This window comes from Saccopteryx leptura, chromosome 4 (assembly GCF_036850995.1).
Source record: "Saccopteryx leptura isolate mSacLep1 chromosome 4, mSacLep1_pri_phased_curated, whole genome shotgun sequence".
Lineage (NCBI taxonomy): Eukaryota > Metazoa > Chordata > Mammalia > Chiroptera > Emballonuridae > Saccopteryx > Saccopteryx leptura.
In genome coordinates this window covers 217005412-217255657 of record NC_089506.1, presented here as the reverse complement: position 1 = coordinate 217255657, position 250246 = coordinate 217005412, and the positions used below count along the sequence as shown (strand labels likewise).

The following is a 250246-nucleotide window of genomic DNA, read 5'->3' as shown; positions in this document are numbered from 1 at the left end:
CTAAACAAAGGAAAATAAAGAGTTTTTTGTGGACCAAACAATTCAGTAAGAGGTATGGGGCGGAAAGCAAAAACCCTAGAGGCTTAAAAATAGTTACCACATAGCTACGCCTCTATCCAAGGAAATTACAACCAGGTTTCCAAGTGACTTTAACTTCAGTCATCCAAACCAACTTAAAATTCTTTTTCAAAAAAAAAAAAATAAATAAATAAATTCTTTTTCAAGTTGTATTGTGCATTTGACAATATCTCTAGAATCTGAACTCAACCTAAGCCATAAAATAAAGCTACCTGCGAGAAAAATTGTGACTGCCCAGAGCAACTTCACCCAGACCAAAAGGAAAGGTGACCGTATTTCCCTATGTATAAGACGCTCCCATGTATAAGACGCACCTTAATTTTGGGGCCTGAAATTTGAAAAGAAGACAACAACCTCGAAAAGGCTGGAAATGCAAGTAAAAAAATCTACAACAGCCTGACCTGCGGTGGCACAGTGGATAAAGCCTTGACCTGGAAATGCTGAGGTCGCCGGTTCGAAACCCTAGGCTTGCCTGGTCAAGGCACATATGGGAGTTGATGCTTCCTGCTCCTCCCCACTTTCTCTCTCTCTGTCTCTCCTCTCTCTCTCTCTCTCTCTCTCTCTCTCTTCTCTGAAATGAATAAATAAAATAAAATAAATAATTTTAAAAAATCTACAACAATGAGTGCAAAAACAAGTGTGAAAAAGCGGGAAATGCAAGTAAGAGAACCTACAACCCCTGTATAAGACGCACCCACTTTTTAGACCCCAATTTTTTTTTTTAAGGTGAGTCTTATACACGGGGAAACACAGTGTGTTCTGTCAAAGTCTGCAGGGAGAGGACAAACATTTACTCAGTACCCACCTCATACCAGGTCTCTGCCGGAGGGGTGGCAAAAATGGGTTGGCCTCATTATCTCCAATTTACAGATGAAGAAACTCAGTAGGACATGAAGCAAGGAAGGGCTGGAGTCAGGCTTTAAGCCCATTTCTCTTTATAACACAGTATTTTGTCTGTGAATTCTTAGCACAGTGCTCTAGGTTTCTGACTTCACAGATGATTAACCCATTTTGTAGCATATATGTATATGAAATCATTATTTGCACACTTGAAACTAACGTAATGTTAAATGTCAATTATATCTCAATTTTAAAGATGGTTCACGGTATACGCCTAGCCCCGAGTCTGGGTCTCCGGCCCTGATCTTGTTACGCCCTGGAAGTGTCCCGACCGCTTCTAGCCTGACAGCTTCAAACTGAGCGCTGGTATATAATAAACAACCTTACCCAGAGAGTAGGAGTTCTCGTTATTTTTAAGGTTTTTGTTTTTTGTTTATTTTTTAAAGATTTTATTTATTGATTTTAAATTTTTTTTAATTTTATTTATTTATTTTTTACAGAGACAGAGAGAGAGAGTCAGAGAGAGGGATAGACAGGGATAGACAGACAGGAACAGAGAGAGATGAGAAGCATCAATCATAGTTTTTCATTGTGCGTTGCAACACCTTAGTTGTTCATTGATTGCTTTCTCATACGTGCCCCGACCGCGGGCCTTCAGCAGACTGAGTAACCCCTTGCTGGAGCCAGCGACCTTGGGTCCAAGCTGGTAAGCTTTGCTCAAACCAGATGAGCCCATGCTCAAGCTGGTGACCTTGGGGTTTCGAACCTAGGTCCTCTGCATCCCAGTCCGACGCTCCATTCACTGTGCCGCCTGGTCAGGCTATTTATTGATTTTAGAGGGAGAGAGAAAGGCAGGGGGAGGAGCAGGAGGCATCAACTTCTAGTAGTTGCTTCTCATTTTTGCCTTGACTGGGCAAACCCAGGGATTTGAACCTGCGACCTCAGCATTCCAGGTCAATGCTTTATTTACTGTGCCACTACAGGTCAAGCAGGTTTTTTTTTTTTTTTTTTAATTTTTTCTTTTTTTTTTAATTTTATTTATTCATTTTTAGAGAGGAGAGAGAGACAGAGAAAGAAGGGGGGAGGAGCTGGAAGCATCAACTCCCATATGTGCCTTGACCAGGCAAGCCCAGGGTTTCGAACCGGCGACCTCAGCATTTCCAGGTCGACGCTTTATTCACTACACCACCACAGGTCAGGCAGGTTTTTTTTTTAATAAAACTGCAATTTACAACCAAAAATCACATTTTATATTGTGAGTCAGTACACACAGTGTATAGTAGTTGTATAGTCAGTACACACAGTGAAGCAACAGTTAGCCTTGTTATATGTGATGGGCTCTCTTATTTTTCCTTAAAAATATCGTGGTCTTGCCTGACCAGGCGGTGGCGCAGTGAATAGAGCGTCAGACTGGGATGCGGAGGAACCAGGTTCGAGACCTCGAGGTCGCCAGCTTGAGCATGGGCTCATCTGGTTTGAGCAAGGCTCACCAGCTTCAGTCCAAGGTTGCTGGCTCCAGCAAGAGGTTACTCGGTCTGCTGAAGGCCCATGGTCAAGGCACATATGAGAAAGCAATCAATGAACAACTAAGGTGTTGCAACGAAAAGCTAATGATTGATGCTTCTCATCTCTCTCCATTCCTGTCTGTCCCTATCTATCCCTCTCTCTGTAAAAAAAAAAAAAATTTAATAAAAAAAAATATCGTGGTGTTGAGCTGTTAAGTTGATTTCATGGTCCACTAATAGGTTAAGACCTGCAGACTGAAAAACGCTGTCCTTGAAGATTTTGGCCGGTCCTGAGACTTGTGTTTCTCATTTTACAAATGCAGAAATAGAGGCCCCAAAGAGCGAAGTGACTTCTGTAAGTTCATACAGCTAAGAAGTGTTGGATCGACCTCAACCTGGAATTCCCTTTATGTCCAGTATTCTTACGAATACAGAGTTTCTCCACAGAAACTGTAAATAAGAAACTAAAGAAAACCCCAATTCAGCCCTGTCGGAAGAGAGCCACAGATGTGCGGAGAGACCAGGGGAGCTCTGCATGGAGGCCTCACTGCAGCCCGGGCACCTGCCAGTCATTTATGGGGCACCTGCTCTCTGCCAGGTGGTGCGCAGGAGCTGGGGATTCAGAGATGGATAGGACAGTCCCTGCCTTAGAACGCGCTCATGTTTAGTAGAGGAGGCTTCCATGTAAACAGATAAATTACAGTGCAGAGTAATTAGGGCCAGGGTGGGGCGCTAGGAAGCGCAGCTGGAGACCGGAGAAATGAAGGAGGTTTGAAGTGGGGGTGCTGGGAAGAGGAGAAGCCTGAGCAGCGTGTGAGATACGGAGGCGGGCAGTGGTGGTGCTGGGTGGTGGTGGGCGGTGCTGGGCGGTGGTGGGCGTGGTATGGGCTGAAGATCTTGAAACGAAGATTCTAGGTGGGCATCTGGAATCGTGTGAGCAAATTGCAGGCACTGGCATGTTGGGCACAGGGCACACAAGGGTCGGCGTGGAAGGATCCTCTCTGCAACTTAGGGACGTCAGTTCTGTTCGCTGGACTATCCATTGGAACAGGGAATGGTGAACAGAAAAGCAATGTTCACATTTGTTTTCGTGGTAAAAGCCTTTGTTCAAATGAAACTGCCGCGAAGGTCCAATGTGTAAGAGAGGAGGTAGGGAATTGTTATTCCTTAACAGGAAACATATATGCCGTTGTTTGGAAATATTTTTTTGAAAAGCCCTGGATGGGCATAAATTCTCACTTCGGGGCCCGAATTTGCATCAAGACTTTAAGAAGACAAAGCTGACAGTCCAGGAGGGCAGGAGAGAGGGACCAGTGAAACAAGGAAAGGTCCACAAGGCTCCTACTAGGGCCTCCCATCTCCACTCTTACCCCCACCCCAGTCCACGGACTGAATAATCCTTTCAAAAGGCAAACCCTCCAATGGCTCCCTTCACTCTGGGAAGGAATCCAAACTTGGGCACGGCCTCGCAGGCCTGCGCCACCTGACTGCTGCCCGGACTCCGGCTCCCACAGGCCGTTCTCCCTTACGCCGGTCCCTCGGCCCTCCCCGTGTTTCTAACTCGATCCCACACACTTCCTGCTTAGAGCTTTTTGGTGCCTGTCCTTCGTTCTGTCTGGCTTCCTCTTCACCCAAATATCTGTATCTCCTTCCATCCCGTCAATCTCTTCACAAACGGTTCGCGAGCAGAGTGCCCTGGGCAAGGCGCAGTCCCCATCCTGTCCCCTTCCCCCGCAGAGGCGCAGTGTCCCCACTCCTGTCCACCGCCTCCCCCCACTGCTCACCAACCCCTCCCCCCCCCCCGCCAACCTCTCCCCCCCCCCCCGCTCACCAACCCCCCCCCCCGCCAACCCCTCCCCCCCGCCAACCCCTCCCCTCCCACCGCCTCCCCCCTCCCCGCTAACCCCTCCCCCCGCTCACCAACACCCCCCCCCCCCCCCCCCCCCCCCCCCCCCCGCCAACCAACACCCCCCCCCCCCCCGCCAACCCCTCCCCCCTCGCCTCCTCGTGCTCTCTCTGCGTTATGTCATCAGACAGTCACGGAGTTGTCATCTGTCGGACTGCCGCCCTCGAGGTCAAGCTCCTGGTGGGTAGGATGGACTCCCTTCCTCCTTGCTACCTCTCCTGCACCTAGAATGGCGCCTCCAACACCGACGCAGGGTAAACATGGCTGAGCGAGGCGCAGGAAGCCTAGATTGCAGGAAGCTCTGGAAGGCTCTGGACTTTCCCTGCCTGTAGATCTGAGGATGGGCTGAGGTTTAAGGCAACTTCATCTGGATTGTAAGGGGCAGGGGGGCTCCCAGCTGGCAGATGGGTTAAGTGTGAAACAGATCAAGTGGGAGCCGATGAGGCAGAGGCAGAAGTGGCCCTGGTTCCTGGCGACAGCTGCCTCCTTCCAGCCCTCCAGGCATGCATCAGAGCAAACCCTGGATGTATCAGCCTTTGCTCCACAGTGGCCTTTCTATCCCTGGACCAACAGAGGATGAGCCCTGAAACCCCTCCCACCACAAAGCACCTCCTGACTCTGGAGAGGGGATTGGCGACTTGCTGTGCGGACCCAGTGACAGAAAAATTCTGTGGTGTTCTAAGTTCAGTCACAGCTGTCAGAGGTAAGGGTAGGGGCAATAACAGTGACCAGTTAAGAGCTGTGGGCCAGTGAGCAAGACTGCTCACAGTCCCGAATGCACGTTAGAGCTCTGGACCAAGCTCCGGGCATCTGGCAGCCCACACCGGCCACCCCCATCCTGAATACGCAGGAGCTCTCAGGACCGTTGCCCGCAACCCGTCAAGAGTAGTAAATATTTCTTCCTTATGAGTACTATCCTGGTACTTCCCCCTCCCCCTCCCCCACCCCTTATCTGTAGCCAGCGTCAGTCCTCTCAAAACAACGTACATCTCCCTTCCCCAAAACATAATGTATAAAAGAGCCCTTCAACTCCAGGGCAGTGGACACGCTGTCTTTCCCCTCAAGCCCTGGTGCTGCTGCTTTAGACTTCATGCCCTGGAACCTGGTGCATTTCTGACTAGCTCTGTCGGGAGCTGATCCACTAGTGCTGGCTAACAAGGTCACAGCAGAAGAAGATCCACAACTGCTGGTTGACAAAGTCACAGCAGAAGAAGACCAATGGCTGCTGGTTAATAAAGTCACCGCAGTGAAGACTAACAGCTGCGGGTTGACAAAGTCACCGCAGAGGAGAGGCACAACGATACTTCCCCCTTTTGACCTTTTTGAATTAATCTGGCCTTATATCCCCCCTTTTCTGGGTGTGTGCTATCATTTATGGCACAGGGATAATAGTACCGTGCTTTCCCTGTAGATTCATAGTAATTTCTTTGGAAATGAGACAGAGGGTGTGAGTTCCACAGAAAAGCCTGTAAGCCCCTTGAACTGGGCTCATAGACATAAGAGGCTGGCTATGATATCCCTCATAAAGGGTTAAGTTGGTAGGAGAACTTCTTCTTATTAATCATGTTAGAAAGAATAGATTGTGACTTATGAATAGGTAGGAAACAGTAACTATACACAGAGCACCTTTCAGCCTTCACTTAATTCATCACTTTTCCTCCCTAGCCTTCTCATGTAGTAGAGTAAAGAAACTTTCCATTCTTCTTGCATACCTGACCTGCAGGTGGTGGAACACTCTGAGAAAAGTAAAGTTAGAACTTAATTAGTGTATGAATATAGTAATAAATAAAATTTGACTAAACAATAGTATCCTAGACAAGGTAGAGTTATTAATCAGTACTGACCTTTTGCAAGTTTGTATCAATATTGTTATTGCTGTTCAAGTTATTGTATAATTGTACTTTGAATGACTTACAGTTTATAGAAATGAATTAACTGTTACCTAGAAAATGTAACCATAGTGAAACAAAAACAATGATTAATCAATGTATTCTGAATATCATGTGATTGTAACTTAGTGTGTGTGCATAAAAAGAAAGCTAGACCAGCATTTGGCAAAGATGCCTGGCAGTAAATGCTAACTAGAGAATAAAGAGAAAGAAAAGAATTCGGCTCTCTCACTCGATTCGTGCCGACGCCGTCTCTTCCTGTGGGACCCCTGGATCCTTCCCCCCGGGGCTGGACCCCGGCATAGCTCAATAAACTCTTTCTTTTAAAAAGAGTTTCAGACCCTGGCCAGTTGGCTCAGTGGAGAGACTGTCAGCCCAGCATGCAGACATCCAGGGTTCAATTCCTGGTCAGGGCACACATGAGAAGTGACCATCAGCTTCTCTTCCCCTCCCTCTCCCCCTTTTCTCTCTCCTCCACCCCTTGCAGCCAATGGCCGGGTTGGTTCAAGCATCAGCCCCAGGCACTGAGGATAGGTCTGTTGATTCGAGCATCGGCCCCAAACAGGGGTGCCTAGGTAGATCCTTGTTGGGGTGCATGTGGGAGTATGTCTCTCTATCTCCCCTTCTCTCACTTAAAAAATCAATCAATAAATAAAAAGGCTTTCAGTCACAGAAGTTTTTTTGTTTAACAAGAGAGAATTGGGAAAGAAAGGCAAACACAGAGAACACACAGAGAAAGAAAGGGATAGAATGGCAGAAGTCCTGTCACCAGGATGTCCTTGTTTTGGACTTGGAGAAGGTGGGAGAGTTCAAACATTGCATCCTTGGCAGTCCTCCTGGCACCCGGAACTTCCCTGCCAGGAGTCCCACCCTATTTCCGGCTCTTCAGGGTGGGGTTCCCTTCGTGTCCTAGGATGAGTGCTCAGTCCCAGGTGGTGAGCCTGGAAAGGGGTGGGGTGCTCTCAATGTCCTGACAATGGTCACTGATAACTGAGGCTCCATCTTTCTCTGCTTGGAAGGACCTGCTGACTCCGAGGGTTAAGGGACCCAGCCTAGAGGGGTCACAAAGAACTCAGGAGTTGGTCTCAGGGATTTTAGGTGGAAAGGAATTGATCTTGGAAGAGAAAGGCCTGCAAAGACAAGAACTCTTGGGTATCAACCCTGGGGAAGTTTAGGACCTATAGGAAGGAGCAATTGTTCTGTGTAGACAACAGCCCCAGGACCCATCCCCAGGGGTCCTGGGGCCTTGAGCCCAGAGCTGCCTCCGGAGGAGGACCTGCTTACTCTCAGTGCCTGAGCTTTGTGCTGTCCCACTGGGCTGACTCTGTGTGCTCCCCGGAGGGGACCTACAGGTGGTCAGTGCCCACCGGTGGCCCCAAGTCACCTTTCTCAGAGATACAGAGGTTGGGAAGGGTTTGGAAGACTGAGAATGGATAAATGAATGAATAAAAATGAAAAAAAAAAAGCAAGTACAGCAAAATATTTACCATGGTAGAATCATGGTATGTATATGGGTGTTCACTGTACAACTCTTCCAACTTTTTTATATGTTTGAAATTTTTTCATATAAGATATCAGAGGAGAGAGAAAAAAGAATTGTCTGGCAAATCATAGGCACGCCTAAGTACAAGACTTGGGAATTGTGAACCCCTTCTAGGAGAACTGATATTTCAAATGGCTGGAGAGAGCAATGTCATCCCGAAAGATGACAGATTGCAGGTGAGAGGACCTGCAAACACCCTACAGAGGAGGGGGAGCCTTAGGCCACACCCAGACATGACTAGTAACTTTGCCCACCCAAAGCTGTTGGCCTTTTGCTTGGTGACTTTTTCTGAAGTTTATTCTGCCCCTCCTGAGTTCTGGGCCTTGGCCTAGAGTGGACCCCACCCTGCCACCTGGAACTCTTGGGGGGAGGGGCAGGATAAGATGTTCCAGACCCTGCTTGACAACTGACCTGAAGAGGTTGGCCGTGTTTGCCCAGCAGGTGAAGTTCACACGACAAAGAGCAGGGGGAGGGCTTAGACTTGGTATAAAAGGTTTGGAAGAGTCTGGGTGGCGGGTTACTTTTCACCTGAACCTGCCAGGTGAGGGGTGACGGAGGCCTGAGCTATGGGGTGACAAGGACACCCGGATTTGAGTTAGGGGGAAGGCAAGCTGAGCGGGAGGAGAGCCTGCCTGGACTGAATGACGGAGGCGAGACCTGGGTGTCAGTTAGCTGGGGCATCTGGATCTGAGCTGGTCGTGGGTACACCGATATTTGGGTCTCAGCTGAAGGACTGGGGACACTTGGGATGCTCAGGGCATGGATATAGCCAAATTTGTGTTAGTGGGGAAAGAATTATGACAAATAGACCAGACACCTGGGATCTCACATCTTGAGCTGGTCCCAACTCCTATGACTTCTCGGTCTATCCCACCTCCACTAGGAAGCTAGTATTGGCAGTCTCTTCTACCACTGCCTTTACTCCCCAGGTGACACAGGGACACATCTCTATAATGCTCTTTTCCTTCTGAGACCACGGTGAAGCTAGAAATTTAAACTATGCCCAGATGCCCCTAAGTCCGGCCAATCGCCACAGTAAACTTCAGTTAGGTTTTCTAAGACTCCTGGATTGGTAAACTCAACCATCTTTACGATTTGGAGATTTTTCTCTACTCTGGAATATCCCTGTTCTACTTTGTGCCATGAGGGAACATGGCTCGGAACAGCTTAATCCAGATAGAGGGTTAAGATCGATCTTCTGGCCTGGGACAGAAGAGAAGGGTTAGCTACAAGCAGACCAGGGAGAGGAGGAGGGGTTCAGGACACAGAAGATAGTATCTGTGAGGAACAGGGCTAGAGACTATGGACAATCCTTTCAAAGCCCAAGGCCGGGTTGGCCAGGCCTGAGTTGAAGGACCAAGAAACCTGATCTCAAGTGGAGGTCAGGGACGCCTGGGTCAATGAAGTCCCAAGGAAAAGGGTACATCTTCACTTTCTTCTTTCTTCCCATTCCAGCCCCAGGATGTTGACCCTCGCTCTTCTTGCTCTTCTCTGTGCGTCAGCCTCGGCCAATGCCAGTAAGTGAGAAGCCAGCAGCCCAGCACCAGGGTCGCGGCTGCGGGCCCAGGCTTTCCAAGCAGGCTTGGGTGGTAGGAACCGAGTCGCGGCGGAACAGGGGTGGCGGGGAGAACTGAGCTCTCAGAGGACCTCTTCCTCCAACTCTGACCTTCCCCTGCAGTTCAGGCTCGGTCCTCCTCCTACAATGGAGAGTACGGCGGTGGCGGCGGCCAGCGGTTCTCTCATTCTGGCAACCAGATGGACGGCCCCATCACTGCCCTCCGCGTCCGAGTCAACAAATACTACATCGTAGGGTAAGATGCTGAGTTTCTGTGGTTTGGGGACCTTCTAGAATCTTACTGTATTGGGAAGTTCTCAGTCACTTTGGGTCACACCTGTTGCAATTAACAAGTCGCAGGGATAACATGGCATGTGAAAGTTGTTAGGGGCTCGGGTTTGAGACCTGCACTGTTGAGACCTCTACAACCCAAACATGAGTGACCTTGAGGCAGTCCTGTACCATGAACTCCCAAGGACCTGGAAGTTGTCTGGTTTGGCCCCCGCCCGAGATTTCAATCCCCTCCGACATCCCACATCTTCGCACGATGCCTCTCCCAAAGCATGTACCCTTCTGATCCTGGGTCTGTATGCTGGGTCAGCACAGACAAGTCTCTTCCCTCATGACAGCCTTCTAGATATTTGGAAACCCGGCTTTGCTTCTTGCAGGGAGGGTGCAGGCACAGTGGGAGCCTAGACTTCAGGCTCAAGCTCTGCACTGTCCGAGTGACTCTGGGCAAGTTGTTTTCCCTCTGCCAGCCTGTTTGTGGTCAAAGGAGGAGTTGAAGTTTCTGTATGATCTCCAAGGGCTCGCCCGACCCTCACATACTGTGGGACTGGCAGGAGACTTGTCCCTGTCACCAGTTTGAAGGTCTCAGCGTCTGGGCCAGGAGGTCCTGAGTTCTGATTGCCCTACCCGGTGTCTCCCCTCTTTCCCTCCCCCCCTCCCCCCACCCCTAGTCTCCAGGTGCGCTACGGCAAGGTGTGGAGTGACTACGTGGGTGGCAAACAGGGAGACCTGGAGGAGATCTTCCTGCACCCTGGGGAATCGGTGATCCAGGTGTCTGGCAAGTACAAGTACTACCTGAGGAAGCTGGTCTTCGTGACTGACAAGGGCCGCTACCTGCCTTTTGGGAAGGACACAGGCACAAGTTTCAACGCTGTCCCCTTGTTCCCCAACTCCGTGCTGCGATTCATCAGCGGCCGATCTGGCTCCCTCATCAATGCCATTGGGCTGCACTGGGACGCCTACCCCAGTCACTGCAGCAGCTGCTGAGCTCCTGTCTCCTCCTAGACAGGGCGGTGCAGTGAGGGCGGCGTGAGAACCCCCGTACCACTAACCCCATCTACATGGCTCAATTGAAAAAATAAAAAGATCTGGCTAAAGTGTGTATGTGGGTGTCTGCAGCTGGGATCCACCTCCTGACTCAGGGTACGGATGTGTGAATCTCGTTCTTGGCTATCTGTAGGATGCTAATCTGGGGCAGAGTGGGAGGAGGAGGGAAAGGTGTTAAAGTCTTGGGCTTTTCTTCATTATTTATCAAAAGGAGATAAGCTTCTGACTTGTACGAACTCATTTTTTAAGGATAACTCCCGAGACTGTTTACCCAAATTGGGATTCTGAGGCTAAGTCCGCATTGTGACTTACTGCCAAAGCCCAAGATGTTCCCTTCTCTGGCCCCTCCGCCTTGTCTCCCCCTCTCCTTGAGATAGCACCTCCTGACCTTAGCCCACTCACAGTATTTGGGTGGCCTGACCCATTACCCTTTGTTCTTTCCCAGAACCTACCTGCCTCCCAAGGTTTAGCCTAACGTGTCAAGAACTCCACCTTTTTTTTATTCTTTTTAGTAGGAGAGAAAGGAGAGAGAGAGGGAGGGACAAACAGGGACAGACAGACAGAAAGGGAGAGAGATGAGAAGCATCAATTCTTCGTTGTAGCTCCTTAGTTGTTTATTGATTGATTTCTCATATGTGCCTTGACCAGGGGAGTCCCTGGTCAGCAGAGTGAGTGACCCCTTGCTCAAGCCAGCGACCTTGGGCTCAAGCCAGCGACCTTGGGTTTCAAGCCAGCGACCTTGGGTTTCAAGCCAGAGACCTTTGGGCTCAAGCCAGCGACCATGGGTCATGTCTATGATCTCATGATCAAGCTGAATGAGCCCGTGCTCTGCCTATTGCCACAGCCTCCCCACCGTTATCCATAAGCCCTGGTGGCCTTGCTTAGCTCTCTCAGAACTGAACTTCCTTCCTTAGGATGCCACCTCCTCCTCACAGGAGATCTACGCTGTCAATACCAGCCTCATAAAAGCGCATTTCAAAGTGGGGGAGATTTCCACTGTGGGTTTTCATAAACGTAAGGGATTGATTAGAGTTTGGGTAGCATTAGAGTGAATCAGTTCAGCAATATAAAGCTGCTTTGAAAATAACTCTTAGGACTCTAGTTCCCTGTCCTAAAACATTTCTTCCCAATTAGACAAAGATAACAATTAAGTATGTGTAACTTTATAAAGAAATATTAACATTGTAGAAACAAGCTCATGCCTAGCCCATTTTTATAACAACTCCTTTCCCTTAAACAATCAATTCCATGGGATGGAATATTATGTCACTGTCGTTTTCTTTATTGAAATATAAATCACATAATATAAAATTCACCTTCTGTGCCATTTCAGTGGTTTTTCGTATATTCACGGATTAAACAACCATCACCACTCTAATTCTATACTATTTCATTACCTCAAAGAGAAAGCTCATACCCTTTATGCGGGGACTCTTTCTCCTCCCACTCCCCTGGTAACTACTCATCTCTTTCTGTCTCTATGGATTTGTCTGCCAGACATTTCATACAGATGGAATCTTACAATAATGTGGCCTTCTGTGTCTAGTAGCTTCTCCATTTAACATGTTTTCAAGGTTCATTCATGTTGTAGCAAGTGTCAGCACTTCACTCATTTTTTTTTTTTTAGAAAGAGACAGACAGGAGGGGAGAGAGATAAGAAACACTAACTCATAGTTGTGTCACTTTAGTTGTTCATTCATTGCTTCTAATGTGTGCCTTGATGGAGGGGAGAGGGGGCGTTCAGCCAAGCCAGTAATCCCTTGTTCAAGCCAGTGACCTTGGGCTCAAGCCAGCGACCTTAGGCTTCAGGCCAGTAACCTTGGGGCTCAAGTCAGTGACCATGGTGTCATGAATCTGATCCCATGCTCAAGTCCATGACCTTGGGGTTTCAAACCTGTGTCCTGTTCCTAGGTCTGCTCTCTAGCCACTATGCCACCACCTGGTCAGGCTGTTTTTTAGTAGACATACTTTCTAAACCAGGGCTCTACCAGGAGCTCAAAGATGCAATGATCTTCCCTGGTTAGGCTTCCAGAAAAGATAGGAAATTACTTAACAGACTGTCCAACCTATAGGCTATGGGACCTCAGGTGACGTTGACTAAGTGACAGACCAAGCATGCCTTTACCTCTCGCCCCCACATGTTAAATGCTGAGTTACAGAGTAAGGGAACATCTGCGCTGGTCTCCTTGGGGGCACATCTGGCCTCTGCACCTCATTCAGTGGCTTTGGGCATAGCAGGAGTGCAACGTGACTGCCCACAAGGCAGCCAGAGCACTGCACTTACAGAACTTACAGGGAGGGGTTAAAGCACCACTGACTGGCACCGAGGGAGGCCTGCAGTCCACAAAATGACCCCGTTTCACAGGCGCCCTAAACAACTTCTGAGGCAAGACACTATAGAAAGTGAAGGTCGTGCCTGACCAGGCGGTGGTGCAATGGATAGAGCGTCGGACCGAGATGCAGAGGACCCAGGTTCAAGACCCCGAGGTCGCCAGCTTGAGCGCGAGTCACCAAGGTTGCTGGCTCAGTAAGGGGTTACTCGGTCTGCTGTAGCCCCACGGTCAAGGCACATATGAGAAAGCAGTCAATGAACAACTAAGGTGTTTCAACGGAAAAACTGATGATTGATGCTTCTCATCTCTCTCCGTTCCTGCCTGTCTGTCCCTGTCTATCCCTCTCTCTGACTCTCTCTCTCCGAAAAAGAAAAAACGAAAGTGAAGTTCGCTACCTGTCATTTAGAATAACCCAGTTTCCCCGCAAATTTCCTTATTCACATAATCATCTCTTCTGCCGTGAAAATCGTATTTAGCTCAGGGAAATTTTTGGATAAATCGATTAAGTGCCTTCGATCACTGTCTGCTTGATTAGTACCAAAATTTGCAGTTATTTGAAGGAAAAAGAAATGAGGCGGAAACTGCAGTAACGCAAATCTACGCCTTGAAACTGGTGGCGCTCTGCAGCTCCCCAAAAGGCCACTGTCGCCACTGCTCGGGTTTCTGAGCTCGCCCAGGCCCTTGGGCCCGGACGGAAACAGCTGGGTGCTAACGTGCGCGCATGCGTCCTCCCGCCGGGGACCCTTTTACTTGCAGGACTCCGAGGCGAGTTCTAGAGGGCGGGATAGTTGCAAGCCGCAGAGGGGCTTCCGGCGGCGCGTAGCCATGATTGGTGGAGTCTACGGAAGGGGGCGGGGCATCGGGGAATTCGAATGGAGAGGCGGGTTCAAGTAGGCGGCCGAATGGATGAAGGGGTCTCGGCGCCGCTGAGGCGACGCGAGATGGCGGCGGCTATCTCAGGTACGTGAGCCCGGCTGGGCTGGGCGCCGAGGTCTGGAGCCTGGTCCGGTAGTGCGTCGGCATCTGGCCCGGGCTCCGTGGTTGTCCCGGAGAGGCGCACAGGGGCCGCTGGCGAAAGGTGGGAGTCACCGCGCCTCAGCCCCCCTCGCTCTTTCCTTCTGTTTCCACCTCTCCGCGCGGGTCAGCACACTCGGTTGAGACCCGGTTCTGGCACTCAGCGCCTCGTTTGAGGCCAGCGCCCTTGCCCTCTGTGAGCTTCAGTTTCTTTGTAAAACGGGGGCGATGACCCCACGGAGATCCCGTGAGTGAGCGAGCGAGCGCACGGTGGCGACCACTCCACCTCTGTAAGGACAAAGAGAAGGGCGCTGGGTGTGACACCCTGCCCGGGAGCCCGACCCCGGAGACGTCTCAGGGCAGGCCCGGTTAGATGGCCTGCCGCTTAGCGCGAGGCCACGGAACAGGGAAATAAGGGCCTGCTTTCTTTCACTCTAGCTGTGGATGGAGGACAGTGCTGCTTTGCTCTCTTAGGGTTGGAAAGGCTGTTAGAACATTCCGAGGCTCGTACGTGAGCATTTGTTTACATATGTCTGTGCTGTCTTCCTGTGGACTGAATTCTGGTCCGTAGTGATGGTGGGCACCCTAGTAATGTATTCTAGTCCTTGTTTGTCAGGCCCTGCGGGGAAAGGCTGTCTAGTAGAATGTCAGACACATGTTGACCCCTTGCGAGGTGCCAGGCACAGTTGTAAGCACTTTATGGTGACGAGTCATTCAATCTCCACATAATGCTGTGAGGTGGCTTACTATAGTCCCTGTTTTATAGATGAGGAAACAGGCATAGATGGGTTAAATAGGTTGCCTAAAGTTAACACAATGGTAAATACTAGGGTCTGAATTCACACTCAGGCAGCCTGACTCTAGAAACTCTGCCCTTAACCATTACGTCCAAGCACGTAAAATTCCTGCTGGCTGAGCACAACCTGCTCTTGCCCTTCCAAGACCCACTGTGTCTGGTCCATGGTAGGTATCATAACAACACTTGAATGAATAGGGTCCCTTCCCTAGAGGAGCTTATAGTCTGTTTTAGTAGGTAGTCATATAAATATATAATAAACACGAAAAGCAATGAGAGATATGTGTAAACTGCTATCTAGAGTCCAGAATCTGAAGTAACCCTGGGTATTCTGGGAGGACTTCATTAAGGAAGTGATACGTGAGATGTGTTTCAGAGGTTGGATAGGAGTTTGCCAGACCTTGGTGGGACAAAAAGACTACCAAGTGACTTCCTGTTTGTGATGTAAAGAGGGGCCAAAAATGCCCTCCTTGGCTCAATTTCCTCATCATAAAAGAGGGAAGAGTTGCCGTGGCTGGTTAGCTCAGTTGGTTAGAGCTTCATTCCAAAGCACAGAGGTTGCTGGCTCCATCCCTGGTCAGGGCACCTATAGGAACAGATTGATATTTCTGCCCCCCTTTCTGTCTCCCCCTTCCTCTCTCTCTAAAATCAGTTTTTAAAAATTAAAAAAAGAGAGGGAGAGTTAAGGTGAATAAAACTTGGGAATTGTGTGTGTGGGGGAATTAGAGTAAGTCCTAGCCTCGCCCAGTCTCGAAGTTGCTTTTATGATGAAGGGGAGAGACGCTGGTCCTGTAAGCAGCTGTTTACATGTGCCTCTTCCTTCCTCTCCTGGACCATGCGCTTTGGGGCAAGAATGGCAGTAAGCAGCTTTTAGGATGAAAATAGAAAACGAACAAGTTAATGTTTTATGTTAGTTTATTCATCAAATTTTCATTTGTTCAGCAAATACTCTCTGAGAGCCTACTCTGCCAGGCATTGGGGGTATAAAGGTGAGCAGAGGAAGATTTGTTCCCACCGACTTCACAGTTAGATGGAGAAGACAGATTCGCAGTTCCAGGGGAGTGTGATCAGTGCTTGGGTGGAGGAGCTAGCTGAAGAGAGCCATGGCGGCACCTCGCAGAGCCTGAGTGGGCCAGTCATTTTACAAGGGGAGATTTTGTTATAGGAAGGAAGTAAGGTGTGTTTCCCTCAATGCTGTTGTAAGTATTTTTATATGAATTACCTTATTTACTGCTGTACCAACGAGTAGGTATTTTTATTCATTCCCATTTTACAGGTTTGGTAATGAAAGCACAAGAATAGAAAATTGTTTCCTTAGGTTATTTACTTAGTTGTAAGTGGTAGAGTTGGGATTTGAACACAGGCTGCCTTACCTTGAATAATGAACCTACCTACTGTATGCTAGTTATTTATTTATTTATTCATTTTAGAGAGGAGAGAGAGTGAGAGTGAGCGAGAGAAAGGAGGAGGAGCAAGAAGCATCAACTCTCATATGTGCCTTGACCAGGCAAGCCCAGGGTTTTGAACGGTGGACCTCAGCGTTCCAGGTCAAAGCTTTATCCACTGCGCCACCACAGGTCAGGCTGTATGCTAGTTATTATGTTGTAATTTTACATGTTACTTCTTGTAATCTTCATTAAGCCCTTCCAAGGCTCATCCTACCCTGTTTTATAGACATGGAAACCAGGGTTAAGGGATGTTAAGTCACTTGATCAAGGTCACAAGGTAATAATTGAGAATTTAATTTCTACTTGCTGCTGACTTTCAGGATTGCAATGAAAGTCAAATTAAAACTACATGCCCAAGTGCTTTTAAACCATAAAGCAAGAAATGGTGTATAATTAGCTTCATTTTTCAGGTGAAGGAATAGAGGCTCAGTTTTTGATATAGGCCATCTGCTTATGGGTAAGCCTTACTTATGTATAAGAGTCTTCCCAGGGTAATCTGTCCGCCTTTTTGTCTTGTTTCTGTACTGACTGACCATCATAGACCATCCTCTTGCCTTCTGAGCCTATGGCTCCCAACAACCAGCTGCTAAAACCAGCAGAGGGGAGAGAGTCAAAACTGCCAAGAACTTTCCTAGTTAATCCTGAACAGGTTGCTCAGTGAATAGAGAGTCATCCTAACAGGCCGAGGTTGCCAGTTTGATCCCTGGCCAGGGCACATACACAAAGTAACCAATGAATGCAGAGCTAAGTGGGCCTGACCTGTGGTAGCGCAGTGGATAAAGCGTCGACCTGGAACGCTGAGGTCGCCAGTTCGAAACCTTGTACTTGTCTGGTCAAGGCACATATGGGAGTTGATGCTTCCTGCTCCTCCCCCCTTTCTCTCTCCTCTCTAAAATGAATAAGTTAAAAAAATATATGCCTGACCAAGCGGTGGCGCAGTGGATGGATTGTCGAACCGGGATGCGGAAGACCCAGGTTCGAGACCCCAAGGTCGCCAGCTTGAGCATGAGCTCGTCTGGGTTGAGCAAAAAAAGCTCACCAGCTCGGACCTAAGGTCGCTGAGCAGGGGTCACTCAGTCTGCTGAAGGCCCACGGTCAAGGCACATATGAGAAAGCAATCAATAAATAACTGAGGTGTCACAATGAGAAACTAATGATTGATGCTTCTCATCTCTCTCCGTTTCTGTCTGTTCCTATCTATCCCTCTCTCTGACTCTCTCTCTGTCCCTGTAAAAAAAATAAATAAATAAAAATAAATAAATAAATAAAACTTGATTCTGACATAAAAAAAGAACTAAGTAGAACAATGAGACAATGCTTCTCTCTTTCTCTCAAATCAATAAAGGAAAAAAAACTACTGGTTGGTACACAATAGGAGGCAACGTGGCATGTTCATTAAAAACAGGTTTATACTCCTCCTATCCCCCACGTCTCTTGTCCTATCCCCCGAGGGACATGGGGGATAGGACAAGAGACGTGGGGGATAGGAGGAGTATAAACAATCCAGCATCTCAGCTAACATGGAGGTGTGGAGAAAAACAGCCTTTAGCAACTTCACAGAACAAGTGAGGTGGGGATGGGCAGACTGTCAGCTTACTGCCAGTTCCCCACACCTCTCCCCCAAAAATCTAAACCATAAAGATTCTATTGGCTTGCGGTCCCCAACACTTCCAGGTTATTTATGTACACACTACTGTCTACACTCCCACTGGACCTACTTGAAGAGCAGGGAGGGAACTGAGGCCAAGCTTAGGAACACCCACAGCTTGGCCTGGGTGGGAAAGAGCTTTCCACAAAATGAGCTGTGGTCACTGGTGTTCCCAGGGCCCCTGCCTCCAGCCCTCCTTCCCTGTCCCTGACTGTGGGGGTCTCTAGGCTACTAAGATGCTGGGGTTTTGTTTTGCTTTTAGGCTCTGCTTCTCCCTCTTCTGAAGAGGAAAAAGAACAATATAGGCTATGATAAAAATAAAGTAATGGGCCCTGGTCAGTTAGTTCAGTTGATTATTAGAGCATTGTCCCGAAACACCGAAAACACCCATGTTACAGGTTTGATCAGCGACCAATGAATGTTTCCACCTGTCTCTCTCTGCTCCCTTTTTCCCCTTCCTCTGTCTCTAAAATCAATAAAAATAAAATAAAATAATGGCCACATGTCCCCATAAAATACCAAGGTGCTCACAAGAGCTGCTACACCTCTTCATTGATAAAGTGAGACTTTCAGGGACACGGTGAAAATTAAAGTGCACCTGGCATGTAGTCGGTGCTTAATCAGTGTTAATGCTTGCTAGTACACTATATGGTTCCTAGTCCCTGACCTGTACAGAATTTCTCTTCTCTGACCACTCCCCCTCCCCGTCCTCGGCCTGAGACCATGTATTCTCCGTCCATCCTGCCCTTCTGTGCTCACCCTCACTAGCGGACACTGAGTCCTGCCTTCCCAGTTCTCCGAGGGGTCCCACGCTTGCACACTGTGCTTTTTTGCCCGTGCCATTCCTTCTGCCCGGAATGCTCGGCACGCCCCTGACCACCCTTCAGAGCTCAGTGATGTCAGAGACCTCTCCTCTAACGTGCTTCCCCTCCCGGCTCAGCAGAGCTGGGCCCTGCTTCCTCTGTGCTGCGCCACACTCATGCTAAAACTTCTCTCCTCCAGGAGCTGGTCGCTGTCGGCTAAGCAGGGCGGGAGCTACCCGGCGCCCGCCTCCAGCTCGAGTGAGGGTGGCTGTACGGCTGAGGCCGTTTGTGGGCGGAATGGCTGGAGCAAATGATACCCCCTGTGTACGGGGCTTGGACAACTGTTCTTTAGAGATTGCCAACTGGAGGAACCACCAGGAGACTCTCAAATACCAGTAAGATTCAGGCACTCTTTCTTCCCATCCCTCTCTCTCTTAGGCCTGCTCACACAATCACTTGCCCAATGTCTCTGACCTGCTTCCTTAGGGTCCTTGCCCCTTCCTTAGCACAGCTTTGTTCCCCACGCCATCATTTGTTCATTGAGGAAATGTTTGCAGGTGCCCGTGGTGACGGGTCTTCTGTAGGGTGCTGTGACAAAAGAACTGGAGGCCCAACCAGACGTACATTACTGTTCCCAGTCCAGTGGGGGAAAGAGGCACAAAGTAGGGGAGGAACAACAAAGATGAGCAGGGGAGCCCGGCTAGGGTCTGCGGAAGGTGTGGGCAGGGTTGGGGAGCATCAACCAGCCAACCGGCCGAGCTGGTGGCTGGGTGATGTCACAGAAGGCCACCCAGGTTTGGGGGACAGACTGACAAGAGCAGCTACTTTAAAATTCCATTGGAGATTTAAAGTTCAGACTCCCTGCCTTGTCATCCTAGGCTCGTTGCTGGCAAACTGTAGCCTGCAGGAGTTTGAGCAGAAATCTTTACAATAAAACGTAATTAGAACATAACTGTGCTCATTTATTTATATATTGTCTGAGTCTGCTTTCCAATAGCAGGATTGAGTATTTGTGAAAAGAACCATATGGCCCACAAAGCCTAAAAATATTTACTGTTTGTTTTTTTCTGGAAAAGTTTGCCAACCCTGTTCCAGGCCTTGACAGTGCCTTTAACTTCTTTCCAGCCTCATCCGCCAAATATATGCTGTATTCCACTTACATTAATCCCTGCTGTGGGCCCTGGCCGACTGGCTCAGTGGATAGAGCATTGGCCTGATGTATAGACATTCTGGGTTCAATTCCTGGTTGGGGTACATGAGCAGCAGCCATCTGCTTCTTTTTTCCTCCCTCTCCCCGCCCTCTCCCTTTTCTCCTCCTGCAGCCAGTGGCTCGATTGATTCAAGCATCAGCTGCATAGATAGCTTGGTTGGTCCCAGTACATCAGCCTCAGGTGCTAAAAATAGCTCTGTTGATTAAGCATCAGCCCAAGATGGGGGTTGCTAAGTGGGATCTCCGTGGAGTCACATGTGGGAGTCTGTCTCACTATCTCCGTTCCTCTCACTTAGAAAAAAAAATCCCTGCTGTAGCCTCAGCAACAGCCTCTCTACCAGAGTACAGTGAATGAACTATAGGTGTGTGGAGTCTCAGCTAGTCATAAGCAGCATCCTCTATTTACTCCATTATGATGTACAAGCACTACTTTCTATATGTACTGTGTTATGAAAAAGATTGGGAAGCCCTACCCCTTTTTTATAGTGAGAGAGACAGTAAGTAAGGGAGAGATGAGAGGTATCAACTTGTAGTTGTGGCACTTTAGTTGTTCATTGATTGTTTCTCATATGTGCCTTGACTGGAGGGCTCCAGCCAAGCCAGTGACCTTGGGGTCTTGATGATCCTCTGCTCAAGCTGCATGAGCCTGTGCTCAAGCTGGCGACCTTGGGGTTTTGAACCTGGGACCTCAGTGTCCCAAGTTGACACCCTATCCACTGTGCCACCACCAGTTAAGTAGCCTAACCTTTTTATACACACGTCTTGTGTGTGTGCCTTTTTTTTTTTTTTTTGTAAGAGAGAGGTGGAGAAAGAGATGAGAAGCATCAACTCGTAGTTGCATCACTTTAGTTTATTGATTACTTCTCATATGTGTCCTGACTGGAGGGCTGCAGCTGAGCCATTGACCCCTTGCTCAAGCCAGCGACCATAGGATCATGTTGATTATTCCACGCTCAAGGCTGTGACCCCGTGCTCAAACTGGATGAGCCCATGCTCAAGCTGGCGACCTCGGGGCCTTGAACCTAGGACCTCAGTGTCCCAGGTCAGCGTTCCATCCACTGCACCGGTCAGGCTGTGTGCTATTTTTGATAGTTAGAATATCCTTTTCTTTGGCAAATCTTCCTTCCTCAAGCAGAATCAGTTATTTCTCCCAGTGAGTAGTTTCCTGAGTCACAGGAAAGTATGGGTATCTATCCATCCCACCACACTACAGAGCTTCTAAGAGCAGTGACATGAGATTCATCTCTCTATTCCTAACGCCAGTATAAGAACTGGATGGAACAGGTGTTCGTTCAAGGGTCTTTGTGTAAGAAAAGGGATACAGACTCTTTTAAATCTGAGGCCAGTGTTATCCTGTAGGTCTGGGTGAGATTGCACCCGTCTGTTAATGCCCTCCTTCCTGCCTGCAGGTTTGATGCCTTCTATGGGGAAAGGAGTTCTCAGCGGGACATCTACGCTGGATCAGTGCAGCCCATCCTGAGGCACTTGCTGGAAGGGCAGAATGCCAGTGTACTTGCCTATGGGCCCACAGGGGCAGGTAAGGGAGTCAGAGGAAGACCAGCTCTGGGTTAGAAAGGGCTCCCGAGTGCGGAGGACAACCCCATCTCTCTCCATTCTTTCCCAGGGAAGACACACACAATGCTGGGCAGCGCAGAGCAGCCTGGAGTGATTCCCCGGGCTCTCATGGATCTCCTCCAGCTCACGCGGGAGGAGGGCGCTGAGGGCCGGCCATGGGCCCTCTGCGTCTCTATGTCCTACTTAGAGATCTACCAGGAAAAGGTGAGGCCCTGCTCTGGTTGGGTGGAGAGACTGCAAAGGGTCGAAGTAAGACCTAGTTCTAGAACACGCAGCTCTGCTGTAGCAAGGAGCTAAGACAGAAAGACAGGTTGGGGTAGTAGATGGTACAACTTGGAGAATCCAGCAGAGAAATGGAGACTGATCCCCAGGAAGTAAGCAGCCTGTGTCTGGAAAATTGGCCATATGTCTCATTGCTCCAATAGGTATTAGACCTCCTGGACCCTGCATCTGGAGACCTGGTGATCCGAGAAGACTGTCGAGGAAACATACTGATTCCGGGCCTCACCCAGAGGTCCATCACTAGCTTTGCTGATTTTGAACAGCACTTCCTGCCAGCCAGTCGCAATCGGACTGTAGGAGCTACACGGCTCAACCAGCGCTCCTCCCGCAGTCATGCTGTGCTCTTGGTTAAGGTGAGGTCACCTGACAGGTGAGGCCCAGGAAGGCCCTTGGGCCTGAGCTAAGCCTGGGCCCTTGTTCTTACCCCCAGGTGGATCAGCAGGAACGACTGGCCCCATTTCGCCAGCGGGAGGGGAAACTCTACCTGATTGATTTGGCTGGCTCAGAGGACAACCGGCGCACAGGCAACAAGGGCCTGAGGCTGAAGGAGAGCGGAGCCATCAACTCCTCTCTCTTTGTACTGGGCAAGGTGGTGGATGCGCTGAACCAGGGCCTCCCTCGTGTGCCTTACCGGGACAGCAAGCTCACTCGCCTGTTGCAGGTCAGGCCTCCATATCAGGGCAAAAGGAGCTGGAGAACAAGGCTTTTGGGCCTCCTGTGGGGTTGGGAAATAGCAATCAAGGAATGGAAATGTGGGGCCTTCTGACCAAGTCCCCGTCCCTCAGGACTCTCTGGGTGGCTCAGCGCACAGCATCCTCATTGCCAACATTGCCCCTGAGAGATGCTTCTACCTCGACACAGTCTCTGCACTCAACTTTGCCGCCAGGTCCAAGGAGGTGATCAACCGACCTTTTACCAATGAGAGTCTACAGCTTCATGGTGAGGACTGGGGTTGGCAGGAGTGGACAAGCCGGTCTGGACAACGGGGTTTGCTAAATCCACCAAGCAGTAGCACAGAGGCTGACAGTCCTTCACCCCATCTTTCCTTAGGCTTGGCACCTGTTAAACTGTCTCAGAAAGAACTGGTAGGTCCTCCAGAGGCAAAGAGAGCCCGAGGCCCTGAGGAAGAGGACACTGGGAACCCCGAGTCCCTGGCACCTCCAGCTGCTTCCCAGAAATTCAGGTGAGCAGATGCGAAGAGATCTTGGGCACATTCCCTTACCTGCTGTGTCTGGGTTGGGTGCAGAGCCAGTCAGATCCTTGAGCGGTGAGCCTGGTCCTTTCCTTGGTGCACCTAGCCCTCTCCCCTTCCATTTTCCAACCCCTGAGGCAACACCTCCCATTTTGGGGCAGCTGTTTCAAGGACAGGTATTTTTACTTCTGGCTCAGTGCGTGATCTGGATCAGGTGTTTCAGGTCCTGAGGCTAAGACCAAAGCAAGGGAGACGAGGAAGAGATGAAGAGATATGTCTCACTGAGACCTCTCAGCCTGTGGGTGAAAAGTCCAGTCTCTTCATGACTCTCCCAGGAGCCGATAGCAGTCCTAAGAATACTCTGTTCCCGCCCTCAGTCCACACAGAGCCTCTCTAAACGGAGTCCCTTCTGTGTGTGTGGCCTCCCTCCCCAGTTCTGGTAGCCCCGTGGCCCAGTATGCACTCCTTCTCAGGTCACCTCTGTTTAGTGGTCTTGCTTTCTATGTGTCGCCAATTGTACTTTTAATTTGGCTCTGTTTCTGTGGAGCCCAAATAAAGCCTCCCTTAACAGTGTACTGAACATGGATGAAGTGCAGAGGCCAAGCGTTAGTGCCCCGAGGGCTGCTGTGGCTGCGGAAGAGAGACGTCCATAAAAGCGTGCCGTTGGCTCACAGGTCCATCTTTCAGTCTTGTCTTCTCAAGCCATTGTCAGCAGTCCCTCCTGTGTACACAAACTCAGAAATACACGTACTTGTACATCTGTGTCACATGTCAACAGGCAGTATCGCTGCCACATGGGCATTTTAAGGGTGACCTCAGAGATGGGGCACATTAGACCTGGTCAGACCCTTACCTCAGAGAGCTCACGTTTGAGGAGGAGAAATACGACAAAAACATCAGTATATGGTACAAGGTAGGCAGTATGCAGTGCAGTAAGGAGGGAGAAGCTGCTTGTTAAGTAAGCCAGAAAGAAATGCCTTCTAATGTTCATCTGTATTTTCTTTTTTCTTTTTCTTTTCTTCTTTTCTAAGCGAGAGGAGGGGACACAGAGAGACAGACTCCTGCATATGCCCTGACCAGGATCTACCTGGCAACCCCCATCTGGGGCCATGCTCAACCAAGCCATTTTTAGCACCTGAAGTGGTGGCTCCACAGAGCCATCCTCAGCACCCGGGGCCAATGTGCTCGAATCAATCGAGCCATGGGAGGGGAAGAGAGAGAGAGAAGGGGGAGGGGGAGGGTTGGAGAAGCAGATGGTTGCTTCTCCTGTGTGCCCTGACCAGGAATCAAACCCAGGACATCCATAATCCACACGCTAGGCCGATGTTCTACCACTGAGCCAACCAGCCAGGGCCCACCCATATTTTCTGATCCTGTTCTTCCTAGGCACTTGCACATAAAAAAAAACAGGGCAGTCCCTGTCGTTGAGGAGCTAGTTCAGAGTGTAGGAAAAAAGATACATGGTCAAGCTGGGCATCATGGGAAAGGTGGCATCAAACTCAGTTTGAATGATAATGGAGATCAGATGTGAGGGGAAAAAATCCCAGACAGACAGACCAGATGTCAGGCATTATTATGCTTAGGACTCTACTTGAATAGGCCTTTCCTACTGCCCACAGGAGAAAGCTGTGGCTTTTGAGGTCTCTAGTGGCTTTCAAAGCACTGTTGAAGATGACCTCCTCTGTGAAGCTTCCCTGACTGCCCCTTCAAATAGACAGGCTCACAGGCCCTGAATTCCTGGAACTCGGGTCTTCATTCAGTGCTTTTTGTCTGATCTGGTATCCCCGAGAGGTTACTTGGGCAGGTAGTGATCACTCTCCACACTGTACCGAGTCTGGATGACTTGATCAGTTGTCCAAGTTAACACCAGGGTTCTAGAGCCACATAATACACCAAGTGAAGGCATGATGAGAGGTTCCTGCTGCTGGAGAGGGTGCCAAGCGAAGAGGTAGGTGGGAGTAACCTCTTTGTCTGCTCAGCCCCCTGCAGAAGCTAAGTAGTATGGACCCGGCCATGCTGGAGCGCCTCCTGAGTTGGGATCATCTGCTTGGCTCCCAGGGGGCCCCTCTGCTGAGCACCCCAAAGCGAGAGCGAATGGTCCTCATGAAGACAGTGGAGGAGAAGGATTTGGAGATTGAAGTGAGTGTTGGGGGGGGGGGGGGGGCTGGGATTCCTGTTGGACTTGAGAAGTAATCTGAGGGTTATTAGATAAGGAAGGACACCGACAGGCTGGATTCAGTTTGCACCCAGCACTGGAGTCCCCCCGTTTTTCAGCTTCTGCTGGAGTGTTTTTAACAGGGCGGAACTTGGAAAGATAATTGAGATGAGATGTGAGGAGGTGAGAGGAAAAAAATATTCTGGGTAAAAACAACAAATATAAGACATTGCCATTTCATAAGTCTTAGTTCTTAAGTTAGAAGACTGTGCTTGAACAGCCCCTCCCTTCAGTGTTTCAGAAAGAGGCTTGTTCCACCTCTGGACAGCCGTGATCATCAGAAAGCCCTTAGTTATACTGGGCTCAACTTGTCTCCTGCTAGCTTCTCCCACTGATCCTCACTCTGCCCTCTAGGACCTTGGAGTCCTGCACACTCACTTTCCTAATCCACTGTCCTTCAGAGTGCCCTAAAGTTGGTTCTGGGTCACATCTCTTCCTGATCCTTGCCAACAGAGGCTTAAGATGAAGCAAAAAGAACTTGAAGCCAAGGTGCTGGCCCAGGAGGCTGTGGACCCTAAAGACAAAGAGAACTGCTCTCCCACAATGCTCCGACCCCTTGCTCGCCGCACAGTCACGGTGGCTAAGCCCCTCAAAAAGGCTGTGGTGATTCCCCTACAACTGAGTAAGTTTGGCTCTGGGGGCCAGAAGGGCACAGATAAAAGATCTCAGGAGGGAGGCAATGTTAGGAGCAGGAGTCCTCATGTCACTTATGTCCTCCCACCATATGCCAGCCTCGGGGATGGGTGAGGAGGATCTGAAACAGCTGCTGCTCTGCTCAGGTGTTCAGTACAGTGGGGTGGACTGACAAGCGCATAACTGATTATCGTGCAAGACCACTCTGATTACTTTCAAGTACTGGTAATGAGAAAGGTCATGTGGGCTCTGGCTGGCTGCCTCAGTGGACAGGGTGCACTGAGGGTGCGGATTTGATCCCCGGTCAGGACACCAACAAGACGTGATCAGTGAGTGCACAGCTAAGTGGAACAGTGACTTGATGCTTCTCTCTCCCTCTCCCTCTCTTCTCCCTCCCTCCCTCTCCCTCTCTTCCTCTCTTCCTCTTCCTCCCTTCCTCTCTCTCTCAAATCAATAGAAAAAAGTTTTAAAGAAAAGGAAAAAAGGTCCTGTGGGAACAACAAAAGAAGAGGTTAACTTGAGGTGGAGGGGATCTGGGGAATCAGAAACGGGAGAACCAAGTGGCTTCCAGGGAGGATGAAAAGTAGCTTCTGCAATGACTTCAGTTCTTTTCGTTCAGTTCAGGAGCAGGCAGCTTCGCCAAATTACAACATCCATATCCTGAAGAACAAAAGCCGCAAGAGGAAGGTAAGAGTAGCTGGGGGCTTGGGCTCTGCCCAGTGCCTGGAATTAAGGGGTAGTAAGCTTCAGCATGACCTGCCAGAATGTCAGCTATTTACAGCTCTTCCAAGTTGTTTATGTTCTGACTACAGAGATCAGGCACAGGGCATTTAAGATGGAATGCAGTGATAAGCATGTTTCTAGCAGAATAGGTGTCTATTAATTCCCTTCTTCCCCATAGCTGTCATGCTCAGTACCTATTTACTAGCCTGGTATGTAGCCTGGGTCCTGCCCTCTACACACTTAGGCGCTCATATGGAAAACAAGACCTAAACACTGGAGTGAAATGAAACAAAGGTGGAAGAGCTACCTAAAAACTGAAATGGCGTGGTTGGGGGCGGTGCCGATTATCTTCTGTGTGTTTTCCCAGGGGTGAAAGAGAGCTTATTCTTTTTTAAAAATGAGGGACCAGATTTAAGAGTTTACTATGTGCTTTACATTCATGAACTCGTTTAATCTGTACAGTAACTGTTACTATTCTTGCACAGGTTGGATAAAATGAGAATCAGATAGGTGACCAGAAGGGGAAGTTTTTGGACAGACACCTGACAGGAGGGAAAGAGAGGCTGGGAGGGCGGGAAAGGTAGCCACTGTCAGGCTCCTGTCCTTGGCAGAGAAGTCCAAAGCTTGCTGGGGGCTGAACAGCAAACTGTTTTCGTTGCTCACTTCCCCCTGCCACCTAGTTGGAGAGCCTGGATGCCACAGAACCGAAGGAGAAGGCCGAGGACTGCTGGGAGCTGCAGATCAGCGCAGAGCTACTGGCCCATGGGCGCCAAAAAATACTAGACATGCTAAATGAAGGCTCAGCCCAGGATCTGCGCAGCTTGCAGCACATTGGCCAAAAGAAGGCCCAGCTCATCTTGGGCTGGAGGGAGCTCCACGGCCCCTTCAGCCAGGTAATGGCCCTGGGAGGGTGGCCTCTAGTGGAGTGGGCGGGTGTAGGGAAGAGTCCGGGACCCCCTGGACTCCTTGCCCACAGCTGTTGTCCTGCCAGGTGGAGGACTTGGAACGTGTGAAGGTCATGTCAGGGAAGCAGCTGGAGTCTTTCCTGAAGGTGAGCACGTGGTGCGGCCCCTCCTCTCCCTGCCCTGGCCCTGTCCTCGGGCTCTAACGCTGCTGTCCTCTTCCCTCTTGCAGGCAAACATCTTGGGTCTCGCCGCTGTGGGCCAGCGCTGCCGCCCCTCCTAACTGAAAGCGCCTCTCTTCACTCGGCCTTTTTTTTTTTTCCTCTCTCCAATCCTGTACAACTGCTCCTTTTATAAATACAGTTTTAACTCTGTTGCCTCAGCCTGATTATTAGACTGTGGGGGGCGGGGCTGGGGCCATAATTGCCCTGGGGACGGGGCACAAGCTCCGCTGTTAACTTCCTTGGGCGCCATCTTTGGGCAAACACGAAGCAGCGCAGGGTTGTAAATAAACTTGGAACGGGAAAGGACGGTGGCCGACAGGAAACAAAAAACTCGCGAAATCTTGAGGACTACGACCGTTAGGCGGGCGCGCGCTCTGAATTTAGCTCCGCCCCATCCGTACCCCCGGCGCGCGTTCCCCTTTTCTCCCGCTCAACGACAGCGGTGTTGTGCGCGTGCGCGCGAAGTAACGGCCGCTGGCCGGGGGAGGAGGGGGGTAAAGTCTTTGAAGTGGGGGGGAGAGAAGCCGCCCTGTCTCCCGCGCGCCCACCACCTGCACCATCGTCAGCCAATCAGCGGCCATCTCAGGGGTCTCGCGCTTGGGACGACTCGGGCTGCTGGGCGGCTCCTCCGGTCCCTCCCCCGCCAGAGTCCCTCTCCTACCTCCCCCCTCCCACTGGCCTCGCGCGCGCTCGCGCCCGCGCCCGCGCCAGCCTCTTGTGTCCTCGCGCCCCCCGCCCGCCCTCCCCGCGCGCAGTGTGCTCCGCTCCCCCCACCCTCCTCCTCCTCTCCCCCTCCCGCCGCCCCGAGCGCCTCCTCCCTAGGTGCCCCCTCCCCCACTGCCGCCTCCTCCTCCTCCTCCTCCCGCCCCAGGGTGAGCGCGAGCCACCTCCCTCCCTCCCTCCGCCATGGATCCCGGCAACTGGAGCAGCTTCATCTTCCAGGTAACAACCCCCTTCCCCCGCCCCCACCCCCCCTTCCCACACCCCCTCCCGCCCGCCCTCCCGCCCGTCCCACCCCCCCTCCGCGCGCCCGGTGCGCGCGCAGCTGTCCCCCTCCCTCCTTCGCGCCCTCCCCCGCCCTCCCCGAGGCGCCGGCTGGGCGCGCGCGCGGCGGGGGCCGAGGCTGCTCCCTCGCTCCCCCCACCCCGCCCCGCCAGGCTCCAACCGCCGCCGCCGCCGCCGCCGCCCGGGCCCCCGCCCCCGGTCCCCGGCCCCGCGGGGCCTCCCGCCCCCACCGTCGCCGCCGTGCTCCGTGGCCCGCCGGGCGCCCTCCTTCCCTCCCGCCGGCCGGGGTGCGCGGGCGGCGGGCGGCCCTCGGGCCATGCGTTCGGCGCGGCCCAGCCCGGCCGGCCGGGGGCGGCGCCCCGAGCCCGGGCCCCGCGCGGCCCGCGCCCCCGGCCCCCGCTGAGCCCCGGGGGCCCCGCCGTGGCCGAGGCCATGTTCCCCGTGTTTCCGTGCACGCTGCTGGCCCCCCCCTTCCCCGTGCTGGGCCTGGACTCCCGGGGGGTGGGCGGCCTCATGAACTCCTTCCCGCCACCTCAGGGTCACGCCCAGAACCCCCTGCAGGTCGGGGCTGAGCTCCAGTCCCGCTTCTTTGCCTCCCAGGGCTGCGCCCAGAGTCCGTTCCAGGTGAGTAGGGGCCGGCCTCGGAGGGCCGGGCGGGCCGAGAGGGCGCCTGCCGCGGCCGCGGCCCACCGGCTGCCTTGTCTCCGCAGGCCGCGCCGGCGCCCCCACCCACGCCCCAGGCCCCGGCCGCCGAGCCCCTGCAGGTGGACTTGCTCCCGGTTCTCGCCGCCGCCCAGGAGTCGGCTGCAGCCGCCGCCGCCGCCGCTGCTGCCGCCGCCGCCGCCGCCGTCGCCGCGGCGCCCCCCGCCCCGGCCGCCGCCTCCACTGTGGACACAGCGGCTCTGAAGCAGCCGCCTGCGCCCCCGCCGCCGCCCCCGCCGGTGTCGGCGCCCGCTGCCGAGGCCGCGCCCCCCGTCTCCGCGGCCACCATCGCCGCGGCCGCAGCCACCGCCATCGTAGCCCCAGCCTCGACGGTGGCCGTGGCCCCGGTCGCCTCTGCCTTGGAGAAGAAGACAAAGAGTAAGGGGCCCTACATCTGCGCTCTGTGCGCGAAGGAGTTCAAGAACGGCTACAACCTGCGGAGGCACGAGGCCATCCACACGGGAGCCAAGGCCGGCCGGGTGCCCTCGGGCGCTATGAAGATGCCCACCATGGTGCCCCTGAGCCTCCTGAGCGTGCCCCAGCTGAGCGGCGCCGGCGGAGGGGGAGGAGAAGGCGGGGCCGGCGGCGGGGCCGCCGCGGTGGCGGCCGGCGGCGTAGTGACCACGACGGCCTCGGGCAAGCGCATCCGGAAGAACCACGCGTGTGAGATGTGCGGGAAGGCCTTCCGCGATGTCTACCACCTGAACCGGCACAAGCTGTCGCACTCCGACGAGAAGCCCTACCAGTGCCCCGTGTGCCAGCAGCGCTTCAAGCGCAAGGACCGCATGAGCTACCACGTGCGCTCGCATGACGGCGCTGTGCACAAGCCCTACAACTGCTCCCACTGTGGCAAGAGCTTCTCCCGGTGTGCAGGGGCCTGGCCGCTCGCTGGGCTCGCTGGGCAGGGGGGGGAGGGGGGGCGGCCATAGTGGTGGCCAGGCCACTGTTGGGAAGGGAGGAAGTTTCTAAGGATGGGGACTGGGAGCCACTCCCAGGGAGGCGGGAGAAAAACCTCTCCGGGTTACAGGGGAGCAGGGGGTGGTACTGAGCCAAAGGAGGTGGGTCTTTAGATTGTTGGAAAGCTTGGCATGGAGGAGGCAGCCCCGTTCCAGGGGAGGGACTTCCTGCCTACCCAGGACTCTGAAGCCCCAGATTTGGGAGAAAATGAAGGGACCTTTGAGAGGCCTCTTGTACTAAGTTAGATAGCTTTGGAGGCATCTCCATACCCCAGGGCCCTAACCCCAACCCCAACTATCCCCAGGCCGGATCACCTCAACAGTCACGTCAGACAAGTGCACTCAACAGAGCGGCCCTTCAAATGTGAGGTAGGAGGCCCACCTTCTGTCCTGTTTCCATGATTTTGATCCTCATTGTAGTTGTCTGAGTTCAGCCTCTCAGACCCCCTTTTTCTCTCTTTTTGCTTTTTCACTCCATTTTCTCATCCCTTCTTCAAGGCCTCATCGTCTCATTCCCATTTCCTACAGATCAAAGACCCCCAAGGCTCTGATCCCTTTAATCTCTTGCTCCCCTCTCCCCACTCCCTGAAGCTTTAACTCTCCTGACACCCCCCACACCCCTCCCCCTTCCCCAGAAATGTGAGGCAGCTTTTGCTACGAAGGATCGACTGCGGGCACACACAGTACGACACGAGGAAAAGGTGCCGTGTCACGTATGTGGCAAGATGCTGAGCTCAGCGTACATTTCGGACCACATGAAGGTGCACAGCCAGGGCCCGCACCATGTCTGTGAGCTCTGCAACAAAGGTACATGCTGAGGGGCGCTGGGGGGGCCGGGGACTAAGGGCAGGGACAGCCAGAGGCCCTTCCACAGGTGTGAGTTAAAGGTGCTGTTGCTGAGAGCTCGCATCTAGAGCCCTCTAGGAAGCAAATAAGTGACAGTGCCACCACTGAACATCGGTCATTAAGTTCAGTGGTCAGAACTGGAAGGGTGATCTACCAGAAAGAGGCAACCTCTGGCTGCGTGGGGAGAAGGCACAGTGGGACATGGCTGCTCTGGGGGAGGCATGGTCGAGAGAGCCAGTGCCCAAGGGTTGACATACAAGGTTTCAATTGCAGCCAAGTGGAGTACATTGGCAGGGGTTAAACAAGTATGTGCCCTGCCCTAGTAGCAGTGAAAACTGCTTTTAAATAGACTGGCTTATTCACTGAGGAACTGGGCTGAAGACTGGGGGGGACACTGGAGGGAAGGGACACAGCCGTCTCTACTGAGGGTCGACCCTCCAAGTGGCTAGGAATCGGTGGCCTGTTACCCCAGGAGAGATTCCCCCCAGCCACGGAGAGGGGGTTCTGGGTACCGGTGCCAAGGAGCAGACACTACTGAATCAGGTTCTCAACCTTAGGGTAGGCTTGTGCCCTGCCAACCCCAGCAGAGTAGTTGGCCCCAGGTTATCAAGGATGTGGTGGGAGGAGGACAGGGCCCTCTGAGGGTGTCCCCAGCCCAGGAGAATAGCCCCGTCTCTGGGGTCTCCACACGGCTGACCCCATCCCCATCCCGATCCACCCCCCCCCCCCCCATAGGCTTCACCACGGCAGCATACCTGCGCATCCACGCGGTAAAGGACCACGGGCTCCAGGCCCCGCGGGCTGACCGCATCCTGTGCAAGCTGTGCAGCGTGCACTGCAAGACCCCTGCCCAGCTGGCCGGCCACATGCAGACCCACCTGGGGGGGGCCGCCCCCCCTGTCCCGGGAGATGCCCCCCAGCCACAGCCTACCTGCTGAGGGGGACCCGCACCCACCAGGCAAGGCGTGGGGCATGGCTGGGGGTGGATGGTGTGTGTGGGACAGGGGGGCTCAAGGGGCCCAATAGGGGATCTTAGGAAGGCCAGGGATGTCCATCTATCATTCCAGTTAGGGAGACTTCTGGGGACAGGGAGGGCCCATTAGGAGAACTGGGTAAGGATGCAGGCCAAAGCCTCTGGGGACCAACAGGAATTGAGCAACGGCTGTGTCCCAGGGGAGGGAGTCTGGGGGAGTCTGCGCTAAGGGGCAAGACTCTTGCCATTCAGATGGCGCTGTGATCTGGTGTTTCTGTCCGTGCAGGTACTGGTGAGGTCTGTCCAATGGCGGCAGCGGCGGCAGCAGCGGCGGCAGCGGCAGCGGCTGCATCAGTGGCAGCCCCTCCCACGGCTGTGGGCGCCCTCTCTGGGGCTGAGGGGGTGCCTGTGAGCTCTCAGCCACTTCCCTCCCAGCCCTGGTGAACTCCAGGCTGGTGAGAGGGAGAGGGGAGAATGGAGGAAAGTCCCTTGGTACCATCTCCGCCCCCCCTGTCTTCCCACCAACTCTTCACTGCTTCCCCCACCACCCAAAGCGCCTCCTGAAGGAAAGGAGGAAGAAATGTGTTCTTAGGGGAATTCACTAGGTTTTAACGATTTGTTTCTCCTGCTCCTCTTCTCCCTATCAGACCTGACCCCATACACACCTGTCCCCTTGGTTGTGTTGAAGACCCCTGGACAGTGGGCAGGGGTGGCAGAGGACAGGAGCGGCCACTGCCTTCATCCCCTCTCCTCTCTGTAACCCCGTCCTGCCCTTCCAGGGATTTGTGAGCCTTCTCCCTCGATGGACTTCTTGCCCTCCTTCTAGTCTCCCTCACCAGTCTGCTGCCCTCCCTGGGGAGTTGGTGCTTTTTTTTTTTTCCAGGGGGGAGGGAGGAGAGAAAGGAGGGGAATCAAAGATTCTGTCCTAGAGCAGGGAAGAGGTGAGATTTGAGAAGGGGCAGAGGCAGGGAAGGCCAAGGTTGTTGGGTTGTTTAGGGTCAGGCCCTAAGCATCATCCTACTTGAGAGTCTGACAGGCTAACAAGTCAAGGGGAGCAAAGAAGGAGTCACTCAGGCCAGAGGCAGGACAAGAGATGGAACTTCAGGAGGCCAGGGAAATGGGACCCAGGGACTAGAGGTGCTGCCTGGGGGTGGGGGAAACGCAGCTGCACTGTCTCCCCCTTTCCTCTTCCACCCCAGCTCCAGCCCTGGCCTTTTCTTTCTGTCCCTCTTCCCCAAGATAGAAGCTGTGCCCCTGGCCATGTCATCATGTTCCTGTGTCCCCTGCATGTTCCCTATCCTTCACCCCCTCCTCTTGCGTGGATTCCATTACAATAAATTTTAAATAAAAACTTGGCTCTGGCTTGAATGAATTGTTCTCCCCAGGGCCCCTGTTCTCACCCCCAAGGGGTTTCTTGAGCCTGGTATCAGTCCCAGCCTTGTTCCGCTTCCTGAGCTCTGGCTCCTCCCTCCAGGGAGCAGCACAAGTGGCCGCAGCCCAGATTCCGGTGAGGCCAAGTCTCCAGAGGCTGTGGAGAGCAAGTTCCAGGACTCCTGGGTCTGGGAGGGAGGTGTTACCCAATCTGGACGGGCCCAAAATAGCCGACCACTGCAGGTTAGAAGAGGTCTGGCTTAGAAGCAGAGTTGCTAGAAGCCAGCCAAATATCTAACCCCTTAAGGCCCTGACAGGTGAGGGCGGATGGTGTAGCTGCAGAATGGCTGGGGAAGTCTGAGCCCCAGGACTGGGAACAGGAAGGCCGAGAAAAACTGCACTGGTCCTCCTCGTTCTTGGCCTAGTCTCCCCAGTCTTCACTCAGCTCCTCTGCCCCGGCCCCTTCCTGCTGGTGAGGGCTGCCCCTGCAGCCTCGGCCCTGCCCCTTGGGGCTCCCTCCCCAGTCCTTGCTCTCCTTTCCAGGGACCCCTGAGCCTTTCCAGTATCAGTTTCTGCTGCTGTTTCGTTGGTAGAGGGATTTCCTATTCTGCAGGTTCCCTTCCCTTGAAACCCCACCCTGGTCCCCAAGTTTTGCCTCATGTCCCTTCTCTTTCTGCTCGTAGAGGGGGCTCCATCCGGTCCTGCCTGTCCGAGGACCTGCCTCTCGCAGACCCCTCTCCATTTCATCCAACACCCTCTCTGCAAGGACCCCCGGTGACGGTTGGCGGGAGGGGCCCGGGGCTTAGGAAGGGGATACCCCAGGAGGTGCGCGTGGGAAGGAGCAGGGAGCTGGCGCGAGTGGTCCCCCAGCTGGTTGCCTGGGTAACGCGGGCCTGGCACGCGTGGCTCCCTTGGGCGGGCCTGGAGGGGCGGGAGGCGTGCGAGGGGCGGGGGCAGCCGTGCGGCAGCAGAGCGTAGGGGAGGGGACCTGAGAGGAGAGAGGAGGGGACTGTAGAGCGGAGGGGAGACCCGCCGCCTCCCTCCCGCGCTCGCTGACTCTCCCTCCCGGGTTGCGGCTGCTGCAACGAGGGCAACCGGCGGCGGCGGGAGCAGCAGGAGCAGCGGGATCAGTCTGGAGGCCGGCGTCGAGGTGAGACAGGGGGTGGGCTGAGGCTGCGGGTAGGAGTGGACAGACAGACGGCAGACGCCGGGGAGGGCTGCAGTGCACGGGAATACAGGCGCCTAGCCGACTGGCTGGTGGTACTGGGAGCGACAAGCCAATGGAAGGAGGAGGTGCCAGAGGCACCCCGGGGCAAGGGAATCCCTGGGAGAGGGGCTGAGAAGGGGCTCGGAGGAGATGCCCAGGGAGGAACCAGGGCGCCTGTGCCCCCAAACACGCAGCAAGAAAACCGCACCCGCTGGCGCCCAGGTAGGAGGGAGGACGCAGAGGGAGTGGAATGTATGGGATCTCTGCCCGGCCTGCCTGTCGGAGTGAATGCGTGTTTGCACAGCTTGATTGGGAGGTGCTGGGCCATCTGCTAGGGTTTGGGAGGCTGGGTCTGGTTGTGGGTGCCCAGGAGGAGACCACGGTAAGGGCCTGTTTACAAAAGGGTTAATTTTTCCAGGGCTCTCCAGGCAGAAGAATTTGATCCGAACACTTCTCCCCAGAGATGTCCCACCCCAAGGCAAAGGAAACCCCAACTTTTCTTCCTCTCCCTAGAGGCAGCCCAGGGCTGGTCCTGAGACAGGAGCACAGCCTCGCAGGCTGCAGTGCCCAGAGCTGCTGCTTTCCTGCTCACCCCAAGCCTGTCTCCTCCTCTTCCAGGATCTGCTGCTGTCTCCACTGCTCCATCCTCACAGAGGTCTTCTCCCCTCTCCCAGCTCAAGATGGCAGCTAGCAGCTCTGAGATCTCAGAGATGAAGGGGATAGGGGAGGGTCCCCAGACCCAGGGAGAAGGACCTGTCCACGCTGAGGTGGGAACTGGCCCTCTCCAGGTCCCAGTTGGGGTCCCAGATGAGCCTGAGGCCCTGCAGCCAGGTCCAGATATCACTGGGACCCCTGTGGACTCAGAGCCCAAGGTTGGGCTGGCTCCAGAAATCGCAGAGACCCCAACAGGGGCCACGGAAACAGTCCAGACCAAAGACATTAGCTCAAGCCCAGGAGGGGAACCAAAGGCCAACGTCAGCCCCAAAGAAGAGTGCCAGAAGCCAGCGTCCAAGCCAGAAGTGAGCCAAGAGGCCACTGCAGACCAGGGGTCCAGCCTGGAGTCTGCAGGCCTGTCTGAGCCAGCTTCGGAGCCCACCCCTCAGCTGAACCCTCAGTCAGGTTCCCAGCCTGCCCCCAACCCAGATCTTCAGACAGACCCCCCTACCCAGGAGGACCCCACCCCTGAGGTCTTGACTGAGAGTGTGGGGGAAAAGCAGGAGAACGGGGCAGTGGTTCCCCTGCAGGCTGGCTCTGAGGAAGAGGGCTCAGCCCCCCAGCCTCATTCACCACCCTCAACAAAAACCCCTCCAGTCAACGGGGCTCCCCCCCGTGTGCTGCAGCAGCTTGTGGAGGAGGACCGAGTAGGAAGGGTTCACAGTGGGCATCCAGGATCTCCCCGAGGTAGCCTGAGCCGCCACCCCAGCTCCCAACTAGCAGGGTCAGGGGTAGAAGGGGGTGAAGGCACCCAGAAACCTCGGGACTACATCATCCTCGCCGTCCTGTCGTGCTTCTGCCCCATGTGGCCTGTCAACATCGTGGCCTTCGCTTATGCTGTCATGGTAAGCCCCACGGGACCCTGGCCCAAGCGTGCTGTGGCTCCCAGCTTCCTGCACTGGAACAAAGCCCCCCCGAGTAGCCTGGCCTTCCCTCTCTGCATGGATCTCACTTCCAAATCCAGGGCCTGGCTGCCTCTCCATAGGTCTTCACCCTCTGAGCCACTATTTTCCCACCCCTTCAGGTGGGAGGGATATCCAGACATGTTTCACTCAGCCTTGCTGACCTGTGCCCTCCTCCTCCTGCCTCTCCGACTCTCCTCTCTCCCTAACCCTGGGCTGGCCTATCTCCTCTGGACTGCTCTTTCACCTGATCACTGCTGGGCTGGCTTCTCCTGACCTGGGCCATGGTGCCCCGCGCCTTACCTCAGTCCCGGAACAGTCTGCAGCAGGGGGATGTGGATGGGGCCCAGCGTCTGGGTCGAGTGGCCAAGCTCTTAAGCATCGTGGCGCTGGTAGGGGGGGTCCTCATCATCATTGCCTCCTGCGTCATCAACTTAGGCGGTGAGTGGGGGTCTGGGACAGGCTGGGAGGAAGGGAAGGGTCGGCAAGGGCAGCTTTACTAACCCCTGCCCCTGCTCTCTCCTGTCTTCTCTGCTTCTCTTTTGTTTCTCCTTGTCTCCCCCCACCCACTGTCTCTGTCTGTCCCTCCCTTTTCCTCTTCCACAGTGTATAAGTGAGGGGCTCTGCCCTGCATCCCAAGACTTTTCTTCCTGTTGGGAGCTGCCTTGGGCCCATCCTCCCCTGCTCCCCTGCAGGGAGCCCACATGGCCCAGGCCTGCACCCACAGGGACCAAGGGAGCCTGAGCAGCCTTGTTTACAGCTTCTTTCCTGCTCCTGCATCTTGCCAGGCTCCTCTGCCAATCGTAGGCCTCCCTCCTCCTTGCACTGTTTCCAGCCTCCCTGCATTTCTGCCTGCAGCCAGTCCAACTCTCGGCCTCCCTACTATCCCTGCACTTTTGGAAACCTCCCTTAACACCTCCCAAACTCTGCTCTCAGCCTCCCTGCATCTCTTCCAGCCTTCCTGCACTTACTCCTACCTCCCAAATTCCCTGCATCTCAATCCTGGTCTTACCCCCCACTTTCATTGTCTTGGCATTTCCCCCTATTTCTCTCTTCGTTCTTTCCTTTATTATCTCTCCTTCCCTCTACACACCATCCGCACCCTTTCTCTCCCTGCCTTGTTTTCCCTCGGCATCCATTCATCCCGAGGACCCTCCACCCTCCTGCCACTGTTAATTCCACAAAAACTCCAGCACTTAGATCAGGCTGGGGGAGGGCAACGAGGTCAGGAGAGGACTCTAGCCCGGGGCTGTACTCTCCTCGGACTACCCAGGTCCGGATGCCTGCCCAGCGCCACAGGGTTGCAGATCTGGCAAGCTAGGGCTAGTTTGGGGACTTGTGAAGGGATGGTGAGCGCCGTTCCGAACACGCACCTGGGAGAAGGGAGGGATGCAGCTGTTGACCTTCTCTGGTCAGCCTGAGTTGACCCGCCTCACCTGGGCTTTTTAGCCGAATTGGCAAGTTTCTTAAAGGCATGGGGGCTAGGGTCACTCGCGTGCTTCGTAACGAAAAAAAAAAAAAAACCAAAATAGGACCAAAGCTCCCGGCCTCGAGTAGCTAGGGAGGGGCGGGGAGCTATATAATTACTTTCTAAGAGAAGAGAGGTTTTTTGCATACGACAGTCAGCTAGGGAGGCAGAGACCGAGCATTGATGCGGCTCAGAGTTAGCGGGTTTTTTTGTTTTCTTAAAAAAAAAAGTGTGGGGAAAAAAACTAAAAGTCTAAAAAAAAAAAAAAAAGACACATCAAACTGATTCTCCCTTTTTGTATGCCGGGTGCTGCATGAGTCTGAAACACCAATAAATGAAGACTGCATGAAACTCGCCTCCAGCCTCATTGGTCCTCACGTCGGTCCGCCAGCGGGTGCGCAAGTACTGCCTTTTGGGGGGAGAACCAGCTGGGTAGTACGCGTCCGCACCGTCCCGACGGCCATCTTGACTGTGGGCTGAAGCCCGTAATGCCCAAGCGCCTACCTGCGCATGTGCAAGCCTTGCCTTGCTTTCCTCTCCAAGTAGCTTTTACTAGAGCGGAGCCTTCCGCGCCATCTCTATGCGCTTGCGTGCTGTGACCCAGCGCAGCCTGCAAGGCGGGTCTTAGCTCCAGGTGCGTACCGCGGCCGAGGTGGTGGAACTGCAGTGTGAGGGCGAGAGCCACGGGGTTGGCGGGGCAGGTGCTCTCTCGGGTCCGGGGAACCCGGCACTACCGTGCTCAGTCCGCGGGGCGGGGTCCTTGGAAGAAACCGAGCGCCCCCTCCTGGGAACGGGCGCTCCGGTCGCCGGGATCCCTGTTGGAGCCTGATTGGTTGGAGAGACATCCTTGGGGACACCTCCCCTGGGGGGGGGGTTCCCCAGGTTAGTACTCCTGCCTCTCCTATAATCGCAGGGTTGCTTCCCTAGTGGCTTATGTCCCTTGTCCGGGGTCATGGAGACATTGCGTCCACGACGGCGGCGCCTCTATCTGAAGAAGGGGAAGTGACCTCCGGCCTCCAAGCTCTGGCCGTAGGAGATACCGGAGGCCACTCGGCTTCGGCCAATAAAGCCGAGGAAGAGAGGGAAGGAGTCCGGGAGGAGGCTGAGCGTGAGGGGTCTGGGACCGAGGAGGTGCAAGGAGAAACCCCCAGCGCCGAGGGGGAGGAGCATGCCCAGGGAGAAGCCGAGGACTGGTGTGTGCCGTGCAGCGACGAGGAGGTGGAGCTCCCCGCCGATGGGCAGGCCTGGATGCCGCCCCCCTCCGAGATCCAGCGACTCTATGAACTGCTGGCTGCCCACGGCACACTAGAGCTTCAGGCTGAGATCCTGCCCCGCCGGCCACCCACGCCTGAGGCCCAGAGTGAAGAGGAGCAGTCCGACGAGGAGCCCGAGACCAAAGAGGAGGAAGAGGAGAAGTGAGGGCACCCCTTACACTTTGTCCCTGGGGCTGCTCCCCTGAAGCCGAGGGGGGGGACTAGAGAGGGGAGGGGATCCAGACGCATGGAAAGGGGAGGGAAGGAAGAGAGGAGGGCGGGCAGGCTGGGCGCAGCAGGTTGAGGGGGGCGCCCTCACCCTCCACTCTGTCCACCTGTTTCAGACCGCGCATGCCCACAGAATTTGACTTTGATGATGAGCCAATGACACCAAAGGATTCCCTGATTGATCGGAGACGCACCCCAGGTACTGACAAGAGGGAAAAGTGGCAGGAAGGTGAGGGGCCTCTGCTCCCACTTACTCGGAAAGTGACTTCCTAACGGAGGCCTGTTTGGTGCCTTGGCTGCTGTACAGTTTATCAGCTTAAATTGGTAACCCTATTTTCCTTTTAGAGAGAGTCACAGATAATCCTGTTGTGACTCCCATTCCTTTGATCTCATCTCTGCAGAAGTCCGAGTCTTCCTGGTCATTCACTGTTATCTAGGTCCCTATACTGGGTACATCGCTAATCTGACCCAGGTTCCACCCTGTCTGCTTTCCTAGCATTGACCCTTAGAGCTGTTCTAGATTTCTCTTTCTCTTACTCCAACATTCATGCTGGCGGCAGCAGGTTTCCACATTTCCAAGTGACCTGCGAGCCTCCCATCTTCCACACCATGCACTCACCCAGGCTACCATCTCTCTTGCCTGGATAGGTGCAGTGGCTCTAACTGGTGTCTCTGCTTCCAATCTCAGTGACCAGGCGACCCTTTTAAGAAATAAATCATGTCACTTCTTTATTTAAAATCCTGTTAGAGGTTTCCATTCCTGGGGGGGGGGGGGAGCATGTTGAGAGAGAGTCCCAAACCCCTTATCACGGCCTCCACATCATTTCTCCTCCAGGTCTCCCCAGCTCTACACTCTTTGAACAGACCTCCCTCTTCCTGCCCCGAGGCCTGTACTTGTTCCTCTGCTGCCTGAGCTGGTCTTCCCTGGTAACCCTGTCCGGGTGGACGCACAGGGCCTCACTCCCCTCCACCTCTCCCACCTTCCCTTCTCCAGGAAGCTCAGCTCGGAGCCAGAAACGGGAAGCCCGCCTGGACAAAGTCCTCTCGGACATGAAGCGACACAAGAAGCTGGAGGAGCAGATCCTTCGTACCGGCAGGGACCTGTTCAGCCTGGACTCCGAGGAGCCCAACCCCGCCAGTCCCCCGCTCCGGGCCTCAGGGAGCGGTCTCTTCCCCCGGCAGCGGAAGTACTGACTGCTGCTCCCTTCCGGGGCAGCGTGTGGTCCTGCCGGGGCCCAGCCTCTCCTCCCTGACCCAGGTGCTGGAAAACCTGGGAAGAAGAGAGACACTTCAAACTGCCAACACAGCCCCTTGCCAGAAGGGGGGCATATGTGCGTGTGTTTGTGTTTTTTGTTGAACACCTGCCTAAAATAAAAAATACAAAGTTATCTTTTAGAGGAGGGGCTGCAGCCAGAGCCCAAACAGCTGTGGAGAGGCAGTGTTTTCCTCACCCCTGCGGGCAAGTTAGAGCCTGAAGGAGCAGAGGTGAACTCAGTGAACACCTGCCTTACATCCGCTGAATCTTTCCCGGTCTCTCTCACGCGAGGCCAGCTGGCTCGGAAGTGGGGATTCCCGAGTGTTAAGTGAGCTGCAGTACCTTCAGCAGCAGCGAAGGCCGCCGGAGGAGGAAAGGAGAACCCCTGCAAGGGCCCTTTAAATGCCCAAGCCCCGCCCCTGAGCCTGCCCTGCCCGCTGCTTCCCGGCAGTGATCCTTTGGGTTAGTTTGTGTGTTTCCTCATTCCGGGGAGTCCGTGCAGTCAGCCCCGCTTCTGCATATGAGTCTGCATGTGAGTATCAAACTGGTCCCCAAACCCTGAATCAGTGGTAGGGCCTTGTGTCCCTCTCCAGTCCTGGCCTGCCTTCTAAGGCCTTTCTGAAGCAGAGTGGGGAGAAGGTGGGTGTGTTACCAGAAAGGGGACCCGGCCCTCTGGGGCTGCTTGGGGCCAGCTGGAAGTGTGTGGGTTCTTGACTTTGTGCAGGAGAGATTCCACCAGGTGAGCCCAGGGTTTTGAGAGTCTGTTTGTTAAAGCTAGGGACAGGGAAACGAGGCCTAGAGCAGAAGCCACAGGAGAAAGACTAGGCGGGGTGCTCTGGCTGGCTAGAAACCTTACGGGAAAGAAATGAGATTATACTGAAATGAGATTATAAAGAAATGAGAAGTTGGGGGGAAGGGGGCCTTGGAGGCAGGTTCATAGGCTTAGCACAAAACGAGCTCCTGCTGGCCGTTGCTCCCCTGGTTGCAAGTCTCATGGGGACCCTTAAAATTCAGGAGATACATGCCTGTGGGGGTGGGTGAAGGGGAAGGCAGGGTCCTGGGGAGGGCACTGGGTCCTTTGGTTTGAGGGTTTAAAGACTAGGAGTTTAGGGGAGGATTTCAATAGAATATTCCTTAGCTCCCCCATACCTTTTAGGGTGTGGTCTTCCCTGGGCAGCCCCAGAGGAGGGCGTCTCCAGGCACAGCAGCCGGTCCTGGGTCCCAGACAGTACCCAGCCCCACCAAGTCCTCGTTCTGGACTTGGGTGGGGGTGAGACCTGGGAGTGCTCGCAGCTCAGCCCTGGCGTGGCCCTCCTGGTTCTGCTGCTTTTCTGGGCCGGGAGCTAAAATTCAGCTGAAGCCTAGATGTCATCTCCTGGGAGGCGATCTGTAAATCCCTCGGCACCTCGGCCACACCCCTCACCTCCAAAATCTCTGCACTCTGATAAGTTCCCACTTCAGAAGGAGGAACCGGAAGTTTAAGGGGGCCATGTCCACTCCCTCCTGGAATTAGGTTAGACCCTGCTGTACTCATCTGCCTTCTAGCCTGGGGACTTGAGCTCTTAGAACATGAGATCCCTCATCTTTGCCAAATACTGAGGTTTAAGCCACTAGCAGAGAGATCTTAAGGCAGGCTTGATTCCCAGAAGGTGTGGCGTTTAGTAAGCAAGGCTATTCATTTTCTCTGTGAGGGCGAAGTGGGAAACAGAAAGCCCATTGGGACCACCAGCCTGCAATCCTGGGGTCTTAAATCTCAGGAGTGAACCATGGAGGGTCGGAGGGGGTCGTAGCTAAGACAGGTGTCCCCTGAATTCTGCTCCCTGCCTGGGTGGACACCTGGGTTATAGAGAAAAGGCTATCTGTGAGGAAGGCTACCAACTGAGTCCCTGGAAACTCCTGCTTGCTTCTGCCGGACACGCAAGGCACCCAGCCTGTCCGGGGGTGGTGCTTTGTGCGCAGGGCAGCCCTTCAAAGTCCTGAGCAGATAGGGCAGCCGCCTGGAGTGGATGGTTTAGGGCCAGTTTGAGGGCTCCCTGGTAACTCAGGCCTCCTTGTTGGGTGCTACCCTCGAAGCTTGCAGAAAACGGTCACCTTTGAACTGCCATTGTCACTATTTCCTGGACAGTACCCAGCCCCACCCAAGTCCTTGTTCTAGGTTTAGAATCTCATTGACATTTGTGCCTGAGAAGCCAAGCTGCCTCCTAGTTTGGGGCTGCAGGCCAGGGACGGGGAATTCTGGCTTTCGCCTTTGATCATTCTGTGATCCTAAGCAAGTTCCTTAACTTCTAGGTTCTTGTGAGGATTAGATGAGTTAATTAAAGGTACTCAGTACAATGCCTGACACAGATTAAGTTGTTCATAAGTGGGAATTGTTATCCAGGGTCACTTGCTGATAAAGTTCCGGAGTCTCCTAGAAACCTCAGCCCGTTGGGTCTGGGGTGAGACCTGGAGTACTCCCAGCTCAGCCCTGTGGCCTGGACTAGGTTAGACAACACTGCTCTGGGTCAGCGGTTCGGAAGTTCAGTTCCTGAGTCACCTCGAATCTAGGCAATCCTTGCCTTCAGTGATTGGCGTTAACTGGCAGCAAATAGGAGGTCAGATGGAGGTGGACAAGAGGCATTGTGAATGGGCAGAGCTGCTCCTCCCACAAAATGGCCCATTGGGCTGGAGCTCAGATAAGATTGTCCTATGTTTTGAAACCACTCATCTCTGGGGATTGATCTCATTGGTCTGGGGTGGGATCCAAGCATTGCTATATTTAAAAGCTCTCCCAACCTGACCAGTGGTGGCACAGTGGACAGAGCATCGGACTGGGACATGGAGGACCCGGGTTCAAGACCCCAATGTCGCCAGCTTGAGTGTGGGCTCATCAGGTTTGAGCAAGGCTCACCAGCTTGAGCCTAAGGTCGCTGGCTTGAGCAAGGGGTCACTCAGTCTGCTGTAGCCCCCCAGTCAAGGCACGTATGGGAGAGCACTCAATGAACAACTAAGGAGACTAAGGAGCCGCAACAAAGAATTGATGCTTCTCATCTCTCTCCCTTCTTGTCTGTCTGTCCTGTCTGACTCTTTCTGTCTCTGTCGCAAAAAAAAAAAAAAAAAAAAAAGGATAAAAGCTCTCCTGGACGCCTCCTTGTGCAGGAAGAGTTCAGTTCTCTCACTGTCTGCAGGAGCTTGAGCCACTCGCTAGCCTGAGCCTCGCTCTCCTACACTCTGAGGAAGGAATACAACTGGCTGCTCCTTAAGTTTAGAGACGGGAGGGTGTCCAGGAGGGAGAAGAAGGAACAAGCGTTCAGATTGCTGCCCGGCTCAGGGGAAGGGAACCCCATTCTTGCTCCCCAGCCCCTCCGGCCAGGCAGTCCTCTTTCCAACTCAGCCCCTCTGTCCCAAGTTCTGCGTCTTGGTCCAGGCAGGCCTGCAGTTGCAGGCGAGCTAGGTGACTTGGCTGTGCTACCACCGCCATCTCCATCAAGCTTAGGTTTAGAACAAGGTACGGGAGGGTCAGCATAAACAGGCGCTCATCCTGAACACAGCAGTCCCCCTACGCAGGCCCTGCAGAGAGGCCGTTTTCAGCAGACAGCCTCCGGCCTAGGGAAATTATTCCCCGCCTTAGGGACTAGAGTGGGAGTTCTTGAGGACTTGTCTCACGTAAGCCATTTAGCAGCAAGCTTTTAGGAACGCTTCTTCCTATCTCCAGGTGATTCTAATGTACAGCCAGGGCTGAGAGTAGCTAATTTAGACTAAGGCTGCTCGTCCTGGCTGGCTGGCTCAGTTGGTTAGACTAGAGCATCGGCTGGAAGCACAGAGGTTGCTGGTTCAATCCCCGGTCTGGGCACAAAGGAATAGTTTGATGTTCCAGTTTCTCTAATATAAAAATAAAATAAAAAATAAATAGACTAAGGCTGCTCCTACCTTAATGCAAGTCATTGGGGTTTAGTTAAGATGCCAACTGATGGGGCAGCTCTCGGGTGGGGCGGAAGAATCTGCTTTACCAACAGGCTTCGAGGCAAGGCCGATGTTGCTGTTCGCGTCAGACCAGCGTGCCTTGTGGCTGGTAACTTGGGTATCTTTGAGATTCACCGTCAGCCACTCACAGTGGACCCTGAAGATTTCTGATACATAGTGACTCATCATTAATCGTTGCTGCTGTAGCATACATAGGTTTACCTTTGAGGCAAGACACGGGTGTTACCTAGAGGATGAACCCAGCTTCTCCTTACGGGGTGTGGTGTTCTTTGCTCATCTACCCGTTAGTCCTCCTTCTTTGTGTGTAAGGAGGGCGAGGATGTGGTGCAGCCGGGAAGCTGCTGGTCGCCGGGACTGGGTGCAAGCTGACTGGTTCTCACAGGAGCCTCGTGACACTTGAGGGACATGTGTTCGGGCAAGTCTGGACGTGTACCCAGAGAGCAGACTAGGGGAGACCTCAGAAGCAGGCACCGAAGGGGAGGCCTTGGTAGATTTGGGGAGTTGGGGCCAAGGGCAGGGCCTTCCAAAAGTAACCATTGTCTTTTGAGGGCCCTGATCTATTGGAAGTAAAATCCTCTAACTGTATGTAGGTCATCTGGTAAACCACAAAAGTCTAAATCTGCAACTTGTCACAAACATGGTGCCAGAGTCCACTGGCTTCTCTGGATCCCCCGAGAGGCCCTGTAGAGAAACTCACTTCTGTGGCCGCTGAGTGAAGAGGCAAAGTCTGTTCTTGGGTGAGTCTGGCAGAGAGTCTGAGTGGAGGGTACAGCTTTAGAGCGTGGGGAATGGGTGGTCGGGGAGGTAAGACCAAGTCCTGGTACTGAAACGAGAGTAGGTGGCAAGGGGTTGGCCTCAGAGCACGGCAGGAGCCCAGTTTGATCAGTGAAAGGATGACTCTCGGCTGAGTCACTGAGCTGGGCCTGGCTCTCAACCCCCCTGGCTGCGCCCAGCTGGGGTGACAGATGGTGGACAGGCCTCAGCCTTAGGGGGTGGGGAGGCGGGTCATCCATCAAGGAGCCAATGGGGCGCTGTTTCCAGAGCCCACTTCCCAGCCTTGCATAACCTGCTGTTCAGTGCTTCCCTGTGGGGCCTCCCGGAGCCCAGTCCCTACCTCTGCCCACAGCCCTCGCTCCCCCCCACACCCCAATCTGGCTTCCTGTCCGGGCGTCCACCCTGCAGAGAACCTGGCAAAGAGGTAGCTGGAAAGGCTTCATTTGGCAGTCAGATAGATGCCCCTCTCTTCGCTGTCCTTCTAGCCCCACAGCTGGGGTGACACACAACCTTTCACATTCCTGACCAGTAACAGGAAGGGTTGAGAGGCCGGTGAGTGGGAGCCTCTGATGCTAGGTCACGTGCCCTAAGTGGATGGGGAAGTGGTCTCGGGCCAGACTCTGCCTCAACTGTAAGACAGTGGTTTTGAAGAGCCAGGCTCTGTTCCAACTGCTTTGTGATGAACTCATCCCTCTTAACTTGGGTACATGCCCTATCCATTCCCAGTTTACGGGTACAGGGAAGGCAAGGGACTTATCTAAGATCACCCATCCAGTAAAGGTTAGAACCACGATCCAGGCGGTTCTAGCCCCGGGGTACCATGTCAGGGAGCAACCTCAGGGACTGGAGGCACAGCTGAGCAGGATGGAGCCGTCGAGAGGAAGGAAAGAGAAGGTCCAGCTAAGAGTGAGGATGGGAACGGAACCCCAGAGCAGAACGCCATCCCTAGCATTTTCAAACACTATCTGAAATCAACAGAAGAGGGAGCTCTGGCTTTAGAAGAACCATTCTCCTACAAATTAGGGGGAATTCACTTCACATTTTTAAAAGGAGCAACAGAAAAGTATCAAGGTCAAATCCCATACAAAGTTGCAAGATAAAAGAATGAGGAGCCTGACTAGGCGGTGGCGCAGTGGATAGAGCGTCGGACTGGGATGTGGGAGGACCCAGGTTCGAAACCCCGAGGTCGCCAGCTTGAGCGCAGGCTCATCTGGTTTGAACAAAAGCTCACCAACTTGGACCCAAGGTCGCTGGCTCCAGCAAGGGGTTACTCGGTCTGCTGAAGGCCCGTGGTCAAGGCACATATGAGAAAGCAATCAATGAACAACTGAGGTGTCGCCACAAAAAACTGATGATTGATGCTTCTCATCTCTCTTCGTTCCTGTCTGTCTGTCCCTATCTATCCCTCTCTCTGACTCTCTCTCTGTCTCTGTTAAAAAAAAAAAAAAAAAAAAGAGAAAATAATGAGGAGCCCCGATAACATCCCGCTGATGTGAAAACTGTACCAGAAAAACAGATCAAAACTGGAACCTCTCTTAAGATGAGGTAAGACATTAAGGAAACAATTCAAGGCAGGCAAGCAGCAGATCAGAACTGTCAGGAAGCCCAGGCAGCCTGTCTGCCTCTGCGCCGCTAACCACTGTGCATGCTGCTCAGGGAGGCAGCCCGTCCAGATTCTTGGCCAGATAGGCTGCTAACTCGCTGTGTGGCCTTCAATGACTCATTGTCCCTTTCTGGGATTCAGCTACTTAGAGCTACACTGTCTAACATGGGATCAACTGGCCACACTTGGCTATCACTGTTCTTACAAAACAACTCATGCATCTTATTTGGCTTTTAATTTGTGTGGGGTTTTTTTTTTGGGGGGGGGGGGTAGCTTTTTTTGTTTTTTACTTTTTTTTTTACACTTGGCTATTTTAATTAAAATGTGAAATTTACTTTCTCAGTTATACTAGCCATATTTTGGGTGTTCAGTCACCACATGTGGCCAGTTCAAAGGCAGCTCAGATTTAGAGTTTCCATCATTGTAGAAAGTCCTACTCGATGCTGCTGAGTTCAAGTGCTTTAAACAGTAGCCAGGCAAGTGGTATGAGTGCAGCAGCCCCGGGGTAAGACAGCAGGGAGTGGTGGGGACTGTGGTCAGCAGGTAAACCTGTGTCCCATCCAAAGGGCACAGCTGCAGGTCAGTCTCCAGCGGGGCTGTGGCCTTAGCCCTAGCCAGTTTTGCTCTGAGTGAATGAAAGGTTCACCTAACTCAAGAAAAGCATGATTTGAGGGTTTGTGAAAACTCCTAATTTCTAAACCCCAAAAAGTGAAATTTCACAGATTACATAGGTCAAGTAAAACTCTTGGGCCTCGCCTTGACCCTGTAAGGCCGTGGCCCCTGCCTCTCTCTCCTGTGCAGTTCTACTTCCCTGTGCCCCATTTCTTGGGTGGGAGCTGGGTGAAGCATGCGGTAGGGCGCTCCGAAAACTGGTCTGACCAAAGTCTCAGCAGACAAGGCGTTGAGTTGCTTACTCAACTTGGCTCCCTTTGTGTGACTCAAGGGCACATGTTGTCCAAAGTCCGAGGCTGCTGGAGGCGGTGATGGGGGTTTAGGTAGGAGGTGTGGCTTCCTTCATGGGGTCAAGCTCTGGGTGGAGCCACCCAGGATTCAGAAGCAGGGAGAGAAGGCGGGTGGGACACAGTACTCATTGCCCCCTTCTATTCACCCCCACCCCACCTCTGGACAGCAGGGAGTTGAGGATGGCAATGGACCAGAGAGAAAGGGGAGGAAAGAATGAATTTGTCTGTTCCCAGTCCCGCTGGTTCTGCAGGGCATCAGTTCCGAGATTCCAGGACGGCTTACAGTGCAGGCGTGGGGGTGGAGAGCCCACAAATACTATGCAAATGTCCTGGGACTACGGGGGCTAACATTTGAATATTGCTGATGTCCCCCGGAGCCCCTGATGAAAGGCTGACTGCTCCCGGAGGGGCCCCTGATCCCCGCTGTGCTGGGCGAAGGCCACAGCACCTCCAGAGACTGGCCCGCAGGCCCAGCTCCCACACCGCGGGGGCTGGACATCGGGAAAGTGCTCGCGGCTGGGGCGGTGGAGCTGACCACCAGGGGAGGAGCGGAAGGATCCGCGGGGAGCAGCTCTTGGCAGGACTGCCATCTGGAGGCGCTGTGCCGGCCTGGGTGGGAAGGAGGGGAAGAAGGGGCCCGGCGCAGTGAAGGGTGGAATAATCTGAGCTGGAGGAGGAAGGGTCCTTCCCTCTGTCACCAGCCAATTTTCAGGGTCCGGCCTGCCTCCTCCTAGGCCCCCTGTGTTCATCTTGTCCCCCCTCCTCTCCTGTCTGTCCCTACATGCGCAGCCCTGGGGACAGGCGGTAACCATGGTAACGGAAGAGTCCATCATCCGCATCCCGCCCTACCACTACATCCACGTGCTGGAGCAGAACAGCAATGTGTCCCGCGTGGAGGTCGGCCCGAAGACTTACATCCGGCAGGACAATGAGAGGTTGGTGTCGGGACTGGGCGGCGTGGGCGCCGGGGGCTGAGGAGGGCCTGCTGGCCCGGCTGGCACGGTCACCCATCTCTTCTGCGGGCTGGTCCTCCCTTGAATCGCTGGGCGCTTTCTTTCCTATTCATTACCCCCTTTGGGGGTGGGTATCTTCTGGGTTTTCATCCCACTTCCCACTCTCCAACAGGGTCCTGTTTGCCCCCGTGCGCATGGTGACTGTCCCCCCACGCCACTACTGCACGGTGGCCAACCCGGTGTCCCGGGACGCCCAGGGCGCCGTGCTGCTGGATGTCACAGGGCAAGTGCGGCTTCGCCACGCAGACCTGGAGATCCGGCTGGCCCAGGACCCTTTCCCTCTGTACCCAGGGGAGATCCTGGAAAAGGTACCCACTCTACCCGTCCAGCCACCGCGTCCTAGGCCTCCACACTGCCTTCTGGAGGGAAAACACACTGGGACTGGGGGGGGGGGGGGGCGGTGACAATTCCTGGTTTTCATCAGGGTAGAATTGATTCACTGCCCCTCCACCGACCTGCCCCGAACACCCCCTTCCTCCTCGTATGCCCACAGCAGACTCGCCCCTCTTTAGAGAGCCGTCAGCCCGTCTCCCTGCTAAGTCAGCCAGGCTCCAGAGCCTGCTGGGAGCTCCTGGCCGGTCTGGCACTAAGTGACTCGGGCCAGCAGTGAGCATGCTGTTCACTCGGACTGCGCTGGACAGTGGTGGGCATGACAGCGGTGGGGGGCCGGATGAGGCCCAGGGGGAAGGCACTGGAGGCTGGCACCTGCACTGGCCCGTGTCCTTGTTGCACCCAGGCCCTGGGCCTGAGCAAGTGGGCCTCCCGTCTTCATTTCCGTAACTGTGCTAGCTGTTTCCTGCTTTACTTTTCCTGCTTACCCTTTGGTGACAACTTGCACTTGATGTTCTCTGCCCTATTCCCTCCTTGGCCCCTGCCCCCACCTCCGCTGTACCCCGTCTGGCAAAGCCCCGGGACATCTGGACCGCAGGCCCATGGACAGTTGGTCTGTGTCCGTCAGTCCTTCCCACCACACCCATCGCTGCTCTGCGCTCTTACTAAACGTGTCTTCGCATTTTGCTCTGCAGTCTTCTCTCCATCTCCTTAGAGGTCGCCCCTCCGCCCCGCCCTCTGTGCCCCCGGCTCCTGTCCTGAGCCTCCTGTGTGCCCTCTCAGGCTTCCGGAGTCTATCTGAAGACACTCACCCTCCAGGCGAGACATGTTGACAGCTTAGGTGGGGCGACCCGGGGCACAGGTGCAGTGAGACGGGTTTGCGATGGGACGGATGCGTGGTGACAGTGCCGATGCCAGAGGAGGGGCCCGCACGGGGCTGAGTGCTCTTCCCATGATGCTCCCCGGCTCCTCCCACACCTTTATCAAAAGCCAGCTCTTCCTTTGAGCCCCAGTTCAAATGGCACTTTCTGAGGACCTTCCCTAACTTCTCCTTCATCTGAACTTCCGCAACCTCTCCCCCCGACACTGTCCACAGTCCGCGTGGAGAGAACGGTCTGTGTCTGTGTCTTGTCACCTGCTGGCACTTAAACTCAGGGCTGACCGGGGTGTCCTGCCCCGCCACAACCAGCTGAGTGCCATGCACCTGTAAGGTGTGCAGGGAAGGGCTTGCCAGGGCATAAACCCACAGCTCCACCCCTCTCCAACCCAGTGTTGGTCAGTGGGCACACCCAGAGCACACACAGCTCAGGGCCGCCACCCAGGGCACACCCAGCCCAGGGCCACCCACCCAGGGCACACCCAGCCCAGGGCCGCCCACCCAGGGCACACCCAGCCCAGGGCCGCCCACCCAGGGCACACACAGCCCAGGGCCGCCCACCCAGGGCACACACAGCCCAGGGCCGCCCACCCAGGGCACACACAGCCCAGGGCCGCCCACCCAGGGCACACCCAGCCCAGGGCCGCCCACCCAGGGCATACCCAGCCCAGGGCCACCCACCAAGGGCACACCCAGCCCAGGGCCACCCACCCAGAGCACACCCAGCCCAGGGCCACCCACCCAGGGCACACACAGCCCAGGGCCGCCCACCCAGAGCACACCCAGCCCAGGGCCGCCCACCCAGGGCACACACAGCCCAGGGCCGCCCACCCAGGGCACACATAGCCCAGGGCCACCCACCAAGGGCACACCCAGCCCAGGGCCGCCCACCCAGAGCACACCCAGCCCAGGGCCACCCACCCAGGGCACACCCAGCCCAGGGCCGCCCACCCAGAGCACACACAGCCCAGGGCCGCCCAGCAGCATGTACACTTCCTTAAAGACTGAGGTTCAAGTCCTCATTCTGTTCCTTACTTGTGGTGTGACCTTGATCATGTTCCTTAACCTCTCTGAGCCTCTCTTTTCTTACTTTTCTGCCTCCTTCAGATCAAGGATCAAGTGAAGTCCTATCCATAGAAACACTTCTACAAACTTCCGAGAGGTTTGGCTACTTGTTTCCAGGCCCCACTTCCCGATGGAAGGAGATGTGATGGCTGGAGTACAATGGCTACCTTGTGACCATGAGGCAAACTTGAAAACAAAGCCACATGCTTTCAGTGTGTCTGTTACTGCAATTTCTTTCTACCTTCCTACTTCCTTACGCTTCCTAGAGGCCTCCAGTAAACACTAAGCTATGAGATGCTCATTTATTCAACTTTCCAGATATTTCTCCCACTTATCCCATCAAGCCCTCTACACACTTTCCCCCCTAAGTTGCTAGTTCAAAATAACTTCGAAGCAGGCCCTGGCCGGTTGGCTAAGTGGTAGAGCGTCGGCCTGGCATGCGGGAGTCCTGGGTTCGATTCCCGGCCAGGGCACACAGGAAAAGCGCCCATCTGCTTCTCCACCCCTCCCCCTCTCCTTCCTCTCTGTCTCTCTCTTCCCCTCCCACAGCCAAGGCTCCATTGGAGCAAAGATGGCCCGGGTGCTGAGGATGGCTCTGGCCTCTGCCTCAGGCGCTAGAGTGGCTCTGGTCGCAACAGAGCGACGCCCCGGATGGGCAGAGCATCACCCCCTGGTGGGCAGAGCATCGCCCCCTGGTGGGCGTGCCGGGTGGATCCTGGTCGGGCGCATGCGGGAGTCTGTCTGACTGCCTCCCCGTTTCCAACTTCAGAAAAATATGAAAAAAACAAAAAAAACACCCAACTTCGAAGCACTTCCTTCGGAGGGATGTGTGTCCTTGGCCCCTCAGCAGTGGCATCCTCTTGCTCTGTGGGCGCTGTCTTGGTTCTTCAGCCCAGCGGGCTCTGGGACTCCTCCTGTCTGTCGTGTACGTCCCACTCTGAGTCTCACCTTGAGACAAGTGTAAGGATGGAAGACGTGGATTCTGACCTCCAGGGTCGGAGGTCTGACTCCTGCGGTCCCAGCACGGAGTACCCTACGATCCCCCTTCTCCCTGTTAGGACATCACCCCACTGCAGGTGGTTCTGCCCAACACGGCGCTCCATCTGAAGGCGTTGCTGGATTTTGAGGATAGCAACGGAGACAAGGTGGTCGCAGGAGACGAGTGGCTGTTTGAGGGGCCTGGTAAGTTCTCTCCCTTGGGCTGGAGCCGGGGCGACAGGCTTCCTGCCTTCCCGTCAAACCCTGCTCTCTTCTCTGACCTTCCCCTCTGCCTCCTCTTCCCTTCCAAGGCACATACATCCCACAGAAGGAGGTGGAGGTCGTGGAGATCATTCAGGCCACGATCATCAGGCAGAACCAGGCTCTGCGGCTGAGGGCCCGCAAAGAGTGCCGGGACCGGGACAACAAGCAGAGGGTGACAGGTGAGGGGCCCGGCGGGCTGTGGCTCTGACCGCCTCGGCTGCAGGGGAGGGAGGGGAAGGTTAGGCAAGGCCACTTATAAGTGGCTGCAGCCTGGGCGGAAGTGCTTCTCTGGACTCTGATACGCTGTTGGGGGGACTGCCCACAGCTACCTCCCCACTCAGGTGACGTCCTGGTGGGGACGTCATGCAAGTGACGTCCCAGCTCTGCTCCTGTGATCACGGTCATGTTGACATGCCTCTTCCCTGCCCCCACCACCCCCTACCCTTTACCATGAGCTGGAGGCCGTGGCCATGTCTGTTCCTAGATCAGCAAAGCAGGTGTCCACATGCAGTTGGCAATTGTGATGCATTCACAGTATCTTAAATGCAGTGCTTACTCTATGCCAGGCGCCATTCAAAACGCTTTACAAAGAATGACTTATGTGGTCCTCAGAAACCTTGCGTCACTACCATTCTCCTTTCCCATATAACAGAAGCGGCGCTCAGGGATAAGGCTGTGTGCCTGGGCTTAGGGCAGGACGGTCACGGCCCGGGCACTCTCGCTGCCTCGGCAAACTGAACGACACACGCGACTCCAGTAGACACCATCTGCCGCTCACTTAATGGGAAGGAACCAAGTTGGTCTTTGGAGATTAGAGAAGTTATAGCAGCAACTTGGACACTTAAAAGGACTTTTTTTTATTCTCTTGGCTTGAGATTAGTTTCCCTCTAGCAGGCAGGCAGGCAGGCAGGCAGGAAGGAAGGAAGGAAGGAAAGAGGGAAAGAAGGAAAGACAAGGGCTGCTGTCAAGCTCTGACCCTGGGGACAGTGTCATCTCCTTGCCTACAAAGTCCTTCAGGAAAGGGCGGCTGGGGAGCAGGCGTGGGTGACCTCTGACCCTTGTACTCCCCGCGGCGCAGGAGAAGAATGGCTGGTCCGCTCCGTGGGTGCCTACCTCCCGGCCGTGTTTGAGGAGGTCCTGGATTTGGTGGATGCTGTGATCCTGACAGAAAAGGTCGGGGCTCTGGCGGATGTGGGGTAAGGGCCCCGGGGGAGGGGACGCTGGGGACAGCAGAGGTGGTGGAGACACAAGAGCGCAAAAGGGAAGCGGTGTTTCTAGGGCCACTAGAAGGAAATTTCACAGGTCAGGTAACCTGGGGAGTATCTTGGGCCATCTGAAAGGGTAAAATGTCCTCCGGGGTTAGTAGAAATTGGCACTGAGACCTGGGAGCATTTGGTGGCCAACTGGCTTCCCAGGTCCCCCGAGGAAGTTGGAGGCGGGTTTACTCAGACACCTGGTATCTTGCTTTGCAGACCGCCCTGCACCTGCGGGCCCTGCAGAACTTCCGAGACCTGAGGGGAGTGACCCGCCGCACTGGGGAGGAGTGGCTGGTGACAGTGCAGGACACGGAGGCCCACGTGCCAGATGTCTATGAGGAGGTGCTGGGGGTTGTGCCTATCACCACCTTGGGTCCCCGCAACTACTGTGTCATTCTCGACCCAGTCGGAGTGGATGGCAAGAACCAGCTGGGGCAGAAGCTTGTGGTCAAGGTAAGTGCCTGCACCTGCCCGGGAGCGTGAACGCCCTTGCCTAGCAGGAGGGCCGCAGACCTCTCTCCTCTCCTCCCGCCCTGGGGGCTTGTTCTGGAAATGCCGGGCTTGTTATGGCCCCCTCTGTGCCTCTGCACAGCACACTACGTTCTGGCTCTGAGACCCGGACCCTAGATTTCCCGGGCAGCCCCGCCCTCAGGTCACACGCTGCTGCTCTGAGAGCGCCTCCCTGGCCCCGCCCCGCGCCACAGGCCAGGAGACTCTTCCTCTCGTATTTCCAGGAACTCGGTCATCCTGCATAGAACACATCTCTTGGCTTACCCTTCTCCCCAGCCCCTGCCTCATCCCTTCTTGAAACCATACGAAGGATTAGCAGGGCTCGGCAAACTTTTCTATAAAGTTTTGGCCTTTGTGATCAGTGAAATTTCTGTAGCAACCACTCCGCTCTGCCGTTCTATGCAAGCGGCATAGGTAGCTTGTCAGCCGATGAGTGCCGCTGTGGTCCTGTAACATTTCTGCCCGTTGCAGAAACAGGCAGAAAAAGTAGAAACAATCCAAATGTCTATCAGTTGATGAATGGATAAAATATTGTGGTATAAAAAGAAATGAACATGAACTGAAGTTCATATACTTATGATCAGCATGCTACAACATGGAGAAACTTAAACATCACACTAAGAAACCAGACATAAAAGTTCACATGTTGCCTGACAGGGCGGTGGCGCAGTGGATAGAGCGTCGGACTGGGATGTGGAGGACCCAGGTTCGAGACCCCGAGATCGCCAGCTTGAGTGTGGGCTCATCTGGTTTGAGCAAAGCTCACCAGATTGGACCCAAGGTCGCTGGCTCGAGCAAGGGGTCACTTGGTCTGCTGTAGCCCCACGGTCAAGGCACATATGAGAAAGCAATCAATGAACAACTAAGGTGTTGCAATGAAAAACTGATGATTGATGATTCTCATCTCTCTCCGTTCCTTTCAGTCTGTCCCTATCTATCCCTCTCTCTGACTCTCTCTCTCTGTCTCTGTAAAAAAAAAAAAAAAAAAAAAAAAAAAGTTCACATGTTGTATGACTCCATGTATGTGAAATGTCCAGAATAAGTAACTCCATAGAGACAGAAAGTAGGTTGCTGGGGGGTGGGATGGGGCAGTGACTACTATGGGCTACAGCGTTTCTTTTCAGGGTGATGAAAATATTCTGGAATTAGACTGTGGTGACTGTTGGACAAGTCTGTGGATATACTAAAACAACTGGATTATATACTTTAAATGGGTAGTTTTTTTTTTTGAGAGGAAGAGAGATAGTGAGACAGACTCCCAAATGTGCTCTGACCAGGATCCACCCGAAAACCCCTATCTGAGCCCGATGCTCAAATCAACTGAGCTATTTTTAGCAGCAGAGGCCAACACTCACACCAATCAAGCTGTAGGAGGGGAGAGGGAGAGAAGGGAGAGATGGAGGGGGAGAGAAGCAGATGGTCGCTTCTATTGTGTGCCCTGACTGGGAATGGAACCTGGGATGTCCATATCCCAGGCTGATGCTCTATCCACTGAGCCACCAGCCAGGCCCTAAATTGCTAAATTTTATGGCATGTGGATTACATCTCAAGTACTTACAGGGATGGGTAAAAATAGGTTAATCATAAACAGTACAATAATAATTTAAGAATAAACTCTGTGTTTGCTGTACTCACAACTGTAAATCTACCTTTGCCCACTCCTGTATTTTTTTAAAAGGCAGCAGGCCAGATTTGGCCCAAAGACCAGAATTTGCCAATGCCCAGATCACACCATCCAAGTAAACAAAACATAGGAGAAATGAAGAGTAATGATATGCTGATTCTTTTTTTTTTTTTTTTTTTGCATTTTTCTGAAGCTGGAAACGGGGAGAGACAGTCAGACAGACTCCCGCATGCGCCCGACCCGGATCCACCCGGCACGCCCACCAGGGGCGACGCTCTGCCCCTCCGGGGTGTCGCTCTGCCCGGACCAGAGCCACTCCAGCGCCTGGGGCAGAGGCCAAGGAGCCATTCCCAGCGCCCGGGCCATCCTTGCTCCAATGGAGCCCCGGCTACGGGAGGGGAAGAGAGAGACAGAGAGGAAGGAGAGGGGGAGGGGTGGGGAAGCAAATGGGCGCCTCTCCCATGTGCCCTGGCCGGGAATCAAACCCGGGTCCCCCGCACGCCAGGCTGACGCTCTACCGCTGAGCCAACCGGCCAGGGCTGATATGCTGATTCTTTTTTTTTTTTTTTCCATTTTTTTAAAATTTGTTTTTATTTTTTAAAGAATTCCTGCTACAATTTTTATTTATTTATTTTTTATTCATTTTTAGAGAGGAGAGGGAGAGAGGAGAGATAGAGAGAGAGAAGGGGGGGGGAGGAGCTGGAAGCATCAACTTCCATATGTGCCTTGACTAGGCAAGCCCAGGGTTTCGAACCGGCAACCTCAGCATTTCCAGGTCGACACTTTATCCAGTGCGCCACCACAGGTCAGGCTGATATGCTGATTCTTAATGCTATGTTGAGCTTGTGAGGATCCAGGTCCTGGCAGTTCACAGAATCTTTTAAAGGCAGGTCTGACCAGAGAAGATCTGCAGGCGTGTGTATGAGCCTCATGGTCCAGATGACACTTCGCTGTATTATAACACGGGGGCGGGGAGACTGCTTTTCTGGGCTCCTGTCCTCATCATGAGCCCACAGCCGCATGGAGCTGGGAGAGGTGCCAACAGAGGCACCCGCCACCCTGTGTGGCAGCTGCTCCTAACCCCGTGTCTCCCCACTAGGGAGAGAAGTCCTTTTTCCTCCAGCCGGGAGAGAGGCTGGAACGAGGTATCCAGGATGTGTACGTGCTGACGGAGCAGCAGGGGCTTCTGCTGAAGGCCCTGCAGCCCCTGGAGGAGGGGGAAGAGGAGGACAAGGTCTCGCACAAGGCCGGCGACCACTGGCTCATCCGCGGACCCCTGGAGTATGTGCCCTCTGCCAAGGTGGAGGTGGTGGAGGAGCGCCAGGCCATCCCCCTGGACGAGAACGAGGGCATCTACGTGCAGGACGTCAAGACTGGAAAGGTGACGGCGAGGGCTGGGCACTGTCACTGCTGGGTGGCCATGGCGGTGGCTTGCTCTGGGCAAGTGGGCGATGCCGATGGGGACAGGTGCGTGGTGGAGGTGGCGAGGGACTTCAGCAGCCTTGAGCCACTGGCTGGCAGGAGTGCGGGCACCCTGTGGAGAATCTGCCCCTCTCCTGAAACCTTGCCCCAGCCCCACATCTCCGACCTCCTTCTCTAAGAGTCCATCCTGGAAGTTGAGCTCAGAATCCAGGCGGTGTTAGTGTGGACTGTTTCCCAGGCTTGGCTCTGTCCCTAGGACATGGTCCAAGCTGCCCCATGAAGGAAAATTCTGGAAGAAATAACCTCAAGTTATCCAAGCTCTGCTCCAGGACTGCTGTGTGGGTCTCTCTCCCCTCTGCCTTCCGTGGTAACACCCCCCTCGGCCTCCTCTGCCCAGGTGCGCGCTGTGATTGGAAGCACCTACATGCTGACCCAGGACGAGGTCCTGTGGGAGAAGGAGCTGCCGCCCGGCGTGGAGGAGCTGCTGAACAAGGGGCAGGACCCTCTGGCGGACAGGGGCCAGATGGACAGGACCAAGGCCACCCAGCCCTCTGGCCCACGGAACAAGACCCGCGTGGTCAGCTACCGCGTCCCTCACAACGCGGCGGTGCAGGTGTACGACTACAGAGAGAAGAGGGCGCGGTAAGGGCGGTAAGGGCAGTAAGGGCGGGCCGGAGGAGGTGGGCAGCGGCGGCCGGAGGGGCTCCCGGTGTCTGACTCCGGCTCCCTCCGCAGCGTGGTATTTGGGCCCGAGCTGGTGACGCTGGGGCCTGAGGAGCAGTTCACGGTGTTGTCCCTCTCTGCTGGGCGGCCCAAGCGTCCCCACGCCCGCCGGGCGCTCTGCCTGCTGCTCGGGCCTGACTTCTTCACAGATGTCATCACCATCGAAACCGCGGACCATGCCAGGCTGCAGCTGCAGCTGGCGTACAACTGGTAAGGGCCCGGGGGGAGGGAGCGAGGGCTTCTGTTCAGCAGCCCCCGGAAGACCCTGAGAACAGGAGCTGCTCCCATGAAGCACAGGGCTGAGAACGAGGCCGAACACCTGAGTCTACGCTCAGGCGGCCGAGAGGGACACGCAGGGACTCCTGAAAATCCAGTCTGACACCCCAGGGCACCGACAGGGAAGACGGGGGCTCACCTCCAGGGAGCAGGATTCGGGGGACATGATAGGAGAACACTGCCCAGCTCAACTCCCAGCACGTGTTCAGCCACACGTAACTGCAAGGCTGTAAAAAGATGGATCAGACGGTACCAGCGGGAGTGGGCAGTGTGGAGGGAGGCGAGCAGCACACGCTCTGGGCCTCCACCTGGGTCTGCATCCCAGCACGGCCCTTCGCTAGCTGCGGGTCTGAGCCGGGGACTTGGCACCTTCCTCAAGTTCCCCATCTGTAAGATGAGGGTGACACGTGACCTTCAGTTTCACAGGCTGAGGAAAGGATGCAGTGAGCATAAGAACAATACCCTCCCTGAATGTAGTTAAGCTCGAATGGCAGCGACTAGACATGGAGAAGACACGTCACGCCCAGAAGCGATGTTTGACCCCATCCCAGGAGGTGTCCATCGGCTCTTGGCTGAGTGGCCAGGACCATGACAGAGACCGATGGGGTGCTGATATCTTTGGGGCATGACAGCTCAGAGCATAGACCCTGGAGGCCACACTTGCCTGGTTTCAACTTTCTGGCTTGCCATGTATTGCGTGACTCTGGGCCTGTCATTTAACTGCCTGAACCTCTATTTTCTCATCTGTAAAATGGGGATAATTTTCCTCCCCATCTCATAGAATGATTGAGGAAATGAGATAGAAACACATGTTAAGTCCTCAGGACTTCACCTGGCATGTGGTGGGCACTAGTCAGTACTCTCTGTCCTGGAATGCCCGACCTGACCACAGAGGGTGGGTGTCAGAGTCCTCTTCAAAGACGAGAGACTCGTATCCTTCAGGAAAGTGCTTCCCTGTTCTGGGCCTCTTTGCTCACAGGCACTTTGAGCTGCGTGACCGGAAGGACCCCCAGGAGACAGCCAAGCTCTTCTCGGTGCCTGACTTCGTGGGGGACGCCTGCAAGGCCATAGCGTCCCGGGTGCGGGGGGCTGTGGCTTCTGTCACCTTCGATGACTTCCATAAGAACTCAGCCCGCATCATTCGCACTGCCGTCTTCGGCTTTGAGACTCTGGGGGCCAAGGGCCTCGGTGGTGAGACCGGGCCCCAGCCCCGGGACCGGGCCATCTTCCCCCAAAACGGGCTGGTGGTTAGCAGCGTGGATGTGCAGTCGGTGGAGCCTGTGGACCAGAGGACCCGGGACGCCCTGCAGCGCAGTGTCCAGCTGGCCATTGAGATCACCACCAACTCCCAGGAGGCGGCTGCCAAGTGAGTGAGGGCAGCTGCCCATAGTGCCCACCAGGGCCAGACCGGGCAGCTGCCCATAGTGCCCACCACGGCCAGACCGGGCAGCTGCCCATAGTGCCCACCACGGCCAGACCTCTCCTGGGTCTCCCTGCTGCCCATAGTGCCCACCAGGGCCAGACCTCTCCTGGGTCTCCCTCTCCAGCCCACTGCTGGGCCCCGCATAACACGCCGTTCCCTGATGGTCAGTCCACTGTGATGTACCCAGCATATTGTATGGCCCGCTTAAAGCGTGACTAGGTGCCACCCCTGCTCTTGTGGCCACTCACCTTGCTTGTGCCAGAACCCAAACTCATTTCCGCAGTCTTCCCAGCTCCGGAGTCCATCCCCGCCCCCCGCCCCCCACCTCACCGCCCGCCCTCTTCCCGGGCCACCAGCTCCTTCTGCCCCTCCAGGGCTCCGTGAGGTGGAAGGCCTTCTGCACGGGCTGTTCCCTGCGCTCAACGTCCTCCCCTTGGGCGCTTCAGGACAGGCTCCTCCCTGGGCCTTAGCTTGAAGGTCCCCTCCTTGGAGAGCCTTTGCTTTCTACCCGAACGGAAGCAGCACCCACCCTCTTTGCCAAATTCTTATCTTGCCACTCATTTTCAGGGAACTTGTCATTGTCTGAAATCACCCTCGAGAACTTGTTTCTTTCCCTGCTGGACCGTAAGCCGAGTGAAAGCAGGGGCCTTGGTCCTGACTGCATCCCCACGGGTCAGGTTCGGCCCTGGGCACCCCGTAGATTGGCAGACCCAGGCCTTTGAGCTCCTGTGGCAGCTCTGGCCCCACACGAGCATCTTCTCTGTCCCCACACGGGCGTCTTCTCTGTCCCCTCTCCCACCCAGGCACGAGGCTCAGAGACTAGAACAAGAAGCTCGTGGCCGGCTTGAGCGGCAGAAGATCTTGGACCAATCAGAAGCTGAGAAAGCTCGCAAGGACCTCCTGGAACTGGAAGCTCTGAGGTGGGTCAAGAACTAAAGGAAAAGGTGGCCGCAAGGGTCCTGGCAAAGCAGCTGGTAGTGGTAGGGGGGGCCAGGGGTGTTGTGAAAGCTGCCGCAGAGTAAGTCAGGGTGGAGGAGGGCAGGGCTGGGCTTCCCTGGGCCTCACCTGACTGTGGGCCTGGCTGTCCCCAGCACTGCGGTGGAGAGCACCGGGACCGCCAAGGCTGAGGCTGAGTCCCGGGCGGAGGCGCTGCGCATCGAGGGAGAGGGCTCCGTGCTGCAGGCGAAGCTGAAGGCAGAGGCCTTGGCTATTGAGACGGTGAGTGGGGCAGCGGCCCCTAGGAGGGGGCCTTGGGGTCTGGAAGGGGCCCAGTCCCTACAATCCCTGAAGCCGAGCAGGATATCAAGTCCTGTATGGTAAGGCTCCATTTAAATACTCTGTAGTTTATAACATCCTTTGCCCTCCATCGGTTCGCTTAGTACCTGCCTGCAAGACCAAGGCAATTATGACATCCACCTTGAGTGCACTCCGTAATGGATAGCGTTGTGCCAGGTAGTGCAGATATTTTACAGGCACGACCTTATTTAATGTTGGAACGAGGTCCCAACCTTATTTAATGTTGGAAATCCACTAAAGGTTGGGGGTTGCATTTTACAGATGAGGGGACTAAGGCTTAGATTAAGTGGCTCCCACGAGTCTCTATCTAAAAGTCAGCCTAGCCAGGATTCACACTGAACTGCCTATAATTCCATGCCTTCCATCCAGTGGTGGAATTCAACTAATTTAACAACCAGTTCTCTGCCCTAATGACCATTTTAAGTATAAAAAAATGATATACTGAAAGTTAGTATATTATTTCATGCATTTAATACTTAAATTTAAGAGCCTAGCCGGGCGGTGGCTCAGTGGATAGAGTGTCGGACTGGGACGCGGAGGACCCCGGTTTGAGACCCCGAGGTCGCCAGCTTGAGCACAGGCTTATCGGGTTTGAGCAAGGCTCACCAGCTTGAGCCCAAGGTTGCTGGCTAGAGCAAGGGGTTACTCGGTCTGCTGTAGCCCCCAGGTCAAGGCACATATGAGAAATCAATCAATGGACAACTAAGGAACCACAATGAAGAATTGATGCTTCTCATCTCTCTCCCCTCCTGTCTGTCCCTATCTGTCCCTCTCTCTGACTCTCTTTGTCTCTGCCACAAAAAAAAAAAAAACTTAAATAAGAGCAATAAAAGAGGCACACAAAACTAGATTATAAGAAAGTTTTAAAATATTAATGAAAAAATATTAATAATACCTGACACAAAAACAATAAAACTGTTACTTAAGATATCTCTATATTGCTTCTTGATTGGCGTCCTCACTTGCGATTTTTTTCACCTATGGACAGAATGAATTCTACAGGTGCTTAGAATACGCTGTTGCACAGATGAACGTTAGAAAAGAGTAGAAAAGAGCCAATCCTGGCCAGTTGGCTCAGCAGTAGAGCATCGGCCTGGCATGTGGAAGTCCCGGGTTCGATTCCCAGTCAGGGCACACAGGAGAAGCGCCCATCTGCTTCTCCACCCTTCCTTCTCCCCTTCTTCTCTGTCTCTCTCTTCCCCTCCTGCAGCCAAGGCTCCATTGGAGCAAAGTTGGCCCAGGCGGTGAGGATGGCTCCATGGCCTCCGCCTCAGGCACTAGAATGGCTCCCGTTGCAATAGAGCAATGCCCCAGATGGGCAGAGCATCGCCCCCTGGTGGGCATGCCGGGTGGATCCCAGTCGGGCGCATGTGGGAGTCTGTCTGCCTCCCCACTTCTAACTTCAGAAAAATTTAAAAAAAAAAGAGTAAGGAATTTAAATCTGTGATTTCCACATTGGGCGGCTGCCCAGGCGCCCACCTTAGAGAGAACCCTGATGACAAGTGCCTTTTTTTTTTTTTTTTTTGCATTTTTCCGAAGCTGGAAACGGGGAGGCAGTCAGACAGACTCCCGCATGCGCCAGACCGGGATCCACCCGGCATGCCCACCGGGGGGCGATGCTCTGCCCCTCTGCTGCGTTGCTCTGTTGCAACCAGAGCCATTCTAGTGCCTGAGGCAGAGGCCATAGAGCCATCCTCAGCGCCCGGGCCATCTTTGCTCCAATGGAGCCTTGGCTGCGGGAGGGGAAGAGAGAGACAGAGAAGAAGGAGAGGGAGAGGGGTGGAGAAGCAGATGGGCACTTCTCCTGTGTGACCTGGCTGGGAATCGAACCCGGGACTTCTGCACACCAGGCCGACGCTCTACCACTGAGCCAACCGGCCAGGGCCGACAAGTGCCATTTTTAACAACTAGTTTGCCAAACTCAACAAAAAATTAAGTATCGGTTCTGCCAAACCAGTGCAAACCAGCTGAATCCCACCCCTGGTTCCACCTCATCTCCCTCGGGCTTGCTGGCTAGGTGACTTGGCCGACTGTCCTCAGGGGCCATGTGATTGAAAGAAGGCTGTCTTGTCCCCTTCCAGGAGGCTGAGCTCCAGCGGGTCCAGAAGGTCCGAGAGCTCGAGCTGGTGTTCGCCCGGGCCCAGCTGGAGCTGGAGGTGAGCAAGGCCCAGCAGCTGGCCGAGGTGGAGGTGAAGAAGTTCACACAGATGACAGAGGCCCTGGGCCCCAGCACCATCAGGGACCTTGCCTTGGCCGGGCCGGAGATGCAGGTGAGAGCGGGGTGGGGGGAGCATGGGGTGGGGGTTGTCGTGGGACCCTATTTGGAACCACGAAGAGAGAGCTGGGGAGGCAAGTACAACATCTTAGATGGGGGCAGGGGGGTGAAGTGAGGTGGTGGTGGAACTGTCCCCTGTATCCCAGGTCCTGACCTGAGTCTGGTGTCGTATTGGCACTATACTAGACTCAGCAGTGAACTGGAGCTTCTGGGGGGACAATAAACGGATGGGACATCAGTTGACGAAAGCTTTGAAGAAAGCCAAGTGGGGTGAAAGAGGAGGTGACATTTCCAATTAGTTGGGCTAAGGAGGGTCACTTGGAGGAGGGAATTCTTGAGCACTATGCAGAGTTGACAAGAGCCGCCCAGGAGAGGGTCCAAGTGCAAAAATACAAAGAGAATGAAACATGGTACATTTAAGGGACAGAAAGGCCTGGCCGGCAGAGGGTGGAGCGGTGAACTGCTGGAGGCTGCTGCAGGGCAGGGCCAGAGCTGTGAGGCCTTCTAGGACCCGGAGGGTGGGACTGCCAGGCTTCCCTTCTGCTGGCCCCTGACCTCTGACTAGTCTATGAGAGTGGATGGTAGCCCCCCACCCCCCAAAGAGGCAGCCAAGGGGATGAGAGAAGAGACCAGAGTCTAATGAACGTCTTCTTGCAGGTGAAACTGCTTCAGGGCCTGGGCCTGAAATCAACCCTCATCACTGATGGCTCCACTCCTATCAACCTCTTCAGCACAGCCCTGGGGCTGCTCGGGTTGGGGTCTGAGGCCCCGACCCCAGCCAAAAAGGTGGCCAAAGGGCCTGGCCCTGAGGAAGGCTTTCTCCAGTCCTCTCCTGCCCCTCCAGGCTTGGGAAGCAACTACATCGTGCCTTAGCTGCACACAGTGTCAGCAAATAAAACTTACACTCTGAGCACTTCAACCCTCTTCTGTTGCCTCGAGTCTGTGTGTCATACAGGAGCTTAATGGGGATGGGAATCGGGGGAGGAATGGAGAATACTCCGGAAATCTTGAGATAGTTACTAGAGACCACCCATTTGTAATGTGGAGAGGAAACAGGAAGGGAGAAGGCTAACCTAAGTCACACTGGTAGACATGGCCCCGAAGTCTTACCGTTTGCTAGAGGCTGTCCTTGTGGTAGTCAGCTTTCTTTAAATGCCAGGTGTGGGAACGATGCCACTCATGAGAGCCCCTCTGCATGGCTCTGGCGCTGGCGACACTCACAGCCAGTTCCTCCAGGACTGTTGTCAGTGTTCAGGGTCTCATGAAGAGGAGCCCACAAAGGAATGAGGCAGCAACAACACTGCAGGTGGAGGACCCCAATCTCTCCAGGACTGAGGTGCCTTGGAGAGAGCAGCTGTCCGATTTATTAAGCAGAAATATGTCATCTTGCATAAGAAACTAACAAGCAGAATACAGTGTACAATTTTATTGCTTAGTTTTGCAAAACTGATTAGATTTTTCTTGCCCTTTCTGAGACATAACACCACATCTGCTGTCTGAGTCCTGACCCGCAGAAAGCTCCAGCAGGGCCACACACCACGAGGTCCTTGGGCCTTCCCTGGGCGCGACTTCTTTCAGTCACGAGGGCTTGGTCTCCACCTTCACTTCCTCAGGATGGGAACAGAAAGTCCCTCGGGGCTTTGGCTTTCCTCCAACACCGGACCCCAGCCTGGTCAGGGGGGCTGGGGTCCAACTCTGTCTTCCCGTGTGTCCATCCCGTCTCCCCGCCCCCTCAGCACGTGGGAGGCTCCCGCTCCCGCTGGCGCCACCTGCTGGTCGCACCTTGCACCTGGTGCACCTGTCCCTCTGCAACGGGGATGCCAGGTGGGGAGGAGGACCCTGCCCAGGGGCAGTAGGAACTGGAGTTTCCCCCTGGGTTGCTACTGCGGGTTCTTCTAGAGCACCAAGGGAGGGGTACCTTCTCCCCACTCTCCCCCACAGCTAGCGAGGAGCCCCTATCTGGGGGAAGAGTCAGGTGCATCAGTCTGGGCGTGCACGAGGGAGTGGCAGGCGAACCATCCCTTCAGCCTGGGTGGAGCTGTAGCCGCCAGGCCTGCCGGGTCTCTGCTGAGGGAGCAAAGAGACCCCGTGGACAGAGAGCTTGGGCGTACTGGCTCTGCGGTGAGAGGGGCCACTCAGCCTCTCTGATGGCTTCCTGTTTGCAAAACGGGCCCACCATTCCCCTCCTGAGCAGGGTCCCAGCTTTCCTGGGGTCTTTATTCCTTTTCCCCCCACTGCAGCCTGAGCCCATGAGCCCTGTCTTCCTCCAGGCGGAGTTGCATTTGTGTGGCTCGCGGCCGCACGCAAGTCTGAGCTTGCCGAGGCCAGGGCTGTTCAGCCCGCAGCACCGGGTGCTGGCTCAGGGCTCTGGCCCCGCCGAGTGAGTCAGCCCCTCACCTCCACCTGCTCCGAGCTCCCACCTTCCCTGAAGAGGGGTAATTAATGAAGTTCTTCATCTGGCACCTGGCACACGGTGTGATGTTAGCTCTGTTTATTGCCAAGGGCCTCTGGGGCTGAGTGACAGCAGGCAAGGCCATGGTGGGGACATCCCTTCTGGTCTCAGCCACCAGCTCCCATGGCCATCCTCACCGCTGAAACCTCAGCTCCTGTGGCTCCACCCTGACCTGCCAACACCAGTCCTCCAGGTCAAGGCCTCAGTGACCTCGACCCTGCTCGTGTATAAGGCACTCACCCCGAATCTCCTTTAACTCCCTCACGTCTCCCTTCATATGAGTCTGAGCAGCCACGGAATAGAATTAAAATAGGAATAGACTGCCTGACCTGTGGTGGCGCAGTGGATAAAGCGTCAACCTGGAAACACTGAGGTTGCCGGTTCGAAAACCTGGGCTTGCCTGGTCAAGGCGCATATGGGAGTTGATGCTTCCTGCTCCTCCCCCCTTCTCTCTCTCTCTCTCTCCTCTCTATAATGAATAAATAAAATCTAAAAAAAAAAATTAAAAAAAATAGGAATAGACTAATAAAATGAGCTTATAAAAGAATTTCTGTAAAGCTACTCATGTCAGCCTTAGTAAATTTTTTTTTCCCCAAAGTGAGAAGCAGAAGGAGGTAGACAGACTCCCACATGTGCCCGACCGGGATCAACCGGCATGCCCACCAGGAGGTGATGCTCGACCCCTCTGAGCATTGCTCTGCTGCAATCAGAGCCATTCTAGTGCCTGAGGCCAGGCCATCGATCCATCCTCAGCGCCCGGGCCAACTTTGCTCCAATGGAGCCTTGGCTGCGGTAGGAGAAGACAGAGATAGAGAGAAAGGAGAGGGGGAAGAGTGGAGAAGCAAATGGGCGCTTCTCCTGTGTGCCCTGGCCGGGAATCAAACCCGGGACTTCCACATGCCGGGCTGATGCTCTACCATTGAGCCAACTGGCCAGGGCCCAATCTTAGTAAATATTAAACCCAGATTGTTACTCTAACTGTAACTATGAATGATTTAATATTACCAATTTAGTAATCAAAGTTACGTATTCTGTAACAAACCAGAAAGTATAGTACAATCAACCCTATGCTGGCTGAGCTGCAGTTACAGTTGGACGGCTGTTCCCTTCTGAAGTAAGTAAACAATGGTGATGAATCCCAGCCATCCGCTGACCGATATCAAGAGTTAACGTTCGCGTGAGGAGAATGAACCCCCGCCCCCGCCCTCACTGCCACCACACTGAGGCTTACAGCTTCAACTCTCAGACGAGGCCAAGAAGACAACCGGACTACAGGAACGTGGAGACATCAGTTTCAGAAGAAGAATAACTCCAGTTTGAGTGACTTGCTAGCTTCATCCCAGTTCCAAGGCCAAGAGGACCACAAAGTCCAGCCAACCACGAAAATAAGAAAGTCTCTTTCTCAAAAGAAACTGCATGTGTGCCCTCCCCCTAGTTGTTCTCCCCCTCCCCAATTCCCCCGACCCCCTGTATAAACGGGCCAAGGCGTCTGGGCTGTGAAGATGAGTGTTTGAGGACAGGAGTCCCCCCATCGTCTCAGGCTGCCGGCTCTTGAGTAAACTTTTTTTTTTTTTTTTTGTATTTTTCTGAAGCTGGAAACAGGGAGAGACAGTCAGACAGACTCCTGCATGCGCCCGACCAGGATCCACCCGGCACACCCACCAGGGGCGAAGCTCTGCCCACCAGGGGGCGATGCTCTGCCCCTCCGGGGCGTCACTCTGTGCGACCAGAGCCACTCTAGCGCCTGGGGCAGAGGCCAAGGAGCCATCCCCAGCGCCCGGGCCATCTTTGCTCCAATGGAGCCTTGGCTGCGGGAGGGGAAGAGAGAGACAGAGAGGAAGGGGGCGTGGAGAAGCAAATGGGCACTTCTCCTATGTGCCCTGGCCAGGAATCGAACCCGGGTCCCCCTCACGCCAGGCCGATGCTCTACCCCTGAGCCAACCGGCCAGGGCCAACGTCTTTTTCACCAGCACCTGTGTCATGGATACTGGCAGCAGGACCTGCATTCAGTAACAGTTCCTGGCGGAAGAAGCCCCATCCTGCCCTGACCTGCTGTGTGTAGCTGGAGGAGGAACACCCCCGATGCTGACTGGTCCTATTTTCAACTCATGGCAACAAATTTCAGGGAAAACTAGAGCTCTCTGACCACACCCCTCTAACCTGTGCTAGATCCCCTTCTTCAGAACAACCCTTCACACCTCTTCTTTTCTCAACTCGCCACACCCTTGCCTACTTTCACCTCTTTGAGAAAACAGACGTAAATCAGGCAGGAAAGGCTGCCCCTCCCCAGAAAATCTAATGAACACCCAGCATCCATCCGGACTCTGTTCTCCGGCCTGTCCCCGGCTCTAGGTCCCACTCATCTCAGTCCTGGTCCACTCCTGCATCTGTCCGCCCATCACCCTTCTCTCCTGCACTGCCAATTGCTCCTCTCGGGTCACCGTCACCAGCATACAAACACGTTCCACTGTCCCCTACAGAGAACCAACAGGTAAACTCTCCCCTAGTCCCACATCCCATCCTGCGGTCACCCCTCCTCTCTTTTCCCTTCACAGCCACATCTGTTTCCATTCCTCACCTCTCATTCTCTCTTCAAGCCACTCCAAATAGTTTTGGTCTCCACCCCACACTTCACGGAAACTGCTCAGATAATCACCAACCACGTCCCTGTCACTAGACGCAGTAGTTAGGTTCTCCTTGTTCCACCTCTCCTGTCCTGGGGCATGGTGTCCACCCCTCTTCCACACTGGGTTCCCATAACAGAGCCATTTTTTTTTGTTAGTTTTTTTTTTGTTAGTTTGTTTTTGTTTTTTAAATTTTTATTTTTCTGAAGTTAGAAGCAAGGAGGCAGAGAGACAGACTCCGCATGCACCTGACCGGGATCCACCCGGCATGCCCACCAGGGGGCGATGCTCTGCCCCTCTGGAGCATTGCTCTGTTGCAACCAGAGCCATTCTAGCACCTGGGGCAGAGGCCATGGAGCCATCCTCAGTGCCCGGACCAACTTTGCTTCAATGGAGCCTTGGCTGTGGGAGGGGAAGAGAGAGACAGAGAGGAAGGAGCGGGGAAGGGTGGAGAAGCAGATGGGCGCTTCTCCTGTGTGCCCTGGCTGGGAATTGAACTCGGGACTCCTGCACACCAGGCCGATGCTCTACCACTGAGCCAACCGGTCAGGGCTGACATTTTTCTTTCCATCTGCCTTGCTGCCCCTCAGTGTCCTTGGCCAGCTCCATTTCCTCTGTTCATTCTAAACCATGAGTCACACTGGATCCCATTCTCTGACTCGGCTACATTCCTGGCCTGTCTCATGGATTTATATCACTTCTATGTCACTGACTTCAAAATCCGTTTCTCCATCTCAGGCCTTACCCTGAGGTCTGGGCTCATTTCCATCCATGACTTCATGTCTCCACATGACTCTCTACTGGCCATCAAGCATGTCCATATGACTTGCTCTGGCCAATGAAAGTCTAGGGGAAGTGACATCACCATTCTCTCTTTTGCTTTTTTTCCAGGGTGACCAGTAATGTTCCATAGAGAGGCTGCTCTATCGGCCTGGGTCCCGGAGAGAAAGATGGAGTGGAGCAGAGACACAGCTCACCCACGACAAACATGCAGCAGGAACAAGAAATAAAGAGTTGCTATATTACATAGCTGAGATTTGAGGGAGAAGGCTGTGACCACAGCATAATCTAGCTTATCCTGACTAGCTCATGCACCTCAAAAAGTTGTGAAATCCTGTAAGAGAAGAAGCTGCTCTTTAAACTGTAGGCAGGAAGGTGGGCTCAGTACAACTTGTATGGTGAGGGAGACAAGGTCTATTTCAGTGATAGGAAAACAGGCCTTGATGGAAATCAGTGGAGGTACAACTCACACTGGAGCCAGGTTCTTAGTCAGTCCCCTGGTACCAAATTTATCCTTGATGGTCCCTTAAATTGCCCAGGAAACACAGAACAGTGTGGTCTCTGATGAAGTTCAACACAGTCTGTTTTTCTCCGGCATTGGCGCAATTGGTTTTTCTTGATTGAATACCAGATAAAGTAATGAATTTGTTTAAGGACCTCTTGCAAAAGAAAAAATCCGTCTTTAAAGAGCAAAATCACATTCAGCATGAGAAGTTGTTGTTTACCAAATCTAGTTTCTCTTCTTTCTAGGCCCACAATTCACCTCGCTATTTCCCAGCCGCCCTTGCACACAGAGGCGGCCATATGACTGAGTTGTAGCTGGTGGAACACGAGCAGAACAGTGTGTGCCCATCCTCTGCCTTCCCCAGCAAACCAGTGCTATGCAACCCCAGCGCACCTCCTCTGCCTGCACGATGCAAGCAAGCAGACTGCTCTAAGAATTGCTGTGTTGACCTGGCTGGGTAGCTCAGTTGGTTAGAGCATCATCACAATACGCCAAGGTTGTGGGTTCCATCCCCAGATCAGAGCACATCCAAGAATCAACCAGTGAACGCATAAATAAATGAACCAACAAATTAGTCAGTGTTTCTCTCTCTCTCTCTCCCTCCTTTCCTCTCTCTCTCTAAAAATCAATAAATAAAATAAGTCATCTGTTGAAAATGGTGGAACCATAAGAAGAGCGAGTCCCCAAATCTCCATGTCAGGAGAGCCACTTCACAGTCGGGCTTAAAATAAGTTAAAAATAAACTATTATGGTTGAGCCACTATACAGCTTGAGGTTTGTTACAGTAGTTAGGGTACCTTTATTTGATCAAAGTATGAGACCCAGGAGACTCAAGACCACCTGTGGCAACAGTGGATTCATGGTGGTCCTCCCATGACCCCTCTGAGGCGGAGCCCATGGAGTGAGTGAGCCAGTGAAATGTCTTGCATGGTGCTTACTCAGTCTGAAAGCATGTAGTGGAATTCCAGGAAGTTATTACTCACATATCTTAAGCCATCCCAACTGCTATAACAAAATATCACAGGCTGGATGTTGTAAGCAACGGGAATGTATTTCTCCCAGTTCTGGAGGCTGAGTTTCAAGATCAAGACATCAGCGCGGTCAAGTTCTAGTGGGATCCTCTTCCTTTTTATAGTCAGCACCTTATTGCTGTGTCCTCACATGGTGAGACAGCTCTCAGGCCTCTTTTCTAAGGGGCACTCATCCCATTCCCGAGGGCTTCTGACTTAATCACCTCCTAAAGGCCCCGCATCCAAACACCATCGCATTGGGCATTAGGATTCAACGTATGAATTTTGTAGGCACATAAATATTCAAACCATAGCAATATATAATGTGACCCCACTCCACTCCCCAGATCAAATATAGTGACTCCAATTCAGCCTAGATTTCCCCCACCCCCTCCTCCAGGCAGTCCCAAGGCCACCTGAGCCTGGGCTGCAAGCATAGGCTTGTCCTCTGTGGGTTCCTCCTGGGCTCGGTTCCACAACTGAACACGGGGCCAAAGGCAGCAAGCTCTCTCCAGTGCCGGCTCCTCAGGCCTCGGGTGCACAGTCTACTTGTGTGGAAGATGCTCACCCTCCTACCCAACTCTCCCTCTTCTATTTCAGATCAGGTAGCTGGATTTATATAGCTGTCACTATAAATGGTTAGGGCCCAAGAGCCAGGAGCCACTCAGGGACATAGGGTGTGAGTGAGGTGCTTAGAGGACTCATGTCCGGAGGAGTTGACTCAGGAAGGATGAAAATCTTCTCACACCTTGACAGGGAGCAGGCCAGGTACAGGAACGCCTGCGGAGCTGGAGGGCGGCTCAGCTTGCGAGTCACTATCCTCAGCAAGCATGTGTCTCTGCCACTCAGCGTTCATCCCACATTGTCCCCAAGAGGCTTGGTGACTTCCTGCAGCATTGTTCACGATGGCAGAAGCCGGTTGAACAAATAATAGAATTATATGCCACCATTAAGACCACCACTTGGAGTCGTTAGTTTGAGCACGGGATCATCAACATGATCCCAGGGTTGTTGGCTTGAGCAAGGGGTCACTGGCTCAGCAGGAGCCCCCCACAAGTCAAGGCACTTATGAGAAGCAATCAATGAACAACTAAAGTGATGCAACTACAAATTGATGCTTATCTCTCTCCCTACCTGTCTCCCTCTCTCCCACAAAAAAAAAAAAAGTCCACCACTGACACGGACTGCTGGGTATGGTAAATGTTAAGCGTGCGGGCTCTGGAGCCAAGCCAGTCTGGTTGGCCTCCTTCTCAGGACCTCTTTCCTTCTTGGAAAATGGGCAGTCAAGGCTTGTTGTATTGTTTAGCCCACCGTACAGTGTGTCAGGTGAAATGGGATAATACAAGCAAAAAGCTCCTTAGCAGAACAGCAAATACAAAATGAATTTTAGAAAATGGAAAGATATACGTGCTAGTGTGAAGAATTTAGATAGACACACATATGCAATGAGTAACAGTGGTCGCGTCAGGGGCAGAGAGCTCAAGGTGGTAGTTAACTAACGTCATCATCTTTTTGTAGTTCTGCAATTCATTTCTTTTACCCTGTGAATATTCTGCCTATTATTTGGGGACTCCTCAAAGGCTCCATGTGGCCCTCAGGGTAGTCCAAACACCCCCACTGGGCTCCTGCGGCTGCTTGATGGCTTCCCCCAGCTCTCAGCAGTTCCCACGCCCCAATCCCCAGCACATCCCAGCACCACCATCTGATCAGGCTCCTTTCTGAAGCTTGCTCTCTGGCCTCCCCGGTCTCCCACTCCCTCAGATGAAAACCAGTCCTCTCCCGTGTTAACTCTTCCAGCTCCGGGCCCTACCAGCTCCCTAAGATGCCCACATCCTACAGCAGCACCTAAAGTGCTACAGCATTTCCTACTCCCATCCCCCAACAAACACTGCCCTCACTGCATCATCGTCTCTCCCTGCTGGCCCACAACCTCTGCGAGGGCCACCTGGGAGGCAGTGGCCTGTTCCCATGGGCCCTGGGCTTAGCACAGGTGAGGCTCAAAACACACGGCTGCATGTCCTGGACAAGAGGGCCTCTTAGCTAAGCCATAAGAATGAAACGGGCCCTGGCCCGGTGGCTCAGTGGATAGAGCATCGTTCCAGCATAGAGGTCGCGAGACCAACCCCCGGGCAGGGCACCTGTCCAAAGCAAACAAGGAGTGCACAACTAAATGGGATAATGACATGGAACACTGAGCTGACGCTTCTCTCTGCCCTGCCCCCGAATTAATGGGAAATTTTAAATAAATAAATAAAATAACATCTGCAAACAACTTTCAACAAGGCTCTGGCATCTGGCAGGCTCAACATAGTTTTAAAAAGAAAGCCAGTCGCAGACAGCAGAGAAAGCTCGGAGGGTAGGGGTAGCTGTTAGGGACAGAGGCCCAGAACCACCTTGGAGGTATCCAACAAATGTTTAAGGAACAGCGATTCTCAACCTTCTCAGCAAGGATTCATCACCTGGAGTTTATTAAAATTCTGGGCCCACCCCTACAGATTCCAACTCTGGTCTAGGGTCCTAAAAGCTGAATTTTCAAAAATATCCAACAGGTAGTCTAAGGACCGCACTGAGAAACCAACTGATCTACTTGAGAATATTTATTAAGCAGCTACAATATGCCAGGCCAAGGTTACTCTTCATTGTAGGGACAGAGAAGAAACAAGAGAAGTCAGTGCCCTCACGGAGTTTACATTCTAGTGGGGGCAGAAAACATCATGTACACAAATAGATGTCGACAGCTAGTGACAACGCACTGTAAGGAAACACAGCAGGTGGGCAAGAGGACGCGGCATGACCGTGGGCGGCAGGGCGGGCCTCTCTGAGTGTCTGTGGAATGACAGAAAGGAGCTAGCCAGTCAACAGCTGAGGGAAAGGAGCCAGATGGCTGTTCCTTTTTCCCTAAGCTCCCCTCAACCCAGGCGCCGGTCCTAGAGTATTTCAAAGGAAAGCGAGTCCAGGACAGCGAAACCCCACCTGGTATCGAGGCTGTCAGAGCCAGGACAGACTGCACAGAGGGCACTCCAAAGGGGCAGGACCCAGACTGCACCCGTCTCCTAGCCACTGGACCCGCACGCTTCCTCTGGCCAGGGCCGAGCTCTGATTCTCTGCCTTTTGGGAAACCAAGCCCTCACCCCGTCTCCCTGACAAGAGTGTCCCTACAGTCTCAGGCCCAGCCAAACCCCAGGGCTCGGCCAGCAGGTTTGAAAATGCCCAGTGTTCGGATAAGCCTCGTGGCGCCCAGAAGCAGTGCCCCGTGTGGGCGGCGGCCCCTGAGCATCCTTCCTGATCTGGAGTCCAGGGGTGGGACCCGCCTTCAGGGTTACAGAGAACATGACATCGCTAAAGAGGCGAACCGCTTCCCAGCAGGTTGGACGGCACACTAGGAAGACGAGCCTGGAGCCCCTAGGAGGAAGACGGGAGCCACATGGCACAGTGACGCTCCCAGGGCAGGTGCGCAGCCAGAGGCTGGAAGTTCCAGGGTCACTTCTTCTTGGCACGGTCTGCCGCATCCAGGGCAGCCATGTTGCGGGCGGCTGTGATCAGGTGGACGACACTGATGAGGGACTTGAGCAAGGCGATAGGGGCGGTGATCCACAGTCCCATTCGGAAAAGACCCACAGAGCCAACTGTGGGGAGGGAGCAAGGGCAGTACTGAGAGAACAGGCCGCAGGGGAGCGGGGCCCAGGGGTCTTTGGCCGTCATCTCCGCGGGTGGGCGGGCTGGAACCCTTCCCATCCCCCAGCCAGGCCCGATCTCCTACCTAGAGGTCCCTCGGAGAAACTGAACAGGTAGAGGAGGCAGTAGAAGAGCTCGTTTCCAGCACACAGGGTAAACAGAGCAGGCTGTAAAAGTAGCAAAAAGGCTGCTTAAAGAAGAGGCTGGGGCAGCATGCACCCCTCCCCCCTGCCACACAGGGACAGGGGCCAAAACCCTGAGGACGGGGAGCTGGAACTGTCCTGGGGAATAAGTGGACAGTTGAGTGGGGGAGGGGGGGAGTAAAGAACAACCTCACTTAAAACCACCTGCTGTGGGCTGACCTGTGGTGGCGCAGTGGATAGTGTCAACCTGAGGTCGCCAGTTTGAAACCCTGGGCTTGTCTGGTCAAGGCACATATGGGAGTTGATGCTTCCTGCTCCTCCCCCCTTCTCTCTCTCTCTCTCTCTCATCTCTGTCTAAATCAGTAAATAAGGTCTTTAAAGAAAATCAACAACAACAAAAACACCCGCTGCCCTGGCTGGGTGCTCCGTCAGTTAGAACATTGTCCCGATACATCAGGTTGCGAGTTCGATCCCGGGTCAGGGCACACACAAGAATCAACTAGTGAATGCATAAATAAGTGAAACAACAAATCGATGTGTTTTTTTGTCACTAAAAAAATTAAAAAACAGCCTGACCAGGCGGTGGCGCAGTGGATAGAGCATCGAACTGGGATGCAGAAGACCCAGGTTCGAGACTCCGAGGTCGCCGGCTTGAGCGTGGGCTCATCTGGTTTGAGCAAAAATTCACCAGCTTGGACCCAAGGTCGCTGGCTCAAGCAAGGGGTTACTCGGTCTGCTGAAGGCCCGCGGTCAAGGCACATATGAGAAAGCAATCAATGAACAACTAAGGATTTGCAATGCACAACGAAAAACTAATGATTGATGCTTATCATCTCTCTGTTCCTGTCTGTCTGTCCCTGTCCTATCCCTCTCTCTGACTCTCTCTGTCTCTGTAAAAAAAAAAAAAAAATTAATTAATTAATTAAAAAACAAAAGAAAAACCAACATTGCTGCCTGGAGAAATTCACACAGGCCCTCTCACTAACCCTACCCTCCTCCATACCTCAGCTTATAGGTCTCTCCTCCCCTGGGTGGTGGTCCCTCCTCTGTGCTTGCACCCTCTCCTAACCTGGGACCAGGGCACAGCCCAGGATTGGGCACAAGCTGGGTAAATACGGGGGGGATGCTCACTCTGGAGGTATAGTAGATGCGAAGCACTGGATTTCCAGACAGGTCTATCATCTTGTGACTTTCACTGCCTCGGACCACAGAACTTGGGGAGAAAGTAGGGGAATCCATGAGTGTTCATGAGCATGGACACCCATCTAATCCTCACAGCAACCCCCACGAGGAAGGCACCGGGACTGCCTCTGTTGTACAGAGCAAGAACTGGAGCCCAGCTGAAGACCACTGTCCTGCCCAAAGCCACACAATTACCCAGCTGGAGAGAGTCAGGATTCAAAGTCCACATTCAAAATCCCATGTCCCTTTCCCAAGAGCTGTTATCTATTTGGAATCCTCGAATATCCAGTCAGAAGAGTTTTAGGGATTGGTTAATCCGATTGTAAACAAGGCTGAAAGGGACTCAGAGAGGATTGCCCATGGTCCTTCACCAAGGCAAGCTAAAAAGGAAACCTCTCCAGACCGGAAGCCACCCCAACGCCCTTCCTTGTTGTCTCACCCCTCCCCACTGCAGTGTCTTCTTCAGCTGGCCAACACCCCAAGTCGCAGACCTGTGGAGGTGCAGCCAGTGGCTGGCCACATCCAAGCTCATGCTGAGCTGGAAGAGAAGGGTGGCACGAGGGTACAGCAGGGCCAAGTTAACCAGCAGACACATGGTGGAGCAGCGGTCTGTCAGCATGTCCAGCATGGCCCCAAACCGCGTCCCTAAAAAATGGAGGCTATTAGTTGGGAAGAGGATCTACAACAAGGGCCATAGGTGGTGTATCCCTCTTATGCAAAGTCCAAAAGAAGACGGAAAATGTCCACTGCCTGGGGAGGAAAACAGGCTGCTCTCCAGGGGTGTGAGGTCAGCAAGCAAAGGTTACCATGACATGAAACGAGGGAGGAGGCAAGGGAATGCGAACGGGGAGGGGACGAGGGGGTGAGAAAGCTAGTGTACTACTAACTCATCAATCCCAGAACCAAGGATCCAGATCTCAAGACAGAGTCTTGGAAGTCCTGGAAGTCTTGGAAGTGGGTCTAGAGAACCGATTCAACCCTCCAGAGGCCACCTGGCTTCCCTCTCCATCCTCTTTCTAAACAGGCCTTCCGGACAAGGGGCTGCTGTGCGGGGCACAGAGCAGACACCCAGTAAACACCTGCTGAGCGGATGGATACCAAGTCAGCGACCTCGGGCACTGCCACGGCCAGGCCCAGTCTTGCTCCTACACACCCCTCCCTACCAGTGAGTTCTCAGCAGCTGGCTTAAACCCCTTCTGCTACAACACCAGGCCAGTCGGTTCTGATTAAACAGAGAGGAGAACCCTCAGGAACTGAGGAGGCAGGAAAAGGGTTCAGGGGGTTGCTGTGCCTCCAGGTTGGCTGGGAGGAGTCGTCTGTCACCTTGGTTAAGGATTCGAGCAGCGTGTCCATCGAAAGCGTCCAGAAGTCCGCTGAGCAGGTAGAACGAGGAGGCCGTGAGGGGGCAGCAGGGCATGAAGTAGAAAGAAATGATGGCGAAGACAATCCGGGCATAACCTTGGGATGGGATGGGACGGGGGAGACAGACAGGGCGGGATCAGGGAGCCTGCCCAAGGCCCCTCTCCCTCCCGTTCGGCCCGGGGCCGCGGGCAGCACTCACCAATGAGGTTAGGCACAAACAGGAAGATATTTTCGCTTGGCATCGCGGCGGCCCCCTGGCCGTCCTGGGCCCGATCCGGAAGTGCCAGCTCTGTCTCAGCCCCGCCGTGCGGCTTCACCTTCCAGCCCGGCGCATCGGCCGCGTCCACTGCGCGCCAGACCCCGCCGCCCCGGCCTGGCCCCAGATGGTAAAGCTCGCCGCGGCAGGAGCATGGGCCGCCCCCGATGTGGCTGGGCGCCGGGGGCGCGCACACCCCGCCCTTTCTATAGGAAGCCTCTCGTCTCCGTCCGCCTCGCAGGCGGCTGCAGCCTTCAGCTGCGGTCCCTCCTGCTCCAGTTGTGCTCGGCTTCCGAGAACCTACTCTTCTGCGCTGGTACTTCCAAAATTGGAGAAAAGGAAAAGACGCTTTAAGGAAATGGCTGCGGCCCCTTTAAGACGGCCCGCTTCCTTTACCTTTTCTTCCCTCCGCCCCTTTCCATCGGCTCGTACCAAAGTACAGAGGGAGGAGCAGGGGCGGGGTAGAGAAGCAGCGACTCCGAGCAAAGGAAGGAACGGAAAAGAAGAGGTCCAGAGAGTAGGAGGCCTAAATAAGTATCTCCATTTCCCTTTCTGAGGAGGGTGTGAGTTCTTGAGGACAAAGATGAGGAGAAAAGATTCCGCCCTCCTGAGTCTTTGCATCCCCCCAAAGGCAAAGTTATTTAGTACAGTCCACATTGTTTTCTTCCCCGCCCTCCGCCCTCTCCGGCCTCATTGGCTCTCGCAGGCTCCGCTACGAGATGACGGATAGAGAGGCTGAAGGGCGGCCTAGGGCGAGGCTGCTACTTGCGTGCCCCTAGTGGTAGGAGAATTAGGTCCACCCTAAATGATCTCCCCAAGTTCCTCCAGCCTGGGGCGCTGGGGTCACCACCCCCAAGCTGGGACCTGGAGGTGGGTGGAGGAAAAGCCGGAGGAGCGAGTGCGACTTGCTGGGGAAAGGCTCCCCCCACTCCTCTGCAGGCCTCGGGTTCTAGAATCCCCGTCTCCTGGCAACGGGACTGTGGAACCTCCACAAACACCTAGGGTTTTACAGCGACGGGTAGCGGCGCTGTCCCGGGTTCCCTTTCTTCCCTCCCTTCCTCCCCAACTCCCTGTCCCCCGTGACCCGTAATAGGGGCTCCTCAGACCTCCTCGTCTCCCCTCCTGCCGAGTAGCTCAAGATTTCAACCCACCTGCCAGGTCGGGAGCGGGAAGTCGGCTGCCTCCTTGGGACGGGGCTCTGGATGGGAGGACCCTGGGCTAAACTTCTCACCCCACTCCTCACTTTAGGAAGATTTAAGGCAAACACACACACACACACATACACACACACACACACCATGGTTTATTTAGGAAGATTTAAGGCAAACACACACACACACACACACACACCATGGTTTATTTAGGAAGATTTCAGGCAAACACACACACACACACACACACACACACACACACACACACACCATGGTTTATTTAGGAAGATTTAAGGCAAACACACACACACACACACACACACACACACACACACACCATGGTTTATTTAAAGGCCTCTCTTTTAAATCTCGGCCTGGGGAATGGTGTTGGGGAGGGTTTGGGGGAAGTGGGTTGATTTCTCAACCTAAAAGGCTCCAACTGCTCCCAGGGCGATGGCATCCACTTCTACCAGGAGTAAGGAGAAAAAGGGCAGCCGTCTGTGCCAAGCTGCAACATCTTTGAGTGGAGCTTTGGTGAGCATGCGAAGGGAGTTCTAGAGGAGGGGTGAACTGAAGTAGATAGAGACTTCCAAGGCTGAGGGCACTGAGACCACCCTCCATGAGACTAGCCCATAGCTTCCAGAACTAGGCCCCCAAAGACTGTCCCCCACATACAGGTCCTTCTAGGCCAAATATCAAGGCCCAGCCCTTTAAATACCAGACTCCTTAGGCCCAGAGCCCCCAGATCCAGTACTCCCAGTACGAATGCCCAGGCTGAGGCCTTCTGACTTTTCCCTTTATCAGAAGGCTTCATTGCCCTGACGGGGTAGTTCAGTTGGTTAGATCAGTGATCCCCAACCTTTTTTGGGCCACGGACCGGTTTAATGTCAGAAAATATTTTCACGGACCGGCCTTTAGGGTGGGACGGATAAATGTTTCGCGTGACCGAGACAAGCGTCAAGAGTGAGTCTTAGGCGGATGTAACAGAGGGAATCTGGTCATTTTTTAAAAATAAAACATCGTTCAGACTTAAATATAAATAAAACGGAAATAATGTAAGTTATTTATTCTTTCTCTGTGGACCGGTACCAAATGGCCCATGGACTGGTACCAGTCCGCGGCCCGGGGGTTGGGGACCACTGGGTTAGATCATGGGTTTTTGGGTTTTGTTTGTTTGTTTGTTTGTTTTACAGAGTCAGAGAGAGAGCGACAGATAGGGACAGACAGGAACGAAGAGAGATGAGAATCATCAATCATACGTTTTTTGTTGCGACACCTTAGTTGTTCATTGATTGCTTTCTCAGATGTGCCTTGACCATGGGGTTACAGCAGACCGAGTAACCCCTTGCTTGAACCAGCGACCTTGGGTCCAAGCTGATGAGCTTTGCTCAAACCAGATGAGCCCACGCTCAAGCTGGCAACCTCGGGGTCTTGAACCTGGGTCCTTCGCATCCCAGTCCAACTCTCCATCCACTGCACCACCGCCTGGTCAGGCTCATGGTCTTCATGGTCTTTTTTTTTTTTTTTTAATTTTTACATTGATTAAGAGAGAAAAAGCATCAACACATTGTTCCACTTAGTTGTTCCATCTAGTTGTGCACTCATTGATTACTTCTCATAGGAGTCCTGACCTGGGATCTAACCCATGACCTTGGTGAACTGGAACGATGCTTTATCTACTGAGCCACCCAGCTAGGGCCTAGAGCATGGTTTGTTTTGGGGGTTTTTTTGGCAAGAAAGAGAGAGAGAGATGAAGGTACAAACAGGGACAGGCAGACAGGAAGAGAGAGAGATGAGAAGCATCAACTCATAGTTGCGGCACCTTAGTTGTTCATTGATTGTTTCTCATATGTGCCTTGACCAGGAGGCTCTAGCCAAGCCAGTGAACCCTTTAGAGCAGGGGTCTCAAACTCGCGGCCCACGGGCCGCATGCGGCCCGCCAAACAATTTTGTGTGGCCCGCAGACTAATCCACGAAGTTCAAAATATTTTGGATAAAATTAAGTAAGCCTAGGGGCCTACTTGTATTTTTCATTTCTCTAGCATCCTAGCTAGATATTAGCTTAGTTAACAGCAGTTGTGATGCGAACTACAGTTTCTGGTCATTTTGTGACACTGAATAAACTGCATGTACGATTGTGCTTGTTGTACTGTTTTTTTTTTTGTTTTCAACTGCAGTGAGAAATGTTGCGTAACAGTTGCCTTTTGTAGACCTAGTGCGGCCCGCCCAACGACTGTGATCTTGCTCTGCGGCCCACATGCTGAGTTGAGTTTGAGACCCCTGCTTTAGAGTGTAGTCTTGGTGTGCCAAGGTTGCGTGCTTGATCCCTGGTCAGGACACATACAAGGATCAACCAATGAATGTATAAATAAGTGGAACAACAAATTGATGTTTCTCTCTCTCTCCCTCCCTCCCTCCCTCTTTCTCTCTCTGTCCAAATTAATCAACCAATATTTTTTTTTTATAAAGGCTTCATTATCTCGTTCCGAGGAATTCCTGACGCGGATCAGCACGGAACTCACCAACGAGGCCTTGCTTATTGCTGGCTACCACGTGAACCCTGTGCCTACCAAGGGAAAACAAACACAAGACCAAGGGACTCAGATATCCAAACACGGTGATTCCCCGCGTCAGGACCACTGTGTCCAGAGTCTCCCATACCTCTCGTCCCAGTTCCTGACTCCCAACCACAGCTGACTTCTCCAGCAGTCTGTGCCCATCTCCCCATCTCACAGCCAGACCAGCCCGACCCCCTAACCCAGTGCCCACTCCTCACTGCAGGCGAGGAGTCACCTCAGCCCCTTCCCCCCTAGCCATGTCTCACCCTGGCTAGGTAATTAGGGGTTGTCATTTCTCTGACGGAGGCCTCTCCTTCCAGTGTTCTTCACCAAGACCCAAGGCACTGACACCTGGTGAGTGTGGCTTCAAGGGCAATGCTCTTTGTCCTGGGAGAAAGAGGAGGAGGCTGTAAGGGGAGCGAGTGACGGTCTGACAAGATCCCAACGCAGTAGGGGATTTTTTTTTTTTTTTTGTGGCAGAGACAGAGAGAGTCAGAGAGAGGGACAGATAGGGACAGACAGACAGGAAGGGAGAGATTAGAAACATCAATTCTTCGCTGCGGTTCCTTAATTGTCCATTGATGGATTTCTCATATGTGCCTTGACCGGGGGTGGGGGGCACAGCAGACCGAGTGACCCCTTGCTCGAGCCAGTGACCTTGGGCTCAAGCTGGTGAGCCTTGCTCAAACCAGATCAGCCATGCTCTATCCACTGCGCCACTGCCTGGTCAGGCAGCTGGGGGATTTTAAACCATGTCGTCCTACTCTGTTCTGCTCTGATCCTTGATTCAGAGTTCTCACCCCCTTCCTTTCTCTCTGCCATTTCCAGCTCTGACGGACACTGTACCCACACCAAGGCACACATCCTGCCATTTCCTCGTGACAAGGTATGTACAGGGTTCCTGGATGACAAGGTCATTCAGTATCAACCAAACACTTAGAGTTTGCATACGTCAGTCCCTGCTTTAGCAACTTGGGACACAGAAAGGAATGACACCATGTTTGCTCTTGTAAAGTTAACATTTAGTGGGGGGCCAGTCAAGTATATGGCCAATTACCATACTATATGAGCAAGTGCCCATAACAGAATGGAAACAGCAAGAAGAGCACTTACCCCAGCCTCAACTAGGACAGAAACAAAATTATTCATGGGCTTCCTGGAGGAGGTGACACCTACAGAAAGAATTTTCCAGGAAATAAAACAGGTTAGTAGGGGTATTGCAAGTGGCTGGCTTATGTGAGCAAAGGCACAGAGGGGAGCCTCAGTAGAGTGTGAGTGTACGTGTCTGTGTCCCTAGGCAGGGAGGAGGGGACCGGGCAGTTTAAATGCTGGAGTATGCAGGCAAGGTAGCCAGGGACTAATCAAGAAACTTTATTAAGACTCATAGATGTTTTCTTTTGCTTTCTTTCTTTTTTTAAAAAAAGTTTTATTTTTTGATTTTAGAGAGAAGAGAGAGAAAGAGGTAAGGGAGGAGTGTGAAACATCAACTTGTAGTTGCTTCTCATATGTGCCTTGACCAGGCAAGTCTGGGGTTTCTAACTGGCGACCTCAGCCTTCCAGGCCAGTGCTCTATTCACTGCACCACCACAGGTCAGACCATAGATGTTGTTTTAGTCAAGGGCTCATTGAAAAGTTTTGGGCAAGAGAGGTTGGAATTTTAGATTGATCATTCTGGTGGTCAGTGAGGAGAGTGAACTGGAAAGGGGAGAGACCAGAGGCAGGGAGGCCAGTTAGAAATTATTCCAAGAGCCTAACCAGGCAGTGGTGCAGTGGATAGAGTGTTGGACTGGGACACAGAGAACCAAGGTTTGAAACTCCAAGGTCACCAGCTTGAGTGCAGGCTTACCAGCTTGAGTGTGGGATCATAGACATGATCCCATGGTCGCTGGCTTGAGCCCAAAGGTCACTGGCTTGAAACCCAAGTCACTGACTTGAGCCCAAGGTCACTGGCTTGAGCAAGGGGTCACTGTCTCTGCCTGAGCCCCCCCCCCCATCAAGGCTCATATGAGAAAGCAATCAACTAGCAACAAAGGTGCTGCCATGAAGAATTGATGCTTCTCATCCCTCTCCCTTCTTGTCTGTCCCTGTCTGTCCCTCTCTCTGACTTTCTCTGTCTCTGTCAAAAAAATAAATAAAATGAAAAAGAAATTCTTCTAAGAGACTAAGCTAGAGATGATTAGGTCCTGAATTTTTATGTAATAGTAAAGACGAGCCTAACCTGTGGTGGCGCAGTGGATAAAGCGTCGACCTGGAAATGCTGAGGTCGCCGGTTCAAAACCCTGGGCTTGCCTGGTCAAGGCACATATGGGAGTTGATGCTTCCGGCTCCTCCTCCACTTCTCTCTGTCTCTCCTCTCTGTCTCTCCCTCTCCTCTCTAAAATGAATAAATAAAAAATTTTAAAAAAAAGAAAAAAAAATAGTAAAGACGAGAGCAAGGGCAGATATAAGAAATAAAGACCAACCCAAAGCAATCTATAGATGCAATGCAATTCCTATCAAAATACTAATAGCATTTTTTGCAGAACTAGAATAGATAATCCTAAAAGGTATATGGAAACAGAAAAGACCCTGAACAGCCACAGCAATCTTTAAAAAAGAACAAAATTGGCCTGGCCAGGTGGTAGTGCAGTGGACAGAGTGTCAGACTGGGACGTGGAGGACCCAGATTTGAAACCCTGAGGTCGCAGGCTTGAGCACAGGCTCATCTGCTTTGAGCAAGGCTCACCAGCTTGAGCCCAAGGTCGCTGGCTTGAGCAAGGGGTCACTCGGTCTGCTGTAGCCCCCTGGTCAAGGTGCATATGAGAAAGCAATCAATGAACAACTAAGGTGCCGCAACAAAAATTGACGCTTCTCATCTTTCTCCCTTTCTGTCTGTCCCTATCTATCCCTCTCTCTGTCTCTCTCTGTCCCTGTCACTCACACACACACACACACACACACACACACACACACACATACATAAAGAAAGAACAAAGTTGGAGATATCATGCTATCTAATTTCAAATTATACTACAGGCGATTGTAATCAAATCATTATGGTACTGGCATAAAACAGACACATGGATCAGTGAAACTGAATAAAGAGCCCAGAAATAAATCCATGCCTATTTGGTAAATTACTGTTGGATAAAAGAGGCAAGAATATACAATGGCGCAAAGAGAGTCTCTTCAATAAATGGTGGTGCAGTGGATAGGGCATTGGCCCGCAACGCTGAAGACCCCAGTTCGAAGCCTCAAGATTGCTGGCTTGAGCAAGGGGTCACTCGCCCAGCTGGAGCCCCCTGGTCATGGTTTGAGCCCAAAGGTTGCTGGCTGGAGCCTGAGGTCACCGGCTTGAGCAAAGCGTCAATGGCTTGGCTGGAGACCCCTGTCTAGGCACATATAAGAAGACAATCAGTGAACAACTATGAGTTGATGCTTTTCATCTCTCTCCCTTTCTGTCTGTCAGTCTGTCTCTAAGAGTAAATATATAAACGGTGTTAGAAAAAGTGGACAGATACATGCAAAAAAAATGAAACTAGACCACTTTGTGTTTTTTTTTAAGTGAGAGGAGGGGAGATAGAGAGACAGAGTCTCACATGCACCCTGATCAGATCCACCTAGCAACTCCCATCTGGGGCCAGTACTCGAATCAACTCAACAATACTCAGCACCTGAGGTCGACACACGAACCAATTGAGCCACTGGCTTTGAGAAGGGAAGAGGAAAGGGGGAGAGGGAAGGGAATAGAAGCAGATGGTTGCTCCTGATGTGCTGTGACTGAGGATTGAATCCAGGACGTCCACATGCTGGGCCAACACTCTATCCACTGAGCCAACTGGCCAGGGCCAGATACTAGCCCACTTTCTTACACCGTATACAAGAATAAACTCAAAATGGACTAAAAACTTAAATATTGAGATCTGAAACCATAAAAATTCTAAAAGAAAACAAATAGCAAACATTTTTTAAAAGATTTTATTTATTGATTTTAGAGAAAGGAAAGAGTGAGAGAGAAAGGGTGGGGAGGAGTGGGAAGTATCAACTCACAGTACTTGCTTCTCTTTGTGTCCTGACCTGGCAACCCGGGCCTTGAACTGGTGACCTCAGTGTTCCAGGCCGACGCTTCCCCCACTGAGCCAGCACAGGGCAGGCAGGCAGCAGACTCTTTGACATTGCTTTTAGTATTATTTTTTTGGGGGGAGGATGTATCTCCTCAGGCAAGGGAAATAAACAAATGGGACTACATCAGATGAAAAAGTTTTTTGCCCAGCAAAGGAAACTATCAGCAAAATGAAAAGAGAAACCTACCTAATAGGAGAAGATACTCACCAGTGATACATCGATAAGGGTTAATATCTAAAATTTATAAAAAATTCATACAACTTAACACTAAAAAAACCCAACAATCCAATAAAAAAAATGAGCAGAGGACCCAAATAGGATGGACAGATAGCCAGTAGACTTATGAAAAGATGTTCAAGGTCACTATCCATCAGAGAACTGCAGATTAAAACCATTGTGAGATATCCTCTCACACCTGTCAGAGTGGCTATCATGAGCAATTTTAACAAACAAGGGAATCTTGTGCATTGTTGGTGAGAATGCAGAGTGGTGCAGCTACGATGAAAAACAGTATGGAGGTTCCTAAAAAAATGAAAACTAGAACTACCTATGACCCATCAATTCCACTTCTGGGTATTTATACAAAGAAATAAAAAACACTAATTCAAGAAGACACATGCAGTGGCCTGACCGGTGGTGGCGCAGCAGATAAAGTGTCGAACTGGAACGCTGAGGTCGCTGGTTCAAAACCCTGCACTTGTCAGGTCAAGACACATATAGGAGTTGATGCTTCCTGCTCCCCCATTTCTCTCTCTTTCTCTCTTTCTCACTCTCTCTCGTCTCTAAAATGAATTTTTAAAAAATCTCCCACTGTGATTGTGGAATTAAAAAAACCCCAGACACATGCAGCCCTATATTCATTACAGCATTATTTACAATAGCCGGGATAAGGAAGCAGCCGCAGTGCCCACCAATAGATGACTGGACGAAGAGCTGGTACTTCTATGCAATGGAGTGTTACTTGGCCATAAAAAAAGAATTAAATCTTACCATGTGCTTCAACATGAAGAAAACTAGAGGGTATTATGCTAAGTAAAATAAGTCAAACAAAGACAAATATTGTATGGTTTCACTTATATGTGTAATAAAGGACAAAGTGAATGAACAAACAAAACAGAAACAGACTCATAGACGCAGAGAACAAACTGATGGTTGCCGGAGGGGAGGGTGGTTAGGGACTGGGTGAGAAAGGGGAAGGGATGCCCTAGCCAGTCGGCCCAGCATGTGGATGTCCCAGGTTCGATTCCCGATCAGGGCACACAGGAGAAGTGACCATCTGCTTCTCCATCTCTCTCTGTCCACCTTCTTTCTGTCTTCCTCTCCCACAGCCATGGCTTGATTGGTCCCAGCAAGTTGGTCCTCGGTGCTGAGAGTGGCTCTGTGGAGCCTTCGCCTCAGGTGCTAAAAAAGGCTTGGTTGCCAGGTAACAAGCCACGGCCCCAGATGGGCAGAGTATCACTGGGTAGAGGGCTTGCTGGGTGGATCCCAGTGGGGCACATGCAGGAGTCTGTCTCTCTGTATCCCCTCCCCTCGCTAAAAAAAGAAGAGAAAAAGGTGAGGGGATTAAGAAGTACAAAAGTACAAATTGGCCTGACCAGGCGGTGGCGCAGTGGATAGAGCGTCGGACTGGGATGCAGAGGACCCAGGTTCGAGACCCCGAGGTCGCCAGCTTGAGCGCGGGCTCATCTGGTTTGAGCAAAAGCTCACCAGCTTGAACCCAAGGTCGCTGGCTCCAGCAAGGGGTTACTCGGTCTGCTGAAGGCCCGCGGTCAAGGCACATATGAGAAAGCAATCAATGAACAACTAAGGTGTTGCAACACGCAGTGAAAAACTAATGATTGATACTTCTTATCTCTCTCCATTCCTGTTTATCCCTCTCTTTGACTTACTCTCTGTCTCTGAAAAAATAAATAAATTAATAAAAAAAATTTTTTTTTTTTAATTTGTATTTTTCTGAAGCTGGAAACAGGGAGAGACAGTCAGACAGACTCCCGTATGCGCCCGACCGGGATCCACCCGGCACGCCCACCAGGGGGCGACGCTCTGCCCACCAGGGGGCGATGCTCTGCCCACCAGGGGGCGATGCTCTGCCCCTTTGGGGCATCGCTCCCTCGCAACCAGAGCCACTCCAGCGCCTGGGGCTGAGGCCAAGGAGCCATCCCCAGCGCCCGGGCCATCTCTGCTCCAATGGAGCCCCAGCTGCGGGAGGGGAAGAGAGAGACAGAGAGGAAGGAGAGGGGGAGGGGTGGAGAAGCAGATGGGCGCCTTTCCTGTGTGCCCTGGCCGGGAATCGAACCCGGGACCCCTGCACACTAGGCCGACGCTCTACCACTGAGCCAACCGGCCAGGGCAAAAATTTCTAAAAAAAAGTAGTACAAACTGGCCCTGACCGGATAGGTCGGTTGGCTAGAGCATCATCCTGAAGCACAGAGGTGGTCTGTTCAGTCCTCGGTCAGGGCACATACAGGAACAGATCAATGTTCCTGTCATCCTGTCTCTCTCTTTTTTCCTCTCTCTCTAAAATCAATAAAATAAACATTAAAATTTTTTTTTTTTGTATTTTTCTGAAGCTGGAAACGGGGAGAGACAGTCAGACAGACTCCCGCATGCGCCCAACCGGGATCCACCCGGCACGCCCACGGGCGGGGGGGTGTTGCCCTGCCCATCCGGGGCGTCGCTCTGTCACGACCAGAGCCATTCTAGCGCCTGAGGCAGAGGCCATAGAGCCATCCCCAGCGCCAGGGCCATCTTTTGCTCCAATGGAGCCTCGGCTGCGGGAGGGGAAGAGAGAGACAGAGAGAAAGGAGAGGGGAGGTGGAGAAGCAGATGGGCGCTTCTCCTGTGTGCCCTGGCCGGGAATCGAACCCGGGACTCCTGCACGCCAGGCCAACGCTCTACCACTGAGCCAACCGGCCAGGGCCAAAAAAATTTTTTTAAAAAGTACAAATTGGTAGTTACAAGACAGTCACAAGGGCCCTGGCTGGGTAGCTCAGTTGGTTAGAGCATCGCTCTGATATTCCAAGGTTACAGGTTTGATCCCCTGTCAGGGCACATATAATAAGCAACCAATGAGTGCATGAATGTGTGGAACAGCAAATTGATGTTTCTCTCTCTTACTCTCTCTCTCTCCCCCTTCCTTACTCTCTAAAATCAATCAATCAATCAAAAATTTAAAAAATAGTCACGAGGATGTAAATAAAGTATGTACAGCATAGAGAATATAGTCAATAAAATTGGGATAAGTATGTATGGTGTCAGGTGAGTACTTAAACTTATCAGGGGGATCACTTTGTAAATTAACTGTCTAATCACTAGACTGTACACTTGAAACATATAAAATAGTATCAAATGTCTACTGTAATTTAAAAAGAAAAAAAAAACTGCCCTGGCCTGTTGGATCAATGGGTAGAGCATCAGCCCAACGTATGGACATTCTGGGTTCGACTCCCAGTCAGGGCACACAAGAGAAGCAAGCAACCATCTGCTTCTCTCCCCTCCCTCTCCCCCTTCTCTCCCTCTTCCCCTCCCACAGCCAGTGGCTCTGTTGGTCTGAGAGTCAGCCTCAGGCATTAAAAATAGTTCAATTGATTTGAGCATCAGCCATAGGCAGGGGTTACTGGGTGGATCCCAGTAAGGGTGCATGTGAGAGTCTGTCACTCTATCTGCCCTCCTCTCACTTAAAAAAAAAAAAAGACCAAGAAGATTGAGTTTGATAATTGATTAGAAGTGGTAGGGGGTAAAATGTAGGAATCAGATGACTGCCAGGTTTCTGATTTGGGTAATGTATGTCTGATGATGATGTACTTCTGCTCAAAACTGTACAATAGCTCCCCATTTCAGAGTAAATGCCAAAGTCCCTCGATGGCTCCCAGGGCCCTCCATGGCCTCTGTCCGCCCACACCCCGTCCTCTCTCTGAGCACTGCCCAGAACTGCTCCCTGGTTTGCCCCCTCTCAGTTTGCCAGTATTCTCATTCTCCTTACAGCGTGGAAGGCACCCTCCCACAGATTGTGGTTGAGGTGCCCATAGAAACTCCGGGTGGACGTTCCCTGTAGACAGTTGGAAATGGGGCTTCAAAGTCATTGTAGCAGTCTGACGCTGGTGACAGAGATCTGGTCTAGGAGGGAGGTGGCACTTGAAGGCTGTGCAGTTGCCCTCGGCAGGGTGGAGGTGGGGTACAGAGTGAGAAAGAGGAGGGCACTGAGAACAGAAGCCTGGAGAAACTCTCCTTTCAAAAGGTTGACAGAGGAGGAGAGAAGGGCTCAGAAAGAAGGCGGAAAGGCACTTGGTAGTCAAATGTTTATTGTCTGAGGCAGGTCCTGTAGGCCATGGGGATGGGTAGTCATGGCTCTGACAGAGCTGCTACTTCAACTGTTTGTGGCCAAGACCAGAGGCAAATAGAGCTGACAGCAAGCCACTGTTGTCCTCAAGGAACTGACTTGACTGTCTAGTGCCTTTGAGACATTTGATCTCTCCCAATTGGGCTTTGGTGTTAGAAGCAGCTGAAGTAGCAAAAAAGCCCTGGGCCCAAATAGCTAATTTGCTATTTCCATAATAGTTAGCCTTGTTCCAGTTCCTTCCCCTCCCCCCACGTGTCCGATGGGAGCCTTGGACACAATGCCTGGAGAGAGGGCCCTTACCTCTGGGACCTGGAGAAGAGAAGTGAGCCAGACAGAGTCCCTGCTGTCAAGAAGCTTAAATGGGGTTGTGGGGTGTGGGGGGGAGGGGGCAGTGACCAGGGGGATGAATGGGTGGGTGGACGGAGGGGTCGATGGATGTGCAGACAGATGATGAGGGGAAGGATGGGTGGGGAATGACAGAGTAGATGGATAGTTAGATGTGTGGGGGAGCGCGGCTGGGTGGGTCGATGAGGAATGGAAGGATGAGAACACACAGCCCTGCATCTGGAGTCAGAGGCTGTCCTTCTCTTCCAGAGAGCTCTGCCCAGCAACTTGACGTCTGGAGGATGATCCCGACCTTCTGGCGCTGCTGTAGGCCCCTCCTGCCCCCACCCCACTCTGTCCCTTTAAAACCTGCCTCAAAGCTCCTCTTCCACGACTCATTAATGACTTCAGTTTGCGGGGAGACTCATCATGAGCATTGTCACCTCTGAAGCCTCCAGAATGTTCTGGATTCACCACACACTTTTCCACTCTCACTCGGCAAGGACAGCCCCAGAAAGCCAAGGCTTTGCTGGGGACAGAGACCCTTCCCTCCTCACAGCCTAGCCGGTGCTCTGGTGTGACTGCTCGGGCATGGAGGTCTAAGTGGCTGTTGGGTTTTTATTTTTGCCAGATGTGTGGGCAGAATATCCCATATTGGAACGGGATACCATTGGAGTGGTTTAAATTCAGGGCGTTATCATCAACCTACCGGCAAAGGGGGAGCTCATAGATCCCAGTGTCCTAGCCAAGGTACTTGAGTGCCTTAAGGTCTGGGCCCATGGCATCGGAGCAGGTCTACCCTGGCTTCTGAGGCACAGCCTGTGGAACCACAATCAGTGCCGTGGTCTCCTCTGAGCTTTGGGGTCTCGTGCCTACGGGAACATAACACGTCCACCACTAGACAGAAGGCGGTGCAGTAGGCTTTGTAGTGTTTGCATTTACAGCGCAGTCTGGCCACTATTGTGGCTTCCTAGGAAGTCAGTATCCTTATCTGAAAATGGGAATAATTGTTGTCTCACAGGGTCCTTGTGAGGGTTAAAAACAACGCATACGGAGAGCTTGGCACAATGCCTGGCACAAAACAAATGCCCCCAAAACGTAGCCTATTATCAACTCCCTTTTGAGTATTTCAGTATCCTGTTGAGGGTCTTAAATGTTTAATTGTATTTAAATATAAAATTTTAATTAGGTAAAATTCAATTAATTGGAGATTTTGGACAAATAGACTAGATTCCATACAATGTTTAAAATCAGATAAAGTAGGAAAAAAAGGACACAGGGTACAAAACAAGCTCAGTTTATGAAATGCTGCAGATATGACCAATACTTGGTAGACATGTAATTGCAGATATGCTTAAATGCCAAAAAGATGGGGGGTAGAGATGGTACACTTAGAAGGATACAAAAAGTCTCAAAAGGGAGTAAACTGGTCATGAAACTAATTGACACCTGTCTGTCACCTGTCAAACAGTGAGGGAGGAGGAGTGGCTATTGTCAGTGATCTCCTGGCTAAAGCTGCCTCCAAACGTCATCAAGCCCAGGGGCTTTGTCTCAGTCAGTCCTCCGCAAAGCCTGACCCTAACGCGGGGGGGGGGGGGGTTCTACCCCTTGACAACACCCGGGCGGGTTCTACCCCTTGACAACACCCGGAGCCTAGTCTTCGGTTTCCATCTTTCCCCCCAGCTCTCTCTCCAGAGAGGCCACAATCCCTGTTTCCAACGCTCAGTGACCCGCCTTCCCACACCCACCAACCCAGTTACAATAGCGGTTTTATGTTTATTACTCAAAAACAAAAATCCAGAAGCAAAGGCGGAGAGGCTGTGGGTTGGGGAGGTGGCAGGAAGGGCTAGTTTGGGGCCTTGTCCCAGCTCTCCCCTTCGCCCCTGTGCTCCTGAGCTTCCAAGGCCCAGGAGTGAGGGCCGGGGCTAGGGCATCTGGGAGGGCAGAGCCTTCGTGGCCAAGGGAACAGCAGAGCTCTCAGGAGCAGTCCTGATGGGGGACCCTGGGCAGCACGGGCCGAGGAGCGAGGGGGGAGCTCAGTCCCCGTGCCTGGGGCCAGAGCCAGTAGGGTGGGGCGGGGTCGGCCCCCTGTTTGGCAACTGAGAAGAGGGGTTCTGGGTGGCAGGATGCTGGTTTATTTACTGTAGGGTCCCCAGGGCCATCAAAGCCCCCGCATGGGACCAGGAGACTATTTACACAGCAGGGAGGAAAGGAACCAGAGAGCAGGTCCCATACCCCCGGCCCAGAGTGCGGCGGGCAGGGGCGCCGTGGGTCCTGCAGCTTTAGTCTTGGGATTCAGATGGAAACTTCATACTCCCGTGTATCCTGGAGACAGAGAGATGGGGTCAGTCGCTGGAGGGGGATCGAGGCGGAGCAGGAAGCCAAACGGGACAGGCCACAAGGACGGGGAAAGACCCTGGGTTTTTAAAGTAACATCATTGCTGGTTTGGAGGCCATGTCGTGGGAATGGGGCTGAACTGGCCAGTGGGTATGTCTGGTTCATCCTGCAGTAGGTGAGAATCACAGAGAAATGTGAATCTCTGGATTGTCTTGAACAATCGATATTGGGCCTGTCTCCACCATGGACAAGATGGGACACCCGTTCTCCAGCTAGTGAGTCCTCGCCACTCCCTAGGACGCACCCGGACCCGCTTTGTTCACTGATGTGGCCTCTGTAGGTCAGCTCCCCAGACACACTACAGAGCCCTGCAGAGGCAGCCATGCAGTCCTGGGGCACTCCAGGGGAGGGGAAGGCTCACCCCAGCTTCGTACAGCGGATTGCTGAAGTCTGACTCCACAGTGATGGGGCTGTAGGAGTGGGAGCCCGAGAAGCCAAAGAGGGATTTCCCCTGCAGTCTGGGAGAGGGAGGAGATAGAGAGGCTTACAGAGAGGCGAGGCCCCAACCTCCCGACTCAGGCTTCTGCGCCGGGCAGGCAAGATGTCTGCGCAGCCGTCACTCCCCAGTACAGGACTTACTTGGTGTAGTATATGTAAACACCACTGCCGAGGACAATGACCAAGCCGAGGGGCAGCAGGATGGCCAAGGCCAGGTTCCCACCCTCCAGCTGCCGTGACGGGTCTGTGGTCTGGGTCACTGGGGGGGGGGAGGAGAGACCCCTGAGCTGGGGCTGGGCTCTCCCAGCCTCCTGCCCTGCCCTGGCCCTGGGCCTTACCCCTCCGGGGCCTGGCCTCCTGCCCCCAGCCTCTGTCTGGCCCTCCCAACCCAGCCAGGCCTGGGTCTCCACCTGCGCCCTCACTGACCTTCCAGTTTGCGGTTGTCCTGGAGCTCCTCATAGGCCACTGCAGGGAGAGGAGGGGGAGGGGACGGGGTCTGAGCCAGGGGGGGGAGGAGGGAGGCTGGGTACAGGCCGGAGCCCGGGGGGGGGGGACGACTGGGCAGCCTGGTTTTCTCTGCCTTCCACTCAGCCTAAACTTGGTCCTTCCCTTGCCGGGGGCGGGGGAGGAGGACTCAGGGCAAAGCCTTATTCCTCCCCCTGCAGACCCCGAAAAGTTCAGGGTTTCTAACCCTGGGTAGTTTAAACCATCTGGGTCTGTAGAATTTTCAAAAATAGGGAAACAGACCTATCCAGAGGGCAAGAGACTTCCAAAACCAAAGCCCCTTCTACCACATCTCTTAGGGTAACTGACTGACCGCGAACTCCCCAGCCCTCGGGATGTACCCATGAGGGCGAGAGCCCGCAGGGGGTGAGGGGAGCTCGGCAGGGTTACCACCGGTCTCGGATTTGCTCCCTGACTTTCTCAGCCCTGTCACTCCCCAGACACTGCTATGTCCCCTCCTGCCCTGTCTGCCCAGGCACCTTTGCAGAGTGGGGGCTGGCTGGTCCACTGGGAGGGGTGCCCGGGCACACAGGTGATGGTGACCTCGCCGATGAGCTCGAAGCCCTCGTAGCAGAAGAAGCGCAGAGACTCGCCCGCCTGGTAGTGATGCTTGTACAAGGTCTGATAGCCGTTCTCCGGCACCCCGGGGTTCAGGCATGGCTCATACTTCACTGCAGGAAACATGTCCGTCACGGGCCAGCTGCACTGCTGAGCAGCCCCCCAGCCACCCTTCCCCAGTGTCCCCAGACTCACGGGCGCACTTGGGGACGCGGTCGCTCCACTTGGGGGTGCCTGTGTCCCGGCTGTAGCAGGTGAGCACGGCCGCGCCCTCCAGGCTGTAGCCTGGCAGGCAGCGGTACTGGACGTGGGAGCCGACCGGAAAGCCAGCATCCGAGGTGGTTCGGTGCCCGTTGGTGATCTCACCGGGGTCGGCACAGGTCATGACTGTTGACAAGAGGCAAGGTCAGGGGAGCCGGGACCTTAAAAGATCTTCCAGAAGCTTCGGGCTGGGAGAGGCCTGAAGCCCCCGCTTCCCACTATTTCCTCAGAAGGAAGGGAGCAGGAGTTGGGAAAACTTAAAATTCAATACATTTTACATTTCCGTTTCTTAAGGGCCAACAGAGTGATTGGGGCACCCCAGGCCCCTATCCGAGGATAAAATTTTAAATATTTAACCACTGGACGTAGCAGCTAAATCCCAGCAGTGTCAGCCTGCATGGCAGACCATTGGCGGAATAGCAGCTCCCCCCTTAGAGGGGCCCAGCGCTCCCGCTCCCGCATCCCATCATTCCCGGCCCGTTCTGCTCACTGACAGTGCCTGCCGGTGTTTGAGTTTACAGCCTTGTGGCAGAGTCACAATCCCCGCCACTTCTTGTACACAGACCTGTGCAAGGCATCCTGCTGATTGTTTTACAAACATAATATATACTCTGATGATTCTGAGAGGTCGATGTCACTGTCATCTGCTTTGGGAGGTCAGGACAGTCAAATGGCACACTGTCACTCACACAGGGAGTGGAGAGCGGGGACCCCTCGGGTCACAGCTGTGGAGCACAGCGACTTAGGTCTCAGTTCAGCTTCAGACGCAACGTGCCTCCTTGGGCAGGTTCCTCCTCAGCCTGGAGCAGCTCTCCCAGTCCCTGTCCCTTCTGGATCCTGCCTCCGTTCTTTTCTGGCCCTGCTTCTGTCCTGTCTGGGTTCTAGACTGGACCTCCTATGAATTCCCCAGAGGTGGGGAGCTGAGTCAACTAGAAAGTGTTCCTTGTGTCCAACCCAATCTGCAAATCCGGCTTCCTGAAACTTACGCTCATTGGCCCCACCACTGTCCCATGGGTGGGTGGGGGGAGCAGGTGGAAGACCCACAACCCATTGTTCTAACAGGCTTCCCAAAATTGGGAAAAAGTGACAAAACGCTACCCCTCTTTTCTCTCCTAAAAGATAAAAACTCCCAGCTCCTTTCAATGTCACCTCTTCTGTGAAATCTCCTGCCCCTCCCTGAGACATACCGTAGCCCACCCTTCTCCTCACAGCCCTTCCTCAGACTTACTGTTCGCAGGCACCAGGCGCTGTGTGCGCTGCTCTCCGTCTGCTATTCACAACCCCCTAGTTCTACTTCACAGTGAGGGAGCCAAGGCTCGGAGGTAAGGACTGTGGTCACCCCTCTGTAATATGCTGAGCTGCTCAACTATCTGTCCCTCTCCCAGACTGTGAACTGCATCAGGGAAGGGAGGTACCCCCATCCCTCCGCAGAACCCCAACCCCAACCCAGCATGGGGCTTCAATGACAGCTTAGGCCCTAGCAAAGGGACTCCCTGTAACGCCAAGGGTTGGGTACTGAGAGACAGAGCCTAGACAGGAAGAGCCAGGGAAAGGTAGACACAGGCGGAACAGCGCTGGGGCCACGGAAAGATGAGGCACGGCCCAGAGGAAGCAAAGGGCTGAAACCCAAAGGGAATAGGGGCGGAGCCTGAGGAAGATCCCGCAGGACCACAGAGGAGGGGCGGATCGGGGACAGGACAGGGGCGGGGAAAAAAGACCCCACGCAGAGGGAAAGTGGGCGGGGTCCACGAGGAGCAGCGCAACCCAGAGGGGCAGGGGCGGGGCCGTGAGAGGACTGGGGCGGGCCCCGGGCTCACTCTTTTGGCAGGCGGGCGGCGCTGCGCTCCAGGACAGGTCCCACTGGCAGGTGAGAATGTCGGAGCCGAGCAGCTCGTAGCCAGGCTCGCACTGGTAAGTAAGCACCGTGCCCCGGATCAGGTCCCCGTGGGAAGCCGTCCTCCAGCCCCACTCCGGAGGTGGCAGCTCGGGGCACGTGTCGTTCCTGGGGACCTCTGCCGTGTAGAGACATCGAGTTTAGAGGCTGTTCTGCGACCCAGGGCGCCGTCCCAGCCTCCTGGGGCCTCGCTCCTCCTGGGATCTCTGGCCTGCGGGAACCCTACCCATATTGGGACCTTAGACCTCGGTACCTTTGAAGTGCAACACGAAACCCTGGCCAAGGCCCGGGTTTGGGGGCCCGGGTGGTGCCTGGAACTGCAGCGTGAGGTCGGGCCCAGAGGAGAGGAGGCGGCGGCGCGGTTGAGGTCCCCGCAGCTGGGCCAGAACTCGGGAGCTGGGACCGTCACCGTCAAACAGTGTCAGCATGTCCCCTTCGCGCACATTCAAGCTACAAGGAGTATAGGACCAGATATAGAGGCTGGACTTCGATCCGATTCTGCCCAATCCGTAACTCAGTTCATGGTAACCCTGTTTACTCTCCAGTCCCGCCCCACATTCCCCTACCCCAAGTCTGGCCTTCTGTCTCTCCAGATTCCGCTTTTTTCAGTGGCTCCTCCCAGTTCTGCTTCCCAATCTCCAACTCCGCTTATTACCAGCTTCACTCTTCAGTCCCCTCTTCCATCCCAGTGGTGCACAGCTCAACTCTGACCAATCACAGACCATGCTAATTACCACCCCGCTCAACTCTGGGTGAGGACCTGCCTTTGGGCCACGCCTACTTCTGTGTCCAATCACGTGACCACTTCATGCCAAATCAGCTCACTGGGTTCTCCCTATACCCACTTTACAACAGCTTGGGCCTGGGTCCCTGGATATCTGCTCCGGGGTGGTCTCAGAAACATCCAGAGTGAGAAACACCAGATTAGAACTCCCTTTTCACAATAGCCCCTGAGAAAGGCTGCATGGCCCCCTTTACTTGTCCAAGGCCGATGAGTGATTTGTATCTAGGTCTACCTGACAACCCATACTCCATCTTGAAACTTTAGTTCCCTCTTTTTTCTTTTTAGTGAGAGAGACAGAGAGACAGGAAGGGAGATAGATGAGAAGCATCAACTCATAGTCGCATTACTTTAGTTGTTCATTGATTGCTTCTAATACATGCCTTGATTGGGGGGCTCCAGCCGAGCCAGTGACCCCTTGCTCAAGCCAGTGACCTTGGGCTTCAAGCCAGTGACCTTGGGGTCATGTCTATGATCCCACGCTCAAGCCAGCGACCCTATACTTACGCTGGTGAGCCTGCACTCAAGCCAGATGAGCCCGCCTTGAAGGAGGCGTCTTCGAGGCTTGAACCTGAGACCTCAGTGTCTCGGGTTGACATTTTATCCACTGTGCCACCACCGGTCAGGCTAGTCCCCTCTTTATCAGACCATATATTCACCAAATACTGTGTAGACACAGGAGCCAGCTAGGCTCAGAATGCAGGCTGGCGTGTTGTTACACCGGACTTTGCTGAGCTCATACCCATCGCACCCTCTGCAGCACCCAAACGTACATCTCAACTTGGAGTAAAATGCGCTTCTCTTCCTGGACATGCAGGCCCCACACGCAGTCCTGGCCGGGGCTATAGCTCTGGGGCCAGTCTGGAGAGAGGACCACACCAGCGGGCTCTGACAGCTCCCCTCCACACAAGGCTAGGGTAGAAGGGGTGTCAGATTCAGGACCAGGTGGGCATGCAGTTTCCATTTCACCACAGTATTCACCACTTCCACTGTATACACCAAGACTGCCTCACAGTGTCCTATTATCTATTACCCCCGTTTCTTGCCACGCCCAGTCCTGTTGTGTCCAATCCCAGCCCTGCTCTTGGTTAACCCCTCCCACTTTCTACTCAATTCACAATTTAGCCCAACTCGATTTACAGCTCTTAGAGATATTTGGGTAGTGACCTCTGAACTCTGTAACACGCCCACCAATTATTTAGTCAAGAAAACTGAGTGTCTGAAAGGGGGATTTACCCAAGGCCTGGGCTTAATAGGTTTGGATATGCAAGTCTCATTGAATGATGTTCCTGGGACCCTGAGCTCAGGTGGTAATCTGTAGACTGAAGGACTTACTGGGGTTATGGAAGGCTTACCCTTGCAGGCTGGCTCTGTGTCATTCCAGTGGGGTTCTGTGGGATCCACACATTCGATGGCATTGGGGGGACCAGGGGGCTCCAAAGCATATCCTGGGAGGCATGAGAAGGTGGCCAGAGCCCCTGGGCGGTACTCAGGGTCTGTGGTGGTGACATTGCCATGTGCCAGGAAGGGGGCGAAACAGCGATCTTCCTCAAAGGCTGCAGAGGAGTTAATCACACAAATTAGACATTAGGACAGGCCCTAGGGGGTCTCAAACTGGGGGACTTGGGCTGAATTCAAGTATTTTAGGCCACTCAGTGGGCTATTTCAAATTGATTGCCTTTGGACTTAGCTTTCACTCCTCAGTTTCCCCCAAACACTAAAACTCCACATTTGTACATTTATGTTACCTTCTCAGTCTCTAGAGAGAAGCTGCTAAGCTAGTCAAATCCCAGCATCATTCCACAGATGAGAAAACTGAGGTCCACAGACAAAAAGCCACTTGCCCAATGTCACGCAGTAGGGCTGTGGCAGAACCACTTCTGAAACCCAGATTATTCGATTCCCAGCCAGAAACACCTGGCTCTGGAAAGTGCAAAGGAGTGGGAGGAAAAGTGTGTCTTTGGAGCACTAGCTCATGTAGGTGTGTCTTCTCCTCAAAAATAATAGTTGGGCCCTAGCCAGTTGGCTCATTAGTAGAGCATCAGCCTGGCGTGTGGGTGTCCCGGGTTTGATTCCCAGTCAGGGCACACAGGAGAAGAGCCCATCTGCTTCTCCACCCCTCCCCTTCTCACTTCTCTCTCTCTTCTCCTCCTGCAGCCATGGCTCAATTGGAGCGAGTTGGTCCCGGGTGCTGAGGATGGCTCCATGGCCTCCAACTCAGGCGCTAAGAAGAGCTTGGTTGCTGAGCAATGGAGCAATGGAGCAATGCCCCAAATGGGCAGAGCATCACCAGTCTAGTGGGCTTGCCGGGTGGATCCCAGTCAGGGAGCATGAGGGAGTCTATCTCTGCCTCCCCTCCTCTCACTGAATTAAAAAACTTAATTAAAAATAAATTAGTAAATAAAAAAAATAATAATAGTTGGATTCTGATCATCTCTGATTATCCATGATGTGGCTAGAATCTAAAAGTGCAGCTACCACAAAAACTACTCAGCTTTGGCTTTGGACTAAGTTGGCAGTGAACATTTGTAGAGCCTTTTTATTTTTCCCCACCTGATCATACCTTAGCTGCAAAACCATGTGTGAGGTAAGACGTAGGTGCCTATGATATGGAATGGGAATCTGAAGCTCATGGCGCATGACTCCACAACTATGAAGGCAGGCCTCAGACCTAGCGATTCTCTTTGCCTTCTCAGAATATAACATGCAATTTATTTTTTAGATTTATTGTCTATTTCACTGTTACTGAACCTAGTAAGGTGTCATGTCCAAATCCTACACCTCCATTAGGTCCCAGAGCTAATTCCGTTTCTGCCCTGATTCATATCAGGACTAACCACTCCTCTCTGAGCATTTCACTTTCTCTGTCGCTCTCCTGCTTCTGTTTGCACAAATTCTCTGCTCCAGTCGCACTGAAATTCTGTTTCCCAACAGGCCTTTCTCTGCCTCTTTATCATTGCTCACACTGTTTATTTCACCCAAAATGCTAATTCTCAATCTTTCTCTGTTAAAATTCTCTCTATCCCAGGGGTCGGGAAACTTTTTGGCTGAGAGAGCCATGAATGCCACATATTTTAAAATGTAATTCTGTGACAGCCATACAACGACCCATGTACATTACGCATTATCCAATAAAAATTTGGTGTTGTCCTGGAGGACAGCTGTGATTGGCTCCAGCCACCCGCAACCATGAACATGAGCGGTAGGAAATGAATGGATTATTATACATGAGAATGTTTTATATTTTTAACATTAGTATTTTTTTTTTATTAAAGATTTGTCTGCGAGCCAGATGCAGCCATCAAAAGAGCCACACCTGGCTCGCGAGCCATAGATTCCTGGCCCCTACTCTATCCTGTAAGGTCCAGCTCAGATGCCTCCTCTCCCGTGATCACTGACCTCCTTGTTTCTACCTGTCCAGCATCCAGTCCCCCTTCTTCTGGTAGGTAGCAACATTCCTATGTTCTTTTTGTCGCACACACACCTCCCCTACTTCCAGTTCACAAGGTTCAGTTGCGGCCAACTAGGGATGACCACGTGATGTGGATCCGTCAGTCATAACACCATCTGCCCCTAGCTAGAGTGATTGGCTCAGGCATAGGCGTATGACCTAAAACAGGCCAATGAGAACATTTCGTGGCATTTTTTTGCTGAAGCTCTTAGGAAAGGGGTATGCTTTCTTTATTTCTCTCTCTCTCTTTCAGGTGAGAGCGAAGGGGAGGTAGTGAGGCAGACTCCACATGTGTCTCAACTGGGATCCACCTGGCAACTCCATCTGGAACTGATGCTTGAGTAGGAGCTGTTTTTAGCACCTGAGGCTGGCACACTCGGACCAACCAAGCTATCCTCAGCACCCAGGCTGATGCTCAAGCCAACTGAGCCACTGGCTGCGAGAGGAGAGAAAGGAGAGAAGGAGGAAGAGAAACTGATGGTCGCTTCTCCTATGTGCCCTGCCCAGGAATCGAACCCGGGATGCCGGGTCGACACTTTATCCACTGAGCCACTGACCAGGGCCACTTTCTCGCTTTCTGAAGGAAAGTTGGTAGTTTGTTAGCCTGGAACTGCTAGGTTCTCCACAGACTGAGAGTGCCTGAGCATGAAGTCAACACAGAGGGAAGAACTAAGAGGTTAAGGTAACTGGTTTCTTGGTTGTGTACTCACCAAACATGAAGCTTAAATAGAAAAGACCACCTCCCGGAAGTAGAAGGGGTCCATACAAAGAGGTCCTTGTAGTTTCGGGTGGGGAGGCAAGTTGGGTTTCAGGAATCCAAACATGGGGATGAGCAGGGGCAGGTATGTGCTTGTGGCCATGTGTGGGCATCAGGAAGAGGACAGGGAGCAGAGGTTGGGGCCGAGGGGAGGGAAGTTACCTTCAAATCGGAGGCTTAGCAGCAGAGGATTGGCAGGTGTCTCGGAAAGCAGCTCCACATAGAGGGACTGGGCATCACTGATGAGACCCCGCTCCGGGACATCATCCATGTCAGAGTCATAGATCACTGGCGAGAGGGCACTGCCCCCTGAGCGCACCATGAGCCTGGGATGGACAGAGGGCGGCCAGGAGCTCAGTTTCCCCCAGACGCTGTCTCATCTCTTGCCTGCTCTTCTAACTTGTTTTCAGAGCTATTATTTGCAAACATTAATTATATGCCATGCACTTTTTTAAGCCTTTACATATTTTATCTTGTTTAATCCTCATAAGAATTCTTGAGTCAGATACTACTTTTATTATCCCTCATTTTAGAGATGAGGAAATTGAGGCACAGAAAGATTAAGTAATTTGTCTAATGTCACATAGCAACTACTGGGATACCAGCTTGTTAGGTAAAGAATGATAATGATGATAATGGCAAATACATTTCTAGTGCTTCCTGTGTGCTCGGCACCGTGCTGAGCACTTTACACATCTTTACGCATTTGTCCTCACAGAAGCCTTGACAGAGAGGTACTATTATCTCCATTCTACACACGAGGGAACTGAGGCACGAGCAGATTCAGAGATTTGTCTAGGATTGCACAGCTGCACTGCCTAAGAAAGCCGGACTAACTGGTTGAGATAGATCTCAACTGGGATACAGCCAAGGTCTGTCTGATTCCGCACCGCAGCCTATTTCCCTGAGCTGGGACCTCCGATCCAAGGCCCAGACCCTCACCGGTCATTGTCCTCATCCAGCGAGACCCTCTCAAAGTGCAGGTGCAGCCGGCGTCCCTCCGCTGCTTCAATGACCCAACGGCAGGTGAGGTTGGGCCCCGCAGCTCCCCCAGGCTCAGGTGACACGATGCGGCCCAGTGTGGCATTGTGGATGGTGCCGCCACAGGATGCTGTGGGCAGAGCAGGGGCGGGGTAAGGGACTGTCCGCCCACCCTCAGAGCCATGGCACCCACGCCTTTCACTGGGCCCTGGCCTCCGCATGGCCTCTGCTCTCCACGCTCACCCAGAAAACAGGGCCTCCTCCAGGCTACCATCCAGGCAGGCCTCTAGGTCCGGAGGAGGAAAACCCCGGAGGGGACATGCCCGGGATGGAGACTTCACCATCCAGGCTACCGTCCAGGCAGGCCTCTAGGTCCAGAGGAGGAAAACCCCAGAGGAGACATGCCCGGGATGGAGACTTCACCATCCAGGCTACCGTCCAGGCAGGCCTCTAGGTCCAGAGGAGGAAAACCCCGGAGGGGACATGCCCAGGATGGAGACTTCACCATCCAGGCTACCGCCCAGGCAGGCCTCTAGGTCCGGAGGAGGAAAACCCCGGAGGGGACATGCCCAGGATGGAGACTTCACCATCCAGGCTACCGCCCAGGCAGGCCTCTAGGTCCGGAGGAGGAAAACCCCGGAGGGGACATGCCCGGGATGGAGACTTCACCATCCAGGCTACCGCCCAGGCAGGCCTCTAGGTCCGGAGGAGGAAAACCCCGGAGGGGACATGCCCGGGATGGAGACTTCACCATCCAGGCTACCGTCCAGGCAGGGCTCTAGGTCCGGAGGAGGAAAACCCCGGAGGGGACATGCCCAGGATGGAGACTTCACCATCCAGGCTACCGCCCAGGCAGGGCTCTAGGTCCGGAGGAGGAAAACCCCGGAGGGGACATGCCCAGGATGGAGACTTCACCATCCAGGCTACCGCCCAGGCAGGGCTCTAGGTCCGGAGGAGGAAAACCCCGGAGGGGACATGCCCGGGATGGAGACTTCACCATCCAGGCTACCGCCCAGGCAGGGCTCTAGGTCTGGAGGAGGAAAACCCCGGAGGGGACATGCCCGGGATGGAGACTTCACCATCCAGGCTACCGCCCAGGCAGGGCTCTAGGTCCGGAGGAGGAAAACCCCGGAGGGGACATGCCCGGGATGGAGACTTCACCATCCAGGCTACCGCCCAGACAGCCCTCTAGGTCCGGAGGAGGAAAACCCCAGCGGGGACATGCCCAGGATGGAGACTTCACCATCCAGGCTACCATCCAGGCAGGCCTCTAGGTCTGGAGGAGGAAAACCCCGGAGGGGACATGCCCGGGATGGAGACTTCACCAAAATGAAAGCTCGCCAGCTGTGGACATGCTGGGACGGGGAATTATAGGGGATTCTGTCGATTGAAGCCCTCCGATGGAAAATCTTCAAATTGGGATCCCCAGGGTGCAGCCTCTATAAGATAGACTGTCCAAAGGTTTGAGACCCCCACCAAGAATGGTTTTCTCTAAAATAAGGAGTCTCCAAAAGGAGGGACCTCCAGAATGGTGACTCCCAATATGGAAACCTTCTGGGTGCAACCAGGATAGAGACTCTCAATGTAAAGAGCTCCAGGATAGGCCTGACCAGGCAGTGGCGCAGTGGATAGAGCGTCGGAGGACCCAGGTTCGAGACCCTGAGGTCGCCAGCTTGGGCACGGGCTCATCTGGTTTGAGCAAAGCTCACCAGCTTGAGCCCAAGGTCGATGGCTCGAGCAAAGGGTCACTCGGTCTGCTGAAGGCCCGCGGTCAAGGCACATATGAGAAAGCAATCAATGAACAACTGAGGTGTCCCAATGAAAAACTGATGATTGATGCTTCTCATCTCTCTACGTTCCTGTCTGTCTGTCCCTATCTATCCTTCTCTCTGACTCTCTCTCTGTCTCTGTAAAAAAAAAAAAAAAAAGAAAAAGAAAAAAGAGCTCCAGGCTAGAAACACTCCAGGGTCAAAACCCCTTCAAGATGGGTCTTCCCCAAAGATAGAAACCCCCAAGGTAGGGCCCGTCCAGTGGGGCTCCTGGGACAGAAGCCCCTCCCATTGTGGCAGAAGACTCACCCATGCAGCTAGGGGGTTCACCACTCCAGGCTGGACGGGTGCTGTTGAGGCAGATGAGGGTCTCTTCACCCTGCAGCTGGTAGCCTGAGTCACAGTGGAAGGTGGCAGTGCCCCCAGGGTGAAGATCTGTCACGCTCACGTCCCCGTGGGCCGGCCGGGGTGGGAAGCCACAGCTCAGGAGGTAGGCTGGAGCAGGGAGAAAGGGGGCTCATTCCCATGCTACCCTCTCTCACTGGTCCCCCAGCCCTTCCCCCCTCTCCCCAGGCCCTCCTGGGGGGCACAAACTAGTGCCATGCTGGAGCCTCACGTTGGCACATTGTGTCATGAAGAGATCATTTCACATCCTTAGCTCCCCTAATCTTTGTAATCTACCCGCGTTGGCCCCACTTTATCGATAAGGTATTTGAGACTCAAAGAAATTCTGGACCCTAGCACTCGTTTGCTGTGTGACCTCAGGCAAATCAATTGATCACTCTGAACCCCATCCAGCTCTAATAATAACAAATAATATTTGCAGAACTTGTTCAGCTTCCAAAGTGAGTTCACGGTACTTTTGAGGTAGTCAGAGAAACACTGCGACCCATTTTTCCAGATGCGGGAACAAGGCTCCAAGTTATTAAGTGCCCCAGAGCGTTTTGTCCCCTGGACACACAAAGGGGACTCTCCTCCCCTGAGGTACACTGTGGTATTACACCCTCAGCTTTCGCCCAGGGGAACTCCTTTAGGAACTTGGACTTTTATCAAGAAAGGCCTTGCTACCCACCGCTCCCTAAACGAGTCCTCCCGTCGGGAAAGCTCTGCTTCCATTAAGGAACTCTCTGTCTTCTCCTTTCTTGCTATGAGAACTGTGTTCTCGCTCTTTTTGCACTGACTGCTGGGAGGCTTGGAACCAGGGTAAGGCTTATTTATCCTTAGCAACCAAGGCTTGTCCATTCACATTTTATTTTCTCAACTTTAATAAACAATACCCGGTACCAACTTTTTGCTTAATTATTCTATTTCACTTTATTGCTTGAATTCTTCTTCGAAAGCCTCCTGAAATTCTTGTGGAATCATACGTCGTAAAGCAAAGAAATAGAAAGTGACTTGGTAGTAAATGGTGGATTCTGAACTCAACCTTGACAGAGCTCAGTGTGTCTGTTTCAGACTAGGCCGAGCCCATCAAGAAGGGTTTCTTGGAAGAAAAACGTCAAAGCCGGGTCTTCCAGGAGGGGCGGCCTACGCTTAGCAGAGGCCTTGGGAGATAACACTTTGCCTAGACTAGGCCTTAGGTCTTTGCTTTTTCTGACTCTCTAGCCTTAAGTGATCCTGTAAGAAATCTGTTTCTCCTTATAGTCAAAACTCAACAAATATTCCTTTGGTGGGGTCCTGGGGAGAGAGAGATGAAAAGACCCAGGCTCTTCTTCTTGGGAATCTATAGTCTAGATAGACAGACACAAAAACAACTTTCCAGGCCCTGGCTGGTTGGCTCAGTGGATAGAGCGTCATCCTGGCATATTGACATCCTGAGTTCAATTCTCGGTCAGGACACATAAGAGAAGTGACCATCTGCTTCTCTACCTCCCCGCCCTTGCCTTCTCTCTTTCTTCCCCTCTGACAGCCAGTGGGTAGATTGGTTTGAGCATTGGCCTGGGCGCTGCCGGGTGGATCCCAGTGGGAGTACATGCAGGAATCTGTCTCACTATCTCCCCTCCTCTCACTTAAAACAAACAAATAAATAACAACAACAAACAGCTTTCTAGAACACAGTGATTTGAATAAATGTTACCCTCTGTAATGGCTCTCCATGACCAACAGAATTGAGTCTAAAGGCTTTAGACTGACATTTAAGCCCCACACCAGGTCCTGCCCCGCATATATCCACCTCCAATTCTCATCACCTACACGAGTATATCCTACACGAGTGGTTTTCAATCTTTTTACACTTGCAGACTGGTGACCTAGCCGGCAGGTACAAAAACACACAACAAATAATGTTATCTTAACTGCACATAACAGTGCAGCACCGTACAAGCTGGCACTTGATTTTCGAACTCCACATGTGCAATGCACTAAATACTTCATAAGTTTGAATGCTTCTGCACATGCTTTGTAAATGCTTGGCACAATGCAGAAAGTTGTTCCAAAGAGCTTACAAGTTCCAAAGATATCTATCTAGGACAACTTCAATAGTATTTTCATCGATGACAGAGGCTGATAAATGGTGATCACCCTGAGCCTAAGTGAATTCAGCTAAGATCATTGGGTCTATAATCTTTATACAACACTGGGGTGGTTAACTCTCGCAGACCTGGCACGATATTTCTGGCGGGCCGGCACCAGTGCCTGGACCAGTGGTTGAAAAACACTGTCCTACACAATGTAGTTGTGTGATTGCTTATAGTCTCAGCTCCATGTTTCTGCACACTATTTTCCATACTGGCAAGGTCCTCTCCTGCTCTTTGTCATCTTTCAAGGAGTAACTGAAGTGCCGCCTCTTTCAGGAAGTCATCCTGACCCTCTCTCCATCAGAGTTAGTTGCTCTTTTGCCTACACACAGTCCCACACATATAAGTTCATCAGCACATTAACCACTGTGTTTTGCCATTAAGAGACTGGACCAAGCCTTATTTATTTTTTCTTCCAAAAGCCTGGCCTTTATTGATGCAGCCAGGAGGCAGTGTGGAACCGTGCAAAGCGCACTGGATTTGGAGACAGGCAGATCTGAGTTCCAGTTGTTGCTCCATGACTTCTTAGCTATATGACCTTGAGCAGCTGACTTCACCTCTAGGGTCTCTAACCTATGAATGGCAATAATAATCCCTATCAATGAGGACTGGCCTTCAAGTGACACAAACAAACACACCAAGGACCCAGTAAGTAAAAAGTGCTAAAAAAATGTTAATAACCCGCTCCTCACCAGCCTCAATGAATGAATGACTGGGAGTCGGGGACTTGGGATTCTGCCTTCTGATTCTGCCGTGGATTTGCGGGTAACTGAGCAATCCACATAACCTTTGAGTCTCTTTTTTCCTCTCAGAGATGGAGTTCACAACGGACACCCCCAGGGTTGCTGTGAGAAGCAAATGAAACACGTTGCTGGACTTGGGATGAGGGGTGATGGAGCCATTGGCCTGTCAGAGGAGCTAATGAGGCCACTCTGAATCAGAGGCCCCAGCGAGGCCAAACTCACAAGGGCTTAAACAGGCCTTAGTCCCAAAGGTGCCTGGAGAAGTCATAAAACAGGGAAGACCGATGCAGGTCGTGAAGGCGCATTTATGAAACTGCCCAGCCTCCCCAAATGTTCTACTTAGCCTAGAGTCCTATTTTCAATGCCCCAGGGGAGTGCATGCTTAAAAGAGGCAGCAGGGGACCATTCTGTAATATCTGAGGTCCAGCCCTCTGCTTTGGGCCCCCAAAGCATGCCCTTGCTCCCCAACAACTACGGCCCTGACTACCAACTATATGTCCCTCAGTTCCCTGGTCTCTCCACGAACAGGCCTGGTGCTGGGCGCCTCCACTTAGCATGTATGAGTCCCTGGGGCAGGCCCGTGCTGGAAGCCATGGGAAAGGCTGGAGAGGGTATGAAGAAGGGATGGAAGATGTGTGCACCTCCTGGGAAAGGGATCTGGGGTCAGCAAAGCTAACAAGAGAGCAGGCAAGGCCATGAAATGATGTGAAAGGGACACTGGCTGAATACAGTTCCCTCTGTTTCTAAGGAAGGCATTCTGGAGAGAGCAGTGTCTGGACCCCTCGCTGGGCCCCTTGCCTCATGCACAGATGGACACTAGAACGTACACTTGCACTGTGGGGAGGTTCCCTGTAGGCACAGGTGAGTGTGGTTATACACATGAGTAGGCTGTCTGCACGTGGGTGCTCAAGAAGGCGGTCACGCACAGATGTATGCCACTGCCCTGCCCCCAAGAGTCAGCGGGATCTTTCTAGGTCACAAATCTGAGGCTGTCACCATTCTGCTTTAAACATTTCAAAATATTTCCTATTTCCTTGCAGGAAAAAGGAGTCTAAACTCTTTACTGAACCTGATCAGGCCCTTCACGATCTGAATCCAATCAACCTCCTGGTCTGGTCTATTAGCCTACTTCTCTCCCCTCCCCCTTTCTGTGTTTTTACAGGAATAGCAATGACTGACATTTTTTAGCTCCCATTGTGTACCAGATGCTATTTTAAGCAGTGGATTTGTATTAACTCATTTGATCATCCTAATAATACCATGAGGTAAGTATGATAATCCCCATTTTTCAGATGATATAATGAGGCACAGAAAGGTTAAGTAACTTGTCCCAGATCACACAGCTAGGGCAATTCTGTCTTCCATGCTGAATTACTTCAACTCCTCAAGGGGCTTACATTTTTTTTCCTCCTCTCTTGGAGTGTGCTTTTTTCATCGATCTAGACATCTGCCTTCCTCTTTCTCTTTCTCCCACCTTTTCCCTAGCTAACTCATCATTTAAGTCTCAGCTTAGTCATCATCTCCTCCAAGAAGGTGTCCCTATATTCCTTAGGAGAAATTTAGGTACCTTTGCTATTTGCTTCTTCTGCCTGTATTCCTCCATTATAGAGATATGGGCCCTCAGCTCATTGACTTATAATCATTCCGATTACTTGTCTATCTCCCTACCTAGAGTCTGAGTTCCTTGAAGTCAGATTTACACGTGGCTTGTTCATTCCTCTCCCCATGGCTAACATAGGTCCAGTATGACGTGGGCACAAGATAAACATTTGTTGAGTGAATGGATGAACCACACTTGGATGTGTGCGCACTCAGACACAAATCTGTACATGTGTGAACTAAGTGTGCACAGGTCTCCTTTGTGGGTTCTGCCCCCAGGGTGCTAGTCAGGAGGGAAAGTCCCTGACCTTGCCTTGTTCTTGGAAGGTTCCTAGAGATATCCCTGTGCCAGTGTGGCCCCTGTTTTTCCATCACCCTGAACACCTCACCCTGATAGTGGATCCTGAAGCCACCGCCTCTTGAGAGTCGGGGGCTCTGGAAGTGCAGGAGTAGCCGGTTGGTGGGGCTCCGGAGGACCTGTCCTTCTCCCAGCATAGAGGAGTTGGCCAGGAGTCGGGGGGCCAGGCCTGGGGGCCCCCCACCAGCCATCACCAAGAGTTCCTCTTCCCGAGACAGGTTCAGTGTCTGCACCTGAAGAAGCCAGAGCCAGACCGGCCACGGCAAGTCAACCAGGGTGGGAAACGCACAAAGGTCCCCACCCCACTTTCCTTTTCCCTGTATGTGGCAGCCCAGACACCACGGTGACACTGGCCAAGTTGTAGGACTCCAGGAGTCTTCCTGATCATCAGAAAACAGACCCCTTTGAGTTAGAACACAGGTTCTCTGGCTCTCTGGTCAAACCTGTGCACACCCCAGGGCCCAGAGGAAAGGGCTTCACAGTCATGTGCTTAATCAAGCCCGCTTACCTGGATCTCAATGCCGTAGCCAGGGTAGACATGGATGCTGTACGTGCAGTCCACGAGTCCTAAGGAGTGGCTGGCGCTGCTCCCTACGTCCGGAGACTCCACGTGCCCTTCCCCCTCGGAGATGTTGTTATTACACAGAACTAAAAGGATAGAAGTAGCTGGGGTCGAAGCAACCCCTGCGTTCTTGCGCTCCCAGCCAAGCAAGACTGGAGGGAGGTCCCTCTGTCTTCTCCCCACAACCCTCACCACCTTTATCCGCGCCCCTCTCCCACCCAGGCCCCGAACCCGCTTCCCCAACTGCAACACGGATAAAACACGGCCAGGTACGCAGTATGGGTATACACACACCTTTGTTATTAGGCAGAAGCCGTTCCTCTATCTGTACCCAGACCCCCTCTTTCACACCTTACCCGACGCCTCTCCCCCATCCGTATCTTACCTCTCCTGAACACTACCCCATTCCCGTTCAATCGCCTCACCTGGGCTGGTCACCGTGGTGACCGTTGTAGTGGTGATGATGGTGGTTGTGGTCTCCTCCTCTCCTCCCTCAGGCCTTAAGGGCGGACCTGGGGAGGCGGGGCCTGAAAGGGGCGGGGCTGTCGTTCCTGGGGGCGGGGTCAGCAGCTCCGGGGCGGTGGGGCCTCCCCCCCTGTCCCCTTTAGGGGTTACGGCTGTTGTCAGAGGTCCTGTTCCTGGCTCAGTGGCCCGTGGCAGGGAGGGCGCTGCAAGAGTCTGGCCGGCTGGAGGAGTGGCTAGAGTGGGGTCTGGATCAGTTCCTGAGACAATGCAAGGAAAGTCAGAGCACAGGAAGAGCAAATTAGCGGGCCTTGAGTGGGGAGCAGGGCTGAGGAAAACTGGGGGTTCCCCACCTATCTCAAAAGACCTCCCCTGCAAGGTGCAGAACCTCTACCTTCACTTTTCCCACCCAAACTCCCCACCTCCTCCCAAGACCACAGCTGGACTCCCCGTCTTCTCTCCTCCGTCCACCTCTGGTCAGCCGGCCTCTGCCTCCCCGCTCAGATCTGACTCCTTCCTTGCCTCCCCTGTCTCTCTCTTCTGTCTTGCTTTCTCCCTTCGACACTCTCTGGAACTCTATTTCTCTGATTAGTATTCTTATCACTTCCTGATTTTATTATTCTAGATCCCCTAACCTCTGCATTTCTCTCTCTCTTTGTGTCTCTCTCTCCCATTATTTTTCTGATTCTGGTTCTCCGAGTTTCCATCTGTCTTTCTCTCTGATTGTCTGTTTTTCTGTCTTACTCTGTCTCTTGATCATTCTGACTTTATTTCTGCTTATGCCCAGTTTTGAATCTCTCTAACCATCTCCCTCCGCCTGCCTCCGAATTTCACTGGCCTGACTCTCCATCTCCCTGAGTTAACGTCTCTCTCTCTGCCTCGATGTCACTTCCGCCATTCTGGGGGCCTCACCCGGCAGGTAGCCCATCTCTGGGCCCCTCCTCAGCAGGGCCCCGTGGAGCAGCTCAGCCAAGGCCTCTGAGGCTACTGTGGGGGTCTCACTTCCAGGCTCCAGCAGTGCCTCCTCTTCTTTCATGGGCAGACCTAAGAGATGAAGTTGTATGAGCCCATCCACTACCCCACACTCCTAGGTTTTCCAGAAGGATCCTTTCCGGAGTTATTCCTTTATTCCTCCTTCCTCAGTTGGGCCTACAGGAGCTCATAGGGTCCCAGGCTGAGCTGAGAGCCAAGATGAGAAGAGGGGCTCCCAGATGCCTCTCACAATCCCACACCTTCCTCTTCCCCTTTCCCCCTGGGCTGCGTGGGTGTTCAGGGAGCCCCGTGGCTCTGATGGACCCTGGACAGCGCCAGCAGGGCTGAGAAGGGGGATGGTGCGGCCTTCATTTTCACCTCAGTGTTCTCCTGGTCTCTGCGGAGGGTCTGACAGCACCTCCCAGCCCTGGCTTCCGCAGTGCCCAGCTTCCTCTCTGGATTTCTGTCTCTGCAATGTGCTGTTCCCTCTCTCATTCTCTCTCTCTCTCTCTCTCTCTCTCTCTCTCACTCTCTCTGTCTGTCTCTGCAGTCTCTCTCTGGAGTCTGGCTGGGGGGCAGAGTAGGGGACTGAATATCTGGTCTCTAAGAATACCTGGTCATCTGTCTTTGTCCACACAACCAAGAACAGTCGTGTGTGCAGCAGTGCCTGGCATCCCTCCCGGCATCCCCATCTCCTACTCAGGTACGCTGTGTGTTCTGCCGCCTCCACAGATATCCCCCCAACTTTCCTAGCCCTCTTTCCTGGATTTAACCCCTGAGACGCTGCTACAAGCTACCCTCACTCACTTCCCCACTTCCTCTATAGTGGGGTTAGGGGATTCAGATACAAGCTACAAAGCCCTGGTGTGCCCCTTCCCATCAGCGGTGCCCCTCCCCTCCCCTAGGTGCTAGGAAGGCCCAGGGTATTCAGAGAAAGGAGGGTAAAGAACCTCCCCGGGCACCTTCGTGGGGCCCACCCCCACGATCCCATGTCCTTACCCTGAATCCAGGGGCAGCTCAGCAGAATTAGGAACAGCAGTTGGGGAGGCGGTGGGTGCTGGGCCTTGGGAGTCCCCATGGCGACTCACACTGATCTCTCTGCGCCTCTCTTAAATAATCTAGCTGTCACCTTTCCTCTTTCTCCTTCTATCTTTCCCTTTAATATTTTTTCCTGCTGGTGGTGAACAGGGAAGACAATTTCTCTACCCCTTAGGATGGAGGGGCAGAATTGGGATGGGGGTCGCCTGGAGCCCACCCTTCTTTGCCCAATCTCCTCTGTTCTCTGCTCCGGGATCTGTGGGAGAGGGGGCGCGGCTCCGGCTGCAGGGGGTGGAGCCGAGAGGGCCGAAGGAGCCGGGTCTCCTGGGTTACCCTTTTCCACCAGGCTAGCTGGATCTCAAGGTGGGATCCAGCTGGGGAAAGGCAAGACAGCTTCCGGGGTCCTGGGGTGGGGTCGAGGATCGGAAGACCCCTACTGGGCTCTAGCGGGGCTTGGCAAGGAGGGGAGGAGGTTGCGGAACACAGAGAGCCGAAGCTCGGGCACTAGAGCTGTGGGAGGGAGAAGCTGCGAAAGGTGTCGAGCCCACGTCAGATCCTGGGGACGGGCGAAGGGAGGGGCCTGAGATTTATTGGGGGGCGGGAGGGAGGAGGAGGAAGTGCAGATGGAGGGAGGAGGGACCATATGAGCCAGGACCATAATCCTCACTCCCGCGGCCCCTAGGGGAGGCAAAGGAAACTCTCTGGTCCCAGCAATAATTACAGCCCCCTCTCTCCGCCGTCACAGCAACATCTGGAATCTGCATCTCCTCTTCCCAGGGTGCCGAGTGGCAGCAAAGCTGGGTTCGCGCCTGCTCAGCCCCCAGTGTGCCCCTGCCCATATCCAGACCCCCACATGGGACTTGCCCTTGTGTAATGGGCTCTCCCCTCGTCCAGAAGGAAAATTTCCACTTTTGTGAGACATCTAGGGGTAGCAGTCTGGTATCTGAGAGGAGAGACACCCTCCTCTTATATACAGTATGAACCCGGCCAGCTGACAGAAGAGTCGACTTTGATTTTTTATTTCTGGCCTCTCTCACAACGCCTCTGAAGCGCCCTTTTTCAGCACCACCAGCGCGCGGACAGCTCTCCTCGGCCCCGCCTTGTGTGCCCCGCCCCTGCGCCGTGGGCGATCGGCTGAAGCCGCCTTCACCAACAGCCGGGCTCTCTCCTGGGGCTGGCTCCTGTGGAAGCTAAGTGGGAAGAGAAGTCACAGGCCGACGGGTCCAGGGTTGTGCAGACCCAAGGACAGGCCGCGGCGTCTCGGTCTGCAGTCTGCGCTCTTGCTCCGCCCCTTGGTTTGTCCCGCCCCAGGCCCCGCCCATTCTTTTCGCATTGCGGGGCGGCGGGAGGTTGGCAACTCGCCCCTGGCGCCCACCTGGTGCCTGCCCCTTTGAGGGTCTCGGGAGAGGGAAATCCAGAGACGACCCTCCTTCCCCGCTGGCTGAGTTGCCGCTGCCACTGGGCAGGGGCTGGGGTAGCTAAGCTGGGAAGGCTACCGTAGGAAGAGTGACGTCAGGGTGTGTGGGAGCCAAGGAAGGAACGAGTAGGGGAGAAAGAGCGAGAACGAGCGAGTGCCCGAGAGAGAACCTGCCGGGCGGGTCGAATGAGAATAGAGGGCAGGGAGGAGAGAGTCAGGGAGGAAGGAGAGAGAAGCCGCTGCAGAGGACGCCTGGTTGCAGGTCCCCAGGGCTGCGGGTCCAGGTGGGGTAGGAGCTGCAATCCGAGGAAGCTAGAAGGAAAGGGGGCGGGGGAAAGAGAGAGAGAACGCAGGGGTGGGGGTGGAGGGAGGCGAGAAGATAGGGGGAGACAGAAGGCGGGGCAAGGGGGGCAGAAGGTGAGAAAGAAAACTGAATGAAGAAGAAAGACGTAAGAGAGAGGAGAGAGAGGTAGAAGGAAAGGGAAAGGCGGGTTCAAGGTACTGGAAGGAGAGAAAGAGGGAAATACAGGTGGAGAGAAGACCTCAGAAGGAGAGAGAACAGAGTGGCAATGTGGAAGGGAGACAGCCCAGCGGGTAACCAGGGAGCCACCGCAGAGGAAGGGCTGGAGGGGCAGGGGAACTGGGGTCTGGAAGATGCCCCAGGCCTCTTGGCCATGGCCTCCCTGCCCATCATGCCCGCATGGCCATTGCCCCTGGCCTCCTCAGTCTTCACCCTGCTCCTCGGAGCCCTGACTTCCCTGTTCCTCTGGTACTGCTACCGTTTGGGCTCCCAAGACATGCAGGCCCTGGGGGCTGGGAGTCAGGCTGGGGGTGTCAGTGGTGGGCCTGGGGGGTGCTCTGAGGTCCGCAGGCCAAGCCCAGGGCGCTCTGGGGAGCCCGGGGAAAGACCTAGGACAGAAGGTCTAGTGAGCCGTCGTCTTCGGGCCTACGCCAGGCGCTATTCCTGGGCAGGGATGGGTAGGGTGAGGCGGGCGGCTCAGGGTGGCCCAGGCCCCGGGGCAGGGCCAGGCATCCTGGGCATTCAGCGCCCAGGCCTGCTTTTCCTGCCAGACCTGCCCTCGGCGCCCTTCGTGCCGCGGGACGCCCAGCGACACGATGTGGAGCTCCTGGAAAGCAGCTGCCCTGCTATTTTGCGGGACTTTGAGGCTGTGAGCTGGGATTTCTCAGGAACCACCCCTCTTCCTCGGGGCTGGTCCCCACTGCCAGCTCCTGGGTGCTACCAGCTCCTGCTGTACCAAGCAGGCCGGTGCCAACCCAACAACTGCCGCCGTTGTCCGGGGGCCTATCGGGCACTGAGGGGGCTACGGAGTTTCATGAGCGCCAACACCTTCGGCAATGCTGGCTTTTCTGTCCTCCTCCCGGGGGCCCGGCTTGAAGGCCGCTGCGGGCCCACCAATGCTCGGGTCAGATGCCATCTGGGTAAGTAGATGACACCTGCAGACAACCTCCTTGCCTCTCTTCTCTGCCACCAGAGCTTTCTGCACTGTGGCTCTGACCGTGCCTCTCCTCAGAAATCTCCCACCATAGCCTGTTGCCCATAGCAGCGGCACTTGCTGGGCTTCAGTTATTTACAAACCAGCTTCATAAGATTTGCTATAGTCATTTTCTACCTGTACTGTTTCTTCATATGGACTCCCCCCACACACACATTTTGTTTTACTTATTTTAAAGGAATCCTTATGCAACAATGATAATCAGTATTACTTGCCCTAAATAGAAAATACTCATAAATACAAATTTAAACTTTAAAAAAAAAAACCTTTAAAAAGTCTAGCTAAATAGTCTGAGACTGAAGCCTACACTCTCTTCTTTTAGAAGGGAGCAACATTATGGAAGCATCAAACTGATTGTTTTCGATTTTTAAAGATTGAAAAAAATGGGGGGGGAAAACAATTTTCTGATTAATTCCATGACCTTGTTTTGCCTAAAATTCTCTCCTGTGCTACCAGTTGGATGTATCCTCCACCTGGAAGCACACTGGCCTCAGGGTCGTGTCCAGATCCTCTCTCCTGTCTCCCATCTGTTCCCTTCCTTGCCTTCCCTCCCCCATGCTCTAAAAAGTAAAGGGCTTCTGGCTAATCCTTGCAGACACCACACTCATGCCATATTCTTAACCTAAAATGTCTTTACTTTTATCATTTTATCACCTCCCAGGAAACTCCTACTCAGCCTCCAGGACTCGTGTTTTCAAGTGTGGGATGTGTTCTTATTCCTTATCATTTGAAGTAGCTGTTCATTTTTCTTAAAGTATTCAATTGTGTGGTCCCTGAGCAAGGACAGTAATTAGTTTTATACTTTGCAGGGAAGGAAAGCCCAGCACATAGTAGATTCTTGAGTTTAATTGTCAGGAACCCAGGAGGAGGTGCCACTTCCTCCAGGAAGCCTTCCCTTTCCTCTGAAACCGAGTAGATTTTGTTTTGCGCTGCATTTCCCTGTATCTCCTAGCACTTCTTTCAGCAGCAGTTTTATAATTATACTTCGGTCACCTCCCACCTCCCAGAGGGCAAGGAGGAAGCACCTTAGAACCTGGTGTCTGAGACCCTCAGACTGCTTTTTGACTGAATGGGGTGAGCCCCTTTCACGGGGGCGGGAGTATTGGATGCCTGGGTCTCTTTCCACAGGTCTGAAGATTCCCCCTGGCTGCGAGCTGGTGGTTGGGGGTGAGCCCCAGTGCTGGGCTGAGGGACACTGTCTACTGGTCGACGACTCCTTCCTGCACACAGTGGCTCACAACGGTACTGGGGCTCCCCTTCTCTAGGAGGGATAGGGACTGAGTGAAGGGGATGAGAAGAGAGGCTGCAGACCCCACCCACTGCCTTGCTGTCCTAGCACCACCATTTTCCAGCTGTGTAACTTGCAACAAGCCATATAACTTTCCCAATCGCCCATGAAATGGAGATGCTCCCTACTTGATCAAGTGACTGAAGGATTAGATAAATTGATATAGGTGCAAAGTGGTTAGCAGCGCAAGACCCTGGGCCTGGATCACCTGGGTTCTGGTGCTACCTCTGGCCCTTATGACGGTTAGATGCCAGCAGCAGGTGACAATGCTTTAACAGCATGTATGTTGTCAGGCCTACGGGCTCCTTGCACTCTTGTCAAGGAGAGTGCTAACCCACTCTCCTTTCATACAACACACACCTCTGGCACTTACTAGGCTGTGTGACCTTGGCAAGTTACTTAACCTCTTTGTGCTCCAGTCACTTTGTTTTAAAATGAATAATTATGGTACTAACGCATAGTTTGTTTTGATGATTAAGAATTAATGCAGTAAGGGCTTAGAACACTGCATGGTACTTACTTACAAAGTGTTTGCTTTTTTGAGTATTAGGGAGTGCTCTGGCATGTAAGTACTTAGTGTCAGCTCCTGTCCTGTCTCTGTTCCCATGTACCCTAGGCTCCCCTGAAGACGGGCCTCGAGTGGTTTTCATTGTGGACCTTTGGCATCCCAACGTGGCTGGGGCTGAGCGCCAGGCCCTCGACTTTGTCTTTGCACCAGACCCTTGAAGGAAAGTGTTGCCTTCAGACATCCGGGCTGGGAGCCGCTGCACTGAGGGAGGCCTGAGTGGTGGTCGGGACCTCCTCCGCACTGCAGGGCGGGGGTGGGCTGAGGGTGGACACTGGCTGGCCAGCACTGAAATACAGATCTGAGAGCCTCTCCTCCTGCCTGACTACTTCCTGCCCGCCCCCAGCCCCAGGGCAGGGGCGGTCTTCTCCCGTCTACCTAGCTGGGTAGCTCCTTAACACAAGCCAGCTCTCTGGCCCTCACCCTGGGAATCAGCACCAGATCGTCAACTCAACTTTATTCCAATAATTTAATAGAAAATTAAAATAATAAATAATATGAAACAGTTTGAGAGGACAGCTGAGCTGGTGCAGGCCCAGGCCAGCCTAATACAAAGTTAAGGAGGTAGGAGGAATGGGACGGGAGACAGGGAGGCAAACCACCCTGCATGATGGTTGGGAGGCAGCTCAGAACGCGGCGGGTGTCACTGAGGGCTGAGGGCTGGCTGACACTTTGGCATGTACAATGGACTGAGAAGAGGAAGGGGTTCTAAACCGTTTTAAACCAGTTGGTGAGGGAGACTAGCAGGGCAAGAGCGGTGCTGAGGGAATGAACGTAGCCCTCGGAAGGAGCTGGAATGTACCACGTTATCAGCAATGAGGTGGAAACCAATGGAAAAGGTCCGAAGCAAACTGTACCATGCAATAAAGGGCCAGAAGGAAGGCCCACGACTTGGCCAGCAAAGCCGGGGCAAAGGTGTGGGAAGGGGAGGAAAAGAGAGGGACGGGGTCCAGTGGCAGGAGGAAAACAGGGAGAAAGGTCAAGATCAGTCCTTGAAGACAATCTGTTGGCCATGAGGACGCTCGTCATGGGTGATGTGGCGCCGGACATGAATCCTGCGGACACGGTGCTCTCGGTTCTCCTCATCCTCCCCTCGGCCCCCCCCACCGCCGCCAGCTACGCCCCCTGTGGCCTCCAGGAGGGCTGGGTCTGGGCCCCGGGGAGTCTCGTAGATCAGGATGTTCAGGGTCTCCTCAAAGATCCGGGCCTCTGGGAATTCCACCTGCAAAAGGCCAGCGAGCCCCAGCTCCCACCCTCTGGCCCAGCCGCACAGGGCCCCTCCCCCAGCTGCGCCCAGCCGCACACCTCCTGGTCTTCGCAGTCACGGGTTCTTGGGCCTGGACTGTCCTCTCTGCAACTTCTTTACTCAGCAAAGTCACACTGACACTCCAAGGTCCGCTCTCAAGTCGGGCACTACTTGTCTTTTCTCCTTTGCTAGCAAGGCTTATGGCATATTCTCTCATTAGACAAACACTTCCTGAATGGCTGCACTGTACCAGGTGTTCTAGACACTGGGAATACGGCAGTGAACAAAACAGACTAAGTCCCTGTCCACAGCAAGTTCACATTCTAAGGGGAGGACACGGCATCCATTTAATCAAATATAAACTGTCAGATGATGACAAATACTATGGAAAAAACCACAGCAGGAAAAGGGGTGAGGATGGTCAGAGAAGGGAGTTCAGAGAAGGCCTCACTGAGGAGATGACACTTGACCAATGGCCGCAAGAGGGGAGGGCGGGAACCGGGCGGGGAACAGAGGAAGAGCAGTCTGGGAAGAGGCAGGAGCCAGCATGAAAGCTCTGGGGCAGGAGTGGGCTCGTGTGTCACTTGGACATCAGCAGCAAGGCCAATGCAACGGCACAGAGTAGTAAAGAGAGCGGAAAGGGACGGAGCAAAGAGGTGACTGGGGGCTCCCCTTGTGTGGCTTGGGAGCACATAACTAACGTGACTCTTAAGCTGCCTTCTAACTAGTGGCCTATCTTCCCGTCTTCCCAATAACAGAGGAAGCTTCTGGGAAGCAGGGCCATTCGTTCCTGCATTCAGTAAATGTTTCCCAGCTTCGGCAGTGTGATAAGCTCTTCTGCTAGCCTCCACCAGTGCCCGAGAGACGGGAAAAAGTAGATCCAGCTCTACCTACCCTCAGGGACTAACACCTTCCTACCGAAGTCAGCCCCCTCCCCCCCTCGCCAGCCTCAGACTACAATAAACACTTTTTTTAGCTGAGAAAGAAGTAGGACCAACTTTGTCTCGGGTTGTTGGGGTAAAAATTCATGAGTGAAGGTGTCCCAAAGAGCCTGATGTTTACACAAATTCATTAGGCGGCAGGGACGAGGGAAAATAACCCCAAGGACAAGGCACAGTGTGTGCCACGCCAGGGCGCTGTGAAACAGCATGGGGCGCTCAGAGACCTGCAAGGTCTCTCGTGTATCGGGGCCACAGAAAGGTCAGAAGAGACCAGGCTGGTCTGATCATCAGAGGACAGATGGCATTACGTCATAATTTACACAGCTAACACCCTCAAACTTGGAACTCAGGCTTCTAACTCTCAGTGCTGGACTTTTCCCTGCCTGATCGGCTGAGCTGCCTCTGTCCAAGGCCCTGGTCCTGCCCATCACCACAGCCCCCCCGCCAGGCCCCAAACCCCTTCTGACCTTGGTCTGCTTCTTCTCTGTGGCATAGACAATGGAGGTGCAGCACACCTCGGCGATTTTGCGGCCCTGCCCGTAGAAAGACCAGCAGCAGATCTCGTCCCCCAGGACGTCCTTGAGGAAAAGCAGCCGCCCATGGAAACGCAGGGCCAGTTTGTCAAATAGCTCGATGTTCTTAAGTAGGTTGTCATCTGAAGTGCTGAAGACCGGGGGCCAGGAGGGCTTAGCACCACTGGCTTCCCCCTGTCCCCCAACTCAGGGCCCACTCCAAGCTCAGGGCCCACACCCCCAGCTCACGGCCCTCACACCCAGCTCAGGGCCCTTACACCCAGCACTCCCTCTGTCCCCCAGCTCAGGGCCCACACCCCCAGCTCACGGCCCTCACACCCAGCTCACGGCCCTTACACCCAGCACTCCCTCTGTCCCCCAGCTCAGGGCCCACACCCCCAGCTCACGGCCCTCACACCCAGCTCAGGGCCCTTACACCCAGCACTCCCTCTGTCCCCCAGCTCAGGGCCCACACCCCCAGCTCACGGCCCTCACACCCAGCTCAGGGCCCTTACACCCAGCACTCCCTCTGTCCCCCAGCTCAGGGCTCACACCCCCAGCTCACGGCCCTCACACCTAGCTCAGGGCCCTTACACCCAGCACTCCCTCTGTCCCCCAGCTCAGGACCCACACCCCCAGCTCACGGCCCTTACACTCAGCTCAGGGCCCTTACACCCAGCACTCCCTCTGTCCCCCAGTTCAGGGCCCACACCCCCAGCTCACGGCCCTTACACTCAGCTCAGGGCCCTTACACCCAGCACTCCCTCTGTCCCCCAGTTCAGGGCCCACACCAAGCTCAGGGCTCACACCCCCAGCTCACAGCCCTCACACCCAGCTCGGGGCCCTTACACCCAGCACTCCCTCTGTCCCCCAGCTCAGGGCCCTTACACCCAGCACTCCCTCTGTCCCCCAGCTCAGGGCCCACACCCCCAGCTCAGGGCCCACACCCCCAGCTCAGGGCCCACACCCCCAGCTCAAGGCCCACACCCCCAGCACTCTGGTCCTCCCAGGGACTTGGTGCTCAGCAGGAGCTTCTTCCCCCACGGGGCCAGGCCCAGCAGGCCACACCAAGGAAGGAGCACGTGCTGAACAAACCCCAGCACAGCGAAGGGGCTGCCGGGCAGTCTCTGGGGCAGGCTGTATCACCTGGCATCCTAGCTCCACTTTTTAACTGGGCAAAACGAGGCAAGTTACTTCACCTCTTGGTGCCTCCATTTCCTTAGCTGTAAGATGGAGGTCACAACAGCACCTCCCTCAAACAACTGCGAGGATTATGTGAGTTACTATATGTAAAGCACTTAGAGTAATGCCTATTATAAAATAAGCACTAGTCATAAGAAAATACTAGTCATTACGAGCTAGCCTCCCCAGAAGCCCAGGCGAGGTTCTGGACCATGCGGAAGCTCAGATCAGAAGCCCCACCCGCAGTGCCCAGTGGGGGAGTGGCAGAGTGGAGCTCCCGTGCCAGCAAGCCCTCGCTTCCCTCTGCGTGGCCACAGCCCTCTCCGTGAGCCAGGAGCAGGGCTGCGAGCCCGGGACCCCACCCAGGCACCTCCCTGTCCCCACAGCGGTCACCTGGTGTAGGAGTACTTGTTGTTACTGCGGTTGTGTAAGAGCTTCACCACGGGCTGTTGGGGGAGAGAGGATGGAGAAGGCTGGGGGCCAGGTGGCAGGGACAGGCCCCCAGCCTCCGCCCTACACAGCTCAGGAGCCTCACCTTGGAGGTGCTGGCCAGGAGCTGCTGCTCCTCCTGGGGAGATGTCACCATAGGGATGAGGCACAGCGGGGACAGGTTCTCCCTTTTTTGCTGGAGAAGAAGCGGAAGGCGGTTAACAGCACAACCAAGGGTCAGTCACTCACTCAAAAGCCTTCAAAAGCTGCTTGTTGCCTTTGGGGGAAAACCCGACCCGGGCTCCTTAGCTGTCCACCAGGCCCTGCAGCATCCGACGTTCCTGGTCTTGGCCCTGCCACCCTCCGCTACCTGCTGGGACTCAGCCGCCCCGATGGCCTGGCGGGCAGGCGGCTCATCCAGTTCGCGCCCACCCAGCCCTCTGGACTCATTTGTTAGCGTGGCTGGCTCCTCCACGCCGTTCAGATCTCAACTCAGACAATGCCCCTCGGAGGGTGCTTGTCCTCCTCCCTCAGCTCCCTGCCTAACCAGCGCCCTCCACTTCCTCCTCACAGTATCACTTCTCTTTCTTCAGGGCACTCAGGTCCTCACACTTTCTGCTTTCGGTCTGTTTGTTTATGGTCTGTCGCTTCCCGTCTAGGTAGTAAGTGCCTAGTATACAACAGATGCTCAGTGAGTACCTGTGGAATGAATGAACCTGGCTGGGTGGGAGGTTACAGGCAGAATCAGAACCAAGCAATGGGCTTCTGTCCTTTTCTATTTTCTAGGATCTTCAAGCCAAACTCCTCTTGCCTGACCAGGCGGTGGCGCAGTGGATAGAGTGTAGGACTGGGATGCGGAAGACCCAGCTCGAGACCCTGAGGTTGCCAGCTTGAGCGCAGGCTCATCAGCTTTGAGCCAAGTTCACCAGCTTGGACCCAAGGTCGCTGGCTCGAGCAAGGGGTTACTCAGTCTGCTGAGGGCCCGTAGTCAAGGCACATATGAGAAAGCAATCAATGGACAACTAAGGTGTTGCAACGATCTCCATTCCTGTCTGTCCCTATCTATCCCTCTCTCTGACTCTGTCTCTGTAAAAAAAACCACAAAACCTAGATGTGCAACTCTGATACAATCCAAAAGTTTTTTGAGACATGGATGAAATTTTTTCTAAAATTAATATGGAATAAAAGTCTATGGCCTGACTTGTGGTGGCACAGTAGATAAAGCGTCGACCTAGAATGCTGAGGTCGCTGGTTTAAAACCCTGGGCTTGCCTGGTCAAGGCACATATGGGAGTTGATGCTTCCTCTTCCTCCCCCCCCCCCCCCCCCCCCCCCCGCTGTCTAAAATGAAAAGTCTTTTTAAAAAGTTTTTAAAAAGTCTACCATTATTTAGGTCAATTTTATAAAAGAGCCAAGAGGGCCTGACCAGGCAGTGGCACAGTGGATAGAGCATCAGACTGGGATGCAGAGGACCCAGGTTCAAGACCCCGAGGTCACCAGCTTGAGCGCAGGCTCATCTGGTTTGAGCAAAAGCCCACCAGCTTGAACCCAAGGTTGCTGGCTCCAGCAAGGGGTTACTCGGTCTGCTGAAGGCCCACAGTCAAGGCACGTTTGAGAAGGCGATCAATGAACTAAGGTGTTGTAACGCGCAATGAAAAACTAATGATTGATGCTTCTTTTCTCTCTCCATTCCTGTTTGTCTGTCCCTGTCTATCCTCTCTCTGACTCACTCTCTGTCTCTGTAAAAAATAAATTAAAAAAAAAAAAAAGAGCCAAGAGGAATGCCCAACCCTACCTACCAGATATTAAAATACCCTACAAAGCCATAATAATGAAAACAGGGTGGTTTCGGTGCAGAAACAAACAGAAACAATGCAACACAATAGAGAGCTTCGAAACAGACTAATGAATATATGAGAACTGATATTTGCAAAGAGGACACCACACATCAGTGGGGAAAGTATAGAGTGGGTATTGCTTATTGCTGTGTAACAAATTGCTCCAAAACTTAGCAGTTTAAATCAACAATCAGCATGTCTCAGTTTCTGCGGGTCAGGAATTCAGGAGAGGTAGAGGGTGGTTCTGGCATGGCATCTCTCATGAGGTTGAAGTCAAGTCGGCTGGGCTACCGTAATCTGAAGGCAGGGCTGAGTCGGGAGGATCCGTTTCTGAGAAAGCTTGTTCATACGGCTGGAAGTTCGTGCTGGCTACTGGCTAGAAACATCTCATCCGTCATGTGGATCGCAGCAGAGTTGCTTGGGTGTCCTCATACCATGGCAGCTAGCTTCTCCAAAGCAAATAATTCCAGAGGGAGCAAGGTGGAGGCCTCAGTGTCTTTTATGACCTACTTTTGTCAGCCCTATTCAGTGTGGGAGCAAACTATACAAGAGAATGAACACTAGAAAACAATAATCATGGGGACTGCCTTGGAGGCTGACTCCCATTGCTCCAAATCCCTCCCCTATGCAAAATACACCTACCCTCCCGAGATCCCCCAAAGTGTCATTTCATTACAGCATCAACTTGATATACAGAAGCTGATCTTGTTATCTAAATCAGGGCAAGGTGGGATAAGGCTTCTTGGAGGTAGTTCCTTAACTATAGCTCCACAAGTACATTTGTTCTTGATCTGAAGACTTGTACATTAAAGAAACAAGTTGTCTGTCTATTTATTTATTTATTTATTTATTTATTTATTCACCTTAGAGGAGACGGGGGGGGGGGGGGGCAAGAAGCGTCAACTCTCATATGTGCCTTGACTGGGCAAGCCCAGGGTTTTGAACCAGCGACCTCAGTGTTCCAGGTTGATGCTTGATCCACTGCGCCACCACAGGTCAGGCTCTTTTTTTTTTAATTAAGTGAAAGGCAGGGAGGCAGAGAGACAGGTTCTCACATGCGCCCAGACTGGGATCCACTAAGCAAGCCCCTTATAGAGCAATCTGGGGAAGCTGCTCTGTTGCTCAGCAACTGCCATTTCAGCACCTGAGGCAAGGCATGGAACAAGTTCTCTCTTCCATATACCCAATACACAATAGTGGATGAAACAGGCATTAGGATACTCACTAAGACACTCTTGTTCAAAAGGGTGGGGCGGGCCCTGGCCGGTTGGCTCAGTGATAGAGCATTGGCCTGGCATGTAGATGTCCGGGGTTCAATTCCCGATCAGGGTACACAGGAAAAGCGACCATCTGCTTTTCCACCAATCCCCCTCCCCCTTCTCTATTTCCCTGCCATAGCCATGGCTCAAGTGGTTCAAGTGAGTTGGCCCCAGGCACTGAGGCTGGCTCCTGGAGCCTTCCCCTCAGGCACTGAAAATAGCTCAGTTGCCAAGCAAGGCCCCAGATGGCTATTGCCCAGTAGGTGGCTTGCCAGGTGGATCCTGGTCAGTCTGAGAGTGTGTGGGAGTCTGTCTCTGTCTCCTCTCCTCTCCCTTAAAAAAATGGGGGTGCGGTAGGGGACAGGAGAGACCTAGAAGTCACTGCTTCACATAAATTCTATAATCCAGTTGGGCAAATGCCGAGAGCCCTCTGATGCCTACTCTTGCCCCAGAATGATTCTCTGTGGCTCTTGGCTCTGCCCTGAGTTATCCTTCCTTTTCCAAGAAAGACAGCGCCTGCTTGCAGCTCCACGATTTCCTTAGCCTGCATCGTGCCTGTGGAGCTTTGGGGATCTACAGGCCTCTTCTCCTCTTATACTGTCTCTGTTCCTTTTGGTGTTTCTGCCAATAGAATTCTCTTATCAGGTGTGAGTCCTAGGGTTCACTTCATTAGACAAGAGCCACACACACAAATCTTCTTGAACTAAGCTCTTCTCTACTTTGGGCTTGTGCTGAGACTGCTGAGGGACACCTTTAAGCTTCTTAGATGCACTATTATTTGATCAAATGATTCTCTGAAGAATCTTCTTGGATATTTTTGAGGCTTTAACAAAAGATTTTACAATCAAATCCTCAGCTTCATCTTCAGACCCTGTTTTACTGAAAACACACTGTATCTGATCTTTGCCTAGAAAGCATTTACTAATTTTAATTATCATTTGTTATCTAGAAACACTGAAAATTTTCAAACCCCAAAATTCCTGGCTCCTTTTTGTTCAACTGTTTTTTCTTTAATTTACCCTCTTTTTTTCACTGTAAGAAGAAACCTGGCGGCAACTTGAACATTGTCTGGAAATCTCTTTAGCTAGGTCACCTAGTTCATCAGATATGCTTTCTACTTCCTACATTACTGCAGGACACATTGTTAAACTGCTGCTGCTACATAACAAGAATCCCCTTTGCAACAGTTTCCAGTATTTCCCTCACTGCAGCTTCCCCAAAGGTCATCAGACTGCTGCAAACTGAACTCTTTAGGTTTTTGTTAACACTCTCTTCAAAGTCCTTCCAGCGTCTGCCCCCTTCCCGGTTCTAAAGCCACTCCCACATTTAAAGTTTTTGTTATGGCAGAATCCTACTCCAGATATCAAAATCTGTTATCTATTGCTGGGTAACAGATTACTACAAGTTTATTGGCTTAAAACAATAAATATTTATTCTCTCACAGTTTCTGGAGGTTAGAAACTTGAGACTGGCTTAGCTAGGTGGTCATGGCCCACAGTCTCTCATGAAGTTGGATTCCAGATGTTGGCCAGAGCTGTAGTTACCTGAAGACCTGAACGGGCTTCAAGAATCCACTTCTGAGAGAGTTCACCCATACGACTGGGAGCTTGTGCTGGCTGTTGGCAGGAGGCTTCAGCTCCTAACCAAGCAGACCCTTCCCTAGTGCTGCCTTGAGTATCCTCACATGGCAGCTGGCTTCCCCCATGAGCAATCCAAGAGAGGGTAGAAACAGCAAAGTCTTTTATGACCTAGCTTTAAAAGTCACACGCTATCACCTTACCTGTGGTGGTGCAGTGGGTAAACCATCAGCCTGGAACGCTGATGCTTCCTGCTCTCCCCCACCCCTTCTGTCTTCTCTCTAAAATCAATAGTCTTTTTAAAAAAGTCACATGCTATCATTTCTGCCATCGCCTTTGATTATGTAGGGTAGCCCTATTCAGTGTGGGAGGGGACTAAACAGGAGCTAGAATAAGCAGGAGGCAAGAATTTTGGGCAATTTTGCTGGCCTATTTTGGACACCAATTGGCACAGATTACTTAATAGACGGCTTTGGGAGACCTAGCTCATTCTATAGAGTACAAAAAAGAGTTAAATCCCTTAGTAATTCATATTTACAACAGTGAATTCCATTTAGATTAAAGACCCGTAAATAAAAGATAACACTATAAAGCTACTAAAAAATGTAGAATGGAAAAAAACTTCTTAAACAAGATCCTAAAAGAATACACTTTTAGGGGGGAAAAAAACTACATTAAAATCAAGCATTTCTCGCCTTGACTGGTGGTGGCACAGGTTCAAAACCCTGAGGTTGCTGGCTTGAGTGTGGGCTCATCTGGCTTGAGTGTGGGATCATCAACATGATCCCAGTCACTGGCTTGAGCCGAAAGGTCACTGGCTTGAGCCCAAGGTCACCCACTTGAGCAAGGGGTAACTGGCTTGGATGTAGCCCTCACGGTCAAGGCACATATGAGAAAGCAGTCAATGAACTAAGGTGCCACAACTACGAGTTGATGCCTCCTTCTGTCTTTCTTTCTCTCTCTCTCTAAAAAAAAAGAATCTCTCTAGTTGACAATGGATGGTGTGACCTTACAAATAACCCCATGTAATAATAATGTGGAAGGGATAATAAGAGTTATAATTATTCTACAATACTAATTTATTGATTCTGATAAGGGTTATCAATGGGAGTGTGGTGAGAGGTAACTCCCATTCATAAAGTGCCAAAATGACATCACACAGATTGTTTTATAGTTGGCAACAAGGGAATGTAACCATAATAGAAGGATCACACCAACATCACCTAAGCGGCTGATTCTGAGCAACCCTAATGATAAGTCATATTAGCAATATTATGGATTTATCAAAATCAACACAATATGAAATATATAAAACTACCTAAGGTGTATTCCAACCAAAATGTTTAACATCAATCCTTTAAATCCACCATTTAGTTTATAGAAAACTCAGAATAGGATAGGTTACAAACCAAATGATATCACAAGAAATAACCAGGCAAAGAAACTGGGTCACTGTGCAGGACAACTGGTCTCTTTAGCAAATCAGCATCATGAGAAAAAAGGGACTGTTTTGGGTTGGAAGAGCCTTGAAGAACATAATAATCAAACATGATGTAATGAGCTAGATTGGGCCCTTGTTTAGATGAACCAGCTATAAAAGACACTTCTGGAATGAATGGAGAAATTTGTGTATACGCTGGATAGTAGATAAAATTTTATTGGCATGGAAAAATGGTAATTATTAACAAAAAAAGCAGATTACAAACAGCACATATAGCATGATTGTATTTTGGCAAACACACACACACACACACACACACACTCACAGACCTGGAAGGACGTTTGGTATTTTTATATTTTTAATTATCTGTTTAAATTTTTATAATATATACATACTGCTTTAAAAATAATAAATGGCATTTACAATAAAAATCAAGGATTTCCATTCAACAATAGATGCTACAGGCAGGTCACATTTTAAGAGAAAATACTGACAACATCTAAAACTGACTAAAAATTATTCTCTGAAACATGCTTCCTGAACTGGGGATCCTCTCCTGAAACTGAAAATCCAGCAAATAAACTGAGCAACTATTTTCTCAGCTCTCCTAAGGATGACTGGTAAACAATAGCACTCTAGATACATAGGAGAAAAGTATCTTTATTATGCATAATACATACGTGACAGGGTAATAGGGCTTAATTCTCCCTAGAACTAAACTATAATATGCAAGGATCTCCTGTAAAGCAACAAGGAAATTTTTCTTTTTTATTTTTTTACAGAGACAGAGACAGAGTCAGAGAGGGACAGACAGGGACAAAGAGAGATGAGAAGCACCAATCATCAGTTTTTCCTTGAGACACCTTAGTTGTTCATTGATTGCTTTCTCATATGTGCCTTGACCATGGGCCTTCAGCAGACCGAGTAACCCCTTGCTCAAGCCAGCAACCTTGGGTCCAAGCTGGTGAGCTTTGCTCAAACCTGATGAGCTCGCGCTCAAGCTGGTCACCTCAGGATCTCAAACCTGGGTCCTTCACATCCCAGTCTGATGCTCTATCCACTATGCTACTGCCTGGTCAGGCGGAAAATATTTTTCTTTAAAGTCAGTAGAGCCTGACCTGTGGTGGCGCAGTGGATCAAGCTTCGACCTGGAACGCTGAGGTCACTGGCTCAAAACCCTGGGCTTGTCCAGTCAAGGCACATATGGGAGTTGATACTTCCTGCTCCTCCCCCCCTTCTCTCTCTCTCTCTCTCTCTCTCTCTCTCTCTCTTTCTGTCTCTCTCCTCTAAAATGAATAAATAAATTAAAAAAAAATTTTTTTAAGTCAGTAGAAAATTTGGTAAAGACTACAAATAGGTGCCCTGGCCAGGTAGCTCAATTGGTTAAAGTGTCCCCACACACCAAGGTTGTTGCAAGTTCGATCCCCAGTCAGGGCACATACAAGCAACAACCAATGAATGCATAAGTAAGTGGAACAATGAATCAATGTGTCACTCGCTCTTTCTCCTTTTCTCTCTCGCTAAAATTAATAAGTAAATTAGTTAATTAAAAAAAAAAAGAATATGAGTAGGCAATTCACAGAAGGGGAAACCAAAAAGGCTAGTACATGAAAACATCTCATTAGTAATCAGAGGCACGCAAATTAAATTGAGATCGCTCTACCAATTGGACTGGCAAAATCAGAACACTGGATCGTGCCTGCCCTGTGTTGTTGAGGATACCCAGAAAGGAGATCCCTTATGCACCGCTGAGCAAGTGTCAAGTGCTACGGCCTTTTGGGAGAGTAATCGAATGATTCTGCTGAAATTCATTTGCATGTGTCCTGTGACCCAGCAATTCCACTTCCAGCTACAATCATGAGAAAGCCTGGCCCAGGACCCACAAGGGTACATGTATGAGGATGCTCACAGTGGCAGTGATTGTGGGGACAGGAAGTGAGAGGGAGCAATCTAGGTCTCCAACCTCAGGGCACTGTATAAATAAAACAGTCCAGGGAATGCATACCATAGATTCCCATGCAGCAGCAAGAAGCAAAGAACTAAATGTACATAAAGCAGCATGAATAGATCTTAGAAAATGTATTGAATTAAGAAGCAAAACATACAATCCATAACTCAATGCCATTTATGGAAATTTAAAATGCACATAAAACAATGCTTTAGCTTTTCAAAGGTACAAACATAATTCAAGCATAAGTATCAAAACATTACAATTGGAGGGGTATCTATGGGGAAAAGAAGTGGGCAGGCGATGGGAAAGGAAGCAAAAAAGAAGAAAACATTTGCATTGACCAGTGATGATTTAGTGCAGCACACTGAGACGCATGATGAACTCAGTGTTCTGTACCTAAGCCTTAAAAACAAAAACAAAAGCCTCCTACCGAACAAGCAAGCACCAGCCGAGTGGGGTGGGGATGAGAATGGCCGCAGGGACCCCTGGAGAAGAGGTAGTTGGAGCAGAGAAGGAAACACTGCACTTGGAAGTCACATAACCTGAGGCTGAATGTGAACTCTGCTGCTTACTGGCTCTTTGACCCCGATGCATCCCCAACTTCCCTCATTTTTCTTTTCAACGTCAAACAGGGGTTCGAGATGTACATATAGGCAGAGAGCAGAATCGCCCCTGACACACAGGAGTGCTTCTGAGGGTGTGGGTAATATTAACCACGAGGTTCAGCAGTGCGTGGGAGATAACATTGGATAAATGGAAAACTATAGCGTAGGAATGCACTTCCAAAATCATCCAGTTCAAATTGAAAGTGGTTACCCTTCAATGGGCCATGATATAAGTTTAATGGATCTCACAAAGCATTAAAAGGAAAGAAAGAAACAATATATCAGAGTGTATTTCACTAAAAGTATCATTTTCTTTTATTTATTTATTTATTTATTTATTTATTTATTTATTTATTTATTTATTTATTTTAGAGGAGAGAAAGAGAGAAAGGGGGGAGGAGCAGGAAGCATCAACTCCCATATGTGCCTTGACCAGGCAAGCCCAGGGTTTCGAACCGGCGACCTCAGCATTCCAGGTTGACGCTTTATCCGCTGCGCCACCACAGGTCAGGCAAAAGTATCATTTTCTAAAACTCTTATTTCAGAGCACTTTTTCCTATGGATGCAGTCAGAAAGTCTGAAAAACATGGATATAGCCCAAAGGAATTCTATACTTTTGGATTCCAAAAATAAGTATTCCCCAAGTTCATAGACACTAGTTCATAGCTGCCACTTTTTTTTTTTTTTTTGTATTTTTCTGAAATGAGAAGCAGAGAGAGATTCCCACATGTGCCCAACCAGATCCACCAGGCATGCCCACCAGGGGGTGATGCTCTGCCCATCTGGGTGTTGCTCCATTGCAACCAGAGCCATTCTAGTGCCTGAGGCAGAGGCCATGGAGCCATCCTCAGTGCCTGGGCCAACTTTGCTCCAATGGAGCCCTGGCTATGGGAGGGGAAGAGGGAGTGACAGAGAGGAAGGAGAGGGGGAGGGGTGGAGAGGCAGATGGGCACTTCTCCTGTATGCCCTGACTGGGAATCAAACCTGGGACTTCCACACATTGGGCCAACACTCTACCACTGAGCCAACCAGCCAGGGCCCATAGTTGCCACTTTTTAATACATAAAGAACATCAAAAAAAGCAACTCTTATAATCATCATTAATATTGTATCATAAAAGGACATTTTTAACATTGTAAAAAGCGGACAGAATAGAGGGCTTTATGTAAAATTCACTACATTGTACATATTTTTCTCATTTCCTTATCTTTTGGAACATGAAGACAGGATGCCAGAGGTAGGAACTGACTCACTCAAGGTCACCTAGTTAGCTGTGGTGAAGGTGACACTTAACTCATATGTCCTGGCTGTGCTTTCCAAAATCTCCTCCAAGAGCCCTAAGAGACCCACAGAAATGAAGCACAGCAGGCGGGGCTCTGGAACCCCCAACATGTTTTAATGGGAGCGGCCCTGCTTCTATGAGATTTCATTGCAAAAACCAAAAATTTTTAAGCTCCTGGGGGTGGGGTGGGGTGTTGCCTGCGAGGATAGAACCAGATCACAGAGGTCATTTTCCAGTTTAAATTTAGACTTTATTTTCTAGTGACACAAGAGAATTATTTATGATCTGATTTCTGGGCAAAGAGGAAAATATACAGATCAGCATTGTTTGGAGAATGAATCAAGTGGTAGTGTAACAACCTGTTTGGCTGGGTTGAAACAGCAAGAAGCAGAGAGAGGAGAGCAGTCACTTAACCACTGCATGAGTCTTGGCATGAGATGTTGAGGGGGCGCCTGTCTGAGGCAGCAGGGGTGCAGGAGACAGCATCTCAAATTTTCTGGGGTCATGGCTAGTCAACACTAGGCCAGAGGCAACCTCTCTAGACAGTACCCATATTTCCCTTCCATTTTGTTTTATGTCTTTATATCTAACTACCTGAACAGCTCTCCGAGGGACGCGGCACAGGGGTGAGACTCAGGAAGTGGGGGAGGGACCCTCACCTGCAGCGCCAGCTGGCAGTCCTCTACCAGGCCCTGTACCAGGTAGTAGCGGGCTTCACCTAGCAGCTCCCCCAGTTCTCTCGTGCTCTCAGGCAGTGGCACGGACCCGTCCCGAAGGTAGTTGAGGATTGTACCAAAGTGGCGGCCGCTCCGGTCAATCAGCACCCAGCCTGGTGGGGAGAGGAAGGGTAAAGGATGGCTTTGCTGGGGGCCCTGGAGCTACTACATTTTTATGAAAAAAAGATTCCAAAGCTGCAAGTCTGAATGCTTCTCTAACCTCTGCCTTATCCAAGAAAACACCACTAAAACATGTCGAGTGACTGTTCCCATAGGCCCCTTTTTAAGGAGCCAAAGACAATTAATTCCCCCCCAAGTCTGTTCTACACTGACAAGGTTCTCACCATGAGAAAGTTCTTACAGATTACCTTATTAATAAACCTCTAACCTCTTGTGTTAATTCTGACCATCTTTTTTTTTTTTTTTTGAGATTTTATTTATTGATTTTAGAGAGAGGAGAGAGAGACAGAGAGAGAGAAAGGTGGTGGTGGTGGGGAGGAACAGGAAGCATCAACTCACAGTTGCTTCAACTGGGCAAGCCCTGGGTTTTGAACCAGTGACCTCAGCATCCCAGGTCGATGCTCTCTCCACTGCATCACCACAGGTCAGGCCTGACCATCTTATTCAATTAGAAGGTCTATCCCACCCTCTAAGTTCACTACCATTTTAACCTTTACATTCTTCATAGAACTTATTACTGTCTGGGAATTACATGCCTTTTATTTACTTATTTATTTCTTTGTATGTCTACTTGCTTATAGTTCTCCCTGTCCCCACAGAAAAGTAAACTCAATTAGGCTAATCTCCTCAGATTCATTTACTAAAACAAAGTATCTCCAACACTAACTGGCACTTTACAAAGAGTTCTTTTTTTTATTTTTATTTTTTTTATTTATTTATTTTAGAGAGGAGAGGGAGAGAGAGAGGAGAAACAGAGAGAGAGAAGGGGGGGAGGAGCTGGAAGCATCAACTCCCATATGTGCCTTGACCAGGCAAGCCCAGGGTTTCGAACCCGCGACCTCAGCATTTCCAGGTCGACGCTTTATCCACTGTGCCACCACAGGTCAGGCCTACAAAGAGTTCTTGAATCAATAATCTCTTCACCTTTAGGTATTTGAAGTCTGAGCTCCACCTCCCAAAGGTTTATTTTCTGCTCTCACAATCCTTGTGAACTTCCTCTGAATTCCCCCCCCCCCAAAAAAAAACCCTTTAAGGTTCCACTTGGGCACGTGGGGCCCAAACCTGGATGCAACACTCAAAGAAGGTAAGGTTCAGGGGCCAAAGAGAATTCTCCACCAGCCACTGTGGTGTCCCTGCCAAACCCAAAGCAGCCTTCTCCTTCCACAACCTGCTTTCACAGATGGGTTCCTCGAGTGTGTCAGGGGAAACACAGAGACAGACAAGACCCTCCAACTCCCCAGGCTTGCTGTTACCAGTGCTAAGGCGGAAAAGGGAACAAAGGGCCGGGCAGCTGGAAAAAACCCGACGAAGCTTGTCTGGAAGGATGCTGTTGGCAGAAGGACCGGTTCCCAAGCTCTCTGCGCTCAGGAGTTAAGGGTGGGAGAACTGCGTGGGAGTCGCGATGATAATTCTGGGGTGACATGTTGAATCACTTACCCCAGAGCCTGGCAGAGCTGGAGAGGGGAATTGTTCATTAAGTGTAGGTTACTGCTGGGGGTAAGGGCTGGGGGAGAAGGGAGATGACGAATAAAAGGGGGAAATGAGATGGGACGTGGAGGCTGGAGGTGAGAAGAGGCCTGAGGACACCGGCGGGAGAAGAGTAGGGCGAAGGGAGCCGGCGATTTGGGGGACGGAGGGCAGCACACGCTGGGGCATCGCAGTACCTCCAGCGTCCGTGAGGACCTCCGCGCGGCCGCTGAACATGGCCTTGAGCATGGTGTCCTGTCCCGTGAGCGTGCGCAGCGTCGTGTAGTGCAGCGAGCCCCCCACGTTCAGCTTCACGTACTTGCTGTTGGGAGTCTGAGGTTTGAGACTGTCCGCGGCGGAGCTGGGCTCGAGTCCCCAAGGCTTAGGGACTTCCAGGGACAGGGCCTCGGCCGCCGCCGGGCGCGAGGCCTCGGCCGACATGCCAGGTGGTGGCGGCAGCGGCTGCCGGCGACCTTAGGCTCTCTCCGCGTCCTCCGGCCGCTCCCAAAGGCCCCGGGACCCGAGCCCTCCGGGCAGACAGCTGGACCCACACACCCACACGTCGCCGCTACCCAGCGACACTGGCCAGCAGCCCCATCGCGCCGGCACCTCCCAGAAGCGCAACCCAGCAGCTGCGCAGGCGCGTCGTGCGCCCCGACGTCGCGAGGCCGGGAGCACCGAGTGTGCGCAGTGGCGCTCGGCTGCGCAGCGGGGGCGCGCGGGCTGCGGCGGGCGCGCCGCCGCGAGAGGAGCGCTTGATTGGTTAGCACCGGAGACCAGACCTCGGAGGCTCCTGGCCGCCTGCCTGATGGGGAAAGCAATGTCCCTGTCCCGTGGTTGGGTGTCTGCTCTCAGAGCGATTCCTGGACGTGACGGGAACACTGAGGCCGAGAGCGACAGGGGATGGGGCGCGGTATCCCGTCTGCCAGCCTTCGCACCGGGTGCAGGGGAGCTGCGAACAGACAGCAAGGGAAGCTCCTAAAGGCGGCGTTGCGTCCCTATGTGCCAAGGTTGCAGGTTGAACCCCCCCATCAGGGTCCATACAAAATCAACGAATTAATGCATAAACAAACGGAACAACAAATCAATCCCCCCCCCCCTTTCTTGCTCTTGAAAAGTAAAAAAAGAAGGCTGCTAAGCCCTGGCCGGATGGCTCAGTTGGAGCATCGTCCTGATTCGTAAAAGTTGTGGGATTTATCCTCACTAAGGACACACACAGGAACAGGTCAATGTTTCTATCTCTTTCTCTCTTCCCCCCTCCCCCCTCTAAAAACATAAAAAAATATATTTTTAAAAGAATACTGTTACAAAACACAAGTCCAGCTCAATAACTTTAAAGATCAAATTGGCTTTATTCACCCACTCTTTTTTGTTTTACAGAGACAGAGAGAGAGTCAGAGAGAGGGATAGACAGGAACAGACAGACAGGAACGGAGAGAGATGAGAAGCATCAATCAGTTTTTCATTGCGACATCTCAGTTGTTCATTGATTGCTTTCTCATCTGTGCCTTGACCGTGGGGCTACAGCAGACTAAGTAACCCCTTGCTGGAGCCAGCGACCTTGGGTCCAAGCTGGTGAGCTTTGCTCAAACCAGATGAGCCCGCGCTCAAGCTGGCGACCTCCGGGTCTCGAACCTGGGTCCTCCGCATCCCAGTTCGATGCTCTATCCATTGTGCCACCACCTGGTCAGGTTATTCATCCACTCTTGAATTAGCATCCATCCCATATAGCAAACGGAAAAGGACTTCCCAAGCTATAGAAAAGAAAAGGCTTTTAAAGGCAGAAAGGGGGCGAAAAAAGGGAAAATATTAGCAAAGAATGCATTGTTTCAGGCAAGGCTGTCCTCCTAAGGGTACTGGAAGGCGATCTTTGGTTCTATGTTGACCAGTTAAGGTTACAATACTGGGATATCTTGAGGTTGCAGTTAGGTTAGGTATTAAGTCTTGGTTTGCTGATATGAGGCTTAGCACAAGTGACTTGCATTTTGGTCTTTTCTTTTTTAACAAAGGCCAAAGGGGTGTGGCCCTCCAGGGAAGGTGGCAGTAGTGCTGGGACATGCAGGGTGTGAGCAGGTAAGGTCTTCCTGGAGGGCCTCTCTGAAGAGGTGATACTGAGCTGAAGCTGAGAAGTGGCCAGGTAGAGGTGTGAGGGCAGAGAGCTCCAGGCAGAGGGAAGGGCACCTACAAAAACTAAGGCAGGAGCAAGCGTGGCATGTTTAAGGAGTAGAAAGCATGTCAGGTGGCTGGAGCAGCCGAGCAAAGGTTTTAGAATCCCAGCCAATGTCCTGAGGTTCCCAACCCTGAACAAAAGATGAAATGAAATAGAAACATGTTGTTGACCAGAAAGTGTGGTGAAAGTGTAATGTAATCATGCAGTTGAATGTCTGGCAGGGGGATTTGCTGGAGAGAAAATTAACTACAGAGTTGTATAATTGGAGGCGTGGCAGGGGGAGGTAGTGTTTTGTGACCCTGAGAACTGCTTTGTTTAAGTTCTTCTGCCCAGAATCAGGACCGTTTTCTCTGGCCCCTGATCAATGACACGTTCTGGAGAACTTGGCTACGTGGCTGCCTAGCGCCATCTTTATGGATCCTTGTGCCAACTACAACTGGGCCAATACCTGCTTCCTTAACGTTTGCTCACGATCACGCTAACTTGCACCCTTATCTCTATGACACAATTTCACTAGTGACAATTTAGAATTACAGTGATCATTTTGGGGAACTTTTGACAAGAACAGAATTGTATATTTGAGAGGTACCTCAGGACAAAAGAGGAAAAAACCCTCATGAGGAAATTGTCTTATCTGTCAAACAGAGAGATTATTTTGTTTAGCATAGGCAATATTTCACTTCTGCATGGACTGTCAAAACATCTCCAAACTGTTCCCCAGAATTCCTTTTTTCAGATGCGAAATGTTCGTTCTAAAATACCAATCTGGTCATTCATCTCCTACTGCTTACATTGTAGAGTTCAGGTTCCCTGGGTTCGTCCATAAGGCAGTCGCATGCCTCCGGCCTCTACGGAGTCTGTCATCCACCTCGGCATACGGTAGAGGAACTGCGGAGCCAGAAAGCATTGGTCCATTCCTGTTTAACAGAGTCTCGCATGGGCAGACGAACAAACAGGCAGGGAAAACCGTTTCTCAGGCAAACAAACAGCAAAATTCAGCCCTTCGCAGTGGCGGGCAGGCAATCTGCGATCCACCATCCACCATCCACCATCCGCGCTGAGGGCAAGCACTCGTAGCATTACATAGGCTATACACACGTGGCGCTGCCACTAATCAGGCAAAGTACAAGCAAGCAAGCCTAACACACATATTTTCCCAATATTAACCTTAGTCTAACTATAGACATTCTCTTGACAATCTACTGATGAGCAAAATCTTGGCAATGGTGAAGAGCTGGATAGTACACTGAAGTCCTGAGGTCGGACTCCATCTGCCCTCAGCCAAGAGGGGAGATGGAGAAAGAGAAAGCAGCCCCTGACAGCCTGGAGCCCACCTGGTGCTGTCCTCAAAGGGGGTAGGAACTGGAGTGCCACTCGGAGCTGGCCTGGCCTTTCTCTTGATGAGCATAAACATTTTTGTAGAACCCCAACATCAGAGAGACAGGGCTACTCTATAACTCTGAGGGATCAAGACACAGACAAAAGAACATTATCCAAACAACAGAAGTGACCAACTATCCTCATCCTGGCTAATATAAATTACTCCGCTTCTTCATCAGTTACAGCTTGACTCTTGCTCCTTTCTTCCCACTTTTAGATAAATATTTTTAAGATACCAACTCAGCCTAACCAGGCGGTGGCGTAGTGGATAGAGCTTCGGACTGGGATACGGTAGACCCAGGTTCGAGACCCCAAGGTCGCCTGCTTGAGCAAGGGCTCATCTAGTTTGAGCAAAAGCTCACCAGCTTGAGCCCAAGGTCACTGGCTTGAGCAAGGGGTTACTCAGTCTGCTGAAGGCCCACAGTCAAGGCACATATGAGAAAGCTATCAATGGACAACTAAGGTGTTGCAATGTGCAACAAAAAACTAATGATTGATGCTTCTCATCTCTCCATTCCTGTCTGTTTGTCTATCCCTCTCTCTGACTCTCTCTGTCTTTGTAAAAAAAAAAAAAAAAAGATACCAACTCAAAGAGCTATCCCCACTTCCTGACAGCATCAAAACCAGAGCAAAGTTTGTCTTTGAATACTTTCCAGAAACATAACACAAGCTCAAGTCCTATACAAAGTCATATATAACGTTCTCTTACTGAGCTGCTCCACTGTTTCCTATATTGCGTAGTCACCCTCATTGCAATGAGTCAATAAGCCCAACTTTGTTCAACTACAGCTGTGTTCTTGGTAGCCTTTGATGGGAGAGTTTTTTTTTTTTTCACTGAAAGATACTGATTTTTAAAAAGATTTTATTTATTCATTTTAGAGAGAGAGAGAGAGAGAGAGAGAAGGAGGGTTGGAGCAGGAAGCATCAACTCCCATATGTGCCTTGACCAGGCAAGTCCAGGGTTTTGAACTGGCGACCTCAGCGTCAACACTTTATCCATTATACTACTGCAGGTCAGGCATAATGAAGATACTTATTTTTTAAAAGTTGACTCAAAACAAGTTTTAAGCACTCTGAAATCATATAAAACAGGTCCATGGGTTTTCTTTGACCTGAGAGCTGCCAGTTTGCAACCTTCTCTTTATTAGATGTAAAGATTAATACTGTTATGAATGGTTAACAGCTATTAATTAGCTAAGCTGAAGCAAAGATTGTTTTATTTAATGTCCTTTGCTACTGAGGTCATTCAGAACTCTCTGAACTCTATCCATGCCGTGCCATTTGCAAGGTTGCCTGTTGCATGTTTGTCTGTGAGGTCAAATTCCTATTTTACGGGAAGATGCTGATGTGTACTCATTTCCTGCTCACTGCGAGACTGTAGCCATAGGAACTGTGATAAGTGCACCATAACACCTTCAGGAACAAACCCTCAGGGAACAAAGTTTATTTTAACGAAGCTAGCCTGACCACAGAGAAATCCGGGGGACTTCCTGGGCATCTCAGCACTGGGCAGCCTCCTGACTCGAAGTTGGCTGTGCAGGAGCAGTGACTGGAGCTGTCTCGGGTACGGGCTTCTTACTGGGAGCTGGGACTTGGGCCAGGCAGAGAAGGGCATGGGGAAAATTCTTTCAGGTCTGCTTCTCCTGATGGGAAAATGTAAAGACTTTGAATACCAGGTCCAAGGTCTCTTTACAAGTTCTGAGAGTATGTGGCTTGAGCCTAGATACATAAGGTTTCTAGCATTACCCAGGGTGTTGGCTAGAATATCTTTCAGGGTCCTCTAGCCCTGGAATCACAGGAGTGGAGGCCCCAAGTCAATGATGGCTGCCTTGCCTGTGAAGATGGGAGAGAACAGCAGGGTTTAGGCTAAGTGATGGAGTTTATACCTCATCAGATCATTTCCCCTTTTTCATCCCTGCCACTTCTCATAGAATATGGCCTGTACTCTATTCTCCAAAAAGCCCAGGGAACTTTGCCCTCCTTCCATAGCCTGAGATGATTCCTTTGAATCCTTATGCCTGCTGAACCCCGACCTTTCCCCTTTCCTCTGCTCTGTGGGCCAAGATTTCTTCTGCAGTTTCCCTGCATGATGAAATAGTTTCCCTAGGACTGGAGCTACCCCTAATCCTTTAGTATCCCAGACTCCCCTGGCCAGTGCTGGCCCTTGGAGTCCAAACAGTCTTCCTATGCTCATGTCAGGCTGGGCTTTGTTGTAGAAGAAACTGCTTGTGCAGAACCCCATTCTGTAATATAGCCACTATAGGGAATCTCTGACTGTCTCTCGTGTGCTATATTGGATGGATCTCCCTTAACAGCCTGAATCAAGATGCTTTGGACACAGTCTGGCGGGCCATGCCCACCTCAGTCAAGGAATTGCTCTGTGACAAGCTCAGGTTCCCATTCCAGGTTTCCAGTCCCAGTCTTGTCCCCTTTCTCAGCAGACTATACTCCTGATACCCCAGGATGCCTCTCTCACCAAGCCACTCATTTTGAAAGAGGTGGACAATAAAGATAAATGAGAGAGAAAGAAACAGAGACAGATGCAAACAGAGAGACAGAGAGAGAAACAGAGAAACAGAGACAGAGACTGAGGACAGAGGTCCTAAAAAAGATCTGACATTTTGTTGTCCATCATCTAAATTACAATGTAGGGCTCTTCTTCATCCCTGCTCAGTATGTACCTTTGAGGATTTCTTTTATCATTTATTTATTTCTTAATTTTTATAAAAAGATTTTGTTTATTGATTTTAGACAGAGGAGAGAGTGGGGGAAGAGCAGGAAGCATCAACGTATAGTAGTTGCTTCTTGTATGTGCCTTGACCAGGCAAGCCTGGGGGTTTGAACTGGCGACCTCAGCAGCCCAGGTCAACACTCTACCCACTGTGCCACCACTGGTCAGGTGAGGCTTCTTTTATTATTTAAAAACTTTAAATTACTTTTTTGTGTGTGTGACAGAGACAGAGAGACAGAGAGAGGGACAGATAGGGACAGACAGACAGGAAAGGAGAGAGACGAGAATCATCAGTTCTTCCTTGTGACTCCTAAGTTGTTCATTGATTACTTTCTCTTATGTGCCTTGATGGGGGGAGGGGCTACAGCAGAGTGAGAGACCCCTTGCTCAAGCCAGCAACCTATGGGCTCAAGCCAGCAACCATGGGGTCATGTCTACTGGTGAGCCCATGCTCAAGCTGGTGAGCCCACAACCTTGGGCTTTTGAACCTGGGTCCTCTGCATCCCAATCGGACGGACGCTCTATCTACCATACCACCACCTGGTCAGGCCCAAAGAGTTTCAAGATTCAATAATCTTTTTTTGTTTGTTTATTTTTGTTTTTGTATTTTTCTGAAGTTAGAAGCAGGAGGCACAGAGACAAACTCCAGCATGCGCCTGACCGGGATCCACCTGACATGCCCACCAGGGGACAATGCTCTGTCCATCTGGGGCGTTGTTCCATTGCAACTGGAGCCATTTTAGTGCCTGAGGTGGAGGCCATGGAACAGTCTTCAGCACACGGGCCAACTTTGCTCCAATGGAGCCTTGGCTGCGGGAGGGGAAGAGAGAGACAGAGAGGAAGGAGAGGGGGAAGGGTGGAGAAGCAGATGGGTGCTTCTCCTGTGTGCCCTGACCAGGAATCGAACTCAGGACTTCCATACTCCGGGTGACTCTCTACTGCCAAGCCAACTGGCCAGGGCCAGATTCAGTAATCTTAAAGGAAAAAAAATCAAACCCAGCCCTGGGAGAAGCTCCTTCTGGGCCAGAGCAGCAAGAGGAATTTATCACCATAGAGAGACCAAGGAGTTCCTCTCTGATTCCTTTTGGGGGACTGAATGATTCCCCCCTCAGTCGGCTTTCTGATTCTCACTTGATAAGCTGTAGTCAGGCTTAAATCATAAGCCAGCTTCTGCTACCCATTAGCTGTGCTTCCTCAGTTAAATTATTTAAGCTGTTTAGGACCAGGTTTCCCCCGTAGTATCCAACTTGAGAACCTGATGAGTAGATGAAGTCAGAATGTTGGTATAAGGCAGTAGCATTACAATGAACTACCAATTTTGTGTCCTCTTGTGCTCTCCCCACACACACCTTTGTTTATTTTATTTTATTTTTGCTATATAAGACATTTGTTCACACCCATTTACCCTGATGCTTAGAACTCAATGCAGTTTCTTTCTCTAACCAGTTTGCCTCTACTGGTCCATAGAATTGCTTGGTCTGGCTATATAAATAGATGTTAGTTATAGTCATTTACAGGAACTTCTACCCAAATATACCTAATTACTCTGCAGCACAAGAATAATGGGGGAGCCCATGTGGGATAGTTTGGTTGGTTAGAGCATCGTCCTGATATACAGAGGTTGCAGGTTTGATCCCTGGTCAGGACACATACAGAAACAGATTGTTTCTGTCTTCCTCTCTCTCCCCCCACTTTTCTCTCTCTAAAATCAATAAATAGCCTGACCAGGTGGTGGCGCAGTGGATAGAGCGTCGAAATGGGATGTGAAGGACCCAGGTTTGAGACCCTGAGGTCGCCAGATGGAGCACGGGCTCATCTGGTTTGAGCAAAGCTCACCAGCTTGAGCCCAAGGTCGCTGGCTCAAGCAAGGAGTCACTCGGTCTGCTATAGCCCCCCGGTCAGGGCACATATGAGAAATCAATCAATAAACAACTAAGGAACCACAACGAAGAATTGATGTTTCTCATCTCTCTCCCTTCCTGTCTGTCTGTCCCTCTCTCTGACTCTTTCTGTCTCTGCCACACACACAAGAAAAAGAATAAGTCTATCAACAAGTATATATTAAGTCAGTGGTAGTCAATCTGGTCCCTACCACCCACTAGTGGGCATTCCAGCTTTCATGGTGGGCGGTAGCAGAGCAACCAAAGTATAAATAAAAAGATAGATTTAACTATAGTAAGTTGTTTTATAAAGATTTATTCTGCCAAACTTAGCGAAAATTCGACATAAAGTACTTGGTAAGTAATTATTATTATATGCTTTAACTTGCTGTAACTCTGCTTTATAAATTTTATAAGGTAAAGTTACTTCCCTACTTTATAAATCACCATTACTGTGGAACCAGTGGGCAGTTAGAAAATTTTACTACTAACAGAATTACAAAAGTGGGCGGTAGGTATAAAAAGGTTGACTACCCCTGTATTAAGTGAATACTATATGCTGAAACTACAAAAAGACTTGGGGCTTGCAAGAACACACTACCCCAGGAACTGAGATGCTGGCTGGGAGATTAGACCAAGACTAGGGACAGCTTACCCAGTTGGCTCACAGTGGGCAGGGTGTGACAGAGTGAATGGCAGAGACCTTTGAAGGTTTTCAAGAGAGATCTCTTGGCAGGACTAAAGATGGAGGACAGAGTGGGAAAGGACTGGATTTGAGATTGAGACACTGAATCCTACCGGTTGGGAAACTTGGGATAAGTCCCTTAACCTCTCCAGACATCTGTTTAGCATTTGGAAAATAAAGGAGGGAAGGGTTGTTGAACTTGTTCAGTCATTAAGTGCCTTCCAATTCCTAAATTCTAAAATTCTGTGTCAGATACACTTTTATTTTTGCTTTGAGAAGAAAATATTTCCCATGCTTGGAATTTTATTGAGGTCAATTAGCGGCACTTGTACGACACTCACGATACTGCTGTCAATTCTGTCCTCCCTCCAGTTTCTTTAAAAACATACCTTTTTTTTTTTTTTTTTTTTGCATTTTTCTGAAGCTGGAAACGGGGAGAGACAGCCAGACAGACTCCCGCATGCGCCCGACCGGGATCCACCTGGCACGCCCACCAGGGGCTACGCTCTGCCCACCAGGGGGCGATGCTCTGCCCCTCGCGGGGCGGGGGGGGGGGGTCGCTCTGCCGCGACCAGAGCCACTCTAGCGCCTGGGGCAGAGGCCAAGGAGCCATCCCCAGCGTCCGGGCCAGCGTTCGGGCCATCCTTGCTCCAATGGAGCCTTGGCTGCGGGAGGGGAAGAGAGAGAGAGAGGAAGGAGGGGGGAGGGTGGAGAAGCAAATGGGCGCTTCTCCTGTGTGCCCTGGCCGGGAATCGAACCCGGGTCCCCCGCACGCCAGGCCGACGCTCTACCACTGAGCCAACCGGCCAGGGCCTAAAAACATACCTTTAATTATAGCAGAGTACACATAAAATTTGCCATTGTAACCATTTTTAAGTGTATAGTTCAGCAGCATTAAGTGTGTTCACTTTATTATGCAACCATCCCCACCTTCCATCCCCAGAATTCTTTTCTTTTTATAAAACCCAAACTCTAAACACATTAAACTATAACTTCCTATTCGCATCATTCTACCTTCTGCCTCAATGAATTTGACTACTCTAGGTGTCTCATGCAAGTGAATCATACAAATTTGTGTTTTTGTGGCTGGCTTATTTCACTTTGTAAAAGGTTTATCCGTGTGATAGCATGTCTCAGAATGTCTTTCCTTTTTAAGGCTAAATAATATTCCATTGTGTATATATACTATATTTTGTTTATTCCTCTGTCAACAGACACTGGGGTTGCCTCTACCTCTTAGTTCTTATGAATAATGCTATGATCCTGCATGTACAAACATCTTTTAAATCCTACTTTCAATTCTTTGGAGTAAATACCCAAGAGTGGAATTGCTATATAATATGGTAGTTCTATTTTAAATTTTTAAAAGATATACCAGTCTGTTTTCCATAGTGGCTGTACCATTTTACATTCCCACCAACAGTGCACAAAGATTCCACTCTCTCCACAGCCTTGTCAACACTTAGGATTTTCCTTTTTTCTTCTTAATAACCATCCTAATAGGTGTGAGCTAGAGTCTACTCATGGTTTTGATTTGCATTTCCCTAATGATTAGTGATATTGAGCATCTGTTCATGTGCTAGTCATTTGTATATCTTCTTTTTGTTTTTTTAATAATTTTTTATTGAATTTATTGGAGTGAATTGGTTAACAAAATTATACAAGTTTCAGGTGCACAATTCTACAATATGTGTATCTTCTTGGGAGAAATTCCTTTTCAAGTCCCTTGTGCACTTTTTAATTGGGCGTTTCTTTGTGTTGTTGCATTGTTGTAGGACTGGTCTTTACATACTCTAGAATATTAACTTCTTAGCAGATATATAATTTGCAAATATTTCCTCCCATTTCATGGGTTGCTTCTTCATTCTGTTGTGTCCTTTAATGCACAGAAGTTTTAGATTTTGATGTCCAATTTATCTTTTTTTTTTTTTGTATTTTTCTGAAGTTGGAAACAGGAAGGCAGTCAGACAGACTCCCGCATATGCCCGACCGGGATCCACCCGGCATGCCCACCAGGGGGCGATGCTCTGCCCAACTGGGGTGTTGCTCTGTTGCAACCAGAGCCATTCTAGTGCCTGAGGCAGGGGCCAAAGAGCCATCCTCAGCGCCCGGCCAACTTTGCTCCAATGGAGCCTTGGCTGCAGGAGGGGAAGAGAGAGACAGAGAGGAAGGAGAGGGGGGAAGGATGGAGAAGCAGATGGGCACTTCTCTTGTGTGCCCTGGCCAGGAATCGAACCCAACTCTTCCATGCCAGGCCGATGCTCTACCATTGAGCCAACTGGCCAGGGCCGTATTTTTTTCTTTTGTTGCCTGTGCTTTTGGTGTCATATCCAAGGAATCATTGCCAAATCCAGCGTCATAAAGACTTCTCCCGCCTGACCAGGCGGTTGCACAGTGGATAGAGCGTTGGACTGGGATGCAGAGGAACCAGGTTCGAGACCCCGAGGTCGCCAGCTTGAGTGCGGCTCATCTGGTTTGAGCAAAAGCTCACCAGCTTGGACCCAAGGTCATTGGCTTGAGCAAGGGGTTACTCGGTCTGCTGTAGCCCCACGGTCAAGGCACATATGAGAAAGCAATCAATGAACAACTAAGGTGTTGCAACGTGCAATGAAAAACTGATTCATGTTTCTCATCTGTCTGTCCCTGACTATCCCTCTCTCTGACTCTCTTTCTCTGTCTCTGTAAAGACTTCTCCCTATGTTTTCTAAAAGTTTTATAGTTTCAGCTTTTAGAGAAATAGACAGACTCCCGCATGCGCCCTGACCGGGATCCACCTTGCAACCCTGTTTGGGGCCAATGCTCTGCTCATCTGGAGTCATGCTCCACCCAGCCATCCTCAGAGCCAATGCGATGGAATCAATATAGCCATGACTGTGGGAGGGGGAGAGAGAAATAGAGAGAGAGAGAGGGAGAGAGAGAAAGGGGAAGCGGATGGGTGGAGAAGCAGATAGTTGCTTTTCCTGTGTTCCTTGATGGGAAATTGAACCTGGGACATCCACACCTGGGTGGCGCTTTACCACTGAGCCAACTGGCCAGGGCCCTCCCATGCATTTTTAAATTAACTTTTGCATATGGTGTAAAGGTAAGGGTAAGGGTTTAACTTCATTCTTTTGTATGTGGACATCCAGTTTCCCCAGCACCATTTGTTGACTAAGACTATTTTTTCCTCATTGAGTGGTCTTGGCACCCTTGTCAAATATCATTTGATCAAATATAAGAGGATTTTGTGCTACAGACTTTTGGAAGTGGTGGTACAGAAATAACATGGTCTCCCCAGTAAGGATGCCTCAGTCGAGATTAATACTCAGATTCTGTTCCAGCAGGATTTGGCCAGTGCTGGTTGTGTGCTCGGTGAGCACGGGGGCTGTTTCCCCACACTTTGTCCAAGCTTCCCATCCAAGTTGTACACGATGTTTCTCTTTCACAGCGGACTCAGCTCATTCCCCAGAAAAGCCAGTCACGGCTTATGCAGGCGCACGAAGAGAGTCCGGGTTTGAATCCAGGTTGGTTCCTGGCTCTACGTGCCCTGTTGTCTCAGGTAAAATGGACCTCGGTCTTCTCATATCTAAAATGTGGGCAGCCGTGATATAAGATGGCTATCTATCTATCGAGCAGCCTTGCAAGCTTGTAGGATCCTATTCTTTAAAAAGTCGCTAAAAGCCAGGGAGGGGCCAGACCTGACGTGAAAGATGTTTGATTTGATTGTTAAGAAGCAGACAAGAACGGAACCTAGCCGCCGGGAAAGCCAGAATCCTGGGACTTGAAGCCTCACCCAAGTCCTCACCCGGAACCTGGGCGCGGCTGGGCTGGGCTATCGGCGCGGGTGGGAGCCGAGCCACAGGAAACGCGTGCGGCAAGAATCACGTTCCAGTATCCTCCCGCGCTCCGCGGAGGGAGAGCTTAGAGTTCCCACAGCGTCTCTGGGGTCAGTTCCCTCGCTTCTCTCCCTTTGCTTACTCTGCGCGGAGTTACTTCTTCCCGTTTGGCCCCTTCACTGGATTTCCTCTTGGTACACTCCCAATCGGGATTGAAGCAGGGCGGCCCCCGTGTGGGCACTGCGCAGGCGCGTCCCCGCCGCGGGTGTTGGGGGAGCATGGACCCCGCCCCTTCACGGCTCCACGCGTGACGTCGCGGGGGGCCCCGGCCTCCGCGGGCTCGGAGCGGTGAGAGCGAGCAGCGGGCGGACCCAATGCTGTTAGACTGGGAAGGGATGCGTGTGTAGAGTTACTGCAGGGGAGGGGGCTGGGGAAAGGAGCGGCCCAGGGGCACCACCAGCCGCGGATCACCGGGCGCTGAGCTCTCCCTTTCTGCTCCCCTCCCCCCCGCCCCGTTTCCAAATGTGCCGGGACGAGAGGCAGAGCAGGGGCTGGGCATTTGTACCACCTGCATTTTCCTGGCGCTCTGCTCCTCCCCCCATCCCCTTTCCAGATGTTCCTTTTCATCAGACTGTCGCTTTTCACCTGGGAAAGAGCATCCACTTGAAAGCAGAAGACGGGGTTCAGACCTTGCCTGTGTTCAAGTCCACGAACCTCAGTTTTCCCCATAGTTTTTTTGCCTTGCTTCGCCTGGCTTTGAAGATCAGTACGACACCGAAAAAATAGAACAGAAATGAACATTTGTTGAGTTCTTGCATGGCCAAGTATTATGCAAACTGCTTTATCTGCCACAGTTAGTCCTTTAACGTGCAGTAGAACTCCGATTTCACTGATTCTTAAACTCGCGTGTAGTTTGATTTTTCTCACATAGCCAATGAATGGCAGGGGAGTATTGAAATTGAGCAGTTTCATCAGACACTTCCCTTGGGCTATCGGCTGGAACTGCTCAGCAGCCAGACCCTAGCCCTAGAACAGCTGTTTCCTGAATTTTTACCTTTAAGAATTCTTTTCCGGTTCCTTTTTTTCTAGTACAGCATGCCCTGCTCAGCGTCTGCCTTGATTGCTCCAGAGATGAAATGCAGCAAACATTTATTGAGTGGTGCAGGGAGGTGAACACTTGGGGAGTCTAGTGCCCTGGGTTCTTGTCCTGGCTCTGCCACTGTCTGTGTGGCCCTGGGCAAGAGCAAGTCACTTGTCTTCTTGGTGCGTTAGCTTCCCTTTGAGTAAAATGGGTAAGTGCCTTCTCACTGGCAGGCTCGTGGCCAGTTCTCCCTTCCTGTCCTCCTGCAGGTTCTCCGTGAGGGCCCAGACCCCTCTGCTCCCCATGGGCAGCTGCCAGGCAGGGCACAACTTGTATCTCTGCCTGGCCCACCATCCACCTCTGGTTTGTGCCACTCTGATCCTGCTGCTTCTTGGCCTTTCTGGCCTGGGCCTTGGTGGCTTCCTCCTCACTCACAGGACTGGCCTGCGCAGCCCTGATGTCCCTCAGGTGAGTGCCCTCCTGCTCATCTGTCCCCGGTTGGCCTGCTCTTGCTGCTAGTCGCTCACCCCTCTCCCACCTTCCTTTTGCACACAGGACTGGGTCTCCTTCTTGAGATCTTTTGGCCAGCTGAACCTGTGCCCTGTGACTGAGACAGTCACAGGGAAGTGGCACGGGTCCCGTGTTGTGGGCTTGCTGACCACCTTGAACTTTGGAGATGGTCCAGACAGGAACAAGACCCAGACATTCCAAGCCAAGGTTCCAGGTAGTCAGATGGGATTGAAAGGTGAGATCAAAGAGGACTGTGGGGTTGGACATCAGAACATTCAGGGGTGGGCCCTGCCCTTAACCTCACCAACCCAGTGATCTTAAGCACATCCCCAGGCCTTAAGTCCTTACGATGAAAACAATGCCCACTGTGTAGCTTCTCTATAAATGTTTTCTTTCTCCCCTTCTGGCTCTGGGGTTCTTTGATTACATCCTTGGAGGTGTGAAGAAATGGGCCAGATTTGACCTAATGCTCTTTATCATCCTTTTTCATTCCTATAGCCTTCTCCTCAAAAAGGTACATTTTGCTTCAGGGATATCTAAGAAGCATGTTTTGTCCAGTTAAACTAATTTCTTTAGTACCTGCTGTATGCTGAGCCCAGCTCTACGAGCTATGGTGGATACAGAAAAAATTAGACATCATCGGTTCCAAAGCACTTAAAATCTGGGAAGATGATGAGTGAGAAAGAGTCAGTGGGCTCCATCAATTCCTGTTTGAGATCTGGCCTCAGGTTCCTTATCTAAAAAATTGGGAGATGAAGAGGGAGGAGAGAATTGTGGAATTCCCTGACTTCTGAGGTCCTTTTCAACACTATCATTCTAAGATTCTCCTATGAATCACATATGTGATTGTGTATAGGGGGTAGGTCTTTGTATGTCTAGGTGTACAGGTGTGATCAAAGAGCAAGAATAAAGGAATGTGTCTGATGTATAGCAGTGTTATTGAAATACGATTCATGTGCCATAAAATTCACCCACTTAAAATGTACACTTAAATGGCTTTTCATATACTCACAAAAGTGTGTAGCCATTATCAGAATCAATTTTAGAACATTTTCATTACTAGACAAAGAAATCCATTACCCTTTAGCAATCACTCTCCTTTTTCTCCTAACCTCCCAGCTCTAGGCACTACTAATCTACTTCCTATTTCTGTAGCTTTGCTTATTCTGCACATTTCACCTAATATATGGTCTGTTTTTTGTTTTTGTTTTTAGGTGAGAGGAAGGGATATAGTGAGGCAGACTCCCACATGTGCCCTGCCTGGGATCTACCGGGCAACCTCATTTTGGGCTAATGCTTGAGTACTGAGCTATTTTTAGCAACTGAGGCTGTTGCACTCCAGGGAGTTATCCTCAGTGCCCCGGGCTACATGCTCAAACCATTCCCTCAAACCATTTGTGCCACTGGCTGCAGGAGGGGAAGAGGGAGAGAAGAGAGAGAGTGAGTGGGAGGAGAAGCAGATGATTGCTTCTCCTGTGTGTCCTGACTGGGAATCAAACCTAAGACATCCATATGCTGGGCCGATACTCGATTCACTGAGCCACCGGCCAGGGCCAATATATGGTCTTTAATGACTGACTTCTTTCACTTTGCATAATGTTTTTAAGGTTCATCTATGTCAGGGGTCGGGAACCTTTTTGGCTGAGAGAGCCATGAAGCCACATATTTTAAAATGCAATCCCATGAGAGCCATACAGCGACCCATGTTCGTTAAGCATTATCCAATAAAAATTTGGTATTGTCCTGGAGGACAGCTGTGATTGGCTCCAGCCACCCACAACCATGAACATGAGCGGTAGGAAATGAATAGATTGGAATACATGAGAATGTTTTATATTTTTAACGTTATTATTTTTTTATTAAAGATTTGTCTGCGAGCCAGATGCAGCCATCAAAAGAGCCACATCTGGCTCGTGAGCCATAGGTTTCCAACCCCCGATCTATGTTGAGGCACATACTAGTACTTCATTTCTTTGCTTAATAGTATGACTATTCCACATTTTATTTGTCCATTTACCATTTAATTGACATTTGGATTGTTTCATCTTTTGGCTATTATGAATGATGCTGCTGGGAACACTCATGTACAAGTTTCCGTGTGATCTTCTTTTGGGTATTAAACTAGGAGCGGAATTGCTGGGTCAAATGGTAATTCTATGTTTAAGCCTCTGAGTGCTGAGTTTTTTTATGCTCGCTGACCCCCTTTTCAAGAAATGAAATTAGTTACAGTTTTATTAACTTAAAATCATTTTTGTTTGATAACCAATCTATGGAAACAAGAAGAACATACATTTACCTTTTTTTTTTTTTTTGTATTTTTCTGAAGCTGGAAATGGGGAGAGACAGTCAGACAGACTCCCGCATGCGCCCAACCGGGATCCACCTGGCACGCCCACCAGGGGGCAATGCTCTGCCCCTCCGGGGCGTCGCTCTGCTGCTACCAGAGCCACTCTAGCGCCTGGGGCAGAGGCCAAGGAGCCATCCCCAGCGCCCGGGCCATCTTTGCTCCAAATGAGCCTTGGCTGCGGGAGGGGAAGAGAGAGACAGAGAGGAAGGAGGGGGGTGGAGAAGCAAATGGGCGCTTCTCCTATGTGCCCTGGCCGGGAATCGAACCCGGGTCCCCCGCACGCTAGGCCGACGCTCTACTGCTGAGCCAACCGGCCAGTACATTTGCCTTTTTTTAATGTTGCCTTACACATTTTCAAAATAAATCAGTGTACTCAGGATAGTCAGGAAGCATGAGGACGTACAAGAATGTTTGTATTACTCAAAGGGTTAATCTTTTGAGGTACTGCCAGACTGTTTTCAAAGGGGCTATACCAATTTATATTCCAGCCAGCAGTGTATGAGAGTTCCAATTTCTCCACATCTTCCCCAACACTTGCTGTTACCTGTCTTTTTGTTTATAGCCTTCCTAGTCAGTGTGAAGTGGTGTCTCACTGTGATTGTGATTCTGATTTGCATTTTCTTGGTGGCTAAGGATATTAAGGATATTTTTCACATGCTTATTGTCCATTTGCATATTTTTGGAGAAATGTATATTCAGAGTCTTTGCCCATTTTTAAAATTGGGTAATTTGTCTTTTAATCATTCAGTTGTGCCTGACCTGTGGTGGGGCAGTAGATAAAGTGTCGACCTGGAACTCTGAGGTCTCCAGTTCAAAACCCTGGCCTTGCCTGGTCAAGGCACATACAGGAGGCATCTACTATGAGTTGATGCTTCCTGCTTCTCTCCTCTCTCTCTCTTTCTCTCTAAAAATAAACTTTAAAACAGTATTCAGAGCCTGACCAGGCGGTGGCACAGTGGGTAGAGCATTGGACTGGGATGCGGAGGACCCAGGTTTGAGACCCCGAGGTCACCAGCTTGAGTGCGGGCTCATCTGGTTTGAGCAAAGCTCACCAGCTTGGACCCAAGGTCACTGGCTCGAACAAGGGGTTACTTGGTCTGCTGAAGGCCCACGGTCAAGGCACATATGAGAAAGCAATCAATGAACAACTAAGGTGTCGCAATGAAAAACTGATGATTGATGCTTCTCATCTCTCTCTGTTCCTATCTGTCCCTATCAATCCCTTTCTCTGACTCTCTGTCTCTAAAAAAAAAAAAATTATTCAGATGTAAGAGTTCTTTATATCTTCTAGATACAAGTCTCTCTTATCTGATGTATGATTTTCAAATATTCTCTCCTATTATCTGGATTCTTTTTACTTTGTTGATGGTCTGATTTGAAGCACAAACATTTTTGATTTAGGTGAAGTCTAGCTTATCTATTTTTTTCCTATTGTTGCTTGTGATTTTAGTATATCTAAGAAGACTTTGCCTAACCTGAGTTTGCTAAGATTTACTTCTGTATTTTCTCTCTTTTTTTTGTATTTTTCTGAAATTGGAAACGGGGAGGCAGTCAGACAGACTCCCGCATGCGCCCGACCGGGATCCACCCGGCACGCCCACCAGGGGGCGATGCTCCGCCCATCTGGGGCACTGCTCTGTTGCAACCAGAGCCATTCTAGCGCCTGAGGCAGAGGCCATAGAGCCATCCTCAGCGCCCAGACCAACCCTGCTCCAATGGAGCCTTGGCTGCGGGAGGAGAAGAGAGAGACAGAGAGGAAGGAGAGGGGGAAAGGCTGGAGAAGCAGATAGGCGCTTCTCCTGTGTGCCCTGGCCGGGAATCAAACCCAGGACTCCTGTACGCCAGCCCGATGCTCTACCACTGAGCCAACCAGCCAGGGCCTACTTCTGTATTTTCTTCTAAGAATTTTACAGCTTTAGCTCTTGCATGTAGATCTATGATCTACTTTGAGTTAATTTTTGTGTATGGTGTGAGGATGAGATCCAGCTTCATTCTTTTGCAGGTGGCTATTCAGTTGTACCATCATGTTTTGTGGAAAAGACCATTCTTTCCCCATTGAAAGCCTTGGCACCTTTATTAAAAATCAGTTGACCATAGACATATGAGTTTATTTTTGGACTTTTCTATTCCATTGATCGCTGTCTATCCTTATGCTAGTTCCTCCTCTTTTTTTTTTTTTTTTTTACAGAGACAGAGAGAGAGTCAGAGTGAGGGATAGACAGAGACAGACAGACAGGAACGAAGAGATGAGAAGCATCAATCATTAGTTTTTCGTTGCGCATTGCGACACCTTCGTTGTTCATTGATTGCTTTCTCATATGTGCCTTGACCGTGGGCTTTCAGCAGACCGAGTAACCCCTTGCTCGAGCCAGCCACCTTGGGTCCAAGCTGGTGAGCTTTTTGCTCAAACCAGATGAGCCCGCGCTCAAACTGGCAACCTCGGGGTCTCAAACCTGGGTCTTCCGCATCCCAGTCTGACGCTCTATCCACTGCACCACCACCTGGTCAGGCATAGTTCCCTACTTTTTTTTTTAATTTTTTTAAAAATTTTTTTATTTATTCATTTTAGAGAGGAGAGAGAAAGGGGGAGAGAGAGAGAGACAGAGAGGGAGACAGTGAGGAGAGAGAGACAGAGAGAGAAGGTGGGGAGGAGCTAGAAGCATCAACTCCCATATGTGCCTTGACCAGGCAAGCCCAGGGTTTCGAACCGGCGACCTCAGCATTTCTAGGTTGACGCTTTATCCACTGTACCACCACAGGTCAGGCAGTTCCCTACTTTTTTGATAGCTATAATTTTGTAGTAAGTTTTGAAATCATAAAATATGAGTCCTCCAACTTTTTTCTTTTTAAAGATTGTTTTGGATATTCTGGATCCTTTGAATTTCCATATAATTTTAGGATCAGCTTGTCAATTTTTGCTTTGGCAAAGAAGCTTTTTTTTAAAAAAAAAAAATGGTTAGAGACATAATAACATCGAAGATTATTTTGGACAAAATTAAAAATGAGCACCTGCTGTGTACCAACCTTGGGGAATACAGAGATCTGGAAGATATGGACCCTCACTTCAAGTTGCTCATGGTCTAGCCAGGATACAGATTTGAATAGAAATAAATACCTTGCAATGTGTAGAGCATGGGGTACAGTGGAAATACTCAAAAGTCTGTCAAGCAGGGATGGTGAAGACAGGCTTTCCCAAGGATGCAGTGTCTGACCTGCAGCTTGCGGGGGCCTCTGAGATGCCCTTCCAGCCAGAGGGAAGAGCATATGTAAAGGAATGCATATGGGAACCATGCTGGCATGTGTAGGAACTTCCAGGGATTCCATTTGACTGGTACAGGGAAGAACTGTTGAGTGCGTGGCAGGTAATGGGCCTGCAGGAGCACTCAGAATCCCCTGGAGGGTCTCCTGTGCCGATCCAAGGCAGTTGGACTTTATCCAGTACATTTGGCAAATTCAAAGATTTTAATCGGGAAAATAGTAGGATTTTGTTTTTGTATTGTTCTTTTAAAAAGATAACACTTGTTAAATAAATAAATAAAAAGATAACACTTGTAGACTGAGTGCCTAGAAGGAATGTGTCCAGATGCAGGGGAATGTGTCCAGACTAGTTGGGAAGTGGTTGCAATAAAAAGAGGCTAAGGCCTGACCTGTGGTGGCGCAGTGGGATAAAGCGTCGACCTGGAAATGTTGAGGTTGCCGGTTCGATACCCTGGGCTTGGCTGGTCAAGGCACATATGGGAGTTGATGCTTCCTGCTCCTCCCCTTTCTCTCTCTCTCTCTCTCCTCTCTGAAAATTGAATAAATAAAATCTTAAAAAAAAAAGATGATAAAAACTGAACTAAGACAGTGCTGTGACTGGAGGAGACATTAGAAGTCTGAGGACATGGTGACTGATTGGATCTGGGGAACAGAGAAGAAAGGGGAGTTCTCTTACAGAATTCCACATGGACATTTCTCAGTTGTAATCATGATGTGCATACTGGTTTGTATTTCTCTTTTTTTTTTTCAGTATGACAATGTGTTTTGTATTAGTGCAAAAAAACCCCAAAGCATTATTTTAATGGATGTGAATGATTTATTGAGTGGTTAGGCCGTGATTTGTTCATGCTTTCCCTATTCTTCAACATCTCTATTGTCTCCTATTTTTTTTGTATTTTGTGTGGAGTCACAATAAATATTTTGGCATACTTTGCATTTTTCTTTTGAATATTTTCTTAGGATTAGTTTCTACAAGTGGTCAAAGGATATGGACCCCACTTCCCAGTTTGTATTTTACCTTGAATACTCTTTTTTTTAATAGACAAATTCATTTTATTGTAGTTTCAGACCACACAGAAGTATATAAAGCAGATATAAAAGTCTTCCTACTTCCCATGCAGTGTTGAGAGTTTGGTGGGCATCTTCTTAGTCCCTCTCTGTACCCATTTAAAATTGCGACAGATACAGCCAAATTGTAGGCTGTCAGCAAGCCTGACTAGGCGGCGGCGCAGTGGATAGAGCGTCGGACTGGGATGCCAAGGACCCAGGTTCAAGACTCCGAGGTCGCCAGTTTAAGCACGGGCTCATCTGGTTTGAGCAAAAGCTCACCAGATTGGACCCAAAATCGCTGGCTCGAGCAAGGGGTTACTCCATCTGCTGAAGGCCCGCAGACAAGGCACATATAAGAAAGCAATCAGCCTGACCTGTGGTGGTGCACTGGGTAAAGCATTGACCTGGAATGCTGAGGTTGCTGGTTCAAAACCCTGGGCTTGCCTGGTCAAGGCACATATGGGAGTTGATGCTTCCTGCTATTCCCTATGTTCTCTCTATCTCTTTCCTCTCTCTCTCTCTCTACTCTCTCTCTAATAAAAACGAATAAATAAAAAAAATCAAATCAGTAAATATTAAAAAAAAAAAAAGCAATCAATGAACAACTAAGGTGTCGCAATGCGCAACGAAAAACTAATGATTGATGCTTCTCATCTCCGTTCCTATCTGTCCCTGTCTATCCCTCTCTCTGACTCTCTGTCTCTGTAAAAAAATAAAAAAGTCACCAATTGAGAGTGCCCACTTCCTCACATCTTCAACAACTCTTGTTACTAACACTTTTTAATTTTTACCAGTTTAATGGGCAAAGGAATTATCTGATTATTTTAATTTACTTTCTCTGGGTTGCTAGTGAGGTTGAGCATTATATTCTTTGCTTATTTTTCTTTGTCTTTCATTGTCTTGAATTTTAGGTCTTTATACATTCTAAATAATAAACCATTCTGCCAATTAAATCTATTATAGATATTTTCAACCAGTCTGTTACTGGTTTTTAAAGTAAGTTTGTTTGTTTTAAGTGAGAGGAGGAGAGATAGTGAGATAGACTCCCACGTGCACCCCAACTGGGATCCACCTAGCAACCCCCTTCTGGGGCCAGTGCTTGAATCAACTAAGCTATCCTCAGCACCGAGGGCTTATGCTCGAACCAGTTGAGCCACTGGCTGCAAGAGAGGAAGAGGGAGAGAAGGGGGAGAGAGAGGAGGAGAGAAGCAGATGGTCGCTTCTCTTGTGTGCCCTGACCGGAGATCGAACCCAGGACATCCATATGCCAGGCCAATGTTCTATCCACTGAGCTAACCAGCCAGGGCCAACGTGGTTTTTTTTTAACTTATCTTTCATTGTATAGAAGTCTTTGATTTTGTCTTTTTTAGGAAGGGTTTGCTAACTTTAAAATTAGGAAATATTCTTCTGTATTTGTTTTTAAAATTTATTTCTTTTTATTTTTCTTTTTGTCTTTTTTTTTTTAAAACCCTTGTTGCGAGGGCTGACTTTCAATAGATCACAGCGAGGGAGCTGCTCTGCTACGTACTGTATTTGTTTTTAATAGGTGTTTAGGTTTTTGTTTTATTTTAGTTTGTTTGTATAGGTAATTAACACATCTGGACTTTATTTTATAGTGTGAGATAAGAGGTGAACTTTTATTTCCCAAATGGAAATTGTCCCAAGGGTATTGACTGACTAGGCCAGTGTTTTCCCACTAATTCAAAATGAGAGGTGAACCTTTTCATGGATTTTGGCATCTAGTGGAAAACTGCTTTCTTGAAAAAGGACGAAGTAGTGTACAAACTGACATTGACAATGTGTATCCCAGTTCCACTGCAACCTTGTGACAGTATTGGTCTGTTTGTTTTGTTGGTTGTGAGCTAATTTAAATTCACCTATTATATTGGCATGCAGTTATTTTCATTTTTCAGTGATGAAATGATGGTCTATAGCAGAGGTTGGGAACCTTTTTGGCTGAGAGAGTCATGAACGCCACACATTTTAAAATGTAATTCCATGAGAGTCATACAACAACCCCTGTACGTTATGCATTATCCAATAAAAATTTGGTGTTGTCCCAGAGGACAGCTGTGATTGGCTCCAGCCACCGCAACCGTGAACATGAGCGATAGGAAATGAATGGATTGTAATACATGAGAATGTTTTATATTTTTAACATTTTTTTATTATTATTAAAGATTTGTCTGCGAGCCATATGCAGCCATCAAAAGAGCCACATCTGGCTCACGAGCCATAGGTTCCTGACCCCTGGTCTATAGAGTATTTTATTGAATAGAATCAGTGCTAAAACACCTGGTACTGTTAAGAAGTCTTAGAAATGAATAGAAGTCTGGAAGTGGATGGCTTCCATCCGACCCTTCATTTTCTCCCATCTCCTCTCTTGTGTCTCCTGTAGGGTCTTCTGCAGAAGAGCTTGTCCTCATTACAGCCAGGGTGACCGCAGAGAGGACACCCGGTGTCTGCCTGTATTTTAGCGCTGCTCCAGCTCTCCTGCCCTCCAGCCAGCCGCCTGTATCCTGCTCGGAGGACGGAGCAGGAAATGCCACCCTGAGCCCTAGGATGGCCGAGGATTGTGTCAGGGTCTGGAGCCAGGAAGGCCTTGCACTCACCAAGCTGCTCACATTGGTAAGAGCTGCAGGTGATCAGAGTTCCATTGATTGCCATGCTGCATGCTGTTTCTTTCTCTCTCTCTCTCTTTTGTTTTGTGAAAAAGACAGACAGAAAGAGGGACAGATAGGGACAGACAGGGACAGACAGACAGGAAGGGGAGAGAAGCATCAATTCTTTGTTGTGGCACCTTAGTTGTTCATTGATTGCTTTCTCATATGTGCCTTGGCCTGGGGGCTACAGCAGACCAAGTGACCCCTTGCTCAAGCCAGTGACCCTGGGTTCAAGCTGGTGAGCTTTGCTCAAATCAGATGAGCCAACGCTCAAGCTGGCGATCTCAGGGCTTTGAACCTGGGTCTTCCACTTCCCAGTCCAACGCTCTATCCACTGTGCCACCGCCTAGTCAGGCTGCATGCTGTTTCTTGAAGGCAATTTTGCCTAGTAGATAAAATGTAGGCTTTGTAATTCTGCCTGGGAGGCTGTGTGACCTTGAACAAGTACCTGAGTCTCTCTGAGCCTCAGCTGCCTCATCTGCAAAATGGAAAACATGATACTACCTCCTAATTTCAATAAATAAGTGTGAGTGAATGTAAAGGACCCACTACAATGCCTGGCACATAATAGAGATTTGATAAATGACAGCTATTACTATTAACTATTGTCTTTAAATACAATAAAATATGACCTCTGCCTCAAAGGAATTCAGAAGCTAGGCTAAGAGGCAGAGTAAGCTAATTGGTAGCATAGGGATCAGAGCAAAATGTTATTCAAACGCAAAGTAAGGAGCAATTAACTCTAACTTGAACATTTATGGAGAGTGTTTCACAGAGATGGTAGAGATGGTATCATTTAAGAAAAGGAATTGTGTACAGTAGTTTATAATGTACATAATGCTTTCAGATTCATTATCTCATTTGATCTTAAAATAGCCTTTTGGGGTAGCTGTTATTATCCCATTTTGCAGATGAGAAAACAGGTTCAAAGAGAAGGAGTGTATCGCCTAAGGTCACAGAATTACTCAAGTGGCAGACCGGGGATTAGGTTTGCGGACTCTGGGTCCCAGGCTTGTACTGCCGTCAGGGTGATCCCTGAAGACTGAGGGGGATTTGGGAAGAGGATGCACTAGAGAGGGTTCAAGAGAAAGGAAATACATTGCAGGCAAAAGAGATCAGCATGAGCACAGGCCTAGAGATGGAAAAGTGTTCAGCCTTTGGGGACACTCCGGGATGAGGGGTTTAGAAATGACTTAGGGAGAGGCAGGAGAGAGGCAGGGCCCGGTCATGAGGCATCACGGGGCTGGGCTAACATGCTGCAGGCCAGGGGGCCGCTGTTGCCGGGTGGGAGAGCCTGGCAAAGTGGAGGAGAGACCAGCTGGGAGGCGTGGTCTTTCCTCACATTTGCAGTGACTCCGGTTAGGAGCATCCCCTGGGAGCTTGGAATCAGAGATCTTGGTTTCCAGACCTGGAAATATGGAAGATAGTTGAACTCTCATAGAATCATTATTAGGAAATTCGATGGTTGGGCAAGAAGGCAGTATGTCAGCTATGGAGACAGTGAGCTTGTACAGACATAACTTATACTTCCTCTTTAGTTGCTCCTTGAATGTGCAGAGAGCTCTTCTCCCCATGGAGACCTTAGCTTTGGGCTGGGGTAAGATGTCTTCCTAAGGGAAGAGTCTCCATCCGCCATCTGTCTCATTCATTCCTCCTTCCCTCCCTGTGTCCACCCCCAGGAGGAGCTGGCTCTGTGTGGCTCCAGGCTGCTGGTGTTGGGCACCTTCCTGCTTCTCTTCTGTGGCCTTCTCTGTTTTTGTACTGCTGTGTGCTTTCACCCACGCCGGGAGTCCTACTGGTCTAGAACCCGGCTCTGAGGGTACTGGCCTACTTCTTGTCTTGTTCTCAGGTAAGGTTCTTTGTCTCATCCTGTGGGAACTGGGGATGGGGTGCGGGTGGGCCTTGTCACAGTCATTCCTAAACAATGCAATTTGATTTTACTTGCTTTTTGAACTTTATATAGATGGAGTCATCTATATTCTTTTATGACTGACTTTTTTCAGTTAACATTCTGATTTTAAAATAGCTCTAGTTCACATCCAAGAAGATCTTTGGTAGCAATGGGGGATTAAGAGGTTTGAATTTGATGATGTGTCCTGGACATGAATTTTGTTTGTCTTGCCTTTTTTTTTTAATTAAAAATATTTATTAATTTTTGAGAGTGGGGAGAGAGAAAAAGAGAGAGAGAGAGAAGGGGGAAGGAGCAGGAAGCATCAACTCCCATATGTGCCTTGCCCAGGCAAGCCAGAGGTTTCAAACCAGCGACCTCAGCGTTCCAGGTCAAGGCTTTATCCAATGTTCCGCCACAGGCCCGGCTATGTTTGTTTTGCTTTTGTCCTGAAATTCTGATACCCACTTTTATGACTCAAATTTTGTAAAATTCATCTTGAACAGCTCAAAAGAATTGATAGATGATTCCTGTTACTAGGCACATACTTTGTGTCCAAGCACTTTACATGAACTTTCTCTTTTCCGTTAGCCATCATTACCTTTAGAAACGGAATCTTTGGAGGGACATGGGCTCACAAAGGTAGCAGGAGGTGGGAAACATATTGGCTAACTAGTTTGTATGTCAGCTGATTAAGGAAAACAAAATATCTATGCAAAATCTTCTGACCCTGTCAGGTAGGTCTCATCCAATTTGAGATTCATGTATTGGACAGCCAGCTCTTACATTGTTCTCGGCTTCAGCTGGCTGCTGTGCCCTAGGATAGTAGTCGGCAAACTCATTAGTCAACAGAGCCAAATATCAACAGTACAACGACTGAAATTTCTTTTGACAGCCAATTTTTTTAAACTTAAACTATATAGGTAGGTACATTCCTTATCGAGGTTGCGCCTGCAGGTGGTATTCTGTGAAAGAGCCACACTTGTTATAAAGTACCGCACCCCAGATTCTGAAAGGCACTTACCTCATTTCATCGAGTCCACGTAGAGACACCCAGTCCAGATAAATTTTGAAGAGCTTTATTAGAGGAGGAGATTTATTAAATATGCCGGCCGTATATGGCTGACACGGGGCATCTGCAGGCCCAAATCGGGCAGTCCCAAAAGTAGTTCAGGGGCTGCTTATATACCCTTGATCACACATGGGTGAGGCAGAGCATGACATCGTGGTATAGGCTGGCAACATTTGTTTAGGGGATACACAGAAACATTAAGACTCTCAAGGTAACACAATCAAAGACATTTATAAATCTTTCAGGGTTCCTCTTCCCTCACTAGCCTAGAGGTATTTTACTCTCAAGATTCCAGGAAGGGGGAAGAACTACAGTCAATGCAAGGTGGTATGTAAATTCTGCCTCCTATTGAAAGGGAAGTTTCTAGGTCAGGGGTCCCCAAACTTTTTACACAGGGGGCCAGTTCACTGTCCCTCAGACCGTTGGAGGGCTGGACTATAAAAAAAACTATGAACAAATCCCTATGCACACTGCACATTTCTTATTTTAAAGTAAAAAAACAAAACAGGAACAAATACAATATTTAAAATAAAGAACAAGTAAATTTAAATCAACAAACTGGCCAGTATTTCAATGGGAACTATGGGCCTGCTTTTGGCTAATGAGATGGTCAATGTGCTCCTCTCACTGACCACCAATGAAAGAGGCGCCCCTTCCGGAAGTGCACTGGGGGCGGATAAATGGCCTCAGGGGGCCGCATGCCGCCGTGGGCTGTAGTTTGGGGGCCCCTGTTCTAGGTTAACCTTTATTTTAGATTTAAAACTGAATGACCCATAGTTCTTGCAAGCCAGAAACTTCTACATTCTTCTCCCTCCCCTCTCTAAAGGAGGGATGGAACGGGAAAGCCTGATAGGAAAGCCTGACCTTTCCTCCCAAAATATTAATATCAGTTTTCAGCTTTCGGTAATTTACAACACACTCAAGGGGCCGAAGAGCACATGCGAGCTGCAATTTGCCAACCAGGGCCCTAGGACATAACCGTGGGAGTAGTAGAAACAGCTCCGGCTAAGGGAAGGGCCAGAGGAACTGGATATTCAAGACCAGCTTTGCTTAGGGCTAGGCCTGACAGGAAATGAGGTACCATGATGCCAGGCTAAGATGCTGGGACTTGACACTGCAGGCCATGGGGACTACTGGTGCTGAGTGGAAGAGAGAGAGACCAAGCCTTCCTTAGATCTGAGCAGACTGGGAAAGGAATACTTTCTGGCCCCAGGCAGATCATGACGTCTTGAAGCCATCCCAATTGGATGAGTGCCTGTATCTATCTCTAGTTGTCAATTCCTTTGTCCTTTCCTCAATTTCTGCAGCCATTCCAGAGCTTTCCCCAAGGGCTCTCTCACCTGCCTGGTCTTTTCTCTTTTGCTGCAGGTGTGAATCAGCTTCTTGGGCCTTGATTCTGAGTTGGAAGAGATGTTTCAGAAAGTGGAGAGCTAGAATGTGTGTGGGGAAAATAAACGGAGTTTTTGCTCAGTGCTGCCCAGTGTGTTTATTGGGAACTGGATTGAGGTGGGAATGTTAGAGTAGTCTGGCTCGGGAGGTTTGGGGGACTTTTCCTTGTGGACACTTAGTTTGGGATACAGGTTGTTATGGTGCATGTGCTACTGCAGGTATTCCCATGGTTGGACTCTGGCTTTGGAAAAACACCTGGTTTTGATCCCAGCTCTGCCACCACATGCCTATGAAATAAAATCAGTCATTTCAGCTAGTTGAGCCAGGTGGGTTTGGTCATGGGGATGCTTTGACATAATGCAATATGACATTGGGTAGTTCATACAACTGTACAAGGCCTCAGTTTGCTGAAAGGATTTGGCAGATTGAGTTTACCCAGCAAAGATTCCTCGAACTTGGGAGCCGATACCCAGGCTCTCTGGGTACTTACTAACTTGAGTTGCCCATTTTCCCGCCTTTTCCGCGCCCAGCACCAGGTTTTCTCTACCCCTCCCAGCATCTACCCTGCACGCAGGCGCAGATCATGGCTTTTTTTACCCGTGTCCCCTCAAAGCTTCCCCTAGCAACAAGCACCCGCTCATCTCTAAAGCGGGTCGAGCGCATGCGCCGCAGGCCCCTCCACCGCCAGTTGTCGGAAAGCGCGCTGGGCTCCACCCACTCCAAGCCTTGCCCACCTCCCCACCTCCCATCCCCGGTCCGCGTGGCGAGGCGCGTGCGCACTCTGGCTCCGTGGTTGCCGATCTTCCTGTCCGTGGCTGTAAGGAGAGAGGGGCGGGGCTGTTTCCTTTGGGGCCCCGCCCCCCTTAGCCGGCTGTCCCTACAGCGCCTGCGCGCTCCCGCCCGGTCTCCATCTTGGAATTGGGAGGAAGAGGGAGAGGGAGACCGGGACGAGACCCGGGTTGTGGTGCGGAGAGAAGCTGAGACTGAAGAGAAGGAGAGAGGGCGCCGGGACTGCCCCTAGCTACAATCTTTTCGCTACCCTCAGGAGGGAGAAGGAGAAGGGGAGGAGACCGGGGCGGGAGTGGGGGCTGTCACTCTCGGACCCTGACGTGAGAGGGGCCGTTGGGCTGGACCTCTTAGAGGTGGGCTCCCTGTCGGTGGCCGGAGACCTGGGCTCTGGCCCTTCGGTCCCGAATTTCCGGGCTTGACCCCTCGCTTTTCAAATATCTGGGTATCAGCCCCACAGATTCCAGATACCTGCGACTCGGGTCCCAACCTCTCTAAACCTGGGGCTCTTGTTTTCTAGGATTTCAAATATCTGGGGTTCAGGCCCCTGCGTGCACCAGTATCCAGGGTTCATTCCCCACGTGTTGAAATACCAGATTCAGCCTCTCTCCCGTTCGAATATCTGGGGTTCAGACCCCATAATCAGAAATCCGGGTCTCGGTAACTGTCGCTCTCGAGAAGGAGGACTGGACCACGAGGTCAGATCAGGTTGTCATCCCCTCCCCTCCAGGGGAGGCTTCCCGGGCCCGCCCCTCAGGAAGGGAGAAAGCCGAGGAAGAGGTGGCAAGGAGAAAGGTCTCCTTGCCCCTCTCCCAGCTTGGCAGAGCCGCTGGAGGACCCCAAGAGGAGTCGGCAGCACTGGGGCACCATAGTGACCCCTACCAGGTGAGACGGTGCAGGGACGTGGGTCTCTGTGTCTAGCATTGAGAAGAAAGGGTGCTACTTTCTCAGCAGCTGGACCTGGGGTAGGCCCTAACCTCAGGATGGGGAAGCCCAGTTGGGCCAGTGGTCAGCCTCTGGCCAGCATTGCCGTCTGCTGACACCCTCTTCCCCTTTCTCTTCCCTTCATTATGTCTGTTTGATGGGGGACCTCAGGTGACAGGGTCTCTCTGATGTCATGGGGGGGTCACGCCCTGCGTGCTTGAGCTGATCAGATGGGTTTGCACCCTTCTGATCTTCCCTGTTCACTTGGCCCCTCACAGCTACCTCTTCCTCTATGATTATAACCCTTTTTAACTGATTGCTCTGATTGTGTTGATTCCCATGCCTCTCATCCCCATGGTGGGTCTGCTTATGTTTTTTTAGGCAAGGTCTTGTTGGGTTTCTTGTCCTTTCAAGGAAGTGTGTGTGTGTGTGTGTGTGCATTTGTGTTTGGTGGTGCCTGGCAGTATTTTTCTCCAGCTATGTAGTTACCTTCCAACCTCTTGCTGTGATCATATAAATAATCTCATACGTTTGTCAAGTAACCTATCATTTACAAAGCACTTTACATCTGTTCTCTCATGTGACCCCCCCACCCCCGTCTTCATCCTTTTACTGCTATCTTCCCATTTCATAGTTGAGAATATTAAGGCCCAGAGTCATTGCCCAAGGTTACCCAGTGGCTGAATCAGGATTTGAGTTGGGGTTAGATTTAAGAATGAGAGGAAGAGGAGCTTCCCTTTTAGGAGGGCTACACTCAGAAGCTTTCCTGGTGGGAGGCTCCTGCCTTCTGCTTCATGGATTTTTCTCTCCACTGTGACCTTCATCTTTACTGAAATCCCAGTCTTTGGCCTGGGTTCCTGAGAAGGCTCTTAAAGCCAGGCTACTGGGCTAGGATGATCTCCAAAGTATTAAAGCCTTGTGGTGACTCTGGAGGCAGGAAAGGAAAAATCCATATGCTGAATGTCTGCATGGTGTTCCTGAGTATGGGATCTCATTAAAAATTGCATGACAGCCCTATGCTGTAATTCATTGTTGTACTGAAAGGAAGACCACATATAAGGAACTTAACTCAAAGCCCTGTTGCTGTACATTGCGGATGAAATGAACCACTAGTAGGGTAGGCACTGACACAGTTGGATTTCCTCTGCAGAATGGAGATAGCATTGTCCATTTTAGAAGGTGATTATGATTTAGCACAGACCTTGGTAGTCACTCAAATGTTCGATGTTATTTGAGGAAGAGGTCCCCTGTGATGTTTTTCTGGTATTCCTTACATGTGGCCTAGGGTCCTGTGTTGGCATTCTTAGCTGGGAGCTGGTAAAGAGGTCAAGAAGGTTCCTTTGGCAAGTTTGAGCACCTGCCTTTGTGTGTGGGTATGTAGTGGGTGGGGGTGAGGGTGCTTGTCAGGGTTGCTGGCAGGAGAAGGGAGATAGGAACTTGTTTTGAGCAGCCTGGGAGCTGCTGAGGGCAATCAATCAATCTCCCAAGCTATTCTGAGCCCTCTGCACACTGGGGGCCCCCAGGAGAGAGCTGGGTTTGCTCCTTGCCCTCCAGCTTCCAGTTGGGCTGAGGAGACAAAATTCACAGCACAGTGGGAAACAATGCATGACAATATAATTACATGGTGAATTTTTAGGCTCTTTTAAGGAGCAAGAACTCTGCCCTGGGAGTCCTGCTCTGCTGAAGGCTTCTTTGTGCCTGAACTCCAACAAGTGCTTAGTCAGGAGTTGGGCCTGGAGTCCCCTTGGGGGGTCTTGGCTTCGATGCAGGAGCTTTCTCTGGTGTTTGGCTGGGTGCTCTGGGAGCTCTCCCTAAGCCCTGAAGTGTTCAGGGGAAGCTTCCTGCAAGAAGGGAGGCGCACTGAGCTCGTAGTGAGTTGCTGAGAAAGTAATGAGCACACATTCCTGCCTGGAGAGGAGAAGGTCCTGTTCTCTGACCTTGGGGAAGTCCTCTTTCTTTTCTCTGCCTCAGTGACCTCACCTGTGAAATGGTGACCATGATCCTGCCCTGCTTATTTCCTAGGGCTGTTTTGAAAGCACAGTGGCGGAGCACCAGTGTTTGGAAAGGCACTTAACCTTCCTGAGCCTGTTTCCTCATCTGCAGAGTAGGGGTAATAGTAATAGCCTCATAAGGTTGTGGTGAGGATTGAATGAGAGATAATGCATGTAAGGTGTTGCTACTCATGTTCAATAAATGTTATTTTTACACCACAAATGTCCTGTACCTGTGTGTGAGGCCTATGCAATTGGACTGGACAAATAAGGCAGCCCAGATCACAGAGAGGCCCCCAAAGCCTGATGCCATTTCTGTCCCTGTCCTTCCCTTTGTAGATCTCTTCCCTGCTACAGTGTCCCTAGCCCTTTCTGAGAATGGTTCTTCTGGCTCCTCTGGGCCAGTACCCGCTTCTAACAATGGCCGGATTTCCACTGCCTCCGGCCTGACCATTTCCTGCTCCCTTCCAGGGTGTGAAAGGTTGAGGGAGGAGGGGCCTCAACACCAAGGTGAATCGGAAGGTGCCTGAAAACATTGGAGTGTGGGACTTGTAATACAGGACACTTGAGAATTTGGGGTTCCGGCTGGGAGGCAGAATCTTTTATTCTTGGGGGGGAGTAACGGGCATAAGGAAATGGAACTTGTTGAGGGCTGTGGGGGGTGGTGAGGATGCTTAGCTTCCAGTCTTCCAGTTTTAGGGAATCCAGGAACTCCGGCCCCCGTGCTCTGGTTGCCAGGGCAACTTCAATTTTTTGGAGCTTTGATGTTGTTCCTAATCTCCCCCTCATGAGGGAACTAGAGAAAAAGAAGGCAGAAACTTGAGGGGCCGCTTCCTCTTTCTGCGAGCCCTCTCCTTGCTCAAAGGGTTCCGTGTCCATTCTCCAGGTCAGGCCCCACTCTCAGGGCCCTCAGGGGCCATCATGCCAGCTGGGGGCCGGGCCGGGAGCCTGAAGGACCCTGATGTGGCTGAGCTCTTTTTCAAGGATGACCCTGAAAAGCTCTTCTCTGACCTTCGGGAAATTGGCCATGGCAGCTTTGGAGCCGTGTACTTTGTGAGTTGGGGCTTGGGAGGGGAGGGTAGGGATGAGGACTGCATTCTTTCTTCCATGGACTTCCAAACAGTCCTCTACACTACTTCACCACACCCGCCTTTCCTGCCTCTTGCTGTGCCAGCCAGTCTTCTTGCTTCCCAAGTCTCACGGGGTTCCTTCACTGCCTCTGGTCTCATCCTCTAGGCCCGTGATGTCCGGAATAATGAGGTGGTGGCCATCAAGAAGATGTCTTACAGTGGGAAGCAGTCAAATGAGGTAGGTCAGGCTTAACAAGACTGGGTGGGGGACAGGAGACCCCAGTCTGAAGATGCCAGCTGAGTAAGCCTCTCCTCCCTCTGACTGCCTCCCAGAAGTGGCAAGACATCATCAAGGAGGTTCGGTTCCTACAGAAGCTCCGGCATCCCAACACCATTCAGTACCGGGGCTGTTACCTGAGGGAACACACAGCTTGGGTGAGCTGGCCCCGACTCTAGCCTGATTTTTGCCCCCCACTCAGGCCCATCCTGATCCTGATCTAGTCTCCTAGGTGGGCCCTGTTCAGAGTTTTGTTGCGGGGATATAGAGAAGGAGGAAGTCTCTCCCACCCTCCTTACTCCCAGACAAACCTGTGAGCAGCAGTCTGTCCAGAAGGAGAGACTGGTTTGAAGAGTGACATAGGTGGTTAGCAGTTGGAAAGGGGCACCTGGATTGGAGGAGTTGGAGATTGAATGGGTCTTTGAAGGGGTTCAGGTCGGAGAGGCCTTGACTCTAGGGATCCCCCCCATTATCCCAGTTGCCCCTCCTCCTCATCATTACCCATGGGCGTTGCCTGAGTGGAGGATATCGTGAGGAAGCTCTCTGTTCTGGATCTCTGCCCAAGGGAGATGGGCTGGGGTGGCCAGTTGTGCTGATCTCTGACCCTTGACCCTTCCTTAGCTGGTGATGGAGTATTGCCTGGGCTCAGCTTCTGACCTTCTAGAAGGTGAGTAACTCTTTGTCCAACAAGTAGGAGGAAGGAGAGGAGCAGAGAAGCTGTAGAGGAAGGGTGGAGAACTTGTTCCAGCCCCACCCTCAGTTTGGTGTTTGTCTCTCACTCCCCAGTGCATAAGAAGCCCCTTCAGGAGGTGGAGATTGCAGCTGTGACCCACGGGGCCCTTCAGGGCCTGGCCTATCTGCATTCCCACAACATGATCCATAGGTACAAGCAGCACAGCAGCTCTGCTGCTGGCTGGGAGGGAAGGGTGCTCTCTATACCACTCTTGATTCAGCTGGGCTACAGCCTTCTTAGGAACTTGACGCTAACGCCCCTGCCCAGCACTCCTGAGAGGCATGTCTTATTCCTGTGCTTTTCTTCTATGGCAGGGATGTGAAGGCTGGAAACATCCTGCTGTCAGAGCCAGGCTTGGTGAAACTGGGGGACTTTGGCTCCGCATCCATTATGGCACCTGCCAACTCCTTTGTGGGCACCCCATACTGGTGAGTGGGAGTGCTAGTGAGGAGAGAGAGCTCCCAGCATGCTGGGAGCAGGAATTGGCAGGGTCTGGGTGGGTAATTAGTCTCTTTCTCCTGACTGTTCGCCCAGGATGGCTCCAGAGGTGATCCTGGCAATGGATGAAGGGCAATATGACGGCAAGGTGGATGTCTGGTCCTTGGGCATAACCTGCATTGAGCTGGGTAAGGACATCCTCATCTCTGCTCCCTCACCCTCTTTCACTATTTCCATACCATACTGTCTTTCGAGGTCTCCGAGTCCTGTCCATTTTGACTCTACCCTTGATCCGCAGTACAGGCAGCTATCAAATCCTGCTGGTTCTTACACCAAAAGATTTCATAGATTCAGGACAGAATACTCTTAAAAATACTTGGGCCCTGACTGGGTAGCTAGGTTGGTTGAAGCATCATCCCCATATGCAAGAGCTGGAGATTTGATCCCCAGTCAGGGCACATTTAGAAACAGATCGATGGTTATGTCTCTCTCAAATCAGTAAATTGAAAAAAAAGAAAAAGAAAACTTGAAACCGTACGGATATTATAGTAAATAAAGTTCAACAGAAGCATTGAAAGACTAGGTTATGGCAAGGTCTCAAAATGTGAAATAAGCCCTGGCCAGATAGGTCAGTTGGTAGAGCACTGTTCCGAAGCACAGAGATTGTTGGTTTGTTGGTTCGATCCCGGGTCAGGGCTTGTACAGGGACAGGTCAATGTTCCTGTCTCTCTCCCTCCCTCCCTTGCTTAAATAAATAAATGAAATTTAAAGCTTAAAAATAAAAAGGAAACAAAAACACAAAGACCAGAGAAGAGATAATGATATATGGAGAATCTATGCAGAGAGTCCAAAAGCCAGTGAATATGGACTGTAGAAATAGAGGAACAAGAGAAGAGGAAATTATCAAAGAAATAACCTCATTTCTTAGACTTGACTAGAGACAGAATTGAAAGTGTCTTCAACTGATGACCAAGTTAAATGGAAGAGAACCTCCCTATAAAGTACGTCATAGGGAAGGAATATAGTCAGTAATGTTGTAGTAACTCTGGTGTCAGATGGATCCTGGAAATATTGGGGGAAACTTTGCAAAGTATATGATTGTGTAACCACCGTGCTGTACACCTGAAAGTAATACAGAATAATTGAATGTAAACTGCAATTGAAAAATAAAGTTGAAAAAAAGAACCTAAAAAAAAAGAAAAGATTTCATAGCATTCTCTTCCTGTTCTAAACCTTTTCTGAGAGCCCAGTCTCCTGTGTGATGTGCTGGTAGGTTCTGGGATGTAGCAGTGAACGAGGCTCCTGCTTTCAGGGAACTTACATTCAAGTTAGGGAAAGAGGCATGTTTTCTCTCAGCGTGCTAAAAGCCGGTGAGGAAGTTGTAAGACTAGTGCAGCTCTAAAACAAGGGGTTTGGCCCATTTCAGGGCCTGAGGAAGGCTTTCTTACAGCAGAGATGTCTAAACCACAAGGCAAATGATAGTTGTTGGAAGACTATAGGGAAGAGCATTCCAGACAGGTAAGAGCAGGCATGGGGAACTGAGACTGGCCTCAGGGATTTGGAATATTGCAGTGATGCAAAGAGCAGGGAGTGAAGCCGGAGAGGTGAGCTCCAGTGAGTTCCCGAGGCCTTGAGGCCATGCCCACGTTCTCATCTTTACCAGCCTACATGATCGAAACAGCTGTTTAATGAGACGATGTCTGTAAGGCCTCCAGTAGGGTGGCAAGAATGGAATAGTAGGGTCCAAGAAAGAGATTGTTAGTTGTTCATATCAACAACTTCCTGCACTGCTTTTCCTACCGCCAGTCTCTCCTACTACAGTGTCTTATGTCACAGAGATCTTCCCAGGCTCTATTCTTGTGCCTCCCTCCTCAGGCCATCAGTGTGGTTCCCCATCGCTTTCAAGACTTAAGTTATCCTCCATCTTTCCTTACACAAGCTAAAGACTCTACTTCCTAAAACCTGGCTCCCTCTTAGTGATCTCCACCCCGAGGGTGCCGTGAACTTTTCCACTTTCTCGCCTTGGTTGATGTTCTGTCCCGCCCAAGGGTAGAGGTTTATACATGTCCGTCTCTGTATGTCTACATTTACCACTCAGGCTACAAGACAGGCGATGTAAATAAATATGTCAAGCAGGCCAGATATAAGAAAAGTCTACTCGGTTCCTGAAACTAGCATTGCAGGAGAGAGGCAGCCAAGATGGCGGAGTGCTGAGGGAGAAGCCAGTTTGTGCAGAGAGAAGGAGATGGGGAACAAAGGTGAATAAGGCTGTTGAGCTAGAAACCTTTGATTCTAGGAATACTGTACTCAGATAAGTCAGTGGCTTTGGGAGCCCTGAGTGGAAAGGGAAGTGTTTTCCCGCTTTGTGTAGTTCTCGCCCGTCGGGTGCTAGCTAGTATTAAAGATAGTGGCCCACAAAAAAAAAAGTCTAAAACTATTCATTTTATTCCTAGTTTTGGTAGAGACATGGATACAGAGAAGTATTTTGCTTTGATTAAAAGTAAACCCTATCTCCTGACCAGGCGGTGGTGCAGTGGATAGAGCGTCGGACTGGGATGCAGAGGACCCAGGTTCAAGACCCTAAGGTCGCCAGCTTAAGTGCAGGCTCATCTGGTTTGAGCAAAAGCTCACCAGCTTGGACCCAAGGTCGCTGGCTTGAGCAAGGGGGTTACTCGGTCTGCTGAAGGCCCAATGGTCAAGGCACATAGGAGAAAGCAATCAATGAACAACTAAGGTGTTGCAATGAAAGACTGATGATTGATACTTCTCATCTCTCTCCGTTCCTGTTTGTTCCTGTCTGTCCCTCTCTGAGTCTCTCTGTCTCTGTAAAAAAAAGAAACCAAAAAAAAAAAAAAAAAAAAAAAAAGTAAACCCCGTCAATCCTGAGTATAAACGGCAATTGATATGATCAGAGAAGCAATATGAAGAAGCCTGTGGCAAATGGGAGAGTGCTTCTGTTCAGCTCAATCACATCGTTATGCAAGAATGCAGGCTTCAGCCCTGGCCGGTTGGCTCAGCGGTAGAGCGTCGGCCTGGCGTGCGGGGGACCCGGGTTCGATTCCTGGCCAGGGCACACAGGAGAAGCGCCCATTTGCTTCTCCACCCCCCCTCCTCCTTCCTTTCTATCTCTCTCTTCCCCTCCCACAGCCAAGGCTCCATTAGAGCAAAGATGGCCCGGCCCTGCCCCAGGCGCTAGAGTGGCTCTGGTCGCAGCAGAGTGACGCCCCGGAGGGGCAGAGCATCGCCCCCTGGTGGGCAGAGCATAGCCCCTGGTGGGTGTGCCAGGTGGATCCCGGTCGGGCGCATGTGGGAGTCTGTCTGACTGTCTCTCTCCCGTTCCAGCTTCAGAAAAATCCAAAAAAAAAAAAAAAAAAAAAAAGAATGCAGGCTTCAGTTTTCTGGATCTCATTTTTAAAGAGAAACTTGAGATTTAGGTTATTATTATTTAATTGTTATGTGGAATTTAATCTCAAAATCACTGTGTAGGCGGGGGAAAAAAAACAGCACAAAACATTTGCCTGAGCCACAAGGGACTCCTGGCTTGGAACTTCTGATCTGAGCCCTGGCTGCAGTACCCCTTTTCCAGAAGACTTCCTGACTCTTCTGCAAATGGACCAGCTTGAAAGCCCATACCACGTACCCACCTTCCTAGCCGTTTTCCTGTCTCCCTCTTGTGCCAGTTAACAGTTTGAACTTGATATTATTTGTACAGTTCTATTTCATCTTTCCTGTTAGGCTGGAAGTTCTTTGAGGGCAGGGCCTAGCTTTTGTTTATCTTGCTCATAACACTGCAAGCTTTCTGCTCTCATTTGGCACCTAATAAATAGTTGGGCTGAGCCTGACCAGGTGGTGGCGCAGTGGATAGAGCGTTGGACTGGGATGCGAAAGACCCAGATTTGAGACCCTGAGGTTGCCAGCTTGGGCGCGGGCTCATCTAGTTTGAGCAAAAGCTCACCAGCTTGAGCCCAAGGTCGCTGGCTCAAGCAAGGTGTTACTCGGTCTGCTGAAGGCCCGCGGTCAAGGCACATATGAGAAAGCAATCAATGAACAACTAAGGTGTTGCAACGTGCAACGAAAAAAAAACACCTAATGATTGATGCTTCTCATCTCTTCGTTCCTGTCTGTCTGTCTCTGTCTATCTCTCTCTCTGACTCTGTCTGTAAAGAAAAAAAAAAAGGCTGAAAACTGTGCTTCCTTCTCCGGTGCTCTTCCATACGTTCTTTTCTTTGATCCCTGTTCCGCTTTGTGCAGGGGAGAGAATGGGTGTTACATTCTACGAGGGACTGTACCAAGATTATGTGACATGCTCAGTGTTATGCAGCAAGGAAGTCAGGGAGCTGGAATGTGAACCCAAGTCTTCTGATTTTCTGTTCCAGTCTCTACCCATCTGCCACCTCTCACTTCTCCCCCTCTTGACCTTTCTCTGTAGCGGAACGGAAACCACCGCTGTTTAACATGAATGCGATGAGTGCCTTATACCACATTGCACAGAACGAGTCCCCTGTGCTCCAGTCAGGACATTGGTAAGGACTGGGATTCCTGGGCCCAGGGGTTAGGCCATAGGGTGAGATGGCCTGACTCATGCATGCCTTCCCCGCCCCTCCCTGGCCCTCCTGTCATTACTAGGTCTGAGTACTTCCGGAATTTTGTTGACTCCTGTCTTCAGAAAATCCCTCAAGACAGACCAACCTCAGAGGTTCTTCTGAAGGTGAGGGCTCACTGGCCTAGTGTTCTCCTAGAACTAGAGCTTGTTAGAGCCACAAGAAATTCCTCAATTAGTGATTCCCACTTTCTCCTTTACCAAGAACTTCTTGTATGAATTCCCATCCCCATCCCCCCGGAACTCTGTTTTCCTAGATATTATCTATCAGACTGCATTTATTTAAGTTATAATTTGTCTTCCCATCTTTTATTAATCAAAGATGTATATAATTGCCAGCCAGAGCTTCTGGTCAGCATGCGATAACCAGGGTTACCACACTGATCTGATGTAAATCATGCCAAAGCCTGTGTAACCTTGTCATGGGCAAATGTATGATTTTCCTTAGGTGTTTTTTGAGAAGTAGAGGGCACCTCATTCCCTTCGCAGGTCCATGGGGGCTTAAAGAGCTCTAGCTGGGAACTGATGTAGATTGTCTAGTTTGACACTTGTTTTATATTTGTGGGATACATTATGAGGCCCAGAGAGGCCTCGTGACATGTCCACGGGCATGCAGCACTTTGACAGAGGACTGGACTAAAATCCAGATCTGACTGTTCTTTTTTTTTTTTTTTTTCCAATTTTTTTTTTTTTTTTTTTGTATTTTTCCAAAGCTAGAAACGGGGAGGCAGTCAGACAGACTCCCGCATGTGCCCGACCGGGATCCACCCGGCACGCCCTCCAGGGGGCGATGCTTTGCCCACCTTGGGGCGTCGCTCTGCCGCAATCAGAGCCATTCTAGTGCCTGAGGCAGAGGCCTTAGAGCCATCCCCAGCGCCTGGGCTATCTTTGCTCCAATGGAGCCTCCGCTGCGGGAGGGGAAGAGAGAGACAGAGAGGAAGGAGAGGGGGAGGGGTGGAGAAGCAGATGGGCGCTTCTCCTGTGTGCCCTGGCCGGGAATCGAACCCCGGACTCCTGCACGCCAGGCCAACGCTCTACCACTGAGCCAACCGGCCAGGGCCCAGATCTGACTGTTCTTGACCATCAGTCCTGGCTGAAGGAATAAGAGACTGGGAAGCAGAGATTGAGTAGTGGAAATTAATGTGGAAGGAGGGGTTGGGACAGGCCAGCATCAACCCATGATGATCATGGGCCCCAAGGGAGTGCCTCAGGCCAGAGGGAATGCCAGCATCCATAGGGTGTTGAGGATGAGGGAGCGGTGCTTGGCAGCAAGCCATGGTGCTCTCTCCCCCCAGCACCGCTTTGTGCTCCGGGAGCGGCCACCCACAGTCATCATGGACCTAATTCAGAGGACCAAGGATGCTGTGCGAGAGCTGGACAACCTGCAGTACCGCAAGATGAAGAAGATACTGTTCCAAGAAGCACCCAATGGCCCTGGCGCTGAGGCCCCAGAGGAGGAAGAGGTGACCCAGCTTGCCTGCCACCCTTGACCACCATGTTCTACTTGCCTCCTGGAAGCTACTTGGCCCCCTTCCCCACCCCTCCTTACACCCACTGTCTTTCTGTGCTGCTTCCATGTGCACACCCATCATTCCCCTTCCCTGCCCAACAGCCTCTGCCCTGTCTGCAGGAGGCGGAGCCCTACATGCACCGGGCGGGGACGCTGACCAGTCTAGAGAGTAGCCACTCGGTGCCCAGCATGTCCATCAGCGCCTCCAGTCAGAGCAGCTCAGTCAACAGTCTAGCAGATGCCTCAGACAATGAGGAGGAAGAGGAAGAGGAAGAGGAGGAAGAGGAGGAGGAGGAAGGCCCTGAAGCTCGGGAAATGGCCATGATGCAGGAGGGGGAGCACACGGTCACCTCGCACAGTTCCATCATCCACCGGCTGCCGGTATGCAGCTTACCCTGAGTAGGCCTGACCGTGGAAGGGCCCAGCCCAGCTTTCCTCGGACATAGTCTGGTTCTCTGCCCTCCCTCCCAAGCATGACTGATGGCCTCCCCTCTAAACCTACTGGGTCTCCAGGGAGCTTCCTTTGGGCCCAGTGTTCTCTGAGGCTGGGGTATTCTTTCCACCTACCCTCCAGGGCTCTGACAACCTGTATGATGACCCCTACCAGCCAGACCTGACACCGGGTCCTCTTCAGCCACCTGCAGCCCCAGCTCCCACCTCTACCACCTCTTCTGCCCGCCGTCGGCCCTACTGCCGCAACCGGGACCACTTTGCCACCATCCGTACTGCCTCCCTGGTAAGTGCAGCCATGCTTCCTCAGCCTGAAGGCCCCAACGTATCCAAGTCCCAAACTGATTTTTTTCCTTGTGGTACATGAGGAAGTCCAGGTTCTGCCTTCACTATAGTTACTGCCTCTCACTTTCTCCTTACTTCAACCCTGTCTTCTTCCAGCAGACTGTTTTGGTCACACTGCCCAATGCGGCCCGTCCCCTGGAAGTCACAGACCTCCAGGGAGATGGGCTGCATTGGGTGTTCCTAGCTTGGCAGACTCTTTCATTTTCCTGGCTAGGTTTTAGTAGCATCCTGGCCAACCCACTGCTTTACACCCCTGTGCAGTACTGCTGCCGAACAGCATAATAACAGGTGTGCTGGCCTTGGATTGTGGAGGGCCGGGGCTCTGTTCAGGTGTCTGCCTCCTACCAGTGATTGGTCCTCAGGCCCACACATGCCTATGTTAATCCTCCCAGCTCCTCTAGGAGGGAGAGGGTATGGTCCCATTTGGGAGATGAGGCAGCTGTGACCCAGGGATCCTGCTTGCCCAAGGCACTTGCCAAGTACCTTTGATGGTTTCAAATTCTTTAAGCAGGATCTTGGTCCTTTCCTAAAATTAAGTTATAGCAGTGTTTTTCTCAGTGTATAGCAGTTGATAGGAAAAAGTGGGTAGATTTTTTTTTGTGTGTGTGTGTGTATGCCAGGGACAGAGAGAGACAGAGGGACAGACAGGAAGGGAGAGAGATGAGAAGCATCAATTCTTCGTTGCGGCACCTTAGTTGTTCACTGATTGCTTTCTCATATGTGCCTTGACCGGAGGTTACAGCAGAGCAAGTGACCCCTTGCTCAAGCCAGCGACCTTGGGCTCAAACTGGTGAGCTTTTGCTCAAACCAGATGAGCCCGCGCTCAAGCTGGCGACCTCGGGGTTTCAAACCTGGGTCTTCCACATCCTAGTCCAACGCTCTATCCACTGTGCCACCACCTGGTCAGGTTAGATGAACATTTTATAAAACACAGTTTTTCATCCATCTTTTGATAAACACTTAGATTGCATTCCTGCTTATCTGCAAGCACCAATAATCCCTGAGAGGCTACTGATTGGTCTAGTACAGCGGCTCTCAACCTGTGGGTCGCGACCCCGGCGGGGGTCGAACGATCAAAACACAGGGGTGGCCTAAAGCCATCGGAAATACATATTTTATTATTTAAAAATGTATTGTATAATAAATAAGTATTTTCCGATGGCTTTAGGCGATCCCTGTGTTTTGGTCATTCAACCCCCGCCGGGGTCGCGACCCACAGGTTGAGAACCACTAGTCTAGTATGTGCCTATGGTCTCTGCATGTGACTGGTTTTTTGACAGGACAACTTTCCAGATCCTGTGATGCTTGGTTCTTTGTGATACTGTGCAGAGGTCTGTAACTTCCAGGGAATTGGCCACCTGTACTAATCTGGGTTCCACTGTAGCCCCTTAACAGTAGATCTGAGTTCAAACCTCGGATGAGGATGTACAGGCCCAGTGGTCTTGTTACTGTAACATCTCATGGCCTACACTCCAGCTCTGGGCTTAGGCTGTAATGGTCTTCAGGGTTTGCTGAAGGGGGAAGAAGCCAACACTTACTGGTTCAGAGTGTTCTAGACACTAGTACGTATGTTTCAGAGTTCATCCCTGTGGCCCCCTATGAGGATGTATTACTGCCCCACATAATAGATAGGAAACCAAAGCTTAGCAACCTTAACTTAAACATCACATGGTTAGTAAGTAGCAGAGCTGGGACTTGGGCCCAGGTCTGTCTGATTTTTTTTTTTTTTTGAGAAAGAGACAGAGATGGGGAGAGAGATGAGAAGCATCACGTGTAGTTGTAGCACTTTAGTTGTTCATTGATTGCTTCTCGTACATGCATTGACTGAGGGGCTCCGGCTGAGCCAACGACCTGGGCTTTAAGCTGGCAACCATGGGATCATGTCTATGAGCCCGTGCTCAAGCCAGTGACTTTGGGGTTTTGAACCTAGGACCTCAGCATCCCAGGTTGACACCACCAGTCAGGCTGTCTGATCATGCCTTTTTTTTTTTTTTTTTTTGTATCTTTCTGAAGTGAGAAGCAGGGGGAGGCAGAGAGACAGACTCTTGCATGCGCCCCACCAGGATCCACCCAGCATGCCCACCAGGGGGCAATGCTCTGCCCATCTGGAGCATTGCTTCGCTGCAATCGGAGCCATTCTAGTGCCTGAGGTGGAGGCCATGGAGCCATCCTCAGCGCCCAGGCCAACTTTGCTCCAATGGATCCTTGACTGTGGGAGGGGAGGAGAGAGGGAGAGAAGAAGGAGAGGGGGAAGGATGGAAAGCAGATGGGCACTTTTTCTGTGTGCCCTGGCCGGGAATCAAACCTTGGACTTCTACATGCCAGGCCAACGCTCTACTGCTGAGCCAACTGGCCAGGGCCTGACCACTCTTTTTTTTTTTTTTTTTTTGTGGCAGAGACAGTGTCAGAGAGAGGGATAGATAGGAACAGACAGAAAGGGAGAGAGATGAGAAACATCAATTCTTTGTTGCGGTTCCTTAGTTGTTCATTGATTGATTTCTCATATGTGCCTTGACCAGGGGGTTACAGCAGACCAAGTGACCCCTTGTTCAGCCAATGACCTTGGGCTCAAGGTGGTGAACCCTGCTCAAACTCGATGAGCCTGCGCTCAAGCTTGCGACCTCTGGGTCTCGAACCTGGGTCCTCCGCGTCCCAGTCCGATGCTCTGTCCACTGCGCCACTGACTGGTCAGGCCTGATCACTCTTAACTAATCTGCATTGTTCCTAATTTTATGAGAGTCACTGTGCTTATTACCTTTTATCATCTAATTCAGTCACATCAACTTGTAAGTTGATTTTTTAACTTTTTTAAAAAATGTATTAATTTGAGAGAGAGAGGGAGATAGAGGGGGGAGAGAGGGAGAGAGAGACAGGAATATCGATCTGTTTCTGTATGTGCCCTGACTGGGGGTCAAACTGGCAGCCTTTGCTTCAGGACAGTGCTCTAACCCAGTGGTCCCCAACCTTTTTTGGGCCATGGACCAGTTTAATGTCAGAAAATATTTTCTCGGACTGGCCTTTAGGGTGGGACGGATAAATATATCACGTGACCGAGATAAGCGTCGAGTGAGTCTTAGACGGATGTAACAGAGGGAATCTGGTCATTTTAAAAAAATAAGACATCGGCCCTGGCCGGTTGGCTCAGCGGTAAAACGTCGGCCTAGCGTGCGGAGGACCCGGGTTCGATTCCTGGCCAGGGCACACAGGAGAAGCGCCCATTTGCTTCTCCACCCCTCCGCCGCGCTTTCCTCTCTGTCTCTCTCTTCCCCTCCCGCAGCCGAGGCTCCATTGGAGCAAAGATGGCCCGGGCGCTGGGGATGGCTCTGTGGCCTCTGCCTCAGGCGCTAGAGTGGCTCTGGTCGCAACATGGCGACGCCCAGGATGGGCAGAGCATCACCCCTGGTGGGCGTGCCGGGTGGATTCCGGTCGGGCGCATGCGGGAGTCTGTCTGACTGTCTCTCCCTGTTTCCAGCTTCAGAAAAATGAAAAAAATAAAATAAAAAAATAAGACATCGTTCAGACTTAAATATAAATAAAATGGAAATAACGTAAGTTATTTATTCTTTCTCTGCAGACTGGTACCGGTCCGCGGCCCGGGGCTTGGGGACCACTGCTCTAACCAACTGAGCTGTCCAGCCAAAGCTCAATTTTTTTGGATTTTTCTTTATTTCCTTTTTAAAAAATTCATTTTAGAAAAGAAATACAGAGAGAGAGAGAGACAGAAAGGGGGAGGAGTCGGAAGCATCAACTTAATAGTAGTTGCTTCTCATATGTGCCTTGACCAGGCAAGCCCACGGTTTCAAACCAGTGACCTCAGCGTTCCAGGTTGACACTTTATCCACTGCGCCACCATGGGTCAGGCCTGGTTGTTGTTTTTTTAAATGAGAGAGAGACTGAAAGAGACAGTGAAATAGAGACAGAAGCAGAGACAGGAAGGGAGAGAGATGAGAAGCATCAACTCGTAGTTACTTGTTAACTGATTTCTTCTCATGTGCCTTGACTGAGGGCTCCAGCCAAGCCAGCGACCATGGGATCATGTTTATGATCCCACGTTCAAGCCAGCGACCTCGGAGTTTCGAACCTGGGTCCTCAGCGTCCCAGGTCAACGCTCTAGCCCCTGTACTACCACCTGGTTAGGCAACCTGTGAAGTCCATGTTATTTCCATTATCTATTTGAGGTGGCAGGCTCAGAGAGGTTATGTGTGAGGAGTACCGAATGAGAATTAAATCCGTGGCTCTCAAATCCATGTTCTTTCTCCATAGAGCATGAAGACTGTGTTAGTAAATGGGGGTCAGGGCTGAACCCCACTGATCCTCTCTCCTGCCCCAGGTCAGCCGTCAGATTCAGGAGCATGAGCAGGACTCGGCTCTGCGGGAGCAGCTCAGTGGTTATAAGCGCATGCGACGCCAACACCAGAAGCAGCTGCTGGCCCTGGAGTCGCGGCTGAGGGGTGAACGCGAGGAGCACAGTGCGCGGCTGCAGCGCGAGCTCGAGGCTCAGCGGGCGGGCTTCGGGGCAGAGGCTGAGAAGCTGTCACGGCGGCACCAGGCCATCGGTGAGAAGGAGGCGCGAGCTGCCCAGGCGGAGGAGCGCAAGTTCCAGCAGCACATCCTTGGGCAGCAGAAGAAGGAGCTGGCTGCCCTGCTGGAGGCGCAGAAGCGAACCTACAAACTTCGGAAGGAGCAGCTAAAGGAGGTGGACTAGGCAGCGGCAGTGGGCGGGGCGGGGCTGGGGTGAGGCGGGCCCTGACCCTGCCCTACCGCTGCCCTGCCCAGGAGCTCCAGGAGAACCCCAGCACCCCCAAACGGGAGAAGGCTGAGTGGCTTCTGCGGCAGAAGGAGCAGCTACAGCAGTGCCAAGCTGAGGAGGAGGCGGGCCTGCTGCGGCGGCAGCGCCAGTACTTTGAGCTGCAGTGTCGCCAGTACAAGCGTAAGATGCTGCTGGCACGTCACAGTCTGGACCAGGATCTGCTGCGAGAGGTAGGTCCTCCCAGCCCCCCATGTCCCAGACCGCAGCCCCCTTTTCCAGTTTCCTCGCTGTGTCTGTCTTCCCCTCTGGCTCCTTTGGGTGATGCCTGCTCCTCCTGAACATCCCTTTTGCTTCTCGTGCTCATCAGACCTTGCTGGAGTTTCTTTAGAACTCTGTTCCCAAGGCAGCCAGGAGCTTGGTTCCCTTGTACCCTCATCTCCTCACCTCATCTCTCCACCCTCAGAGTTTGGGGTCTGCCCGGAGTTTGGGGTCCTCACTTGCATGACACCAGCAAGGCTTCCTGACGGGGCTCTGGGCCCGGCCTCTCTTCTGCTTCAGGACTTGAACAAGAAGCAGACACAGAAGGACTTGGAGTGTGCGCTGCTGCTGCGGCAGCACGAGGCCACACGGGAGCTGGAGCTGCGACAGCTCCAGGCCGTGCAGCGCACGAGGGCGGAGCTCACCCGCCTGCAGCACCAGACCGAGCTGGGCAACCAGCTGGAGTACAACAAGCGGCGGGAGCAAGAGTTGCGGCAGAAGCACGCGGCCCAGGTTCGCCAGCAGCCCAAAAGCCTCAAAGTACGTGCAGGCCAGCGTCCCCCGGGCCTCCTGCTCCTCACTCCTAGGGCTCTGGGACCACCAAGCACAGGCTCCCCTAGAGAAGAGCAGCTCTGCCCAGCTAGCCAGGAGGCAGTCCTGGACCAAAGAATTCTGGGAGAGGAGGAGGAAGCAGTTCCAGAGAGGATTCTGGGAAAGGAAGGGGCCACCTTAGAACCAGTGGAGCAGAGGATATTGGGGGAAGAATCAGGAACCCCTAGTCCCAGTCCACAAAAGCGAAAGAGTTCAGTTGATGAGGAAGTTTGGAATCTTCCTGAGGAGGAGATAGAGGAGCTCCGAGTTCCATCCCTGGCACCTCAGGAGAGGAATGTTGTGGGTCAGGAGGTGGCTGAGGTCTGGAGGTTGTGGGAGAAGGGGGCTGCGAGCCTCCTGGATGAGGAATGTGAGCTTGGCTGGGTCCAGGGCCCACCACTGACCCCAGTCCCGGAGGAAGAAGAAGAAGAGGAGGAAGAGGCTCCAATTAGGACCCTGAGAGATCCTGGAGATGGCTGTCCTTCACCAGACATTCCCCCTGAACCCCCTCCAACGTATCTGAGGCCTGGCCCCGCTAGCCAGTTCCCTGGACTCCTGTCCCATGGCCTCCTGGCCGGCCTCTCCTTTGCGGTGGGGTCCTCCTCCGGCCTCCTTCCCTTACTCCTCCTGCTGCTGCTCCCCCTGCTGGCGGCCCAGGGTGGGGGTGGCTTGCAGTCCTCACTGCTGGCCCTTGAGGTGGGACTGGTGGGCCTGGGGGCCTCCTACCTACTTCTTTGTACAGCTCTGCACCTGCCCCCTAGTCTGTTCTTACTCCTGGCCCAGGGCACTGCACTCGGAGCTGTGCTGGGTCTGAGTTGGCACCGAGGCCTCATGGGTGTCCCTCTGGGCCTTGGGGCCGCCTGGCTCCTAGCCTGGCCAAGCCTGGCTCTGCTCCTGGCAGCCATGGCAGCTGGGGGCAGATGGGTGCGGCAGCAGGGCCCTCGGATTCGCCGAGGTGTCTCTCGGCTCTGGTTACGGGCTCTGCTGCGCCTGTCGCCCTTGGCCTTTAGGGCCCTCCAGGGCTGTGGGGCTGTGGGGGACCGGGGTCTGTTTGCACTGTACCCCAAGACCAACAAGGATGGCTTCCGCAGCCGACTGCCTGTCCCTGGGCCTCGGCGGAGCAGTTCCCGTGCTGCTCGACACCCACTAGCCCTACTGGCCAGGTTTTGGGCCCTGTGCAAAGGCTGGAACTGGCGCCTGGCACGGGCCAGCCAGGGTTTGGCCTCCTGCTTACCTCTCTGGGCTATCCACACACTGGCCAGCTGGGGCCTGCTTCGGGGTGAGCGGCCCAGCCGTATCCCCCGACTGCTACCACGTAGCCAGCGCAGGCTAGGTCCCCCTGCTTCCCGCCAGCCACCACTAGGGGCTCTAGGTGGGCGGAGATCCCGAACCCGTCAGTCTCGGGTCCTGCCTCCCTGGAGGTGACCAGCTAGCTCTTCACCACCCCAAACCTAGAGCATTGAGCACTTTATCTACCACTACTCAGTGAAGATTCTCCGCCTCAGTCCTCCCTGTCCTCCCTCCTCCTCAGAATGCTTCCCCACCTCCCCCTCCTACACCCCCACTCCCCAGCCCTTTGGACCTCTAAGCAGGCAGCTTCCTCCACTGTGGAGCCCAGAAGTCCCACTGTGCTCTCCTGAAGCTCCCCCTAAGTTATTGCCTTTCTCCCGCTGTGTGTGTGCTCATCCTCACCCTCATCCACTCAGGCCTGGGGCCAGGGGTGGGGGGGTGGGAAGAGTCATGTTTTTTTTTTTTCTCTCTTTGATTTTGTTTTTCTGTCTCCCTTCCGACCTGTCCCCTTTCCCCCACCAAAAAAAAAAAAAAGAAAAAGACAAACACAAATAAAAGATCTGAGCGGAACTGTACCTTTGGCCCAGGCTGCCTCTGTCTGCTTTGTCCTGCCGCCTAGCCTCCCTGGTATGCCCCAGTTCCATGACCTCTTCACTTCCATCTGCGTTATCTCAGCCCCTTTCCCTCCGCAGCCTCATCCTCTCTGCCGTCATAGCTTTGTCGCATCATGACCGCCACCAGCTCGGGGTCTGGGCCTCTGAGCCTTGACCTAACTTCTTGGTCCCACAGTTCCCATTTGTGGATTACTTAGGAGAGTCCTTAGGTTCCAAGGCCTTTTTTCCTTATCCCCTGCTTTGTCGAGACCAACCTGTTTCCTGTGTGGTTCCCTTCCTTCTGGGAGCTGAATCTCCCTCCTGGCACCAGCAATACCCCAGAGGGTTGGGGGATGGGACTGGAAACCCCCCGCAGTAGAGAGGTGATTCGGGGAGGCCAGGCAGAGAGTATGGGGGCCGTGGAAATGGGATTGGTTTGGGGCTTGGAGCGGGAGCTGAGTGCATAAGGGACCAGCTGGAATGTGGAGATCTGGCCAGGGTGGCAGCTGCTGGCCCCTTGACTTTGTCAGGCCCTTTCTGGCCACGTTCTTTGCCCCTTTGCCTTACATGGTCCAACATGGGCCAACCTGTTTTTGTCCGTTTCTCAGCTCGGTGCTTACCCTCCTCCCCTCCTTCCCACCCAGAGGTGCTGAACCTGGGCCTTCCTCTTTAGCTGTGCCGCTCTCTTCCATGGATGTGTTGTGTGACTTGGTTTTCTCACCCTTCTTGTACACATTCTGTATCTGCTCACATGGCTTCTATCTCTAGGTCATGTTTTCTCTTTGCATGGACAAAGCTTCTTGGATGCCCTCAGTACCCTAAAGATACTCAGTTCCCTGTCCATGAACTCTCCTGCTGTTTCTTGTGAGTTTTCCACGCACCTCTGTGAACATGCTCTTGGAACCTGTCTTATTTTCTTTGCACCTCTTGCCCATTGAGAATCTTCCTGATCTCTCTCAACACAATCCCATCTCTCCATGTCTGTATACAGTTCCCCCCGCCCCCTCTGTCTAACATGTTTTCTGTTTCTCTCCCTCTCCCTGTCTCTGTTTCTGTCTCCTCTCCTCTCTTCTCCCCTGATTGTTCCTCCTCCTCCTCTTCCTTCTCTTCCTCCTTCTCCTTCTCTTCCTCTTCCTCTCCCCTGCCCCCGTTTCCCCTCGGTCCATCCACTGCATAGTCAAAGGAGCTGCAGATCAAGAAGCAGTTCCAGGAGACGTGTAAGATCCAGACTCGGCAGTACAAGGCTCTGCGGGCACACTTGCTGGAGACCACGCCCAAAGCTCAACACAAGAGCCTCCTTAAGCGGCTCAAGGAAGAACAGACCCGGAAGCTGGCAATCCTAGCCGAGCAATATGACCAGTCCATCTCAGAGATGCTCAGCTCACAGGCGGTGAGGCCTGGGGTCCCAGGAGGGAGATGGTGGAAGGTGGCCTCTATTTCCCACTTAGTTATGGGCAGTGAAGAGGGGGGGCGTTGTGGACAGAGAAGGGGCTTTTTTATTCCTGGAAAACTCAGATACTCTCCCACTGTTGGTATTCTCCACAATGGTTTCATTATCTCTCAAGTATTTTCTTAAGGTATTAACAAAGCCAGCCTGCCTACTCTACCCAGAGCCACCAAGGAAAGAGTGGCTGTAGTGTTTTCTTGCAACTGAGTTACTTCAATATGTGAACAGGAAGCAAATCAAAATGCTTGTAGCCCTCAGGCCAATTTTCTTAGACTTCTGGAGGACTTTGAAGGTTGCTGTACTTAGAGTGATCACACATAACATTGGAATGGGCCACTTAAAATATACACATGGTGTAGAAAAGAATGCTGTGCATTGCCATTTTTTCACTCAATCTCACCTCGCAGAGGTAACTTTTTAATAATTGTTCTAGATTTTTTTCTATGCATATTTGAAAAGTACATAGAATTTTTAAACATGAATGGAATCATACTTTACGTACCGTTCTAACTTCTTTTTCCACCTAATACTTCTTGGACATCTTCCCATGTCAGGACACATACCTCTTTTTAACAGCATAGGATTTTCCACAGTATGGATGTACCGCAGTTTATTTAACCCATCCCTTATTGGTGGGCGTTTAGGTTGTTTCCAGTATTTTGCTATTACAACACTCAGTGAACACCTTGGAGCCCATGTGCAAGAATACCTTGGGGGTAAATTCCTGGAAGTGTAATTGCTGTGTCACAGGGTATGATGACCTTTTATTTTGGTAGATGTTGACACTGGCTGCTTCTTGAAACCTTAGGGCCCAGGCCTAGGTGGGGCAGGAGAGGATTGTGGGGGTGGAGGAGGAGGCCCCTGAAACTAGTTCTTCTACCTTCCAGCTGCGGCTTGATGAGACCCAGGAGGCCGAGTTCCAGGCCCTTCGGCAGCAGCTCCAGCAGGAACTGGAGCTGCTCAATGCTTACCAGAGTAAGATCAAGATCCGCACAGAGAGCCAGCACGAGAGGGAGCTGCGCGAGCTGGAGCAGAGAGTCGCTCTGCGGCGGGCGCTGCTAGAGCAGCGGGTAAGAGGGCGTATCTCCCAGGATGGGCTGGGGCGCGCGGTGGCCCCAGGCCGCTGGGCTCTGACCTCTCTTCTGGGCGCCCCAGGTGGAAGAGGAGCTGCTGGCCCTGCAGACAGGGCGCTCCGAGCGAATCCGGAGTCTGCTCGAGCGGCAGGCCCGTGAGATCGAGGCTTTCGATGCTGAGAGCATGAGGCTGGGTTTCTCCAGTATGGCTCTGGGGGGCATCCCAGCTGAGGCTGCTGCCCAGGGCTATCCCGCTCCACCCCCTGCTCCTGCCTGGCCCTCCCGCCCTGTCCCTCGTTCAGGGGCACACTGGAGCCATGGCCCTCCTCCACCAGGCATGCCCCCTCCAGCCTGGCGTCAGCCCTCTCTGCTGGCTCCCCCAGGCCCCCCAAACTGGCTGGGGCCGCCAGCACAGGGTGGGACACCCCGTGGTGGAGCCCTGCTGCTGCTAAGAAACAGCCCCCAACCCCTGCGACGGGCAGCCTCGGGGGGCAGTGGCAGTGACAGTGTCGGCCCACCTGCTGCCGCAGTGCCTGGGCCTCTGAGCCGCAGCACCAGTGTCGCTTCCCACATACTCAATGGTTCCTCCCACTTCTATTCCTGAAGTGCAAGGTGGATGAGCAGAAGACGGGCAGGGGCAGGGCTGGGTGGAGCCTGATCCTGGAGGGCTGCTGAAGCTTGAGGCCCACCCAAGGGCAGGGGACACAATGGTGGTTCCAGCTCTCCTCAAACCTCATCTCATGAGCTTCTTGGGCTGGGTCAGCTTGGGCATAGGTGCCTCAAAGCTTTGACCAGGAGCCCCTGCCTCCCCACCATGGTGCCAGGGTCTCTCTCCACAGCCTCAGAAAAGGAGGGAGATGTGTGTGTCAAATAGTCATCTAGTCCCCTGGGGGAGGGGAAGGGTGGGTCTAGCTATATTATATTCAGAGAACTATACTACCCCTTACAATGGGACCGTGGACTGGAGACGCCAGGCCCCCCAGACCTGGGACGTGGCAGAGCAAGTCTGGAGTCTGGGGCAGGGAGAACGGGAGGAAAAGGCCTTCTGAGGAAGAAGGCTCAGGATGGGGTCTTGGGGTCAGGATGCCTGGGTCTCTCCATTCCCCCGTTGCCGTCTGACGTCCTGTGCCGTCTTGTCTTTTTTTTTTTTTTTTTTTTTTAATTGAGATCAGAGCTGGGACAAGGGAACAAGGGAAGGACCTTGAAAGGAGCTGCTCCCAGGTATGGGGGCAGCTATGGGAGCCCCTCCCAGCTACGGGGCCGGCACAGAGCCCCAAGGCAAGCTTTTAATAAACTGTTGGTTATTCTAACAGACCCCAGGACTCACCCTTTCTGTCTAAGGTATCTTTTTAAAGACTTCAGTGGCAGGTGACAGTGCTAACGTGTATTTAAAAAAAATTAGACTGTTACTAAAAATTGCAGTGATTTTCATGACTTCAAACATGACTAGATCCAGAGTCTCAAGGGGGCCATCACACTTGACCTCTGCTTCCCTTTGCTTCAGAGATTTTTAGGTTAACTCAGGCTCTTGGCAGCTCCAGGCCTAGATCTTACCAGCAACCTCAACATCAAGAATCCCAGCCAAGTCCTGGAGTGACTTAACTCAATGGTTTTCAACATTTTTACACTTGGGGACCAGTGAGTATAAGAATTCTTTCAGGAACTGCTAAGGCAGAAATCACCTTGAGTATAAGTGGATCGACTCAGATAATTGGGTCTATAGCCTGGCCAGGCTGTGGCGCAGTGGGTGGTACAGTGGATCGAGTGTTGACCTGGGATGCTGAAGACCCAGGTTCAAAACCCTGAGGTCTCTGGCTTGAGCAGAGTCACTGCCTCAGCTAAAGCTCCCTGGTCAAGGAACATTTGAGAAGCAATCAGTGAACAGCTAAAGTGCCACAAGTTGATGCTTGTCACCGCTCTCCCTGTCTGCCCCTCCCTCTTGTGGACCAGCATGCAATTTCTGGCTGCTGGTCCATGGACCAGCAGTTGAAAAACATCGACTTAATTGACTCCATCTGTAGCCAGAAGCCTGGGGTAGTGCTCTGATTGGTCAGGTGTAGGTCCTTTCCTCACCTGAGTCACTGCAAGGACTAAGTGGCTGTTTCCATAAGGGAGAAGGAAGACATAAACAGCAGCTGTCCCCAAGTTATTTCATTTTATGCTTCACATTCTTCAGGCCATTTTCAGGTGCTCCTTTCAACTATGCATTGGGTTATCAGACTCGGCTGTAAGCGGGGGTGGGGGTGGGGTGGAGGAGAGCCACACTCCTGACAGCTTGGTGGCAGACTGCTTGGCAGGGTCTGCAGGCTAGGACTTCTCGGGAGAACCTACAGGAAATTAAAGGGAACCAGACTGGGGGTGGCACACAGCCTCCTGGCCCAAAGTGTAGGGTGGGTGAGAGTTGGGGACTATTTTTCATGTGATTCAACACTCCTTTATTGAGTCTTAAAAAATAAACCCCTCAAGCACAGCACTTTAAACGGAGAACATCAAGCTGAGAAGTAGGATCCCAACAACTGCGTCCCTGGGGGTGAGAAGTCTTAAAGAAAGGTGCTTCTGCTCCGTGGGCACAGAGTTGAGGGTGGGTTCAGAGGGACACACACACACACACACACACACACACACGCGCGCGCTTTCTACAGGTGTTGACTCCCCCCTGGAGATGGGGGAGCTCAGTTACTCTCGCCATCACTGCTGATGATGCCACGCATATGTGACCAGTCTGGGCGTGGGGGGTGGTGGCATTCTTCCTCTGAGTCCAGGGTCCGGCGGTACAGCTCCCCAGGGGGGGCTACTTCTGAAGGGTTCCAGGCTGTGCATCTGCGGGGCCGACCTGGGTGGGGGGAAGAAGTGGGAGATGAGTTGTCTGAGAAAATCGAAGCCCCCCCTGTTCCTGGGGAGTGGGTAGAAGCCCCGCACCTGAACAGCTGATAATGTTAGTGATGTCCAAGGAAGCGACCTCCGCGGCCTCCTCACGCTGCTCCTTCAGGGCCCGACACTTCTCTAAAGAAGGGTTACCTGGAGCAGAAGAGGCTAGTGACCCTCGCCTCCCCCGCATCAGGGCCCTCTCCCACACCCTCGAGTATGCCCAGCCTCACCCTTCATGCCCAGAGCTTCCAGCTCTGCCCGGAGGACGCACAGGCGCTCCTTGTGTGATCGGCAGGAGCCCAGCAGCTTCTTGTAGTTGCGACGGGCCCCACAGGCCCAAATGTAGCGCTTTAGCCTGCTCACAGCAGGGTGGTCCTCACCGCGGTGGTGGCGGCGGTGGCCAGCCTGGGCAGGAAAGAAGAGCTGAAGGCCAGGCTTTGTGGGACCGAGTCCAGATTGCTCTCTTCCCTTAATTGTGGCCCCCCACCCCATCTTCCCCCTCACCTTCCTGTCTTTGGGGTCCGGACTGCCGCTTGCAGAAGAGGAGGAAGAGCTTCGTGTTCTTGTCTTGGAGCTCTTCCTGCGAGAGCATTTCTTCCTCTCCCCCGTGGGGGTCCCCCCTGCCTCACTGTCAGTCCCTTCTCTCTCCGAGTCACTTGCCTCACTATTGGCTGTCTTTCCACTTTCCACTTCGGCTGACTCTCCAGTGCCTTTAGTAGCTGGTTTCATCTTCCTCCCACTGTCTTCCCCACCCTCCTTGCCGCTCCCACTCTGCCTTGTGCCACCCTTCCACTGGGTCCTGTCCTCACTCATCCTCTGTACTAGTGGCTCTTCATCTTCCCCACTGGTGTCCCCGCTGCCTGCTGCTTTCCCCTCCTCTTCTCTGTCCCAGCAGTCTCCTCGCACACGCACTGCCCTGCCTTTCTTCTGTTCACTCCTCTCCTCCCAAGTTGACGTTTTCCCTCCATTGCTTGGAGCTCTGGGTTTCCAGTCCTCCTCTTCCTCTCTGTTCTGTTCCTTCTTGGCTAGGGTCTCCTCCCCCTCACTCTCCTTTTCACTCTCCTGGTGGCTTTTAGCTCCTTTGCTTCCCACCCTCTGGGCAGGTTCCTCCTGGTCCTCACTGTCCTTTGTGGCCTGCTTCCTGCTGGCTAAAATCTTGACTGGTCCCCGCTTGTTCTTAATCGTGGCCCCCCACCCCATCTTCCCCCTCACCTTCCTGTCTTTGGGGGCTGGACTGCCACTTGCAGAAGAGGAGGAAGAGCTTCGTGTCCTGCTTGTCTTGGAGCTCTTCCTGCGAGAGTGGTTCTTCCTCTTCCCCGTGGGGGTCCCCCCTGCCTCACTGTCACTTACCTCTCTCTCTGAGTCACCTGCCTCACTATTGGCTGTCTTTCTACTTTCCACTTCGGCTGACTCTCCAGTGCCTTTAGTAGCTGTTTTCATCTTCCTCCTGCTGTCTTCCCCACCCCCCTTGCCGCTCCCACTCTGCCTTTCACCACCCTTCCACTGGGTCTTGTCTCTTGTCACAGGTTTCTTCCTAGTCCTGCCTTTAGACTTCTTTTCCACATCCTCCTCTTCCTCACTACTCTTTTCTTTCCAAATCTTACTTACAGCAGAGCCCTTCTCCTCCTCCGCCTCCTCCTCCTCACAGCTCCCCTTCACAGCCTCCTTCTCTAACCCAGTCTGTGCAGTAAGGTCCCTCCACTGTTCTCCCTCATCACTGCTCTCAGCTGCTTCCCTTGAGGCTCGCTTCCGCCTCTCCTCTGCCGGACTGACTGCTGCCACCATCCCATTCTTTGCTGGGGGGCTGAAGTAGTCTGGACTGGAGGCTGCATCGCTGCATTCTGGAATGTGGAGAGAAGAGAAGATTGGGACAGGTTCCTCCTGTCTCCTCTCCCTCCATTTGGGATAGGTTGCCTCAAACCCTGCTCTGATAGATGGAGGGAACGACAGCAGGAAATGGCTATCAGTCCACCCTGTTCCTGTTTCCTGACTCACTGACCTCACGCCCTCATCCAATGCCTTGGGATATAATACGTGCACAGTAAATAACTTTGAATGGATCACTATGCAAAAGGCACTAACCTGACTCCGAATTCAAACGAAATCTTTTTCTCTCTGAGTCACTGCAGGGTGTGGCAGGCCTCTTTGCCCTCTTGACAAGGTCTAGCCCTTCTTGTCTGGCACCCGCTTCACCCATCTGTTCGTGCATCAAGAGGCAAACCGTGTAGTAAGGTGGTGTCCTGCCACACCCCCTCCTCAGGCCCCTACTTCTCGGCAACAAACCCCGCCTCTCATGGCGGGGGGCCAAGCGCCCATACCTGCATCTTCACCAGCTCTTTCTCCACCAGCCGCTTCAGAGTCTGTTTCTCCTCGGGATCCAGGTGGTCGCGGCCGGTGTGAGACAAGAACCTCCGCCGCACGATGGAGTGCGTTAGCGTGCTGTGGAGACACGTGTCAAGGCGGAGTCCCCCTCCTGCCCCTGCCCTTTCCAACCCCAACCTTGACCCCAACCTCCGGTGCACCTGAGGTCCGGGCGGCCTCGGAAGAAACTACGGGTGAATTTCCGCATCTCGTTCTCCCGCGCCATTTTGCTCTAACTGGGATTGGTGGGCCGCTCTTTTTTCTCCTCGGCCTCCGTTAGCGCCTGTGACAGGCTTGCGCACGCGCCGTGAGGGGAGGGACCTTTGCGTGTCGGTCACGGGCTGTTTGGACCGAGAACTTCGGAAGACAAAACTTGCTTTTCCCGGAAGTTGGGGGGGGGGGGTCTCGCGTCTCCTTCCTTTTCTTAGAACCAATCGTTCTTAAAATTCTCGTTAGTAACTGATTAGGCGCAGAAACTTTTGGGTGTAACGTCATCAACTTGCGACGCTACCTCCGTCTTTGGTGACGGCCCAGGTATGCCACTGTGATTTCAAAAGCAGAAGAAAAGGACATCTCTACTGAAAACCACGAATCCCCCTGGGGAAAGTCTTGTGAATTCCAATCGCTGAGCATATTTAGAAGAAAGGGCTACCTGCAGCGCTCGCCATCTTTGTGACGTCAGGACCTCGGCGACACCATCTTCAGCGTAGCCCGTTGAAACCAAGTTGCTTTCCCGGTATTCCTTGAGAGGGCAAAGAGTGTGGTTAAAATCCTTGGGCGCGGGGCCCGCCGGGAGTTGTAGTCCCAGCGGACACAGGTTTACCTAGTCTCCGGAAGCGGAGGCGTGAGAGGCGGTCCTGCGCCGTCGCCGGGTAGCGGAACTCGGTTGCTGGGGTACCGGTCCCTGGGCCGGTCATGAACGGGCCGGCGGACGGCGAAGTGGACTACAAGAAGAAATACCGGAACCTGAAGCGGAAGCTCAAGTTCCTCATCTACGTGAGTGATGGGGCGGAGTGGTGGGGGCTGAGGTCGGTCCCTCAGCTGACCCACGAGCGGAGGTCGGGTGACGGCCGCGGGGTTGCGGGCCGCTATGCGGCCCCCCGTCGGCTCAGCGCGCGCTCTGTGATACAGGAGCACGAGTGCTTTCAGGAGGAACTGCGGAAGGCGCAGAGGAAACTGCTGAAGGTGTCCCGGGACAAGAGGTAAGACGCGCCGTGGGGGAGCAGGGGGGCCCGCGGGCGATGAGGCCCCTGTGGATCTACGTCCCCGCCCCATCCAAGAAGGGAGCCGCAGATGCTTGGGGCCGGGGCTGGGACCCAGCGGGCCAGCCAGACGGGACAAGGGCCCGGGAGAACGTCGCTGAAGTGGAAGTCAACACTCGTGTTCCCCCGCCTCTACCCTCAGTTTCCTCCTAGACCGGCTTCTGCAGTACGAGAACGTGGATGAAGACTCTTCTGGTGAGCGGGGTCGTGGGGGTGGACACGGTTCCTGGCCCTTCAGAGAGCTTCCGGAGCCCCTCCTTTTCGGCTGCGGAGGCTGGTGTCGTTTCCAGTGGTCTTTAAGCCTCGTTGCTTGCCCTCCGCCTCTGCTCTTCTTTCACTTAAGTATTTATTGAACATCTGTGTTCCGGGCACTGTACTGTGCACAGATACCGTGGTGACCAAAATGGATGAAGTTTCTTGCATTCTTGTTGGGGATAATAAGTAAGCAGGAAATTAGAATTTTAGATTTGAAAGGAATAACAGTCAGGGTTATGTGGTAGCAATTGGGATAGAGCAGGGATTGATAAACTTTTTTCTGTAAAGGGCCAGATAGCAAATATTTTAGGCTTTGCGTAGCCTACAGTCTTTGTCACGACTAGTGAGTTCTGCTATTGGCATGCAGGAGCAGCCAAAGGTGCTATGTAAATAAACGAGCATGGCTGTTTCAGTACAACTTTACTTATGGACGCTGAAATTTAGATTTTGTATAATTGACATGGTTTATTATATGATTTTCACATCATAAAATAGTTGTCTTTTTTCCCCAACCATTTGAAAATATGAAAGCCATTCTTAGTTTGCAGACTGTATAGAAACAGGTAGCAGGCAGTGTCTCAAGAGTTCCCAAGAAAGGCCTCTAGGAAGTGGAGTGTGAGCTGAACCCAGGTAAGGAGAAACCAGTCTTAGAAGAGGTGATTGGAGATTTCCAGACAGAGGGAATAAGGAAGTCCAAACACTCAGAGGTAACGGAAAAGACCAGGTGTCTAAAGAGCAGAAGCGCTAAAGCAGCATGTAAAGCAGTGATTTCAAACTATTTTTGAGCACTATTTACAATCATTAATATATTTTATATCACGACCAAGTCCCATTTAACATACTTATGAAACAAAATTTAATGGGACAATGTTAAGGTTACTGCACACACCTTTTTCTGATACTTTAAAATTTTTTTCATTGTTGGTTTTAGAGAGAGGAAAGGAGAAAGGGAGAGAGACAGGAACATCGATCTGCTCCTGCGTGTGCCCTGACGGGGGGACTAAACCCGCGACCTTTGCATGTCAGGATGATGCTTTAACCAGCCAGGGCTGATACCTTTCAGACTGCTTCTTCTTTTTTTTAATTGAATGCTGATTGCAAACCAGTAAATTGACCTTGTGACCTACAAATGAGCTGAGACCCACAGTTTGAAAAAGCCCAGCAATTGGCATTTGTGCCCTGTTCCAGAGTGGGACCCTCAGAAGCCATGTCACATATAGTTACCTCTCTATGGTGCCTCTATACAGCATTCTGGAGCAGGCTCAGCAAACGACATTCAGCCGGGGTGCTTGTTTTTGTAACTAATGTTTTATTTGAACGCATAGCATTATCCTTTTACATGTTATAGGAGGATAGTAGGTGATAAATGAAGTCAGCGAAGTAGGTAGAAGCTAGCTTATGTAGAGGTCATGGCAAAACATTGGCTTTTATTCTGGCTTCTCATTGCCTGCTTGTCCCTTCCCTGAGGTAGTCCAATTAACTCCTGCTGGAGAGGTATTTCAAGATAGGAAGCATGAGAGAACCAGCACGTTCATAGTGAAGTGTGTGACACATCTGAGGAGCAAGGGATAAACACGTAAGCCACAGTCTGGAGAAGCCCACAGTCTGGTCAGGTAAATACCTGCACATGATATACATATTTTAGCACAGTGGAGGGAGAACGATGACAAATGAGAGCAGAGTTTTGGAGGAGCCAGCAGTTAAGTGAGCCTGAAGAGTCTTGTAAGACTTCTCAAAGAGATAGCATTAAATTATGCTTTTTTCCCCCCGTTTTTATTTGTATTTGATGTACAATATTAGTTTTAGGTATACAGTAGTGATTAGACATGTATATTAATTTGTTACTTTATTTTTTTAAGTGAGAGGCGGGGAGGCAGAAAAATAGACTCCTGCATGTGTCCCGACCAGGATCCACCCAGCAAGCAACCTGCTGGGTGATGCTCTGCCCATTTTGGGCCACTGTTCTGCTGCTCGACAACCAAGCTGTTTTAGCACCTGAGACAAGGCCATGGTGCCATCCTCAGCTCCCAGGGCCAACTTGCTCCAACCATTCAAGCCATGGTTGCAGGAAGAGAAGAGAGAGGAGGGAGAGGGGTGCAGAACCAGACAGTCGCTTCTCCTGTGTGCACTGACCGGGAATTGAACCTGGAACATCCACATACCAGGCCAATGCTCTACTCTGAGCCAACCAGCCAGGGCTTTAATTTGCTTCTTTTTTTTTATTTTATTTTTTTATTTTTTTTATTTTTGTATTTTTCTGAAGCTGGAAACGGGGAGAGACAGTCAGACAGACTCCCGCATGCGCCCGACCAGGATCCACCCGGCACGCCCACCAGGGACAACGCTCTGCCCCTCCGGGGCGTCGCTCTGCCGCGACCAGAGCCACTCTAGCTCCTAGGGTAGAGGCCAAGGAGCCATCCCCAGCGCCCGGGCAATCCTTGCTCCAATGGAGCCTCTGCTGCGGGAGGGGAAGAGAGAGACAGAGAGGAAGGAGGGGGGGCGGAGAAGCAAATGGGCGCCTCTCCTGTGTGCCCTGGCCGGGAATTGAACCCGGGTCCCCCGCACGCCAGGCCGACGCTCTACCGCTGAGCCAACCGGCCAGGGCCTAATTTGCTTCTTAAAGGATATATCAGCTAAGAAATTGAGAAAGGCACATATCACATGTAACAGTTATTTGTCAAAAGAATGATGGGCCTTCTAGGTGGAGGCATTTCGGGGCAGTGAATAAAAGTAGGAGAAATTTGGGGGTTAGACCCTGGATACACAGAGTGGAGCAGAGTTAGGAGCTGAAGGCAGCTTAGAGGTGAATAAGGAGAGAATGGCATAAAATGGTCAGGGAGTCAGCGATCTGGGCTCAGGTCCAGCCCGCACCTTCCTCTCAGCCTCAGTGGCCTCATCTGGAAAGTGGGGGGGAGGCCCTCCCCTTCGTTCCTGGCTGGTTGTGGATACAAGGACAGGCAGTGAGTGTGAAGTGCCTGGTCCTAGCCTGGCGTGTAGTAAGTGCTCGGCAAATGTGTTGCCGTGGAGGAACCTGGACAGGGAGTGTTTGTGGAACTCAGTTGTAAAGGGCATTTTAAGGAGTGGGGGAATTTGTGGGCTCCCCAGAACAGCATGTGTGCATCAGCTGGGGTGCCCGATTCCCTGGGGCCCTTCTGTGGAGTTGAGATTATATCGTCAGAGACAGAAAGGAGCCCTCCCCACTGACCAGCGCCCCCTCCCCCAGACTCAGATGCCACTGCATCTTCGGATAACAGCGAGACAGAGGGGACACCCAAGTTGTCAGACACGCCAGCCCCTAAAAGGTGAGAAGAAGCCATCATTCTTTTTCTGGGGGCGGGGGTTGGGGAGCACCTGGGCCTCCTAGCTGCTTCTGACCCCTCTCCTGTGCTTTCTCCAGGAAGAGAAGCCCTCCAATGGGGGGTGCGCCCTCTCCCTCCAGCCTCTCTCTGCCTCCTTCAACAGGGTTTCCCCTTCAGGCCTCCGGGGCCCCCTCCCCATACCTGAGCTCGGTGAGTTGGGGTCCAGAATGGGTAACTAAGGTGCCTGGGAAGGTGGGCATCATTTGGGCAGAGGAGCCAGGCCTCAGGCCGAAGCCGGCCCAGCTCTGGGGACATCAGTCTGGGTCTGTCCAGCACGCATCCCATGGAGGGTGTGAGTCAGGCTGCCCAGTTCCCCGGCGTAGGAGTGGGGGACAGCTGTGACTGAGGGGAGCAGACCCCAGGACGAAGTCCTGCTGCTGTCCCGTCCCCTTCTGTTCTCAGAAGCCACACTCATCACCATCTCTTGTTTTTCCATTCTCCTTCCTGTTTGCATTTTCTCCCTTCACCCCCCCATCCATTTCACTTCCCATCTCCATCCCCCCACTCCCACCTGCAGCTGGCTTCCCCCCCCTACCCCCCATTCCCTTCTGACTACCTGGCCCTGCAGCTGCCCGAGCCCAGCCCCCTGAGGCCCAAGCGGGAGAAACGACCCCGCCTGCCCCGGAAACTCAAGGTACCCTGATTTGGGGGCATTAGGGAGGGGCCAGAACGGCAGGAGAGCCATTTGAGGGAGGCTCAAGACGGGCTGGGGGCCTACCCGAGAGTTTTGAAGGATTGATTTGGGGCTGCTGGGGGTTCTGCCCAGGGCTAGGTCCTGAGAGGCAGGTCCGAGGAGTTCCGGCGCACAGGCTTGATGCGGAGATAAAGCACAGCAGGCCCAGCCTCGGAGGACCCCGAGTGGAGATGCCGAGGGTCCTGCCCGTGCGCGGCCGCAGCCTGACTGGGGGCCAGGCTCGTGCTCACACCTCTGCGGTGGTGCCAGGCAGCCCGGAGGGAGGGTGAAGCTGTGGGTCTGGAATTAAGTCAAGGCCACGCCCGTTAGAACTGCGGGCCCTCGAGCAGGGCTTTCCCCCTGCAGGCCTCAGGCTCTGCTCTGTCGGGCGTGATCGAGCTACATGTTAGCAGCGAGGATTTATGGCGTGAGTGCTGTGTACCAGGCACTGTGCTAGGCGCTGCGGGCACAATAGTGAACACAACAGATCTCTGCCTTTGGAGCTCACGTTTTAGCAAGATAGGCAGAAAGTAAACTAGGTAACTAGGTGTCAGTGTGGAAAACGAGCCAGGTGGCGAGGATGGGAAGCACGGAGAAGATGCGGCCGACGCTTATGGTTGGGTAGACTGGGGTGTTTTCTTTGACCAGAGTCTTAAATGAAATAAGAACAAGCCATGTGGTTCTCTGAGGAAGTGTTTCAGTCAGGAAGAGGAATCAGTGCAAAGGCCCTGGTAGCGGGGTGCGGGTGGGGGGCACAGGTTGGCCTGTTCAAGGCCCAGGAAGGAGCCCAGAGTTTAGTGTGATTGATGGAAAGGGGGAGAGTGGTTAGAGAGCAGGTCAGCGGAGTTACTGAGGGGCGAGCTTGTGTCTGGCCTTGTAGCTGCGCAGTGACTTTGGCTTGTACGGTGATCAAACAGGGAGACTGGAGAGAGGGGGCCGAGGGAGTCTGACCTGGGCTACGTGTTAACGAAATGGCTGACACTGCTGTGTGGAGAGGAGACTGCGGAGGGCAGGGCGAGGGAGGGGTCAGGGTGGAACTGAGACCAGCGAGGCGCCGCTGCCGTGCACGAAACAGCAGTAGAAAGGGTGGAAAGTGGATCAAGAGTCTGCTTCAAAGAAGGAGCCGCAGGAAGACCAGGATGGGCTGTGAGAAAGAAGTCAAGGATGACCCGGGTTTCTGGCCGGAGGAAGTGAGGACTGGGAGGAGCAGCTCTGGGAGAGAAGGGGAGGAGTTTGATTTTGAACATGTTGAAATGCTATCTGGAGATGCCACCAAGACAGCTGGCTACCAGCCTGGGACTTGTGGGGTACGTGCTCGGAGATCATCAGCACGGGGGCGAGTGTGATTGGCAGGTGAGAGTGGATGGGGAGAGAAGAGGTCCGCGCACTCGGCCCCAGGAAACCGGACGCACAGGTGCAGTGCCCCTCCCGCTCTGAGTCGGAGGAGCAGGTGCCCGGCTGGACGGCGCTCAGCTTGGGTGGACTGCTGGCTCAGGCTTCTGGAGTCGGAGGAGCAGGTGCCCGGCTGGACGGCTCTCAGGTTGGGTGGACTGCTGGCTCAGGCTTCTGGAGTCGGAGGAGCAGGTGCCCGGCTGGACGGCTCTCAGCTTGGGTGGACTGCTGGCTCAGGCTTCTGGAGTCGGAGGAGCAGGTGCCCGGCTGGACGGCTCTCAGCTTGGGTGGACTGCTGGCTCAGGCTTCTGGAGTCAGAGGAGCAGGTGCCCGGCTGGACGGCTCTCAGCTTGGGTGGACTGCTGGCTCAGGCTTCTGGAGTCGGAGGAGCAGGTGCCCGGCTGGACGGCTCTCAGCTTGGGTGGACTGCTGGCTCAGGCTTCTGGAGTCGGAGGAGCAGGTGCCCGGCTGGACGGTGCTCAGGTTGGGTGGACTGCTGGCTCAGGCTTCTGGAGTCAGAGGAGCAGGTGCCCGGCTGGACGGCTCTCAGCTTGGGTGGACTGCTGGCTCAGGCTTCTGGAGTCGGAGGAGCAGGTGCCCGCTGGACGGCGCTCAGCTTGGGTGGACTGCTGGCTCAGGCTTCTGGAGTCAGAGGAGCAGGTGCCCGGCTGGACGGCGCTCAGCTTGGGTGGACTTCTGGCTCAGGCTTCTGGAGTCGGAGGAGCAGGTGCCCGGCTGGACGGCTCTCAGCTTGGGTGGACTGCTGGCTCAGGCTTCTGGAGTCAGAGGAGCAGGTGCCCAGCTGGACGGCGCTCAGCTTGGGTGGACTGCTGGCTCAGGCTTCTGGAGTCAGAGGAGCAGGTGCCCGGCTGGACGGCGCTCAGCTTGGGTGGACTGCTGGCTCAGGCTTCTGGAGTCGGAGGAGCAGGTGCCCGGCTGGACGGCTCTCAGCTTGGGTGGACTTCTGGCTCAGGCTTCTGGAGTCGGAGGAGCAGGTGCCCGGCTGGACGGCTCTCAGCTTGGGTGGACTGCTGGCTCAGGCTTCTGGAGTCAGAGGAGCAGGTGCCCAGCTGGACGGCGCTCAGCTTGGGTGGACTGCTGGCTCAGGCTTCTGGAGTCAGAGGAGCAGGTGCCCGGCTGGACGGCGCTCAGCTTGGGTGGACTGCTGGCTCAGGCTTCTGGAGTCAGAGGAGCAGGTGCCCGGCTGGACGGCGCTCAGCTTGGGTGGACTGCTGGCTCAGGCTTCTGGAGTCAGAGGAGCAGGTGCCCGGCTGGACGGTGCTCAGGTTGGGTGGACTGCTGGCTCAGGCTTCTGGAGTCAGAGGAGCAGGTGCCCGGCTGGACGGCGCTCAGCTTGGGTGGACTGCTGGCTCAGGCTTCTGGAGTCAGAGGAGCAGGTGCCCGCTGGACGGCGCTCAGCTTGGGTGGACTGCTGGCTCAGGCTTCTGGAGTCAGAAGTGAAGCGGGATACTTTGTGGTGGTGTTGAGTGTGGGTCCTAGAATTTGTATCCCAGCTCTGCCACACTTCCTGAGTGACCTTGGGCTTCAGCCTGAAAAATGGGTATGTAATGGGTGATGTACTGACCCTTCACTCTGCCTACCAGCGTTCTTGTTCCTGGCCTGTAAGGCAGGATGGCGCAGATGGCAAGGGCCAGTGAAGCCCAGGGCCTGTGGCAGAGGTGTGGTATGGCATGGGCATGGCAGTGTGACGTTTCCTGAGATGTTGGGTCCTCAAATAGAGGAGTGTTGGGGAGCCACGTTCTAGACGTACAGGAGAGAAAGTGTTGGTTGGGAGAGAGGAATAAATTAACGAAGGCCTCAAAGAAGAGGTAACATTCGAGCCCTGATATTAGACACAGAGGCAGTGGTGGAAGGAAGACTGAGGACATGGGAAAGTGTGGTTTGGGCTGGAGCAGGAGTGAAAAGAGAGCAACATTGGAAAGAAAGCTGGGGGGAGGTCAAAGAAGGCCTGCTGTTCCGATGCGGAGGGTCTGTGGGGCTGGCGGGTCACTGAAGTCTCCGGTGACTTACAGGAGCAGACTGGAATGAGCAAGTCTGAGGGGAGGGAGGGTGTGAATACTGACACAGGTTAGTTAACAGCCGATGACTCGGTCAGAGGGTCAGACGTGGCTGGACTGGAATCCCAGCTCCTCCATGTGACCTTGGGCGTGTCATTTAACTCTGAGCTTCAGCATTCTTGTGGGATCATGACAAAATGAGTTGAGGGAGAGAAAGTTTGGCCCAGTGCCTGGTCCCTGGTAAGCCGTATATAGATCGTAGCTGCTATTGGTCACTTGAGGCCACTGAGGAAGTCCCAGCAAGGTTAGGGCATGGTAACTAGAGTGGAGATTAAGAGTAGTAGCCAGAACAGGGGAACAGTCCTGTTTTCTTTCCAGCCATGCATGTGTGTTCGCTCCTTCGTGTACACATGGGAGCCCGGGACGGGGGCAGGGGTGCTGGTCAGAGCTGGGCCTCCTGTCCTCGGCAGTCCTGGCTGCACCCTGCGCTGCGGGCCCTGGTTAAGAACCACTCTGGCCTTCCGTGCCACCCCAGGAAGAACAGAGAGGATGGGGGCTCCTGGAGAAGCAGAGACGAGGCCGTGAGGGCTGGATGGGGGGAAGCAGTTAGAATAGCCACTGTGAAGGCCACACATAGGCATTTGCTGCCACCCTCACCCCAGAGCCAGACTGCACAGCGCCCAGTGGGGACCTGGCAGTCTCGGTTTCTCCTCTGGTTCATGATGTGTCCTCCCGTCCGGGGTGGTCAGGGTGGTCAGAAGTCACTACAGAAATCAACAGTAGTCTGTGCTCACAGGCAAAACATGAAGCCACAGAGCTTCCTGTGGGCAGGAGTGTAAGGACCTGGGTGGGGTGCGGCTGGAGGGGTGGGCAGGACAGAGGCCACTTTCCAGCCTCAGAGGAAAAAGCAGGACTTCTGACTAATAGGAAAGGCTGCTCCACTCCGGGTGGAGGAACTGGCCTGTTCTGGGCACTCAGCACTGCCTGTCCTAGGGGCAGCCCGGAGCCTGAGGCCCCTAGTGGAGGAATGACCAGCTCCCTGGGTTTAGAGGGCTCACTGGCCCCACTGTGGGGCAGGGGCAGGGTCCAGGAGAGGCTGACGGCGGGGGTCCAGTCAGGCCAGGAAGGTCCAGTTAGGCTGGTTCCTGGACTAACTGGAAAGAAAGCTAGGAAAGCCCAGCTCCGTGTGAGCTGAGCTGGGGGCCTGGCTGAGGCCGGTGTCTGTGGGGTCTCAAGGAGGGCTTAAAGCCCTAGGGCACCCTCCATACCAGTGAGTCCACAGCAGGAAGGGGAGGGGAGGCCACTGTGGCAACTGGTGTGTGAGGTGCTCAGAAGCAGGCACTCCAGGCTGGCTCTGCTCTGGCTGCCATCACAGGGCACAGGGGCTGCCAAAGTGCCTCTGTGGTGAGGGCAGGGCCCAGCCTTTCCGAAGTCCCCCCCCACCGCCTCCATCACTACCCCTTACCCCTAGGCACTTGCTGTTTGAGACTGAAGGAGCCACGGTGAAGCAGGCCCCTGGTTCCAGCATGGTTAGCCCACTGGGCCCAGTACCCCTTGAATGAGCCTTTGCCCCTCCCCATCCCCCAGAACTGCCTAAGGGACAGTGCCAGCCTCCTGGAAGTCCCGTTCCCCCCTGACAGCCCCTCCCTGTGTTTCTTTCCTCCCCTGCTGCAGATGGCGGTGGGTCCCCCCGACTGCCCGGTGGGAGGGCCGCTGACCTTCCCCAGCCGGGGCTCTGGGCCTGGGGTGGGAGCAGCCCTGGCCCCGCTGCCACCCTCTAAGATGCCCCCGCCCACGATCCTGAGCGCAGTCCCACGGCAGATGTTCAGCGATGCGGGCAGCGGGGACGATGCCCTGGACGGGGATGATGACCTGGTGATCGACATCCCGGAGTGACCCGTCTGCCCGAGCCCCTGTCTGGCACACACGAGCCCCCGGCTTCCACAGAGACATTTATTGACACCCAGTTGCCATGCTGCGGCCACTGACACAATCGGAAAAGGCGTAAACATGCACAATGTTCCCTGGAAGGTGGGCCCCTCTTCAGGGAGGCCGAGGCCTGCCCTCACGCCCTGGCCCCATCCTGGGGACAGTTATTTAAATAAGTGTCTGGGAACATCTGCCACCTCTCCAGAGGCAGAGACCCTGTGGTGCACCCCCTCCTTTAAAAGGGCAACTGCACAGGGCTAGGTGTTTTGTTTTAAACAAAGATTCTGTATTAAAAGAGTGGCTTTTTGGGGTTTTGCCTTTTTCTTGTTTGGAAACTCTCCTCCAAACCCCCCCTAATCCGACCTCCTCCCTGTTGGTGGAGGGGCCGGGCAGCCTGGAGAGGCGGAAGAGGAGCAGTGGCGGGCCTGGGGGCGGGGGCGTGGGCAGGGCGCCCCCTGCAGGTGTGCACAGGGCCGGTGGTTTGCATATTTGCATGTAGTAGCGAGTCAGGCAGGAGGAAGTTTGCATATGTGAACATAGATCTCCACAGTCCCTCACAAGAAGACAGACCCACATTCACAGAGACTCTCACAAAGTAAGACAGGTAGTGCGGGGCGGGGCGTTCACCCCGTGTAAACGTGCAACACACTCGTGCGAAGTTTGGGGACTGGCCTGGGCCCTGCAGGGCCTGTGCCGGGCAGCTGCTCACCCCGCTCAGGCTGAGGGCAGAGCCCCGGCGGCGGCGGGCAGCTCGCTGGTCAGGGTGTGCCAGCGCTCCAGGGTCGAGTCTGGCTGCTGCAGACAGTCAGTCCAGTGCTTCCAGGCCTCTCCCCGGGCGCCTGGCCCTAGGGACACACCACCTGGGGTGCAGGGGAGGCAAAATCAGGGTTTCTCGCACTGCCAGTCGGCCCTCCATCAACACCACCCAGCCAGCTCCTCCCTCACCAATGAAGTCGTTGGATTTGCCAATGTCATAGTCCCAGACTGTGACTTCCAGAGTCTTGGTGGCCAGAGCTGAGAGATCCATCTCATAGAAAAACTCCTGGGACAGGGCAAGCCACACCTTCCATGAGGCATTGCCCTACCCCTCCCACTTACAGAGACCGGCCTCCCTTCCCTGTTGAAGCTAGGCCCTGACCCATTCACCTCATTAAATTCTGGGTTGAGAGTCTTCTTCTTCACACATGTTTTATGTTTGGACTTCTTATCCACGTCTGGCCTCAGGTACCTGCCCAGAAGGTGAGGCCGGGGTGGTCAGGGGTAGGCCAGACCCCAGAGGACGGGGCGAATGAGGCTTCCTGGGGAGGGCAGAGGAGGGCAGGTCTTGGGGCAGGGGGCTCACGTCTTGACGTAGGGGTCAGAGAAGCCGTTGACGTCCATGGCAGCCAGGTGGGCACAGCGGACGATTCCCACCAGCAGCCCCCGGCGCGGTGAGCTGTAGCTGAGGCTCAGCAGGATGCGCCCCCGCTCCTCCAGCAGCCCTGGCCCCTGCTCCACCTGCTCTAGCTTCAGGGCGGACACGGGGCTCAGCCAGCGGCTTGAGCACCCCCCGCCCGGACCAGTCCTCGTGGGGTGCCTTACCTCCTTCAGGTAACAGGAGATGCCCCTCAGTGCTGCCGACATGGAAGAGGGTGAAGCCAGCTGAGGGCAGAGAGAAGGTTCTAGAAACCCGGCCTCCCCAGGGCCCCCTCCCCGTGGTGCCCTACAGCCCCGCACGGACCGGGACCTGGCGCTCGAGGCAGATATTAAAGTGCTTCTTCTGTGAAGGCTTGAGGCGGCGGAGGGGTACGCGGATCTCCCCGATGAACTCGTTGTGGCTCAGCTTGTCCTCGTCGCACACGGAGATCCTGGCAGAAAACTGCAAGGTCAAGGCCCTTGGGGTCCCTGAGCCCCACTCCAGTGAGAAAGTGCCTCTCGTGGAACCCTGCGCACCTGAGGCTGGTCCCACTCTGCCGTAAATACTCTGTACCCCACCTGAGAAGTGGGCTGTCTCACAGGCTGTGTGCTGAGTGCCAGGCCTGGGCCTGAGAAAGATGCTTTGATTTGCCCTGTTCCTTACAGCTGCAAGGCTGTGCCTGGGCCGTCAGGGTTTACTCCTTCAGGAAGCCCTCATGAAACCTTGGGGACCCTCTCCACCCACCCCCCTCCATTCAGGTGCTGCAGACAGGACCCTACTGAACCTGCATAGGGTGTGCGCTGGTGGGCGTGGGTTGTGGATTTAGGGTGGAAGAGATAGAAGGGCCTTGAAGAGCCACGGGCACCCACGCCTCCTCTGGAGCTCTTGTCCCCTTCTTTGTGGAGCAGGGAGCAGCCTGGGAGAGACTCGTGAGGCCAGAGATAAGGGGTGATTGTTTTTACTTCCATCATCCCCTCGCACAGCCCCCTGCACGCCCTTCTGCCGTGAAACGCTGGAGTGGCTGCAGCATGTAGGAGTGTTCAATTCCCGGCTCCGCCACTAATCTAGCCACTATGTAACCTTGGGCAAGTGAACCTCCTGAAGCCTCAGTTCCCATCTATCAAGCAGAGATGATGACTACCCACCTTCTAAAACTATTATGAGGATCAAGTGAAATAAATGTAAAATGCACAGCCCAGGGCGGGGTCCCACTGCATTCTCTCGCATCTGAAATCCGGGCCTAGCCTTTCTGGTTTCTGCCTCTGTCCTCTCTGGTCCACCTCACACCCAACATCAAGGTGAACTCAAAAACGCAGCCCTGCCCTGGCTGGATAGCTCAGCTGGTTAAAGCACCATCCTGATATGCAAGGGTTGCAGGTTCAATTCTGGGTCAGGACACATACAGAAACAGATGGGTGTTTCTGTCTCCCTTCCTCTCTCAAATCAATAAATTTAATAAATAAAACATGAACATGCTTCTACCCTAATGCAAACTTCCATGGCTCCCTATTGCCCAAGAACAAAGGAAAGTTCTCTGAGGAACCTAGGTTTTTCTGCCCTTAACGCCCCACCAGGAACTGTCCCCACAGCTCCATCTCCCAGGATGACTGAGCGAGTTTCCTATCCCTTAAGACTTCACTTCTTTGCCCGAACTGGTGGAGACACAGTGGGTAGAGCATCGACCTGGGATGCTGAGGTCCCAGGTTCAAAACCCCAAGGTCACTGGCTTGAGCACAGGCTCACCAGCTTTAGCGCAGGGGTTACCAGTTTAAAACCCAAGGTCGCTGGCTTGAGCAAGGGGTCACTGGCTCAGCCGGAGGCTCCCTGGCAAGGCACATGAGAAGCAATCAATGAACAATTACAAATGATGCAAGTTCGAGTAGATGCTTCTCATCTCTCTCCCTTCCCCTACTCCTCTCTAACAAAAAACAAAATGAGCCCTGGCTGGTTTGCTCAATATATAGAGCGTTGGCCAGGGGTATGGACATTCTGGGTTCAATTCCCAGTCAGGGCACACAGAAGTGACTATCGACTCTCCTCTCCCTCTTCCCTTTCTGTAACCAGTGGCTCGATGGGTTCAAGCATTGGCCCTGGGCCCTGAGGATAGCTTGACTGGTCAGAGTGCATCAGCCTCAGGTGCTAAAAGTAGCTTGGTTGATTGGAGCATTGGCCCAAGTTTGCCGGAGGATCCCCCTCAGTCGGAGCACATGTGGGAGTCTGTCTCACTATCTCCCATCCTCAAAAAAAAGGGGGAAAAATACTCCACTCCTTAGAGATGTTGGGGGGACACAGGCAACAGAATGGGCAGGCCTCCACTGCATAGGTCTGACTTAAGTCAGGAGCTCTGAAAAAGGCTGTCGGCCAGGGAACGCTTTCAGGAGGCAGGGCCTCAAATAATGAGTGAAGTTTAGGGTGGGAGAAAAAGGAGCAGGAAGAGGCAGCACTTTCCTGGTAGAAGAGACAACAGGCAGAGGTAGGAGTAATGACCTGACCAGTCAGATGAGAGCAGTCCCCTGTTGGAGGAGCAGTAGAAGATATTTGGGGGCAGAAATACCAGGGAAGCATTTTGGGCCTGCTGCCAAAAGGGATGGGCAACCACTGATTATACTTGAGCATCTTTGAGAGGGGTTTTAATAGGAGTAGATCAAACCAAGGTGGTTCCAATGCCCTGTCCCGGAGGCGGTGCTGAGCTGGGATCCTTGGTAGTAGGGAGGCTGAGTCCCTCACCTGAGCACTTTGTGGCTGATGTCGTCACCCGTGATTCCACTGTATGTCAGGTCCTCGTTCCACACGGGATTCAGAGTGTTCCTCTGCGTCTTAGTTTTCAGCTTATTGGCCTGAGGTGTGGGGATGAACAGTTCTCAGGACATGTCCCCTAGGCCCACAGAGGCCGAATGAAGGCTGAGGACAGACCCACAAGCTGGGTCAGGCTCAGGGAGGGAGGAGGCTATTACCTTGCAGGCTCCAGGCAGCAGGTGCAGCTTGACATAGGGGTCAGCCAGGCCATTGAAATCCATGGGCTTGAGGCCCTAGAGAGGTGGGGAGGAAAGCGGTCTGGGGGCTCCTGGCCCTGCCTCTGCAGAGCAGATCGGATCCTTGGGGTGTTGAGAGCCAAGAAGAGGAATCCCTAGGGGGAGGGGAATGTGGGGGAGGAGCAGGGGTCCAGCCTGGAGAAGGGAAGGGAGCGTGGAAACCTGCAGCTCCCAGGTGGGAGGCAGGCAGAGCTGGGGCTTGGGGGGTGGGGACTGCCCACCTTAGCCCTGAGGATACTGCAGTGCAGAGTGCAGGAGGCCTGGTCGTAGAGAAGGTCAAACTCCAGCATGCCCAGGGCGGCTGAAGGAGAGAAAAGAGGGAGCGTGAGTCAGTGTGTAAAGCAGGTGTGTGAAAGACCAGTGGGCAGGCCGGCGGGGTGGGCTGGCTGCGCAGGTGTGTGCGTGTTTCTGTATGTCAGCCTGCAAGTGTGTGTATGTCTGGGTTCCTGCATGGGCTGTGTGGGTGGTTGTCTCAGCAGAAATATTGAATATTGAGCCTTGCTAAAGCTGTAATCTCCACACTGACTGCAGCTGTAGTGGCAGTGCCCGTTGCCTTACCCCTCCCCCCACACACACACCCCCAGCAGGGTTCCGTCCACTTCCCACAAGCCTGGAGGCCCCATTAGCACCCTGGGCCCTTCAAGTCCCCGGACTCACTGGCATCATCTGAGTCATAGCTGTCCACCTCAGCTCCGTCCTCAGGCGTGGTGGCCCCACGGAGGGCTGCAGGGGGGCCCAGGGCCAGGGGAGCCAGCCGAGCAGGGGCCTCCCCAAAGCCCCCATGGCCCCCTTCAGGTCCTGGTGCCCGGCGGGGGAAGTAGTCAGAGATTTGGTGGATGGGCCGGATGGGCCCGGGGCACACGTTGATGGCCATGTGCTCCTGGATGTTGATGGTCATGCGGTCACCCCTGCGGCCCCTCATGCAGCACCCTTGTCTGGGGGGAGGAGGGAGGTGGGGGTGTGTGAGCCCACTGCCCACTCCTTGTCCCTGAGGTGTGGTCTGCTGGTGGAGGGCCAGGCAGCGCCCTCCCCTGTCTGTGGCCTCCCTCTCGAGGTGTCCAGGGAGAGGTTGGCCCGTGTCAGTTGATGGGCAGGCAGGAGGCCTGGTTCCTCCAGGCCCCCGACCTTGCTCCACAGGGGTCCGGCTGTCAGCCCACTCCACCCAGAGAGGTCCTGGGTCCACTTCAGCCTTGCCTACTCACCCCTAGATTGTGCCTTTGTCATCTCCCCAGCTCCTGCCCCTCATTCGGGGCTTCTGTTGGCTCCTGGGCCCTGCCTATTCCCCCAAGCCGCCCATAGGTCTCCTCTGTTTCTCCGAGGTCTCTCCATCCTGCAGCAGGCGCTTGTCTGGTCCGTGTCACCCACCCCTGGATGTTTGCTTCCCACTGTCCATCCAGTCCCAGGGTCTGCCTAGCTGCCTGGCCCCCCACCCCTGCAGCCCAAGCTGGGGTCCCCTTCCTCAGATGCCTCCTCCTGAGACTGGCTCTCCAGAGGAGCCAGAAATCGCAGTCTCGAGAGATCTCCCCCCCCTCCCCCGCAGGCACAGCGAGGCTAACGCACACACCCTCACCTTCGCCCCCGGCGACCCAAACCCCTGCACCTGTCTTTGTGCCGCCAACAGGTGCCCAGGCACTGGGGAAGACGGCGGGTGCAGACTGGGCGGTGGCGATGCCCAGGGCGGCCGGCGAGGAGAGCGCGGAGTCCGGCGGTGCGCGCCGAGCGGGAGGGAGAGCCCGAGAAAGTGCGGGAGGAGGGGGTGAGCGAGTTAGAGGCGCGGAGGCAGCCGGCGGCGGCGGCGGGGGGCGGGAGGGGCCGGGGGGGCCGGGGGGCCGGCTGGGGAGGGGCGGGACTCGGCCGCCGGGGCCCGCCCGCCGGGGCACACTTAGGGAAGCACACGAGTGCACGCACACAGTTACGGGCACGCAGACTGGCACCCGCATCTTGCACGGACAGTCTCGCCCACACGCCCGTGCCCACGTGCGCACTCACACACAGGCACAAACCCAGACACGCGCTGACACACTCACCCCGGAAAACTTCGCCTGCACACACGAGCTCCTTGCGTCACCAGGAACCATCAGTGAGAACTGCCCGGTGTTCCCTAACTCCTCCCGGGAGACCCGACCCGGCGCCTGCCCTTGGCCACGCGCGGAGGCCACGGTGCCCACTCCCTCGCTTTCTCCTTCCTTCCCGGCTCCAGGACCCGTCCACCGCCTAGTTTCCATGGCGACGCCGGGGCGCGCTTTCTCTCTCTCTCTCTCTCTCTCTCTCTCTCTCTCTCTCTCCCTCGCTCCCTCTCTCCCCCCTCCTCCCTTCCTAGCGCATCTGCACGCCCTTCCCCCGTGGAGAGGTGCACAGGTGCCAGGAGGGCACCTGGCCGGCCACTCCCCCCGCCTTTGGGGGCGGGACCTGAGGGGCGGGACTTGGAGGTCCGCAGTGACCCCGGATCCCGCAGGGCCAAGAGGTCTGATCCGCTCGCGCTCGCGGGCCTGACATCTCGGGGTCCCCTAGCCCCGCTGGGGAATCTCACCGTCGGAGGGAGGAGACAGAGCCCCGAGGCTGTGGCTTTCCCACGCCTCCTCCCTTGGGCTGTTCAGGTGTCTCTCCCAGTGACCCAATCCACCCCCCAGGGCCATGTTTCCCTTTCGCAGGGGAAGCATCTCCTTTGGAAATCGACTCAGCCCACCCGCTGCCCGCTCCGGTTCTATCCTTCGGGTGCGGAAGAGCGTCAGACTTCTCTCTGAATGCCCCAAAGCTCCCCTTTCTTCAGCTGAACCCTGCCACCTGCCAGCCTAACTCCAGGCTTTGACCCTTGCTCTCCTCTGCCCCAAACTTGCCATCTCCTAAACACGAAGTCCTCGCAGTGGTCCCAACGCCATCCATCTGTTCAAGACCCGACGGCTCAGAGCTCATCTGGCGGCCCCTGGCACCATCTCTCAGGAAAGTTCCTTGCAGTTCCTAGAGCACACCTGGAACTCTCAGGCATCGGACCGTTTCCCACACAAGCCGCTCTGCCTGGAGGGCCTTCCCCTTCCTTCAGAAGTCATCCTGAGTCACCTCTTCCTAGAACATCCCCCTACTGCGCCCAGCTTCCAGTGCTACCTCAGGCTCAGCTCTGGTGACACTGGTTTGTCACGCCTGCTGACATTTCTGTCTCTCCCCGACCCCCTACCAGGGAGCAGAGGCTGCCTCAAGCCGGGCCTGGCACCAAATTGGCATCACTAAATGTTGTGATGAAAGAGAATGCAGTTACACAACAATGTGAACTGTGTGCTTGAAAGTGGTTGAGATGTTGTGATGTGTATTGTTTTTAAAATATAAAATTTTTAGAAAGAGAGAAATGCAAAGTCAGACTACAGGGAGATAGCACTTTTCATCTATAAATGGTAAACTGCAAAGCCTCTGTTAACACACCATGTTGACGAGGCTGTACATGGACACGCTTGTGCGGAAGCCAGTCTGACAATGCACTCCAAAAAATACACAGACTCGGACCCAGGAATGCCACTTCTAGGACTCTATCCTACAGACATGCCACCGGCCCATGAGCCAGGTAATAGAAATTCAAGATTATTTGCAATGACAAAAGATTGGGAACCTGCCTGATCTGTGGTGGCGCAGTGGATAAAGCGTTGACCTGGAAATGCTGAGGTCGCCGGTTCGAAACCCTGGGCTTGCCTGGTCAAGGCACATATGGGAGTTGATGCTTCCAGCTCCTCCCCCACTTCTCTCTCTCTCTCTCTGTCTCTCTCCTCTCTCTCTCTCTGTCTCTCCCTCTCCTCTCCAAAATGAATAAATAAAAAAAAATAAAAAATAAAAGATTGGGAACAAGCTAAATGTCCATGAGTAGAGGACCAGTTCAGTCAGTTATGGATGCAATTTCCTACAATGAAGTAGTATGCACCTGTGGCAAATAACACAATCTCATGCTAACTGAACAAAGTGAGGAACAGATTAGTGTGTATGAAATGCTTCTACTTGAGTGGAGGGAAAAGAGTTTATATATGTTTGTTTATTTGTGCATAAATTATTTCTGGAAGGCTGCACACAAAAGTGGTAATATGGTGACCTCTGAGGAGGTAGTGACCAGCAGGGTAAGGCAAGAATAGGAAAGAGTTATTTTTCAATGTATGTTTTGTTATACCTTTTAAATTTTGTACCATGTGTATATACTAAAAAAGCATTAAAAGAACATTTTTTTTTTAGAGAAAGGGAGACAGAGAAGCATCATAAAAGAACATCTTTTTCTTAAGAGAGAGGAGGGGAGATAGTGAGACAGACTCCCACATGCGCCCCGACTGGGATCCACCTGGCAACCTCTATCTGGTGTCGATGCCTGAATCAACAGAGCTATCCTCAGTGCCTGGGGCCTGCCGCTCAAACCAGTTGACCGCGGGAGGGAAAAAGAGAGAAGGGGGAGAGAAGCAGATGGTTGCTTCTCTTGTGTGCCCTGACCGGGAATTGAACCCAGGATGTCCATATGCCAGGCCAACGCTCTATCCACTAAGCTAACAGGCCAGGGTCCACTGTGGTCTTCTTAAGGGGCTTAGCCCAGGCCTAGCAGCACCCTCCAGAGAGCCTTGTTGAAGGTAAAGATGATCTGGAGCTCAAGCAGTTGTGGGGGAAATTGACAGTGCTGAACCCTGATTTGTTGAGAGGTGGAAAGGCTTTTCATCTACCCATTAAGTCAATAAGTATTTATTGAATACCTACAATACATATAGTGCTATGACAGTGACTAAGATGATTGTGATGGCTTCATAGCTTGATAGGGAGATAGACAATGCTCAGACAAGTCCCATGCAGCGAGGTTGAGGCAGTTACAAGGTGTGGAGTCTCAGGGGCAATTCCCGGGGGAAGTCTGTGCTCAGCTGAGACCTGTAAGATGAGGAGCAATTAGCCAAGTCAAGAGCAAGAGCCTGGCCAGTGGTAGTTCAGTGGATAGGACATCAACCTGGCATGCTGAGGTCTCAGGTTTGAAACCCCATGGTCGCCAGCTTGAGCGTGGACTTATCTGTCTTAAGCATGGAATCATAGACATGACTCCATGGTCATGGTTGCTGGCTTTAGCCCAAAGGTCGCTGGCTTGAGCAAGGGTCACTGGCTCCGCTGGAGCCCCCCGGTCAAGGCACGTATGAGAAACAAATCAGTGAACAACTGAAGTGCTGCAACTATATGTTGATGCTTCTTATCTCTCTCCCTGTCTCTCCCCCCACCCCCATCTCTCTCTCTCTGGGAGGAAAAAACAAACACACAGGAGGGGAGCAAGAGTGTGCTAGCCAGAGGCGCGTGCCAAGGCTGGACTGTGCTGAGGAAGGGAGACCCTGGAAAGAGCCAAAGAGGGTAAGTGGACAGGGCAGGGCAAGTCTTGCAGGTCAGGGTAAGAAGTTCAGTATTCACACAGGAGCCTCGGGAAGCGACTGGGGGTTTAAGTAGAGGATGTGCATTTCCTGGTTTGTTCTCACTGGGGGAGGCGTGAACAGAGGGAGATCAACCAGCCCACAGGCTGCTGCAGTAAGCTGGGGGAGATGTGGGGTTGGCTTCAATGAGGGGGGCAGGGCTGGAGGGGGAAGGAAGCAGACAGATTTGAGATGTATGTTGGAAACTGAGCCAAGGTTCGTCAGAAGAGAGACAAGGAGGGATCTGAGATGATTCCTGGGCTCTTGCATTGAGCAGAATAGCTAAAGGAACCATAAGAACATTTGCTGCGAAGGGAAGGAGGAGCGGGTTCGGGGTAGGAGAACCAAGAGCTCCATTTGGGGTCTATTGAGTCTGAGATGTTTTCGGCTAGACAGAGGCATTGAAACAGGAAGTTGGAGCTCAGAGGAGAGGTCTGGGCTGGAAATAAATATACATTTGTGAGTCATCAGCATATAGATGATATTTAAAGCCATGAGACTGGATGAGATCACCTAGGGAGAGAGAGCGTAGATAGGAAAGAGAAGGTCCAAGGCTGAGCTGGTTAAGAAGGAAGAGTCCCAAACCTCAGCGAGCGAGGCTCCTGTTCAGGACGCTGAGACACAGAATGAACAGAGAAGTAACCATTAGATTTGGCAAGTGATGAGGCCATTGGCGGACATGGCAAATGTGGCTTCAGTGGAGCCGTGGGGACAAAGCCAGGTCTGAAGGGGTTGAAAACACATCCAAGGTGAAGGAGCAGAGACAGTGAGAGAAGGCGGCCCCAGGGGGGTTGTCTGTCATACTCTAATGAAGCATATCCGTGAGTGCCCTCCCCGTAGGCCCTGAGGGCAGGGAGCAGGCCCTGGGACTTCCATCTAAGTCACAGATGGAGCCCAGCACATTTATTTAATGGTTGAGTTGAGTAAATGAATGGATAATTCACTGCTTGAGTCAAATGGGCCTTTCCAGGTAGAGAGGGCAGCTGTATCCTTTTGAGGCATTGGAGGAAACTGCAAAATCCACTCCAAAGGTTAAAGTCTCTGCACCCCTTTCTCCCAGCGACACCCCCCCCCTCCCCGTCCCCAGGAGCAGCTGCACGTGGGGTCAGGCGCTGGCCCAAGGCCAGGAACCGGGCTGAGTCCCTGCTGCCCCTTACATGCCGGTGACTTTGGGCAACTCGCTCTTCTTACAGGCCCGCTGGAACCAGTCCCACGGGGGCCTCCAGGTTTCCCTTCTCTTTTCCCCTTTTTTCTCTGGGTTTTTTCTTGTTTAGGAAGCAGAACACGGCAAGTGGCTCCCAGTGTTGCCGTGGGGAGAATGGGTGGGCAGTTCACGGGGCAGGAAGGGTGAAGGGTGGGGACCCAGTGGAGGAGGGAGCCTGCATCTGCAGGCAGAGGACCTCACACGGGCGGGGGCGGGCGCAGGCATCCGTGTAATAAAAACCCAGGAGACCGTGGAGTGTCCTTGGGCTCGGATAGGGTGAGACACCTCTGTGACAGTCCTACCCGCCAATCAGATGGGAACTAACTCTTTGAAGCAGACAGGGGTCTGCAAGAGTGAAAGTGGCTGTTGGGAAGTAACAAATAAGAAAAAATTGGGGACTAGAAAGGGGGAATGGGATGGCCCTCGGGGGAGACTGCCCAGAGAGGGGAGCCTGCGTAAGTTCGGCGCATGACCGAGAGAGGTGGACCATGGCGCTGCCTCTGACAAGCCCCGTGCCTGCCATTTCTCCAACAACACCTTCTCCTGCTTGGCCTGATGAAACTTGCGGAAGAGAGCAGTGAAGGGCCTGGAGCCCGGCAGCTGTGTGTCTGCCTGGGGGGACTAGGGGAAGCAGGCAGGCAGGCAGGCAGGCGTAGACACTACTGCCACCTAGAGGGAAAAGCCTGCTACTCATCCTAGTTCCTAACCGCAGGGCCATCAGGCCGCGGAAGGAAAACACACCCCCTTGGGAAGGGTGCATTGCCCACATGACTTGGCCCATCTGTGCCTTTGCTCTCTCCCTCTTCTGTACAGGGAGGGCAGTAGTACCTACTTCATAGGGTTGTGATTGTTAAGTGAGTCAATCTATGTAAAGTACTCGGCATAGTAATAAGCACTCAATAAATGCTTCTGTGGTCGAGCCACGGAGTAACTGAAAGTGTTTAGCCTTGCCCCCTTCTATACAAAAACAAAACAAAATAAAACAAAAAAATCATACAGAAACAAAAAACGAAACAAAAAATTCTAGCTCTGTCTTTTATACAAATGCAGTGTTCCTTCGCTCCACTAACTCCCTCCTGTTTTTAAATTCTGAGGCTGCCACTGTTCTCCCCAAATGGTGGAAGATTCTGTGGGTCCTAGTCTCTCCCTGACTCCAGGGCGGTTGGGAGAAGGGTTCCAAGCACCAGCATTGACTCTCTGCTCTCGCCCCAGAGTGTGTGATCATAATGTCTCCAGGCTGTGACATCACAGAGCCCTCACTTGTCACAGGAGTAGAGGGGTCATGAATGTGTGGCAGTGGGCAAGGGTGTGGGTGTGGCTGGTGGGGCTAGGGGCCATAGAAACAGGTGGGAAGTGGTCCTGGGAGCAGTGGAAAGAAAGGGAGGAAAGGGTCGGTTTCCTCAGGGGCTGGGAGGCCAGGCTTCTGCCTTCCTCTTTGTTCTCTACACTTCTCTCCCATCCACCCTGTCCAGCATGGGCCTTCTTGTGGGGCACTCAGCTGATCTTTGAGAAGTTCCTGGAACGAAATCAAGCCCCTGCATAGCCACACTAAGGCTGTGTGGCTTGGCAGGGCCCTGGGTTTGCCTCCACCTCTTGGGGTTGGGGCAGGGGTCTGCTTGGCTCTTGTCATAGACTTTGCTCTGGGTCCCCAGCACCCCGCCCAGAGAGTGCCAAGACCTTGGACCTGGGAGCAGAGTCTCTGCCCTTCATAGATAGACCTGACTTCTTTGATTATCCGGACTCTGACCAAGCGAGGCTCCTGGCCCTGGCCCAGTTCATTGGAGAGAAACCTGTCACCTTTAAATCAGGTATGAAGCAGGTGAAGAAGGGGCCCCCTGCTTGCTGGTGCCGGGAAGAAAGCTGCTGACCTTGGAGATGAATCCAGGGTCCCCGTCTCCCCCTCTCTGTCTCGCAGATTCCAAGTCCAGGCTCTTCTACCGCATCCTGCTGGGCGCTCTGATAGTGGCCTTCTTCTTCCTCCTCCTCCAGTTCTGCGCGCACGTGTGAGGTCTCCCCTACCCACCCCTGCCCCACCCACCTCAGCCTTCCTTGGTGAAGGCTGAAGGACTCAGAGGTATCCCCTGCCTTTGATCTCCATACCCCATAGGAGCTACCAGAAAGGGGCCTAGAGAGCCAGACAAGGGCCCTGGACGCCACCCTGGGGGCCCAGACCCACCATCCTCCCCTGCTGATGAATAAAAGTTCTTGCTTTTTTCTTCCCCGACTGCTCAGTGACCAGCCCAGGGGCCTGCCTTGTCCTGTGGTCATTCTTGCTTGCCATTCCCAGCCCCAGCCCCAGCCCCAGCCCCAAAGAACTGGGCTAAGAGGGCCCTGGTGGCATTGGCGCAGATCGTCTTTATTAGCGGTCTGTAAAGCACCTCCCAGGGTCCCCCGACCCCAGACTGGAGGAAGCCTTACGAGGTCTGTAGCACCAGGGACATGCCAGGGCCTGAGGGCAAGATGTGCAGCCTAAGGGGCAGGGAACCACGTGCCCCCTCACCTGCCCGGGACGGGGGGGGGGGGGGGATTGCTCAGCACTGGGTAGGCTGGGAAATAGCAGACACCTCCCTCCCCCCACCCCAACAAACTAGTTTGAATTTGGGCGAATAAATAAATAAATAAGGTTCCTCAGGCTGGCCTACCCTGGAGAGGAGCTATGGGGGCAACCAGCCCTGAGCACGACCCACGGGGTTAGTTAGGGCGCCCCTCTGCCTGACGTCCGGGAGCGGAGAGCAGTGTGCAGCCGGGGGTGCGGGGTGGGCTTGCCAGCGGGGCCTTCACCCCAGTCTCTGACTCCTGGTCCCCTTGAGTCTCCATCAGTCTACCCACCGCCTTCCAGCCTTCCGTGGGTGGGAAGTGGCGCCCCTTCCTCTGCCCTGCGCTCCCCAGGGCCCCAGGACTGTGATCAGAGAATGGGGTACGCAGGAAGGGGGTCGCGACCCTCTCAGCTCAGGCCCCGTGGGGAGAAGAGGTCCTCCCTCCCTGCCTTGCACTTCACCTGGTCCCGGACCCTTCACCCTGACAGGAGCTGTGCCCACCCTTTCGGAGTCCGTTTGTCCGTCCTGGGGCTGGCAGGCCCCTGGCCCCCACCCATCCAGCAGCCCCAGAGCCCCGTCCCCCGTGGGGACGCATCCTCAGTCCTGGGGCTGACAGGGAGAAGGTGGCGGGGAGCTCCGGGGCCGGAAGAGGCGGCAGGCCCCGCGGCAGATGAGGAAGAACCAGTAGAGCTGGGGGGCGAGCAGCAGCGCGGCGCCCAGGTTGACGTGGGCCGGGAGGGCGAGGGGCACGGCGAGCAGCGGCAGGCCCGCGTGCCGCCCGTAGGCCCAGTACAGGTAGGGGAAGAGCAGCACCCGGCAGCAGAGGAAGCTGAGCAGCATCAGGGCCCCGTTCACCTTGTGCAGCAGCGTGTGCTGCTGCTTGTACTGCGGCGGGGGTGCGGCAGGAAGCGGGACGCGGTGAGGGGCGGCGGGGCGTGCCCGCCGCTGGCCCCGCCCCGCCGGCCGCTGGCCCCGCCCCACCCGCCGCTGGCCCCGCCCCGCCCGGGCGCTGGCCCCGCCCCTCGGCCCACCTCCCCGTGCTTGCTTCTTCCGCGAGCAGCCTCCCCGCTACCCCCTCCTACGGTCGTTCCCAGCCCTGACACTTCGCCTGTCCTTTGAAGAATCCCTGAAGGTCCCTGAAGGTGCCTGCCCTGCCCTTGCCCTCCCGTCAGGCCCATAAACCCTCAGGCACCCTCTCACCTGGATAAGGATCTTGCCAAGGCAGACGAAGGGTGTGCTGACCTCTGCCATCAGCAGGCAGCCTAGAAAGAAATCTCCCTTGCCCTGACGCCACACCTGCGAGGAGAGGAAGGAAACAGCCGGTCTCACCCCGGGTCCCCGGGCAGCGCCGGCTCTCCTCTCCTGCTCTGCCCTGCGTCACTTCTGGAGATGCTTAACTCTGAAAGGCTGAACATGGCCTCACAGTCTCCAGCAGTCTTGTGGGTAAGACTGTGTACCGTCCATGGCAGACGAGGAAACTGAGGCTCAGAGACATGCTGCAGCGGCTGCGTACGCCCCGCCAGGCCAGGCGACCCCACACCCCCCTTGCTTCCTGGGGCTGGGCTGGTGCTCAGTAAACCCTCCGCGGGGACCCTCCACACCGGGCCTGCTTTGCTGCTGGGATCTGGACCCGGCTCCGGAGGCGCCTTACAGTGCCGGCACGAGCCCGACCCGGGGCCCTGGCTGTCGGTACCCCGACTCACCACCGACAGCGGGAAGCACACAAGCACCATGACGGCGTGGTGGAGCACCATGAGGAACTCCTTGTGCAGGTAGCCGCGGGCCACAGCCCAGGTGCTGCCTGGGGCCCGGGCCCCGCCTTCATCCCCTCCGTGCCCCTTGACCTGGTGCTTATGCCAGTGACAGAGAAACATGGCGTAGATGTCGTAGATGAAGTAGGGCACTGCAAACTGCGTGTAGGCAGAGGAAAGCCAGTGTCTGGTGGGCAGAGAGAGAAAGAGGTGGGCAGGAGTAAAGGAACTGGACAAGGCAGCTGCCAGGGGCTGGGGCTGAGGCTGGGAGCATCACGTGCTATTGAGATCTGACTCCCTGAGTCAGAAGTGGACTCTCAAATGACATGATGGGACCCCAGGTTAGAGAGTGAGAAACTGCTCAAAGTCATGCAGTCACACATAAGTAGTAGTGACGGGATTCAAACCCAGACGGTCTGACCTCAAAACCCACCCTCTTTTCATATTCATTCATTCATTCATTCATCCATCCATCCATTCATTCATCTCTCTCTTTGCTCTCTCTCTGTAATATGGTGGGAGAAAAAGGAAGCAATAAAAGGACAGCACGGACCAAAGGGCAGAGACAGAGTGAGAAAACCAGCTCAGGGAAGATCCGAAAGACAGCGAGGTTAGGACAGGTAACAACAGAAGGGCTGAGTGTGACGCGGAGAGATCGCATTGGCTGACACTGACCAGCTGTTCCATGCAGGCGCTGTTCTAATAGTCTCAATCTTTTCCATGCATAGACTTCCTTACTCCCCCACAGAAATCCTTTAAAGAGTAGGTATGGTTGTCATCTCCATTTTACAGATGAGGAGACCGATAGGCTGGTTAACCTGACCAAGGAGTGAACGTGACAAGCCTGGCTCCTGAGCTCTCACACTCAGCCCCGCTGTCCAGTGGAGATTTGAGACGAGTATCCAAGACAGGCCCGTTGGGGAGTTGGTGCTGTCTGTGCTACTTGTTCTTCCTGAACGTGGCCCAATCTCTTGTGTGTTTTTTGTTTTGTTTTGTTTTCTTTTTTCAGGTACAGCCAAGCAGTATAGAGAAAATGCTGAGCAAAAGGAACCAGGAGCTGAGAAAGGTCTATGTACTTTGAGAGCAAACAAAAATAAAAAGTGCACGAATATGCAACATTGCATTTTTCTGCTTGAGTCAGTACATTGAGCCCTTTCTCGTCAAGCCTACGGTGCTGTGACAGCTCTGAGGCGCAGAGGGGAGTTCCGAGAGGCAGGCCCAGGGGACAGGCCCAGCTCGGTGGGGGACAAAGGCAGAGTGAGCTGAGAAGAGACCCAGAAAAAGAGCTGAGACCAAATGGGAGGAGCTGCTGAAGGAGGAGTGAGTGAGACCTGGAAGTGGACTTGGGGGTCGAGCTGGATGCAGAACGCAAGAGCCAGAGGGAGGCCGGCCTGGAAGGGAGCAGGCAGCCGTGCAGCAGGGCGATTCAGGAAGAGAGAAGTCGACACCCACGCTGGAGAGTGTGACCAGGAGCAGCTCAGAGACGGAGGACAGGAAAGCAGGCGGGGGTCCAATGGCCCAAGAGAAGTTAGAGCAAGGGATGGCCAGGAGAGTGGGCAGGAGCGGAGATGGTAGGAGGCGAGGCCGCTGGCTTTTAGGAGGACCAGGACCACCCACCAGCCCCTGGGCAGCAGTGTGAAGGTTAAGCCCAGACCCATCCTCTGAGCAATTAGGTCCTCTGAAGTAGGAACAGCTGTTGCCCCTAGATTAACCCTGATCCTCCTCACCCACCTGAGGATTAGAAGGGGGAGGGAAAAGAACAGAGCTGCGGTGGGGGAGAGGTAAGAGTTGCAAGGTGACCTCTGTAAGAAGGTGAAAGGAGGCCGTGTATGGGGGGTCCCTGCTTTTGGATCCAGGGATGGAGAAGAGAGGAAGAGGGCAAGAGGAAGCCAAGTCACAGGGTGGAGTCTGACGGAAGAGTTAAGTATCCACTATGCGTGAGCCAGAAGCGCTCCAGGCATTTAACATCCACAACTCAACTGTACCTCAGTCCACAGAGGAGGGCACTCATCTGCAGGGAAAGAGGGGCGCCTCCAGGTCAGGCTCATCCGGACAATGTCCCTGGGGCTCGACAGCCACCATAGAAGGGGAACAGGGCCATAAGTGAAGGGTGGGGCGTCATCAGCACACCCGACAGGCAACTCTAGTGCAGCCCATGGGTCACCTAGAGTTGGCCCATCAGCACCACGGACAGGGCCCATCTCCTTCCTCCTGCCCCACCTCTCAGGCCCCTGCGTTCTGGCAAGCACCAGGCACTGCAGCAGCTGCCAGTGCCAAATTTTGACCTCTACACACACACACACACACACACGCACACGCACACACACACACACACGCACGCACACACCACTAGTAGCCTTTTTTGCGTCATCTCTCTCCTCTCCTCTCTCCTGTGCGTGGAGCTGGGGCTGGATCTCTGGTTCTGGGGGGAGGGGAGGGAGCCAGCATGAGGAAGAAGGCCCCCCAGTTAGCTGCTGGTTGGCAGTGGGGTCTGAAAGGTAGAAGGGTGGGAGGAGGCAGGGGAGGAAATGACATTCAGGACCTAGGATACGAGAGGCTGGGAAGCCCAGGAGCCTCTTTGAGAATCCTGTTTGATCCCTAACTCCTTCTCCTGCTGGTTCTGACCTTTAAGGACAGACAGGACATGGATAAATTTATCCCTGGGTGTTGAGTTGCAGCGACTGCAGTTAACTTGCTCAGGCCCAAGCGAAGGATTGGGGACCACGGAAGGAGTCCCCTAGAAGATCCCGGGGGTCGCACATACACACCAGCTGTGGAAACTTGGGCAAAGGAGGTCTGGCAGCACTTACTGGTCATCAATGACATGCTTGCAGGAGGTGGAGACGATGTAGCCAGCTGTGGAGGCCATGACAGCTTGGACAGAGGACACGAGCCTGGGAGGAGAGGGAGCTGTGGTCAAGGCAGTGGACACGCCCCTTGGTTGGTGTCCCCTCTTTACTGCCCAGTCACTATGCCCGGGACATGGTCACTTCTCACGCTGCTCCCTGCCCGTCTTCTCCCGAAGCTGCCTGCACCAGGGCTTGTCCCAGCCCTGGCTCCTGGGCTTGCCAGCGGGCCACTCGCCCTGGTTCACCTCCTTGCTTGCTGCAGGCTCCTTCTCCTCAGCTGTGGACACTGACTTGTCTTCCTCCCAGGAGGACACCAGGGAGGTCATCCTGAGGCGAGGCAATGCTGACAGTGTGTGACTGATAACAACACCCCTTCCTGGGGAGGGGCGGAGTGGGGACAGCACAGGATGGCCAAGGGAACCCCGGGCCTGTTCTTGTCCCACGCAGCTACCCAGTCATCATACTGGTCATCAGCTGGCCCCGTGTGACTCCAAATCCCCCCCCACTTTCCCACTCTGCTTAACTGCTCCCATGCCCCCTCCCCAACTCGGGCCTTATTCCAGGGTTGTAGAGTTCTAGCTCTCACTCCTCTGTCCCTTGTCCCCTCAGATCCATGCCCTGAATAATGCAATGCTGTCTGCCCCTGGCCTTGCTCCCTAATACCTTGTAGGAGTGTTTTAGTCACACCCCGATCCTGTTTTGGAGGGTGGGAGAGTGAATGGGGAAAGGAAAGAAAGGCAGTCTGAATGCGAGTAGACCAGATGGCTGGGTTTGGATGAGGTCTCCTGGGACAGAGAGTAAGGCACTGAGGAGGGGAAGAAGCTTGGAAATGAAGCCCACTGACCACTTCAAGAGTCCCCTGACTCTACCAGGCTGACGGCCCAAGGAATGACTGGGTCCCATTCATCCCCAAAAAGCCTGAGAAGGGCGAGGGGCTGAGGGAAGGGATGCGGTTTACCTGGCGGAGACAATGACCGCGTCGGCCTCCTCCCAGCGCAGCTGGGGCAGCCGCTGGAGCGTGTTCTTGGAGAGGAGGAAGAGTCCGGGGAACACCACCCCCCCAGCCACCAGCGGGGTCAGCATGGTGGCCCAGGCCCTGGGCGGGAGCGGCGGGAAGGGGCAGGCAGGCTGCGCTGGAGCGAGGCAGCGGTGCAGAAAAGATGCCAAGCGGAGAAGGAGAGAGGAAGCAGGGAGCGGGGCACAAAGGGGACAGGGCCCGCAGGATGGGGCAGGGGCGTCAGACCAGCAGACGGCGGAAAGGGACTTCGATCAGGTGGGGAGAGGGGAAGGACCAGGAGAGGGAGGATCCAGGCAAGGGGGCAGGAGCCAGCCGGCCAGAGAGAGGGAGAGGGATGAGGAGGGGAGGACTCGGTGAGAGGACAGAGAGGCAGAGGGGACTGGAGGAGGAAGATGGGGTGGGGGAGGGGAGGGAGAGCCGAGGCAGGTGGGGAGGCTGGGAGGGCCGAGGAGGCGGGGTGGGCGGCGGGGGGTGGGACCGCGAGGCCGGCCCTGAAAGGCAGGGACAGAGGGCGGGGGGAGAGGCCAGCGGAGCGGCCGGGCAAGTGGTCAGCGGTCAGCGGTCAGCTCTGCTCTCCTGCCTCCCGCTGCCGCCACAGTCACCGCCGTCCGGCACCGACGCGGCACGGGGCATTATAGAGAGTTCTCGCCCAGCCCCCCGCCCCCTCGATGGGGAGGGGGAGGGGGGTAAGTCACCAGCTTGGGGAGGGCGGGGGAGGGGTGGGGAAACGATGGCACCGACCAGACATCAAGAAACCGGACCTGCAGTGGCGTCTCCCCATGCAGCTCTGAGCCACAGCCGCGGCTGCGACAGAGATGGGGGGAGCAGAGAAAGAGGGAGGGGGAGGCCCTTAAAGAGACAGCAGCTGCGGCACAGGGGGCTGCTGGGGACGGGGCGGGGGGCAGGGGAAGGGAGGCTCTGCTCTTGTAGGGGAAGGTGGCCCAGGGCTCCATGGCCAGCCTGGAGCAGGCTCTGAGCCCCCAAAGGAGCCTGACCGTTTCCCACCAGCATTCTGCAAATGCCTGCCATTTCTCCCTCTGTCGACGCCTCCCAACATGTGTCCCTCGCTGGCCAGTGGGGGTCCCAGCTTAGGGGCAGCCGCTCCAGCAGGGGGTGGAGGACCCCCTGGAGGAGGGAGGAGAAGGTGGCGCACCTTGCTGCCTCTGAAGGATGAGTTTAAGGAATGAATGAAAATAAAAACACTTCAACACAGTGTCCTTCAGACTCAGAGACCCCCACACTTTCACCCCAACGGGCGGGAGGGAAACTCTCAGGATATAAATGCTGTGCTTCTAGGTCCTGACTCCACCTCAAACTGCCCCACGATTTCATCTGTTGTAACATCAGTGAGGTAACAGCACTTGTCCCCTTTTTACAGGTCAAGAAATGGTCCCCAGGCCTTCGGTGACCTCTCCCAATGACACATAGATTTTTAAAATTTATTTTTAAAATTTATTCATTTATTTTTTATTTAGTGAGAAGAGGGGAGGCAGACCAGACTGTGCCCCACCACGATCCACCCGGCATGTCCACTAGGGGGCAATGCTCTGCCCATCTGGGTCATTGCTCCATTGCAACTGGAACCATTTTTTAGCACCTGAGGTGGAAGCCTAGGAGTTATCCTCAGCGCCTGAGGCCATCTCGCTTTAATTGAGCCATGGCTGCAGGAGAGGAGGAGAAGAGAGAAAGAGAGAGAAAAGCTAGACATGAAGGGTGGAGAAGCAGATGGGTGCTTCTCTTGTGTGCCCTGACTGGGAATCGAACCCAGGACTTCCACACGCTGGGCCAATGCTCTACCACTGAGCCAACCAGCCATGGCCGACACATAGTTAACAAGAGGTAGGAACCCTTTTATACTAGGTGTCAGAATGGCTGCAGGGTTTGAAGACGGTGGGGACATGCTGCCTCTCAGAAAACCCACCCCAAGCCCTTGGACGCTTCCAGCCCTGTTCTTCAGCTTCCTGGCATTCTCTGGCTTCCCCTAAGCACTGGGCACTCTTCCCTTTTCCTCCATGTTTATTATGCCTCTTTCTCTGTGACTTCACAGAACAGTCAAGTTTCTGAGTGGAAAAGGACCTGAGATGGGCTGGCTCCAGCCCCTCATTTAACCATGAGGAAACCAAAGTCTAGTGACTTGACCAGCGTCACGCTGCGTGTTAGAAGCACAGCTGGAACCAGACTGGCCTTGGCCTTGGCGCTGGTTCTCCCGCTGAAGTGCAGCCTTCTCAGCCTGAACCCAGCAGCCCTGTGGACTGCTGCGTGATGTGGGATCTGCTACCCAAACCTGGCTTCCAGGCCTGCTCTAAGATACCCTTCAATAAGCAACCCGCCAACTTGCCTTTGCCTGTCCAAAGCCCCTTGCATCTCCTCCCCCTAAAAGTCAGAGAGCTGGGATTTGCAATTGCACGCTGCCCCCTGGTGGCACATGGCTGGAACCGACCCTAGGTCTCTGGCGGAAGAAAAGAGTTGGGGACAATTTCAGAGACAAAACGGGACCTAGCTTCCTGCCCTCAGGGCTTCATTTAAGGGGACCCAACTTCTTGAACCTTTACTATGTGCTCAGCCCAGGGCAAGGTGATTTATATTCATTCTTATTTCATCTTCCCAGATGGTAGTATCCTTGTTTTTACCAGCAAGAAACAGGCTTAGAGATTTTAAGAAACAAAAGACAAAAAACTCGTCCAAGAGCCTGACCTGCGGTGGCGCAGTGGATAAAGCGTCGACCTGGAAGTGCTGAGGTCGCCGGTTCGAAACCCTGGGCTTGCCTGGTCAAGGCACATATGGGAGTTGATGCTTCCAGCTCCTCCCCTGGTCTCTCTCTCCTCTCTGTCTCTCTCTCTCCCTCTCTCTCCTCTCTAAAATGAATTAAAAAAAAAAACTCGCCCAAGATAAAACAGCTATGAGAATTAGCAAGTTCAAACCCTTTTTGCTTAACTCCAAAGCTAAAAAAGAGCAGAGCTACGAAAAGGTACAAAGTTGGGGTGTGACAGACAATGGCGGGCAAGCATGACTGCTCAGCTGAGGACCACAGACCTGCTCAAGGAGTTGTGGCTTCACTTTCGATGATGTAGGTTAAAGTAGGCAGAGACAATTTTTCTGGTCTTTCGAGAACTCACCTAGACACTCAGGTAAACTCTGCCCTGCTGCCCTCTCCCTTGCCTACCTGAGATTTGATGACAGCTCACATGTATATTAAGCTTTCTCAAATAGGTCATACATTTGCAGCCCAAGTGTCGAATCCAGCCTACAAACATGTTTGGTTGGGCCAGTATGGTGTTGCTGATATAGTAATTTCTTAAATACTAAGTTATTTGTCAGTGTTTAAAAATGAGAAGTTTTCACCTAAAAGTTCAACTTCTTTTAAGAAAGAATCAGAAGATCAGACAATATTGGGCCGCATTGTAACTCCATAATGTTTGGCTGGAGCTGAGCAGCTGCTGCCTCCATTCAATGGGATGAACATGAGTCCTCCAACTTACGAAGTTCCAACGAACTCCCTTGTGTGACTTGCAGAACATTGCAACCCCTACATGTTTATCAATTAACGTGAATCCACCTGACCCTCACATAGTCTCTCCATGAAGAATGGAAGGTGGATATTCTTACTAAATCCATTTATAAATGGGGGCTCCAAAGTTCAGAGGTGCTAAATGACTTGCAAAATATTCCACAGTCAATATCTTGGGAGACTATAAAATCTCCCCCCGCGCCCCCCCGCCCCCTCCCCCCAACACACACACACACACACACACACACACACACACACACACACACACTCAGCTTCTGGTCTCACCACTAACTCTTCCTGAAAGCAGGAGATCAGCTCCACCAGCCCGGGCCCCGGGAAGGATGCCCTCACCCTGTCCTCTTACTTGGATGCCACCAGAACAGCCTCTGGTCTCTTCATCTGCAGGTTGGAATGGTTTTGCAGGCCCCAGCAGAAGAGCGCAAAGATCAATGGGAAGAAGACGCAGCCCATTACAAAGAGCAGGGTCATGCCTGTCTGGGGGCGAGGTGAGAAAAGATGGCCATGTGAATGCCTCGGCACAGTGTTCTCGGACTCAGAGACCCCCTCTACCCCAATAGCTCAATGGCCCATGAGACCCATCCATTTGTGACCATCGAAAGACACCAGGCAGCCCTGGCCAATAGCTTAGTTGGTTAGAGCCCCCTCTGGCTATGCAAAGATTGTGGGCTCCATTCCTGTTTAAGACATGAACAGGAACAGATGTCTGTCTCTCTCTCCCTCTTCTTCTCTCTCTAAAACTAATAAAATAGTATTATTATTATTATTAGTAGTAGTAGTAATGCCACCAGGCATAGCTCTTCCTTAATCTCTTTGGGGTCCTTATTTTAACTTGAATATCCTTCTTTCGCCTGAGCAGGTGGTGGCACAATGGATACAGTGTCGACCTGGGATACTGAGGACCCAGGTTCTAAACCCTGAGGTCGCCGGCATGAACCCATGGTGAGCTGGCTTGAACCCAGAGGTCTCTGGTTTGAACAAAGGGTCACTGGCTCGGCTGGACCCTCCCTCCCCCATCAAGGCACCTATGAGGAGAAGCAATCAATGAACAGCTAAAGTGCCACAACTGTGAGTTGATGTTACTCATCGCTCTCCCTTCCTGTCTCTCTGCCCCTGTCCATGCATTTCTCCCTCTCTCTCACCCCATCTCTCTCAAGAAAATAAATAAATAAATAAATATCCCTCCTTCAAGGTAACTGGATATCCATTTTTTGTTGTTGTTGTTGTTAACCCAATTGCAACAATTTCACTTTTCCTACAACACCTGAAACTGGTCTACACATCCGAGTCCATCTCACACATTAAAATCCCTTCTCCTCCTCCACCAGCCCTGAGGAGTGCGTCGTCTCCCTGAACTCCAGAGGGGTCGCTGCATCCCTGCCCTCGCCTTCATGCTCCCTCTCCCTGCTCCTAGGTCCTCACCTCCGAGTGGCAAGTTGGAGACCAGAGAGGGAGGCTGACTCTCATCAGCACCCGGAACTTGAAAAAAGGAGGGGAGATGTTCAACTTCTGAAGATATTTGAAATTTAAAAGTAATCGTTCTTTAAAAAAAAAAAAAAAAAAACTTACAAAGCATTGATCATCCCATTAAAAAATAGAACCCTGAAAGCATATATTTACATATAGGTTAGTTTTGTCTGGAAAAGCCTCCCCTCCTTTCCTCCTAGGCGGGGAGACGTGGGGAAGTCCCAAGAAGGGTGTAGGGAGTCGGGGCCTGTCATCTTGCACTCCTTCAGCATCTTTGAGGGGACCTCCTCAGAATACAAGGGAAGTGTCAAACTGCAAAGGCACGAGGGTGGGATAGCTCTGCTGAGTCAGTTGGAGAGTGTGGGAACATCACTCTCCCATTGGTGGGTTGGTGGAGGGTTTGGAATATGCCATCCTCCCATTGGCTCACATCTTGACACATGTGGCCTATCATATGCTTCTTGGAGGAGGGGCCTGTTCTGGTGTGGGGGGCAGTGGGGGCTGGGAGCCTTCTCTTGCAGAATTGGCCAATTAGAATTTGTGGATAGCTTAATACACAGCTGCATTTCAGAGACAGAGCTGAAAGAGAAAAAAGGAAGACGGAAGAGGGCAAAAAGAACAACATAAGTAATTGTTGCTGTCAGTATAGTCTCCAAGTTTAGAGGCTGCCGGTTGGATCCCTGGTCAGGGCACATACAGAAACAAATAGATGTTCCTGTCTTTCTCTCTCTCTCTCTAATAAAATCAATAAAATAAACAAACAAAGACAGTATATAGGGCTCTGGCCCAGTAGTTCAGTTGATTAGAGCATCGTTCCAATACACCAGAGTTGTGAGTTCAATCCCTGGTCAGGGCACAACTAATGACTGCAGTGTCTCATGGGAGGACTACATAGGCTTCAAATTCAGACTCCACTGATTATAAAAGAAACAGTCTGGGCCCTGGCCGGTTGGCTCAGCGGTAGAGCGTCGGCCTAGCGTGCGGAGGACCCGGGTTCGATTCCGGCCAGGGCACACAGGAGAAGCGCCCATTTGCTTCTCCACCCCTCCGCCGCGCCTTCCTCTCTGTCTCTCTCTTCCCCTCCCGCAGCCAAGGCTCCATTGGAGCAAAGATGGCCCGGGCGCTGGGGATGGCTCTGTGGCCTCTGCCCCAGGCACTAGAGTGGCTCTGGTCGCACATGGCGACGCCCAGGATGGGCAGAGCATCGCCCCCTGGTGGGCAGAGCATCGCCCCATGGTGGGCGTGCCGGGTGGATCCCGGTCGGGCGCATGCGGGAGTCTGTCTGACTGTCTCTCCCTGTTTCCAGCTTCAGAAAAATGCAAAAAAAAAAAGAAACAGTCTGTGTGGCTCCATTTGGGAAAGTTCAAAACAGGCAAAATATATTGGAATAAGTTGGGGGAAGATGTTGACTGAGAGGAGCCTTCTGAGCCCCAAATAAAGGTCTGTTCTTATATCCATCACTGGTGTATACATATGTAAACGTTCTCAAGGAAAACACTGCCATTCCCTGAATAATCTCTGTGAGCCTCAACTCTTCATCTGTGAAGTGGGAAAATAAAACCAGCTCATAGAATGCTACTTATATAACATTTATTATGGGCAAGGCACTGCTTTCAGGGCTTAAAAACATTCAGTCGCCTGGCCTGTGGTGGAGCCTGGAACGCTGAGGTTGCTGGTTCCAAGCCGTGGGGTTGGCCGATCAAGGCACAGATGACAAGCAGTCAATGAACAACTAAAGTGAAGCAGCTATGAGTTGATACTTCTTGCTCCCTCACCCCTCTCTATTCCTTCTCTGTAAAATCAATAAATAAAATCTTTTTAAAAAATCATTTGTTGGCCCTGGCTGATTGGCTCAGTGGTAGAGCATTGGCCTGGCGTGCAGGAGTCCCAGGTTCGATTCCCAGTCAGGGCACACAGGAGAAGCGCCCATCTGCTTCTCCACCCCTCCCCCTCTCCTTCCTCTCTGTCTCTCTCTTCCCCTCCCGCAGCCGAGGCTCCATTGGAGCAAAGTTGGCCCGGGTGCTGAGGATGGCTCCATGGCCTCTGCCTCAGGTGCTAGATGGCTCTGATTGCAGCAGAGCGACGCCCCAGATGGGCAGAGCATCGCCCCCTGGTGGGCGTGCCGGGTGGATCCCGGTCAGGCGCATGCGGGAGTCTGTCTGACTGCCTCCCCGTTTCCAACTTCAGAAAAATACAAAAAAAAAATTCATTTGTTTGTTTAAAAACATTGAGTCATGGCCCTGGCTCGTTGGCTCAGCGGTAGAGCGTCGGCCTGTAGTGCGGAGGACCCGGGTTCGATTCCCGGCCAGGGCACATAGGAGAGGCGCCCATTTGCTTCTCCACCCCCCCTCCTTCCTCTCTGTCTCTCTCTTCACCTCCCGCAGCCAAGGCTCCATTGGAGCAAAGATGGCCCGGGCGCTGGGGATGGCTCCTTGGCCTCTGCCCCAGGCGCTAGAGTGGCTCTGGTCGTGGCTCTGGTCGTGGCAGAGCGATGCCCCGGAGGGGCAGAGCATCGCCCCCTGGTGGGCAGAGCGTCGCCCCTGGTGGGCGTGCCGGTGAATCCCGGTCTGGCGCATGCGGGAGTCTGTCTGACTGTCTCTCCCCGTTTCCAGCTTAAAAAAAAAAACCCCAGAAAAACATTGAGTCATTTCCTCAAAACAACATTGTGGGTGAGGATTATTATTGTGCCCATTTTACAGATGAGAAAACAGGCGTAGGGAGGTTTGGTACCTTGTCCATAGTTAAACTGTCAAGGAATGAACGAGGTATGGCTCTTTCCATCATTTTTGTTTCTTTTCAGTTCCACCAGCACGTATGTACTGGTCTCTATGACGTTAAACAGATATAGAAAACTCCTAAATTCCTTTTCCTATAGAGACTGAAAGGTTAATTAAAAAGAAACAAAGCATCATTGAATACAGTTTAGACATTTCAGCCACATCTTCAGAGCTGATCTCTGTTAATAGGTCTTGCTTCCTTTGCTATTCCATTTCCCTCCTCTGGATAGTCCTCTGAAAATTAAATTAAAGGTTAAAATAAGATTGCTGAAGATGAGGCCTCTGTTTACGTAACCAGTATCCACTCTCATCATCTTCCTTATTTTATGGGGGACTAAAATATGTCTATTTCTAAAAACTGTATTGCCCAGCCTCCCTTGCAGTTAGAGGTCTGGCCTATATACTGTAAGTAGAAGTTATTATGTGGGGTTATGAGGAAAGCTTTTTGAAAGGGAGTCAATGCAGTCACAAAGAAATACCAATAGCACTTACACATAGAAAAAGATACTGAACTGAGGTTTGAAACCAGGCACGCTGTCTGGAGTCTCCTGTTATCTATCTGCCCAGCCCCTGTGCAGGCTCACTGTGAGGGTTACATAGACGTTGTGTGTATGAACTATATACTTTGCATAGGGGTTCTGGGCCCATAAGCCACTCTGATTATGAGCACCTGCAGTAGGCAAGGCGCTGAAATACTAATATGCTTTACATACACTCTCTCACTTGAGGATCGTTACAATCTTACAAATAATCTCCCCATTTTACAGCTGAGAAAACGGACACTGACTTGTCCCAGTCTCATGGTAAATGGCAGAGCTAGGACTCAGATGGGGGTCAACATGATTGTGCCTCTTATATTGGGAGAAGAGAGGAGAGGAAGAAAATGGGAAGGAGAGGAAGCGATAAGGGGTAGCAACGAAATGGGAGACATTTCCCCCTCTCGTGCTAAGGGACAGTCGCTTATCCTGTGGTTTATCCTGGAATATACAGTAAGGAAGGGAAGACTCCTGGGCCGTGAGCTGGTGAAGGTCAGGCCCCAGTTTCATTTGAATCTGGACTCTCTCCTACGTTTCTGTCCTCCAGTGTTAATTTCTTCTAACCATCCAAGGCCGCAAGGTCTTGTCTGAGAGATAAAGGATCATGGGAGAAAAAGAAAAATAGTTGTTCAGAGCAATGGCTTTTACCTTTTTTTTTTTTACAGTAACCCACAAGAGATCTCATTTTATTTCCTGACTCAGCACAAGCACACACAAGCCGAACTGAACCCAACCTTTCTCACAATACTTACTGATCCTCACGTGCAGCGCGGTATCAGTGAATCTCCCAAAATACTGCTCATGGCCCATTAAGTCAATTTCACAACCCGTTGTGAGCAACAACTCAAGTTGGGAAAATTTTGGTTTCTCAACTCTTTTTTTTTTTTCATGAATGTTCTCCTAAGGAGTCCCTTTAAAAGACATTTTGGCCTGACCAGGCAGTGGCGCAGTGGATAGAGCGTCAGACTGGGTTGCCGACGACCCAGGTTCGAGACCCAGAGGTCGCCAGCTTGAGCGCGGGCTCATCTGGCTTGAGCAAAGCCCACCAGCTTGGACCCAAGGTCTCTGGCTCGAGCAAGCGGTTTCTTGGTCTGCTGAAGGCCCGCGGTCAAGGCACATATGAGAAAGCAATCAATGAACAACTAAGGTGTCCCAACAAAATACTAATGATTGATGCTTCTCATCTCTCTCCATTCCTGTCTGTCTGTCCCTGTCTATCCCTCTCTCTGACTCTCTCTCTCTGTCTCTGTAAAACAAAAACAAACCAATATATATAATAAATAAAAGACATTTTGTCTCCTAATCACCATTCCTTGTGAAATTTTGATAGATACTGTATATCTGTGCTTTGTATATCAAAAAGTGAAGGGTTTTTCTTGGCTCTCCAAGAACCAATATTTGCACCCTTAGGATCCATATTACCCCTGTCAAAAATGCATTAGAGACATCATACCAACTAATTTTTGAGCCTTTACATACTATCCTAACATCCAGTGAGATTGCGTTAACCCCATTCTACAAATGAAGAAGCCAAGGCTGAGAGGTCACATTAATTATCAAGGATTGAAATGGCTGGTAAGTTGATTGCGAGCTGTTCATCTTTTCTGAAGTTTTGTTTCCTCACATGGAAAATGGTGGAATTGGTCCAGAGAAGTGTTCTCTGGGTATTCTGGTCCCTCCCCCCCATTTGACCTAATAATGACAAACACTCATACAGCATTTATATGTCAGTCACAAATCGACACCCTTCGTATATATTAACTAATGTAAGCCTCACAAGAACCTAAGGGGGAGATGTTATTACTACTTTCCCTTTACCGATGGGGGAATTGAGGCACAGAGAGGTTGTGTGACTTGCCCAAAGTCACTCAGGTAATAAGAGGCAGAGCTGGGATTTGAACCTAGTAGTCTGATTTCCAGAGTACTTGCTTTTAACTATGCACTTTAAAATTCTTTTTTTTAAAGAATTTTAATTTTATTTATTTATTTTGTGACAGAGACAGAGAGAGGGACAGACAGGAAGGGAGAGAGAAGAGAATAATCAATTCTTCATTGCGGCACCTTAGTTGTTCGTTGATTGCTTTCTCATATGTGCCTTGACTGGGGGGGGGAGGGGCTACATCAGACTGAGTGACTCCTTGCTCAAGCCAGAGATCTTGGACTGAAGCTGGTGAGCCTTGCTCAAACCAGATGAGCCCACACTCAAGCTGGCGACCTCGGGGTCTCGAACCTGGGTCCTCTGCATCCCAGTCCAATGCTCTATCCACTGCACCACCGCCTGGTCAGGCTAACCATGCACTGTAAAAGGAAGCTTTTTATCACTATAGAAATTAGGAAACCATTATCACTTGTTGTAAATAAAAGGTAACAAAAAATTACTCAACTTGTTCAAATACTCTAGCTTGATACAATCTATCAGCTGCTCCAAATTCTGAGCGCGAGGCCTGCTCTCCCTTTGTTAAAGAAAAGACAAGATAAGCAACTACTGATAGAGAGGTGTTAAAGGGCTCCTGGCAGCAGAATGAGACTCTCTCCTGGAGCAATCAGGAGTGCTGAAAGAAAATTGGAAAGGACAGCTTTCAGGGTGCAAACGTGCTTTCCTGCAGATTTGTGTGCCATCTAAAATAAGCCAAGATGGTAGGCATTCCACACACATTGTCCCTTGTCTGGGCATTCTAGGAGTGTCCAAACATCCTGGGGGGCAGGGAGGGAGACGAGACTGGCAGTTCACAGGGGTGCAGCTGCCCCCCAAGCCCCACCTTCAGAAGGCAGTGCCCGCAGAGGGCAGTGTGGGGTGGCAGTCATTGTCCAAGTGCCAGACCCACTTTCCCGCTTAGCCTGGCTCTCTGGGTGGGTCTCTCACCCCCACGCTGTTCTCACAGACTGTCACACAATTCACCCTGGGCCTGAGGTTCACCGTTTCCTACTACTTCAGGCTCCTCCGTCCAAACACTGTCATGTTCATCCTATTGGTACCAGGGTGCAGCTCGGCCTCCAGCCTGAGGTGTGCAGGTGTGATAGCATCGGAGGCTGTGAATAAGTAAACAATAAGCAGCCAGAAGCGGCCTGTTCCCACATGATACCCAGGGAAGGGTCCAATTCCCCTCCCGTGTTCTGGGGACAGTCCTGGCCAACGCTCAGAGCATTTATTATTTAGTGCTTTATTGGTACCAGTCCTAGGCTAGGTGCTGTGCCAAAGAAGTCCAGTCCCACCCATTAGCTGTACAACAGAAAAAGCTGAGGGACACAACAGATGGACTTCAGTCAGAAAACTCAGGGTCCACAACCTTACAGATTAGGTGACTTAGTCAAGTGTCAGACCTCTCTGAGCCTCAGCTGTATACACACAGAAGCCTAGGCACAAATCCTAGTTCCATCACTCACTAGCCAGGAGAACCTGTGCAGGTGAGGAACACCTCTGAGCTTTGGGGTTCTCATGCCCGAAGTAGGGACAAGAGCAGTACTACACATTGAGCTGCTGGGATCTTTGAATCAGATATGTGTAAATACTCACTAGGATATTCATTAAGAGTTGTGACTTTTTTTTTTTTTTTTTTCATTTCTCTGAAGCTGGAAGCAGGGAGAGACAGTCAGACAGACTCCCGCATGCGCCCAACCGGGATCCACCCGGCACGCCCACCGGGGGCGATGCTCTGCCCACCAGGGGGCGATGCTCTGCCCATCCTGGGCGTCGCCATGTTGCGACCAGAGCCACTCTAGCGCCTGAGGCAGAGGCCAAGGAGCCATCCCCAGCGCCCGGGCCATCTTTGCTCCAATGGAGCCCCGGCTGCGGGAGGGGAAGAGAGAGACAGAGAGGAAGGTGCGGCGGAGGGGTGGAGAAGCAAATGGGCGCTTCTCCTGTGTGCCCTGGCCGGGAATCGAACCTGGGTCCTCCGCACGCTAGGCCGACGCTCTACCGCTGAGCCAACCGGCCAGGGTGAGTTGTGACATTTTTTAACGAGCCCTTGTTCTGTGCCAGATACTCTGCCTACATGTTCCTTTTTTGTTTGTCTTTTTTTGTTTTGTTTTGCTCTTGTTTTGTTTTGTTTTTAAGTGAGAGGAGGGGAGATAAAAAGACAGACTCGTGCACGTGCCTGCGCCCAGACCGGGACCCATGCGGCAATGCCCCGTCTGGGGCCAATGTTCAAATCAGCCAAGCTAGCCTCAGCGCCTGAGGCCAACACTCAGACCAACTGAGCTGTTTCCAGCACTCAAACCAATGGAGCCACTGGGGGGTAGAGGGAGGGGAAGATAAGCAGAGGGTCACTTCTCGTGTGTGCCCGGATCAGGGATCGAGCCTGGGACTTCCACACGCAGGGCTGACACTATCTATTGAGCCAACTGGCCAGAGTTGCCTACATTTTCTTTAATCATCACAATAAGCCCTAACAGGCTCTCATGTAATCCCTGATTTCCAGATGAGGAAGACTGAGGTAGAGGGACCTCGGCTGACTTGCACAAGGTCACAGATACAGTGGCAGAACTAGAATTCCATCTAGATCTTGTCCAGTTCTAAAATTCCTTTTCAACTGGGTCATAATTCTTTTCCATCTATAAAATGGAAAAGAGAAAAGCAAAAACAAAGGTGTGGGTTCTGCCACTCACATCCAGGGTTAGGATTAAGTAAAATCCCGTCTGTGAAGAGGCCTCTCCCGAGGCTGCAGTAGCGCAGCTCAGCTCAGCTTCTTAGTCCCCCAGGGGAATGACCTAAGCACAGGACTTTCACTTGCGTAAGAGGCTGCTTGCTGAACCTCCTCTCGGACTCTGGGAGGCAATCTTGTCAGGTGTCTACCCGACGGGCTGGAAGTATGAGATCAAATCAGAGCTGCCGGCTCCCTTCCCAGAGCCCAGCCCAGGCCTGCTGAGCCCCGTCTGGACTCTCTCTGCGTCCAGGTCTCCCGCCCGCCCGGTGAGGTCTGGGAGTACATACTCTTTCTCTCTCTTTCCCAAGGGCAGTGCGAAACGATGTATGATGATGCCTGGCATCTCCAGCTCTGAACTGTAGGCAGAGGAAGACCTGATGGTTATCCAGCTATTGTGAAGTCAGTTTCTTCCAGCCTCCAACAAATGGTGTGATGTGGAGAGACGCGGAGCCCTGAAAAAGTGAGGTGCGTACATCACCCCTCCTATTGGCTTGGCACTGTCCACCCTCCTGCATAATGGATGAGCCCACGGTCGGAACAGAATTACCATCAGCCGTGGGTCTGACCACTGCAGGCCATAGACGTGTCCAGAGACCTTGCCAAGGCTCACATCTCTGTGTTGGCAGGAGCTGAAGAGAGGGAGGGAGTACGTGTCACCTGAGGCCTTTCCTGGGGCTAGCCTTGACTTGGGCCTTGGGATCCTGCAAAGAAGGTGGGGGCAGATGAGAAGAAAGCTTCGAGAAGGCAATCTGACCCTGCCTTGGAACCAATGATGGTGACACTAGGGACAGCTAGACTCCTGCTTTTTGAGCTTGAAGCCCCCTCCAAGGGGCCTGAGGGTAACATCAGAGGTGGCTGGGACCTCTCAGAGTGGTTGAAGGTGAGAGGGGAGATTTGGGACCTGGGAACACAGACCCTGGCCATTTCTGTGGCTGCTCATGGGGTAGGCAATCGCCAGGGCAGCAGCGGGGAGTACATCTGGGTGGGGAACGTGGGCACAGGTGGGTTTATAGCAGCAGTGCTTTCAGGGGAAAAGGCAAGCATGTGTGCAGGACGAACAAGGCCAGGCACAAAAGCAGGAGGGCCGGGTGAGAGCCGCAGGAACAGTGCATCGGAGAATAACATTTCAGTGGTGGATACAGTTGTATTCCATTCATTCATAGAATCACTGATTCCTTGCTGGAGGCCCCCAAGGCCAGGCCAAGTGCTAGGGCTTAGGATATGGAGAAGCATCAGACCCAGGTTTTCACAGTCTAAATGGGGAGCCAGGCACGGGAGTGAAGAATTCAAATATCCGTGGTAGAGTGATGGAACAGCAGTGTGTTTATGGTGCCCAAAGGGGCCACCCTCTGCCTGAGGTGGGCAGGAAGACCTCTGGGCGGCAACATTGAGCAGAGGCGTGAAGAATGAGGAAGGAGTTCCACAGAAGAGAAGCAGGGGAAGGGTGTGGTTCTAGGCAGAGGGAACAGCATCTGCAAAGGTATGGAGCTGTGAAACCCTAGGCAATGGTTCCGAAACCTTGAACAGATCCTATTGTAGAACCTTCAATAAACTGATGGGGCAAAAAACCCCGATCCTCTTTGTTTTGTGATATTGTGTGATTTCCCCTCCCCCAGTGTAACGTCAGCAGCACAAGGGGAGGACATTTGTCTGCCCTATTCCGTGGCGGGGATCCAGAGCCTGGAGCCCTGCTTGGCCCACAACGGGGTACATTTGGGAGTGACTCTACCAACGACAGGCAGAACCCAGCCTGGAAGGTGTTGGCAGTCAGCTAAAGCATTTGGGCTTTATCCTGGAGTCAGTGAGGAGCCTTCCAGAGCTTTAAAAATAGAAAAGGAACAAGATCTGCTGTGGGTGGTGGGAAATCACTTTGATGTGATGGTTGAAGAAGTCAGGTGACCAAGTCTTAAATTAAGGGACAGTCAACAAAAATTAGTGGGGTCCAGGTTGAAAAAATACTGAAAATAATTTCAGACAATTAACAAGTAGCTTTGATTTTTACAATGTCCCTATGAGGCAGGTGGTTCCCCCTTCTACAGGGGAGGGAATGGACTCAGCAAAGCTCAGGAGCTTGGCCCAAGTCACATAGCACATTGGTGGTGTAGCCCCGGGGTTCAGTCTTCCCTCTGTAGCGCCTCAAACCCAGCATCTGATTAGGAGCCGACCCAGGAGGGCGGCGACAGGTATTCCTCATTTCGGTGCAGTAACTGCGGGAAAACCAACGGATCCCAACTATAGTAAAAAGAACTGGTAACCGCAGAGAGTAGACCGTGGAAACGGGGCGGGGAGAGGAAATTTTGGGTCTCGGCAGCTGCCGTAGGAGCAGCTCTCCGTCTCCATGGCAACGCCAGGAAGCCGCGGGAGGTATACGGACCGTGCAGCGAGACAACGGGTTGGATCTAACGTGGCACGGAAACCGTGGACGGCCCGCGGCCCAGAGGGTGCAGGTGATGCGCGTGGGTGGATGGAGGGAAGGAGCAGGGGTGCGGGGACAACAGAGGGTGTGGCCTGGGTCGGGTTGGGGCCTGCGAGGGAGGTGCTGCCTTCCAATCCCCGGATCCCCGGATCCCGGGGTCTCCGTCCCCATTGTCCGGTCCAGGAACCATGGCGGGGCCTTCGTTTCCCCAAACGTGAAGTGGGAGGAAGGGAGTGGGTATCCCAGTTCAACGGCCCCTCTCACTCTCTGAGGCCCGGGACTTTCTCTCCTTTGCAGCTGCTGACTGACTGGCGCTGTCCTGCCTCATGGACGTGAGCCCTAGGCCCCTTAACTCCCACTGGAGCGGCCCCTCAGAGCCCTGACCTCACCTTGACTTTGCCTGCCTTCGAGCCAGACCGGAGAGGGGGCTCTTTACTCCACAGGAACCCTTCCAGCTTAGGGCAAGAGCTTTGAGGAAGAATGCCAGGGATGGGGACTTCCCACGGGAGGGCACTTTCCTGCTCTTCCTGGCAAGATGAAGAGTTTGCCAAGCAATCAAGGAGAAAAGGCACTGCAGGCAGAGGGAACAGCATGGGTAGAGAGCTGGGGGGGGGGGAGAGGGAGAGAGGGAGAGAGGGACTGCTAGGACTTAAGTATGGCTTGAGTGGGGGTTGGGGGGGAGGTGGCGCTAGACCAGGCTTTTGTCACTGAGATAAGTTTGGACTAAGTCACTGAGAGCCATTGATGGGTTTCAGGAAGTGAGGGATACACAAGGACAGGTGTGGAAAGGGGCGGAATTGCAGATTGGAAGACAGTTAAGGAGCAGTAATGTGGGCTGACGAATGGTAAAGAGTCAGAGACAATAGTTCCGTTTGGAGAGACAGTCTGAAAGGAATTTCCGTAAGTCTTGGTAAAGTCCAGAATGCCCAACAAGCCCTTTATGGTGCTGGAAAAGAGATGATGGGGGAAAGGCAGGTGTGGGGGACAAGAGAGTCTAGTCCTGTTGACTCTCCCCACCGTCTGGTGGCTGTTCCTCCCCTTTTCCCAGCCACCTCAGTGTCCCTCCTGGTCTCTCTGTGTTCCTGCAGCCCCTCCTACCTCCTTGTCACCCCTCCCCCTGTGCTCATTCAGGCCTCCTCTAGCCCTTGGAACCCCACCCCGGCTCCTGTGAACAGCCCTTCCCTGCTGCTGCCCACCCCTGCCATCGTCTTCATCGCTGTGGGCATCTATTTGTTGCTGCTAGGCCTACTGCTGCTGACGAGGCACTGCCTGCTGGTGAGGGGGCTCATGGGGGCGGAAGGGTGGGCTCTGGGAAGAGGGAACCTGGTTAACCTCTGCCCTCATCTGCAGGCCTTTACTCCGAGAACTTCTTTGCCATTTCTGTCCCTTCCGCGGGACCACAGAGTTTCTCCTCTGCTGGCTCCTGCCAAATCTTCTCCTGCCCCTCTCCCAAAAGTCTCGTCTTGGCTATCCCTCCTTGCCACCTGGCCCAGATCCTGAGCCCTGCTGCCGTCTCCTAGGCTCAGGGCTGCTGCACCGACTGCAGCTCCTCCTGCAGGAAGCAAGGAGCCTCCAGGCCCCAGGACTATTGCTGGACCTGTGCAGAAGCCTGCGACTTTCCTGTGCCCAGCCCAGTCCACTACCTGGATGCCTGCTGCCCCCAGCCCACTGAAGCTGTGAGTTCCCACACTATCCCCTAACCCCCCGAACCCTGATCTAGGCACTAGCTGTGCTTTTCTTTTTTTCTTTTTTTTCTTTTTTAGTGAGAGGAGGGGAGGCAGAGATAGATTCCTGCATGTACCGGGACAGGGATCCACCCAGCAAGCCCACTAGAGGGCGATGCTCTGCCCATTTGGGGCCCTTGCTTCATTGCAGCTGGAGCCTGAGGCGGAGGCCCTGGAGCCATCCTCAGCACCCCGGGCCAACTATCTCTAATAGAGCCACGGCCGCAGGAGGGGAGGAGGAGGAGGAGAGAGAGAGAGAGAGGGAGAGAGAGAGAGAGAGAGAGAGAAGTGAGAGGGAGAAGGGTGGAGAAGCAGAATGCTCTTCCACTAAGCCAACCAGCCAGGGCTGTAGAAAAATGTAACACATAGTAAGTGCTTTGCAACTATTAGCTATCTTCATCATCATCATCATGGCTGGTTTGTTTGTTGAGTCAAATTTGTCAATTGTATTAGATCGGCTAGGTTTTCTGCTTTCATGTACTAGGCTTTCCACTGACTCCTGACAATGACCTGGAGAAGTGGGCTAGTCCTGGCTGGGTGGCTTAGTTGGTTAGAGCATCATCCTGATTGTTCAAGGTTGCAGGTTTGATTCCCGGTCAGGGCACATACAAAAATCAACCAGTGAATGCAAAAATTAAGTGGAATGAAAGTCCATGTCTGTCTGTCTCTCCCTCCTTCTCTTTCTAAAACCAATAACTTTATTAAAAGTTAAAAAAAAAAAAAAGAAATGGGTTCAGAGATGAGGAAACTGAGGCTCAAAACATGAAGTAGCCAGACCCTGGCCTGACCTGATGCAGAGCTGGGCCGGGGCCTCACCAGCACAGATGGCCAGCCTGCACACAGTCAAAACTCACACTTTTTTTTATTTATTCATTTTTAGAGAGGAGAGAGAGAGGGAGAGAGAGAGAAGGGGGAGGAGCTGAGCCTTCACACAATCAAAGCAAAAGAAATCAGAGTGAAAAGCTGCCTGTAGGAGTTGAGAAATCCATTAGCCAGTTATTAATGACTACTTCCAATAGACAGAGCCAGGAAATACTTTTAAAACCCTTTTCTCTGAGGTGAGGGCAGGGGAGCCTCGCTCAGCCACCAGATTTGTGCACAGAATGACTGTGGTCCTCCAAAAAGCCCACAGAGCTGACTTCATCCCCCAACCGGGACTCCCCAGAGTCGCCCCAAATCACACTGGCATCAAATACAAGGAAACCGCTTTGCTCTTTCTCCCTTCCACCATGACACTTCTGGCCTCCTCCCTGAGAGCCAGATCTATGAGCAGTAGCTGCATCCCAGTTCAGACCCCTCTTTCTGGAGACGCTAGGTCCCCTCCCCTCACTGGAGCCCCTAGTGATATCTGATCTCATCAGATCAGTCATCTGACACAGCACCCCGAAACCTCAGCTGTTCAAAAGGTCATTCCCCTATTCCTGGCTTGGCCCAGTGTCTAAGCTGTGCAACTGTGACTGTCACTAGCTCTGCCTCCGGACTCAAGGAGCCAATCTTCTGTCACATATCCTGGGCATGCCCCACCTCGGGCACTTGGCCTGACTCCAGTCAATGCCTGAGGCAGTCTCAGATCGTCTCTGCCCCAGGACAGGAGAGGAGCGAGCGCTTTGATGGTTTGATCGGCTGTTCTCCCTTTCTGTCTCTAAGGTCATACTGTTCCTATTCCCCAAGAGACAGACCTCTGTTTCCCCTGGGAACTGAGAAGCCTTCTTTCTTTGATTACAGAGGGGAAAATGATGTGCTTTGATTTATCCATTCATTCAACATTCATTGCTGAGCGTGAGTCCCTGTGCTAGCTCTGTGGAGATGTGAGATGAACTGTCCCTGCTCTTGCAGACCCAGGGAGAAGCTGGTGTTCCTGGCCTTGGGAGACAGTGGGGTCTCTGAGGGGAGTCCGAGGGCGGGAACAGGAAGGCCAGATCCATCCCAGCAGCAGTCCCCAGTTGTATTCCTTTAGGCAATCACTTCCTCTTTTGAAAAGAGGCCCCCTGCTAAAGGTTCTGATAATTAAAATAAATATAACTTTTTAAGACATTAAAAAATCTTAAATATGCAAATTACCATTTTAAAAGAACACTGGAAGGATTTTTTTTTTAAGTGAGAGAAAGGGAGATAGACAGATTCCTGCATGTATCCCGACTGGGATTCACCCAGCAACACCTGTTTGGAGCCAATGCTCGAATCAAGCAAGCTATCCTCAGTGCCTGAGGCTGGCGATCAGACCAACTGAGCCATTCTCAGCTCCCAGGGCTGACGCTTGAACCAGTAGAGCAACTGACTGCTATATGGAAAGAGGGAGAGGAGGAGGAGAGGGAGGGAAAGAGAAGCAGATGGTCGCTTCTCATGTGTGCACTGACTGACCAGGGATTGAACCCAGGATGTCCATGCGCTCTATTCACTGAACCAATCAGCCAGGGCCTAGAAGGATTTTTAAAACTCATTCATGAATGCAGTCTGTGCCATGCACAGAGTAGGTGCTCAAAAATGGTGAATGGGATCCTGCAGTTTGGTTTCATGCCAAGGAAGAAATCCACAAAACCTGCAAGTTATTTCCATCATGGACAGAAAATGTGTGCTTTTCTATTGACTTTCAATTGCATGGGGCCACAAAAATGTAGTAGAATCATCTTTGAGCTGAATATTGGGACACCTGAATTCTAGTGTGGGACCAGGGCCAGTTGCTCTCTGGTCCTCAGTCTCCTTGCTTATAAAATGGGGAGAAAGAGAGAGCCCCCTGAACGATCTCTTCAGCTCCTGAACCCAGCTGTTTGGAACATTGCCTCCTTGCAGATTTCTCAACAGCACAGGGAGTTGACTTGTTCCCGGGACTGGTGGATGGTACTCTGCTCCACTGGGCAATGGGACTTTCCACTTTCCAGACCTCCGTTCCCTCCTCCCCTCAGAGGGAAACAGCTTCAGGCGCTGGCCCCCTCCCTCCTGCCCACCTCCCTCACTCCTTTCCCTTCTTCCTCAGGGTTGGGACCCTCGCTGCCCTCAATGCTGCCCACTCTGTGACTGTGCGTGTATGTGCCAGCTTCCTGACTGCCAGAGCGTCAACTGCCTCTGTTTTGAGATCAAGCTTCGATGAGGACCCGGGGTCCCTGCCCTTCTGGGAGCGGCCAGCCCCCAGGGCGCACATGTTCTTTTTCCCGAAGGGGCCTCAGGACACCTCTCTCCAGGCCACTGGAACTGCAAATGGACTGCGCGCCCAGCTCACCGGCCTGGGAACCAGCAGCGGAGAACTTGGGCTCTCAGCAGACTAAGACTCAGCGAGCCCTCGGCAGGCCGGCCAGCCTGCACCGCCTTCCCAGGGCCAAATGAAAGAGGGGCTGGTGCTTGGGCGGTGCCCCTGCCCTTCTCCTCCCCTCCCTGGGGAAACCCCTGTTTGAAGGTGAGGGTGGGTGCACTGCAGACCACAGTGGCATTCTGAGAGGAACTTGGGCCTTAAGTATCAGGATATAAGGGTACCCTAATATTCCCAGTCATGGGTTCTTGGTTATTTTGAGGTGTGTAGTGCCTGCATCTGCTCTGCCTCTAGAGAAATGGACCCCAGAGGATCATAACAGCCCCATCAGAGCCCAGTCAGGGAAGGGGTATCAGAAGAAGAGGCAGGGAGGGCCACATGATCTGATCCCCTCTCCTTCTGTCCCCACAGATCCCTGTCCAAAGAGTTGTTTCCCTTTTGAGGGCCTCAGTCTGGATTTCCAAGGAAGAAATTCCCTCTAAGTGCGGGTGAGTGGGCAGGAGGCCCTCCCCACCCTCAAAATAGGGCAGGCCCATGGCTCCCTCCCCCTCTCCTCACTTTAGGCCCCATGCTGGCCTGAATGTCAGGAGCTTCAGGTTTCCCTAAATATAGGTCCCTGCCAGGGGATCTGTGGTGAGGAAAGGGCAGGGGTCACTGGAGAAGGTTGGGGACACTCGTTGGGGGAGGGAGAAGCTGCCTTATAACCCAGCCCAGTGCGGCCTGGCTCACTCGCTGCTGACCAGGCTCTGCCCGCTTCTTCGGCCTCCTGCAGGTGGGCGCCAGCAGGACTGAGCTGGGATGGGGTGGGGCTGACAGCCGCTGGCTTAGGAGGGGCGACCTAGGCTGGGGAGCTCGGAACGTATCAGGGAGGTTGACCAGCGCGTGACGATGGATTTATTCTGGAGTGGGATGTCAGGTCCAAGGGAGAAGCGTGGGCCGAGCGCGGCTGGCACGTTCCTCGCTGTCCGGCTTTGCGTGGTGGCCAGGACTTCAGGCAGGTAGGCGCCGCGGACGGAGCGCGGGCGAGGCTGGCCCGGGCGGGCCCTGGGGCCTGACAGGCGCCGATGGGGCGTGCCACCCGCCCGGGCGGGTCACCCCAAACCGCTGCCTCCTCGCCTCGCCCCCCTGCCGGCCCAGCTGCCTTCTTGCGGTCCACGTGAGTCCATTCGCCGCCCTTTCTTCTGCCGCTTAACGCCTGTGCCAGGGCCGTAGGGAGTGGCACCGGTGCCCCAGAGCCCGCAAGCGCCTGCAGGCTAGGCCGCCAGACGCCCAGTTCTGGATTCAGCACAGTGACACAGGCAGTGTCCGCGCAGCCGGAAGTTGGGGCTGGCCTGGGCCTGGAGGGGAAGCTGAGCTCGGTCTTCTCCGGCTCCTCCACCCGCGCCCCCGCCCCACCGCCCCCAACCCCATCTCCTCGGGTGTCAAAACCCGCTGAGTCACGACTCCCCGGAGCGCGCCAGGCGGAAAGAAAAGGGAGAGGGAGGGCCGCCACCCGCGCGGGATGTGGCCCGAGTCACGTCCACGGAGGATCCGGGGAGGGATCCTTTTCTCGCTTCATTTCCCCCGCCCAAGAGCCGCCTTTGGGCTTTGTCTTTCTGGGCGGCCGCTCCCACAGTCCCTCGCCTGCAATTGGACGCCGGGGCTCCTCCGGCTTGTAGAAGAGGGAAGGGAAAAAAGAGCCCAGCGGGGGGTGGAGCGATCCCCTTATAAGGCTGGGCTCTGCCGCTCTCCTCCCCGCCCCGTGCGCCGCCCACTCGGGAGTTTAATAGGCTGCGTTCCTCTTGGAATGCGCCGCAGAACCTGAGTAGTAGTGACGACTACCGTGTTCGCTCCCTCCGTCTACCCGCCGGCCCGCCGCCTTCCATCGCTGCACCGCGCAAACCCGCTCCCCTCCTGTGCCAGGTGAGCGCTCTTCGCCACGTGCGAGGGTCAGGGGCCATGGAGAAGAATCCTGGGGGCCGTGGCGGGGCGGGCAGAGCCTCGGCACCCGATCCTAGCATCTCTTCCACCACCATCACTACACACGCAAGCTTCCAGCCCAGACTCGCCAACCCTCTCCAGCTAGAGCTCCCTTGGTTTACTGCGTAATGCGGCAGCTCTGCGCGCTGAGTCATGGCGGGGGAGGAAGCAGGACGAGATGAAGGGCTATTCCCCCTTCCCCTTTCTTTCCGGGACCCCTAGTGCAAAGGATTATGGCCTTTTTGCCTCTGCGGGGATCCTAAGAGGCAGCGAGTGACAGGGGCCAGCTCATATACAGCTTCAGGGTCCCCGAAAGCGGGTGATTGGCCCCTGCCCTAAGAGACAGGCGCCCCTGGCGAGGAGGGGACAACCCTTGGCAGTGCCTGTTGCCCATTAACACTTTCCCTGTCTTTTCTTATCGGGTGACCTTGATTCTGAGCCTGGAACAGCTGATGCAGTCGTGCGAGCAGACAGGAGCCTTTTTCAGGGGAAGGGGTGGGGCGCTTGCCTCTGCTCTACACTCTTAACCCTGCACGAGCTGTGAGACCTGCAAACCTGACCCCTCCCCTCCGCCTCGGTCCGTCCCTGTCTCGGCCGCTGGGTTTCCTCTGCTGCCTTTTTCCTACGCTTCTGATTTTCTCCTACCATTTACTCAGCACCCTTTTTCTAATGCGTGCCTCCACTCTCGGGGTAGAAGCCTGACCTTGGGATGTCCTTGAGGCCTTGGTGCCTGTCCCAGCTCCTGGATCTTGGGTGAATTGGAAGGAACACCCTTGTGGCTGTCAAGATCTGGGTTCTAATCTCAGATCTGGCCCTTGGGTTGCTGTGTGACTTGAAGTACAGACCTTTCTCTTCTCTGGATACTTTCAGATGAGGGGTTTGGCCCTCTGTCCTGTGCAAAACCTCTAAATTCTAAAATACTCTGGTTCAATTTTGCTTCTAGGCAAGGTGACCCCATGGCAAGGCGCACGCCAGAAGGGTCCAGCTTCTACATGAGCCGCTTGTCCATGGCTCTGGCTTATTCCTTTACCCCAGATGCCAGTATGCAACCCCACCCTCAGCTGGGCAACACCCAGCAGCAAACAGAGTTAGGAAAGGTACAGGAGGCAGGCCTAGTGTAGGGAAGTGGGGTGTAGGGGAGAGCTGGGGACAGGATGTGCCCCAAGACCTGCTGGGAGTGGGGCAGGGGCGGTAGGGAACCTTTGCTCTGACCTCCAGGCAAAGGGCCCTGCTCATTAGGAGACCATAGGAAGACCCAGTTAACCAGTGCTCCCCCATCTGTCTCCTCTGCCCAGAAACTGACTGGCACCATGCCTTACCAATACCCAGCGCTGACCCCGGAGCAAAAGAAGGAGCTCTCTGACATTGCTCAACGCATCGTGGCTCCGGGCAAGGGCATCCTGGCTGCAGATGAGTCCACTGGTGAGAGCAGGACACAGTGGGAGGGGGGTCCCAGGGTTGGGGGGGGTGACAGGCTAATCCCGTTATGATCATGTGCTGCTCCCGTGCAGGGAGCATTGCCAAGCGGCTGCAGTCTATTGGCACTGAAAACACCGAGGAGAACCGGCGCTTCTACCGCCAGCTGCTACTGACTGCCGACGACCGCGTGAATCCCTGCATTGGGGGTGTCATCCTCTTCCATGAGACGCTCTATCAGAAAACAGACGATGGGCGTCCTTTCCCCCAAGTTATCAAATCCAAGGGCGGTGTTGTGGGCATCAAGGTGAGGAGGCTGGGCCTCAGGATGTAAGATCCGAGATGAGTCTGAGGAAAAGAAATCCAAAGTAACAGGCCGGTGGGTGAACTTTAGGCTGGGAGCCGGGAGACTGGGTTGGAGGCTGTCTCTTTACATGTAAAGAAAGCTAGGAACTGGGCCATGCTTGGCGTTCTAAGAGCAAGGCATTAGTCTCATTATACCAATGAGAAACCAGAAGTGTTTGCTCACAGAGTTAGGAAGTAGTAGGAGCCCAGGCTCGATGTCAAATAACATCTCCACATATCCTGCCTCGTAGCATAGGATCAGATATGGTAATTAAATGAAAACTTGCAGACCAGGATACTTGCCACTTGAGAAATTAAGTAAAGTTGGGGGCAGAGTGGGGGCTCTAGAGGAGGAAAGGGTAGTAGAGTCGCTAACCTGTCTTACGTTTTTTTTTCTTACCCCTAAAGGTAGATAAGGGTGTTGTACCCCTGGCAGGAACAAACGGCGAGACTACTACCCAAGGTGAGAATCGTTTGGCTCCCTGCCCTACCAACCAACCAACCCAGGTTGGTGCCCCTGGGTGCCCAGGGTGAGTAGGAGCCACCTGCCCCTCTGCCATGCTGATTTCTCCGTCCCCTCTCCAGGGCTGGATGGGCTATCTGAACGCTGTGCCCAGTACAAGAAGGACGGAGCTGACTTTGCCAAGTGGCGCTGTGTGCTGAAGATTGGGGAACATACCCCCTCAGCCCTTGCCATCATGGAAAATGCCAACGTTCTGGCCCGTTATGCCAGCATCTGCCAGCAGGTGGGCCTGCATATTCACAACAGGCCAGCTCCCACCTCATTTGGTTCCAGAGTGTCAGCTGGTCCCCTCCCCATTTGCCAGGATATTTACCTCCCCCAAAGCAACTCTTCTGGATCCGATCATCTGGCTTGGGCCCCTGGGAGGATGCTGGAGAGCTCTGAATGGAGGGGCCGGACAGGGCTTATGTGGGTGTTCTGAGGAGATTCTGCCCCCACAGCTCGACAAAGCTGAGGGCTTTGCAGCCATGAGTCTCTGTCTTCCCGGAGATAAGACCTGGGCCAGTGGCTGTGGGGAACTGTAGGTAGGATTCCAGTTTAGCTACTCTGTCCCTCACCCCACAGAATGGCATTGTGCCCATCGTGGAGCCTGAGATCCTCCCTGATGGGGACCACGACTTGAAGCGCTGTCAATATGTAACTGAAAAGGTAGATTGCCTGCCTGCCCGGGGGTGTGCTGGGCTAGGCCGCTGGGCAAGGGCCCTGGGGCTGCCTCCTGTCCCCCTACCCCACCCTCCTTTGGTTCCGCTCTATTCTAGGTGCTGGCTGCTGTCTACAAGGCTCTGAGTGACCACCACATCTACCTGGAAGGCACCTTGCTGAAGCCCAATATGGTCACCCCAGGCCATGCCTGTACCCAGAAATTTTCCAATGAGGAGATTGCCATGGCAACTGTCACTGCGCTGCGCCGCACAGTGCCTCCCGCCGTCCCTGGTGAGGCCCATACTCTCATCTTGCCCTTCGGGAGGTAGACAAACTGTACCCACAATCCTTAGGCCTATTGGTCTGATTTCTGGGTCAGTTTTTAGGATTTCCTACCAGTCGCCCGGGTCTCTGGCTACAGCCCCTCCCTCCCACTCCCCCTTTGTTTTGTAGGGATCACCTTCCTGTCTGGAGGTCAGAGTGAGGAGGAGGCATCCATCAACCTCAATGCAATCAACAAGTGCCCCCTGCTAAAACCGTGGGCCCTGACCTTCTCCTACGGCCGAGCCCTGCAGGCCTCTGCCCTGAAGGCCTGGGGTGGGAAGAAGGAGAACCTCAAGGCTGCCCAGGAGGAGTACGTCAAGCGAGCACTGGTGAGGACGAAGTGGGAGGCGGGCAGAGTGCCGAGGGGGGTGGGATTCTGAGAACAGACCTTACTCCGGCTCCTCTCCCCTCTTAGGCCAACAACCTCGCCTGCCAAGGAAAGTACACCCCAAGCGGTCAAGCCGGGGCTGCGGCCAGCCAGTCCCTCTTCATCTCCAACCACGCCTACTAGGCAGAGGTGTTCTAAGGCTCCCCCTCAACACTCCGGGCCCTGCCCCCTCCCACACTCCACTCTTGTAGGGGGGGCCTCATCTGGGTTCCAGGCTGCTCTCTCCCACCACTCTTGCCTCCCTTGTGACGTTGGTGTGTGGTGTTGTGTGAATATGCTAACTGATACCTTTTCCAGCCCACTGCCAATAAATACTTAGGGGGAGTGTCTTGTTCATGTCTGTAGTGTCCAGATCATGGGAGGGCCTGGGGAGGTGGCCTTGCTTCATGTTCTTGGGCAGGAAAAAGGTAAAGGGGTGGGGTAGGGCTTGCTTGCTTTATTCGCTAATTGGCCGGGGCTTCCAGTGGCGAGCTTGTGAAATCCTCAGCCCCCAAGGGCCCTGACCCTTCTCCCAGCAGCATCAGCCAAGGCCCGTACTCGGGGAACGTGTATAGAACTGCTAGTTGTAGCAGGCCACAGGCTCAGCCTCGCTCTTAGGCTTTGGAACTCATGGGTGCGGAAGGCCCCTGTGACAGAAACAGCCACTGACGAAGGCCAGGGTTTCCTGAGTCCGTGAGCCAGGCAACATAAGTGTTCTATATGAGTAGGTGCTGTCATACCCAATTTATCCTTAAGGTTTTATTGCTGGAGATGGCAGTTTCTTGATGGAAACAAGATAAATAATGCCTATCTCCTAATCTACACTGTTGAGCTTGTCTGTCTTCCCATTTTAATAGAAACTGGGATTAGAACTGGCTTCTTAGTCTTGGGCTGTGGAACACCTTGAGGAACCTGGAATCCTCTCCAACACCTTGACAGTGCAGACACATGGCCAGAACTCAGGTTCCAGGTTAAGAACTGAGCCTCTGGCTGCTGCAGTCCACGGAGCCAGAATGAAGGCCCTGCACTTACCCCTGTGCCATGCAGAACATACACCATGTGGTCTCAGCTGTTAAAGATCCTAGTCATAACCAGGAACCTAGTAGTATTCCTGCCACTTCCCAAATTTCCTGATATGGGCCCTTTCCTGTCTGAACTCCCTTCTAGAGGAAAAAAATCATCTTGACCCTGATCTCTCTGGACCTATGAAATTCATGTAGTGACAGGCATAGAAGGAGTTTTAAGAATAGAGCGTCGTACTGGGATGCTGAGGACCCAGGTTCGAGACCCCGAGGTTGCCAGCTTGAGTGCAGGCTCATCTGGTTTGAGCAAAAGCTCACCAGCTTGGACCCAAGGTCACTGGCTTGAGCAAGGGGTCACTCGGTCTGCTGAAGGCCCATGGTCAAGGCACATATGAGAAAGCAATCAATGAGCAACTAGGGTGTCGAATGTGCAGCGAAAAACTAATGATTGATGCTTCTCATCTCTCCGTTCCTCTCTGTCCCTGTCTATCCCCCCGTCTCTGTAAAACACCCCCCCCCCAAAAAAAAACAACCCCAACTTGGTCCTTGCCCTGGCCAGATAGCTTGGTTGCTAAAAGCATCCACCCAAGGTTCAGCAGTTGCTGGTTCAATCCCTGGTCAGGATACATACAGGAACAGATTGAGCTTCCTGTTGTGGGGAGGGGGGACCTTGGTCCTTCTCTGCACATTTGCATCTGTTGCCTACATATTGATATAAAGCCAACCCTATCGTAGTTCCCCTTCAAACTTTGGCACTCACTTGTGTGCCTACTGTCAACTGCACCAATACCTGAAATAAAGCAAATGAAAATTGAAGGTCAAAGATTGTGAAAAGGACATTCCAAAAAGGAGTAGTGTGTGCAAGACACCATGAAGTTTGCTTAAGGACCAGTTGCTTCCTCTGCACGTAAGAGACTGGGAAGCAGAGGAAGTCAAATACCAGTTCAGGGAGTTTGGGCCTCTTACAATAAAGTTCCAGAAAGAAGAAATGATACACAGCTTTCCTGGGTTCAAACTTTAACCTTGATTCGACCCTACATTCTTAGCTATGTAAACATGAACAAATTAACGCGAGCTAGTTTCCTCCTCTTAAAAAAAAAGAAAAAAGAAAAGGAATAAAACTTGCTGACATGCCCGACCTGTGACGGTGCAGTGGATAAAGCTTCTCTCTGTCCTCTCAAAAATGAATAAATCAAATGTAAAAAAAAAAAGTTTGCAGACAGACAACAAAAAGCAGCAGCGGAGGGGCGTGTCAAGAGTACCATTCTGGACTCAGGCCATGTTGGCCGAGGCATGGGCTTGGTGGACTCCTTTCCACCTCCAACTTCGGAGGTCCTCCATGGCAGAGATTTCAATGGCCACGGCAAGATTTGCGCTGAGATTCCTTCGTCCATTGAAGAAATACTTACGTATGCGTGCTGTGCCAGGCCTTGTTCTAAGCACTGGGGCTGCAGGGGTGAACCAAAAGTCCCATTCCTAAGAGATGGCAATGGGGGAGGCCGATTAAAACAGGTAACAAAAACGTGTAACAAAGTCACAAGGCGGAGCCCCGGCTAAGCCTCAGTTTCCCTGAGGACGGGGAGTGACTCGGCCAGGGTCTCCCCGTCCTCAGCGCGACAACTCGCGCGACCCACACCAACTTCCGCCCTCTCGTGGCTGACATCCGGTTTTTCTCGCTCATTTCCGTCCTCAGGCTGGAGAGGTGGGGTTAGGGCGCGGCGTGGGAGGGGGGTGTGTATGACGCCACGTCCGACGCGCGACGGAACTGGCCTCACGTTGCTTCCGCGGCGGGGCCGGAAGTAGGAGCGGCGGTGGCGGCTGCCCAAAGCGGAGGGAAGGAGGAAGGCAGGCAGGGAGCCGAGAGCCGGGGCCCAAGTCGCAGCGGCGGTAATAGTTGGAGATCCCTCTAGGCCACCGTCCCGAGCGCGGGACCGCGGGCGGGATGCAATGGGAGTTAGCAGGGGACACCCCGGGCCGTGGGGCGATGTGAGGGGAGGCTTTGGGGGGGGGCGGCAGACCAGCTCCAGAGTCGAGGTGACTCCCCCCGACCCCGACCCCAACCCTGGCACAACCTGAGGACATTCTTATCCGGGCCCGTCTTCGCCTTCCCCAGGAGACCCCTGTGCGGTGCGGAGGGGGCGGCGGCCCCGGCTCTGACCCGCGCCGGCGGGGGTGGGCCATGGCGGAGATCAGCGACCTGGACCGGCAGATCGAGCAGCTGCGGCGCTGCGAGCTCATCAAGGAGAGCGAAGTGAAGGCCCTGTGCGCCAAGGCCCGGTGAGCCCCCTGGCCCTGGGAAAGGGGTTCCGGCCCAGGGCAAACCCAGACGAGAACTTGGGGCCTGGCTCATCCTGGAAACGTTCCCAGAGGAGAGCAGAATAGGGCCACTTCCCTCGAGGAGCAGTCAGCCTGTCAGGGGAAGACAGACCTGGATGGGGACACTTCAAGTATTGGACGAGGTGTTTTCAGTGGAGTTCGAGTTGCAGTAAGGACTTAGGAAGCTGAGAGAAGCAACCCTCTCTGCTGGGGGGACAGAGAAGGCTTTTTGAGGCAACTGAACTTTGGGAGTAGGCTTTGAAGAGTGGTGGTGAAGGGTGAGTAAGTCGGTGCTTGGGATGAACTTAGCAAAGTGCTTTGCTACAGTGTAAGCGCTCAGCAGTCAGTAGGTGTTACTCGTCGGAAGAGGGCAATGCTGATAGGACTGAAGTCCTCAGGGAAGGCTTCGAAGAGAGAGTGGCCGTGAAGGATGAAAATAACTTGGATAGCGAATGGGACCAGGGTCAGTGCGGAAGGCATTCCAAGCAGGATGAGAGTAGGGCTGAAGGCCCTGAGATGTGTGGGCAACAGCAAGGAGACTAGTTACCTGACTCCTCTGAGATAGTTTGGTGTGGCTTCCACCAAGCTGGAGAGTTGTGAGGAAAGAGCCAGCAGAATTCCCCTGCATTTATTGAACAACAGGCCTGCTATTCGCCTGGCTTTGTACTGGCAAAGAATTGATATTTATTTCCTCCTCGTAGCAATCTTGTGAAGTTGCGGTTGTTAGCTTTGTTTTACAGAACGGGAAGCCATGACCCCTGTAGGCCTACTGGCTTGACTAAGGTCACTCGGAGAGAAAGTGGCAGCTGGGTTCTGAACTTGGGGCTGTCATGCTCTTTGTTTGGCTTTGTTTCCCACCCCCACCTGACCTGTAGCCCCCGAGACAGGCCTGCATGGTTTTGGTGAACTGGTAAGACCCCTTTTTAGTATATGTGCTGCCGAAGCGAGCACAAGGCCCCTTTTTAAGTGCTTGTTTCTGGCTCTTCCATGTTTTACCTGCTTCCTTGGTATGTATGTATGTAGGTATTTATTTATTTATTTATTTATTTTGTGGCAGAGTCAGAGAGAGGGACAGATAGGGAAAGACACAGGAAGGGAGAGAATGAGAAGCACTAATTCTTCGTTGCGGCACCTTAGTTGTTTGTTGATTGCTTTCTCATATGTGCCTTGACCAGGAGGCTACAGCAGACCTTGTGACCCCTTGCTCAAGCCAGCGACCTTGGGCTCAAGCCTTGCTCAAACCAGACGAGCCCGCGCTCAAGCTGGTGACCTTAGGATTTGTGTTTGTTTTTTTTTACAGAGACAGAGAGAGAGTCAGAGAGAGGGACAGATGGGGACAGACAGACAGGAACGGAGAAAGATGAGAAGCACCAATCATCAGTTTTTTGTTGCGACACCTTAGTTGTTCATTGATTTGCTTTCTCATATGTGCCTTGACCGTGGGCCTTCAGCAGACTGAGTAACCCCTTGCTTAAGCCCGCAACCTTGGGTCCAAGCTGGTGAGCTTTGCTCAAACCAGATGAGCCCGTGCTCAAGCTGGCGACCTCGAGGTCTTGAACCTGGGTCGTCCGC

At 52.7% G+C, this 250246-nt stretch overlaps 21 protein-coding genes, 2 long non-coding RNA genes and 2 other non-coding genes across 56 annotated transcripts in view; 18 read left to right on the top strand and 7 right to left on the bottom strand.

Annotated features, from left to right (window-relative positions):
- Window positions 1-8217: 8217 nt before the first annotated feature.
- ZG16 (zymogen granule protein 16) lies at window positions 8218-10701 on the top strand. Its single transcript, XM_066383254.1, has 4 exons — window positions 8218-8302; window positions 9217-9278; window positions 9440-9572; window positions 10276-10701. The coding sequence occupies exons 2-4, from the start codon at window positions 9224-9226 to the stop codon at window positions 10589-10591; spliced, it is 504 nt and encodes a 167-aa protein (XP_066239351.1). The 5' UTR covers window positions 8218-8302; window positions 9217-9223; the 3' UTR covers window positions 10592-10701.
- Window positions 10702-13833: 3132 nt separating this feature from the next.
- On the top strand, window positions 13834-27801 carry KIF22 (kinesin family member 22). The gene is made up of 14 exons (XM_066380038.1): window positions 13834-13944; window positions 18893-19088; window positions 21313-21440; window positions 21528-21682; window positions 21904-22113; window positions 22191-22421; window positions 22546-22699; window positions 22811-22943; window positions 24932-25091; window positions 25621-25789; window positions 26420-26487; window positions 27204-27416; window positions 27515-27574; window positions 27658-27801. The coding sequence occupies exons 1-14, from the start codon at window positions 13857-13859 to the stop codon at window positions 27706-27708; spliced, it is 2016 nt and encodes a 671-aa protein (XP_066236135.1). The 5' UTR covers window positions 13834-13856; the 3' UTR covers window positions 27709-27801.
- Window positions 27802-28840: 1039 nt separating this feature from the next.
- Window positions 28841-33486, top strand: MAZ (MYC associated zinc finger protein). 3 transcript variants are annotated; one of them, XM_066383251.1, is made up of 6 exons: window positions 28843-29278; window positions 29365-30221; window positions 30618-30681; window positions 30948-31119; window positions 31894-32116; window positions 32418-32556. In XM_066383251.1, the coding sequence occupies exons 1-5, from the start codon at window positions 29087-29089 to the stop codon at window positions 32094-32096; spliced, it is 1488 nt and encodes a 495-aa protein (XP_066239348.1). In that variant the 5' UTR covers window positions 28843-29086; the 3' UTR covers window positions 32097-32116; window positions 32418-32556. The 3 variants fall into 3 exon arrangements, with proteins under 3 accessions (XP_066239350.1, XP_066239348.1, XP_066239349.1); XM_066383252.1 differs by lacking the exon at window positions 31894-32116 and having other exon boundaries at window positions 28845-29278; window positions 32418-33486; XM_066383253.1 differs by lacking the exons at window positions 30948-31119; window positions 31894-32116; window positions 32418-32556 and adding an exon at window positions 30811-30936 and having other exon boundaries at window positions 28841-29278.
- A 1038-nt stretch (window positions 33487-34524) lies between these two features.
- PRRT2 (proline rich transmembrane protein 2) lies at window positions 34525-37048 on the top strand. 2 transcript variants are annotated; one of them, XM_066383248.1, is made up of 4 exons: window positions 34525-34652; window positions 35328-36268; window positions 36634-36766; window positions 36932-37048. In XM_066383248.1, the coding sequence occupies exons 2-4, from the start codon at window positions 35390-35392 to the stop codon at window positions 36940-36942; spliced, it is 1023 nt and encodes a 340-aa protein (XP_066239345.1). In that variant the 5' UTR covers window positions 34525-34652; window positions 35328-35389; the 3' UTR covers window positions 36943-37048. The 2 variants fall into 2 exon arrangements, with proteins under 2 accessions (XP_066239345.1, XP_066239343.1); XM_066383246.1 differs by having other exon boundaries at window positions 36634-37022.
- Window positions 37049-38302: 1254 nt separating this feature from the next.
- On the top strand, window positions 38303-40664 carry PAGR1 (PAXIP1 associated glutamate rich protein 1). Of its 2 annotated transcripts, none has more exons than XM_066383250.1 (4): window positions 38303-38427; window positions 38721-39208; window positions 39391-39473; window positions 40269-40664. In XM_066383250.1, exons 2-4 carry the CDS (start codon window positions 38727-38729, stop codon window positions 40466-40468), a joined length of 765 nt encoding a protein of 254 aa, XP_066239347.1. In that variant the 5' UTR covers window positions 38303-38427; window positions 38721-38726; the 3' UTR covers window positions 40469-40664. The 2 variants fall into 2 exon arrangements, with proteins under 2 accessions (XP_066239347.1, XP_066239346.1); XM_066383249.1 differs by having other exon boundaries at window positions 38307-38427; window positions 38707-39208.
- A 134-nt stretch (window positions 40665-40798) lies between these two features.
- Window positions 40799-64082, top strand: MVP (major vault protein). 3 transcript variants are annotated; one of them, XM_066383244.1, is made up of 16 exons: window positions 40799-41061; window positions 45083-45229; window positions 48621-48766; window positions 48957-49152; window positions 52175-52298; window positions 52406-52537; window positions 53437-53531; window positions 53831-54067; window positions 56848-57129; window positions 57568-57812; window positions 57906-58103; window positions 59149-59535; window positions 60396-60512; window positions 60684-60810; window positions 62970-63158; window positions 63821-64082. In XM_066383244.1, exons 3-16 carry the CDS (start codon window positions 48642-48644, stop codon window positions 64034-64036), a joined length of 2670 nt encoding a protein of 889 aa, XP_066239341.1. In that variant the 5' UTR covers window positions 40799-41061; window positions 45083-45229; window positions 48621-48641; the 3' UTR covers window positions 64037-64082. The 3 variants fall into 3 exon arrangements, with proteins under 3 accessions (XP_066239341.1, XP_066239340.1, XP_066239342.1); XM_066383245.1 differs by having other exon boundaries at window positions 41042-41061; window positions 45105-45229; XM_066383243.1 differs by lacking the exon at window positions 45083-45229.
- Window positions 64083-73116: 9034 nt separating this feature from the next.
- Window positions 73117-77555, bottom strand: CDIPT (CDP-diacylglycerol--inositol 3-phosphatidyltransferase). The gene is made up of 6 exons (XM_066383237.1): window positions 77096-77555; window positions 76858-76992; window positions 76026-76179; window positions 75484-75565; window positions 74295-74376; window positions 73117-74160 (listed from the first exon to the last, which is right to left on the bottom strand). The coding sequence occupies exons 1-6, from the start codon at window positions 77136-77138 to the stop codon at window positions 74015-74017; spliced, it is 642 nt and encodes a 213-aa protein (XP_066239334.1). The 5' UTR covers window positions 77139-77555; the 3' UTR covers window positions 73117-74014.
- Window positions 76211-90828, top strand: LOC136403895 (putative protein T-ENOL). Of its 5 annotated transcripts, none has more exons than XM_066383242.1 (6): window positions 76211-76699; window positions 78753-78837; window positions 80773-80920; window positions 81182-81215; window positions 81690-81747; window positions 89899-90828. In XM_066383242.1, the coding sequence occupies exons 2-6, from the start codon at window positions 78757-78759 to the stop codon at window positions 89932-89934; spliced, it is 357 nt and encodes a 118-aa protein (XP_066239339.1). In that variant the 5' UTR covers window positions 76211-76699; window positions 78753-78756; the 3' UTR covers window positions 89935-90828. The 5 variants fall into 5 exon arrangements, with proteins under 5 accessions (XP_066239339.1, XP_066239337.1, XP_066239335.1 ...); XM_066383240.1 differs by lacking the exon at window positions 76211-76699 and adding an exon at window positions 77837-77933; XM_066383238.1 differs by lacking the exon at window positions 76211-76699 and adding an exon at window positions 77858-78022.
- Window positions 90829-91322: 494 nt separating this feature from the next.
- On the bottom strand, window positions 91323-112183 carry SEZ6L2 (seizure related 6 homolog like 2). Of its 2 annotated transcripts, XM_066383233.1 has the most exons (18): window positions 111632-112183; window positions 110573-110704; window positions 109624-109920; window positions 109145-109284; window positions 108668-108869; window positions 103730-103915; window positions 101613-101781; window positions 100833-100996; window positions 97818-98018; window positions 97236-97374; window positions 95935-96131; window positions 95605-95799; window positions 93722-93913; window positions 93448-93639; window positions 92891-92929; window positions 92606-92723; window positions 92388-92484; window positions 91323-91953 (listed from the first exon to the last, which is right to left on the bottom strand). In XM_066383233.1, exons 1-18 carry the CDS (start codon window positions 111708-111710, stop codon window positions 91924-91926), a joined length of 2769 nt encoding a protein of 922 aa, XP_066239330.1. In that variant the 5' UTR covers window positions 111711-112183; the 3' UTR covers window positions 91323-91923. The 2 variants fall into 2 exon arrangements, with proteins under 2 accessions (XP_066239330.1, XP_066239331.1); XM_066383234.1 differs by lacking the exon at window positions 92891-92929.
- Window positions 112184-113495: 1312 nt separating this feature from the next.
- On the top strand, window positions 113496-117374 carry ASPHD1 (aspartate beta-hydroxylase domain containing 1). The gene is made up of 3 exons (XM_066383235.1): window positions 113496-114527; window positions 115730-115843; window positions 116506-117374. The coding sequence occupies exons 1-3, from the start codon at window positions 113657-113659 to the stop codon at window positions 116613-116615; spliced, it is 1095 nt and encodes a 364-aa protein (XP_066239332.1). The 5' UTR covers window positions 113496-113656; the 3' UTR covers window positions 116616-117374.
- Window positions 116124-116245, bottom strand: LOC136404752 (U6atac minor spliceosomal RNA). Its single transcript, XR_010751447.1, has one exon. It is a non-coding gene; the product is annotated as a U6atac minor spliceosomal RNA (small nuclear RNA).
- On the bottom strand, window positions 116897-133724 carry KCTD13 (potassium channel tetramerization domain containing 13). The gene is made up of 6 exons (XM_066383236.1): window positions 133277-133724; window positions 131376-131545; window positions 120871-120960; window positions 120729-120781; window positions 119109-119304; window positions 116897-117676 (listed from the first exon to the last, which is right to left on the bottom strand). Exons 1-6 carry the CDS (start codon window positions 133518-133520, stop codon window positions 117440-117442), a joined length of 990 nt encoding a protein of 329 aa, XP_066239333.1. The 5' UTR covers window positions 133521-133724; the 3' UTR covers window positions 116897-117439.
- Window positions 133725-138063: 4339 nt separating this feature from the next.
- Window positions 138064-161083, top strand: TMEM219 (transmembrane protein 219). Of its 8 annotated transcripts, XM_066383230.1 has the most exons (7): window positions 139511-139528; window positions 145353-145463; window positions 147091-147289; window positions 147377-147566; window positions 156385-156614; window positions 158329-158498; window positions 160978-161083. In XM_066383230.1, exons 3-6 carry the CDS (start codon window positions 147125-147127, stop codon window positions 158464-158466), a joined length of 723 nt encoding a protein of 240 aa, XP_066239327.1. In that variant the 5' UTR covers window positions 139511-139528; window positions 145353-145463; window positions 147091-147124; the 3' UTR covers window positions 158467-158498; window positions 160978-161083. The 8 variants fall into 8 exon arrangements, with proteins under 8 accessions (XP_066239325.1, XP_066239329.1, XP_066239327.1 ...); XM_066383228.1 differs by lacking the exons at window positions 139511-139528; window positions 145353-145463 and adding an exon at window positions 138064-138193; XM_066383232.1 differs by lacking the exon at window positions 145353-145463 and having other exon boundaries at window positions 139504-139528.
- Window positions 161084-161902: 819 nt separating this feature from the next.
- TAOK2 (TAO kinase 2) lies at window positions 161903-185450 on the top strand. 2 transcript variants are annotated; one of them, XM_066383213.1, is made up of 19 exons: window positions 161904-162669; window positions 165586-165752; window positions 165936-166007; window positions 166103-166204; window positions 166668-166713; window positions 166833-166929; window positions 167094-167207; window positions 167314-167405; window positions 171647-171740; window positions 171844-171925; window positions 173113-173280; window positions 173448-173708; window positions 173902-174063; window positions 178453-178818; window positions 178899-179102; window positions 179431-179670; window positions 182782-182994; window positions 183939-184121; window positions 184207-185450. In XM_066383213.1, the coding sequence occupies exons 2-19, from the start codon at window positions 165621-165623 to the stop codon at window positions 184726-184728; spliced, it is 3150 nt and encodes a 1049-aa protein (XP_066239310.1). In that variant the 5' UTR covers window positions 161904-162669; window positions 165586-165620; the 3' UTR covers window positions 184729-185450. The 2 variants fall into 2 exon arrangements, with proteins under 2 accessions (XP_066239309.1, XP_066239310.1); XM_066383212.1 differs by lacking the exons at window positions 182782-182994; window positions 183939-184121; window positions 184207-185450 and having other exon boundaries at window positions 161903-162669; window positions 179431-181521.
- On the bottom strand, window positions 185258-189653 carry HIRIP3 (HIRA interacting protein 3). 5 transcript variants are annotated; one of them, XM_066383214.1, is made up of 7 exons: window positions 189515-189653; window positions 189311-189431; window positions 189075-189189; window positions 187497-188833; window positions 187223-187415; window positions 187044-187142; window positions 185258-186957 (listed from the first exon to the last, which is right to left on the bottom strand). In XM_066383214.1, the coding sequence occupies exons 1-7, from the start codon at window positions 189577-189579 to the stop codon at window positions 186797-186799; spliced, it is 2091 nt and encodes a 696-aa protein (XP_066239311.1). In that variant the 5' UTR covers window positions 189580-189653; the 3' UTR covers window positions 185258-186796. The 5 variants fall into 5 exon arrangements, with proteins under 5 accessions (XP_066239311.1, XP_066239312.1, XP_066239314.1 ...); XM_066383215.1 differs by having other exon boundaries at window positions 187223-187397; XM_066383217.1 differs by having other exon boundaries at window positions 188205-188833.
- Window positions 189654-190209: 556 nt separating this feature from the next.
- On the top strand, window positions 190210-200552 carry INO80E (INO80 complex subunit E). Of its 3 annotated transcripts, none has more exons than XM_066383222.1 (7): window positions 190210-190349; window positions 190485-190555; window positions 190758-190810; window positions 194094-194172; window positions 194268-194379; window positions 194798-194863; window positions 199987-200552. In XM_066383222.1, exons 1-7 carry the CDS (start codon window positions 190269-190271, stop codon window positions 200206-200208), a joined length of 684 nt encoding a protein of 227 aa, XP_066239319.1. In that variant the 5' UTR covers window positions 190210-190268; the 3' UTR covers window positions 200209-200552. The 3 variants fall into 3 exon arrangements, with proteins under 3 accessions (XP_066239319.1, XP_066239318.1, XP_066239320.1); XM_066383221.1 differs by having other exon boundaries at window positions 194747-194863; XM_066383223.1 differs by lacking the exon at window positions 194798-194863.
- A 107-nt stretch (window positions 200553-200659) lies between these two features.
- DOC2A (double C2 domain alpha) lies at window positions 200660-206827 on the bottom strand. 2 transcript variants are annotated; one of them, XM_066383219.1, is made up of 12 exons: window positions 206697-206827; window positions 206270-206324; window positions 205327-205604; window positions 204891-204970; window positions 204592-204666; window positions 204365-204474; window positions 201962-202088; window positions 201823-201882; window positions 201584-201747; window positions 201388-201469; window positions 201187-201283; window positions 200660-201101 (listed from the first exon to the last, which is right to left on the bottom strand). In XM_066383219.1, the coding sequence occupies exons 3-12, from the start codon at window positions 205589-205591 to the stop codon at window positions 200956-200958; spliced, it is 1206 nt and encodes a 401-aa protein (XP_066239316.1). In that variant the 5' UTR covers window positions 205592-205604; window positions 206270-206324; window positions 206697-206827; the 3' UTR covers window positions 200660-200955. The 2 variants fall into 2 exon arrangements, with proteins under 2 accessions (XP_066239316.1, XP_066239317.1); XM_066383220.1 differs by lacking the exon at window positions 206697-206827 and having other exon boundaries at window positions 206270-206340.
- A 4655-nt stretch (window positions 206828-211482) lies between these two features.
- On the top strand, window positions 211483-213308 carry C4H16orf92 (chromosome 4 C16orf92 homolog). The gene is made up of 3 exons (XM_066380025.1): window positions 211483-212618; window positions 212925-213080; window positions 213188-213308. Exons 1-3 carry the CDS (start codon window positions 212555-212557, stop codon window positions 213277-213279), a joined length of 312 nt encoding a protein of 103 aa, XP_066236122.1. The 5' UTR covers window positions 211483-212554; the 3' UTR covers window positions 213280-213308.
- A 299-nt stretch (window positions 213309-213607) lies between these two features.
- On the bottom strand, window positions 213608-219829 carry TLCD3B (TLC domain containing 3B). Of its 2 annotated transcripts, none has more exons than XM_066383209.1 (5): window positions 219368-219829; window positions 218371-218454; window positions 215513-215747; window positions 215010-215105; window positions 213608-214694 (listed from the first exon to the last, which is right to left on the bottom strand). In XM_066383209.1, exons 1-5 carry the CDS (start codon window positions 219490-219492, stop codon window positions 214407-214409), a joined length of 828 nt encoding a protein of 275 aa, XP_066239306.1. In that variant the 5' UTR covers window positions 219493-219829; the 3' UTR covers window positions 213608-214406. The 2 variants fall into 2 exon arrangements, with proteins under 2 accessions (XP_066239306.1, XP_066239307.1); XM_066383210.1 differs by lacking the exon at window positions 219368-219829 and adding an exon at window positions 218655-219360.
- LOC136403883 (uncharacterized) lies at window positions 215448-216683 on the top strand. The gene is made up of 2 exons (XR_010751196.1): window positions 215448-215581; window positions 216353-216683. It is a non-coding gene; the product is annotated as an uncharacterized lncRNA (long non-coding RNA).
- A 67-nt stretch (window positions 219830-219896) lies between the features above and the next one.
- On the top strand, window positions 219897-224445 carry LOC136403882 (uncharacterized). 2 transcript variants are annotated; one of them, XR_010751195.1, is made up of 4 exons: window positions 219897-220113; window positions 223341-223441; window positions 223813-224021; window positions 224368-224445. It is a non-coding gene; the product is annotated as an uncharacterized lncRNA (long non-coding RNA). The 2 variants fall into 2 exon arrangements; XR_010751194.1 differs by lacking the exon at window positions 224368-224445 and having other exon boundaries at window positions 223813-224144.
- A 2212-nt stretch (window positions 224446-226657) lies between these two features.
- On the top strand, window positions 226658-226733 carry TRNAY-GUA (transfer RNA tyrosine (anticodon GUA)). The gene has a single exon. It is a non-coding gene; the product is annotated as a tRNA-Tyr (tRNA).
- Window positions 226734-234644: 7911 nt separating this feature from the next.
- LOC136403879 (uncharacterized) lies at window positions 234645-242674 on the top strand. Of its 2 annotated transcripts, XM_066383208.1 has the most exons (7): window positions 234645-234823; window positions 235090-235124; window positions 235924-236067; window positions 236313-236468; window positions 239491-239907; window positions 240172-240248; window positions 242663-242674. In XM_066383208.1, the coding sequence occupies exons 2-5, from the start codon at window positions 235119-235121 to the stop codon at window positions 239602-239604; spliced, it is 420 nt and encodes a 139-aa protein (XP_066239305.1). In that variant the 5' UTR covers window positions 234645-234823; window positions 235090-235118; the 3' UTR covers window positions 239605-239907; window positions 240172-240248; window positions 242663-242674. The 2 variants fall into 2 exon arrangements, with proteins under 2 accessions (XP_066239305.1, XP_066239304.1); XM_066383207.1 differs by lacking the exons at window positions 234645-234823; window positions 235090-235124 and having other exon boundaries at window positions 235475-236067.
- ALDOA (aldolase, fructose-bisphosphate A) lies at window positions 240387-245681 on the top strand. Of its 3 annotated transcripts, none has more exons than XM_066383206.1 (9): window positions 240387-240532; window positions 243015-243141; window positions 243231-243442; window positions 243889-243943; window positions 244066-244226; window positions 244568-244651; window positions 244762-244936; window positions 245099-245298; window positions 245385-245681. In XM_066383206.1, exons 2-9 carry the CDS (start codon window positions 243030-243032, stop codon window positions 245478-245480), a joined length of 1095 nt encoding a protein of 364 aa, XP_066239303.1. In that variant the 5' UTR covers window positions 240387-240532; window positions 243015-243029; the 3' UTR covers window positions 245481-245681. The 3 variants fall into 3 exon arrangements, with proteins under 3 accessions (XP_066239303.1, XP_066239302.1, XP_066239301.1); XM_066383205.1 differs by lacking the exon at window positions 240387-240532 and adding an exon at window positions 241505-241662; XM_066383204.1 differs by lacking the exon at window positions 240387-240532 and adding an exon at window positions 242663-242816.
- A 2445-nt stretch (window positions 245682-248126) lies between these two features.
- Window positions 248127-250246, top strand: part of PPP4C (protein phosphatase 4 catalytic subunit) — an 8554-nt gene continuing 6434 nt past the window's right edge. The window contains exons 1-2 of the mRNA XM_066383203.1: window positions 248127-248245; window positions 248472-248635. Of these exons, the coding sequence (XP_066239300.1) occupies window positions 248538-248635 (98 nt within the window). The 5' untranslated portion in view covers window positions 248127-248245; window positions 248472-248537. The remainder of the gene's footprint in view (window positions 248246-248471; window positions 248636-250246) is intronic.

Excerpts from the sequence above, each read along its gene's own strand:
- ZG16 (XM_066383254.1), top strand. The coding sequence starts at position 9,224 with ATGTTGACCCTCGCTCTTCTTGCTCTTCTCTGTGCGTCAGCCTCGGCC. Across the intron at positions 9,279-9,439 it reads GTCAGCCTCGGCCAATGCCA|TTCAGGCTCGGTCCTCCTCC; the intron begins GTAAGTGAGAAG and ends CTTCCCCTGCAG. Across the intron at positions 9,573-10,275 it reads AACAAATACTACATCGTAGG|TCTCCAGGTGCGCTACGGCA; the intron begins GTAAGATGCTGA and ends CCCCACCCCTAG.
- KIF22 (XM_066380038.1), top strand. The coding sequence starts at position 13,857 with ATGGAGAGGCGGGTTCAAGTAGGCGGCCGAATGGATGAAGGGGTCTCG. Across the intron at positions 19,089-21,312 it reads CAGGAGACTCTCAAATACCA|GTTTGATGCCTTCTATGGGG; the intron begins GTAAGATTCAGG and ends TCCTGCCTGCAG. Across the intron at positions 25,092-25,620 it reads AGAAGGATTTGGAGATTGAA|AGGCTTAAGATGAAGCAAAA; the intron begins GTGAGTGTTGGG and ends CCTTGCCAACAG.
- MAZ (XM_066383251.1), top strand. The coding sequence starts at position 29,087 with ATGTTCCCCGTGTTTCCGTGCACGCTGCTGGCCCCCCCCTTCCCCGTG. Across the intron at positions 29,279-29,364 it reads GCGCCCAGAGTCCGTTCCAG|GCCGCGCCGGCGCCCCCACC; the intron begins GTGAGTAGGGGC and ends TTGTCTCCGCAG. Across the intron at positions 30,682-30,947 it reads AGCGGCCCTTCAAATGTGAG|AAATGTGAGGCAGCTTTTGC; the intron begins GTAGGAGGCCCA and ends CCCCTTCCCCAG.
- PRRT2 (XM_066383246.1), top strand. The coding sequence starts at position 35,390 with ATGGCAGCTAGCAGCTCTGAGATCTCAGAGATGAAGGGGATAGGGGAG. Across the intron at positions 36,269-36,633 it reads CCTTCGCTTATGCTGTCATG|TCCCGGAACAGTCTGCAGCA; the intron begins GTAAGCCCCACG and ends GCCTTACCTCAG.
- PAGR1 (XM_066383250.1), top strand. The coding sequence starts at position 38,727 with ATGTCCCTTGTCCGGGGTCATGGAGACATTGCGTCCACGACGGCGGCG. Across the intron at positions 39,209-39,390 it reads AAAGAGGAGGAAGAGGAGAA|ACCGCGCATGCCCACAGAAT; the intron begins GTGAGGGCACCC and ends CACCTGTTTCAG. Across the intron at positions 39,474-40,268 it reads TGATCGGAGACGCACCCCAG|GAAGCTCAGCTCGGAGCCAG; the intron begins GTACTGACAAGA and ends TCCCTTCTCCAG.
- MVP (XM_066383243.1), top strand. Across the intron at positions 52,538-53,436 it reads CAACAAGCAGAGGGTGACAG|GAGAAGAATGGCTGGTCCGC; the intron begins GTGAGGGGCCCG and ends CCCGCGGCGCAG. Across the intron at positions 53,532-53,830 it reads CTGTGATCCTGACAGAAAAG|ACCGCCCTGCACCTGCGGGC; the intron begins GTCGGGGCTCTG and ends CTTGCTTTGCAG.
- CDIPT (XM_066383237.1), bottom strand. The coding sequence starts at position 77,138 with ATGCCAAGCGAAAATATCTTCCTGTTTGTGCCTAACCTCATTG. Across the intron at positions 75,566-76,025 it reads CACTGGCTGCACCTCCACAG|TTCTGTGGTCCGAGGCAGTG; the intron begins GTCTGCGACTTG and ends TTTCTCCCCAAG. Across the intron at positions 74,377-75,483 it reads GCATCTACTATACCTCCAGA|CCTGCTCTGTTTACCCTGTG; the intron begins GTGAGCATCCCC and ends CTACTTTTACAG.
- LOC136403895 (XM_066383238.1), top strand. The coding sequence starts at position 77,958 with ATGATCTCCCCAAGTTCCTCCAGCCTGGGGCGCTGGGGTCACCACCCC. Across the intron at positions 78,023-78,752 it reads CCCCAAGCTGGGACCTGGAG|GGCGATGGCATCCACTTCTA; the intron begins GTGGGTGGAGGA and ends AACTGCTCCCAG. Across the intron at positions 81,748-89,898 it reads TGCCATTTCCTCGTGACAAG|AGAGCTCTGCCCAGCAACTT; the intron begins GTATGTACAGGG and ends CTTCTCTTCCAG.
- SEZ6L2 (XM_066383233.1), bottom strand. The coding sequence starts at position 111,710 with ATGGGGACTCCCAAGGCCCAGCACCCACCGCCTCCCCAACTGCTGTTC. Across the intron at positions 109,285-109,623 it reads CACCACGGTGACCAGCCCAG|TTCTGTGTAATAACAACATC; the intron begins GTGAGGCGATTG and ends CTATCCTTTTAG. Across the intron at positions 93,914-95,604 it reads GCCGCCCGCCTGCCAAAAGA|TCATGACCTGTGCCGACCCC; the intron begins GTGAGCCCGGGG and ends TCTTGTCAACAG.
- ASPHD1 (XM_066383235.1), top strand. The coding sequence starts at position 113,657 with ATGTGGAAGGGAGACAGCCCAGCGGGTAACCAGGGAGCCACCGCAGAG. Across the intron at positions 114,528-115,729 it reads TCGGGTCAGATGCCATCTGG|GTCTGAAGATTCCCCCTGGC; the intron begins GTAAGTAGATGA and ends CTCTTTCCACAG. Across the intron at positions 115,844-116,505 it reads GCACACAGTGGCTCACAACG|GCTCCCCTGAAGACGGGCCT; the intron begins GTACTGGGGCTC and ends CATGTACCCTAG.
- KCTD13 (XM_066383236.1), bottom strand. The coding sequence starts at position 133,520 with ATGTCGGCCGAGGCCTCGCGCCCGGCGGCGGCCGAGGCCCTGTCCCTG. Across the intron at positions 120,961-131,375 it reads ACTGCCAGCTGGCGCTGCAG|CAAAAAAGGGAGAACCTGTC; the intron begins GTGAGGGTCCCT and ends CTTCTTCTCCAG. Across the intron at positions 117,677-119,108 it reads CAGAGAAGAAGCAGACCAAG|GTGGAATTCCCAGAGGCCCG; the intron begins GTCAGAAGGGGT and ends GGCCTTTTGCAG.
- TMEM219 (XM_066383225.1), top strand. The coding sequence starts at position 146,872 with ATGAAATGCAGCAAACATTTATTGAGTGGTGCAGGGAG. Across the intron at positions 146,910-147,090 it reads TTATTGAGTGGTGCAGGGAG|GTTCTCCGTGAGGGCCCAGA; the intron begins GTGAACACTTGG and ends GTCCTCCTGCAG. Across the intron at positions 156,615-158,328 it reads TCACCAAGCTGCTCACATTG|GAGGAGCTGGCTCTGTGTGG; the intron begins GTAAGAGCTGCA and ends GTCCACCCCCAG.
- TAOK2 (XM_066383212.1), top strand. The coding sequence starts at position 165,621 with ATGCCAGCTGGGGGCCGGGCCGGGAGCCTGAAGGACCCTGATGTGGCT. Across the intron at positions 165,753-165,935 it reads GCTTTGGAGCCGTGTACTTT|GCCCGTGATGTCCGGAATAA; the intron begins GTGAGTTGGGGC and ends CTCATCCTCTAG. Across the intron at positions 173,281-173,447 it reads AGGCCCCAGAGGAGGAAGAG|GAGGCGGAGCCCTACATGCA; the intron begins GTGACCCAGCTT and ends CCCTGTCTGCAG.
- HIRIP3 (XM_066383214.1), bottom strand. The coding sequence starts at position 189,579 with ATGGCGCGGGAGAACGAGATGCGGAAATTCACCCGTAGTTTCTTCCGA. Across the intron at positions 189,190-189,310 it reads AAGAGCTGGTGAAGATGCAG|ATGGGTGAAGCGGGTGCCAG; the intron begins GTATGGGCGCTT and ends ATGCACGAACAG. Across the intron at positions 187,143-187,222 it reads GGAAGCTCTGGGCATGAAGG|GTAACCCTTCTTTAGAGAAG; the intron begins GTGAGGCTGGGC and ends CTTCTGCTCCAG.
- INO80E (XM_066383221.1), top strand. The coding sequence starts at position 190,269 with ATGAACGGGCCGGCGGACGGCGAAGTGGACTACAAGAAGAAATACCGG. Across the intron at positions 194,173-194,267 it reads GACACGCCAGCCCCTAAAAG|GAAGAGAAGCCCTCCAATGG; the intron begins GTGAGAAGAAGC and ends TGCTTTCTCCAG. Across the intron at positions 194,380-194,746 it reads CCTCCCCATACCTGAGCTCG|CTGGCTTCCCCCCCCTACCC; the intron begins GTGAGTTGGGGT and ends TCCCACCTGCAG.
- DOC2A (XM_066383219.1), bottom strand. The coding sequence starts at position 205,591 with ATGAGGGGCCGCAGGGGTGACCGCATGACCATCAACATCCAGGAGCAC. Across the intron at positions 202,089-204,364 it reads ATCAGCCACAAAGTGCTCAG|GATCTCCGTGTGCGACGAGG; the intron begins GTGAGGGACTCA and ends GTTTTCTGCCAG. Across the intron at positions 201,284-201,387 it reads TCAACCCAGAATTTAATGAG|GAGTTTTTCTATGAGATGGA; the intron begins GTGAATGGGTCA and ends GCCCTGTCCCAG.
- C4H16orf92 (XM_066380025.1), top strand. The coding sequence starts at position 212,555 with ATGAATGTGTGGCAGTGGGCAAGGGTGTGGGTGTGGCTGGTGGGGCTA. Across the intron at positions 212,619-212,924 it reads GCTAGGGGCCATAGAAACAG|CACCCCGCCCAGAGAGTGCC; the intron begins GTGGGAAGTGGT and ends CTGGGTCCCCAG. Across the intron at positions 213,081-213,187 it reads ACCTGTCACCTTTAAATCAG|ATTCCAAGTCCAGGCTCTTC; the intron begins GTATGAAGCAGG and ends TCTGTCTCGCAG.
- TLCD3B (XM_066383209.1), bottom strand. The coding sequence starts at position 219,492 with ATGCTGACCCCGCTGGTGGCTGGGGGGGTGGTGTTCCCCGGACTCTTC. Across the intron at positions 218,455-219,367 it reads GCGGTCATTGTCTCCGCCAG|GCTCGTGTCCTCTGTCCAAG; the intron begins GTAAACCGCATC and ends CTCTCCTCCCAG. Across the intron at positions 214,695-215,009 it reads TTGGCAAGATCCTTATCCAG|TACAAGCAGCAGCACACGCT; the intron begins GTGAGAGGGTGC and ends CCCCCGCCGCAG.
- LOC136403879 (XM_066383207.1), top strand. The coding sequence starts at position 235,750 with ATGATGGGGGAAAGGCAGGTGTGGGGGACAAGAGAGTCTAGTCCTGTT. Across the intron at positions 236,068-236,312 it reads TGACGAGGCACTGCCTGCTG|GCTCAGGGCTGCTGCACCGA; the intron begins GTGAGGGGGCTC and ends GCCGTCTCCTAG. Across the intron at positions 236,469-239,490 it reads GCCCCCAGCCCACTGAAGCT|GGTTGGGACCCTCGCTGCCC; the intron begins GTGAGTTCCCAC and ends CTTCTTCCTCAG.
- ALDOA (XM_066383204.1), top strand. The coding sequence starts at position 242,676 with ATGGCAAGGCGCACGCCAGAAGGGTCCAGCTTCTACATGAGCCGCTTG. Across the intron at positions 242,817-243,014 it reads AGCAAACAGAGTTAGGAAAG|AAACTGACTGGCACCATGCC; the intron begins GTACAGGAGGCA and ends TCCTCTGCCCAG. Across the intron at positions 244,937-245,098 it reads AGTGCCTCCCGCCGTCCCTG|GGATCACCTTCCTGTCTGGA; the intron begins GTGAGGCCCATA and ends TTTGTTTTGTAG.